Here is a 288,358-nt window from a genome sequence, read left to right as displayed (position 1 = left end):
GCGATCAGCTGCTACCCTGAGCTAGTTCTTCCATCTTCTGACTTCTATGCTTGTACTGAATGTACAAGACGATCATCTTTTTGCTTCTTTTATCGTCTACTTCGGAAAATGTGACTGGTTCACCTTCAATTTTGTTCATCAATTTGTTTAACTATTTCTGACTTTACCTTTTAGCTTTATCCCTAGGATGTTTTATATTTTTATATATCTACATATATATATATATATATATTTGACAGAACAACATGGCAACTGGCAAGATATCAGATAACCACAGAAAGAAACATCCTAGAAATGAAAAAGGTAAAGTCAAAAATAGTTAAATTATATATATATATATATATATATCCTGTATAACATGGCTGCAAAACTTGGACCCTGACAAAACGTACAGCAATTACTAACAAAGAAGAATAATTATCATGGCATCCAAAATGTAACAGTATCAGTGCTTGTCGGTGTGATGGAAGGGTGTATCAATACTTAAATCATCACCATGCGCTGCCAACACCTGTGCTGCTGATCCTATCCACTCCGTCGGTGGCACGTGCGATGTATTCCTTCCTATATATTGATGATTCAAACTGGTGTCCAAAAATCTGTTTATTATATATGTGGGGGTAGATCTAAATGACATAATTTAGTATTAACTAATTTTAACCCAGAGTAAATCTTAATACGTCTTACACAATGGCGGTGTTGTGCGAGAGAGAGAGCTATACTTCCGCATCCATCCATCTCTTTCATACAGACGTCGTTCAGAAATCATCTTACACTATTTACCAATTACAACACTATGTTTAGTTCAATTTTTTTACATGTATATATATATATACATATATATAATTTTTATTTTGTCTGTTACATCTGTCAACATGTTTTTTTGGCGGGAAAAGGATGTTAACTTTTTTTTTTTAAATTGTAAAAGCACAGAAATAAATATATTGAATTTATTTTCTTGTCTATTTCACTGATTTCTTAGAAGAAAATTATGAAATGTTTTAAAATGGTATTAAACAGATATAAACTTTAAAGACTTCCAAACCAAAGCGGGAGAGGGACTCGTATATAATTCCAAATTTATGTGTATGTTTGAATGTGCATAATTAGTTGTTTAGAGCATAAATAAATTTTGTTAATACATTTTGAATTTTTATTTACAAAGATTTCTTTCTATCTACGTTTTGTTAACAATTACAATACATCCTCCGATTTACACGGTAGATACGTTCCTGAGAAAAACGTGTAAATCGAAAATAAAAATTTTCAAGTCAAAACCGTGTAAATCGAAAAGCTTGCAGAAAATACATAATTTTGTTATGTAACAGTTGTCATTTTTTTTCAATATTTTTGGGTGTACAGAAATAAAATGCATTGACAAGTTAAAATATTTAATATGTTACGGAAACACTGTTATTTTTTTATAATAGTCTAAATTAAGCACTCGTAATTTACGAATATGGAAAATTAAACCTTTCTGAAACTGTGAAACTTTCACTCAAATACAATTTTCCGTAGATAAAACTTTAATTTTATGCGAAGAAATACAGACACAGTGTGCGTGTGCAGCAAGTCAGCACATAAGCTCGGGATTCCCCGCGAAATGTGTGCACAGCGCACGTGTTCAATCACAGTAGCATTTAGTAGAGTGCGTTAAAAACAAAAAAAAAACTTATTTAGAAAACCGTGTAAAAACGAAAACGTGTAAAACAAGTACCGTGTAAATCGGGGGATAGGTGTATATTACTGTATATTCCTCCCCATAGATATTCATAGCACCGGTTGTTTTAATATATAGTCTAGCCATAAGTTACAAAGAAAATATCTGATAATTTCTAAAATCAATTTTATATTCGTTTTATATGTGATTATGTAGAGCGAAAAATATATGTCAATATACTAAACTAGTTATTCAAAGTGTCCGCCCTTAGTTTGAACGCGCGCTTTTGAACGATCGCGTGCGTCGATGGATTCACGAACGGTTTCCTTTGGAAACTGTTACTACCGCCTCCGAAGGTTTCTTGTGCGACTCAATAAGTTAAATATGTCGGCTGGCTCATTACCTACCTTTGTACAGCGCAATTGATGCAATGCTATTCTCTTCAGTGCTGCACTCCATTTTCAAAACAAAAATGTCTAAATAAAAAACATACAAAAATGGCGGGAAAAAAAGTCTATTTTTTATCGTAAAAGCTGATGTTCGAAATTCAAATTAATGTTTGTTTATAATTAATTAAATTAATGCAAGTAAACAGCCAGTAACAAAAGTTATGGTTAGACTAGGTATATTGTAATCCTTTTGATAATAAAAATAAATTGCACTGTGTATCTAATTAAGTGTATACACTTATTTATAATATATATATATATATATATATATGCAATAACAAAACAGGGCTATGCTGTATGTTCATTAATTATATAAATATGTGTTTAGACTTCAAGCAGTAAAAATCATATCATAACTAATATTGATATTTTAAAAATAATTTACCTTTTTTTTACCAAAACCATCAGTCTTTTCTTACCAGCCAGCTTGAGAAGATAGTCTGAGGTTGCATTCACTGCAGGACATGGCTTTCTTCCAGTATTTTATGCATAGGTGTGAATGGAAGTCCTCTGCGCTTGCCATACCTTGAACTCCAGAATTATAAAGACGCAATAGCCATCTGCTTGGACAGGTATTCCCCCCCATAGATTTCCAATAGAACTGGTCGGATGTGACCTTTGTCAAGAGATACTACTCCACAACCTTTGCATACCAACCAATTGGAATATGTCAGTCATTCTCGTTCAAATTGAAAAATTTCAAACATAGCTCTCTCATATATACAATACCTTATATGCAGAGATCGCATATATGTATATAAGTGGTGCAAAAGTAATGTCACAATGTGAACGTGACTTAATTTTTACTTATCATTTACTTCAACACTGCCAGCGTGCTCCAGTCCATGTTTTTTTAATATGGCGCCTTAAGGGACCTCTGTATCCTGCCTTTCGAGAGTCACCATGTGTGAGTCAATTTTTCAAGCCTATCTCTTCTTCACATTTAAATCTCCATCTCCAGTCTTCCATGCAATTTCCTTCTCTCATCTTTGTTCCTAGACCAGTTTACTACACCAACCACTGTTATAAGATTTATAACAACTGCCTTTATCAAGGTTTTTTATTATTATTTTAATAGGGCCTTATTGAATCTTCAAATCTAGATTATACAAAATAAAAAACATATTGCTATACAAACATTTTATTCCATTCTTTGTGTCTAGCGAACTAAATCTTAGTCTAAAAACAATTCCAATACACTTCAGTAATCTAGCATTGAAACCGTGTTTTCTTCAATATGGTTCCTACCTGATGGTTGTGCTTCTCATATACCATCTTATTGCTTTATTCTTTTACATTGCAAAGGTGCCAAGAGTAGATGAACACAAATTTTTATACAGGATGTTTCATGAAACAACATTTTTTTGTCAGATAATTGTTTAAATTATATACAGGATGAATAAAGAGAGCAGTGTTATATAGACACGCATAAGTCACAAGTGACAGTGGCAGGGACAAATCCCTCATGCAACTCCCCAGCTATTGAGATTTTAAACCAGTGATTTCCACTTTTTTGTGGTGCCATGCCTTTTTAAAATTATTACGTCCCCCTATGTAACATATATAATATTTATATTGAAGCGAAAGAGGTGAATACGTGTAAGTCCTCTTTCAAATTGCCTCACATCGGGAAGCGCTACTCTAAAGCAACCACAAACTAATAGACGCTATGAAGGATGGATCCACTATGTTGTAGATCCACTAGGTCTGATGTGATCAAGGTCATTGTGGAGTTCTCTGAGGGAGTTCAAGCCTTGAAGTAGGCATCTATCAGCTGACTTTCCAAATATACTCTGCAGTATGAAGTTTTCTTTTAAAAGTGTAACAGCGGCACTTAAAAAAGGGACATTACAGAGAAATATAATTCTTCATTCACATCAGTATCAATTGTGACCATGATCTATTGTTAGATTCTTCCCCAGGCCAGTAGCTAGTAAGGTAATAAGATGAAGCCTGAAGTAGAAGTGTGTTATTCATTCTTCACCCATATTCATACCGATGTAAATGAACAATTATGTATTTAATGGAATCAGGCGTTACCTCGCGGAAGTCCATCCTAAGTAAGAAAGGACCAATATTTAGCCACTTCCGCACATGCAGTGGTAGTCGTGTAAGAAAGTCTTTCTTGACTCTGTGTTTGGCACTATTCGGTGTAACATAACTCCTGAAGATGCCCCGTGGAGGGGTGAAACACGTGTTGAGTAATTTGGCGGTGGCGGTTGTGTGATTCGCATTGTTTGCCGCATACGCATTTATCAGCGGACTGGCGGGCGGTGCATTTCATTGCACGGCTACCACTGCATGTGCGGAAGTGGCTACATATTGGTCCTTTCTTACTTAGAACAATTGTTTCTATGGAATGCCGTTTTCCGAACATAATGTTGCCCCTAGAGATGGAATTACAATGACTGAATATAAAAAAGTTATCATTTTGTAATATCAATTTTTTCAAAATACATGTTTGTTTTTAAAACATTTTCCGAGGTCAGCCACTACTAGCCCTATCATTACACTTCGACTTGACGTTGATTTATCGATCACCCTGTATAAAAATATTTCTAAATATAATTTTCATTTAGATTGCATGCTAGATATTGTTTAAACACACACAGAAGTTATAGTAATTTATTTATTCACAATATTTTAGCGCACATCCAAAGTCATTTTCAGGCCTGGTATTCTCTAATAGTTGAAGTTCTACAGGATTAATATTTATAGTTACAAAGGTTAGTCTATCTCTTCTTTTTCTCCGATAGATGCCCACTGTTGGACATAGGCCTCCCCCAAATATCGCCACGATAACCTGTCTACCGTTGCCTATGTATATCTTATTTACTGTTAATTAATATATATGGTACAGTGTGTATTAAAATTCATTCGAGTAAAATAAAATTCTATTTTTTCATTGATTCATTATAAAATGTTAAATCACATGCAACATTTTAGACAAGACTGCACACTAGTTGATCGCGACAAATTTTTCTAAAGTCGTTCTTATGTACACAAATGTTGGCTACCCCTGATCTATATTATATTAATTTTTTCCATTTTAATGTTACGATATCTAAAATAACCAAAGCAGGGCATTTTCTTATCATTATAATATTTACTTAAATTGGTCATAAATGACCTGATCTAGACTGAGTGTTAAACATTAAGAAAGAAGATTAGCATTCTTTCAAACTTCATTATTGTTTTTATTTGACATTAAAGTTTTTATATGAAATCTTTACTTTTAATTTTTTTTTAATTCTAATATTTATTACAAATAAAGTATTGTTAATAATTAATAAATGTCACTTTATGTGTGGCTGGCAACAAAAGGTTGCTCTCCTCTGTTGTATAGTATTTTTGGAATGTAGAATTTTGATTTGACAAAGTATAAATAAATAATTATTATTTTTAACAAAAACTATTCACTGCTTGCTATTTTATTTCGCCTCATGCTGTCAGCATCTTCGTAACTTGGAAGGTTCCTGACCTTTCTGTTTTATAGGTTCTTGTGACCATTCCTTTATCAGACTACATGCAAGTTTCACCCATACGTTGTTGACATACCCAAAAGCTGAACTAACCTGCTTGACAACTCGTTTTTGGTGAGAGTCACCTAGATTTGTAATGACCTGCCCGGGTCTATGTTTTATGATGAGTTGAACTCTGGAGCCTTAAGAGTTGAGTGAACAGGTGTCTTTTGGATGAGCATGTACCACCTTTGTCTTCATCTACACTTTCCATCAGGTGAGATGGACGACTAATGCCTATTCCATTATGACTATATAAAAAATACCAATAAAACAGGGTTTGTTCTTCTTGCAAATGTATTTCTTATAAGACCCAGCAACTGGTCAAACAATATACATCACATGGACTTAGACCTTCTTGCACTTCTATTGTTTCTGAAGATGTTAATGCTATTAGCTCTAAGGCCTTTACAGCATCATCGGTACTGAGTTCACAGAGCTGAAGGGTCCATGAACTAGATTTAAAATTAGAAACTAGAAGCTGGTGGGGGCCTACCAGTTGCACAGGGAACACCTGCGTTGTTAAGGCTCTTCGCGGTAGAGCTTTGACAGGGTGTGTTGCTGGAGTCTGCTTGTTAGGATAGCAGCATGGACTACAGGTGAACCGAAGAGGATTCCGGATCCAACTATGGTTCGCCTACGCTGTTCACTTTTTGCACTTGTGTTTTGAGACCCAGTAAGGCTATATGAGACACATTCTTTTTTTAGTCAGTGCATCTTCTTTTCAACTATATGACCACTGGAAAGCATCATTCTCCCCCAAAGTCAACACAATGAGCCCCCTGCACAATGTGCACAATATGCACTAAGTGCCCCCTTCTTTGCCACTATAGATGAGCAATTCTCTGAGCTACATCTATGGTCTTGTATCTTCTGCAGATCTCATTTCTGATTCGAACTCACAGCGAAACTCCTAGCACAGCTTTCTCCGTTGCTCTCCGAGTAACCTTGAGCCTGACTATATATACATTCCATGCGCTATTGAATAACCAAACCCTGAAGGAATTTCTTTCCACAGACAATACAAAACAAACCTTGGGAAACAAAATCAAAATGTCCACTAGTCAAATACAAACTATTTATGTATTTATTAAAAAATAACAAAATCATTACATATCCCTTTAAAAGCAGTCAATTTCTTTGTTACATCACTGATGAATGTGTACCACAAATCAACGTCAAGCCGATTTTATTGATGGCTAAATAAAAGTTAATATAAAAAAAATCTACATATCATGAATATCCCTCTGTATATAATGCAAATAATGTGATTGTAACATAAATAACTACACGCTCGCTGTGAGGTATTGAATGTGCTTACCTCTGGAGGGATACGCCTCTGAAAGTCCTCACAATCTTGGGGAAAATAATCCAGCGTACACTACCCGGGTATAGTATTAAATTATCACTCGCACAATTCACTGTCACTTCACAGTTGTCCCGTGGTGGGCGCTTCTAGAAGCCCTCCTGGTAGGCCTTGGAGTCGAGCCTGGCCTGCAGCAGTTCCAGTTGCCGCCGCGCCTCGCACTGCGGGAAGTTGTTCAGCTCGTAGTACTGGGGAGCAATCTTGAGTAGCCACTCCGCTGGAAACGCACATTCAATATTATCCACCAATAAGACCTGCGGGCGTGAATTCACGCCAGAAGTACCAATATGACCCATGGGCGTGAATTCACGACAGAAGAACCGATATAGACTACGGGCGTGAATTCACGCCAGAGGAACCAATATGGACTGCAGACGTGAATTCACGCCAGAAGAACCAATTTTGCCTGAGGGCATGAAATCTTGCCATAAGAACCAATATGACCTGCGGGCGTGAATTCACGCCATATGAACCATTATGCCCTGCGGGCGTGAATTCTTGCCAAAAAAGAAAATCAAAGAAAAGTAATCCTTTGACATTTCTTCTTTTAAATAAAATAATAAAGCAAATAGTTATTGATATAAAAATAATCTTTTAGATACTATTTCTATTAGTTTTGTAAAGTATCTCTTTCAACTTTAGAAAGGTCTGTCTACCTTGTGAGTGGAAATCCCACATTTTGCTTTATGGTCCATCTCTACTCTCAAGTCTGATGCTCAAGCACCAATCTCTTAGGTCATGTTAGTTATTTTTATTTGTCTATGTATCTCATTATTGACTAAAACCGTCATCTGGACTCATCAAACAACTGTGACCTACTAATACACCCTGTATATATAAATGCCTCTACAAGGCAAGCAATCTACCACAAGTAATGCAAAACTCACGTTTGATGTCAGTAACAGTTCGGATGTAATTCTTTGTGGTCAGCACAAACTCATTGTAGATGACCCAGTCGGGTTTGTGGTCGAGGCAGGTGGAGGGGTGAAGCTGCACCACCTGGTTGTCCTTCACCGTCAGGTAGTGTCCCGTGCGCTCCAAATGCGCTACCTGTGGACATGATGATGTTTTATATCATATTTTACAATCATGGTGAAAGATATTCCAGAATTTCTTTTTATGATTTCTCCTAATTAAAAAGTATTAAATTGCAAAGTTTGAGACAAAATAAGAGAGGCCACGTACGAAAGAAGATAAAGAAAAAGATATAGGGAAGAAAGAGTCCTTGCTATGTTAATATATGGGTGAACAGGAAGTCCGCACATAGGGGAGGCTGCATTTTTTTACGGTTTTCCTCCACTGTATTAAGTTGCAAAGATTAGGGCAAAGGAAGAAAGGAACAGATGCGATGTGCGAAAGAAGATAGAGAAAGAGATATTAGGATGGGGAAGTTCCTTTTATGTGAATGTAGAGATCAGAAACTCCCACAAAAAGGGGGGCATAAAAAATTTCTATAAGACATTATCAGAATTAGAATAAAAAAATAAGGAATTCGAGCTAGAGAGAGAAGAAAAGATAAAAAGAGAGATGTGTATATACACATTAACACTCGCCCTTGCATAAATGTAAAATCGGGTACACAATCAATGTTTTATATCTTGCTTTATATCTTCAAACTAATCACGACAATATGTTGACAGAATTGTTTCATATATATACATATATATGGTACTGAAATACCAGGACATATCAAAACTTGGTGACAGATGGTGAAGGATAAGGTATCTCCTTCCGAGGAGTGCCCTGAACGAGACAAACATATATATATATAGAATGTTTGTGTTATATCATACCTGCATAAAGAATCCATTGACGAGAGCCTTCCGTATGTTGATGTAGTAATCTTTGCTGGTGAACTCTGTGCTTGTTCGCTTCAAGTTAAACCTGCAAGTTGCAACACCCTGTAGTGCGACAGACAACAGACACTTTGCTACTATAGTTGACTGTGAATACAATCAAATACTTTAGAAACATATTCTTAGTTAAGGGAGAGTGGCGACCACGTACAGTATGTACCTGCTGCGTGGGTTGAAATATATGTTAATATCTAATAGATTCAGGCGTTACTTTGCGGAAGTCCATACTAAGTAAGAAATGCACTAATATATAGCTACATCCGCTATGTAGCAGTAGTTGTGCAATGAAGTGCACCACCCGCTAGCCCGCTTATAAATGCGCATGCAGCTAACAATGCGAATTACACAACCACTGTTAAATCACTCGACACGTGTTTCACCCTTCCACGGGGCATACTGAGGAGTAATTTTACACCGATTAGTGCCAAACACCGAGTGTTATCATTTATAAGCGGGCTGGTGAGACTACTGCTACATAGCGGAAGTAGCTGTATATTAGTCCTTTTCTTACATATATGCTAATCTATTTTAAATGATTGCTTGTCTGAAGTTGCAGCAACCAATGGTCGTTATGGCTCAAGGTTCTCGAGTGGCATTTACAAAAGCCAGTACTCAGTATAGGCAGGTCCTTCACTAGGTAGAACGACATAGTCATGTTCACGAATATGGGCACTGCAAAACTGGTCATAGTGAATTTTAAGGGGATTCCTATTTCTTGGGGTACAACGAGTACATATTTCATGTACACCAATACCTCACTTTGCGTCGTGGTTACGTTCCAAAAAAACACGACGCAAATTGAAACGCCACAAAGTGAATTAAGATTTTCTATAGCAAACCATGTAAAGATCGAAGATAGGTTCCAGGGTCAAGAAAATACAACTTTTTAAAAAGAAAATTGAACAAAGTAAACATTTAAAAACGGAAAATAATATAACTCTGTGAATAAATAAATTGGAATAATATTTACATTTTTTGTAATCAGAAACAACACATAAAAATTTGTATAAATTTATTATTCTCTTTTAAAAAAAGCACAACATACTACGTAATTGAAACTGAACTCTTAAAATTAGCAAAACAAAGTGAAAATAAAACTGTAATTAAAATTGCGTTGATTTTTAGTTAGAAAGGGAAACCCTATGTTTTGATGGCATGGTGCGATTAGAAACAAAAGTGCTGCCATCTTTTATATAAAAAAGAATATTTAAAGAACCCAAAACAAAGCAACCTCTAAAATCTAACGACGCACAGTGAAAATGAGTACTAATTAAGCAGCGACGCAACTACGAAAAAAACGCAAAACGAAACGACGCGAAGCGAGGTATTGGTGTACTATCTATCAGTTGATTGTACAATTCGCATAAATAAGATTCGCAGAATAATCAATGTTACTTAACCTTTAACTATGGACGTCATTTTTTTGTCACACTACCATGGACGCGCGGTCTCTCGGACCGCTATGTTCTCAAGTCCAAATATTACGTAAATATTAATTTTATTTGTACACTATTGTACTTATTGTTTTTTAGGTATATTAAAATTAAATAATTTCGAGGCTTTTAATCAATCTTTCTTTATTAGTAAATAAAATAAAGCATACCAACAATTAAAGGCACTTTTTGCCATACATTTACTAGAGATCAATTGTAGGACGAAAAACTCGAACGAATTAAACTTTTTAGAAAAAATAATAATTAAAACTAAAAATCTAAGGTTTAACCTAATATAAAAACGAATAAAAGTCTTCTCAAATTAAAATACAAAATTTTTGACATTGGTCCAATTGTTTAAAATTATTGGCAGTCCTTGCACAAGGGTTTGGAACACTGTAAACATATGACCTGCCTACAACTTATACAAGTGTAATTGGACTTTCTCTTTAGTTTTGTTGGACAAAGACGACATGTTTTTTGTTTTAATGAATCACTCTCCTGGCTAGGGGGTTCATCTTGGAGCATATCTGCCCCTATAACTCGCTTCATTGACATTTTCAATTCGTTTGGTATATTTGGTTCTATTGCTCATTTTTGCATATGCGAAAGATCATCACTAAAGATCATGCTATTTTTTTAGGAATACTCCTCTTTTTATTTTTTTGCTCTGATGCTCATGGTGTAGTACTCGTACATGAGCATTTATACCGCACAAGTCAAGAATGCGATATAAAATGAGCATAGACCATCTTCTCGTTCAATATTCATTGACATTTTGAATAAAAAAACCATAAAACAATCAAATTAAACGAAATCACCATTTATATTATTTACGCAGGAAACGTGGACGTGCGGTCCGACAGACCGCGGTTAAAGTATAAAGTAAAATAACTCACCTAATTTGTGTCCGCCGACACAACCTATCACCTCAATATACGTATCGGCGCTATAACTAAAGCTACTGGGAGCATTAATCGCGGGGAGCAAGGGGAAAGGGGTAAACACAAAAATTACAAACTGCAAGCGGTCTGTGAGACCGCGCGTCCACAGTTAAAGATTAAGTAACTCTAAGATCAGGTAATATCTGGTATAGTTCGTACTAGGATATAATCAAAACATTACCTGTCCATAATCCGACTAAGTTGCTGACGAACATTGTCACCAGACTTCAAGGACCTGTAGTTGATGAAGTTATCGTAGCACCAGTGGGGATCTTCCATATCTGTAATTACAATGGAATAATTAAAATTTGAATACAGTTTTAATTTCACTTTGTTTAGCTAATTTTAAGTGTTCAGTTTCAATTACGTAGTGTGTTGTGCTTTTTTTAAGAGAGAATAATAAATTTATATAAATTTTAACGTGTTGTTTCTGGTTACAAAAAAAGTAAATATTATTCCAATTTATTTATTAGCAGAGTAATATTATTTTTGTTTTTTAAATGTTTACTTTGTTCAATTTTCTTTTTAAAAAGTAGTATTTCCGTGACCCTGAAACCTATCTTCGATCTTTACATGGTTTGCTATAGAAAATCTTAATTCACTTTGCGGAGTTTCAATTTCTTTCGTCTTTTTTTGGAACGTAACCACGACGCAAAGTGAGGTATTGGTGTATACCAAAACTAATTTTTTTTTTATTGTCCGCTTGTCTGTTTGTACCAACTAACCCCTAAAAAGATTCACTTATACTGGCAAGAAGCTGATGTAGTTAGAAATAACTTAGGGTGCTTAACAATTTTTTTTTTAATTTCAAATAGGCAAAGTCATAGGCACAGTTAGTCACACAAATGCACTTACTAACTTGTTATTGCATTAAAGATTGTATAAGACATAAAAATGGCCCCCATTAGTAACATATTGATTTTGACATGAAAAAAACCTGATAGTCTCTTTGCAAGTTCTTCAAGATTGAAAGTGAAGCTGGTTATTGTTCCATATCTTCGCTGTTCGCACTAAGTGGTAAATCTAATATATAAAATTCTCGTGTCACGGTGTTCGAACTCGAACTCCTCTGAAACGGCTTGACCGATTTTTACCAAATTTTATATGCGTATTTAGTAGGTCTGAGAATCGGCTACTATCTATTTTTCAATTCCCTAAGTGATAAGAGTTGTTCACCCTTAAAAACTTTTTTTTATTTTTTGACGAAATTTTTTGTTTTTATTTTTTTATGATACAACATACAAAAATACATACAACCCTAAATCTTCACCCCTTTACGATCAACCCTTATTTTTAAATTGAAAATAAAAAAATATTTTTTTTGCAAAACAACGTTTGCGGGATCAGCTAGTACATGTATATATCTCCCGGTCTATATATCAGATGATAACTCACTCTGTTTGAAGGCGTGGTAGACGTTGAGCAGCGTGAGGTGGTCACCGTCGATATGCGCGAATCGCATCTTCGCCTCGTCGGCCGCTTTACGCGCCTCGTTCGGTCGCACAAAGCATTGGGGCACTGGAAATTAATTTGTATAGTCTGTGAAAATCCTTATTCCATTTGGAAACCCAAGGTTATGGGGTGGAGACCACAAACAACCCCAGACTTGGACAGACAAATTTATTAAAGTCATTGGAAGATGTTAAAAGCGAACCACTTCCAACTGGTTCTATTGAAAGTTTATCTGGAAGCCATATGTCCATAAGTGGACGGGTGTGGTTAGTCCAAAGGAAACAAATCCATTTTAATAAAATCTTATCTGGAAAAAACACTGGTCTTACAGCTTGTTTGTGACGGGTCTGCCCTGATCACCTAATAATCAATGCAGCGCTCAACGTGTTAACATTTCAGTCTCTTCTGAGCTGAGGAGAATGCTATAGGGAAGGTCGATTCGACTTGGTATACATGTGGTAGACATGTCATTGTTATAATGATGATATTTTTCAGAAGCTACCTTGGACTATTTATTGAATGATCCCAGGTCAAATTGATCAAGATATATCGCTGGTAAAAATAATCTGTTCCAGGTCTTGGTGTATGCTGGAAGCAGTATGGTAAGGAGACATATGGCCACTATTATATTTGGTGTTTGATGCCATACCTTGGTAGATTGATGGGAACTATAAAGCTCCAGATTACAGAGAGCAATTTAGAAAGCTCTGCTTGGAGCTTCGCTGACTCATAGAATCAGAAGTAAGTTTCGCAGAAGAACCAATGTTACCAAAGTAACTAGAAGTTGGACTAAAGTAACTCGGAGAATTGATGGTTCAAAGTGGCAGTGGCCGGGGCGACGCGTGGGTTTGCTGCCCACTAGGAGGACCAGAAACAAGGTCAAGGTTGGGAAGTCATGTTAAGGGGAGACCTTGTCTTGTAATGGGTGTGTATTGGAAATGATAATCATACCTGACAGCATAGCGGTGATGGACAGGATCTCGTTGGAGCAGTTGTGGTTGCAGCTCGCGATCAGCATCTTGGCGAGCTGAGGGTCGAGGGGGAACTCGGCCATCACAGCGCCCAGGTCCGTCAGGTTGCCATCGTCGTCTGGTACATATTCATTTATTCTTTAACTACAAATTATGGTACAGTGCTAGACTTCGTTGAGTTAACATATCAATGCAATGTGTACGCTTTCACAATGGGATCCTATCCATCCTGAGTGTTGAAGAATGTTTCCATGCTAATGTTCTACACTGTAAATTACTTCAAGATATCACACCTTGGGAATTATGGGTTCGCTTCCAGCCTATTTCCATGTTTATTAAATATATAAGACCTCCTATTAATAAGTAAAAATATGTATAACTGCTGTCTTTACATCTGTTCTTCTCAGATTTGATCATCCAAACATATGGTAAACTTAACCTTTGAGTAACAAGATACATAATCCTTGGCCTATGTGGTCATCTTAATAAACTATTAGCTTTAGTAAGAAAAGGGCCAATATGCGGCAAACAATGCGAATTACACAACTGCCACCGTTAAACCACTCAACACGTGTTTCACCCCTCCATGGGGCATCTTTAGGAGTTATGTTACACCGATTAGTGCCAAACACAGTCACTCTGTGGTTTAACGGTGGCAGTTGTGTAATTCGCATTGTTTGCCGCATACGCATTTATCAGAGGGCTGGCGGGCGGTGCACTTTGTTGCACGACTACCACTACATGTGCGGAAGTGGCTAAACATTGGTCCTTTTCTTACTTAGAATGGACTTCCGCAAGGTAACGCCTGATTCCATTCAATATTTTGTTTAGATCTGTATTTTTGAAACTTTTATATGCCATGCTTCCCTAAGCCTTTCTAAAATTCTTTCGCCCTACCTATACAATATATAGTAACATATATATTTTATACCAAAGTGAAAGATTTAAACTTTCGTCGAGTCCAAGTTGGCCCCATGTTGGGAAACACTGCTTTAGATACTACGGACTGTCTGTCTATGGAGGAACATCATATATGGCCAGCCAGTGAAAGCACTGGGATACCTTCCTCAGATTGCTAAAGACATCAAGTGTCTGCTATGATTTCTTGAGGAGTTGGTACACTAATAATAATAATAATCCAACACTTCTTGTCTTCTCTCGCTTTTAGCCTCGCTCATGCCAACCCAACGTTGTGAATTTCCAGGACACACTTCTTGATATCTCCAGCGATCTTCGGGAGGCACCTCAGTGATAGTGTGGTAACCCTATGTGGTGCTATCTCCAAAAACAGTCTCATCGTCTTCCTGGCTCATCTTGCAGAGAATTATCCGTAACACTTAAAGTAAACAGATGTTTGTTAAAAATACCATGGCTCATTAAGATTTCTATCTCCAGGTGCAGTAGTTGGTAAACTGAAGCCTATCCTGATGCAATGTCATTTGTTGGCGGAAACCAGCTCATCAATGGTGCCTTCATTGATGAGCTGGTTTCATTCATTTTAACATTATACAGGAAGCTACCTTTGGCTTGGAATGGTGATTTAAAGACCTGGCCAAACTCCCTGCAGTCTGATGTACTCGTACATTATAATATCAACCATGTAAATAAGACAACAAACCAAGTTCCGCATGAGTTTTGGACTTACCCAGAGCAGCAAGGTAGTTGAGTAGCTCCAGTGCCCTCATCAGGGTCTCAGGCGCTGGAGGATCCATGAAGTCAAAGTGGACGAGATCATCGATGCCCAGCTTTTTCAACTGCAAAACTACAGATCCTAAGTTTGATCTGCAACGCAATGCGGGCAGGGTATTAGACAAGGATGCACACTGTGTTACAACATTTGCTGAATTTATTCGAGCTATGTATATGCTAACCAAGATAACAACCATTGCTTATGTCTTTGAGGCATAGTGTATAGATACACTATATAAATATAACCTGTCTGAATTTCCACTTCAAATCAGGACATGTTTCGAAGCATCACACATTTATTGAGATCGCCCAATCAAAGAATGGGACGTCAACCATAAATCCCTAGTGCTATCTCACACAGTACCTACATGCAGACCTATGCGGATTCACTCACCCACAAGTTGTACTATGCAAAATGTATATAGCAGCAAAATAAAGAAGTCAGATGAAGAAAGAGAAGCAAAGAACAAAGAAGCGTAGCAACTAGCCAGAAAAGAATAATGAACAAAATCAACTATGATATATGATATGAATAATGAAATAAATTAGTTTCCGGAAACATAAAAAAACCCATTGCAAGATAGGCCTGCTTCAAAGATTTTTGTTTAACACTCTTTCCCTCATATTATTTTCGGTACAGAGACATACACCTTCACCTTTCTCTCACTCTCTCATCCTGCACAATTTCTATCAATCAGCATACATTCAAAATATAGCATTCACCCACACTACAATAGCACATCGTGTTCCATCCACACTTCCTATTTCACGTTTTTGTTTTGCCTAATTACATCACCTCTCCCAAATATTGTCATGATAACAGACCTTTTACTACCTACATCCAACAAAATTCCCACAATCTTAACTATGTCATTGGTTCACCAACTGGGTGGCCTACCAACGTCTTGTTTATGGCCCAATGGTTGCCACTCCCAACAGCCATTGATGCATGAATGAGGTGCACACTGCCATTTAAGACGAGCAATATATACCAATAAATATGTACGATAATGATACATGTTTGTATAAATTTTAAGTAAATATTATAGGGTCAGTAACTGATAGCATTTTGTGTTAGAGAAATAAAAAGTATTTTATACAAAACCATTTCATCCAATCACCTCAGAATCTCCGGATATGTATTATCCTGCATCTCATTCTTGTATGCCTTCTCCGTGTAGAGCCGGAAACACTTCCCAGGCCTCGTACGCCCAGCACGACCAGCCCTTTGCTGAGCCGATGCTTTACTTATCGGAGACACCAGTAATGACTCAACTCTTATACGAGGATTGTAAACCTTTTGCTTTGCGAATCCTGGATCAATCACAAACACTACACCGTCTATAGTTAGAGAAGTCTCCGCTATGTTGGTGGACACGACCACCTTCCTTCCTATAGCACCGTTTGGACGATTAGGTGGTGCAGGTTCAAAGATCCTTTGCTGTAAATTAGGTGGCAGTGTAGAGTATAGCGGAATACATTTCAATTCTCCTGCTTCTGGACCCAGATTGTCAATTTCTCTCTTTATCCGTTTACATGCATCTTCTATCTCCTCTTGTCCAGTCAAAAACAGTAGAATATCCCCCGCTATTTCCTCACACAAATGGATTTGAATCACAGTCCTTATGGCAGCTTCTAGATAATCTCGCTCGGGCTGTGGTGTGTAGAAGATCTCTACAGGGTGTGTCCGACCTGGTACATTCATTAATGGAGCGTTGTCAAAGTACTGTTGGAACTTCCCAGCGTCTAACGTAGCAGACATGATAACTAGCTTTAAATCAGTCCGCTGTTTTATAACTTCCTTTAAAACTCCCATGAGTATGTCCGTTGCCAAAGTCCTTTCATGGGCTTCATCGAGAAGAATCACCCTGTATTGTTCAAGCATGGGGTCTGACATTGCTTCTCTTAACAACATACCGTCTGTCATGTACTTTAATACTGTCTGTGGTCCAGAGCAATCTTCGAAACGGATGCTGTACCCTACTTGCTGTCCCAAAGCAACGTCCATTTCTTCTGCTACTCTCTGCGCTACAGACATAGCTGCTACTCTTCTTGGTTGAGTACAAGCCACGCCTGTTGACTTCCCAGCAGTCACAGATGCAAATTCAACCGACCACTGTGGTATCTGTGTGGTCTTGCCTGAACCGGTTTCTCCGACTAACACAATGCATTGGTGTGTGTTTAGTAACCTCATGAAGTCGTTTTTATACTCCCACACAGGGAGTCCAAGACGTCGACGAAGCAGTTCATGGTAACGCTGCGAATGGGGCAGACCTGAAACAAGGTACATGTTTGTTTTACAAATTAAACTACTATACTGCAGTTAAAATAAAGCAAAGTTCGCACCATAGACTGGCAATACATTGCAGCCAAGGAGTTGATTAAAAAAAAAACTTTAATAACAATTACCCATTATACAGTGTATTATAGAGAAGAATGTAGGTATTTTCTGGTATATAGTCTATACAAATATTTTTTGTATGGGCACTATTCAAAATACATTTTAAAAAAGCAGACCGCTCATTGCAGATTAATTTGTAAGCTAACAAAGAGGTAAAATCTGGAATAACATCTGGAAGATAGTGTATACATCCAATGTCCTGTCTGAGAAACACAACTCAATTTGATGATAGAGTCAGTTCTAACTTAGAACTCCTGGGGAATCTCTACTCACCAGAGTTCTGGCTCAAATTAACTCCAGAGAAATTGATCTACCTTAGAAATAGAGTTCCAAAATCTAGCTTTTAATATTTTTTAAAGTCTCTGAATAATGAAATTTGAATAATTACACTACTGTAATTAATGCTTGCAATAAATATAGTATAATATTAAAGAAAATGGTTAAGACTAGAGCTGTGATTATTTATCTGTTAATTTATCGCTTTTTCTTCCTTTGCTTCTTTCTTTCTCAGGCAAGTGCGATTCAAATCAGTTTTATGTCTTTATTTATTATCACTTTATATTTGTAATATTTATTATACTATACTATTTATTATAACTTATTTAATGTGAGTGTATATGTTATATATATATATATATATACATGTGTGTGTATATATATATATATATAGATATATCTATATATGTATATACACACACATGTTTTGTACACATTAGTTATACTTCTAATTTTTCTATACCATGTTTGTCTACTATGGTGATCTGTAAGAGACAGCCTCGCGTGATAAGACCGCCCATTATACTCTTTTGTTTATTATTAGGAAACTAAATGTACCCTAGCGCATACAATAAGGAATATAAAATGAATAAATATAAAAATATAATAGAATAAATTAATACATGACCACATAGTTATTCCATTTATCAGGGATACTAATATAACTAAAAAAGTCCAAGAAACACTTAAAAATCAATCTAAACTGGCTTGATAGTTGACGATTAGTGATATACAATTTGTAAGCAGACACCTTGGAATGCATCCTTTACTCCTCACAAACACCTGTGGCTTCTGATGTGGAAGTAACACCACTTACACTATCAAATATTGCAAATAAAACAATTTGCTTACCTAAGTCATAAAGAATGAAACACTATTGTGATGTAAAAGACTAGTGGCGCCATCTGTTATTGTCTTGACGAACTAATCTAACAAATTTGGTTGATAGCATCAGCTGATAGTCATTTCTGCTATAAGATGTCCACTACTGGACATGGACACAGTAGCTTTATGATTATAATATTCATCATCTTTTGTGTGATAATAATAATGAAACGAGGCTCTGGAGTAGTGTCTCCACTGGTGAACAGATAACCTGGTTAAGGTTGTCAGATGTTAGATCGCCATTTCCACCTGGTATAATTGGAAATCAAGGGAATTCTTATGTATTCTAGCAATGAATGGTTACTCTGTGTTTGACACTCGTGGAGGGGCGAAACACGTGTTGAGTGGTTTAACGGTGGCAGTTGTGTAATTCGCATTGTTTGCCGCATACGCATTTATCAGCGGGCTGGCGGGCGGTGCACTTTGTTGCACGACTACCGCTGTATGTGCGGAAGTGGTTAAATATTGATCTTTTTCTTACTTAGGATGGACTTCCGCAAGGTAATACCTGATTCCAATCAATACTAACAATGAATGTTTTACGGCTAAAAGAACGACAATAATATGTAGTCCCAAAATCAGGTCTGAGTCTGAGATTTTTCAAGGTGTTAAGTTAGTTGCAGAAACCTGCCCGCAGAGACAAGACAAGACAATCCATCATGTCCATGAGTAACACATATATTTAGTTACCGTTATAAACCACCACAATTAATGAATATTAAAAGGCAGTGACCATTCCTCACCTGTGTATTGATTGACTCCTGGAGTGCTTGTTGTGGTTGGAGGCATCGCTGTTGCCAGCGTAGCTACTGTTTCTGATGTGGAATCACCAGCGCTTCCTGCTTTTGCCGCTGCAGCTGCCTTCTCTTCCCTGAAGAAAATCAAATATTTTCATGTTATATCTCTGCAAACTTTTAACATCAGGTGCAGTCTAGTGTGTTATGAGAGCATGCCTTTAACAGAGAAGGGAGGCAGATTAATCCCTCTGTGCACAATATTAGGTAAGATAGCATCGCCTTGATAATGGGAGATGAGGTAATCAGAGCAACTTTTCTCACGTATTGCTGGTGGGTTACAAAAGTGGCAGTTGATAAAAATAAAACCTAAAAATAATATATCAGGCCTCTATACATGAGGCTTGTAAAACAGTATAAAAAGGGAAGAAAATAAAAATGTAAGCAAAACATTAGAATAAATATAATTAAATGTGATAACAACTGTGACAATATCTACATATTTAATTAGTAAAAATGGTTTAAGCACTAAATAAATTGATTATTTGAGAGGCGAGGTGAAGAATGAAAGGTGATGAAAATGAGGGAATTTAAAAATGGATGAGTGTGTAACATCATGTGAAGTATATTAGAAGACCAAATGAATGATCTTAAGACTGAAAGAGGAGTATAGAAATAAAGAGAAGGATGTGAAATATTTAATTAAAATTTTTAATTTCCTTCTCCTAGAACGAAATAAGCGAGAATAAAAGTCACCCAATAACAGAAACCATTAAAAAAAATGCTAACCATTTAGATACAGCAGTGTATCACAAATAATGTTCACCGAAACACTAATTGCCTCTTTTATTATGACTAATACATCTTACAATAAAATGAATATAGGTGTGCCTAATATCAAAATAAAGTTTTAGACACATCACCAGCTCCTAAGGAAGACAGGTGAATGAAACCTCTCAGCTGAACAATTATTATCCTATCAAGTATCCCTAGTACCTTACCATAAGTCTTTAGACTAGCACCAAGGTAAAGAATTTTACCCCTAAACCGCATATTTATTTTGTTTTTGGCGAGTTTAACTCAAGTCTATACTTGAATATTATTATATATATAGTATATATTAGTATTCCAACACTATTTCAAGTAACTAATTCCATTTACATAAAGTTGATTATGAAAATCAACTTCTAATTTACTGTAAATAAATCAAAAGTTCATTTTAGAGCAGTGTTTCCCGAAGTGGTCTATATCAACCCTTAGGGGTCTATGACAACCTGTGAGGGGCCCATGTCAGCAAAAAAATATTTGGGATGTGTGTATGAGTGGATCTCAACACATGCACTGATAGTACCTATTTACTTACATCATACTATCTTATAATATCAAAACATTTACATTATTTATAAAAGTACCTATGAAGTAAAAAAAATTGTTTATTTAATGTTACGTATATTTTACATAACAGATACAAAATTTTATTTTGAGTAGTTTTAATTTAAATTCAATAAATAAATGTATAAATTAACATGTGTTTTTACTTTAAGTTTTTACCACTAAACTTCACTACAGTTAGAAATTTACAGGAAATCAATATCAGGTAAGTAGGGGGTCTACTCAACACGGAAAAACATGGCAAAGGGGTCCACGACACAAAAAGTTTGGGGAACTCTGTTTTAGAGCACAATTGATATAAAGCATTTTACTATATTGAATAAGAGATAAATATGTCCCCAGATAAATATCATGGTGGTTTTCATGTGACAAATGGAGATATATAATTTGAACATATAGTAAACTTGTCATATACACCATGTCATCCTTGTCATGACAAATTTTGAAAATTTACCATTCACACCACACAATGCTTACACAACCTACTTTGAAAATTAAAAAACTCCTTTAAGACATACGCTTTTGACTTTTTCAATACTATAGCTATAATAAGCGGGAAAAAGTTTCTAAATTTAAGTATACATTGCATATGTGTATAAGTGATGCGAAGTTATCTATATTCAAGCCTATAATTCATGTTTTAATGAAAAAATCCTTAGTTTGTCAATGAGAACTACAAATGGCCTGAACGGAAAGTACAGCAGGGGTTATATACACCCCACATGACATGGAATGTGTTAGAAGGATAACTATAGGAGTTTATTGCAAAGGTCTTCTTGTTAAAATCAACATTCTGAACCTAACAAAAGTACACATATAAATACATATTTATATGATTGTTATATTAATGTTTTTATTATTCAACAATGCTTGGCAATGGCTATTCAAAAGAATTATTTCATTGCTTTATGCTTCAACCACTCTTTTACTTGGTAAATGTCTGTTTATGTTGTTTTGACACCTTAGTTATTGTCAATTTGAGGCAGTGACCAGTGTAATATTTAATAAACATATCAGGCTTTTATATTTTTTGGAGCTCCACAATGCAAGTTTTTCATGTGCTTCGTCAGTAGTAAACTGAAAAATTCTGGACTAATTGGTTTAGCTAGGTTGAAGCTTTCTGTTTTTAGTTTTGTTGCAGGAACCAGTCAGTTAATTAAAAGAGAATCTCTTGCATTTCTCCATAATTACCACATGAAAAGAAGTTTATCATTATCTTAAATAAATTATTAATTAACGTGTTAAGAAAAAAAAAACATTTTAGGTTATGTTTATATATGCCAAAACGTCATATTTTTACCTAATATGTACGAAATTAAATAACTTAATTACTTCTATTTATTTCGGCAAATAGTTTTTTCAATATATTATAACTTAAACTATTTCCTGACAATTAAAAGTATTTACAAAAGCTGTTATAAATACGTAGACAAATGTGAGTAGCGTAATAAATAATTAACAGAAGATAGAGTTGAAACGACAATTTTAATTAAAGTAACAAAAACTATGTTTAGATAATATAAATTCTGTTTGTAAACACTTTACCGTTGCCGCAATAACATTCATTAATATATATATAATATCAAAATGAAGAGTACATAATAAAAACAAAGAGAATTTATTGCAAAATAACAAAAAGCATGGCATCATGAACACGTCGGGAACATGTGGATACGAACCTTTTTCTCTTAATAAAAGGGTCCATTACTTCAATTCTTCTCTTAGACATTATTGCGTGAACACATATAACATTTAATTAAAATAAAACACGTGAAAATCCAACGATTTTCTTAACTAAACGAATCAACCAACAAAATGGCGACCACTCGGTGCACCGACAATAAAATGTAAACGAGTTACACTACATGCATACACAAGAAAATGAATTGTCTATTCCGTAAACCGGAATGTTATCACGTAAACTGGAACGTTTCACTTAAATATGTAAAAACTTTAACAAAATATAAATTTTAATTGTGTTAATTTTTAAAATTTTAAGTACATGTATATAAAAATAATTTGAGAAATACTGAGTGGGTAAACATGTATCTTTATAAATATCTTACGAGTAAGGGATTCTTAAATGAAACCGAGTACAATCTTTCCAAAAATATTTAGATGACATCTATATTTAAGTCTAGAATGCATTTGCATTTAATATGTTTGAAGTTATGCTGCTAGCCGATCTAGGCTTTGTGCAGCTTCATCGAAATTGAGTCCGCGGAAACAGGAGGTCCGCAAAGTAAAATTTATGCTGGGTAATCGTACCCCAGTTACGACGAAGACGCACACACGCAGAGGGACTATACCCTTGTGTAAGTTATGCGAAGCGAGGACTACTCGGCGGTCGGGAGCGACACGGGCCTCTCCAGACCGCCCTCGCTTGAACGCGGGTTAGGCGGGCGCAGCCGCCGAGTCATGTGTATAAGAGTGATGATTGTTTTGTGCATCGAGACCGACGGGTCTCGATGTGAGGTGCATGTTCTGACGTCGAAACGGGGACGGAGTTTATTTAAATTCCGCTTTAAAGGCGGCGATAAGCCGCAAATGCTCCGCGATACAGAGAAAGCGTTCCGAAGGACCGGAGGCTTATCAGACCTCATCGAGGTCTACATTGGCGAGGTAATGCACGAGGGCTTTGAGTTCCTTAGCAGGCGAAGGGGACCCGGTTTGGGGCTTGGTAGATTTCAGTTGCTCGTGAACCGCCAAAGGAGCGGAGGAGAGGTTACGTCTGTTCGAGACGTAACCTCTCTTGACATTTTATTCACTATTTTTTTCTTCAATAAGTAACGCTTCTGAAATGATAATGTATAATCTATACACCATCGTATAATTATTAGTCCACGTGACATCGCGTTTGCTAACTTCACCACAATATACTACTAAACTCAATATTTGTAGATACCGGCACCTAGAAGACTATTAAATCCGGTACATTTAATTGCCGCACCGTTCAGAAACTGAGATAAATACTTAAGTTTCCGGACGCAATGACAGTAAGACAAGCCACGTACCCTCGTCATAATGAATCAATAACTAAGGAGTTTGGTGGGAAACGAGGCCGGATCCTATATCACAAGGAAACCAACTTCCGATCATAATAGATAGAGACCGTGCTGGATATCTTCCGCGACTGCTTCTACCAGAGCTAATGTTAGTCAGGTAATAGTAACCGACTTAGTCAAGATTCGGCCTCTTCGGGTCCTCTCGAGTTGAAATGGGATCTAGTGAGCTCAAGGATTTTGTGAACCCAAGTCAGTCTTCTTTCGGTGGCTCGCCGGTTTCCCAATGCGGTCAAACATTATGTAGCAGCCCTAGCCAAGACTCCCCAGGGAGCTCACCAACTTTGGTAATCGCGTCCAACCACCTCGAACCTGCAGAATCTGTAAATGCCACTTGAGTAGCAGTATCAGATCGGTTATGTCTATAGCCAGTGTGATGAACCGACATGCAGTTTACTTAACATAAGTGTTTCATTTCAGTAAGGGTAACTCTATTGTAACTGAAATGAAACTGTACTCACACCTCTATTAACCCAACAGTAGCAAGCTAGGTCTTAGCTACCACTTAATTGGTATGTATATTCGTTTACAGTCTAAGCCGAAGTTCTTTCTAGGGGTCCCTAGCTCTTGGACCTCGGTTATGAAACGCCCGTCCAGGCGATCAAAGATTTGTTAAGAAGTTTACTAATATAGCAAAATATCTTAAAAGACAGTCAAGATAGAAACTTGAAAAGTGCTCTTAGCTTTCTATCTCAAACCGGGTTGTTGTATTTGACACAAGGTGTCCTGTCACAAAATGTTCTTTATAATACGTATCTTTACACGCAATATCCGTAAAATAATCATCTACGCAAGACGGTGTGGATTCCAAAATAAAATATAAATTAAAATTTAAATAAATTTAAAATGAACTTTTAAAGTTAGTCAGTTTTTATCTATTGTTTATAAATCACACTTATTTGTAAAAATTAAATATTAATAATTCTAGTATCGGCGCTTAGAACGGAACGTTATTAAACTAAATGTCACACCGACGTAGAAACTGCGTATTTTAGTTGCGTGCTAATTATTGAAAATAAATGTAAATTACTCATGTAAATGTGTAAATATTGCGTGCAATTTTTACATGTAAATATCGAATCGAATTATAGTGAAATATTATTTGTAAATGTGTAGTGTTGTGTATCTACCTAGATATGTGTCACGAATATACGAAAACGAGTGAATAATTAAGAAAATATTGAGCGAAATATATTATTTACAAAGGAAAATAAAGCAGACGTAAGTAAACATTTTTATTGTTTATCCAGTACAATTCACATTAACAATGTTTTGCATTATTGCTTTCAAGATGGCGGACTTGTTCCTGGGATTTGTTTATTTCTGAGTCAATCACCTCGTTATAGCTCTAAAAGTATTTGTGTGGAAACTTTGTGATTATGGAATATTGTTCGGGCATAAAGATGCTGGGTTATGTTCTTATAAGTTAATATTTTGAGAAGCAAAAGGTTATTGAACTTGTTTGAACCTGTTCCATTTTTAAAAGAACGAAAGGAATATACTGAAAATCTTTTGAAATATTGAGGTAATTTATTCTTTGATATTACAAAATGCTGTCGTAGTTTTGTTCATACGTTATTACAAATTTATTTACATATTTTTGTAGTCTCCTGGAATCCTTCAACTTAAAGCTATGTGGGTTCCAAAAGTACAGTGATCTGATAAGAGCACACACCAGACTCAATTTTTTGTCACTTTTAAAATTTAAAATCTTTAAAGTAAATCATTCTCAAGTTATATCACATAAAAAATCCTTCAAATGTTTAGGATTTTTTTATAAATTTTTGTTTAACTCACTTCTGTAATCTATTACTTACATAGTTAAAACTAAACCTAAATATTACATATTAAATATATGACTTAAATTTCAGACAAAGGTTTACAAAATAAAAAAATTCTCATACAAATTACATAAAAACTTCTGCAATCTAACATTGGAAGGTATTGTGGGATTCTTCCTAGGGCATGGTTGCACAGACTTATTAAGACTAGGGGCCACTCGGACAAATCATGAACTGATGGCGCGCCAGCCGCCAGAAGTATAGGTAATTAAATTTTTTGGGTTTTATTTTGGAATAGAATTTAATATTTTTCAAATGTACGAGAGTATTATTTTTGCTGTTGGCAGGCCATCAGTATTCGACAGGCGGGCCGGTGTCTGTGCATCCATGTCCTACGGCCTATATGTCTTGGAGATAATGACAACACAAAGTCCAAAGAAGAAGTTTGTATATTTCTCGAGCTTAGCTCATTCTTATACAGATTCTTAAAGCTATGAAAATGATATTCCATCAATAAAAACCATCAGCTGATCATGGGGCAATAGGGCTCTTTCAACTGATGTAAATAAAGAGTTTTCTTCTGGTGTGGGATTCCCATGATAGATAGACAGTTGACAATGACTTATGGTATATCCTAGAGTAATTTTAGTTAAAATCAAAAGAAAACAAATCTCTGGTGAAATAACAAAATTTATGTATAGAGCTGTTAATACAGCTAATAAATAGAGTAATGACACTAGCATAGATTTCTTTCTTCTCGCATTTCCTAATATAATAAATAGCATAACGGCTCTCATATGTCGTAGGAAGCCTTTCTCAAACCAGCTCAACTCCTCAAGAAATCCAAGTAGCTCTTTATGTGTCGGTGATCCTGTGAACCATCATAATAATGATGTGTTCATGTTACAAATATCTTTAACATCATCATTTCAACTGCAGGATATCAACCGCTGAACATTGATGTAGTTCATAGATTTCCACCACTATCTAAGGCAGATCAATCAATGAATGAAGGAATGTAGATTCTGCAAGCAGCGATTGTAAGCATCCCATCATCATAAAGTAATTGGTAATCCTAAGGTCAAAAGGCTGGGCATCCAACTAGTTCCCGCTGTATGAGGTAGATATTTTATAGAAGAAAAAACTGATTATATTTATAAATTGCTAATTATTGTACATAATTTTCATCGCCAATCATTTGATGATCACCCAATGGCAATTATTAATTTACATTAGTTTGTTTCGATCTATAGATGCTTACTGCTGGGCATAGGCCTCCTATAAAAATATATTTATAGGGATATATCATAATCACCACACTTGGCAGGGAGGCAGGCCATCAAGTGGTGTTATGGTATGCAGAGGACACTGCTGCCCATCATATTGAAACTTTTCTGTGAGACTTTTGCTGTATATAGTATTATAAATAAGTTTTTTATTATTTCGGAAACCTTTGATTTTTGTGTAGGCTGTTCCATACATTAATTGAAGAAGATTAGCCAACCAATCAACCTGTACAGTAACTAAAATGTTGTGAAAACTATTGTCCCTCATTTGTATGAACAGAAATGTGACAATTCAAGTGCATTTACCAGTGACTCAATGTTGCCTCGCACATTAATTAGAGATAATTACGGCCCCACCTCAATTGGCTTCATTAAAACAATTGTTATCTCGCAGTGCAATTGCTGACAATACGGAACCTACATGTCGCATTTTGTTGCCTCTAGTTTATATGTTTCGCTAATTATATATAACATTGCTATTGTTTGAAGTTTCAGTGTTGCTATATCAATAATAAATGTATTTGCTTCAATAGCATTCAGATGTGGGTATGTATGATATATACAGGTTGATTGGTGTAAAACTTTTTTTTTATTATGTCACAATCAGAGATTCTTTTTTTGGTAACATACAATTTTTTATACCTTATTATTTTTGGTCTAGTTATTACAATTTTCTTATATCTAGATTGAAGATAAATGGGAAGTAATTTGAGCAATGACTTAAAGTAGAAAAATTTCCACACATCAAGTACTGCATCCTTTATGGCTTTATCATATTGAGCTGGTATCCAGTTCACCCAATACCTTGAAGATATTTTTTTTCTTATACACCAATACCTCGTTATGCGTCGTTTCGTTTCGCGTTTTTTTCGAAGTTGCGTTGCTGCTTAATTAGCACTAATTTTCACTGTGCGTCGTTAGATTTTCGAGGTTGCGTTGTTTTGGGTTGGAGTCTTTAATTTTTTTTTCTAATTTTCTTTTCTTTCTAAAAGATGGCAACACTTTTGTTTTTAATTGCGGCATGCCATCAAAACTCGGGGATTCCCTTTCTAACTAAAAATCAACACAATTTGCATAGTTTTATTTTCACTTTGTTTTGCTAATTTTAGAGTTCAGTTTTAATTATGTAGTGTGTTGTAATGTAGTATGTTGTGCTTTTTTAAAAAAGAATAATAGATTTTATTAAATTTTTATGTGTTGTTTCTGGTTACAAAAAAGGAAAATATTATTCCAATTTATTTATTGGCAGAGTTATAATATTTTTGTTTTTTAAATGTTTACTTTGTTCAATTTTCTTTTTAAATGGTAGTATTTTCGTGACCCTGGAACCTATCTTCGTTCTTTACATGGTTTGCTATAGAAAATCTTAATTCACTTTGTGGCATTTCAATTTACGTCGTGTTTTTTTGGAACGTAACCACGACACATAGTGGGTGTATCTATTTTCCCTATTTGTTTAATTTTTCTATAGTAGATAGGTTGTTGAGTAAAAATTTGTCGAGCATGTAAGAAACTTTGTTGAATATTGATAGTTAATTGTTGCTCATCAATTTGATTCCTGATTCTCTTCTGGCTTGTTCCTGCGCTTGTTTGTTCTTTGCTTCACTTGCCTTATACGGCTTCTTTATTTTGCTGCCATATCTATACATTTTGCATAGTACAACTCGTGGGTGAGTGAAACTGCACATGTCTATATGTAGTACTGTGCGAGCGAGATAGCACTGGGGATACATTTTTGACATACAATTGGTTGATTGGGCGATCCCTATATTACATTAGTTGGCCAGTCCTTAGTGGCATGTGGGTGATATTTATTTTATCTCTCTGTACCCGGGTGCTGGGAGCTGTTTTTCCTTATAAGAACTTCAAAAACTATATTTTGTATAAAGAGGCAGAGATACATCCTAGATGTCCCATGAGAGAAAGCCTCTGGTACTGCATTGAGCAGTAACAATGTAAAAGCTTTAAAGAGATGATGAATTGATGATGAAAATGAAATTATAGCTTGCTTGTTGTCAGTCAATGTTTGGTACAACTGTATAGACATCTAGAGGCAATATAATAAGGTGAAGAAGCAGATAGATAGATAGTGATCTGAACATGAAAGGGTTGCAGGATTATGGACTCCATAGATTTCAGACATTGGCTGATGGAAGCAATTGGCAGAGGAGTACTATGCGACTTATAGTTGCGCAGTGGTCAACAAAATTATTATGAATATAATATCTGTGATGTAAAAATAAATAATAGGTGATGCAAGGATCACCAGCCGGTAAATGCGGCGTGGGTACCTACTTACTGGAGCGATGATGTAGTCAAGGTTGCAGGAAGTCACTGAATGCTGGCGCAAGGCATTGCGGAAATCTTTGAGGGAGTAGACTTGCCTTGTAATTATTGGCACGGTGATGATGATTTTGATGATTATGTAAAATATATAAATAGATATTTACTGTAAATAGATTAAAACAGCTGTTTTCTATGATTAAGTTTATAATTTTATTGTTTCAGATGGTAGTTCGCTGGTTGAACCACTCATAGTTGAAACATAAGCAACATGGGTCAGCAGACTTCTAGGAAGAGTAAGATGATTACCATTTTATTATCAAAGCAATCGCCAATAATAAGGTGATTTATTAGTTTTCAAGGTGGACTGGGTGGAGCACAAGGTATTCATGGGAGACTTGAGGATGGTATACATTGGCATGATAAAAAATACTGGTTTGCAATTGATTAGGAGGTCTACCATTTTATAAGCGATTGATGGTGAAGAACTAAAATGTTGGCCTGACTTGATCTATGTAGACAGATAATATTTTAAAAATCTCAGTGATTTCCATTGACTTTGACTGTGTCATTGGTTTACCTAGTGAAGTCTGATCTACCAGCTTGTCGTTATTCCAGAACCTTTCAGCCTCAACAACTTTTTTTCTGTGGATCTCCTTGTTTTTGATTCGATCTCTCAACGAAACTCCAAGCTCAGCCCTTTTCGTTACTCTTGAGCCTTCTGACGAGGCCTGTCGTAAGTGACTCTCGTATCATGTCATCACCGGCAGTACATTGATCAAAGATCTTCATACTACTCAACCGCTACCCAATTAACATAGCTATTAAATAAAAATTAAAAAAAGTGTTGTGATTGTAATATAATTATAATTATTTGCAGGCGGCGAGTGCACATGTGGGTGTGGGGCGTGGGAAAGGAGGCGGTACACGGAGTCACCTAGCAGTGTTCACCGATATGTCAGCGCTGTTACTGATAGGTATGTAGTTATATGAGACAGCCGAGTGGTACTTGCAGTCAAAGCCTTATAAAGAATCTTGTCCCTTTGCAAGGGACTTGAAGTCTAGCTATTTGGCAGATGATGGGCCTAAGCCACCATGAGTTATCCTGAGTTTTGCACCTTTCATGGGCAACCGTTCCCGAGGACAAAAGTTCCACCACATCTTTTTTCAAAATAATTAAGTACATGATTTCTCTCATCTCTCCCAAATGAAAGTGCAAGACATTCCTTCTCTGTCCATCTAACTTTCTCATCTATACTCTTTTTTCCTCTACTTCTCTCTATTGGTTTCTTGTTATAATACAAATCAACTTACATAAATTTGTTACCGAATAATCAAACCAAATCACATTTTATATGTATGTGTGTATCGTCTATGTATGTGATATATCAGAGTAGATATGTCTATAGATGTCATATATATATATGTGAATTGCTGTTGATCCTATATTTACTGATAGTGTATAATATATTGTTGAGTTTCTATTCACCTTGAAGAATGGTAAACTATCTAATTAGCGGAGTACATGATGTGGTGTTTGCAGGTGGAACGGGAGGGAGTGTGCGTGCCGGAGACGGCGGTGGCGGCGCCCTGCCTGCGTGTGCACGGCGTACCGTCGCGTCAGCGATGACAGGTGAGATGAAGCATCTTAATAATTCATCACTCATCACATATTATCATTATATGTTGGATAAAAGCCTCCACTATAGAATTCTGATAGGGACCTACACTAGTGTCTTCAACAATCTTATTATAGCTGGTCGGTCTACCTTGGGTGAAGATCATATCAAAACCTGGTCTCCATACTAGAACTTAAGACCCAGTGGACATTCGTTACCTGCCTGTAGGTTACTTATGTTAATCTACTAATACTTAATAATACTATATGTTTAACTTCATTATTTATTTAGCGATTATTACATATAACTTGGATATTGAATATATATTTGTTTTAGAATAGAAAGCCATCGGAGATATGGCTTCGGTCTATAAATCTATTCCAGAAAACTTCTTACAGTGGCCTTATAATATATTTATTTTATTATCTTGTTTATTTACAATAATTGTGATAAATTTAAAAAAGCAGAGGACATCCATAGTGTATTTACAAGGCACAAAGAAATAAGTTTTGACTGCAAAAAGTTACTAATTCAATCAGATTTTTAAGCAAAACCTTATTGGAGTACCATTAATAAAATTCAAAACCCATATTAAAAGTAAATTTATGTAAAAGGCATATTATTCAATAAACGAATATTTAAACGACAAGAATCCTTGGCAGCGATGTCGCCTGGTTGTTTTGATTTCATTCAGGCTATATCTGATGGATTGTATATGTACATATGTGGGAGTGAATCACGCAGGCGAATAATAGATGTTTTATAAAATTTTTTAAACACTTTTTCACTTCTTACATAGTTCATACAAACCGGCCCATCCCCATCTTCCCCGAGAATGTCATAATTCATTCCTACTCTTCATTTATTCATCAATCAATCGCTCACTTCCTTCACTCTTACGTTCCGTTCCCACATACATCTGTGTTAAACTTTATTAAAATATGTGTTGTTGTGGAGTTTCTTCCTGTTTCTTCTACACAACTATAACATCTTGCGAAGCAGTCAAAAATAAATTAGATTAAAAAATAAATAAGTCAATGATCAAAGTTCTGTTAAAAGATCCAATGTTGAATAAAGTATCTTATCTTTATCTTTACATTATAAATTGTAATTACAGGCTTGCAGCGGTCCTTACTTTGGGAGCGAGGGATTTGAGGAGGGAACTCGATGCCATTGTCATAAACACAGGTGATTTGATGAACAATTTACCTACAAAAAGAAAGGAATGAAAAGGACATGAAAATTCTGATTAATATATGATACTTGTGTGTTCGAGTGTGTTTATATAATATAACAGTCAATCTTTATATTTAAGAACACCAATGAATGTACTTGTAAGTTAGGTTTACTATATATATATATATATATAATTTAGGGAGGCCAGAAAGTAATGTCGTCTTTTTCAGTTAAATTCACGCGACTACATTTTTAACAAGTTTTTATTTCTAATCAACAATATGTTCACCTTCGTTATCAACCATTTGCCGTCTAGTATACAAAATCAATGCCGGAGCGGTGACAAATTAATCGGTTTTTCTGTAAAATATGTCGACGGAAACGACATTACTTTCCGGTCTCTCCTAATCCATATATATATATTTATATGTATGATTACAATTTTTAGCAATATATATATATATATATATATCATATGATTACAATTTTTAAAATAATATACATATGATTAAAATTTTTGGCACTATATATATATATGATTACGATTTTTGTCAATATATATATATGTTTCCACTAATGTACAACACTCATCACAATATCTCTGAAATCATAAGGCTTAGAGACTTGAAATCTGGTAGATATATACCTTTCATGGAGTAGAAATAAGCTAAGATCAGATTTTATGAAATTCCACCTGTAAGTGGAGTTTGAGAGGGGTTGTATATATGAGTGAAAGATGTATATTTTGTTACTAAGGCAATAAGTGTAAAGCATAAATGTCTTTTTAGCAAAGGACAGCTAGAATATATAAAGGGTGATTTTAAATTGGTGAAACCTCGAGATGGTTACTTTAAGATACGTTAAATTAATTTATTTTTTAATTTTGGAACGTGACAGGCCAGTAACTTGTGTGTCAATACAAAATCTGAAAGGATAGATAGTAAACAATAATTACTTTTATGTAGTAATGTGAATTATTATCATTACACCTATACCTCGCTTTGCGTCGTTTCGTTTTGCGTTTTTTTTTTTTTTTAATTTAATTAGTACTAATTTTCACTGTGCGTCGTTAGATTTTCGAGGTTGCGTTGTTTTGGGTTCGAGTCTTTATTTTTTTTTCTAAAAGATGGCAACACTTTTGTGTCTAATTGCGCCATGCCATCAAAACTCGGGGATTCCCTTTCTAATTAAAAATCAACTCAATTTTTTTAAAGTTTTATTTTTACTTTGTATTGCTTATTTTGGAGTTGTGTTGTGCTTTTTTTTAAAAGATAATAATAATTTATATAAATTTTTACGTGTTATTTCTGGTTACAAGAAAGGTTAATATTTTTCCAATTTATTTATTGGCAGTCATATTATTTTTGTTTTCTTTCAATGTTTACTATGTTCAATTTTATATTTAAAAAGTAGTGTTTTCGTGACCCTAGAACCTATCTTCGATCTTCACATGATTTGCTATAGAAAATCTTAATTCAATTTGCGTCGTGTTTTTTTGGAACGTAACCACGACGCAAAGTGAGGTATTGGTGTATGTTATTTTAGAACCTTTTTTTAGTTTATGGCGTACCATATATAGATTTACAATGATTAACATATTCACCCATTTAAAACTTTTATGCTTATTAATCACCCTGTATAATCGTATTGCAGACAATGAGTCGATAAGAGAGAATGGAGAACCCACTGCAGAAGTATATGTGCTGTCAGTCGCACCAAGAACGTGAGTGCTTTTATATAAGTTCATATAAGATTTTAAATAAAATAATGTAATGAAATATAAAAGTACTAAATCTAAACAAATAAACTAAACCTCCCATGGTGGTCATCTTATTTACATATGGAGGGCCAGATCTCTTACAGAACCCACAGTTGAACCTCAGTACAATGTCAAGGTACATCCCAGGGTAAAGCTGTGTCTCCACCAGTATTTTGGCTGTACCGCAGTAACATGAGACCACTTTGCGTTTAGCTTTGAGTGAGTGAATAATGAAGGCTCCAACTTTCAACATCTGCGAAATGCTATTGCTGAAGCGTTGCCAACTAAACTGCCAAACTTAACAAAACATCCTATAAGCACAGCTTTTTACATAGAATTAAGTAGAAGTTATATTTTGGACTTAATTTGTCTGTTATCATATATCAGTCAAGTGATGTCCACTGCTGGATCTTGTTCCTAAAATTGACCTGATGGAAGCATAACAAGGTAGTGAGGTTAAACCAAATGTAGATGTGATGTCCCGTTCTCCTCTATAGAATCTAAACGCCCCTGCGGCTATCTGTTACAATGCGATTAAAATAAGAATAGGACCGGCCTAGCGCCATGTTGTGACGTCACAACGGGAACTTGGTATAGTGTGCAAAAAAAGCAATGTTAAAAAATAATACCAGTGGCTAAAGTCACTCGCTCGGTTACCTTCGAAGCAGTTTCCAAATGCTTAATGAAACTTCCAAATACATCACGCGATATATGTATATTGCCATCTGGCCCTGGTACAATTCTTGCTTGTTTTAACTGGTCCAACAACAAAATGGCACGTTTTTTCTCTTCCTCGAAGTACTTATCAACATTGCTGATAATCTCTCGAGCTCGCCGATGTAAAACACTACCTCTTTTGCTCATTGTAGAACAAATTAAACAATCAACAAAAACAATTATTATTATTATTTTTTTTATATATTTAATGCTGACCGTACTTATATGAGTGAAGTTAGCCGAGAGGCCGTCCTATTCTTATTTTAATGGCATTGTACGCTACTCGGTCTGTGGATTTCATTCCTCAGCATATGGCTCTTCATGGGTCATGGTAAAGTTGTGAGGTTCAGACCCATAGACAATGCTCCAAGTACGTATGTTATCACTAAGACACTGAGTGATATATGGATGAGATGTTCCAATGCCATCGAAGACCTTGTCATTACTCAAGATCAGGCGAGACAGAAGTCAAATGACCCATTACCAAATTAAAAAAAATTGTTGCTTTTGTTCAACGTTGTTATTATTATTTACTTTTTTGTATACCATAGATAATAAATAGAGGATAATAAAAAAAATCATAAGAGGCAGATGTATTGATTGAGGCAATCTATGAAGATGAGATACAAAGAAGAGGGCAGTTTAGGGTATACAAATACATTACTATACAAACATACATCTATACAGGAATATTTATATATACACACTAGCTGATCCCGCAAACGTTGTTTTGCAAAAAAATATTTTTAATTTTCAATTTAAAAATAAGGGTTGATCGTAGAGGGGTGAAAATTTAGGGTTGTATGTATTTTTGGATGTTGTATCATAAAAAAATAATAACAAAAAATTTCGTCAAAAAAATAAAAAATTTAAGGGTGAACAACCCTTATCACTTAGGGGTATGAAAAATAGATAGTAGCCGATTCTCAGACCTACTAAATACGCATATAAAATTTGGTAAAAATCGGTCAAGCCGTTTCAGAGGAGTTCAAGTTCGAACACCGTGACACGAGAATTTTATATATTAGATATCTCTTTAGATATATTTACATGAAAAAGGTTCTATATAAATACAAATAAAATAGGAAATGCTACACGATATCCTATTTTAGAGAAATGCTGAAAGGAATTTAGCTCATCTTATTGGTTCTGGTAGCTCATTCCATAACCTGAGAGTAATGAAAGATTTTGCTATAACCATAGTGGAATGAGCAGGCATAGTCAATTTCAAGTTCTCTAAAGATCTAAGCAACTTATTGTGTGAGTATAGGAAATGAAATCTAGATTTAAGATAAGAACGAGTAAGCGGGTATGTAATGCAAATAGAATAGTTTTGTCTGTATGTCTATGGTAACACCTTTAGTCTGTCAATATTTGTGGTTGTGAAGAATAATGTTTTGTTTCCAGTGAAGCCGAAGCCGTTTCGCAGGAAGGTCGTAGAAATGAGCTCACACAAACCAATGATGGTCCGATAAGACTCCACCCTCACTTCCAGGTGAGTGAAAACCTTTAAACATGTCTATCTACTTGGAAAATAAGCCTTGTCACTGGTAATTGAGTGTAATTGTGTGAATATTACTTCAAAATTTAATTACCAATTTAGACCCTCTTCGATATCTCTCGTGGACCTCTAGGGATCCACATTGACAGTGACAAGATTCTATGGTGTACACCTATCCCCCGATTTACACGGTAGATACGTTCCTGAGAAAAACGTGTAAATCGAAAATTAAAAATTTTCAAGTCAAAATCGTGTAAATCGAAAAGCTTGCAGAAAATGCATAATTTTGCTATTTAACATTTTTTTAATATTTTTTGGTGCACACAGAAATAAAAATAAAATGCATTGACAAGTTAAAATATTTAATGTATTACGGAAACAATGTTTTTTTATTTATTTATAATACTCTAAATTATGCACTCATTGGTAATTTACGAAAATGGAAAATTAAATATTTCTGAAACTGTGAAACTTTCACTCAAATACAATTTTCCATAGATAAAACTTTAATTTTATGCGAAGAAATACAGACACAGTGCGCGTGTGCAGCAAGTCAGCACATAAGCTCGGGGATTCCCCGTGAAATGTGTGCACAACGCACGTGTTCAATCACAGTAGCATTTAGTAGAGTGTGATAAAAACAAAAACAACTTATTTGGAAAACCGTGTAAAAGCGAAAACGTGTAAAACAAGTACCGTGTAAATCGGGGGATAGGTGTTCTTGGAAAATAAGCCTTGTCACTGGTAAATGAGTGTAAATGTGTGAATATTACTTCAAAATTAAATTACCAATTTAGACCATCTTCAATGTCTCGTGGACCTCTTGGGATCCATATTGACACTGGCAAGATTCTACGGTGTACTGTTACTAGTAATATGTTATGTTTGCAGGTGGTTTGTGGTGGGGAGTTGCGAGCGTTACTGCTGCGTGCGCCTGCGCTGCCTCACGCGGGGGCGTCTCTTGCGCATGCGCCGCTAACGCCCCCGGCTAAAGTTCACACGCAGGTAAATACATCTTTATCCATACTGTTTATTTACTCTATATAGTGTTTCTTCCCAGGTACTCGAGAGCTAAAATAAATTAGGACTATACTTAGTCAATATACAGGATGATTGTTTATATGTGTAAAAACTTTAATGGCAGGTATGGGTCACTCTATATAATTGCGATGGTGTCAAAAATAATATATGAAGTAATGATAATATACTAAGAAAAAGCGTACTTAAAGAGATTTTTGTGTAATATATTAATTATTGTCTCTGCAGCCTTTATCGCATTGCAATACAAAAAAAACTATTGATGTAATATATTTCAGAGTGATCACATTATATAGGGTGATTAAAAATAGGTGTAAAAGATTTAAAGCTTTCTGCTGAAAGATCAGCTATACATTCATACCTTTTACTCTTATAACTAATCACCCATATGGTTTTTTTGATGATCACCAAATATAATCTGGTGAAAGAATCCTACGGAAGGATTGTCCATCGGATGATGGGAAAAAAGTAACAGATCAAGTAGATGTTCCTGTGGTACTCATATGTTACTGTAGAGGTCTGAGATAAGCGTTTTCAGCGCTCTGACATCTTAAACTTGGTTTAGGTTTAGAAGATCATCAAAATCTGCTAGAACCAATCCTACTCCAGAACTGGTAATCTGATGAGGTGAATAAAGTAACGGATCAAGTTGAGGTCCCTGTGGTACCCTTCGAGATTAGTTACTGTAGGGGTCTGAAATAAGCACCATCAGTTCTGCCATTTAACACGTGGTGAAGCAGTAAATTCAATGATTAAAGAATATTTGTATATTAAAAAAAAAACAAGATATGCAACTGGTTGAGGGTGGCCAAAAGTCGGGCCAGGAATCAAATCATTTATATAAGCTTTGGTTTTAATGACCTTCGATCAAATTCCAGGTGGACTACATCCACTGCCTGGTGCCGGATTTGCAGGAGATAACCGCCTGCTCCTTCTACTGGGGCAAGATGGACCGATATGAGGCTGAACGTCTTCTAGACAACAAACCAGAAGGTAAATATGGAGTAATGTAAAAAGTAACAAATATTTAGTACCCGGCGATGAATATTGTATATCGACCTTTAGAGAGAGACAATCGGCTAATTTCGGCTTTGAAGAGCACTATCTCTGTCTCTCGAGACTAGATTTTTTATTATTAATTTTATCTTTTGTCGTTGATTTATGGGACATCTTTAAATGAAAGTTCCAGATTTTTTGATTAATTTAATTTTGACTTGACGTAGGTTTATGTTATAGTCAGGTATAGTAAAGACCTGACTTGGTTGTTTTTTAATTTATTCATATGACGTTGATATATGGGAATGCCGCGTACACTAAATAAGTGACAGGTTTTTTTTAAATTATTTCGACTTCGGTATTTCGTAGATTCATGACACTGTAAATAAAATTTGTGCTCTTGGTTAACTTTTTATTCAATTTATTATTGTCTTGTCGTTAATATGTCGGACAGCTTGTATAATTTGAACGTGTGTGGATGTGTTTGCAGGCACGTTCCTGCTCCGGGACTCCGCGCAGGAGGAGCACCTGTTCTCCGTGTCGTTCAGGAAGTACGGTCGGTCGCTGCACGCGCGAATCGAGCACTACCAGCACCGGTTCAGCTTCGACTCCCATGATCCGGCCGTTTTCGCTGCCCCCACTGTCACCGGACTCATTGAACACTATAAGGTACCGTCACCGTCCGCCAATAGCTCCCAGTGTCTTCAACACTTATCATCGTCCTTCAGCAGCTTCCATTGCTCCTTACCTACTGTCATCGCCTCTCAACAATTGCTACCGTCTCTTACTATCTACCACTGTCAATTACCAGTTTGCCACCGGCTCTCAGCAGCTTCCATCGCCCCCTCTAGCAACCGATACCGCCTTTTCTAAATACTGCCAACGTTTCTTCATCAACTGCCACCGCCCCTCAAAAGTTTCCATTGCCCCTCAACAGTTTTTTTTTGTCTTTCATCGGCTTCCACCGCCCATGACCACCTTAACGGTTCTTCAACAGTTTTCACTGTTCCTTACAGACTGTCGCCGCTCAACAATAACTTCTACTATACCTCATCAGCTTCCATTGCTCCCTCTTACAATCGCTATCGCCTTTTTTAACTACTGCTAACGCTCTCTCATCAGCTGCCACCGCCCCTTATAAGCTTCCATTGTTCCTCAACAGTTTTCTTTGTCTCTCATCTGCTGCCACCGCCCATGAACATCTTTCACTGTTCTTCAACAGTTTTCACTGTTCCTCACCGGCTTTCGCCGCACAACAATAACTTCTACTGTACCTCAACAGCTTCCATTGCTCCCTCTTACGACCGCTATCCCCTTTTCTAACTACTGCTAACGCTCTCTCATCAGCTGCCACCGCCTCTCATACGCTTCTACTGTCCTTCAACAATTTTCACTATCCCTCATCGGCTGCTACCACCACATCAACAGTTGACACCATTTGACACCAACCCTTAACAACTGTCCCTGTGTAGCCTGTAGTGTAGTATAGTGATGCTGCACCGTTCATCCTCCGTTATGCAATTAATCAAATAATGATCCTAATTAGAATGCAAAGTCTACAGTGACTAGTGAAGGCATACTTTCGACCATGATGCCCAGCAGTGGAGATAAATAATTGTGTGTCGTGCGCAGGACCCCGCGTGCGTGATGTTCTTTGAGCCGATGCTGACGGCGCCGCTGCCTCGGACCGAGCCCTTCTCGCTGCAGCAGCTGGCGCGCGCTGTCATCGTCTCGCACACCAGCTACGATGGTAACGCCACCACTACTGTATTCACCAGTATTACATAACATAAACGCCAAATCTAATACCCCATTATCATAAAATTCATCACCATTATGAAATGAACCCCACTACAACACCCAGAAATCTATACCACTACGCTCACCATAACCAGTACTATTAATTCTGCTTTTACTACCACCACTTTCGATAGCCATACCACTATCTTATCCAGCAGTTCTATAACACCATGACCATCATTATTACTTTCAATGCCATCAACTTAGCTACCACTATGTTCATCACCACTACCACGGCTATAACTTTAACCATCGATATGATCCCTCTATTGATCACCACCGCAATCAAATTTGCACCATCTAAGACAGCACAACCACGGACACCACTACCACACTTATTACCATAAATAACAACAGTACCTCTACAATCACCACCACTGCTATCTGCAGATATGTAAAGACCTATATTTAATAATTAGGTGTCCGCTAGAGCCTTAAGATTCCTTAGAGACTGGTAAGGCCAGCGGAGAAGGTCGTCGGAAGACGCTAGATGCAGGCTACTTCCAACCGGTTCTAGTGGAGGTCCAAGTTCAGCAGGAGTTCAGGTCTTTGAATGTCGTTGCAGGTGTAGAGCAGCTGCCACTGCCGGCGCGGCTGCGTGCCTTCCTCAAGGAGTACCACTACCGGCAGCGTGTCCGCGTGCGGCGCCTGGAGCCCGAGCTGTACGCACCTCATCACTGCTAGCCAAGCGCACCTGCGCGCTACTGAGCTCCTCCTCCTTCTTTAGTACCAGCTACACATAAACTACAAGCTCCTTCTCCTCCTCCTATCATGTCCAACTCCATTACTCTGTTCCATTTCCCTTTCCGTATACAAAGAAAACTCTCCTCCCAATACAATTTCCTTCATATACCGAAGAAATTCTTCGCACAATATTATTCCATTTCCTTCTCCCTTCACCATTTATTCCCTTAACTATCTCCTTCTCATTATACCTAGAATACCTTCCTCCTCCCACTACCATTTACTCCATATACCAAGAAAATCCTCCTCTGTATCCCGGGAAAATCCTGTCGTCGCCATTTCCTCATACCACTTTCATTTCCTCCCCAAAAGCTCAGGTAATCCTCCTCCCTATATTTAGAATACTTTCCTCTTCCCAATACCTTTGTCATCTTATACCCAGAAAATCCCCCTACCGTCACCATTTCCTCCTCCTACTACCGCTACCTTTAGTATTATATTCTCGACCCACTGTGTGTAGATTGGACGGAGGTACAGTAGAGTGTTCATATAAATCGGCAGTTCTCCTGTACATATAATTAGGTAACAACGCCCCGTGGGCCGCGGCCCCACAGCTGGGAACGATACGGTATTCAATTTAAACGAATGTTAATTATATTTTCTCGTATTTATTAAGAGTTTTTATTGTAACGTGCCGTACCGTATGCCTGTCTCTCTCTCCCCGCCTCCGGTGCGAGAGGGACGGGCTGCGGTCGTTGTGTACGTGATTGTGACGTCACGTTTGGCGTAGAGCTTTCTAGAAAATAATTTGTAATTAGTGAAAATGTATTTAATAATGTATAGGAATTGATCATTTGATAGTAAAGATGTGGTCATAAGTGAATCTGGGTCTTAAGACCGGAGACCGGAGCTTCCAACACTCTTATATCTTTGCTGAAAGAGATAAAAGAGAGTAAGAGTTAAAAATATACTTGAAGAGTCAATGCATACTTCAAGTTGAAGCCACGAGGATTCCAAATGCACCTTGATTTAAGAAGCGACTACAACAAACAGGCAAATATTTATATATATGTATATGCAGTTAAATATTTTAGTGAGTTTGTCTCGTATAACGCGTATGGCCTCGTACAACGCGTCTTGTGCAATAGACACGTTCATCTCTTCCCGTTAAAGAAGGTATAAGTCGAAAGTTAGATCTAATTAGACTATAGGTCGTTCGCGTTAAGAATGGATTCAATAATTGTCCGTTGCCCTAAACTAGGCATTTTTAACAAATAAATTGTTTCTAACTAGAAATTTATATTTCGAAATATTTTTATTGATTTGATTCGTGACGTGGCGTGGCTAGTTCGACGGACAATGATGATTGTCTGCAGTCTTAACGCGAATGACCTATAAGATAATTTCTGAACGGTTTATTATTTTAAAAATATTATTTCAAGCAAAGTTCCGCTGATATCTTCTTTACATTATGAACTGTGCTGGTAATGTATTTATCAGTACAAAAATATTGATTGGGAAATTCCCGCGTTATACGGGGTTCGTGTTATAAGAGCCAAACATGAACCGCGTTATAGTGGTTATGACAATTGGATTTGCATTTTAAAGCCTTAGATTAGAGATTACCAACCTTTGGTACATATACCACTGGGGTTTCGTGTAGTCCCATTATAACAGATGGCGCAAAAGTAATGTCATAATTATTTTTCAACAGTGTCATTTGGCGCTGTTTCTATAAATACAGGCATTCATATTATGACATTACTTTTGCGCCATCTGTTATTACGTCTAAACTGCTTTAAGAGTACCTAATACTTAATAGTGAATCATTTGAAGTTATTGTTTTTGTAACTTCTTGAACACCCTGTATATACACAATACGAACTCTACTTCAATCCTCGGTGATGTGAGGACTAAGGCTTCGTTGTCGCATTGAGAGGTCAGACAAATCAGTCTCCGTATTCCTGGGAACCGCTTCTTAAATACCACTGGCAGGTTATTTCTAAACAGATCGACGTCTGGTAATAAGGTACAGAAACGAAGCCTCCTAAAGAGGCTCTATGACATTACTTTATTTCATCTCACGGCCTGCCAGCAGAGATGCAAAAAAGCAAGGCACAATAAAGCCTATATCTTAGTCTTAATTACCTATCATATTTCTGATACGAGCCGTCAGCCCCGATTAGCTCGATAGTGACCGTCAGCCCCGATTGTTTGATAGACGTACGATGTTTTCGCGGTATTCACAGTACGTTTATAATCAAATTCAAATAACAAATTCGTAGTCGAAATGGAACTCCAGAATTAGTTTTATATGAAACATAGGGGATTAATAAATTATCTTGATCTGAAATCTGTGAAGAAATTCTATTATAGTTTATATTTACAAGTGGTAAATGAAAATATATAAAAAATATTAGTAAAATGGTTGACAAAGGGAAATCGTGTGAGTTATGGGTTCTCAGATCAGGGTGCGTTTGGAGGGGGGGGGGGACCTATAAAGGAGGGGGGTCAATATGATTTGTTTCTTCCAAATTGTGCTGTTCTAGAATTCTTCTAACATGAATATAGAAAATCTTAGGCTGCGTGTATGTACAATGTTGTTATATTTGCTGCATTTGAATTACATATAGCGAAACATACAGACATACACGAATGTAATTCTAAATTGTGTACCGGTAGCTTAAATCTCAGGCACTTAAGAGTGTTAAACGCTTTTCGATACCCCAAGTCTAGATCCCCCTTTAGGGGGAGATCTTTTCACACAGTCACTCCATTAGGTCTCTATCTATGCGATTGGATATGAGATAAGGTGTAGGTTCAAGTTTCAGACCTTGGGGTACTCCATGGACCTGGGCACGGAATTCTTGGTCATCGTATAAAACACCCAAAACTTGTAATAAAAATCTCAGGCACCCTAAGAGTGTTAAAGGCTTTTCGATACCCCAAGTCTAGGTCCTCTTTTGGAGGGAGATCTTTTCACTCAGTCACTCCATTATGTCTCTATGCGACCGGATATGAGATAAGGTGTCGGTTCTAGTTTCAGACCTTGGAGTACTCCATACCTGGGCATGGACTTGTTGGTCATCCTATAAAACACCCAAAACTTGTAATAAAAATCTCAGGCACTTAAGAGTGTTAAACGCTTTTCGATACCCCAAGTCTAGATCCCCCTTTAGGGGGAGATCTTTTCACACAGTCACTCCATTAGGTCTCTATCTATGCGATTGGATATGAGATAAGGTGTAGGTTCAAGTTTCAGACCTTGGGGTACTCCATGGACCTGGGCACGGAATTCTTGGTCATCGTATAAAACACCCAAAACTTGTAATAAAAATCTCAGGCACTCTTAGAGTGTTAAACGCTTTTCGATACCCCAAGCCTAGGTCTCCCTTTGGGGGGAGATCTTTTCACCCAGTCACACCATTATGTCTCTATCTATGCGACCGGATATGAGATAAGGTGTCGGTTCTAGTTTCAGACCTTGGAGTACTCCATACCTGGGCATGGACTTGTTGGTCATCCTATAAAATACCCAAAACTTGTAATAAAAATCTCAGGCACTCTTAGAGTGTTAAACGCTTTTCGATACCCCAAGCCTAGGTCTCCCTTTGGGGGGAGATCTTTTCACCCAGTCACACTATTATGTCTCTATCTATGCGACCGGATATGAGATAAGGTGTCGGTTCAATTTCAGATCTTGGGGTACTCCATGGACCTAGGCACGGAATTCTTGGTCATCCTATAAAATACCCAAAACTTGTAATAAAAATTTCAGGCACTTTAAGAGTGTAAAACGCATTTCGATACCCCAAGTCTGAGTCCCCCTTTGGGGGGGGAGATCTTTTCACCCAATCACACCATTATGTCTTTATGCGACTGGATATGAGATAAGGTGTTGGTTCGAGTTTCAGACCTTAGAGTACTCCATGGACCAGAGATAAGACTTCTCGGTGTTCCTATTAAAATCAAAAACTTAAAGATTTCAGACAGTTTTAAACGCTTATCAAAACGCCAAGCCCTTGGTCTCCCTTAGTGGGAGATCTTTTCACTCGGTTAATTAAGTATATATCTTTGGATATGAAATAAAATAACGGTAGAAGTTGAGATGATGATGAGATGGTACCCCTAGAACTGTGTCAATAAGTTCAACCGTCGCGTGTACACGAAACTGTGACGTCACGTAGGCAGGCATACCTGTCAACAGGTAAAGCGAGAAGAGTCTGTTGAATGTTAAAAAGCAATGTACGCAGTATTATAGCCGCGGTGATGGCATTTAAAATGAAATGGCATTTTGCACCACTAAAATTACATTAGTCAAATATTAATAATTTTGGTAATAAATGTAAAATTACATCACATCACTATATATATATATAAGATATATAGATTTAAGAATATATATATGTTTAGATATTTTGTACTTGTAATATATTTGAGTAGGTTTTATGTATATTTTTAGTATAAACAAACATAATAATTGGCCGGATGTATATGTACCTAGTTATGTGTTAGGTAAACATGGAAGCGACTTTTCTGAACAGCGATCGAAGATTTACTTTATAAATGTTTGGTATATGTTATTTTACAGGTGTAAAATTTTAAATGGTGAATGTATAGCTTTATTTGTCAGCAAAAGATTTTTAAGATTCCATTCAGATGTTATGAAAGTCATTTTGAAATATGTTACATTATTTTTTCTAGATAGAAAACAAATATTAATGGTAATATATAGTAATTTCAGTTTTGAAAAAAAAATATCTTATGATTATTAAATTATTTTTTAAATCATTAACTTTTGATTAGGGTGTATCTTACATTGATTGTCTTTGATCATTGCATTCACCCTTTTAATATTTTACGCCTATTTATATTCACCCTGTATAAACTAATATCCGTTATAAGTACATAAAATTTGTTGAGACGAAAGTGCTATCTATACTTAGCCAACGCAACATGCTGTGGTACATATATATTCGTTTCCTGTAATGTAAATATATAGTCATTTGAACATCACAAAAATATTGAGTTGTACGGAAAGTATTTCACAGCTAATTTCACATTCAACTCGCATTATCATTATATGTGTTGACAGCTGATATATCAAGGCTTGTGTGTGAATAAGTTCAATTGATTTTACGCAGTTGTTTTTGGTCGATGCCATTTTAAATATGGAGCGCAATGAGCAGTATTTTAGTCATATTTTACTTTTTTAATATAGAAAAGGTAAAAATGTTGTTCGAGTCAGAAAGAAATTTATCGATGTGTATAAAATGTGTTAATAATACGCCAGTGCCAGAACTGGTTGGAAAAATTTCGATCAGGAAATTTAGATGTCGAAGACACACCAAGGCCGGTTGAAGCTGATAAAGAAACGAAAGAGGAGTTAGTTGATGAAAACAGGCGAAAATTAATCGAATTCAACTGTTTATCCACCTCAAAGGCCTAAGTTTAACATATTTAATGGAATCAGGCGTTACCTTGCGGAAGATCATTCTAAGTAAGAAAAGGACCAATATTTAGTCACTTCCGCACATGCAGTGGTAGTCGTGCAACAAAGTGCACCGCCCGCCAGCCTGATTAATGCGTATGCGGCAAACAATGCGAATCACACAACCGCCACCACCAAATTACTCAACACGTGTTTCACCCCTCCACGCGGCATCTGACGATGACCTGAATGTGCGGAAGTGGCTAAATATTGGTCCTTTTCTTACCTAAGTTTAACCACAAAGCTCGATATATTAGTTCCCCATGTCCTCACGAAAAGTTTGGTCACTCGTGAAAAGCTTTTACGGCTTGGATGGGATGTAATACCACACCCACCATATTCTCCAGACTTGGACCCTTCGGATTACTATTTATTCCGGTCACTGCAAAATTTTTGGACCTTTACCTCAAATGAACACGTCAAAAATCACCTGGATCAGTTTTTTGGCAGCGAAGACCAAAAATTTATATGAGCGTGGATCCATGATACTGCCAGAAAGATGGCAATAGTTGTTGGATGAGAATGGCCAATGTGTAATTTAATATTTATTTATTATACGAAGATCGTCTTTCATTTTTACCACACAAAAAAACAAATTTACTTTCCGTACAACCCAATAGTTTTAATATTTATAACTATGTTAAGTATGTTGTCATATATTGTTTCTCCTATGGACTGTTGTACTAATATATCTGTATCCCAGGAGGTCGAAAGTTTGTTCCTCAATAGATACTCTGTGACTCTAAAATTATAAAAAAAAAAAACGAAATTATATCCACGAGTACAGAGGGATTATCCTCTTAGGGAGGAGGTTTCCAGACTAATAGTGTGATTAAATTAGATCACCGGAGAAATATATGGAATAAATAGAAATGTCAACATGTTCCCGCCTTTATTTGACACATGTCAAAGTACATATGTTATCTGTGCCGGACGCCATCTTGTTTTGTGTATGCCATTGCCGCGGTGAAGTAAATTTGTATTATAGTGTATAAAACTAATTATGTGTAAGAGGACCCGTTGGAGCGTGTCCACACAAATTAAATATGATAAATATATTTTAAAATAATATTTTGTTGTTTTATTTTAGTTTTGCATTCTATGCACTAACTTAGATAGAGCGAGTTCTGCGAAGGGTGATCAGAAGTAGGTGTTGGATACGAGCAGATATTTGGGGGAGACATGTGCTTTTTAGTAAGAGTCCTTGTAATAGTGTCAGGAGTCAAATGCGCAGATGGCAGTTACAAGTGGTACAGCGTGTGTCTTAGCAAAGATGGAGGAACATTGTGGTGGTTTTAGTTGGTGCAAGTACAACATAACCTTTGCCCCTTCAACGGCAAGTATGTGAAGATATTAGCCACATGTAAAAAAAAATCACTAAAATATCATTATAGTAAGAAAAGGACCAATATATAGCTACTTCCGCACATGCAGTGGTAGTCGTGCAACAAAGTGCACCGCCCGCCAGCCCGCTGATAAATGCGTATGCGGCAAACAATGCGAATTACACAGCCGCCACCGTTAAATCACTCAACACGTGTTTCACCCCTCCACGGGGCATTTTCAGGAGTTATGTTACACCGATTAGTGTCAAACACAGTGTTGCAGTGGATTATTATAGTATTTTTGATAGGATAAGCCTTCATAGATATCTTAACACGTTCCGTGTCACGGCAATTTTGGAATAATTTCCATTCAGGCCGCGTGGGGCGTATACGACCCACACTTTAAAAATTAAAAGAAAGTCGATTTAAACGTACAGTTTACACTTTTTTAATACTGCAAAGCTATAATTAGCAGGAAAAAGTTATAAATTTCAATACGCATTACGTACGTGATGTGAAGTTATCTATATTCGACCCTATAATTCATTTTTAAAGAATCTTTTGTTTTTTAATGAAAACTGCGAATAGCCGGAATGGATGGAATGTGTTAATGGATGTTAAATAAAATACCAAAAAATATCTAACATCATCTTTTATTACATCAAATAAATTATAAAGTTCATAGACAATAATTATTACTTTTTATTTATATCAATATAAGAAAAGCGCGGACATGCCCCGTAACGGGCGCGTCTATTGAAGCCTATTTATAACATTTATTTATTTAAAATATAAGCAGAATCTGTAGGAAACATCGAGATTTTAATTCATTTTTCAGACAGGCAACATTTAATCGATGTCACAATCGATATTTCTGACAGATTCCCGCCATTATAATTAAAAACTTTAATACTGTCAATATTATATAGTTAGGTCGTCAAAGGCGTTGCACACGACATCCTACCCAAACGGCAGGGAATACACGGAATGCATATAAAATGTGTAAAATGCATCTATACTAAGTCAATATCCTATACATTCTTATACACTACTAATTTACAACTCGCAAGCCTAAAGCCCGGAACTAGCAACGAAATGGCAATAAATACTACATTCATGAGTTTTATACAAATGATTATCAGTCGGATCAGATGTAAATTTAAAAATTATTAAAAAAATTATAACTTAAAACATAAGGCTCCATGTATAAATTACTTTTGACGATGGCAAGATGGATTAAAAATCTCGATTTGACATCAGCTGTCATGATGGATGTCAAAAGATCCTTATAAAAAAACTACATAAGTTATATAACAAAGTATTAAACTTAACCTAAATGACGCCGACTTAGGCAATAAATACGTTTTAATTACATTAATTGAACACATTACAAGTTTTTTTTTAAATAATGAAAACCTTTGACAATTCATAAATTTTGGCGCAAACAATTTTTTTTAAGAATACATTACAGACAAAAGTTTCATATTATACTGAGGCCTTTTATTTTTAATCTAGACAAAAATTTAATATTATAATTTTAACCAATACATTTTCGAAATAGAAATTAATTTTAAATAAACAATTTCATCGTCTGTTAATTATAATAAAACGGAAATATTTCATGAATGTATATCAAAACATATTTTTTAATAGTTGGCTTAAGTATATTATGGCGCCAAAAATGGCGTCGGTATGACGTCACAGCTCGCCAGCATTTCCCAAACTCGTGTATTAAAATGTTACATCAATTTTAAATTTGTAATGATTAAAATCTTAATTGATAATATCAATAAATTTACGATAAAAATAATTTGAAGGGTAAGTTGTATTTAAGAGTAAAATTCAATAAAATTATAATATTAATTACAAAAACATTAACATTGTAAATCAATAGAAGAAGCAAAAACAAATCATTTGTATATATGACAATATTAATGCTTTTATAACAGAACCATAGATAATATTTTATTTCCTCTTGTTTAATTTAAAAAAAATATTCAAAGTAATGGTTTCTTTCGCAATTTCTTTTCTGGTTTGAAATATTTTATAAACAGATTGTAGACTGTTGATTTTAAAACTAAATACAATTTATTCAAGGTTGAATGAAGTTTTATAAATTTTGAATTATTAGGGCGACCGGAAAGTAATATCATATCTGTCGACATATTTTACATAAAAACCGATTCATTTGTTACCGCTCCGGCATTGATTTTGTATACTAGACGGCAAAAGGTTGCTGATAACGAAGGTCAACATATTGTTGATTAGAAATAAAAACTTGTTAAAAATGTAGTAGTAAATTTAACTTAAGAAAGCGACATTACTTTCTGGTTCACATAATATTTAATCTAACAGTTTGGGAGCCGCTAGCTGTTGCGTTTAATAAATGCACATGTAACTAAACAAAGCGAGTATTTATCATTTTTAATCTCAATACATTTGCATATAAGAACTTAATCATATAGATAAGACGTAAAAGGAAAAGTGGAATCGTTATTATTTTAGCCGTAGAAAGCTCACAGCTGGGCATAAACCTCGTTTATATGCCCAATAGGGCAGTGTTCTGCATCCAATATCATCCAAGGACCTTGATGGAGACAAGCATCGCCTTCATATAAAAAGTAGGAGGCAGGGCAACTAACCTTTCTCAATCACTGCAGGAAGGTGGTTGAAAAAGTAATTTTGAGGGACATAATAAACAAGCGAACGAAATATTGACATAAATACATTTAAAAAACTTTTAAGTTAAACGGTTTTTTCATACCCATATTGTGGTGGTTGTGGCAAAATATGTACCTAGTCCGCCATATTCGAACGGCGTCCATCTTGAATTTTAAATTTTGACATAATCATCGTGTTTTACTAGTGTAGCCCTTTCATTTGATACCCATATTGAGGGGATTAAGGAAAAATACGTAATCCGCCATTTTGTATCGGCGGCCATCTTAGATTTATAATGTTATTGATTTTATTATATTGTATTGTCATCTAAATTAAACGTGTGTACCGAATTACAGATCAATCTGACAACGGGAAGGTGCTTAAATTTCAATTTCTAATTTTGATCCAAATAAATTCCGTACGGGTCGAACTAAATAAAACCGTTTCAAAACAAAACAGTCAAAGTGGTAAATGTAACATATGTTATACATTTAAACAATTCGATAATTGAGTAAGAATATACCGTGATACGTTGTGATAAGTAACTCTATACTGTGATAATGGAAATGATGGGAGACGATGCAAAGAAGGAAATTAAGAATGAAAGAGATTTTAAAATATATGATACGTCAGAAGAGTGAATGAAAGACTGTGTGAAGATCGGAGGAAGTGAATGACATTAAAGAGACTTTTTAATCCGCTATGCTATTGGTATATTCGGATGCGTATGTATCTATAGTTGAATGGTTGGCTAAATATGGAATGGACTTTGATATTAAAAGATCTTGAGTCGCGAATTAGACAATGTTATTTCTCTACTAATGCGCAACAAGTAACTACTTTTTATCTTAGTAAATAAAAGGGAAACCGTAAGCGGATTGGCAGATTGAAGTTGGTATGGTCAGACCACGTTCTAGAACTGCTGATCTTTGTGGTCTTAAAGTTCTGGAGTTGAGTAGAGATGTAGACAGTTCGCTTCTTTATGTTTTTTTTTTATATAGGGAGGCATATGTCCAGTGGTCGACACCCATTGGCTAAAATAATAATGATGACATATGAAAAGTTCAGGGGTTGTCAACTTTTTTTGTCTTCAGTCTGTTTCAAAGCCGGCAGATGAGAATACACTTTGATTAGAAGTTATACATGATAAAGACTAGGTGATTTACTATTTCTAGTGGGACAGCGAGTGTCGTGATAAAAAATAATTCGGTTTTATAAGTTTGTAAAGGACTCTTAACTACCGTTCCTATTTATTTAGGCCGAATCTACATGTTTTGGTTAACATATCATTTGTAATAATATATGTTTTAATTATTAATATTTAGAATTACACCAATACCTTGCTTTGCGTTGTTACGTTTTGCTTTTTTTATGATTTGCTTCGCTGTTTAATTAGAAATAATTTTCATTGTGGGTAGGTAGACTGTTAAGGTTGTGTTATTTTGGGTTCAAATCTTTAATTTTTTTAATATATGGCAACACTTTTGTTTCTAATTTCGCCATGCGATCAAAACTCGGGGATTCCCTTTATAACTAAAAATCAACGCAATTTTAATACACTTTTCCTAACTTTAAAAATTCAATAATGTAGTGTACAGTACCCGACGGTAAATATTGCACATAGATGTTTGGAAGGAGACAATCGGCTAATTTCGGCTTCGTAGAGCACTATCTCTGTCTCACACTACCTATGTGACGTTTAGTCAGTCGTATTTCGTTCGACAGAGATAACGCTCTACGAAGCTGAAATTAGTCGATTGTCTCTTTCAAAAGGTCGATGTGCAATATATATCGCCAGGTACTGTATTGTGCTTTTACTTAAACAGAATTTATATAGACGATGTGTTGTTTATTGGTTATAAAAAAGATAAAAAAAAAATTAGATTTATTTGTACGCCGAGGTATTTTTGTATTTATTATTTTTGTTTTTTAAATGTTTAATTTGTTCAATTTTCTATTTAAAATGTAGTATTTTCGTAACCCTGGATCCTATATGCTATCTTTACATAGTTTTGCTATAGAAAAACGTAATTTACTTTGCTTCGTTTCAATTTGCGTCCTTTTTTTTCAAAGTAACCACGTCGCAAAGTGTGGTATTGGTGTATGATGTTATGTAAAGAAAGATTTATTGTCTATTGGTGTTTCGTCGAGTTATCCGAATGTAGTTTGAAATTATATAAATTATAGATATGTATATAACTTTTTTTTATCAAGTAATATGTCACCAAAGTATACATAGTATGTTCACGTTCATATATCACTATATTTAACTCTTGTACGGTGTAACCGCACTCCTTAACCAACAGATGAAGTTTTATTTCTAACCATAAACAGAATATATTTCCCTGAAACAGCGTGGATTGCTGAAATTTACTCATGACATGTTTTCTTATAATGTCTTCCGCGACTGATTTGGTGTATAAACTCCATTTTGATATTATGTATCCTAGATAATAGAAAACTATTCTCGGTGCCTAGATAGAATTGATTATCCGAAGTGGCAGAAGATGTAATAGATCGATTCTGAAACCGACACAATTTGGGGCAGAAAATTTCTTAAATGTCGACAGCGAAGACACCCCATACTGAAATATATTATGACGTAATTCACTAAAGTATAATAGAAAATTAGAAAGCCGTGTTCACATTACAAAGTATAAGTATGACACGGTATATGTATCAGATATTGGTCAAGGAGCGTGGCTAGTTTGTGACAAAAACAAATACATTAATTTCTGAACGTGTATACGCTGCAGTTAGGGAATACCCGCGGCTTAGATCAGGAAGGGCGCGGTCCGGGGACACTTCTTTGCGCATGCGCACTTCCGAACGATCTCAATCTCTTTGGTATACCGCGTGCCATCGTCGCAGATCAGGCGGATCTGAAATAGAGTTAGAAATATATATTTTATAATGATACCGAAACCGCTGTACCGCGCATTAGGTATAAACGCGGAGAGGAGGGGGGAATCGGTCGCTCCTTGCAGACGAGATTGAGATATATACTTTTTAATGGCCTCCATTATTGGGGACTTCTCGTACTCCCCTACCTGATTTTGGGACAGGACATATACATTTTTTTAAATAATTCTTTGCACATACTTTTTTACTTCTTTACTTTTCTTCTATTCGTCACATGATCTAACTTTCATCTTCTTTCATTCTATAATTCTGAGATACATCCTCTGGCATTCTTATATTTTGGTGCCTGAAGCTTTAAAACAATATGCCGGGTTAGTTCATAAAAAGATATGATCATAGATTTTTCCTTTTTATAACAAGGTTTATACTAAGAGTTCGGTGGTGATGTCTCTTAGAAGCGAATCAGGAACATTGTACATCTGTTTAAAGGTCTGTATGACGGAGTCGATAGGCAGACACAGTTTCTAGAATATTTAAGAAAGGCGTAGGTACAGCTGTATGATGGTATACATACCTTCCTCTTCTTGGTGCGCTTTGGCACGCAGCAGAGTCCCTTAGCGCAGGCCCTCTGGTCAGGGCGGGCGGCGCAGCGAGCGCCTCTCACGGCGCGTCGACTGCGGCAGCCGCCCTCCGTCACCGTGTCTCGCGTCGCCTCCTGTGGACATCCGAATTACCTCACTAGTCCTCTAAAATACACTTTTTTGGTTTCGGGGTGAAATTGACAGGTCAGGATTATTTAATAAAATCTCCTCGATGGTCATCTTCAGTGACCCCAGTAGGTCTAAGTTAAATATCTCCCATAGTCCCTCTAAATATGCTATCATGCGTTGTTCACCTTGTTTAACTACGCTAAATAAAATACATTTAAAAAACTTTTAAATTAAACGGTTTTTAGATACCCATATTGAGGGGGTTAAGGAAAAATACGTAATCCACCATTTTGTATCGGCGGCCATCTTAGATTTATAATGTTATTGATTTTATTATATTGTATTGTCATCTAAATTAAATGTGTGTACCAAATTTCAGATCAATCTGGCAACGGGAAGGTGCTTAAATTTCAATTTCTAATTTTGATCCAAATAAATTCCGTACGGGTCGAACTAAATAAAACCGTTTACAAACCGCAATATAAAACAACGTACTTAAACGGATTGAATTTCGAGCAGTATCCGCACAGTGTTTTTTAGTTTATCTAAGTATCCGTGCGGTAAATATAAATAACTACTCAACTTTCCATGTAGTAATCGAGCGAGTGTCGATTCATCGCGTTATAGGAGGGTCGGGTACAGTGCTCGGTGCTGACATGCTCTCCTTTTCTAACCAAATTGTCAATAATCTTACTGCTGCTATTGAAATCCGTTTCAGATATAAACTGATGATCTCTTTCATCAAGCTAGATATTTCAGCTGGTGAAGAGTGCGGAAATTTGGTGATGGAAACATCACAACTGTCTACCTGAAATATTTATACTTCATTGTAAATACAGTATACTGTAACCATTGTCTAAATACCCGACACAAAGGAGACCGCCGGGAGTAAAGTAAGAATTCTGTGAATGAGCCTATCGGGGCTGACGGCGCGACATCAAAAGGTAGGTAGGGTTATTACGTCATCAGTTATTAGGGCTTTATTATGCGTCCACTGTTTTATTGCATCACGAATCGTCTAGGAATGATCCACCTGCGTCTATTTAAGATGATGTCTCGAAGAAGACAGTTCTTTTTCCGACCTCTCAGGCTATAAGAGGCAGCAACAGGGCGATAGACATCTTGTTACCGAAGTTAAGTATAGTTCATAGAGGAATATTAAGTGTTCGCGGAGTTATAGTTGAGTGATCGCGTTATTGTTACTTCGTCGTAAGTAAACACATTTTTAAACGGTTTTATATAGTTCGACCCGTACGGAATTTGTATGGAATATTTGGGTCAAAATGAGAAATTGAAATTTAAGCACCTTCCCGTTGTCAGATTAATCTGAAATTCGGTACACACATTTAATTTAGATGACAATACAATATAATAAAATCAATAACATTATAAATCTAAGATGGCCGCCGATACAAAATGGCGGATTACGTATTTTTCCTTAACACCCTCAATATGGGTATCAAATGAAAGGGCTACACTAGTAAAATACGATGATTATGTCAAAATTTAAAATTTAAGATGGACGCCGTTCCAATATGGCGGACTAGGTACATATTTTTCCACAACCACCACAATATAGGTATCAAAAAACCGTTTAACTTAAAAGTTTTTTAAATGTATTTTTTGAGTACAAGTGAAATTTTAGTTCCAGCTTCACAGAGGCAAATGACAATGCTATAAATTTATGTGATATTCTTCCCATGGCCCGTAAGTTTTTATGGTAATAACACCACGAAGTACAAAATTGTGGAAGTAGCTATATATTTCCCTTTCTTACTTAGGATGGACTTCCGCAAAACAACGCCCGATTCCATTTAATATTGTTCAACCAATGAAAACCGACAACCAATCACGCGCCGATACGCATTGTAGAGCGCCATCTTTTGACCGATTAAAATAAAGAATTATATTTCTGTGTAATTCCCCTTTTCAAAGCGCCACTGACGATGACACTGTCAACCTGTAATGTATGTGTGTGTATGAAAGTCCAATTTTTAAAAAATAGGCTTTTGTTCAAGGGTCTCTGATGATTGATGACTAACATACCTTTCTGCAGCCTCCTGCAGCCGGCGAAGGTTGTGCAGGCGAAGGCTCTATCTGCTTCGTGACTGGCGCCGCTACGAACATGGACAGTATACAACACACGCACTAAATATATATATTATATATTTAAACATTATATTTATACAGTGAAGACGATGTCCATTTATGGACCCACAAATATTTACACATATAAATATTTTTTCTCAAATATCTAACAGCATAAAAGTGCAAAAAATTATTATACAGTAATACCTCGCTTTACGCGACCCCGTTATACGCGGTTTCACTATAACGCGAATTGCAAATATCGCGCTCAAATGCCTCGAATTACGCGAAAGAGTGCGTATAAATATAATGTAGTCATCAACTTCTCTATGCTGTCTTGACCATCTGTCGAACAATTAAAAACAGTGTTGGGTGTTATGAACGTATTTTACAAGAACGTAAACAAAACTTTACCCAAAAGACAATAGATGTATTTTTCCGTAAAAAATCAGAGTATGTGTTGCATAAAGAGTTCCTAGAATTAAAGTGATTGATTAAAATGATTTGTATTTTTAATTGTTGACTATGTTTAATCATAAACCTCGTTATACGCGAATTTCAGTTAACGCGATTTTTTCTGGAACGTATCCCTCGCGTAAAGCGGGGTATTACTGTAGTTACAAAAAAAAAGGTTCAGCAAGCACTAATTTTATCCTTGAAGGTTTATCGGCAATAAAGCCTATTGCCCGCAACTATTACGTAATTGCGCGCGCATACAAATATTGCGTACATTGGAAACATATGCTTGTAACATATAAAAAATAATATAAAAATTATATTTCTGATGAAAATAGATTCCAGAAGATTGTTACTATAAGAACAAGTATTTTCTATCGTGTTTTATTTATTATATACGCTTTATCATCTTAATAAAAAAAGGGAAATTAAAGTCAAAAAGTCAATCTGTCGTGAATTCACGTTTCATTCACAACAGTTTTTATACTCGGGCGTGAATTAAAGCCAGCGTACGGTAGAGGGTTAATGTGACTTATATAACAATACCTGCACTCTTTCCCTCACTGATCCTCCTCCGTTGAGAGGGACCTCATGGAAGGCGTGAAAGAATAATGTAATGTGAGTAACCATCTCGCAATGTCTGATATTTTGTCCGATATGCTTAATTATTCTTTATATGAATAACCATGTAAAACTATCTATCTATATATATATATATATATATATATATATATATTCCGCTTCCGCTTGTGACTTGAGATATGGCATTGGTCGGGAATCATTATCATATTAGCTGAATGACCCCCATAGCTTTTCCATAACCCCTCAACCCTCCAAAATCCTTCCTATAATATTGACTATATTGCTGGTCTACCTAGAAGGAGACGTACCCACAACTCGTCTACCTCGTGGTCACTTGGGAACCTCTTGGTCCAAATGGTACAAGTGATATGTTCCGTCTTCTGTCACTTAAGACATGTAATTCATTGAGTTACAACGTCGACTTCTGTGATCTCCGAGCATTGCACTCTCTATTGCCCTCTGGGTGATGCATATACAGAATATATGAGAATAATACTCTAATACTACTATAGAAGATAGAATGTTGAGTCTGTTGTAGTGTGTGTGGAGTGAGGATGGAGGGCAGCATGGACCACACGGCAATCTAAGGATACTGATCCTGACGCTAGGCGAATTAGTTCCTGATTCTCTTCTGGCTTGTTCTTTGTATTTTTAGCTTCATCCGGCTTCTGTATTGTCCTGTTTCTAGATGTTTCTGCTGTTAGCCCTGAGGCTTTTACAGTTTCACTTGACATGAGTTCACGGAACGGAAGGGCCCGTAGATAATACTAAACTAGGGCATTTTGGTCTCCAAACTTGCGTTTGGCACTCTGATGGAGGAAGAGGCAGTAGGGGCGAGGGGTTCCTGGTCGTGTCCGTGTTGCTGTTGGTGTAGTGTGTGTGGAGCGTTTGGCACTCTGATGGAGGAAGAGGCAGTAGGGGTGAGGGGTTCCTGGTCGTGTCCGTGTTGCTGTTGGTGTAGTGTGTGTGGAGCGTTTGGCACTCTGATGGAGGAAGAGGCAGTAGGGGCGAGGGGTTCCTGGTCGTGTCCGTGTTGCTGTTGGTGTAGTGTGTGTGGAGCGTTTGGCACTCTGATGGAGGAAGAGGCAGTAGGGGCGAGGGGTTCCTGGTCGTGTCCGTGTTGCTGTTGGTGTAGTGTGTGTGGAGCGTTTGGCACTCTGATGGAGGAAGAGGCAGTAGGGGCGAGGGGTTCCTGGTCGTGTCCGTGTTGCTGTTGGTGTAGTGTGTGTGGAGCGTTTGGCACTCTGATGGAGGAAGAGGCAGTAGGGGCGAGGGGTTCCTGGTCGTGTCCGTGTTGCTGTTGGTGTAGTGTGTGTGGAGCGTTTGGCACTCTGATGGAGGAAGAGGCAGTAGGGGTGAGGGGTTCCTGGTCGTGTCCGTGTTGCTGTTGGTGTAGTGTGTGTGGAGCGTTTGGCACTCTGATGGAGGAAGAGGCAGTAGGGGTGAGGGGTTCCTGGTCGTGTCCGTGTTGCTGTTGGTGTAGTGTGTGTGGAGCGTTTGGCACTCTGATGGAGGAAGAGGCAGTAGGGGCGAGGGGTTCCTGGTCGTGTCCGTGTTGCTGTTGGTGTAGTGTGTGTGGAGCGTTTGGCACTCTGATGGAGGAAGAGGCAGTAGGGGTGAGGGGTTCCTGGTCGTGTCCGTTTTGCTGTTGGTGTAGTGTGTGTGGAGCGTTTGGCACTCTGATGGAGGAAGAGGCAGTAGGGGCGAGGGGTTCCTGGTCGTGTCCGTGTTGCTGTTGGTGTAGTGTGTGTGGAGCGTTTGGCACTCTGATGGAGGAAGAGGCAGTAGGGGTGAGGGGTTCCTGGTCGTGTCCGTGTTGCTGTTGGTGTAGTGTGTGTGGAGCGTTTGGCACTCTGATGGAGGAAGAGGCAGTAGGGGCGAGGGGTTCCTGGTCGTGTCCGTGTTGCTGTTGGTGTAGTGTGTGTGGAGCGTTTGGCACTCTGATGGAGGAAGAGGCAGTAGGGGCGAGGGGTTCCTGGTCGTGTCCGTGTTGCTGTTGGTGTAGTGTGTGTGGAGCGTTTGGCACTCTGATGGAGGAAGAGGCAGTAGGGGCGAGGGGTTCCTGGTCGTGTCCGTGTTGCTGTTGGTGTAGTGTGTGTGGAGCGTTTGGCACTCTGATGGAGGAAGAGGCAGTAGGGGCGAGGGGTTCCTGGTCGTGTCCGTGTTGCTGTTGGTGTAGTGTGTGTGGAGCGTTTGGCACTCTGATGGAGGAAGAGGCAGTAGGGGCGAGGGGTTCCTGGTCGTGTCCGTGTTGCTGTTGGTGTAGTGTGTGTGGAGCGTTTGGCACTCTGATGGAGGAAGAGGCAGTAGGGGCGAGGGGTTCCTGGTCGTGTCCGTGTTGCTGTTGGTGTAGTGTGTGTGGAGCGTTTGGCACTCTGATGGAGGAAGAGGCAGTAGGGGCGAGGGGTTCCTGGTCGTGTCCGTGTTGCTGTTGGTGTAGTGTGTGTGGAGCGTTTGGCACTCTGATGGAGGAAGAGGCAGTAGGGGCGAGGGGTTCCTGGTCGTGTCCGTGTTGCTGTTGGTGTAGTGTGTGTGGAGCGTTTGGCACTCTGATGGAGGAAGAGGCAGTAGGGGCGAGGGGTTCCTGGTCGTGTCCGTGTTGCTGTTGGTGTAGTGTGTGTGGAGCGTTTGGCACTCTGATGGAGGAAGAGGCAGTAGGGGCGAGGGGTTCCTGGTCGTGTCCGTGTTGCTGTTGGTGTAGTGTGTGTGGAGCGTTTGGCACTCTGATGGAGGAAGAGGCAGTAGGGGCGAGGGGTTCCTGGTCGTGTCCGTGTTGCTGTTGGTGTAGTGTGTGTTTGAGTGAGGATGGAGGGTAGCGTGGACCACTCGGCAAACTAAGGATACTGATCCTGCCTTGGATCGTCCACCCTGATCGCGACAGCTGCGTCGGGTGACCGAGGTTTACGTGGTGGACGGTGGAGGGTATCATGCTTGCCTATTGTTTTTTTTTCTTTATGGCCCCCGCTATTGGGGGCCTCTCGTCCCCCCTATCTTTTGTGGGACAGGGACTTTACGGGCAAATTTAATTTCTCACATAATTTTTATTATTTACTTTCTCTTCTTTCATACTTCACATTGTCTTTCGGTCTATTCTTTCATGCCACAATTCTGCTGTCTTTCCCTTTTGCTCTGTATTACCTTTCGTTCATTCCTCTTTTCTTTTTACATTTTCATAATTACATTGTTATTTTACATCACATTTTTATAACTTAAATTCTATAATTATTTTATATCACAGTAAGTACTGTGTATTATTTTGCTCTTATTTTGTCTTCATTATCTATCTATTTGAAATATTTACGTTTTATTTATTTCTATAGTATTTTTTACGATTTTTCTGCAGAGGGTGATGAATGTCTGTTTGGTGTCTTTTTCGCTTATCAGGGAGGCTATTGACTCCTCCCCGATTTTAACACCAGACCGGCACTCGAAGTCGAGCTTGCCTATTGTTGAGGTTGTGTTCACTTTTGCAGAGTGTCTGAAGCGTGTGGTGCGTGGTGGATTGTGGTAAACCTCTAATAGAATCCGTAAGGTCTTTGGGACGCCTTACGAGGTTTCTAAAGGAGATGCCGGGGGAGTAACGAGTGGAGTTCGCTATGAGGGAGTTGGAGTGGGATGACGTCTTCTCTCATGTTTTTGTATGTGTACGAGCGAGACAGCACTAAGGATTAATGTCCGACTTGGTTGATTAGACGATCCTCACACTATCATTGGAGTACAGAAAAACATTAGAACCTGTATTGCGAACATAACAAAACATGTGAACTTACCCGGCGATGCTTGAACGTTGCTGATTTGTTGCTTTCGGACTTGGGGCTTGTTCAAACCCACCACCGACGCGCCACCTGCTTGTAATAACAACATTTTTATTCAATTTTGTAATTTACTACCTCTGCGCCTGTCGTATTTGATGTAACATTACATTATATACTTTATTAGGTCTATTGTACATTGATGAACATTAAAAGAAGTCACGTGATATCATCTTATTCATGTCTGCTGCAAATTAAATGATAAATTTATCTTAAAAGGGTTATTTACCTATTATTTTTAATTTGTATACACCAATACCTCACTTTGCGTCGTGGTTACGTTCCAAAAAAACACGACGCAAATTGAAACGCCGCAAAGTGAATTAAGATTTTCTATAGCCAACCATGTAAAGATGGAAAATAGGTTCCAGGTTTACGAAAATATTACTTTTTTAAAAAGAAAACTGAACAAAGTGAACATTTAAAAAACGAAAATAATACAACTGTAACAATAAATAAAATGGAAAAATATTAACCTTTTTTGTAACCAGAAACCCCTCTAGCCCTGACCCCCCCCCCCCCCCCGCGGCTATAACTATTAACTTTGCCGTCGTAATAAGAAACTTTTTTCATACCCCAAATATTATTTTGAAAATATACCACGTGTCAATTGCAATTGAAATTTTTATCATTATCGCATTGTAATAAAGCCGAATTCGCAATGATTTTCGGCTTGTTTATCAAATGCGTGCCGACGCCACCCGTGCTTTTGATAGCAACGCCGCCTTACGCGAGTATAAACTTTAATAACTAGTAATAAGGTTGATTTTAAGTTGTACAAAATTGTCGAAATAGCAGCCGCTCGCGATTGACACCGCACCACTACCAATGCCGCGTTGTCTGGGTACTTCTAACTTTAAATACATGAAATAAGGTTTATTTTGAGTCAAAACAAAATCTTGTGAAAAAGAAGCCGCATATAGGGCGCTCGCGTTTGATAGCTGCCGCCACAGCGCTGGTTGTCTTCTGTCATATCATTGTTGTACCATGATGGTGCAAGACGATGCTCTTAGCTGTCTCAGGGTGGAAGTATACTGACCAATTCCAGTCCGAAGTTCACATTGCGCGCCAGCTGTTCCGGCGCGACAGCGGCACGTGTAGTCGGAGGTCGACCCCTCCTCACGCACGCAGCGACCTCCTCTCGCACACGGGTTCGGCACGCAAGGGTCCTGTTCAACATGAACATATTTTTAACTTCACTTCACATGTCTGATAGACGCCCATTTTTAATTTCACTCCACATGTCTGATCACTGCAAGGCATATTTTTTTGGCCCCCGCTATTGGAGGCCTCTCGTACCCCTAACTTTTTGGGATTAGGGACTTTATTGTTCAATAAGTTTTTTTTAGTCTTATCTTTATTTATCACTCTCTTTCATTCTTTACTTTTGTCCTTCACAATATCTTTCGTTTTGCTCTTTTATACCTTCTTTCTTTCCTCGCGTTTCTTCCATCATCTCACTCTAAGGTGGCTAGGTACATTTTATTTGATTTTATTCTTTAATTTTATCTTACATTTATTTTACTTTTTTAATTCTTTATTACACATTTCTTTTTCTATTTGTCATTCATATTATTATTAGGCATATACATCTCATAAAATCGCCACTACGATCGGTTTTAGGTTACCTAGACTATATTTGACCCCCCCTTCTATGTCCATAAGTCATCACCGGAACAGACACTTGTCAAATACCTTCATCATCAAGCATTGCGGTTAAACACTGTCCGAGAAAGAGATCATCAAATCAAGCTCAGATGACTATCGTTCATGAAGCTCCGAAAAATTTGGTCAAAATTACCGGCATATCTGAAGACCTGTCTTTGACCAGTTCGTGTTGCCAGTAACCTATGGACCTCACAAGAAGGTTTAAGGTACCAGGGAGAAATGGAGAAGACTATTGATATAGTAATAGCAGTCGACATGATCTAGTGAATTGGTATTTAATAAAATCAGGCGTTACCTCGCGGAAGTACATCCTAAGTAAGAAAAGGACCAATATTTAGCCACTTCCGCACATGCAGTGGTCAACTCTGCGAGACTATGTTTGGTACTAATCGGTGTAACATAACTCCTGAAGATGTCCCGTGGAGGGGTGAAACACGTGTTGAGTGATTTGACGGTGGCAGTTGTGTGATTTGCATTGTTTGTCGCATGCGCATTTATCAGCGGGCTGGCGGGCGGTGCACTTTGTTGCACGACTACCACTGCATGTGCGGAAGTGGCTAAATATTGGTCCTTTTCTTACTTAGTGAATTGGTAACTTGATTGTAGGCAGTTTTAGAGGGTAGATCAGATAGAGGCTGAAGACTTTGCCACACCAGGCAAGGTGGCAGTATGGCCTTGTGGTTTCGATAGAACAAAAGACTTATTCAGAGATCGCCAACCTTTGTCAAGGACAAATCAAATCAGGGTTATTGATAAAGGTGAGATTACGGTGGATGCAACCACTTGCTGTTCAGTGGGTAAGATCATTGTTTTTGGCAGCATTCCTTCCATTTAGGAGAAGAAAGAGAGCCGCACTCTTCCTTACTGTTTTGCTACAAGGCTATAAGTGATGTAATAAAGTGTAACAAAACTGTGTAACAAGAAATGTGGCCGGGGAAGATAATGCGTGAATGTGATATAAAATAAAGGATGGAAGAAGGAGAGAAATTGTGAAGGATGAGAAAGAAAGGATGAAAATAGAAATGTTTTGTTGCAGGGACTGTGAGAGAAGTCGTATAATAACCCTGACTGCTATCCCAGGAGATGGAACTCACCTGGCGATGAGCATCGTCCTCTTGCAAGGCATGTGCTGGTGGACAGGCGGAAGAAAGGATGAAAATAGAAATGTTTTGTTGCAGGGAATGTGAGAGAAGTCGTACAATAACCCTGACTACTAACCCAGGAGATGGAACTCACCTGGCGAAGGGCACCGTCCTCCTGCAAGGCATGGGCAGGTGGTACAGGCGGAAGAAAGGATGGAAATAGAAATGTTTTGTTGCAGGGAATGTGAGAGAAGTCTTACAAAAACCCTGACTGCTATCCCAGGAGATGGAACTCACCTGGCGATGGGCATCGTCCTTCTGCAAGGCATGTGCAGGTGGTACAGGCGGAAGAAAGGATGAAAATAGAAATGTTTTGTAGCAGGGACTGTCAGAGAAGTCGTATAACCTTGACTGCTATCCCAGGAGATGGAACTCACCTGGCGATGAGCACCGTCCTCCTGCAAGGCATGTGCTGGTGGTACAGGCGGAAGAAAGGATGAAAATAGAAATGTTTTGTAGCAGGGACTGTCAGAGAAGTCGTATAACCTTGACTGCTATCCCAGGAGATGGAACTCACCTGGCGATGAGCACCGTCCTCCTGCAAGGCATGTGCTGGTGGTACGGGCGGTGGTTCATCACCACCACAACCGGCTGACGTGCGCACTGCCCTCGCTGCGTTTACGAAGTCCACGCGCTTGTGATTGATCCAAGCTTCCTTTAAGCATCCTGGTGGAATTCACATTGTTATGTTACCAAAAATCCTATAGAATTATTTTATATGAAAACTAGCTGATCTCGCAAATGTTGTTTTGCAAAAAAATTAAAGTTTTTAATTAACAAATAAAAAATAAGGGATGGTCGTAGAGGGGTGAAAATTTAGGGTTGTATGTATTTTGGTATGCTGTATCATAATAAAATAAAAACCAAAAAAATTGTTTAAAAAAAAAATTAGGGGTGGACCACCCTTATCACTTAGGAGTATGGAAAATAGATAGTAGCCGATTCTCATACCTACTGAATACGAATATAAAATTTGGTAAAAATCGGTCAAGCCGTTTCAGAGAAGTTCAAGTTCGAACACCGTGACACGAGAATTTTATATATTAGATTTTCAAAATTAAAAACACAAGTTCAATTGTCGAAGATCACATGGGAAGTTTTTCAACTAATACAGCATCTGCTAATTCAAGTTTTGAACGCATAAAGATTTTTTTTAATTTATCTTAAAAAAGCGAATGGTTTTTATGTCCTAATTGGTTCAATAAATTTTACATTTTTTTTATTAGTCACGATTATTAGGGACCTTTTGTACTCTTACCTGATTTTGAGACAAATCCTTTAATTTTTTTTATTTCTTTACTTTACTTTTATTTGTCTTATATAATTTTCCTCGTCTTTTTTCTATAAATGTCTAAACATTTCTTTACATACTAATTTTCCTTTCATGCGTCGCCTCTCCTTCTTCACCACGTTCCTCAAACATGACAGATTTAATTATCACATTTTTTTCGCTTTTAGATTTACTTTTACGTTTTAATTTAATACATCTCTAATAGATACGATTTACAATTTATTACATACTTCTGTTTTATATATATCTCCCTATTTATTTAATTACGTACGCGATCTGTTTTATTAATAGATTTTGTTTCTTTTCATTGTTTTTCCAACTATTGTCCTGAAGATCATTATATCACCCGACTAGTCGTTCACTACAAGGCACAGGGATTCCCAAATATCTCTGCAAGGTTTTGTGTTGCCAGCATTCAGGGTCTTCGCACGATCTTAATTTTGTCGTGGGCCTAACCAGTGGGTCACTCGAGGACCTTATATTCCAAACGGCCGTTGGCTGCATTAAAAATGTGCCTTGTCCACTACAACTTTAGACGAATAATATATATATATATATATATATATATATATATATATGTGTGGGAACGGAACGTAAGAGAAAAGGAAGTGAGCGATTGATTGATGAATAAATGAATAGTAGGAAAGGATTATGATTATCATTCGCTGGGAAGATGGCGGTCGAGCGGTTGGTGTCAACTATGTTAGAGGTGAAAAATTAAAGTGTATAAAAAATATTTACATCTATTATTTGCCTGCGTGATTCACTCCCACAAATATATATATACTTCGTGTTACGTCGAAGACTTGGTTTTTTCAGCGGACCTCCTCGTATCTGATTCGATTTCCCAGCGAAGACCAGAATAATAGCCCTCTACATTGATCTCAGTATGACCTTGAGCCTTTTTAAAAGACCCATCATTTGTGACCACATTTCGTTGGTGTTTACCCTAGTGGTTATTATAAGTGATCCAAAGTGAATAAATAATAACTTTACCTTTGAAGCTGGTGATGTTTCGCAGATGCCATTTGCCGAACGCATCCTTGGCAACGTCCTCCGGCACACCGCCCAGGAACATCGGCCTCTCGAGCCTCAGATACTCCTTGGTGCCTGGATTCAGTAATACATAAGTAAGAAATTGTAATGAATCTTTAATCAAGGTTACATTGTTGTTATGACTGATAGAACCTTAAGGTTCTGTAGTCTTTACAAACTAGCAAGCGTAAGGAACTAGAAAAGTGGATAAACGAATATGTCAAAGTCGTCTTTTTCAAGGAGAGGACATCCGAAGACTAGAATGATGATGAACTACCTTCGTTAATAATGGATCGCGCCGGTCCATCATCGACACGTAGCGTGAAGTTCTTCTTGACTGCCAGGAGTTCAGCTTTGTGGTACCCGCCATCAGACACCATCTCGAAACTATAACATGTTCATCACCACAAATTGAAGCCTTCGATCTGTACTCATCATATCTAAATATCTTTATTCAATTGTCATTTATAAGTAATTTTAAATATTATTATTTCTATATGGGATTCTTCCTTAGTCTGGTAGGTTTTGACAACAGGAACTCAGAATAAGTGATTAAACTTAATCTAATATATAAAATTCTCGTGTCACGGTGTTCAAACTTGAACTCCTCCGAAACGGCTTGACCAATTTTTACCAAATTCCATATGCGTATTCAGTATGTCTGTATGATGAATTCTATATGCGTATTCAGTATGTCTGAGAATCGGCTACTATCTATTTTCCATACCTCTAAGTGATAAGGGTGGTCCACCCCTAAATTTTATTTTTAATTTTTTAGACAATTTTTTTGGTTTTTATTTTATTATGATACAGCATACAAAAATACATACAAACCTAAATTTTCACCCCACTACGATCAACCCTTATCTTACATTTGTTAATTAAAAACTTTAATTTTTTTTGCAAAACAACGTTTGCGGGATCAGCTAGCTATATATACATATAAAAACCCATAAAACTATACAACAATAATGGACCAATAAAAGAACAGAAAACTCTCAGCCAATCACAAGGCGAGAATTATTTGTAGAGCGCTGTCCCTTTCGCACGACGCAAATATGAAACGTGCGAACAACATGAGGATGGCAATGTTAGACAATATAGTCGAGGATATCCGGTGAAGAACCAAAGCCAATGACGTAGTTTAAGGAATCGCTTGTACATTTTCGAGTATATAATGTTTTCAATTTATCTCTTTATTTACATTATTCGTTTCTTCTTTCTTTCATCTGTCGTAAAATCTTACACTTCTTTTGCATTCTTGTCATCGTTTCACACACAACCCTTCATCCCTCTACTCTTCTCTCGAATTTCCTCATCAGTTTCCTCATCACATTTACCATGTTTTGGTTTTTATCTGTCAATTTTTATGGTGTTATTTGACTAATTATGGTTTAACATAAATTCAAATTACAAAAATGAAAGCTAAATAAGATTAATAAAATTGTAAATTAAAAATATAAGTAATAATAGTAGTAAATTGTAAATAAATAAAACTATAAAGCTAATGTGAAATAAATGTAAAATAAAAAGAATGTAAATAAATAAAATGCTAATATGTAACGAGAGAGGAATGGAAAGTCATTGAACGAAAGAGAATGAAAGAAGAAATGTGGAATGAATACCGAATGGAAGTTCATAAGATGCATAAATGAAGAGAAAGAATATAAAAAAAGGTTGTGAAAAATAATGTTAATTAGTCCCTTTCTCACACTAGATAGGGAATACTAGAGGCTTCCAATAATCGGGGCCATTAAAAAAAGCATAAATTCAGTTTTTTTTAATTTTTTTTATATATATGGTCCCCGCTGTTGGGGACCTCTCGTTCCCCTATCTCGTGTGGGACAGGGACTTTTTAATTCTAGTAATTTATTCATATATTTTTTATTATTATCATTCTTCTCTTTCATATATCATCTTATCTGTCGTACTGTTTCTTTCATTCTACAATTTTCCCAGTCTTTCTCTTTCATTCCATTAGCCATACATTCATCCTCAACCACTACAGCATAAATTCAGTTACATTACTATGGTCTTACTAATTTTGGTTCACTTTCAATAACCTTCGAAATTGATTTGCAATACTTATTAAAGATATTTGGGGAAGATCGAAGCCTTACTATGGTCGGATATATGATGCCAGGAGGTAAATACCTGTACATGGTAGACGTGGGGTGATTACCGACGTCATAGCTGATCCGGATCCTGCCGTTGAAGAGTTCAGCTGCGAGGTGTTCGTTATCCCCGAAGTACATGAGCACACCGTGATGTTGCGTCGTGCTGAATACTGAAGGGTTTTATTCATCAACTAACGCACTTGGAGCAACTTGATATAATGATATCAGTGAAAACAGTTTTGAATTTATTCACGTAAGAATTCAAAAAAGTGGGAAAAAAAGGATAGGTTGATCAATAAACATTATTAAAGTACCCTGTGACAAACAAAATGGCGGAAATTAAAGATTTTGAATAAGGTTGTTCAGCGCGTATTGCGTTGGGTGGTTCAATACGAAAAGGTAAATATTTCTGTATCGTTTCGAAGATGTTACCTTGTTGCTAGTCTTAAGGCTTTTATGGCTTCGTCTGAGAGTCCGTGAATTATACTAAAGACTAAAGCATTCGTGTTTCAGAACCCATATTTGACCCTCTGTTGGAGATTGAGGAAGCGAAGGCGAGGTTTACTTGGATGTGTCGGTGTTGATGTTGGTGTGGTGCGTGTGGAGTGAGGATTGGATTAAATGTGTGAATATCGTGGACTGCTGAGCAATCTGTGGATCCAGATCCTCACTCGGATTACTCACGCTGTTCGAGCTTATATGGTGGTCTGTTAATGGTTTATTCTTTTGAGTCCTAGATGCAGTGGCTGTTGTTGTGGAAGCAGCTTGTGTAGTGGCAGGTGGACTGTGGAAACTTTGTGATGGGGGTGACGAGGATGTCTTTAGTCTCCTCTTCATCTTGGGGATGGTAAGAGGAGAGTGGCGAGATGCGCTGTCCATGATGGGATTTGGGTGGGAAGGTTGACTCAAAGCAGATCTCTGATCAAGTCTTAAAGACTTAGACCTATGGGAGTTTGAGGTTCCATCTGGGTGAAGCGATTCTTCAGTGTTTGTAATATATTAGGATAAGATTGTGTACATGAGTGCATGAACAAAATAATATAGTGGCTGACCGAGAGTAACGTTGGCTTGAGGAGATGTACGAAGGGGTTCCAGTTCCACCAGGGAGTCGTTGTAGCTGAAGGTGAGGGATGTGAGGTACTCGCAGAGTCGACCTGAAAGTGAACAAGACAATTTGTAACATACAGCACCGCAATATGTTGAATAAAGCATTTTTGAATTTAAATTTAATTACTACATTTATTCAGAAAGACTATAATTTTTATAGGTGTCGATAGATGGCGCTAGATGTAGTTTTCATAGCGCTATCATTACAAGTTGCCATATGTAAGATCACCGCTTGATGGTTTTTGATTATTACACCAGAGTACAGATATATAAAGGTAATAGGCCTATACACCGGACTAGAATTATATAAAGGTTTCTACACATCGGAGTAGACTTACATAAGGGTGCTTACACACCGGAGTAGATTTATATAAAGGTGCTTACACACTGGAGTAGAATTATATGAAGGTGCTTACAGACCGGAGTAAAATTATGTAAAGGTGCTTAAACATCGGAGTAGAAATATATAAAGGTGCTTACACACCTGAGTAGAATTACATAAAGGTGCTTACACGCCGGAGTAGAATTATATAAAGGTGCATACACATCGGAGTAGAATTACATAAGGGTGCCAGCACATCGGAGTAGATTTATATAAAGGCGGCTACATACCGGAGTAGAATTACATAAGGGTGCTAACACACCTGAATAGAATTACATAAGTAGGTGCTTACTAACCCGAGTAGAATTATATAAAGGTAGTTACTCACCAGAGTAGCCAGGCGCGCACTTGCATAGGTAGTCGTTGCTGGCGCCCAGCATCGGCCGCTCCATCATAATGTCGTCCTGGCAATAAGTAACTGAGTCTAAATTACGCAGCAGTGTTCCCAGAGCTGGGACTTTCCAATGCCCAAGGTCCACAACACTTAAATTTTTTGATTATACACAGACATACATAAACGAATATTTAAATGAAAAGAATCCTCGGCAGCGATGTCGCCTGATTGTTTTGATTTCATTCAGGCTACATATAAAGTGTATATGTATACATCTGTGTTAAACTTTATCAAAACATGTGTTGTTGTGGAGTTTGTTCCTGCTTCCTCTCCACAACTATAACATCTTGCGAAGCAGAGTAGAGTCAAGAATAAAATAGATTTAAAAAAAAAGTGATATGATCCATCTTGCATTGTCTGCATTCAGCGATTTCCTGTGGACATTTGTCTGATACTATACATATATATATTTAGTATCAGAATAAATATATATATAATATAATAAATCAGAATAAAATCCATGTATATATATATATATATACATGGATTTTTTATATATATCGCGACCTTTTAGACTTAGTTCCAAGTCTTATTGTTTTCTATACGATATTATAATACTTTTTTTGGAGAATTCTAGGAATATAGGAAGACATTTGCCATTGCCCAAGAGCGAGGCGAGGCTGCCTTTTTAGATCCTCTTCCCCAGTTCACCTAGGAATCAGAGACCAGCTAGAGTTATATAAGTACAAAGGAGCCCCACCTGCACAGCCAGGGCCGGGAGATAGCAGACCCCGTGGACGCAGTCGTGATGAGCACAGGGCGAAGTACCCAGCGCGGCGTGGGGCGCAGCCTCGCAATACCTGCCCGCATAGCCGGCGGCGCACGCGCATCTGTACTCGTCAAGACCGTCGATACAGGTAGCACCGTTCTGGGAACAGAATACATCACAAATGGCATACATGTCTGATCATCACCGTGTTAAAAGACAGCCGAAGGCAAGCTGAATTTACGAGGAACTTGATCGGTGATGAGCAGTAGAGTTATGGTTTAAAATCAGTATCACAGTCACACTATTGTCACACACATAGATTATACATGCAGATACATGTTAGTTAGTTGATTTCAAGCCTCAATTTTGTTAGATTCTGTTTTAGTGTAGTGTAATATCTTCAGTTTTTAACCTTTTGTTGTTGTGTATATGCTCTGTGTGTTGCTCTCCGTGTCTCTCTGTGTGTATTTCTCTCTCTCTCTCTCTCTGTGTCTGCGCGTGTGTGTCTGTTTGTCTGTCTTTCTCTGTTTGTCTTTGCCACTCTCTCTGCGTGAGTGTGGGTCTGGCTCTTTCGCCTTCTCTGTGCCTGTGTGTATCTCTCTCTCTTGCGATCTTTCTGCAAGTGTCTGTCTCTCTCTGTTTGCTCGTGTGTCTATCTGAGTATAGGTACCTTTCTCTCTTTCTTTGCGTGTATGTCTCTATGAATGTCTGTAAGTGTGTGGGTGTCTCTCTCTTTCTATTTCTGCGTGTGTCTGTATCTCCCTGTATGTGTCTATCTTTCTCTGTAACTCTCTTTCCGTGTATGGGTCCCTCCTGCTCACTCTTTCTGTGCGTAAATGTCTAGGCGCATATAAGTGTGTGTGTTTGTCTAACATTCTCTCTGTCTCTCTCACGCCGTGTATGTGTATATCTGTGTGTTTAATTGTATTGTGATATAAATATTTATTTATCGTTTTTCATCAATAGATCTTGCTTTTTTTATCCGGATATGATGAAAGTATACCTGGCACATATGATTGACGCAGTCATCGGGGTTGAGGGTGCAGTTCTGGCCGGAGAATCCACGTGGACAGCTACAGGAGTAATGGCTGCCGTGGTCCACGCACGTGGCACCATTCTCGCAAGGATTGAACTCGGCGCTGCAGTACGGGATCTTCAGTTCGCAGAACTCACCTGGTTTAAAAAGAGTCCAACTTGATAGAAAATACATTCAGATCGAAGTCCCCCTAATAAATAGCATCTTGAAGGCTTGAAGATACAAAGGTTACACATACTTATATGTAACTTTTATAATAAAATTATTATAGTAACATCTTCATGTACGTAAATGGTTTTTTTTCAAAGGTTTATCTTTAACGAACTTTTTAATTTTATTAAATATTCTTTATTGTACACGACATTATATATATATATATATTTATATATATATATATATATATATATATATATATATATATATATATATATATATATATATATATATATATATATATATATATATATAAATAACAAACATACATATGTATATAGCATATATACATATAATAAATAAAATGCAATAGATTTATAAATACAATAATAAATAAAAACATCAAACTGACTAATCGCACTGTCTCATAAAGAATAAAGAAACAGATAAAAATTTAATTAAACGTCATATATAAGAGTATTTTATTTACACTTATTTATTTTATATACATTTATATATTTTACAGTGATGAAAAAAATTACGAAGTGTTTAAGCATTTTATTTTTGTAGATATATTTCATCTTGTTTAAGATAAATTACCCATGTATCCTGGTGAACATTTGCAGGTGTAACCTTCCAGGTGGTCGACGCAAGTGGCGTTGTTCTGGCACCTGTGTTCAACGCAGTCGTCGATGTTCACCTCGCATCGTACGCCGGTGTACCCAGCTGCACACGAGCAGCTGCAATATAAAGACTTAAATGACTACCAGATTTCGCTGTTAATTGTCACTTAGACCAGAGTTCCTCAAACTTTTTTGTGTCGTAGACCCCTTGCCATGTTTTTCCGTGTTGGGTAGACCCCCTACTTACCTGGTATTGATTTCCTGTAAATTTCTAACTGTAGTGAAGTTTAGTGTTAAAAACTTAAAGTAAAAACACATGTTGACACACATGAATAAACGTATTTGTCCCACATTCGTATTTATAGAGTGACGAATTAAACAAGTCAGTGCAAGGTAGCGAAGCTCTGAGACTGCGACTCTCAGGTTTTTACAAGTTCAAAATGTATTGCGACCACAAAGCGAATACCAACATCCTACAACTTACACAATTTTATAAACATATAGATTAATTTTTTTACTTCATAGGTACTTTCATAAATAATGTAAATGTTTTGATATTATAAGATAGTATGATGTAAGTAAAAAGGTACTATCAGTGTATGTGTTGAGATCCACTATCGTGGACACCCATTTTCAATTCATAGACCCCCAAATTTTTTTTCGCTGATGTAGACCCCTTGCAGGTTGCCATAGACCCCTAGGGGTCGATATAGACCACTTTGGGAATCACTGACTTAGGCTTAGTTATTTAATCACAACTTAATGATGTTTTAACTAATGTTGATGTAACTTAGGAATTTTCAATTACTAACACTGTCACACAGTGTATCGAAAGAAGAGGAAAGAAGGCCTGGTATGATAAGCAGCCGCACGATCTCCCAGGACCGGTCAGACGGCAGCAGGTCAGAGCAGGGAGCGCCGAGGTGAAACTCCGAGAATATTCCTCTCCATTACTCTCTGAGTGACCTCGAGTTTTCTTATAAAGCCTGTCGTAGGTATCTCTAATTACTTCTTCTTATTTTCAGCTGATGAACACCCACTGCAAGGCGTAATCTTCCCCTAAATCTGTACGTTGAATATAATACATTCTACATAACTCAATGAGAATCCAATACGATCGAGAGGTTATATAGATTCTCCAAGACTAAATAAAACTTGTATGAGGTCGTGAACTTCTTATCCGATGTTCTTCAACCATGTACAGCACCCGGCGATAAATACTGCACATCGAACTTTGGAAAGAGACAATCGGATAACTTCGGCTTCGTAGAGCGTTATCTCTGTCGCACGAAATACAACGACTGACAAAACGTTATATAAGTAGCGTGGGACAGAGATAGTGCTCTATGGAGCCAAGATTAGCCGATTGTCTCTTTCTAAAAATCGATGTGTAATATTTATATCCGGGTACTGTATTGCGACTGTCCTAAAAGCACATAACTAAAACGTAAGAGAGAGAGAGAGATAAAGAGAGAGAAAGAGAGAGAAAGAGAGAGAGAGAGAAAGAGAGAGAGAGAGAGAAAGGGAGAGAGAGAAAGAAAGAGAGAGAAAGAGAGAGAGAGTATACATACTGGAATCTGCCTTCTTCCAGCAGCTCGCAGGTTCCATGACGACATGGCGACCCATAGCACGCATCGATACGATGTTGACAAGCTTCTCCATGGAATCCACGTGCGCACGCGCAGCTGAAGCCTCCACGTGTCGCGGAGCACGTGCCTCCGTTGAGACAGGGTCTTCGGATGCAGCGGTCGCACTTTGACAGCACCTCGTCCGGCGGTTCTCCTGCAACCATAAATTTATCAGCTCAAGAATTCTTAGTCAATTTTATATCTACTTATACAGGTGTTTTGAACACCGTATTCGTCTGATTTGGTTCCGTGCTTCTGGCTGTTCAGTAAACTCAAAAAGCTAACACGGGGACACTGTTTTGACTCTATTGAGGAGATTTAAACCGAACCGAAGGTCTTTAAGACTATACCTAAAAAAGACTATTCCTACTGTTGAGGAGAGGAAAGTTTTGACAAAATGCTTCTTAAGAAAAGGATCAATATTTAGCCACTATCTATATCTAGCCTATATATAGTTTACGGTTAAGCTTATATATTTAATAGAATCAGGCGTTACCTTGCGGAAGTCCATCCTAAGTAAGAAAAGGACCAATATTTAGCCACTTCCGCACATGCACTGGTAGTCGTGCAATAAAGTGCACCGCCCGCCAGCCCGCTGATAAATGCGTATGCGGCAAACAATGCGATACACAACCGCCACCGTTAAATCACTCAACACGTGTTTCACTCCTCCACGGGGCATTTTCAGGAGTTATGTTACACCGATTAGTGCCGAACACTGAGTGAAAATACTATTTATTCGACGGGCATTACTTTGAATTTTATTAATGGTAGTCCAATAATATTTTGGGATTTTATTAAAGAATCTGATTCAGTTTATTACAAATAAATTAGAGATTTTTTGCAGTCTAAACTTTATTCTATGTGCTTTATAAATACACTAAGAATGTCAACAATTTTTTTAATTTTTTTTATAATTATTGTAAACATACATGTTATATGTATGTGGGAACGGAACGTAAGAGTGAAGGAAGTGAGCGATTGATTGATGAATGAATGAAGAGTAGGAATGAATTATGGCATTTGCTGAGAAGATGGCGATGGGCCGTTTGGTATGAACTATGTAAGAAGTGAAAAATTAAAGTGTTTAAAAAATATCTTAAAACATCTATTATTCGTCTGCGTGATTCACTTCCACATATATGTGTATATATATTTACATATATATAAATGTGTGTGTATGTGTCTGTGCCAGATTAAATATAAGTAAATTATTGGGTGCATATCCTTGGAAAAGTTTTTGAAAAATTGCCTTTTTTTTAATCAGTTTATTTTTGAAGTATCAAAACTACCTTTTTGTTCAGACCTATAATCAGACGTAACCTGTGTAAATAATTATTCATTTATATCATCATCACCACGACAATTGGCAACTCATTCAACTCCTATATACATGAAGTCAATTTATTATGGCCTTGCTTTCAACGTCCTTCAAACTTACCAAGGTGTCCATCTATACTAGGCTTGCAATACCGCGGTCTAACTTCTGAAGGTTTATGTCCAGCTGTGGACATAGTCCAGCTCCAGCTACAGCTTTGTGGAGGCCTTTTCCAGCAGTTAACGAGCTGCGAGATCCTCCCATGTGAGTTTGACACTGGTGCTCCAGCTACAGCCTTGTGGAGGCCTTTTCCAGCAGTTAACGAGCTGCGAGATCCTACCATGTGAGTTTGACACTGGTGCTCCAGCTACAGCCTTGTGGAGGCCTTATCCAGCAGTTAACGAGCTGCGAGATCCTCCCATGTGAGTTTGACACTGGTGCTCCAGCTACAGCCTTGTGGAGGCCTTTTCCAGCAGTTAACGAGCTGCGAGATCCTCCCATGTGAGTTTGACACTGGTGCTCCAGCTACAGCTTTGTGGAGGCCTTTTCCAGCAGTTAACGAGCTGCGAGATCCTCCCATGTGAGTTTGACACTGGTGCTCCAGCTACAGCCTTGTGGAGGCCTTTTCCAGCAGTTAAAGAGCTGTGGAACCCCCCATGAGAGGCTTTTTTCGCACAAGCTATCACTGCGTATCTAGTGTGCGAGCGAGTGAGTTATATGAGTGAGGGAGACAGACTATTACCGGGCCAGCATGCACCGTGAGAACTTCTCGTCAAATTCCTAATAAACAGCTTTCTAATATATTGTTGCATGTTTAGCTGTCAAATAGAGGAGGTTCTGGTACTTACCTGTGCATACGAAGGCACTGGAGGAAGTGCTGAGGACCAGCTTGTCGCGCATGCGTGGTGGTTCAGCACACTTGGCTATGCCTGCTTCCACGTATTCACCAGCGCTCTTCACCCATTCGGACAGCCATCTCGCTCGGCAGTCGCAGTACAGTGGGTTGGAGCCCAAAGCCCTGGGAAAGGGGGGGATAATGTCTCTTATGACACGCTCAAGTTTTATTTAAATTGGTTACAAAAAGATAAAACTTCTAGAAAGTACTAGTTGTAATGAAAGTAGACAGTCAGAGACCACGTGGAAGAGAAAAAAAGAGAAGATATATATATATATATATATAACTTCTCTTGTTGTGACATTACTTTTGCGCCACCTGTTATAACCATTTCTATAGTGTGTATCATATGCGAATAAATATTGTATGATTTGCAACAAGAAAAATTCAGTTTTGTTTTAATGTGTGTGAAATCTAACATAACCTTACTTCTGAAATATATCTAGCACGTTCACTGGATTTACAAGTCTTATACTTACACGTGTGAGATGGATTCCAGATCTCTGAAGACACCGTCAGCCAGCATGGAGATGTTGTTACCATGAAGGGATAGAACTCGAAGCTGGGTCAGTCCCTTGAGAGCGTCGCGCTGTGGAATACGTAGAAGATGGAAATTATTCCGTCATTATTCCGTTCGGCGAAGTAAAATTTCCCAGCGGCTGCCTAGGCCTGCAAAAAGTCTAGACCAGAGTTCCCCAAACTTTTTTGTTTCGTAGACCCCTTGCCATGTTTTTCCGTGTTGGTTAGACCCCCTACTTACCTGATATTGATTTCCTGTAAATTTCTAACTGTAGTGAAGTTTAGTGTTAAAAACTTAAAGTAAAAACACATGTTAATTTACACATTCATTAATTGAATTTAAATTAAAACTACTCAAAATACTACTTCTAGGTACTTTTATAAATAATGTAAAGGCTTTGATATTATAAGATAGTATGATGTAAGTAAATAGGTACTATCTGTGTATGTGTTGAGATCCACTATCGTGGACCCCCATTTTCATTTCACAGACCCCCAAATTTTAGCGGACGTAGACTTCTTGCAGGTTGTCATAGACCCCTGGGGGTCGATATAGACCACTTTGGGAATCACTGGTCTAGAAGGTGTGGGGGTTGGAGGTGGTATATAATCTTCTAGATTTACATGATATCTTACCTCTAGCAGGAGGACAGAATTACGAGGATTGGTACCCATTACCCCACTCGGTGTTCGTCTTTACTGTGTGATGGGCCCTGGTATTTCAAATTTGAAAGATCAACCGCATGGATAACATATTCCGGGGTGTATGTTATTCCCGCTACTTCTGAAACCCTTGTAATATCACGATGGTACATCACACTGGTCTATGGTCCGAATCACCTCCAAATCCTCGTGACTGTGAAAGCCCGTCACGAGGTGTGCCTCTGCGCTGATGCTGTGATATCGACCAGGAACTATCCTCTGCCATTGGTCACCTAGTTCTGGACCATGATGTCTTTTAGAAAGGGGCCACGGCTATCCTAGCCCAAGATCGTAGGGGTATCGAAGCTAGGAATGCTGCATACTACTCTTTTATCGGATTAGAAGGTCGTTCAGCTCTAAGATCAAGCGTCTCCACAAGGAGATTTCGTCTAGATTTGTGGCTTGCAAATGTAAATATTTAATGGAATCAGGCGTTACCTTGCGGAAGTCCATCCTATGTAAGAAAAGGACCAATAATTAGCCACTTCCGCACATGCAGTGGTAGTCGTGCAACAAAGTGCACCGCCCGCCAGCCCGCTGATAAATGCGTATGCGGCAAGTCCTCGAGACTCGGTGTTTGGCACTAATCGGTGTAACATAATTCCTGAAGATGCCCCGTGGAGGGGTGAAAGTGTTGAGTGATTTAACGGTGGTAGTTGTGTTTCGCATTGTTTGCCGCATACGCATTTATCAGCGGGCTGGCGGGCGGTGCACTTTGTTGCACGACTACCACTGCATGTGCGGAAGTGGCTAGATATTGGTCCTTTTCTTACTTGCAAATGTAAGTTTAAAACAAATTGTTACCTGAACACATCTCAAACGGTTGTAGCTGACGATAAGGGTGGACAGCTTGGTGAGGCCTTCGAAGGTGTTGTTATAAAGAACCGTGATCCTGTTGTTGGAGAGGTCCAGTCTCGTCAGCTGCGTCAGGTGACGGATCTGCTCCGGTTCCAGGCTGGTGATTTCGTTGGACTCCAAGTATCTTTGAAAATTTGATTATTATCTTTAGAAAATTCCAGGCTTTTCGAAGTACTTTAGAAAAGTAAAGACATATCATATACAGGTGGGGGGAGGGGGGAAGTAATGTCGTTTCTGTCGACATGTTTTACAGTAAAACCGATTGATTTGTTACCACTCCGGCATTGATTTTGTATACTAGACGGCAAAAGGTTGTTAACGAAGGTGAACATATTGTTGATTAGAAATAAAAACTTGTTAAAAATGTTGTCGTGTTAATTTAAACTAAGAAAGCGACATTACTTTCCGGTCCCTCTAATATATATATATATATATATATATATGCATAGTATTACAAGTCCCTGGTTAAAACGGCTTGTATCGTCTTCCATTCTTAACAAGGTCCGGTCCACCTTGTACCTCTAATCTCGATGGTCCGTGGTCTCTATTCCAGAACCTCAAGTATCAAGTGGCCATCAGTTCTGCGACTACCTGCCTACTGCCACTTTAAATCAACGTATGTATCCATTGAACAAATTAATAGTTTACTTATTTATGATTGTATATAAACTTTCTGCAGACAAGTCTCTTGAGAACCGTTTTGCCGGCAATCGGTCGCAAAAGATATACTACCTACTGCTATTTAAGATAGGCAATTTTTTAAAGCTAATGCTCTCCATTGTCCTCTGGATGACCTTGAACCTGCTTATGAGGTCTGTATGTGATCACGTCTCGTATATATATGTCATCAACGGCAACACACATTGGTCAAAGAACTTCGTCTTCAGACATTGCGGTATTTCGGAGTTTCCCGAATAGTGAACATCTGAGTTGGATTCGGTAGGTGATGTATTTCTTGAAGTTAGACATACCTATATCTAATATATAAAATTCTCGTGTCACGGTGTTCGAACTTGAACTCCTCTGAAACGGCTCGACCTTTTACCAAATTTAATATGCGTATTCAGTAGGTCTGAGAATCGGCTACTATCTATTTTCTATACCCCTAAGTGGTAAAGGTTGTTCACACTTAAATATTTTTTTTTTAACGAAATTTTTTGTTTTTATTTTTTTATGATACAACATACAAGAATACATACAACCATAAATTTTCACCCCTCTACGATCAACCCTTATTTTTTATTTGTAAATTAAAATATCATTTTTTTTGCAAAACAACGTTTGCGGGATCAGCTAGTATATATATATATATATATATATACATACATACATATATATATATATACATATATATATATATATATGTATGTATATATATATATATATATATACACACATAGTTATAAGGTAACAACTGTAACTAATTCTATATTTCTAAGCTTCGAAGTTTGTACTTTATTACTGCCTTTTGTTACTGTCTATCTTCAATAAAGTAAATAATAATAATAATACCACGCTGGAAGGTTTGTCCCAGGTGTATGTAGTCTTTTTTTATTTCTGGCCTTATCTTTTTTATGGGACAGGGATGTTTTTATCTTTTAATGATTCACTTTTTCTTTTTTATTTCCGTGCTCTTCTGTCATACTTCACATGATCTATCTTTCTTCCATTTTCTGCAATTTCTATCTTTCTTTTACTTACTTTCTACCGTTCGTTCATATCCTCGTTCCTTACTATCACATCTTTTGGTTATTACATTGTTTTTACTTTATTTTACATTTTATAATTTGGTTATTTTAAATATTATCACAGATTAAATAGTTTTTGTTTTATATACTTTATTACTTATTGTTTTTAGCTACTACATGTATTAGTATTGTTTACATTTATTACATGTTTTGCTATCTTTTTTGCAATAATCTATGAACACTGGTATGTCGGGTTTTTCTTGTATTAATAAGGCGATAGTGTCATCAATTATTTTTTAACTCAACCTGCTTTCGAAATCGTACCGAAGTCCTCCGAATGCGGTACAGCCGGCTACAAGGTGGACCAAGGTCTGGTATGTATATAGTCTACTGATATATACAATATAATTAAATATATAAACATAATACGATCACAAAAGTGATTGCAATGTAAATAGAAACATCTGGCTTCACACTTCAGACACCAAAACAGCTCTTGATGTGAAAATATATCCATCCACGTGAAATTTTCTTTAGGTAAATTGCTTTAAAATACTCAATTATAAATACTACTACTCCGCTAGCTCAGTGATCCAAAGTGGGTCTTGGCCTCCGAAGCGAGAGACTTCCACTTTCCTCTATCTTGCGCCATCGTCTGCCATTGGTTGACATTCAATTCGCGCAAGTCTGCCTCAACGCGATCGATCCAGCGATACCTGGGTCTACCCACTGGTCTTCGACCCCTCGGTTTTTTCCAGGTATGCTATCTTCACGCTCCGATCCGATCCCATTCGCTCCAAGTGACCAAGCCAGCGGATTCGTTGAGCTTTATATTCGCCAATGATATTTGGCTGTGCTACTAAAGTCTGAATTTCGGCATTCTTTCGGAGCCTCCAAGATCCGTCTTGATTTCTCGCTGGTCCCAAGATCTTCCGCATGATTTTGCGTTCCGTCACTAGCAGTTTTTGTTCTTCTTTCAAAGTTAGCGTCCAAGCTTCACAGCCATACATCAATATTGGTCGTATTACGGTTCAGTAGATACGGACTTTTGTACTTCTGCTTAGGAGCCTAGACACTAGAACCTTGTGAAGTGCTGCACTGCATCTCAGCGAGTAATTATAAATATAAATGTATATTCATAGAACTATGATACTATTTACTATGCTATATATATGTAAATTATGTATATAAACAAACAATGTAAGACCAAATAAAGACCGGGAAAGGTTTTCCGGATCAGAGAATTAAACTAAAAACTCACAGTTCCGTTGTCTGTCTCGGCACGTTGCTGGGCAGTTCAGAGAGCTGTGCTCTTGCGCAGCGGACTATTGTACCCGCGCACGCGCACGCAGCTGGACAGTACTCCGGGGATAGACAACCTTTGTCGTCCGCTGAAAGATATATCAAGTGATTTATACGTATATATTTAAATATCTATATGTACTATTTATAAAAATATATTAGGACCTTGAATAAGTTCTCGCTGTTTTTTTAAAGATGGCGTTGCGGCACTCTGTGCCTGGAATTTCGTACGGTAACAAATCACCAAAGTAGTGCTATATGTAACCTCAAATTATAGTAGAATAGAGTTTACCACAGTGTCAACTATATATTTATTTGCCTTTTGTGAAAATGTGTACTTTGGTGCCAAATAAAGTGTTTTTGCGGGGAATTTTATTGCACTGCTTTATTCAGAAAAAATCTGCAGCAGAAGCACACAGAATTCTCGTTGAGACATATGGCGACAATGCTTTGTCGAATACAACGTGCAGGGACTGGTTTAGGCGCTTCAAAAGTAATGATTTTGACCTTGAAGACAAAGAGCGTTCTGGAGCACCGACAAAATTTGAAGACAAAGAATTGGAGGCATTGCTTGAAGAAGATCCATGTCAGACGTTAGTAGAGCTTGGGAAAACGTTACAAGTAGATGCGTCAACAGTTTCAAAACGTTTAAAAGCGTCAGGAATGAAAAAAAAAAAATAAATATGAAAGTACTGCTATAGTGATGATTCAGCTTGCCAAGCGACAGCTGTGAAGCCTTCGCTTTGAATGCGCAACGATACCTGATCATCCTTACATCGAGGGGGGCGCACCAGAGAAGAATATACACCAATATCTTGCTTAACGTCGTTTCGTTTTGCGTTTTTTTCGAAGTTGCGTCGCTGCTTAATTAGTACTAATTTTCACTGTGCGTCGTTAGATTTTCGAAGTTGCGATGTTTTAGTTTCGAATCTTTATATGGTTTGCTATAGAAAATCTTAATTCAATTTGCGTCAATTTCAACTTGTGTCGTGTTTATTTGCAACGCAACGTGAGGTATTGGTGTATTTATAACGACGTCAATAAAAAGCACCGGAGAATGACGGTGTGGGATCGTAAGACCAAGATCGTTATCTTGGTCTAGACCGGTCATCGTCGTGATCTTAGGCAAAGGTCTGTCTTGCAGTGATCACCTATCATCTATGTTGATGATGATACTTTGGATGGTACATGTGATGTCAGGGTTGCTAAAGTTGCAAGGTTTTTGTTTTTTAATTTGTCTTTTCCCATATTTAATGGAATCAGGCGTTACCTCGCGGAAGTCCATTCTAAGTAAGAAAAAGACCAATATTTAGCCACTTCCGCACGTGCAGTGGTAGTCGTGCAACAAAGTGCACCGCCCGCCAGTCCGCTGATAAATGCGCATGCGGCAAACAATCCGAATTACACAACTGCCACCGTCAAATCACTCAACACGTGTTTCACCCCTCCACGGGGCATCTTCAGGAGATTTTCTTTTCTCTTCAGGTCTTTTCTTACTTGTCTTTTCCCGTCTCTCTTGTCGTGTCCGAGGCTGATTAAACTTTAATGCCTTCCTTTTATCATTCATATGTTATATCTTTTTATTTCTAGTTTAATAATTATAGTTAAAAACTGTTCTTTTTTTAAAAAAAATCATTATTTTACCTGTATTGCATTATATATGATATTTATGATTTTTTTATTTATTTCCTGCGAGTCCTAAAAACTCTAGAGATTTAGGGTCGAGTCTTGTTCCTGTTTATTGTGATTCGCACCACTTTACAATAATGAATGAATGTGGGGCGCTGGTTGTCTTCGTCCATTACGGAGGCAATGCAAACTCCTTCTATCTCCCTATCTTAACCTCGGAATCAGAGTGCAAAACAGAACAGCATCTTCTGATGATTGTAATAACATCATCTGTACACCTTGTGGGCACCTGCCATTTCAGAACTTTACGCCACCAGCTGCTATCTGTTCTGTTATATGACACACTTAAATTCGTTTGTCCACAGACCTTATTCCTCATCAGATCTCATAGAGAAATGATGAGCAAAGTCCTCTACAAGGCTCGAATGACTGCGAGGTTACCTATAGGGCTCAGAGCGAGAGACAGTTCCACACGAGGTAGACATATGATGTTAAGATTTGCTATATGCAGGAATCTTCTGTCCTATTGGAAATATATGGGGGGGGGTGTTATGTCCAGCCGTGGGCCTAACACATTTACTTTCGTTTGTCCAGAGACCTTATTCCTCATCAGATCTCATAGAGAAATGATGAGCAAAGTCTTCTCCAAGGCTCGAATGACTGAGGTTACCAATGGGGCTCAAAGTGAAAGACAGTTCCACACAAGGTAGACAGATGATGTTAAGAATTGCTATATACAGGATCTTCTGTACTTATTGGGGGGGGGGGGGTAAAGTCCAGCCGTGGACATACTACGTCTGCATTGATAATGATAGATAGATATTTTAAATCACTAAACAAGCCCCTGGTTGAGTTATGTATTCACTCTGTATAATAAAACGCCGGTTATGAGATTCGAACAGAACTAACTTTTTTATTATACGTTCAGAAACATACATACATTTTACTTTATAACAATGATGGTAGGAACGTTCCAATAGATGGCGTTAAATGTATATTAATTAATAATTATTTGTATATAATTTCCACACTCTGAAATTATGTTTTTATTGTAATGTATGATTTTGTTTTTGTGTTTACTTTCCATCGTATGCCTTTAATCTGTGGCTGCCTTGAAACTTACGCGCGCATTTGAAGTCGACCTGCTCCAGGTGCTGAAGGTTGGCGCCACGTAGAGTAGCAGGTGATGAACAGGTGGCATCTGGAGCAAGTCTTCGCGAGCGCAGCCAACCAGCTAACCATCCCACGTGACAGCTGCAGTGCAGCGGATTATCTGACAGCGTGCTAAAACCAAAGATTATCAAATTATATAAGGTAATAAGTAAAAGATAAATAGCATTCACCTTTCTAAGGCTTTTACATCTATTATCAATCATCCTGTATACACAGCTATATTCAAAATTCATAATAACTGTTGATATCTTAACTCCGCGTCATCTAGCCTCTAAAACAGAGTTCCCCAAACTTTTTTGTGTCGTAGACCCCTTGCCATGTTTTTCCGTGTTGGGTAGACCCCCTACTTACCCGATATTGATTTCAATTTCCCGATTCCCGATGTAAATTTCTAACTGTAGTGAAGTTTAGTGTTAAAAACTTAAAGTAAAAACACATGTTAATTTATACATTTATTAATTGAATTTAAATTAAAACTACTCAAAATAAAATTTTGTATCTGTTATGTAAAATATATGTAACATTTAAAAAAAATTCTTCGTTGACGGAGTCTACCCTTGCAGGTTGTCATAGACCCCTAGGGGTCAATATATACCACTTTGGATCACTGCTCTAAAACAATGACACTAATTGTATATTCGCCTTATGTGGTGAGGGGGAAGGGGATGGGAAGGAGAGAGGGGGAGGAGGGGGAGAGAGGAAATGAAATAATAAGTAAAACATTTAATCAAGTAGGACGATGTTCGCATTCAAAACATATATAGGGAGATCGGAAAGTAATGTCGTTTCTGTCGACATATTTTACAAACTAAAAACTACTAAATTAAAAACCGATTTATTTGGTACCGCTCCGGCATTGATTTTATATACTAGACGGCAAAAGGTTGTTGATGACGAAGGTGAACATATTGTTGATTAGAAATAACAACTTGTTAGAAAAGTTGTCGTGTGAATTTAACTTTATAAAGCGACGTTTCCGATCCCCCTAATATTACAATATCAAAAAGTTGTACTCACAGTGTAGATAGCATACTGAGGTGATCAAAAGCACCCGGTGTGATGCATTTGATCTTGTTGCCTGATAAGGACCTGAAAGAAGAACAGAAGACTCAAATAGAAGAAACATTTTCCCAAAGATCCAGGATGACTGGTTTTGCGGTGACTGCATTCTAGGTTCTTCGAGTAGTGGGGAGCCTGTAGATAGGCTACCGGCTCGCGGTCACCCCTGCCACTTCATGCCACTTCAGACGAGCTATAGGAGTGGTCGTAGTACTGTAGCTTCTTGTTCTTCGGTAGATTCTTGTTAACACGGTTCACTGCGGCTTGAGGTCGATTCAGCCTCATGGTAAACTTTGCACTGGTGCGGCGCGTAAAACTCGTGTTTTCTCTCTAGTGCGGCGGCTGTTTACACTCAACCGAAACATGAGGCAGAAAAGGCCTCAACTGCACTACTAGGAAGTTCAGCTTGAGGCTGATTCGACCTCAGCCGCACCAGCTGAAAGTTCTTAAAAAATTGGGCCCGCAGTGAACGTGTTAATATTGACCGCACCTCCGCTAGCACTTATAATGAGCGCGGAGACTCTCAACAGCGCGATGCAAACTTTTGTTGCGTCTACTGTGGCGCCATCTGTCATTTATCCGTTTCATTGCCGCCGCCGCCGCGATGCGATCGACGGTCACGTGGGTAAGAGCTCGTTGCTAGGCAACGCGTATTGGAATGGCGCGCGATATGCACGCCACAGAGCAATGTATAAAACATGTATTCAATGACTACTGTATCGCGTATTTAATGGATTTAATGGAATCAGGCGTTACTTCGCGGAAGTCCATTCTAAGTAAGAAAAGGACCAATATTTAGCCACCTCCGCACATGCAGTGGTAGTCGTGCGATGAAATGCACCGCCCGCCAGCCCATGCGCATGCGGCGAACAATGCGAATCACACAACCGCCACCAAATCACTCAACACGTGTTTCACACTCCACGAGGCATCTTCAGGAGCTATGTTACACCGTATTAGTGCCAAACACAGAGTAAACTCTGTTTGGCACTAATACGGTGCATTTCATTGCACACCTGCCACTGCATGTGCGGAAGTGGCTAAATATTGGTCCTTTTCTTACTTACTGTATTGCGGACAGTCCCACTACGTCGGACTGTCCTGTCCGCGGCTGCAACATGCGCGCCCTAGCGCAGTGACGTAAGCCAGCGGCCCGGATCCCTGGACGCTCGGCGTGCGCACACGCAAGCCCGCCGTAATAAACTCTCACTCCGACGCGCCTATCTTTGTATAGTGGTTGTGTGTACAATAAATAAGGATTTTCTCAATTGAATCCGTTTATTTCATTTCAACACCATAACTGTATTAAAGAAAAATTATAATATATGGCAAATGCAATTAACATGCACTTTTGTTTCGTCGATTATTTGTAACATTACAAGCAGCAAGCTGCCGCTGGCTAGCGCTGCTCTAACAGACGAAGAGAAACTTAACAGTTGCTTTTTTAAATAAAATATAACAATAAAAAAAGTTCCCATACATTTCGATCAAATATAAACCATTGAATGCTATAATAAAACTAGCTGATCCCGCAAACGTTGTTTTGCAAAAAAAATATTTTTAATTTTCAATTTAAAAATAAGGGTTGATCGTAGAGGGGTGAAAATTTAGGGTTGTATGTATTTTTGTATGTTGTATCATAAAAATATAAAAACAAAAAATTTCGTCAAAAAAATTAAAAAAAATTTTTAAGGGTGAACAACCCTTATCACTTAGGGGTATGAAAAATAGATAGTAGCCGATTCTCAGACATACTAAATACGCATATAAAATTTGGTAAAAATCGGTCAAGCCGTTTCAGAGGAGTTCAAGTTCGAACACCGTGACACGAGGATTTTATATATTAGATTAAAACTAAGAGGTAAAGGTAAAAAGAAGTAAGGTCAACGATATCTCGTGGAACATTATTATATATGTGTACAATCAGACACGGTAAGGCTGTTATAAATTCTAATAAACGAAATTTATACGTAATGTCGTTTCATTGACACTTCATTATAAAATCTATGACTACCTCCGGTGAAATAGCAGTATATACGAGCTGTGGTCCCTCTGGGAGGTCCCGATCTCAGCAGTGAAGGTCCAGTAAATTAAAATGTGAATGTAAAGCAGACAATAGCATTAAGATATAGCTACAAATTCTCCAAACGCATCTAAAAAGAGTCCAAAATTACACGTGTGGTATATCCTTACAGTGTATTGAGGCTGTGAAGACCGAAGAACATCTTGTCGGTGACAGTGGCCAGTAGATTGCTGTCCAATAACAACTCCTGCATGCTTGCAGCGCCATCAAACGCATTGTCCTCGATCTCCGTTATCCCTGCACAAAATGTACTCATGTTGGTGAAATTAGTATACTACAGTGCAGTAGAATGTGGTACATGACAGAACTACATTGTAGTATCTAATGGAATATTTAATGAAATCAGGCGTTACCTTGCGAAAGTCCATCCTATATAACAGTTCCCATAACAGTTATTCGAATTGTTTGCCGCATACGCATTTATCAGCGGGCTGGCCGGCGGTGCACTTTATTGCACGACTTCCAATGCATGTGCGGAAGTGGCTAAATATTGGTCCTTTTCTTATTTACAATGTAGTATAATGTGGTACAGAACAGTACATCATCGTGTAATATATTATAGCGCAGTTTGAACACTGTGTTACATTTCAGTGAGTACTACAGTATGGTACAATGTGGTACAGAACAGTAGAATACAATGTCGTGTATAACAGTATAATGTGTTACACTACAGTGTGTATTACAATACGTGAGTGCAGTATAATGTATGTAAAGTGTATTACATTAGCATATAGTATACAGTTTATAAGCAGAACGGTAGCTCAGTGGTAAAGGATGGAGACTTGATATCGTAGATCACAAGTTCAACTTTCGGGATACAATCTGATATTATTCACACTTTGTGCATTGATTATATAGGATTGCTACTGCTCACAAACAAGATTTCCAGAGGATGATGAGAGGATGATGATACCATAATACCACACTGCGAATCTCAACCCGCAATTGGCAATTATGGTATATCCCCCCCATAAATATTTTGGGGGAGGCCTAAGCATCACAGTAGACGTCTATGGCCTCAAATAACAACAGTACAGCAGTGTAGTATGGTACAATACAGTACAGTGTAGTACAATTTAGTAAAGTGGTACAACCTAGTACATAAACATTCTGTCAAAGTAAATACAGCAACATGGATACATTATTTGTATTTTTACTTAACAATGCAATACAACGAGTTATATTTCAATATTTACTACAGTGTAGTGTAATGTGGTACAGAACTGTGCATCGACTTGTAGTATACGAGTATTACAGTGCAGTAAAATGTGGTATATTACACTGTGTACTACAGTATAGTATAATGTGGTACATTACTGTGTATACTACAATGTAAACTATGAAGACTACGTGGTATATTACAGTTCAGTATATTGAAGTGTAGTACATTTTACTACAATGTAGTATACTACAGTACAGTCGTACATATGAGGTTATATACTCTGGTGTATGTTGTACGCTTACCGTTGTTTCGAAAGTCCAACTTGCTGAGGTCTGGTAGCCTCCCGAAAAGGCCATCTGACTTGATCTGGCGAAGGTTGTTGTCCGCCATCAACCTGGAATTACTTTTACTGTACTGTATATTAAGGTGTGACGTCATATAGGAGGACAATAAGATACCAATATTCTTCGAGCTTTGCAGGAAAATTGCAGAAAAAGCAATCAGTAAAAATAAAAGTTTAAAATAAGAATAAGCGTGAACAATGGAATAGCAAATAAAGTAAAATACAAATTAAAAGTACATAGAACGATACGTTTAAAATAATATATAGAAATATAAAACTGAGGAATGAGGTGAGGAATGAATGATATCGAATGAAAGAGACAGGCAGAAGAAATGTGGAATGAATGATGAAGTACGAAAGATTATATTATTGAATGAAATAAGACGATCCTTTCCTTCCTAAAGATAAGAGTACAAGAAGCCTCCAATAGTGGGAGACGTTAAAAAAGGTGTGACGTCATATAGACACCCTCACGTAATCCGATCGTGACGTCATGGGGATGCGTTCTGAAACCTGCAATAGATTCATAGGTAGTTATATATATTATTTTGTTAATTTATTTAATTAGCTATGATAATATTTAAGTTGAAAAAGATGTTTCTAAGAAATATGTAATTAATATAGTGAACGGAGTGTGCATCGGAATTACACCAAATAATTCTCTCATCATCAAGAAAGATCTTCCATCGGACAACAAGACGTACGGTTGAAATTCCTTCCACCTGTACTAAGCGTTTCGCTAATACATTTATAGTCCAAACAGACAAGGAGTGGAATACTTAATGGAATCAGCCGTTACCTTGCGGAAGTCCATCCTAAGTAAGAAAAGGACCAATATTTAGCCACTTCCGCGCATGCAGTGGTAGTCGTGCAACAAAGCACACCGCCCGCCAGCCCGCTGATAAATGCGTATGCGGCACTTTCACTCTTCCACGGGGCATCTTCAGGAGTTATGTTACACCGATTAGTGCCAAACACAGAGAGGGACTCTGCGGAAGTGGCTAAATATTGCTCCTTTTCTTTCTAAAGAATGGAACTACCTATTCCAGGCTCATTCCAGGCAATTATAACTTAGGAGTTTTCAAGGCAAGAGTGAAAAGGTTTCTATACAAGCATGTAGACTTTGTCATCGTTTAAAATCAGGCTAGAAAGAGGTCAAATGGTTTGCCTAAAAAAAAACAATTATTAAGAAGTAACAGTAAATACATATACTATATTTACAGTGCATGTGTGGCCATAGGTAGGTCGCGTGGAACCTCCGTTTGTCCCGCTCTAGCGCAAGCGACTCGCACACCTCTTGCATCCCACTCGCACGCGCATGCAGCGGGGCATCCCTCCGTAGCACCGCACGTCCCCCTGTCCACCTCACCTCCGTCTTCGCCCGCTACAATCAGAAAACATATAGCAAACATATTAATGACATATATATACATATACATTGATAATTAATTGTTACATTCGTTGTTTTTAGTCCATACATGCCCAGTACAAAGCCCTCTATCTTAAGTAGAAATGAAGTGCATTCGTATTGCTGTATTTGCAATAATAGAATTATGTACTACATTGTACAATATTACTCTGACTGTACATCAGTAAATTTTACTACACTATACTGTATTGTACCATACTGTACCGTACTGTACCATTGCTATTTCAGTCCATAGATGTCAACTGGGCCATAGGCCTCCCACAGAGATATCTAAGAGGCGATATACCATAATCGCCAATCGCAGACGATTTGGCGATCATATGCCCTGTTACGTTACATAGAGGGCGCAGCTGTTCATAGTATAAAAACTTGTATTTGTGTTGTAGCAATCCTATATAATTAATGCGTAGTGTGAATCATAAAAGATTTTATCCCGGGCGTCAACCCCGCGATCACTGATCGCAAGTATCAGTCCTGTAGGTTTCCTAATAGAAAAAGGTAATAAGTCCAAACAAACATATACATACGTTTGCATTTGAAGTTCTCCTCTCTTAACGCGTCGATTCTCTTTCGGTTCAACCGTTTTGGGGTGTCACATTTTGCTCCTGATGTCTCAATCGGATTTTTACGTAGGTATGCTGCTAACCATCGAAGCGAGCAGTCGCAGGTGAACGGATTTCGACCTAAATGCCTAAAGAATAGGGTTTAAAATGTAACTGATGATTATTTGAACGTGTTTAACTTGGTTTAACTTAAAAATTCTTTATGAGTATTTATAATCATGGCATTATATCAAATGTATGATATAAATTTGCGTTTAAAATGGTTTTAGAGTTGCTTAACTACGTGGTATATTATATATTATAATAAGCCAATATTACATTGGTACCGTGTTCAATTAAAAACAACGTCCACTTTTAAAATAATTATTTATTATCATTTATTATTATTAATTATTATTTATTAACATTTATCATTTACTATTAATTATTATTAACATTTATTTTTATTTGTTATCATTTACTTTCATTTATTATTAATTATTATCATTTACTTTTATTTATTATCATTTAATGTTATTTATTATTATTTATTACCATTTACAAATTATTATTATCATTTTCTTTTATTTATTATCATTTATCATCATTTACTATTAATTATTATCATTTACTTTTATTTGTTATCATTTAATATCACTTATTATAATTTATTATCATTCACTATCATTTCTTATCATTTCTTATTATTTATTATTATTTATTATTATTTATAATTTATTATCACGGCATCATGGTAAACATTTTAAATTTTGTTTTATTTAACACCGTGGAATATAATTTTTCATTTCTTACTGCAACTCAAATGGCACATAGATTCCACGGATTCAAAACAACAGGGAACATATGGCGCTCCAGAGACAGCTTTGGCAGCTGCAAACTAATATTTTACAGGATTTATGTAATATACAAATAATGGTATTGTTAGCATATATATACTTACAAAGTCTGGATTCCGGTGAGAGAGTCAAATGTTCCGTTTGGAACGGATCGAATGTTGTTATCATATAGTGATCTGTAAAGAAATGTTGACGTATAAACATACATAATAATTTTATATAGATATAAATGCGATATTTTTTAAAGAATCTATTTACTGCCTTAAATCTTAAATTATATAAAACTAAATTTAAATAAACTAATTATTTTTAAATCATTAGTGTCTTGTTTATTTACGCCTTAACGAAGTCCAGTTTATAAAATTACGTCTCGTGCGACCACTTTCTCATGCCCACGACATATTGCCATCATCAGGTTGTGCGCTGGTTGGTGAGTTTGGAATAGCGTCTTGGATCTCGTGTGATGTGATATTGCTACCCCCATGAACACTGTTATACAGCCCCAGGGTGTCATGTCTTTAGACCCTGAGCCTCGTGGATGGTGAGCATCCTTCAATCTACTTCAAGCTGATAAATTTTCGTAGATTGTTTAACAATTGTAGTTCTCGTTGATTCCAGTGGTTTCATCTGGACCTATGTCTAGAAGTATCAAGAAGTCATATTCTATTGATAATTTATATACTTACAAAAGTTTCAAATTCTGGAGGTCCCTGAATGTATCCTTTCGAATACAGGATATTTCGTTTGAGTTTAATAACCTGAAAATGTGAATTATATATTCAGTAAAAATAAAAGTAGAATTTAACAAGAAGGTGTATCACAAGAAGGTTTATTAGAACCATAATATTTTTAACTACATTTTTTTTAATTTTCTTTTCATAAAACACAAATATAGTTTAATAGATATATAATTTGACATATTTAATGGAATCAGGCGTTACCTTGCGGAAGTACGTCCTAAGTAAGAAAAGGACCAATATTTAGCCACTTCCGCACATGCAGTGGTAGTCGTGCAACAAAGTGCACCGCTCGCCAGCCCGCTGATAAATGCGTATGCGGCAAACAATGCGAATCACACAACCGCCACCGTTAATTCACTCAACACGTGTTTCACCCCCCCACGGGGCATCCTCAGGAGTTATGTTACACCGATTAGTGTAGTAGGACTCTGTGTTTGGCACTAATCGGTCGGCTTTGTTGCAGCATGCATGTGCGGAAGTGGCTAAACATTGGTCTTTTTTCCTACATATAATTTGACCATAATAATTCTTAGGCATTTTTTTAAATTAATTTGTAATTTAAATATATACATAAGGTGTTCAGCAAGGAGATATATTTGGATCATGACAGTATTCAAAGTTTTTTCATTTTTTTAATTAATACGGACAAAAGTTGATGTTTTATAAGTTCTTACTGATGATTTAAATATAATTTATCTGTCAAGATGATTGAAAGACGTCGGACACATGTTTCATATTAAAAATATATTTTTTTCTATTTACTATTCTTTATTGTACACGCTAGATTATATATGCATAGTTTCATAATAATAAAAAAATACAATTGGCAGTCTTATCACACGAGGAAAGATCAGTCAAACATAGTATGGAAACAGTAGATTTGTAAATAAAAAACATATTTATGTATATAGCATTTATACATATAAGAAATACGGTATAATATATTTTATAAATAGAATAATAAATAAAAACATCAAACTGGCTTTGATCGCATCTGCCTAAGAAAGAATAAAGAAACAGATATATATATCTCTCTCTTTCTATGTATGTGTTACATTTTTACCTATCTACAAACTCATCACGATATCTCTGTAACCAAAAGGTTTGGGGGCTTGAAATTTTGTAAGAATATTCCTTTTGCTAAGTAGATATCAGTTAAGAATGGATTTTATGATATTCCGCAAAAGAGTTGAGGGACAGTTTGTTAAGTTTATGAAGTAGGAGATAGTAGATTTAATATGTACTAACTCATCAGGATATTTCTCTAACCATGAGATTCAGACACTTGGAATTTGCTATATATCGTGTGTGTATATATACATATATATATTAAATATACAAGAACATTCTTAGTAAATTTAATTATAGAAAAAAATACTTTCAATACACTGATAATTAAAAAAAAATTGGAAGTGTTTAAGCATTTCATCCTTGAGAGCACTATCAGGGTCTAAAAATATCCAACTAAGATATATATACATACATACATACACATGTATATATATATATATCACTTCGTGGTAACTGAGTGTGAGTGTGGTGTAGTCTGAGGTTGCATGGGATTCTGAACACTGTTATTGGATGACGGGTATTTCCCATCCCCGAAAACCTTACAAATAACACACTACATTGAAATCATAAAATCCATTTAAAAGGTACACCATAAGGAGATATGTCAGAACCTATATACTCACAGAAGCTGCAAAGATGTTAGTCCGTGAAATATTCCAGCTGGTAGATCTTTGATCTTATTCCCGTATAGAACTCTGTGGATAAAACAATATGTCATTATTATAGCGGTCGTACATGAGCATATCAGGTAGACAGAAGTGTCTACCTCGTGTGCACAAGTGTTATGTCAATACGTGTTTATAAGGTAAATGATTGTCTTCAGGGCCAAATAATATGCTTTCCAGGTAAACGGCCTCTGGTTTTTTTCTGGTTTTAAGCTATTGTGGTTTGAATATATGCTCATAAAAAAAGATAAGCCAGGAGAATGTAAGACATTGTGACGAATGTAAGGAAAGATAAATAAAAATAAGTATGTAAAAAAATATTTTATTAAATAAAAAGATCATGTCTATTACAAGGTGGGGTGGACGAGAGATTTCTACTAACGGGGCCATAAATTAAAAAACAAACATATGTTTATCAGATAAACCTTCATTTTCTCCCATTTTTCAATGCATAAGTCAGACATATTAAAAATTTCACTAAGCCCTCCGAGCATTTTGGATTGAAATCTAAGAAGTTGTATTAACATGTGTACAGAGTATTTACAGTCTACACCAGTGATTCCCAAAGTGGTCTATATCGACCCCTAAGGGTCTATGACAACCTGCAAGGGGTCTACGTCAGCGGAAAAAATTTGGGGGTCCATGAAATGAAAATGGGGGTCCACTATCGTGGATCTCCATTTTCTCCTCTCCTAACGAAAAAAGAAAAAGACTGGACATTATTAGCCGAGGAGATTTAAGATTAACTCTTACAAAATTGACGCCAAATGTTGATCATTTATTATTAAAGCATCAGGTTCATCCTTCTCACTAATAATATTGACTTATTGCTTATGTTATTTTATTTATAGTTTATTTTACGTTTATTTAATGTTACGTATAGTCTACATAACAGATACAAAATTTTATTTTGAGTAGTTTTAATTTAAATTCAAGTTATAAATGTATAAATTAACATGTGTTTTTGCTTTAAGTTTTTAACACTAAACTTCACTACAGTTAGAAATTTACAGGAAATCAATATCAGGTAAGTAGGGGGTCTACCCAACACGGAAAAACATGGCAAGGGGTCTACGACACAAAAAAGTTTGGGGAACTCTGGTCTACACGTTCTTAACGATCTGGCGCGACCACATCACTGATGGCATCTGAATTCAAATCGGCGTTCGAAATTTGAATTCGAACGTTCTAGAATGATTTAATAGAAGTATTGTAATAATACTGCTCAGGGATACGAAACGTGAACGCTACACGTCTACCTATTGTGTATAAAGATTGTTGTGCTTATCAGGTAAACAAACGCCTTCAAGTGTGATGTGAAGTAAAGTGGTTTTTATTATTCAACAGCCTTCAGAAGTGAGTGTTAGAGCAGGACGAAAGAAGGAGAACAGTTATTAACATTACGAGACAAATAAAATGTTCAATATAGTGTATAGGTATATATTAGTAAATAAAAAAACTTTTAAGTTAAACGGTTTTATTTGATACCCATATTGTGGTGGTTGTGGAAAAATATGTACCTAGTCCGCCATATTGGAACGGCGTCCATCTTGAATTTTAAATTTTGACATAATCATCGTGTTTTACTAGTGTAGCCCTTTCATTTGATACCCATATTGAGGGGGTTAAGGAAAAATATGTAATCCGCACTTTTTGTATCGGCGGCTTAGATTTATAATGTTATTGATTTTATTATATTGTATTGTCGTCTAAATTAAATGTGTGTACCAAATTTCAGATCAATCTGACAACGGGAAGGTGTTTAAGTTCAATTTCTAATTTTGACCCAAATAAACAAATTCCGCACGGGTCGAACTAAATAAAACCGTGTAAAAAGAGTTGTCTTCTTTCTTCTTGTGGTAAGCAGAAGATGGAAGGTGTAGAAGAAATCTTATATAAACTTACAAGGATGTGAGGTGGGTTAGTCCGTTGAAGGCGTCAGCGGCAATTTTCGCGATTTTGTTGTTGGATAGATCTATTCGAGCCACGATCTGAACTGGAACGAAGGCACCAGCACCAACTTCCGTGATCTCGTTCTGTTCTAGGCGACTGTAAAAGATTTATTCCCTCTTAACACACTGCCAGTGTGTAACACATGAAGATATTTGAGAATCAAATAAATTTTAAACATATAAAGGTTGATTGCATTTTTAAAATTCGAATTGTTAAATCTAGTTTTCCAGAATAAGCCCGCAATAGTGGCTTATTCTGTTTCTGTCAAAATTGACATCAACAAGTTGTATTATATCTTGTGATTTTTTAACGTAAAATGAAGTTTATATTTTTTATACCAATATATTTCACTATTAATGTTTATTTAAATATATATTAAATATGTTTATTTAAATATTTAAATATAAAGTAGCATTTAAATATAAAAAACGCATTATTGATTTTTGTTGACGAATGAGCTATTTATTCTCTTTTTTAAACTTATATATATATAAGTAAGAATTGCGTATATTTTAATGTTAATATTACTATTTTATCTGTGGTGTTTTGTTCCAGACGAAATAAATAGATTTTTAACTTAAACTTTAATGCGTGGAATACCGTATGTTCGTATTTGTGGATCATAACTTTTTTTCAATGCATATTTTATACAAATAAAGCAGGTTTACACATTATGGAAAATAAAAGAATTTATGTAAAGTGAACTTGGTTACATTTCGACTGTCCTATGCGGTATGGTGGAAGGCAGTTCTGAAAGTAGTTTCTCTCGGCAGTCGAGGGTGCCTTCAGCGGTACATCTGCAGGGTGGAGGGCAGCGAGGTTCCGCTGAACACTCCCCCTGGGTTGCAGTAGGTCCTGGATAAAACATATTATATATTAGATATAAAATATAGATGATAAGAAGGTACATGTGTACCAAGGTGTGTTACTGGTGATGATTTACGGAACAGAAACATGTTTTGTCACTGTGAGGATCACATCAAAGAACATTTGTGTGCGGAAAATCTATTTAAAAAAAGGACTAATATATAGCTACTTTTGGTATAATATATATAAATATATATATATATATATATATATATATCCGGTCATGTCCGCGTCTATAGGCTGGTGATTGCCACTCTAGAACCTTTTGCCACTCTGCCATTTCAGACGAAAAATTCTTCGAGCCATGTCGGTGTTTTTAGTACTTACTTACTCTCCGTTGCTCTGGGTGACCTTGAACCTTTTCACGAGGCCCCTTGTTAAATACCTTGAGGTCTTCATATACCAGGCCAAATCTTTAGAAGATTCTGCAGTATATTTTGAGATCCGATAAGTTGAACGGTGGTATATCAAGGTTTTTGTATAGGATCACGAGGTTAAGTCTTCTGGATTCGAATCGGGAACAGTGTCCGACTAAGTGTTGAAAATTCTATATTGTGGAACCGTCATATGGGCAAACATCGTTGTAGATTATGTATAAGATTGGTTAGTGTGATGAGAGGATTTTGGTGGGTGAAATTGAACGCAAGTTGCCGGTCTCGCGCCGGCGCGAGATGACCACCGATTAACTTGTATGAGCTAATACGACGCCGGCATCACGCGAAGTAACATTTCATTACCTTATATATGCAAATGGTACAATAAAATTTGAATTCTTTTTAAACAAATAAACAACAAACAAGAAAGTTGGTTTATTACTGACTAACATGGTCAAGACATTAGCAGTGCAGCTGTTAAAACTGCTGCATAGAAGAATAAATACACTCACCGCTGCAAACCAGTTCATGAACTTCTAGCTCTGTCAGCATAGCCCCTCTGAGTGTTGCGGGCGCCTGGCATCTTGAAGAAAAAAAAAATGCATGATACGCGTGTTAACCATCACAGCTTAAATCAGGGGCGCGCAACCTTTTTAATCTACTGTCCAATTTCATTTTAAATTTTTTTTTAGTTTGCCGCATACAATGTAACACTTATTAACAATCTACAAAACTATATTTTAATATAAGATATAAATAAACAAGATAAGAATGGAAAAACTAATATATATGAAAATTTTAATGAGAAATTTGTCAATGTTTTTCTATTCAATATATATATATAATACGTACGTAGCTTTCTAAATGTGCATTACTCTGTTTTTATAACAATGCATTGATGAGATGAATTCGATAAAATAAATACAATTTTAGAAATGTCTAGATCGCAAGCGACCCACGGGGCGCGTGTTGGTCAACCCTGGCCTAAATTACATCAAAGAATGTGGCGGAGAAAGAGAAATGATTCGTGTAAAGATTGGTAATGAAAGAAAGAGAACAATAGAGAATGTGATGGATGTAAGATGATGTAGCAATAGAAATTGTGAAGAATGAGAGAGATAAACAAAAATAAAATGGTCACCGTGAAAAAATTATCACTAAATAAAGTCCCTGTCCCAAATGGAGGGAGATAAAGGCCCCCGATGACGGGTTCCATTAAAAGAAATTTGCACATCGCCTTATGTACTTAAGACAATGTTCTAAAAGCTGACTGATTTACTTTATTATTATTTAAAGTTTATTACAGTTGTAGTATTTTCAGTATATTAATGCCTACTACAAGGCATTTGCCTCTCACAAAAGATATCCATGGGAGAATATATTATACCATAATCGCGATCATAGGTTGGGGATTAAATTGCGGTATTATGCAGTATGAGCAGTGTACGGTCTTGGCCCAGCTCTTCACGGGTCACGGGGGATTCTCTGAGTACCTTCACAGGTTCAAGCTCAAGGAGGACCCTTCGTGCTTCTGTGAACCGGACGTGGACCAGACCGTGGTCCACCTTGTGGCCCACTGTCCGGCGTTCGGAAGACTGCGCGCAGATTCCGAATGCCGGTTGGGCAAAAAGATAAAGGAAAGGAATATCTCGGCCATCATGTAAGACGGAGGGGAGAGAGAATGCTTCCTCAGCTACTGCAGGAAGGTGGTGATAAATGCAATAGGTAAAAATGAAACACACACTAAAATATAGAAATAAAAGAAATATAGTAGTATCAAAAATAGTGCAATAAACAGAATAATGTAAGATGATAATTATAAAGAAAACACGTGTTAAATATTTGAACAAAAAATGTAATGCTGCAAAATAAAATAGTAAGGAAACCTAGAATGTAGTGGTTGAGGATGGATGTATGGCCAATGGAATGAAAGAGGAAGACTGGGAAAATTGTAGAATGAAAGAAACAGTACGACAGATAAGATGATACATGAAAGAGAAGAATGATAATAATAAAAAATATGAATAAATTACTAGAAATAAAAAGTCCCTGTCCCGCACGAGATAGGGGAACGAGAGGTCCCCAACAGCGGGGACCATTAAAAAAGAAAAGTATGAGCAGTGTCGTTCCTATATAAATAATGCACAGTGAATTATATAGAATTGTATCCCGGGCGTCAACCCCGCGATCAACGATCGCAAGTATCAGTTCTCTACTATGGCTACCATTGCTTTATTGATTATTATAGCACAATTGAATTAAAGTAAAAAGACCGTGCACTTAACACAACGGGCATTTGTTAGACTATACTGATTCCATATTGAATAAGCACTTTTTATACACATACGTACAAAACACACAGATATACACACTTAAAAAAATGTTAGTCAACATTAATTATTATATTTATTTGAATGGTGTGTGTTTTTATTTTTTACGTTTATTATATACATATATCATCCTATAGACATCCGCTGCAAGGCACAGGTATTCCCCAAAGTTAGCCAAGATGACGCGCTGGAAGCATCTAGGGAATTGTGACATTTCCTGTTAACTATATAGGTCTAGTAAGGGATGTACCCATGCCGCAGTTTATGCTTTGTTTAGTTAAATAATTATAATTGTATTTTTATTATTTTTGTAGATCACTTTTTTTTGTTTTAATTACCGATTTTATTACCATCTCTCATAATGTAAATATTTCTGCTTCAAACATCGAATCGGCACAAATAACTTCGAGTGATGAAACTGAATTCGAACCTTCGATTCCGAAAAAAAGTATGAGAGTAATTTCTTTTTTGTTCTTTCGTTAAATGTATTGTAATTAAAAAAAAATTAAAATAACAGTTTTTCCGTAATATTTTTAATATTTTAATTTGTCAATGCATTTTATTTTTATTTCTGTGTACACCTAAAAAATATTGAAAAGAATCACAACTAAAATGATATGTAAAAAAAAATATACATATAAACAAACATAATATGCTCGTAGATGTATAAACCGTAGTCTTTGATCCCTGTCTAGTAATGTTTTTATTTTTATTTGTTTTTTCATTGTTTGACCATAAATCATTATGTGTTCTCAGAGATAGTTATAAGGTAACAATTGTAACTAATTTTATATTTCTAAGCTTCTAAGTTTGTACTTTCTTACTGCCTTTTGTTACTGTCTATCTCCAATAAAGTAAATAAAACTTAAACAGCAAAATTATGCATTTTATGCAAGCTTTTCGATTTACACGGTTTTGACTTGAAAATTTTTAATTTTCGATTTACACGTTTTTCTCAGGAACGTATCTACCGTGTAAATCGGAGGATAGGTGTATATGATTTCTAGTATAAGTTTATTACGTGACAACATACCTGGCTCCAATGCCAACGATAGCGGTGGTTCGTAAGGCTGCCAGCAGACGTGCGACACGACAATCGCACACTACAGGATTATCGCTTAGTCGAAGAGTGTGCAGGCGGCTTACAGATACTGGCTCCAATGATAGATATGTCAGGTTGTTGTTATTTAGAGTCCTGTGAAGGATAAAAGTAATATAAAATTAATTTATTCAACATTAAAACCTTTTACAGGACTCTTATATTAAATCTATTTTATTTTTAATTCAATCATATTGAATTACTAGCTGATACCCGCAAACGTTGTTTTGCAAAAAAAAATTGATATTTTAATTTACAAATAAAAAATAAGGGTTGATCGTAGAGGGGTGAAAATTTATGGTTGTATGTTGTATCATAAAAAATTAAAACAAAAAATTTCGTTAAAAAAAATTATGTGTGAACAACCTTTATCACTTAGGGGTATAGAAAATAGATAGTAGCCGATTCTCAGACCTACTGAATACGCATATTAAATTTGGTAAAAATCAGTCAAGCCGTTTCAGAGGAGTTCAAGTTCGAACACCGTGACACGAGAATTTTATATATTAGAAGTTGGTTCCAAACGCATCTTTATCTAAGAAGCAACATCAAAACTAGACAGCATTTTGATATACCAACGAATTATAAATCAATAAATTAAAAAAAGAATAGGAAACGTCCATAGTGTATTTACAAGACACCGAGAAATGTTTCGACTGCAAAAAATCTCCAATTCATTTGTAATAAACTGAATCATATTTTTAATAAAACTTCGCAAAACATTATTGAACTACCATTAACAAGATTCAAAACGAATCAAAAGTGAATTGACGGTAAAGCCTTATTATTCAATAAACGAATATTTAAATGACAAGAATCCTTGGCAGCGATGTCGCCTGGTTGTTTTGATTTCATTCAGGCTATATATTTAATGGAATCAGGCGTTACCTTGCTGAAGTCCATCCTAAGTAAGAAAAGGACCAATATTTACCCACTTCCGCACATGCAGTGGTAGTCATGCAACAAAGTGCACCGCCCGCCAGCCCGCTGATAAATGCGTATGCGGCAAACAATGCGAATTACACAACTGCCACCGTTAAATCACTCAACACGTGTTTCACCCCTCCACGGGGCATCTTCAGGAGTTATGTTACAAAGCAAAGTGTATATGTATACATCTGTGTTAAACTTTATTGAAACATGTGTTGTTGTGGAGTTTCTTCCTGATTTTTCTCCACAACTATAACACGGTTCGAAGCAGAGTAGAGTCAAGAATAAAATAGATTTAAAAGGTAACTTTATGATCAATAAGAGTTCTGTTAAAAGTTCCAATGTTGAATAAATTAATATTATATTTATATCAGAGAGAATAAACCTATTCTAGTCGCATATAGAACGAGACCACGGAAGTAGAACGGTGGTTTTTAGTCATAAACTTAGAACACTTACAGTACTTCCAGACTCTTAAGATTTTCCAGCGCTTTGTCATCGATACACTTCAGGTGGTTTCCATCCAGATGTAGACTCTTCAGCGCCGTCAACCCTCGGAAGGTGCGACGGCTGATAGCGGTAAGTTCATTTCTGCTCAGGTCCCTGAAAAATTTGCAATTTCACACATCACATTTCGGTATAGTTTCACAAGCAAAATACATTTAAATCTGAAAACTAATATAAAAATAAATTTCTCATTTAAATCGCATGTCCATTGGCAGACATTATTCCCTTATTGAATTGTAATAAGACCACCTTGAAGGTTCTATTGTACCTCTATTCTGCGCATGTGGTCATCACCAGAACCTAAAATACCCAGCCTTCCACAGGCCATGTTGTATGATCACTACTAGCCAATCAGGTCATGTATATCTGTCACGTCGATCTGGTAGCCCAGCGATAGAGGATTGAGATTTGCGATCGTAAACTGCGAGTTCGATTCTCAAGATGCCCACAGCTTACAGAAGTTTCCAGAGGATGAGCAGCAGCGTCCTCTGTGTACCATAATACAACACTGCTATCGCCAACCTGGCTGCCAAGGCGAGTGTAGAATATCCCACCAAAAATACGTTGGGGGAGGCCTATGCGTGCAGTAGGAATCTTTGGGAGTAACTCCACAATGATTTAGGTTACTTCACGGCTGAATTATGGTTGGAGGTGAAGTCAGACACTAGATCCTCAAAGAGCTAGGATTGGTATTTGTGGGTACTAGCTTTTTTGGACCTCTTGGTCTCTAGGTGTCGAAGTCAGGATTCCCCAAAGTTGAGAGATCCGTGAAATAAGGTGCTCTTACTTGAGAGATGAAGGTTAAAGTTTTCTTACAGTTTCTTTGGAACTCTCGGTCTCTAGGTGTCGAAGTCAGGATTCCCCAAAGTTAAGAGGTCCGTGAAATAAGGTGTTCTTACTTAAGAGGAGAAGGTTAAAGTTTTCTCACTAGTTTCTTTGGAACTCTCGGTCACTAGGTGTCGAAGTCAGGATTCCCCAAAGTTGAGAGATCCGTGAAATAAGGTGCTCTTACTTAAGAGGAGAAGGTTAAAGTTTTCTCAATAGTTTCTTTAGATCTCTTGGTCTCTAGTTGTCGAAGTTAGGATTCCCCAAAGTTAAGAGTTCGTAAAATAATGTGTATATACTTGAAAGGAGAAGGTTAAAGTTTTCTTATTAGTTTCTTAGGACCTCTTGGTCTCTAGTTGTCGAAGTCAGGATTCCCCAAAGTTGAGAGATCCGAGAAATAAGGTGTTCTTACTTAAGAGGAGAATTTTATAGTTTTCTCCTCTAATTAGAGGCAGCAATGTCGAAAAGGTTTATTCGGTGTATGTCTGATGTAACACGTTCTTGTTCATGCAAGAAGAGATATAAAAATATATATATTTAATAAAGATTTTATAATGTTTTATATGTCAAACGAAAATACACTTTTAATATATCTTTTAATTTCACGTTTTTTTATATAGGATGATGCTATAGGGGTTGAATATACAGATAGTTTGGTCGCAAAAATCGTTAAATATTTTGAGAAGATCTTTAATATATCAAGTGATCAGTCTGAAATATGTTACAATAATGTCTAATTACTTCTGGCTGCAGGGGCGGCTCTAGCTCGTGTAGCGCCCGTGTGCAATGAAACCCTGGCGCCATATAGGCCTGACCTGCCCCCCCGCGGCTATAACTATTAACATTGCCGTCGTAACAAGAAAGTTTGTTCATATTCCAACAAGCTATTTTATAAGTAGGTATAGCTTACAGTATGGTATTAGTTACGGCCTTTCTTATGACGGCAGAATAACACTCGTTGTTTTTATGCCTGTAGCACATCTCTGTTGCGAAACTAAGCGGCAAACGGCGATAGATTCCATGACAATGCTCTAAGGTGTGTCAGGGGACGCCGTGTACACCTTGTACTATAGGTTAAGCCGCCGAAGCTGAACAAAGCTTGAAGAGACAGATAGTAAACAATATTTAATTTTTAAATGTATTATTCACCAGTTTAACGCTTATTACAACTATCATCAATGATTATAATCTAATTTTTAATTTTCAAAACTTTTTCTAGAACATTCTAGTATTACGAAATTTTTCTTCACAGTTTTTTTTACAAAACGTTACGTGGATTGCGCGAATTTTGATTTTCGAAGGAATACCACATCGCACGCGAACCGACCTTCACTGCAATACAGAGCTGCCATAAACGGATCCTAGGAATACGTAAGGATAATATGGATATGATATTTGATTTAATTAATTTTAGAAAGTGATATACAAAATAAATCTGGTATGCGGGTTGGCGACTGCAGAAGCTGCTATTAGTGAGCAGTGGTAATCCTATATTTTTAACGCAAAGTGTGAATTATATAAGATTGTATCCCGGGCGTCGGCCCCGCGATCGACGATCGCACGTCTCGATTCTCTATCGCTGTGCTACTTTTTAATTATGTTACCTGTGAAATTGTTTTGCGATTTATTTATGCGATCCGTATTCACTGCACAAAAATATGTTGTCCTATGTATGATTTTTAAATGATAATAAATTAAAAATGTGGCAAAAAACACCTGTAAGTTAGTTGTGGGGTATTAGTTTGGAATCGTCGTGGTTTTTAGTTTAAATATGCCAATATGGAAGAGTTCGATCTGATTATAGTTTCAATAAAATGTGTTCTTCTCATAAAAGTAGTTACTTTAAATGATCGTATGTGAATAAGTTGTACATTTTTATGTAATTCTTTTACACTGGTATTAAAACTTTTTATTATATCTAAATTATATATAAAATAAATAAAAGGTAATGTCCATGCTAATATAACGTCAAACGGTAGAGTCCGAAATTGCGAGCTATCCGTTGCAGCTGAATAATTAATACAATTTCACAAATTGGACGGCACAGATACCGCGGATGCTATAAACGGGGTGTGCTCAATTGGATGCGGTATTCAAATAACTGAAATTTTGCAAGTTACGAAACAGAAAATTTACTTTTACAGTTCATAGACCTCTTCCAAAGATATCAATGGGGGGTATACCATATTTAATGGAATCAGACGTTACCTTGCGGAAGTCCATCCTAAGTAAGAAAAGGACCAATATTTAGCCATTTGCGAATCACCGTTTATTATGTTACACCGGTGTAACATAACTCCTGTAGATGCCCCGTGGAGGGGTGAAACACGTGTTGAGTGATTTGGCGGTAGCGGTTGTGTGATTCGCATTGTTTGCTGCATAGGCATTTATCAGCGGGCTGGCGGGCGGTGCACTTTGTTGCACGACTACCACTGCATGTGCGGAAGTGGCTAAATATTGGTCCTTTTCTTACTTAGGATAGACTTCCGCAAGGTAACGCCTGATTCTATTAAATGTTTAACCTATAAAGGTTTCAAAAAAGTGTAAGACCGGTCATCGGTTTTAAGGGGAAATTTAGACCTTGTACTGATGATTAAATACTTGTAACATGGCGCAAAAGTAATGTCATAATGTGAACGCGCCTTAATTTTTACAAATGGCGCCAAATGTCAATGTCACTTTGACATTTATGATGTAGATATATGGAGAATTAGTTGTTTATAAGTAATGGCGTAATAAACACTCCAATAACGTGATATTATTGTCATAGCTGTTTAACAAAGTTTCAGTCTGTTGTTTTAACGCAACGCGAGTTTCTCTATTTGTTCTAACAATCGGGCTGATCGCCTCGTGCATAGGTTCATATAGATATGTCACAAGGACTTGCTTTGAAAGTTAACATTTAAGAAGATATGGAGAAAGAGCCAGATGTTTTGCGAGCAACAATTCTTAAACGCCACTTGTGCGATATCATTTTTTATAATTAATATCATTAATCTTACACTTTCAAATAAACCTTTTTAATAACAGAACTCTGTTTTGTTAATCTATAACAAAATGGCGGCCGATTAAAATTATGACATTACTTATGCGCCACCTGTCATATTCACCGCATCTATACAAATAAAATTTACTTCATCCTTGACTTTATTATCTAACAATGTTTTCACAAGGGAATCGATTAATATTTCTGAAGTCTAAGGGCGCGGTATGATGTGCGTATTGATAATTTAAATTTGTAAACCACGGTTATTGTCCAATTGAACTGGTCTCAAATGGAAGCTGGGGCGACAACCTATAGTGCAGGGTGTGCAATGCACACGGTCGCAGCGGCAACAGAGATGTGCTACAGGCATAAAAACAACGAGTGTTATTCTGCCGTCATAACAAAGGCCGTAACTAATGCCATACTGTAAGCTATACCTACTTATATAATAGCTTGTTGGAATATGAAAGATCTCTCTTGTTACGACGGCAATTTTAATAGTTATAGCCGCGGAAAGGGGGGGGGGGGGTCAGGCCTAGGAGCGCCAGGGTTTCATTGCACACGGGCGCTACACGAGCTAGAATGAATGGAAGGGACATTTCCTATAAATTCAAGAATCCCTCTAGAATAATAATCCGGTAGATTCTGCATTGATATTCCCCCACTAGATAAAACGATTAGAATTTAAATAAATATTTATATAGAAATATTAAATGAGATTTGCGGGATCAGCTAGTAACTAATAAAAGAAAGGTCTAAGATATACTGCGGTACTTTATTATAAATTATAATTGATATATTCTAAAATGCCTTTTAAAATACCCATGAGGATATATCAAAAATCCATGACACACTTGTAAAAGAAACACATGTACATTTCTCACATAAATAATATTAAATCAATATTCTTGTAACGCTGAAGTTCAAATAAATATACTTACAAATTCGAAATCAATAATATCAAAAGTGTTGTTTGTGATGTTTAAATTAAAAAAAGAATAGAGAAGTTTTGATAAATAAATTAAAAATGGAGAAAATATGAGAAAGAGATAAATAACGTTACGTGTTTAAAGTTGGGAATGGTAAACATAAAAGGAATAGTACATACATCAAAGAGATGTACAATACCCGGCAATAGATATTGCACATCGAACTTTGGAAAGAGAAAATCGGCTAATTTCGGCTTCGTAGAACGTTATCTCTGTCGCACGAAATACAAACAGTACGGTATCTATTAGAAAACGTCACACAGTTAGTGTGGGACAGAGATAGTGCTCAAAGCCGAAATTAGCCGATTGTCTCTTTCCAAAGTTCGATGTGCAATATTTATCGCGGGGTATTGTATAAGATATCTCTTTTATATACGTTCATTTGCAGTAGGGTGTCCACGATTCGACTTTAGATACTGAATACTTTGCTTTAATAGGGTCTATTGTATTTATGGAGAGAAGGGAGGATCTATGTCAATCATTGGACATCCTGATGATGCTATATCATCATCAATTTTACTTCACCTTTATATACTGTCGTATTATATATAAATAAGCAATATACAGATCAGTAATTATCAATATGTGTTAGTTTCACCAAATAGAAGTCCACTGTAGCATCGATAGCTCAGTGGTAAAGTGCTAGATATAATTCAATGGGTTCTAAATCCTAAATATACCTCTTATTATATACGTAAAAGCATTGAAAGGTGAATATACAAAGGATGCTGCTGTACATCCTCTGGAAACTTCTTTAAGAGCGATGGCAATTCTATATAATCACAAGCGTCTTGCTAATACCTTTATGATACAAACAGCAAGGTATAACAGTCTACCGGATTTGTTTCCAGCCAGCTATAACTTGGTAGTCTTAAAGTCAAAATTGAGTTATTTTCTAGTTAAGCATGTAGCATTGTAGATCTGATAATTTTTCAACGTATGTCGCGATAGAGGTCAAATGATTCGTCTATAATTGATAAAATAGCTTACCGGTCATTGTTAGTGTTAAGGGGAGGCTTAGGCCTTGTATTGACCTTATTTCGTCTGATAAGGTTATAATATTTGTTAGAGGTGGCGCAAAAGTAATGTCATAATCTGAGAGTGCCTTAATTTTTACAAATGGCGCCCAATGTCACTGCGCAATATATATATATATATATATATATATATATACACATATACATATATGGCTTTTGAAAATATGATTACATAAAATTGGAATGCCGCTAGACAGAACACATTTGAACTATTTATTCTCTTTAGTTGTCACCATATTTGACATGTGTTTAACGAGATAAATTACACGATTTATTTATTTATTTTTATAAAAAATTAACGCAAAAAGTGTGTGTTAATTAAGATTGTATCCCGGGAATCGAACCCTAGTTATCACAGGTCTCAGTGGTCCAAAACTAAGCCACCACTGCTCACTAATATATTAGGGCATGGTTGCTCAGACTTATTAAGACTAGAGGCCACTCGGGCAAATCATGAACTGATGGCGGGCCGGCCGCCAGAAGTATAGGTAATTAAATCTTTTTGGATTTTATTCTGGAATAGAATTCAATATGTTTTTGAATGTACGAGAGTATTATTTTTTCTCTCGGCGGGCCACCAGTATTCGACAAGCGGGCCGCGGTCTGTGCATCCATGTATTAGGGGGACAGGAGAGTAATGTCGCTTTCTTAAGTTAAATTCACACGACATCTTTAACAAATTTTTATTTCTAATCAACGATATATTCACCTTCGACATCAACCTTTTGCCGTCTAGTATACAAAATGATAGAGCGGTAACAAATCAATCGGTTTTTCTGTAAAATATGTCGACAGAAACGACATTACTTTCCAGTCCTCCTAATATATGAAGAATATAACATAGTTGATTTTAAAAACTTAATTTTTGCTTTACTTCGAAAATCCTTTGTTTGTATATACGCTTTTACAATTTGAATTTGAGTCTGTTGTGTACATCATTAAATAAGTTATTTTTTTTGTCGATCTACCTTCAGAAGTTTTTAGAGTAAAACAATAATTTATTAATATTTAAAATAAAGTATTTCTAATTTGTTTTAATTTACATTTACAATTATTAATATTGTAAAGAGATATAAAGTGTTAAATGTTTTGTAACGGAAAGTTTTAACGGAATAATAGATAAGTCAATATATTTTTAAATATATATAATAGTAGAAATCTATATTATATATCACACAAAGAATGAAACACACTTTCTGCTGAAAAAAAAACCTATTTAAAAGAAGAAATAGTTCTTCGATAGTTTTCAACGTTTTGCCGCGGCTTTGCGGCCGCCATTTGCAACGTTTTCCCGCGCTCGAGTCGACAAGATGGCCGCCCTCGACGGCATCACAATGCGGCCTAATGGTGCTGTCGATACCTCTCCAGGATTAGAGAGTTTAGAACAATGAAACTTTTTAAAGTTCTACGGAGCGACGTCTAGATTTTTTGCCACAACTGTATTTGTGCCACGATATTCTACGAATTATTTTTTTTTTATTCCAACGTTATTTTATATGCTACTAGCTGATCCCGCAAACGTTGTTTTGCAAAAAATATATATTTAATTTTCAATTTAAAAATAAGGGTTGATCGTAGAGGGGTGAAAATTTAGGGTTGTATGTATTTTTGTATGCTGTATCATAAAAAAAATAAAAACAAAAAATTTCGTTAAAAAAAAAATTAAGTGCGAACAATCTTTATCACTTAAGGGTATGGAAAATAGATAGTAGCCGATTCTCAGACCTACTAAATACGCATATAAAATTTGGTAAAAATCGGTCAAGCCGTTTCAGAGGAGTTCAAGTTCGAACACCGTGACACGAGAATTTTATATATTAGATATGCGAAGGTATTTCAAAATTGTGTATTTTGTTTAAATTCGGTTTAATTAGTCTTGCTTTCGTATCCACTGCTATTTTGGGAATATCGTATAACTTAGATAATTTAGATTTATTGAATCGCCATAACGCGCCAAATCTTTTGACATTGCTGTGGCTTGCGTTCGGAAACGTGTCTCTCAAACGACCATTCCGAAACGTGCGTTCTGAAACATGCAAATCGTTACATTGGTATTAGATATGGCGCCAATTTAGAGTAAATTTAACCTGATACACTAGGACTAAGTCAGGTGTGTGTTGCCGGTGATGACATAGAGGACAAATAGAATCCAATCATCAGTAGCATCATCATTAATTTTGTGTTTAGTAGGTTTAGATCAGTGATTCCCAAAGTGGTCTATATCGACCCCTAGGGGTCTATGACAACCTGCAAGGGCAGCGAAAAAACAATTTGGGGGTCCATGAAATGAAAATGGAGGTCCACGATAGTGGATCTCAACACATACACTGAAAGTACCTATTTACTTATATCATACTATCTTATAATATCAAAACATTTACATTTATTTATAAAAGTACCAAGGAGATTTAAGATTAACCCTTACAAAATTGACGCCAAATGTTGATAATTTATTATTAAAGCATCAGGTTAATCTTTCTCACTAATAATATTGACTTATTGCTTATGTTATTTTATTTATAGTTAATTTTATGTTTATTTAATGTTACGTATATGTTACATAACAGATACAAAATTTCATTTTGTGTAGTTTTAATTGAAATTCAATTAATTAAAGTATAAATTAATATGTTTTATTACTTTAAGTTTTTAACACTAAACTTCACTACGGTTAGAAATTTACAGGAAATCGATATCAGGTAAGTAGGGGGTCTACCCAACACGGAAAAACATGGCAAGGGGTCTACGACACAAAAAAGTTTGGGGAACTCTGGTTTAGATGAATGTGCCTTGACTTATCCAAGAGCAATGTCTTCTATGACATGATAGTTTTATATGAGACATGGTCGATTAGGATGGGCCATATTAGAAGCCGGAGAACAATGGAAAGGGCTATGACCGGAGTTTTATTGCGGATCTCATTAAACGAAGAAATTTGAAGCTTAACTAAAGTCATTATTAGATATATCTCGAAGAACTGCTCATCAGAATTGGCAGTAGGGTCAAAAGGTACTCCAGCGATAGATGCGCGCAGCGCCTGACCAGTCATCGTATCGTATATAGACTGACATACTGATGATTTATTAAGAAAACTACAATAGTAGCAAACGCATCAAAATGGTATTTTAATGCCTCCGCTACTGGTACTAAAAATCAGTTTGATTACTATAGGTGTGTACAACATACGTAATGTCTATGATGTACTAGCTATTACCGCGACTTTGTCCGAGTGGAATTTAGAACGAAATTGGTTTATTTGGTTTTTAAAAGTAGCCTAAATTACTCCTTATTATATTAGCTACCTGCCTATATAACTCTTGTAAAAATCGGACTAATCATTCAGACAGATATATAGACAAAAATTATAAAAAATTTGACTTTTATATATGTACCCTATATATATTTATATGCAGTTATTTTAATATAACAAACAGACAATCAAATTTTATTTATTTTTATAGATAATACTTGTAAGTATGTGAGAAAAGCAGATTCATATCTAATAATCTATCTAAAGTTAATTAAATTTTCTAATAACGTCTTGTAAATTTAAATAACATTTCAATGTATCAATTAGCAATACAACATGGTGATTGTACAATCAAAATCATGTCGCTGAAGCAGTTAATATCAATAAAGACTGATTAATAAACGTCCGCCATTACGTGACGCAACACAAGATGGCGTCGATTCTGTTTGGCGTCCCATTAACAGATAATTTATTAAATTAATTATTATTACATGTGAAAGCATTTAAAACTACGAAATATCATTTTTTTTCATTTTAAAATAGTATTTTATTGCAGAGAGTTCCGTTCATTCGACCACAGATGTTCGTCCAAAGAGATGGTAAAAAATTATTGGTAATCTTGGAAAGTGGTAGTGGTGACGTCTCTTACTAAAGTGAGGTTAAATATAGATAAAATATATCATTAAATGGTAATCGTTGTGAACCGTACGGTGCTATGGAGTTGTTATGTTAAGAAAGCTGTATTTTGAGTATATATTGATTCTGATCTAAGGATGTTAAATAGAAAAGTAAAAAATTGTATTAAAAAGTGTAGGTAAATGGAATGTAATTTATATAAATTCTCAATGTCAAAGCGACTCATTATAATATCCTTAATTAAACGGGAGAGACGCTCGACACGTCCGCACCGGATGACGGGTAGACGCGAAGTGCGCGCCGCCGGAACCGCAGCCATCTTAGTTTCCGGAAGTCGGAGCGGTTAATGAGCTTTTGAGTCGACTGGAATTATTGTTTCGGTGCTATTTCAAAAGGCATCATCAACTCAAGTACATTCTTACTTTGTAGACAAGATGGTACAAAGTAAATGACAACTTAAAGTTGCGGAGAGAGATACGACTCCATATTTCATTTATTTACAAATTTCAACAAAAACGTTGGTAAGAAAATGACCAATATTTATTAGTGCCAAACACAGAGTGGCACTAATCGGTGTAACAAAACTCCTGAAGATGCCCCGTGGAGGGGTGAGACACGTGTTGAGTGATTTGATGGTGGCGGTTGTGTGATTCGCATTGTTTGCCGCATACGCATTTATCAGCGGGCTGGCGGGCGGTGCATTTCATTGCACGACTACCACTGCATGTGCGGAAGTGGCTAAATATTGGTCCTTTTCTTACATAGGATGGACTTTCGCGAAGTAACGCCTGATTCCATTAAATATTTAAAAACGTTGGTTTTAGAATCAATTTAAAATAAGAAAAGGACGAATATTTAGCCACTTCCGCACATGCAGTGGTAGTCGTGCAACAAAATGTACCGCCTGCCAGCCCGCTGATAGATGCGCATTTAAAATAAAAGATTAGTATAGTAATCAGAATTTTGATAAAGGTTTCTCTTGCTAAATTCTAATTTACCTTATTTATTATTATGGAACTATTGATTTTTGATAGTAGACGCCATATATATTGCCAAGCATTTTATAATGCCAAGAAATAATATTAAAGAGGAAAAAAAACGTTGGCAACGCTCCTAATCCGTTTTAAATTGACATTTCAGACGCCATCTTGGTTAACTGGCGCGAAAACCATTACCCGCCAAAATGCGTTCCGTTGACGTTTTTATTTGAATTCATATGTCAAGTACTTGATAATATATAACATGGAGTCTAGTTACTTATAAAAAAATCGAATTATTGTAAGAAGGATTTGTTTAATACACCAATACCTCACTTTGCGTCGTAGTTACGTTCCAAAAATACACGACGCAAATTGAAACGCCGCAAAGTGAATTAAGATTTTCTATAGTAAACTATGTAAAGATCGAAGATAGGTTCCAAGGTCACGAAAATACAACTTTTTAAAAAGAAAATTAAATAATGTAAACATTTAAAAAATTCAATAATTATATAACTCTGCCGATAAATGAATTGGAATAATATTTACCTTTTTTGTAACACGAAACAACACGTAAAAATGTACATAAATTTATTATTATCTTTTTAAAAAAGCACAATACACTACATTACAACATACTACGTAATTGAAACTGAACTCTAAAATTAGCAAAACAAAGTGAAAATAAAACTGTATTCAAATTGCGTTGTTTTTAGCTAGAAAAGGAAATCCCCGAGTTTTGAATGCAGGGCGCGATTAGAAACAAAAGTGTGGCCGTCTTTTAGAAAAAAAAGAAAATTTCCAAAAAAAATTTAAAGACTCGAACCCAAAACAACGCAACCTCGAAAATCTAACGACGCACAGTGAAAATTAGTACTAATTAAGCAGCAACTTCGTAAAGAACGCAAAACGAAACGACGCAAAGCGAGGTATTGGTGTATCGGAGCTTGGAAATAAAATGGTCTACACTATATTGAAGAGTTTGAAGAAGTGACCACAAAAAAAAAAAAATTTTACGGATGCAATTCGAAAGTCAAATCGACACGGATTTAACCATTTCGCTTTAATATAAAAATTGAGTATTTTATTTAATATTCTTTATTGTACACGATAAGATACATAATATACAGATACAATAATATACAGAAAAATACAATGGGCGGTCTTATCACACAAGGCAATCTCTTACAGACAACCGTAGTAAGGAAAAGAAAATAGTACTTATAAAGGGTAGTTCACGTGTACAAATAAATACATATTCACAAACAAATGAACATAAATATACATAGACATACATACTTAAACATACATACATACGTATATAACATATATATTGAGTATGTTATAAGGAAGGGTTGTAAGAAATTTTAAACAAAAAAAAAAAAGGTTGAAAAATACTGACCCTGATGTTCCTAGAGCGACCTAAAGTGACACGAATGATTCATTTTGAATTTAGAATACAATATATTCAAATAAACAAAATGGAAGCCACGCGTTAACAAAATGGCGGCGGTGACATTAGATAAATTGCGATGTATACATTTAGAGGTTGGAGATGTAAGAAAAATACTGAAATAAGTATACGGCTTGGTCGAATGAAAGCATTCTTGTGTTAGCGGCTGCGTAAATACGAATTGCTTTTAGTTGGTGCTCGTTTAATGAAGGATTTTGCGGTTTTGGCGGGAATTGCACAGATTATATACTCAGACTTCAATATATACACTTTTATCTTTTTAAATACGATTATGTCAACATGATATATATTAGTTTAATGTAACCATTATTAAAACATTTTTAATAGCATAAAAGATTATTTATTTAAATTTTTTTATACTATACGGCAAAAGGTTGATGTCGAAGGTGAATATATAGTTGATTAGAAATAAAAACTTGTTATTAATGTAGTCGTGTGAATTTAACTTTAAGCGACATTTCCGGTCCCCCTAATATGTTATAAAGGATGTAAGAATTTAAGAAAGGCTAAGTTGGGGCAAGATACATAAAAGGTTAGAGTCGCGGGAGTTAAGGGTGGGGGCCCTAAACACCCACTAGCTTCGGCGACTCTGAGGCGGACGATGGTGAACCATCGTGATAGCACCACGAGGGTTTCAGGGGTAGCATATACACGCATACCCCGGGACGGGCTATCGAAATAGCACGGCGCGAGGGAAGACCGCGTGGCGATCCCTGACTGGGAGATACCGCAGTCCCCCCTAGATCAGGGCGATCACCGGGTGGGGGTTTTAGTGGGTAGCAATCCCACATATCCCTGTCCTCTCCCCAGAGGCGGGGCATCTTGAACGTCCGGAAGATTCCCTCCGCCCGAAACCAAAAAAAAAGATACATAAAAGGTTATAAAAATATAGCTGCTCAATGTAAAGTTTGTAGCTTAGGACCAGTCAGGTCTTCTACTTGTTCTATAGAGAAACGGAGATGGTAAACTAAGAAAGGGATTAATATATAGCTACTTCCGCTATGCAGCAGTAGTCGTGCAATAAAGTGCAACGGTGTTTGGCACTGATCGGTGTAACAGCTCCTGAGGATACCCGTGGAAGGGTGAAACACGTGTAGAGTGAATTAACGGTGGTAGTTATGTTTCGTATTGTTCACCGCACGCGCATTTATCAGCGGGCTGGCGGTGAACATTGCACGACTACTGCTGCATAGCGGAAGTAGCTATATATTAGTCCCTTTCTTAGTTAGGATGGACTTCCACAAGGTAACGCCTGAATCTATTAGATACATTCACTAGAGATCTACAGAACATCTTCTCGTCCAATATACGTCCGTACCTTAAGACGAAGGTCTACCATCGTGTGTTACCAGAGATGACTTACGGCCTCTAAATAAATGCGCATGCAGCCAACAATGCGAATTACACAACTACCGCTGTTAAACGGTTTTGCACGACTACTGCTGCATGGCGGAAGTAGCTATATATTGGATCTTTTCTTACTTGAAATAAGTTTAAAAGTTGTAACAACCTGTTACATCCTGTAGAGATTTTACACATATATAAACAATTGTTTTATATAGATTTTATGGTACATTATAATAATATTGCAACAATACTGGAATATTTAATAAAAAAAATATCAAGAGATGTTTTTAGTTTTCGTGGTTGACAACCCCTGGCCCGTATGGATGGTGAAATAAAAGGTCGCCAGTAAATTTTATTTGTCCCGGAACGAGAAGTTTTTATGAATAATTCCTTTGCAATATTCCCGTTATGTCTCCCTCGGGAAAGCGGGGCCGTCGGAAGTTTTCCGGGTAAAATCTACTTCACTATCTCTTTTTTGAAAAATGTACTACATTCTCTTCTCTCGTAAGACATATTAATAAATTCAATTGAGTTTCGTGTAGCACAAGGGAAAATGGCGTCACATTTCTTATATAAAATATTATTAAAATTTTGTTTATGTGTATTAAACAAGTTAAATTTGAAAATTAAAACACGGTATTTACCTTTTCTACAAAACTCTCATTTGATATTTATCTTCTGTCTATATATTGATTTAGATACACAAGCAGTATATAAAAACAAAATTACAACTAAACTTACCGTATATATAATGGTTATGTTATTTGTTCCTTTATAGGTATCATGATATTTAAAATTTACTTTATACAACATTCTAGAAAGGTTGAAAAAAATTCTAGATTGAATAGAAAGTGATGGCAGTTGAGTTTAGACGCCAAAAGAGTTCTTCAAGACTGTATGCTTAAAAATACTCAATTAAAATTAAAAATCTGTTATAAATACTCATTAACATGTTTTATAAAGACTCTAAGAGTCTAGGAAAACTTCGATGGTAGACAATTATTTAAATATTAAAATAATGTATAATGTACACTAAAAATAAAATAAAACAGACTTTTAAAAAGCATTTAAATAACCTTCGAGTCGTATGACATCCATGTTGAAATTACACAAGGAAGAAACAGAGAAGAATGAAAGTAAACTATATATCTAAGTTTCAGGTGGCGGCTGGCAGACAATAAAACGCCCACAAGTGGGAAAGACGAGCTTTCAACCGAATTGTTTTATAAATCTACATCAGTGATTCTCAAAGTGGTCTATATCGACCCCTAGGGGTCTATGACAACCTGCAAGGGGTCTACGTCAGCGAAAAAAAATTGGGGGTCCATAAAATGAAAATGGGGGTCCACGATAGTGGATCTCACATACACTGATAGTACCTATTTACTTACATCATACTATCTTATAATATCAAAATATTTACATTATTTATAAAAGTACCTATGAAGTAAAAAATATATTATATGTGAATATAAAATTGTGTAAGTTGCAGGATGTTGATATTCGCTTTGTGGTCGCAATACATTTTGAACTTATTGCTTATGTTATTTTATTTATAGTTTATTTTATGTTTATTTAATGTTACGTATATTTTACATGACAGATACAAAATTTTATTTTGAGTATTTTTAATTTAAATTCAATTAATAAATGTATAAATTAACATGTGTTTTTACTTTAATTTTTTAACACTAAACTTCACTACAGTTAGAAATTTACGGGAAATCAATATCAGGTAAGTAGGGGGTCTACCCAACACGGAAAAACATGGCAAGGGGTCTACGACACAAAAAAGTTTGGGGAACTCTGATCTACATGAACGAATTACATCCAACAGTGGTCTCTTTTCAACTAAAATTATTACATTAATATATTAAATATCATTTATAACATGAATAAATAATAAATATATAATTATTCCGTACATATAAATATATTGAACATTCAATTGATTAAAACATGAAAAGAATATTCAATATAATAAACTAATTCTTTAACAAATAAGATTATAAGTCGCTCAATAGACTGTGTAATAGAAAAAAAAAAAATTTATTACGCACTTCCGGTGACAAGATGGCGGCATCCTGCTCGGATTATGTCGGGCAACGTCGTGGCGTGTCGGCGCATAATTACGGAATTAAACAGTGTTTTCGTTTTAATAAAAAGGTTTTAATAATATTCTTAAATACAAAATGGATAATTTTGAAATATGTGACATTTTTTTTCTGTTGCAATGAGACAGGGTTTTCTTCTTTTCTACTGCAACTTCTGTACAAAGGAATATACACCAATACCTCACTTTGCGTCGTGGTTACGTTCCAAAAAACACGACGCTAATTGAAACGCCGCAAAGTGAATTAAGATTTTCTATAGCAAACCATGTAAAGAACGAAGATTCCAGGGTTAAGAAAATATTACTTTTTAAAAAGAAAATTGAACAAAGTAAACACTTTAAAAAACAAAAATAATGTAACTCTGTCAATAAATAAATTGAAATAATATTTACCTTTTTTGTAACCAGAAACAACATATAAAAATTTATATAAATTTTATATTCACTTTTTAAAAAAAGCACAACACACTACATTAGCAAAACAAAGTGAAAATAAAACTGTATTCTAATTGCGTTGATTTTTAATTAGAAAGGGAATCCCCGAGTTTTGATGGCATGGCGCAATTAGAAACAAAAGTATTGCCATCTTTTAGAAAAAAAAATAAAGACTCGAACCCAAAACAACGCAACCTCGAAAATCTAACGACGCGCAGTGAAAATTAGTTCTATTTAAGCAGCGACGCAAATTCGAACAAAAACACAAAATGACGCAAAGCGAGGTATTGGTGTATAAGAAAAAAAATATCTTCAAGGTATTGGGTGAACAGGGTACCAGCTCAATATGGTAAAGCCATAAAGGATGCAGAACTTGGTGCGTGGCAATTTTTCTAATTAAAGTCATTGCCCAAATTACTGCCCATTAATAAATGATTCTTATATCTAGACAGAAAACACAAAATGACTCAAAGCGAGGTATTGGTGTATAGTCAACAATAATAATTTTTAAAACGATTTTTCTTACTAAATTACTTTACTTATTGGCGCTAATAGGTGCTTACTTCATGGTATAAGTAGAGATCGCAAAGATGATCTCTATCTCGCTATGTTCAGCGATATACCGCGGTATTATAACATAGGTTTAGCAATTCGATAATGAGTCGAAGCAATTCGACCTTGCGGTCTAGAATAACACTCTCCACTGCTCCCTGGGTAGTTTTCAATCTACTTACTCCCAGAAATAAAAGGAATATAGTAGTACCAAAAATAGTGCAATAAATAGTATAATATAAGATGATAATTATAAAGAAAATACGTGTTAAATATTTGAACAATAAATAATGTTGCAAAATAAAATAGTAAGGAAACCTAGAATGTAGTGGTTGAGGATGGATGTATGGCTAATGGAATGAAAGAGGAAGACTGGGAAAATTGTAGAACGAAAGAAACAGTACGACAGATAAGATGATACATGAAAGAGAAGAATGATAATAATAAAAAATATGAATAAATTATTAGAATTAAAAAGTCCCTGTCCCACACGAGATAGGGGAACGAGAGGTCCCCAACAGCGGGGACCATAAAAAAAATCCACTTACTCCCTCTTATCTCAAATCAAGTTTTCAATTTCTTCAGGATACACATGAGAGGTCTTTGAGATCATCAGAGAATCTAGATTTAAAATACCGGCGCATTCTTCATCGTTTATGGCCAAATCTATCACCGCGCAGGCCGTTCGATTGTGGAATGATTTACCGCTGAATATAAAACGTGCTAATACTGCCTATTTTCAAGAAAATGGTTAAGAACTATTTACTAGACCTATAATTATCTATCTCTTAATTCATTTCTTTTTCTTCTTCTGTTTCTTTCTAAGGCAAGTGCGATCGAACCAATACTGATCGAAGTCAGTTAGATGTTTTTATTTATTATTGTGTTATATTTATAACATGTATTAAACCTTATTTATTATAAGTATATATGTTATATACGTATGTATGTATGTTTATGTTTGTAAATAAGTATTTCTTGTACACGTAAACTACCCATTATTAGTACTTTTACCTTTTCCATACTATGGTTGTCTGTAAGAGATTGCCTTGTGTGATAAGACCGCCCATTGTACTTTTATGTATATTATTGTAAAACTTATTAAATGTATCTTAATGTGTACAATAAAGAATATTAAATAAATGAAGTCCTTCTTATAAACCCTATCATAAGTGACAACGTTTCGGATTCGTAAATCCCAGGAACGCATACTGTTCAAAGACTTTAGTCTTCAGATGTTGTGATGTTTCGGTCTAGAAGATGCTTAGGAGCTTCCCGAACGCTGAACATCCGAGTTGGATTCAGCAGATGAAGTCTTTCTCTAAGTTGCACTTGCCAAGCTGGACGGTTTGTCCCAGCAATATATATATATATATATATATATATATATATATATATATATATAAGAAATCTAAACTGTAATATATAAAAATATATGCCAGGTTATGGAATGACCTACCAGAGCCAATTAGATGCGAATGCTCAGCATTAAAAAATATGGTAAAAGAGCATTTCCTTTTGCCCTCTGAAATAAGATATAGTGTGGCATAATTATATATATATATATATATATATATATATATATATATATATATATATATATATATATATATATATATTGCCCCGTAGCATCCAACTCGTGTAGAATCGCTACGAAGTAGAGTTGTTCAAAAAAAAACTGGTTAAGACCACAATGAAAGTCTTTAAGTCCTCTATTAGTGTAAGAATGAAAAGTACGGCAAAGTCGGAACAAGAACGTCTAAGCGTTTCCACTTCAAGGCAATTTCCGGACGAGCGACGCCGCGGGGAAACTATTGTGCTACGCAAAAGCAAAGACGCCTTTGAGCAGCCGTGCCATTGCGACGCCGGGCGAATAAAATGCGTACACTTGCGTGCAACGAAAACGATCCGAACATTAAATTCCTGGCGTTAAAATCAGGGACAAGACAATAGCCTCCCTGATAGGCGAAAATGAAACTAGGAAAGAATTCCTCGCTTGTTGCAAGAAAATATTTAAAAACGTTATACAAAAAAATTAAAATACAAATATACAATAAGAAATGTGATAAAATAAAACTCAAATGTGATATATAATGTATTTAAAATGTAAAAAGAAAAGAGGAAAGAATGATAGATGAACAGAGCAAGAGGGTAAGAAAGTAGAAATGTAGCATGAAAGATAATAGACCGAAAGAGAAAGTAAAATATGAAAGAGAGAGAGAATAAAAAATCATGTAAAAAATTAAATTGCAAATAAATTCCCTGTCCCACCATAAATAGGGGTACGGAGGCCCCCAATAGCGGGGGTCATTAAAAAAAAAGAACATTAAATTCAATTAAAAGTTTTTTTTTATATCAAATCATTTCATTTTTGAGGCACGAGTATGTTGAGATACAATCTTATATGATTCACACTTTGTGCATTAAGTATATAGGATTGTCAATTCACAAAGAAGTTTCCAGAGGATGTTCAGCGGTATCTTCTGCGTACCATAATAGCATGCGATCTTCAACCCAAAGCATGTCGATTATAGTATATACTCCCATAGATATATTTAACCCTTAAATGCATGGCTTACATTTATACTTTAAAAAAATATTTACCTTGCAGATAAGTACACTAAAATGCAAGGAAAAATAGAAAAAAAAATATTTGTGTAATATTTTTTATACTTATTTTTTTTAAAAACCTAAAGTTGTAGATATACAACACCTTGCATTTACTTTTAAGTGTAATAGTCATTTTACGTTTAAGTAGTATTTTGCAGTTTTACATCATTATGCATTTAAGGGTTAAGATTATATCTGAAATGACGAAGGGTCCAGTGGGCATCAGTTCTGTAGTCTGCCCACTGTTACTCCGCTGGGATATAAAAGTTACTTCTATTAGTCCACTTATACTTAAAATATGTCAAAGATATTTTGTTTGGTTAGATTTAAATTATAAATGACTTTGTTGATATATTCTAGTTACAACTTATTAACTATTTCTAATATATAAAATTCTCGTGTCACGGTGTTCGAACTTGAACTCCTCTGAAACGGCTCGACCGATTTTTACCAAATTTAATATGCGTATTCAGTAGGTCTGAGAATCGGCTACTATCTATTTTTCATACCCCTAAGTGATAAGGGTTGTTCACCCTTAATTTTTTTTTTTTTTGATGAAATTTTTTGTTTTTATTTTTTTATGATACAACATACAAGAATACATACAACCCTAAATTTTCACCCCTCTACGATCAACCCTTATTTTTAAATTGAAAATTAAATTTTTTTTTTTCAAAACAACGTTTGCGGGATCAGCTAGTACATATATATTATTTTTTACTCTGCTTCGTAAGGTGTTATAGTTGTGGAGAAGAAGCAGGAAGAACGTGGGCATATATAAGCTCGATAAGATGTTGACATTATTTTATTTTGTATTTTGAATTTCGAACCGAAACATCAGATGTTTTGAATTGAGAATTTATTACATACGACGCAATAACAGAGAAATAATACGTTATATATGATTTCCCTCCGAAAAAAAAAACAATAAACCATTGTCTTTTCGCAGTAAAGGGCGGTTCAATTATAAAACAATGAAAACAATGGTCGTTTAAAGTGCAATTGAGTGTACACCGGAGGTGCGAATATCAAAAGACTTAAAGATTGAGATGGAAGAAATGGGTAGTTATTGCTGGCGTCAAGTGTACCGCTTCGGTGACTCTGTATGGCCCCCCCGATGTTCCGTACCCGGAACATCGTGGGAATTTCTCGCTTGCGAAAAGGAAATTATCAAACTGCCAACACTAGCGTCCTCCATCTTGGTTTTCGCGACAAAATGGCGGAAAACGAATACGCGATATTCTTTGTTCTTAAACTATTATAAAGATCTATACTATACAGGGTGATTGATGATTTAAATTTTTTAATGTAAAGGTTGTATGTTATATAAATTATTAAAATTAACTTCTGTGTATTATCTTTATCTTTGAAGACATACTCCTAGATGTTAATGGACTTTCATATTGTAATAGAAATAATACATTTTTTAAAGTGAATACTTTATATGATGAAAATGTACCTATAATCATAAATTCTGTTACTGGCTGTTTTAGATACATTAAAAAAAAGATCAATTTGAATTTCGAACTTTAGCTTCTATTATAAAAAATAGACTTCTTTCCCGCCATTATTGTATATTTTTCGTTTAGAAATTATCTGTTTTGAAAATGGAATGGCGCATTGTCGAAAATATTAGAGTAGTTTTACCAAGTTTAACTATAAATTCTGTTACTGGCTGTTTTATATACATTTAAAAAAATATTAATTTGAATTTCGAACTTTAGCTTCTACGATAAAAAAATATACTTCTTTCTCGCCATTATTGTATGTTTTTTTGTTTAGAAATTATCTGTTTTAAAAATGGAATGGCGCATTGTCGAAAATATTAGAGTAGTTTTACCAAGTTTAACCATAAATTCTGTTACTGGCTGTTTCATATACATTTAAAAAAATATTAATTTGAATTTCGAACTTTAGCTTCTACGATAAAAAAATATACTTCTTTCCCGCCATTATTGTATGTTTTTTTGTTAAGAAATTATCTGTTTTGAAAATGGAATGGCGCATTGTCGAAAATATTACAGTAGTTTTACCAAGTTTAACCATAAATTCTGTTACTGCCTGTTTTATATGCATTTAAAAAAAATATTAAATTGAATTTCGAACTTTAGATTCTACGATAAAAAAATAGACTTCTTTCCCGCCATTATTGTATGTTTTTTGTTAAGAAATTATCTGTTTTGAAAATGGAATGGCGCATTGTCGAAAATATTAGAGTAGTTTTACCAAGTTTAACCATAAATTCTGTTACTGGCTGTTATATACATTAAAAATTATTAATTTAAATTTCGAACTTTAGCTTCTGCGATAAAAAAATAGACTTCTTTCCCGCCATTATTGTATGTTTTTTGTTAAGAAATTATCTGTTTTGAAAATGGAATGGCGCATTGTCGAAAATATTACAGTAGTTTTACCAAGTTTAATCATAAATTCTGTTACTGGCTGTTTTATATACATTTAAAAAAATATTAATTTGAATTTCGAACTTTATCTTCTACGATATAAAATAGAATCCTTTCCAGCCATTATTGTATGTTTTTTTGTTTAGAAATTATCTGTTTTGAAAATGGAATGACGCATTGTCGAAAATATTAGAGTAGTTTTACCAAGTTTAACCATAAATTCTGTTACTGGCTGTTTTATAGATATTTAAAAAAATATTTATTTGAATTTCGAACTTTAGCTTCTACGATAAAAAATAGAATTCTTTCCTGCCATTATTGTATGTTTTTTTGTTAAGAAATTATCTGTTTTGAAAATGGAATGGCGCATTGTCGAAAATATTAGAGTAGTTTTACCAAGTTTAACCATAAATTCTGTTACTGGCTGTTATATACATTAAAAATTATTAATTTAAATTTCGAACTTTAGCTTCTGCGATAAAAAAATAGACTTCTTTCCCGCCATTATTGTATGTTTTTTGTTAAGAAATTATCTGTTTTGAAAATGGAATGGTGCATTGTCGAAAATATTACAGTAGTTTTACCAAGTTTAACCATAAATTCTGTTACTGGCTGTTTTATATACATTAAAAAAAATATTAATTCGAATTTCGAACTTTAGATTCTACGATAAAAAATAGACTTCTTTCCCGTCATTATTGAATGTTTTTTTTTATTAGAAATTATCTGTTTTGAAATTGGAATGGCGCATTGTCGAGAATATTAGAGTAGTTTTACCAAGTTTAACCATAAATTCTGTTACTGGCTGTTTTGTATACATTTAAAAAAATATTAATTTGAATTTCGAACTTTAGCTTCTACGATAAAAAAATAGAATTCTTTCCCGCCATTATTGTATGTTTTTTTGTTAAGAAATCATCTGTTTTGAAAATGGAATGGCGCATTGTCGAAAATATTAGAGTAGTTTTAGTTTGGCCTTTGGGTAATCTGGATTTGGAATGCTAGAAGACATGGTCTGCTCTAAGCGTCACCCAAATATTGAGTAACTCAAGAAACCTTCGGAGGCAGTAGTGACAAAGTTTTCAATGGAAGCCGTTCGTGAATCCATCGACGCGCGCGAAGGGCGGACACTTTGAATAACTAGTTTAGTATGTTAACATATATTTTTCACTCTACATAATCATATATATAACTTAAAAATAAAAAAAAAATTTAAAAAAATATTCTGATATTTTCTTCGTAATATAACATATGGCAACACTAGATAAGTAGGTTTAATACACCATTAAATGATTTAAAAAGTATTTCACGTCGAAGAGAAGAGAAAATTTTCTTTGTTGCAAAACAATTTAAAAAAAACCTAAATATATATATATGTGTCAGGTTATGGAATGACCTACCAGAGCCAATTAGATGCGCTAAATCTCTGTCGGCATTAAAAAATATGGTAAATGAGCACTTCCTTGGTCTCTTGGATCTTGGAAATAAGATATTGTGTAGCATAATTATAAGTATTTTAGTACCATTCCCACCTCTTTATATATATATATATATATATATATATATATATATATATATATATGACGCACGTACACCCTAAACTGCCATCTCCTTCATGTCTCTCATCTCCATCCAAAGTTGTTTGGTAGAGATCGTCTCAGTAAAACCACCTCTTGTTGTGTTTGTCCCTTAATAATTACTATATTATTTATTTAATGGAATCAGGCGTTACCTTGCGGAAGTCCATTCTAAGTAAGAAAAGGACCAATATTTAGCCACTTCCGCACATGCAGTGGTAGTCGTGCAACAAAGTGCACCGCCCGACAGCCCGGCTGATAAATGCGTATGCGGCAAACAATGCGAATTACACAATTACGACCCTTATATCACTAAATATTAGTCCTTTTCTTACTTACTATATTATTAATTATAGTGACCATTGACTTGCGGAAGTCAACGCAGGTTCCTGCAAGAAGTCAACCGTCATCGCAGGGTAACAGACCTGGATGTAGGGCGTCGAAATAAATGACCGCTTCTTATGGAATTGTTCACATGAACATATATCATAGCTGTCAGCTTATAGACAAGATTCGGCACTTGAGATCTCTAGTGATTGCCCGAGTATCGATAGATAATATCGATAAAAATTATTGTTACTGTTATCGATATAAAAAATCGATATTGTTTCTTCACTTGATTTATTTATTTATTAATTTCAAATATCATTGGCGATTATAAAGCTCAACGAATCCGCTGGCTTGGTCACTTGGAGCGAATGGGATCGGATCGGAGCGTGAAGGTAGCGTACCTGGGAAAACCGAGGGGTCGAAGACCAATGGGTAGACCCAGGTATCGCTGGATCGCGTTGAGGCAGACTTGCGCGAATTGAATGTCAGCCAATGGCAGACGATGGCGCAAGATAGAGGAAAGTGGAAGTCTCTCGCTTCGGAGGCCAAGACCCACTTTGGGTCACTGAGCCGGCGGAGCAGTAGTATTAATTTCAAATCGGCACGACATTAATAACCAATATACATATATATTTATCTAGTATATAGATATAAATCTTTCGATGATAACAAAATAGTCTGTCCATTTTGTGTTTTGACGTTCTTTTTGCGGCCCCATGGTCTTCTCTCTAGAACCTTAAGGCTTAAGCGGCCATTGCTTTCGTTCTTCTACGGATTTCATTCTTGATGAGATCCCGAAGATGTCTACATATAACCATATAAGGATATGAGAGAGAGTGAGATACCATAAACCATTAAACCTGAACTCTAGATGTTAATGATGCAAGGGATATTCTCTGAGTACCTCCAAATGTTTCAGCTCAAGGAGAGACCCAATTACACCTGTGATCCAGGTGTGGAACAGATCGTGGTACCAGCTGTCCTGTATTTAGTGTGGAATGAATAGATTGCAATTTTCGGTTGCAGTAAAAGATCTAGGAAAGAAATATCGCATTATAGAACGAGATGAGTTCCCAAAACCTTCAAAGAATATAGGAGAAAAGTCATAGGAGAAACATTCAGAAGGAATAAATAAGAAACAGAAAGTAAAGTTAATGAATGGTAATGTTACAAACCACGAGTTACAGAACCATCTAAACAATTAACACGGAACCCTAGGATCAAGAAGTGCTGTAAACACACGTAGCCATGAAGTTATTTATAGATTTTTGTGTACGGTTCTCGGAAATTTTTACCGAGCACTATCTCGAACTTACTAGAACCTTCTCCATTGTATAAATAGGTGTACTCCCCATGTCGACAGTTCAGTGTTGTTAGAGTTATAAGATTAAGATCTACGATCAGCGATACAAAATGACTACACCAATACATCGCTATACATCGTTTCGTTTTGCGTTTTTTTAGAAGTTGCGTCGCTGCTTAATTAGTACTAATTTTCACTGCGCGTCGTTAGATTTACGAGGTTGTGTTGTTTTGGGTTCGAGTCTTTAATTTTATCTTTAAATTTTTTTATAAAAGATGGCAACACTTTTGTCAATCAAAACTCGAGGATTCCATTTCTAACTAAAAATCAACGTAATTTGAATATAGTTTTAATTTTACTTTGTTTTGCTAATTTTAAAAGTTCAGTTTCAATTACGTAGTGTATTGTGCTTTTTTTAAAAGAGAATAATAAATTTATATAATTTTTACGTGTTATTTCTGGTTACAAAAAAGTAAATATTATTCCAATTTATTTATTGGCAGAGTTATATTATTTTTGTTTTTTAAATGTTTACTTTGTTCGGATTCCTTTTTAAAAAGTAGTATTTTCGTGATCCTGGAACCTATCTTCTATCTTTACATGGTTTGCTATAGAAAATCTTAATTCACATTGCGGCGTTTCAATTTGCGTCGTGTTTTTTTGGAACGTAACCACGACGCAAAGTGAGGTATTGGTGTATTTGGTAAGTTATTTGGACAGCGATTTCTTGAGCGATTTGAAAGCGTATTTGGACTAATCGAAAGTATACTTTGTGTTAAATAGGGTAACCATCTGATTTGTAAATAAAGGACTCCTTGTGAACCAGTGGTGTTTCATTTCGAGTCAGAACTCACAGTGCGTAACAGTAATAATGGTAAATCTGTGATTAAGGATTAAAAAGTAAAGTAAGAAGATAATATACAGGTGAAGAATAAAACAGAAATCTACGGAACGAAACAATAATAAATGGACGAAGAATGGAAGGTAATAGAAGAGTTTTTGATGGATAAAATAGTAGAGAATGTGTTACGTTGAGACGTATAAAAGATAAGAAAAGGACCAATATTTAGCCACTTCCGCACATGCAGTGGTAGTCGTGCAACAAAGTGCACCGCCCGCCAGCCCGCTGATAAATGCGCATGCGGCAAACAATGCGAAACACAACCGCCACCGCTAAATTACTCAACACGTGTTTCACCACTCCACGGGGCATCTTCAGGAGTTATATTACACCGATTAGTACCAAACACAGAGACTCTGTGTTTAACACTGCATGTGCGGAAGTGGCTAAATATTGGTCCTTTTATAACTTAGGATGGACTTCCGCAATGTAACGCCTGATTACATTTAACCGTATAAATAATATTAAAAAAAATAGTCAAAATAAAGTTCCTGTTTAACTATAGGTCCTTAAAAACGGAGGTCATAAATCTTAACATAACATATCGATGTCATTTTGAAAGAGGGTAATCGAACAAAAAGCGTATTATATATATCGATAATAAAACTATAGTTAATCTCCTCACTAGTGGAGCCAGCACGTAACGTTCTCTTGACGCATTGTGGACTAGTTAATGTTATTGGTCAAAGCATCCGGCAGCAGATGTACTTTTATTATATCTTATATCAGTGGTGTACCAAGAACTTTTGCCGCCCGGGGCGATATCCAGTTTGCCGCCCCTTCTATTATAAGTCAATCAAATAGTGGTTTTTTATAAATTAATACACATAAATAAATTATTAAGTTATTTAATCAAAATTAATTAATACACAGAGTAAATTTTTTTAGACATGTGTGTATGCACTCGTAAACATATTTATATAATATCTACTCTTCTTTCTAGCTTTCATACTAGAAAAATCGTGTATAATGCTCTTAAAATTAAAATTATTTGTAATTTCTTGTTCTATTGGCAATATTGCAAGAGTTTTTAGTCTTAATTGACTCATTGTAGAACGAAGATAATTTTTTATCAACTTCAATTTTGAGAAGCTTCTTTCGCAACTACCGACACTGATTGAAATTGTTAAAAATATTCTTAAATAAATTACAATGTTGGAACAAAATTTTAATTTATTATTCAAGAAAGAAAATAAATATGAAATTAATATGTTGCTTTTTACAACTATAAGTAAATCTAAAAAATGCCGCCCCAAGGTAAGTGCCGCCTGGTGCGGACCGCACCCACCGCCCCCCCCCAGGTACGCCACTGTCTTATATGAAGTCCGCTTTGGTCGTAACGTTTCGGTGTATTTTGACTTCCTTCCGACACTTATTTGCGTTGTTAAACATATATACACACACATATATATATATATATATATATATATATATATATATATATATATATATATTTATATATGACGCACGTACATCCTAAACTGCTATCTCCTTCATGTCTCTCATCTCCATCCAAAGGTTGTCTGGTAGAGATCACCTCGGTAAGACCGCCTCTTGTTGTGTTTGTCCCTTAATAATTACTCTAAGGTTAATTACAGTGACCATTGACATGCGGAAGTCAACGCAGGCTCATATATATATATATATATATATATATATATATATATCAACACCCATTCTTAGGGTAAGCCAACTAATCGCGGTTACAACAGCGTGGGAGAAGGTTGGATCCGGATCCATCCTTGTCTCGCCTGTGGTCCACGCTGCCGTCCCAAGTCGCACACAACATCAACACCACACAGCTCTACTCGGGTAGAGCGGTTTACTATAAACGTTATACAACTGGAACGCGTCTATACAGCTTCTGTTTTATTTTTTAAGTTCATTATTTTTTTAAGTTCATCATTCATCACCCTTCCGCTCCGTGAAGTCAGTTCTGATGAAGCTGTAAAAGCTTCAGGGCTTACAGCATCAACTTCAACCGAAACCAAGTATTTCTACGTTAGGTTCGACAACTGAAGAAAATATATGGTAGGCAATTGTTTGTTTATCATATATATATATATATATATATATATATATATATATATATATATATAGTATGAGTAGATTATTTAAGGCTACAAAACTGTGTTGCATTGTATATTGATAAAGTATTTAATCAATAAATAACATAACGCAGACATATATGTCAGTATATATATATACATACATAATCCAAATTCAAAAAACATTCAGTCAGACACGCATTATTAATCGTCGTTTATTTGTAACATTACAAGCAGCAAGCTTCCGCCGGCTAGCGCTGCTCTAACAGACAGACAGACACACGACAGTTGCTGTTTTAAATGTACTTTAACAAAAATGTGTACATTATAATATCAAACGTGTATATGAAACAATAAACCGAAACGGTACTTAATACACTTCTATGGCGCTACAACTTCCACAGCTGGACATAGGTTTCCCACGTCGTCTTCAAATAACTTTAACAAAGGTTGTATGTCCACATTGTGGGCCCACATACAAATATATGATAAAATTCAACAAAGTTTAATACATTTCTATAAACTCTTCAACACTATAATAAGATTAATATAATAATATACATTTAATTTTAGATTTAAAACAACAAAAATGAACGTCTAAGATATCTCATGGAACTTTTAATATATATGCATACATTCAATCCTGTGAAATCCGCGCATAATTATGTTCTCTATGAGAATTCTATATGCCAACGAAAATATTTCAGTTGACTTCGTCGTACCGTTCGTGTGATTTTAATTTAAATTTATTTACATCAACTTTTTATCTATAATATACAGTTTAGTATGTTTTTGTTTTAATGTTAAACAAATAATAAATCATAAGATTAAACCACAATTATTACAATCTACCCTTATTACAGTTAAGGGAGAAGGAAATCCAATGCGTTGAGTTATAACAGTGTTTAAATAAGCAAGACGGTGTTGCCAGTGTGAGATATTAGCAAATGTTACCCTACACCAATGGAAAGCCCCTAAAATAGGGAGAAAATCATCTAGATGACAGGGAACGAATGATAGATGACATATTCTTTTTAAAAATAAATATCCGTGAACAGAAATTATAATTTTTGTAACATTAAACTTAATCGATTGTTAAGCGTTGATTAAATGGGTGATTTAATTTTTGTCCACGAGATATGATGATGGGTTATTCACGGAGGGGGATTTATGGCAGCCTGGACAAGGGTTGAAAGAAGAAACCCACTGCGGCTCTAGAAGCAGTGTAGGGTTGTTCAGGGTTTTTTTTTAAAAAGCACCGAATACCAGAATTGAGAGACAATCGGATTGCACAACTTTACATGTATTACTTCATATATGACAAGTTATTTTATTTATAAAAGTAATATTACATTTCTTTTTGAATTTAGAACCATTGTTTCGTTTTCAATTTCGTTAACTTTTAATTATGTTCATAGATTAAAAATAAATACATTTAAAAAACTTTTAAGTTAAACGGTTTTATTTGATACCCATATTGTGGTGGTCGTGGAAAAATATGTACCTAGTCCGCCATATTGGAACGGCATCCATCTTGAATTTTAAATTTTGATATAATCATCATGTTTTACTAGTGTAGCCCTTTCATTCGATACCCATAATGAGGGGGTTAAGGAAAAATATGTAATCCGCCATTTTGTATCGGCGGCCATCTTAGATTTATAATGTTATTGATTTTATTATATTGTATTGTCATCTAAATTAAATGTGTGTACCAAATTTCAGATCAATCTGACAACGAGGAAGATGCTTAAGTTTCAATTTCTATTTTTGACCCAAATAAACAAATTCTGTACGGGTCGAACTAAATAAAACCGTTTAATAATTATGAATGTTGTGCAGTTCGATTGCATTTGGAATGGAGTATATTTCTGTAGCTTTCCAATGTCCAATCGTAAGGTAACAGCCGAAGGAAATTCTTAAAAGATATTAACAGAAATAATTTAGATACGAGTAGAACTTTTGGGGGTGTTAGCAAACTATGCCTGGATGGACGAGCACAAGGATATCAAGCCCCTAACCCTGATGTTTAAGTGGAGGAACTATAGGGGACACACCAAAGTTCTAAACCATAGCAGAAGGGCCGAACCACCCCCCACCAACTACTCACAAACGTTGCAGATGTCTCTGTCTCACAAAAAGGCCCTCTGGCAAGTGACTCAGCCGGTTATTGTTGAGTTTCCTGAAAGGCAACACAAAAAACAAAAGAATATACTGAACCTTAAAAACTCTAGACACCTTTACAGTCACGATGTGTTTTTTCACCTGCCGGTATTCAGTTTCACCGGGTGAGAGACGGTTGAGCGTTGGAGGCACTTAGTCTAGATCTATTTATAGTAACTAAACTTAGCATCACTTAATTTTTTTCTATGTGTACCTAAATTATTTTTTAGACAGACAAAACATGTCAGCCAGTTGGCATTCATAGTAAAACTAGGCTCGAAGTTGTTGAGCATTGAAGGCACTTAGTCTAGATCTATTTACAGTAACACAGCATCACTTGATTTTTTTTCTATATGTACCTAAATTATTCTTTTGGCAGACAAAACATGTCAGCCAGTTAACATTCATAGTAACACTAGGCTCGAAGTTGTTGAGCATTGAAGGCACTTAGCATATATCTATTTACAGTAACACAGCATCACTTGATTTTTTTTCTATATGTACCTAAATTATTCTTTTGGCAGACAAAACATGTTAGCCAGTTAGCATTCATAGTAACACTAGACTCGAAGTTGTTGAGCATTGAAGGCACTTAGCCTACATCTATTTGTATTATGTAAGTGTATGAAATCCTTTTTTACTCACAGAAAAAAGTTAACAGCTTACTGATGTTCAATTTCACAAGACTCAATGTGGTTGAGCATAGAGGTCACTTAGCATATACCTATTTATAGTAACCAAGTTCAAGTGCATGTAGATTTTACTGCACATTTAGATAGTTTTTTTTTATTTTTCCACTTTAACTTTTCGTTTTTTCTCATCAACTAAAGATGTTTCCGAGTTAGCATTCAGTTTTATCAGGCTACCAAGCTCGTGATGAACAACCAAGAAAATTTGTATTTGGCATAAAAAGTTTAATCTGGCATGAGGCGGTTGAGCAATAAAGGCATATAGCTCAGACCTATTTACAGTGACTAAGTTTTTATTACAATCTATAGATTCTATTTTGTAGATGGATGTGAATATTTGTAGTGTGCTCATTGGCATGTTCAGGTTTATTGAATTTGAGATGGTTGAGTTCTGAAGGCATTTAGTCTAGACTTGTACAAAAACTTAACTAAGGTAGTTACTAAAATCACTAGATTGATAGATCACTCGATGGTTTTAGGTTTTTTGAACACTCCAAATAGTGACTTTGTTCAAGGGCTACCTTGACTTGAAATGTCACACGATTGGAGATGTCCCTAGAAGATTACCAGGGTATGATGAGTTGCTTCTATCTGAAGTGTTTTATATGTGATTGTCCTTGGATCATAATAATGTGTTTTAGAAATACAATGAACGAAACCATAAAAAATATATTTTTTAGCACCGTTTTTTTGGGGCCTTCCGTACTCTATAATTTTGAATGGACTAGAATATTCTTTACTATAACATTTTTCACGTGTCTTTATCTCCAAAATCTTCTTATATCCGCCTCAATGTCCTTCATTAATTCTTCTTTCATCCAACAAATTTTCTTGCATCCCTTTAAAAAAATAAAGAATACTTACAATCGTTCTAGAAGATTAAGCGACACGAACGCATCCCTCTCGATTGTGTGTATCTGGTTCTCCGACAATTGCCTGTTGGAAAGATTAAAAATGTAACATATATATATATTAAAATTGACGAAAGGTAAATCAATTTTAATCTGCTGTTAATCACTCGTTATTAGTTTATGATTAGAGTTGTTGGTGCCTGAATGGTAAGATATTTTAAATGTAAGTTTAATCATTGATTAACGGATGATTCAAAGATAATTAAAACATTTTTTTAATTATACTTTTTGCCACTGCTGTTTTTCAGTTTTATATAATTAATGCACAAATTATGAATTATATTACATTGTATTATGCGAATCGAAACCAATGCCATAGATGAAATTTAAAATACTCTCTTCTCGAATAGGCTGTTACAAGTACTTTCGAGTCGTCTATAAAATGTCGGCATTGTTTTCAAAAAGCTACTGACTCGGAAGGTAGTTCTGTTGAACAGGCAGAAGTTCAGCAGTTGCTCTTTGCAAATACAGTTGCACAAAGCGACGACATGCATCGACATCAGCGCAGTTCTCTTGGATGCAATAACATACTATTGTTCAATAATATTTCTTTAATATAGGTTTTAAATATCTCCAGTGGCAGACATGAAATTGTATGTTTAATAAATAAAATTCGAAATAATAATGAACCACTTACAGTATCTTCAATTCGTGTAGATTCTGGAAGTCGCTCTGGAATATTATTGATAAGTTGTTGCCTTGCAGATCTCTGGAACAAAGAAATGTGTGTGAATAACACATATTTTAAAATTTATAAAAATAACTACTGTACTTCTATATACGTGTGTATACTTTTTTCATAATCATTTTAAGTCGTACAATGCCCACAGTTGGACATAGACATGTCCAGCGTTTCAAATAAGACAGCTTTGAAGTGGTCTAAAACTCTAGAGCAGAGTTCCCCAAACTTTTTTGTGTCGTAGACCCCTTGCCATGTTTTTCCGTGTTGGGTAGACCCCCTACTTACCTGATATTGATTTCCTGTAAATTTCTAACAGTAGTGAAGTTTAGTGTTAAAAACTTAAATTAAAAACACATGTTAATTTATACATTTATTAATTGAATTTAAATTAATACTACTCAATATAAAATTTTGTATCTGTTATGTAAAATATACGTAACATTAAATAAACACGAAACTGCGACTCCCAGGTTTTTACAAGTTGAAAATGTATTGCGACCACAAAGCGAATACCAACATCCTACAACTTACATAATTTTATGAACACATATAATATTTTTTTACTTCATAGGTACTTTCATAAATAATGTAAATGTTTTGATATTATAAGATAGTATGATGTAAGTAAATAGGTACTATCAGTGTACGTGTTGAGATCCACTATCGTGGACCCCCATTTTCATTTCATGGACCCCCAAATTTTTTTTCGCTGTCGTAGACCCCTTGCAGGTTGTCATAGACCCCTAGGGGTCGATATAGACCACTTTGGGAATCACTTCTCTAGAGCGTTGTAATTCTACTTATATTTTAAGATACGGTGGTTCATGCTTCATATGCTATTGACTTCACCGATAATAATTGTTAGTGTCTAATTATTATTTCGTCGATTTAAATTCGAAATACATTAGTAACTCCGTATAGCAGTAGAAATTGTAAATTGTAAACATACACTGTAAACATGTAAATGTACACTTCCTCAGATCACAATTAGTAGCTTCTTCATCAAGTACTACTTGCTAGGGTTTTCACGTCTAAGACTTAAATTAATAAATACATTTAAAAAACTTTTAAGTTAAACGGTTTTTTGATCCTCATAGTGTGGTGGTTGTGGAAAAATATGTACCTAGCCCGCCATATTGGAACGGCGTCCATCTTGAATTTTAAATTTTGACATAATCATCGTGTTTTACTAGTGTAGCACTTTCATTTGATACCCATATTGAGGGGGTTAAGGAAAAATATGTAATCCGCCATTTTGTATCGGCGGCCATCTTATATTTATAATGTTATTGATTTTATTATATTGTATTGTCATTTAAATTAAATGTGTGTACCAAATTTCAGATCAATCTGACAACGGGAAGGTGCTTAAATTTCAATTTCTAATTTTGACCCAAATAATTAAACAAATAAATTCTGCACGGGTCGAACTAAATAAAACCGTTTAAAAATGAAACATATTTCTCCGCATAAGTCGCGTAGTGATAAACATCTGTCAAAAATTTGACGACAGTCAAAACTAATAAAAAACGAAAGTGTTTTCGCAGTTGGCAGTTTTGATTAGAGCCGGCGATAAAATCAACAGTCTCTTTACAAATATAGTTTCTTAAGTAAGAAAAGGATTAATATATAGCTACTTCCGCTATGTAGCAGTAGTCGTTAAAATACACCGCCAGCCAGTTCGCTGATAAATGCGCATGCGGTACACAATGCGAAACACAACTACCACCGTTAAATCACTCAACTTGTGTTTCATTCCTCCACGGGGCATCCTCAGGAGTAATGTTACACCTATTAGTGCTAAACACCGAGTAACACTGGCTGGCGGGCTGTGCACTTTATTGCACGACTACTGCTACATAGCGGAAGTAGCTATATATTAGTCCTTTTCTTACTTAGTATGGACTTCCGCAAAGTAACGCCTGAATCAATTATATATTATATATTATATAGCTTCGTAAAGCGTGCACGACCATACATGTGTTCATATTTTTTGTGGACCTGTTTCTGGGACCTCTGTTTCAAAGCCTGTCGTGAGTGGAAAGGGTCTTTAATGATAATATAATTTTGCAAATACTTTTATTTATTTATACTCATATTCCGTCCTTCTCTGTTTTATTCTTTCGTCTTCTTTCTCTCCTAACATCTCAGGTATTCTGAACTATACATGAGTATGTAGCATGGTATTCTTGTATTAAATACTCCAATATCTCGCTTAGCGTCGTTTCGTTTTGCGTTTTTGTTCGAAGTTGCGTCGCTGCTTAATTAGCACTAATTTTCACTGCGCGTCGTTAGATTTTCGAGGTTGCGTTGTTTTGGGTTCGAGTCTTTAATTTTTTTTTTATTTTCTTTTTTTTTTCTAAAAGATGGCAATACTTTTGTATCTTATTGCGTCTTGCCATCAAAACTCGAGGATTCCCTTTCAAACTAAAAATCGACACAATTTGAATACAGTTTTATTTTCATTTTGTTTTGCTAATTTTAAGAGTTTAGTTTCAATTACGAAGTGTGTTGTGCTTTTTTTTGTAGTAGTAGTAGTATAGTAAATTTATACAAATTTTTACGTGTTGTTTCTGGTTACAAAAGAGGTAAATATTATTCCAATTTATTTATTGGCAGAGTTATATCATTTTTGTTTATAAATGTTTACTTTGTTCAATTTTCTTTTTAAAAAGTTGTATTTTCGTAACCCTGGAACCTATCTTCGATCTTTACATGGTTTGCTATAGAAAATCTTAATTCACTTTGCGTCGTGTTTTTTTGGAATCTTAAGTCGTGTGCCAAGAGGCTTTATAACGGTTGTACAATAAAATTATTAATGCGTACAAAACGTACTCGTTTAAACGTGAGGTAATTCAAGGGACAAATATAAAATATATCACTAAACAAAGTAACTCCTGAATACGTTTTATTTTTTTCGTATATATATTCATTTAAATCAGGGCTTCTTAAACTTTTGTCTTTCACGACCCCATTTATGATTGCGAGTTTCTTGACGACCCCATTCAAATATAATAGAAAAGTAAATTAATATTTTTTGATGATTTATTTATTAGGTAACAATATATATATACACATGAAAATATATAGTTTCAGAATTCGTTTTGAAACATATAAAAATCTAAAATTAAAAATTGCACAAAAAATTATAAAATTGTATTTATATTAGTTTGAAGCCTTCAATAAATGCGCGTGTCTAGACATTGCCAGTCCACTGTATTCTGCCAACTTTAGTGATGTTATAAAATGGTATATATAAATATTTGACATTAAAATCTTGCGACCCATAGTTTAAGAAGCCCTGATTTAAAGTAACACGACTTAACTCAATTCGATACCGCAAAGGCTTTGACATAAGTTACCCCGCAAGCCTCCGCGAGTTCTAAGTGACACTTAAGCAAGCGATGCGCACTTAATGGCACGAGTGGTTCGTACTGAACATTATATTCAATTACGCGAAGTAACAGCGGCACGGACGACTCAGTGGCAATAAGTGAGGTATATACAGTGGGTTCGAATCTTTATGTCTAAGTTTTTAAAGACGTGATAATGTACATCGACATTTCTGCACACAGACACCCATTTTTTAAACGGTTTTATTTAGTTCGACCCGTACGGAATTTATTTGGGTCAAAATTAGAAATTGAAATTTAAGCACCTTCCCGTTGTCAGATTGATCTGGAATTTGGTACACACATTTAATTTAGATGACAATACAATATAATATAATCAATAACATTATAAACCTAAGATGGCCGCCGATACAAAATGGCGGATTACGTATTTTTCCTTAACCCCCTCAATATGGGTATCAAATGAAAGGGCTACACTAGTAGAACACGATGATTATGTCAAAATATTAAATTCAAGATGGACGCCGTTCCAATATGGCGGACTAGGTACATATTTTTCCACAACCACCACAATATGGGTATCAAAAAACCGTTTAACTTAAAAGTTTTTTAACTGTATTTATATTATTGCTATTTAGGACCTCTGTTACCCTTATCTTTGGGTAAGACAGGGTCGTTTTTTATCTTTTAATAAAAAAAATTTCCCATTTTAATTTCCATACTCTTCTATCATTCTTCACATGATCTATCTTTGCTTTACTTACATTCTACAACATCTATCTTTCTTATCCTTACTAACTGCCATTCATTCATCATCACACTTCCTTCGCTTCGTTTGTTAATATAACAGGTTTTGTTATCTCATTTATTAACATAGTATATACTTATTTACAATTTTATATTGTTAATTTAATTGGTTTATTTATTTCTTTTCTATCAACCTGTATCTGTTTTCTTCATTTTTCATTACCTTCTCGACCATTGCAAGGCATGTATGTATATATATATATTTACGAGGAAAAGGTACCCACATAAATACGAATAATTAAGAGATGCTAAACAATATCCCATTTTAGAGGTACAGGAAGTGCTCTTTTAGCATATTTTTAAATGCTAACAACGATCTAGCGCTTCAAATTGGCTCTGGTAGCTCATTCCATAACCTGACAGCGATAACATAGAAAGATTTCTCCATAAACATAAAATGAGTAGGTATAGTCAATTAATATATATATATATATATATATATATATATATACATACTTATATGTATAGTCCACTATGGCTAGGCTACCAGTGTGTATATATATAATTGAGTGTAAATATATAATTGATTTTCTAACGATAGAGCTTTAACACTAATCAAAGGTTACAGAAATAATAACTAACATATAAAAAGGTATGATATCCCAAGCATTCTCATCCTGAACAATTCAATGATTGTAAACTTTATATGTAAGAAGATTTACTCAGTTAACTCTACTAGAAGAGTCCAACATATCAGAAACTTTAAAAAATCGTTCTCCCTTATAATAACATTTTTCAATTTAAACCTGCAAGGTTTTCAAAAGCGCTCTAATCACAGAAAAGCTAACAACAAATTTATCTAACAGATTCAGGCATTACTTTGCAGAAGTCCATCATAAGTAAGAAAGGACTAATATATAGCTACTTCCGCTATGTAGCAGTAGTCGTGCAATAAAGTGCACCGTCCGCCAGCCCGTTGATAGATGCGCAATTTGGTTAATTTGATGTACAAACGCGCCTGTTCAGCTACGCATGCCGATCTTGAATATCTAATGGATTCAGGCGTTACTTTGCATAAGTCCATCCTAAGTAAGAAAGGACTAATATATAGCCACTTCCGCTATGTAGCAGTAGTCGTGCAATAAAGTGCACCGTCCGCCAGCCCGTTGATAGATGCGCAATTTGGTTAATTTGATGTACAAACGCGCCTGTTCAGCTACGCATGCCGATCTTGAATATCTAATGGATTCAGGCGTTACTTTGCATAAGTCCATCCTAAGTAAGAAAGGACTAATATATAGCCACTTCCGCTATGTAGCAGTAGTCGTGCAATAAAGTGCACCGTCCGCCAGCCCGTTGATAGATGCGCAATTTGGTTAATTTGATGTACAAACGCGCCTGTTCAGCTACGCATGCCGATCTTGAATATCTAATGGATTCAGGCGTTACTTTGCATAAGTCCATCCTAAGTAAGAAAGGACTAATATATAGCCACTTCCGCTATGTAGCAGTAGTCGTGCAATAAAGTGCACCGTCCGCCAGCCCGTTGATAGATGCGCAATTTGGTTAATTTGATGTACAAACGCGCCTGTTCAGCTACGCATGCCGATCTTGAATATCTAATGGATTCAGGCGTTACTTTGCATAAGTCCATCCTAAGTAAGAAAGGACTAATATATAGCCACTTCCGCTATGTAGCAGTAGTCGTGCAATAAAGTGCACCGTCCGCCAGCCCGTTGATAGATGCGCAATTTGGTTAATTTGATGTACAAACGCGCCTGTTCAGCTACGCATGCCGATCTTGAATATCTAATGGATTCAGGCGTTACTTTGCATAAGTCCATCCTAAGTAAGAAAGGACTAAAATATAGCTACTTCCGCTATGTAGCTAGCTATGTAGCAGTCCGCTGATAAATGCGCATTTATTGTGCATATATCATCAGGTTGGCGGGCGTCGCACTATATTGCACGACTTCTGCTACATAGCGGAAGTAGCTATATATTAGTCTTTTTCTTAATTACAACAAACTTGTTGGTTCAAATACTATATTAATATTAAAAATAATATTTATGGGGAAATATACCATAATGGACAGACCCGGAAGGCTTTGTTTGTTACAGTGACCTTCCAATTCGTGTGTCAATAATTTCCTCGTCTTTTATTGCTCTTTGACCATCCTTATTTTCATTCTACACGTTCTACTCTTTTTTCTTTCATTCGTCTCCTTTCTTCTCTCTACATTCCTAAGTACATTAGTTTTTATTTAGCATTTTTGTTTATTTACTTGGGAGATGGGTTGGCGATCGCACTGTGGTATTATGGTACGCAGAGAATGCTGCAGTTCATCCACTGGAAACTAGTTCATGGGCTATGACAATACTAAATAATTAATGCGAAATGTGAATTTTTTAAAATTGTATCCCGGGCGTCAGCCCCGCGACCAACGATCGTAAGTTGAAATTCCTTATACAATGGTAGAACAATTCATTTCCAAGGCTTTATTTACTTAATACTCTTTAATGTACACGATAGAAAGTTTAGTTATAAAATCAGCAGACCACTTAGAACAGAATAATGCGCAAACTGGACAAGAATTTACATCTATTTCCTAGATTTTACTTTGACAAATAAGCTGTAATGCAATGTAAATATTCGTCGTCCCTTCCAAGAAATTCAATACGTATGGGATATAGGATGGTCATGGCGTCAGTACAGGGTCAGGCTGCGAGGAGTCGCTGCTCACCAGAGCACCAGCTCTGACTCACAGAGTCCACAAATTGACTCTTAGATAAGTTAAACAATATAATAAGATATATATACTTGTATAACTTTTTTTACCACCTATAGGCTCCGAAGGGACCCTGATCACATACCGAGGCAAGCGCTAGAACGGAATCCTCAAGGAAGTGAAGACGTGGTTGCCTAAAGCAAACCTGACGAATGATCACTGCAGAAGTGAAGGCAGTTGGAATGACGCGGAGCGAAAGCGCGAGGGTCAAGACCGCTCGGGATGGCGACGTACTGTGGACGCACTCTGACCCATCTTGGGGACATTGGAATAAATAATAATGTTTTTTTTTTTAAATAACATTCATATTTATAAAACTTTACTAGATAAGTAGTTTCATAATAATAAACAGAAAAGTACCATTTTTCGTCTTGTATGAGTCAATTTCTTTCAGACAACTGTAGTAATAAAACATATTATAATAGATATATGCTTCGTAATAAGATTGAGTTTAACTTCTTAAATTTCATCATCATCACCATAACAGCTTACGGATGATCACTGCAAGGTATAGGCATCTTAAGATCGACACTATGACTGATCACGTATCTAGCAACCCTCACTCTTAGATACACCTATTTGTAATAAATAGATTATTCTTATATTAACGAATGATTTATTTATTTTAACTAAATCTTATTAATAGAGTTTAAGCAAAGAATTAGTTATAACACTGGAGTTAGTTATGCGTTAAAAGCCTCTTTGCGACGTCGTGAGTGCCTTTATGGTTAGTTAACTTAGTCGAGGAAAGGGACCTACTTTGAGATGCAATTTGTGACCCTCTTTGTCGGTTATAAAGCCTGAGATTTTTAACTTAATATAAGTAATCGTACGTTTACCAGAAGAGAGGTTTTTCCTATTTTTTTGTCGTACTTTTTTCTAAATAACTATTTAATTTTTAATTTCATTTCTTCGCTTCTTTTTCGTCCATATCATTTTCTCTTTCTTGTAACTTTTTATTTTTACACGTAATCATTCATTCGTTTTCATTCCATTACCAATTCATGCATCACCTCTCTTTTCCTGCACCATTTCTTCCTAGACTGCTTTTTTATAATTTTATATTTTATTATTCCTGGACTGCTTTTTTTGTTTATCACAGATTTATCATAGAAGATATTTATCTAAGAAGAGAGAATATGATATGAAATTTATATAACGGGGGTACCGGTGTGTAATGTAGATTTCTTAAGTTAAATTCACATTCTACATTGTTAAAAAGTTTTTATTTATAATCAACAATATGTTCACCTTCGTCATCAAGAACCTTCTGTCGTCTAGTATACAAAATCAATGCCGGAGCGGTGAAAAATCAATCGGTATTTCTGTAAAATATATCGACAGGAACGACATTAATTTCCAGTCAACCTATATATATCCCTCTATATTTATTGAATGTAGACAATTGAGAAAGGTTTTCCAAGTATATACGAATCTTTCAATCACACACAAACACATATATATATATATATATATATATTTATATAGATATAGATAAAGTCGTCTGTATCTTCAGGCGTAGCAAATTAGCTACACATCACCCTTTTGAAGCTTTCGCACCTATAACCAATCATTCTGTATATATATTATCAAATTCGGATCATTCATTTTTGTCACTTATTTGCATTAAGTGAAATATTAAAAATTATAATCAAAATAAACTACGTAATTAGTGGTAGCCTAGAGGCAGAGGAATGAAACTTGCGATCGTTGATCGCGGGGCTGACGCTCGCGATACATTCTTATGTAATTCACACTTTGTGCATTAATTATATAGAATTGCCACTGCTTACAAACCAATTTTCTAGAGGATGGGCAGCAGCTTCCTATGCTTACCATAATATATTGCGATCACCAACTCGCCTGCCAAGCGTGGCGATTGCAATATATCCCCTTATAGGTAGATATCTTTGGGGGAGACCTATGCCTTGCAGTGAGAGTCTAGAGCAGTGATTCCCAAAGTTGTCTATATCGACCCTTAGTGGTCTATGATAACCTGCAAGGGGTCTACGTCAGCGAAAAAAAATTTGGGGGTCCATGAAATGAAAATGGGGGTCCACAGACTTTACATCATTAGCCGAGGAGATTTAAGATTTACCCTTACAAAATTGATGCCAAATGTTAATAATTTATTATTTATGCATCAGGTTCATCCTTCTCACTAAAAATATTGACTTATTGCTTATGTTATTTGTTTTATAGTTTTTTGATGTTACGTATATTTAACATAACAGATACAAAATTTTATTTTGAGTAGTTTTAATTTAAATTCAATTAATAAATGTATAAATTAACATGTGTTTTTACTTTAAGTTTTTAACACTAAACTTGACCATAGTTAGAAATTTACAGGAAATCAATATCAGGTAAGTAGGGGGTAGGGGTCTACCCAAGACGGAAAAACATGGCAAGGGGTCTACGACACAATAAAGTTTGGGGAACTCTGTTCTAGACTTTTTGCAGTAATCCTAGGCTTAACATCATTCAGCCGTTGGAACATTTTACTTCGCCGAACCATGACGGAATAATTTCCATCTTCTACGTATTCCACAGCGCGACGCTCTCAAGGGCCTGACCCAGCTTCGAGTTCTATCCCTTCATGGCAATAACATCTCCATGCTGGCTGACGGTGTCTTCAGAGATCTGGAATCCATCTCACACGTGTAAGGCTAAAACGACATAGATATAAGGAGAGAATTTCATATTCTTTTAAAATGAAGGAATACAATGTTTTATCTTTAACAAACCGTCTGCCTGTCTTTCAAATAGTAAAAACACTGTCTTCGAGGTCTAAAGTAACATGTACACAATCATCAACTGGACATAAATACGTAAGTTCGGACCTTACGAAACCTTCGAGACGCGCGATATTATCTTTATGGTCAGGCTTTAACTGACATTGGGACCCGTAAAGTTTTTATCGGCGAGGGAAGAATGCGAAGAGTTAGGAAAGTTTCAGACAGTTGACTGTTCGTAAAATTAAATCATATTGTTGGCAATAGTACCAACCAAAAATGTTTTAGGTAAGATCTTGTCTATGGTTTGGCGAACTTGTCAAATATGTTTTTATCTGTGCTCTCTCTCTGCTCCCTGCCGCCACCGAGCACACGTGTTTTCGCTTCCTTGTGAAATAAAGTCTTAATAAATTAATTCATTCTCTGGACCAAGGCATTTTAATTAAATACAGTCCACTAAATCCAATACCAATCTTATACACATATGTTTAGGCTACTACTCGATACATGATTCTGACTCTAGGGCGATTTTGTAGTGTGTTTTAGAATTTGCGAAAATGTTAAGAGTTTGGAGATTTTATTGTAAAGACTATGCTATTATTTAATTTATTCGTTAATACATATATTTAAATAAAGTACTCGGCGATAAATATTGTATATCGATCTTTGGAAAGAGACAATCGGCTAATTTCCGCTATATATATATATATATATATATTCTGTCCGACTGTCAGAACAGCGCTAGCCGGCGGCAGCTTGCTGCTTGTAATGTTACAAATAATCGACGATTCAAAAGCGCATGTAAATGTCTACCTTAATAAAGATATTTCGAATCTGAATCTAAAATAATTATTAAAGACTTGTCTCACCAGTTTCATGGTCACCCTAGCCGCAAAAAACTAGGGTCCTCGAGGAAAGATGACGATAAGAACTTGAATAAAGATATTTTGAATTTAGAACTTTTTCAAATTTTCAAATCGAAAGGCTTCGAGGGAGGTCCATGCCGTGCAGTTGGCCTGTATCCGCATCAGCGGAATATAATATCAATTATTATTCGTGTATATTCATGACCAAAATACAAGAGGAGCGCAATTAAATAGAAACAGATTGAACTATCGTATATACATAATCCGCCCTGTTATATATGTATATATATATATAAAATATAATAAAATTTAAAGTCTTAAAAACACAATGTGCCTTCAATTTCTAATACTATTTTTGACAACCACAACAACATCTATCGTCAAGGAGCATATGTATATATATGTACATATATATATATGTATATAAAAGTTTATTAAAAACTTCCTGAATCCCGAGTTTACACTGCCGATTAGATGTAAATTAAGATAGTTTTATTGTGGTCACTTTTGTATTTTTTTAAAATCAGTAGCTACAAAAAATAAATTCTTAAAAAAGTTTTTATTTAAATTTAATTTTAATATGACTTATTCGACTACAAGGATGGTTGCTTTGTTTTAATTATTAATTTGAACTGTAAAGATCATATCGAATAAATAAAATTTAACATACAATACCCGGCAATAAATATTGCACATCGACCTTTGGAAAGAGACAATCGGGTATTTTGTGCTTCGTAGAGCGTTATCTCTATCGTACGACTGACAAAATGTCACATAAGTAGTGTGGGACAGAGATAGTGCTCTATGAAGCCGAAATTAGCCAATTGTCTCTTTCCAAAGGTCGATGTGCAATATTTTTTATTATATAAAATTTTTAATATGCCATGTCTATACGTTCATAATTCTATGTATAATAAAAACCCTTTTCATATATAATGATGTGTATACATATAACATGTAATGTTATGTATTATGAAAAATTAGGTCAGGTCAACGACCGATCTGTCTTGAGTTCAATACGTAAAGAGATCGAGGTTCCGTATATATTGATTTATTCCAATATTTAGTTAAATGAATCTACCTGTAGTAATATCTAGATCATTAAGATGTCCTAGAAAGCTATGAGGGAAGTAGTCTAGGAGGTGAGGAGGAGAAGAGAGTCATTCATCACCAAGTAAGAAAAGGACCAATATTTAGCCTTTTCTTACTTGGTGATTTTGCGGCAAACAATGCGAATCACACAACTGCCACCACCAAATTACTCACTGACTCTGTGTTTGGCACTAATCGGTGTAACATAACTCCTGAAGATGCCCCGTGGAGGGGTGAAACACGTGTTGAGTGATTTAACGGTGGTAGTTGTGTAATTCGCTGTTTTCCGCATGCGCATTTATCAGCGGGCTGGCGGGCGGTGCACTTTGTTGCACGACTACCACTGCATGTGCGGAAGTGGCTAAATATTGGTCCTTTTCTTACTAAGGATGGACTTCCGCGAGGTAACGCCTGATTCCATTAAATCATTCATCACCGGTCTTGCTTCTTCATCAAGCGATACCTCCCGACCTTGAACATGCCGTCTAGTGAATAACTTACCCATAGTTAGTAAACTATAATTTATTTTGACATATCTTCTTTTCTTCAGCTGTTGGACGTTCACTGCAAGGCATAGGTTTACCACAAAGATCCTCATGATGACGGATGATCCTGCATCTGCACTGCCCGCGACTACTCGCTACCTTAATTATGTCTGTCTACCTCATGGGGGCGTCTACCACACGAACAAGATACACGCAGTTATGAAAACACTTTTTGGTACTATATTATTATTGTATGCTACATATTTCATTCAAACTTTTATGTCTTTTATAACTTTTATAAATACATTTAAAAACTTTTAAGTTAATCGGTTTTTTGATACCCATATTGTGGTGGTTGTGGAAAAATATGTACCTAGTCCGCCATATTGGAACGGCGTCCATCTTGAATTATAAATTTTGACATAATCATCGTGTTTTACTAGTGTAGCCCTTTCATTTGATACCCATATTGAGGGGGGTAAGGAAAAATACGTAATCCGCCATTTTGTATCGGCGGCCATTTTAGATTTATAATGTTATTGATTTTATTATATAGTATTGTCATCTAAATTAAATGTGTGTACCAAATTTCAGATCAATCTGACAACGGGAAGGTGCTTAAATTTCAATTTCAAAGAAATTGTAATAGCTTATCAGCGGGCTGGCGGGCGTTGCACTTTGTTGCACGGCTACCACTGCATGTGCGGAAGTGGCTAAATATTGGTGCTTTTCTTACTTAGGATTGGCTTCCGCAAGGTAAAGCCTGATTCCATTAAATAAACAGTTTCTTTTATATATCACAATTATAACATTATTATTGTTTACATCTAGTTTGTTTCTTATTATGTTTCAATTCTAATTTACATTTAATTCTTAGACTGTTACTTGTTTCTATTTATAACGTCTGTAATTACCTTCATGCCGAGTCCGAAGGATTCTCTTCCGTCCTTGTCTGTCATGTTGCCTTCTCAATCGCCTCCGAATATTACAAGAGATAACTACAATATTAGCAAGATGATTTACAGAAGAAAGAGACGCGAAAATAGGGCCACAAGTTGCAACATATTTGCGGATTGAAATGACATTGAAAAAGATATAACAAAAGCTGAAAGGTCTTCATAAATCATTTTAGAAGTACGTCCAATTGTGGGATCAACGCTGGGATAAACACATCGCTAGCTAAGGAGAGTACTTTAAAGGAAATTCATTTTAAATGACGTCAAATTAATATTTTATAGAAAACTAGCTGATCTCGCAAACGTTGTTTTGCAAAAAAAATTGATATTTTAATTTACAAATAAAAAATAAGGGTTGATCGTAGAGGGGTGAAAATTTATGGTTGAATGTATTCTTGTATGCTGTATCATAAAAAAATAAAAACAAAAAATTTCGTTAAAAAAATATTTTTTTTTAAGTATGAACAACCTTTATCACTTAGGGGTATAGAAAATAGATAGTAGCCGATTCTCAGACCTACTGAATACGCATATTAAATTTGGTAAAAATCGGTCAAGCCGTTTCAGAGGAGTTCAAGTTCGAACACCGTGACACGAGAATTTTATATATTAGATATATTTCTCGTATTAAACACAATCATTGCTTTTTAAAGTTTATAAAAACGTAAATTAATCAAATGATAACTTTCTCTATTTAAATAATTTCGATTAAACATCATCTTTATATGATGTCGTGATTAAATTTTCACATTAATTATAATTAATTGAACGCATTACCCTGCAATAAAGACTCCATAATGGAATACTCGATGTCTCGATTGCTGTATTGCTTGTATTACTGCATGCTGTAGGGTCACCATGCTGCGAGATATTTCGGGACATTCCCAATTACAATACTGATTAGCTTTGCATATATTCAAACGTATTTTTTCTTTCACAGATATCTTAAATTAATATAACAGGTATGAAAAGGACCAATATTTAGCCACTTCCGCACATGCAGTGGTAGTCATGCAACAAAGTGCACCGCCCGCCAGCCCGCTTATAAATGCGCATGCGGCAAACAATGCGAATTACACAACTGCCGCCGTTAAATCACTCAACACGTGTTTGACCCCTCCACGGGGCATCTTCAGGAGCTATGTTACACCGATTAGTGCCAAACACAGTGTGCTTGTGCACAGTGTTCCAATGCATGTGCGGAAGTGGCTAAATATTGGTCCTTTTCTTACTTAGGATGGACTTCCGCAAAATAAAGTCTGATTCTACTAAATATTTAAGGTTTTTTTAGTTCTCAGCTATCTGTATTTTTCTTATTTTTTACCTTTCTTTTATAAGTCAGTTTCATGTTTTTATTTATTATTGTATTTGTAATTATGCATCATACTGTATTTATTATGAGTATATATGTTATATACATATGTATGTATGTTTTGTTTAACTACCTGTTATTTATCTACTGTTTCCATACTATTTCTTTATTTAATATTCTTTATTGCACACACTAAGATACATTTAAATAATTTCATAATAATAAACAAAAGAGTACAATGTGCGGCCTTACCACACGAGGCAATCTCTTACAAACAACCACAGTATGGAAATAGTAGAAGTATAAATAATTATAATAAACTATACTAAGGTTGTCCTGAAGAAATTTTTTCCTTTGATAAGACCGTTTATTGTACTTTTTTCACTATTATGTAACTATGTATATATTTATAAATATATTACTGCGTGTACAAATAAAGAGTATTAAATTTAGTCAGAAAATACTTTAAGATTTTTAATAAACACAGTAACATGCAGAAACGCGATTACAAAAACGTATTTATTAAAAGTAATTATCAAAACAAAAACACGAATGCTGTTGAATATATTATATATAAAATAAATAACTGAACATATTTTAGAACACATAATATATATACTAGAAATCCATTTGATTCGTAACAAATTGTAAAATAAATCACTTTTATTAAATTAAAACCGGACTGTCCTGTTATATACAGAAGCGTGGTGTGCGTAGTCATATCGAGTAAGTTTTTAATTGCCTCGCCATGATCGAGTTAATGGATTTTATAAGTGCTGTGACGTCACAGATGTAGACTCGGGAAGAACGGATCAAGACTCAGGACCAGAAGACCACAGCGCGAGACCGCAGATTAGTGGATATATTTTAGTTATTTACAGCAGTGTCTATTGATGCTTTGAAAATATTTTTTAAGAGGTACCCGAGCTATATACAGTTTAAAAAGGTGAATATTCTTACAGTGGTTTCAAAACATATTAATATAACATATAAGAAGATGATAATATTACAGATATTGCGTGTAAAGATACGTATTATAAAGAACATTTTGTGACAGGACACCTTGTGTCAAATACAACTTAACCCGGTTTGAGATAGAAAGCCGAGAGCACTTTTCAAGTTCATATCTTGACTCGCTTTTAAGATATTTTGCTATATTAGGAAACTTCTTCATAAATCTTTGATCGCGTGGACGGACGTTTCATGACCGAGGTCCAGGTGCTTTTTTTGGGAATCACTACTCTAGAAACTTGTTTATAAGCAATGGCAATAACTAATGCACAAAAGGTTGAATTATTTAAGATTTCATCTCAAGAATTGAACCCGCAAGCCGCGATCTCAAGTCGAAATCCTCTATCACTGTGCTACCACTGCTCGATACATACATACTTGGCATAAATATTGTTACAAATAAATATAACATTCTTTTTATATTGTACGTAACGTTTAGTAGTACAGTGTGTTAGTTTAAAACAGTGATTCCCAAAGTGGTCTATATCGACCCCTAGGGGTCTATGACAACCTGCAAGGGGCCTACGTCAGCGAAAAAAAAAATTTGGGGGTCAACAGACTGGACATCATTAGCCAAGGAGATTTAAGATTAACCCTTACAAAATTGACGCCAAATGTTGATAATTTATTATTAAAGCATCAGGTTCATCCTTTTCACTAAAAATATTGACTTATCGCATATGTTATTTTATTCATAGTTTATTTTATGTTACGTATATTTTACATAATGATTAGTTTTAATTTATATTCAATTAATAAATGCATAAATTAACATGTGTTTTTACTTTATGTTATTAACACTAAACTTCACTGCAGTTAGAAATTTACAGGAAATCAATATCAGGTAAGTAGGGGGTCTACCCAACACTGAAAAACATGGCAAGGGGTCTACAACACAAAGAAGTTTGGGGAACTCTGGTTAAAAACATTAATTTAAAAAAACATTAAAAATGTAAAAAGCTTATTCAAAGTTGTCGTCCATTGGCTGCAATACAATAAAAACTTAGGAACAAAAACTTAGAGGACAGTTATAAATAGCAGCATGCACTCTTTCTTTGGTAAAAACTTTCACTAACTCCTCTTTTCTTATCCTAATCCTAATATAATAAGAAAGTAACGTTTAATGGAATCAGGCGTTACCTTGCGGAAGTCCATCCTAAGTAAGAAAAGTACCAATATTTAGCCTCTTCCGCACATGCAGCGGTAGTCGTGCAACAAAATGCACCGCCCGCCAGCCCGCTGATAAATGCGTATGCGGCTAACAATGCGAATCACACAAATAACGTTTTTAAAATTCGAATTGCTACATATTAAAATCAATTAAATTTCATTATCTGTCCTCCCAGATTTTGTACTAAAATAAAAAAAAATGAAACCTATTTCAAACATATCACTATGTACATGTTAATTTGAAACATATATAAAAGTTTTTTGTGTAGCAATGTAATATACATTCACCGATTTAAATCATCCTGTATAAATAGAATAATCAAACAATATAACGGTAGCTGTTATTTAAAATGATTTATTTGAACGACGCTTCAGTTATCGAATGATGGCTTCTGTTAGTTTAAATCCCGACGGCCGCGGGTGGATCACGTGCGGCGGAGCGCTATTCAGTGCGCACGTACTTAACATACTTCATTCATCTATACGGGTTAGGGTGACAATGATTTTGTACCGTCATTTCGGGACAGTGATTTTGTAATAACGAAAGTATCCGATGTATGGATTATTGGTAAGTTTTACTTGCAGTGGATCACAAAGCTAATGGCTAATGAGACTTTATAGGAAAGGGAGTGTAGAATGTCCATCTAAAAGGACGACAGACCTTGTTAAAGTTATTGAAAGATTTTGGTTGTAAAAATGAAAAAAAAATTTAGAAAATATAATACAGTATGAGCTCTTTATTCGCGGAGTATATGTCTCATAAATATGTCAAATTTTTTAAAGAAAACTTATTTGAAGTTTTTGAACATTTTGATTAATTATTTAATAGGATTAGGCGTTATTTTGCGGAAGTTCATCGTAAGTAAGAAAAGGACCAATATTTAGCCACTTCCGCACATGCAGTGGTCACACAACACATAGTCTCTGTGTTTGGCACTAATCGGTGTAACATAACTCCTGAAGATGCCCCGTGGAGAAACACGTGTTGAGTGATTTAACGGTGGCAGGTGTGCAATTCGCATTGTTTGCCGCATACGCATTTATCAGCGGGCTGGCGGGCGGTGCACTTTGTTGCACGACTACCACTGCATGTGCGGAAGTGGCTAAATATTGGTCCTTTTCTTACTTAGGATGTACTCCCGCGAGGTAACGCCTGATTCCATTAAATATCATATACATGTCATTCACAGATTTTTCCTCTGCTAAGACGATGTACGCTTGTGACTTATTAAAACATTGGATATATATAAACAAGAACAAATGGGAAATTTCATACTTAACACCTCCCAAAGTATATATATGGTAGAGATAGGCTTCTATCATAGATTTAGAAATGTTGTATATACAAAAAACTTATTTTTCAGTTTAATATAGGTTATCAAGACAGATATATAAAGATTGAAATACTTTTTTTATTGTTAAGTGTCAGGGTGGAGATCGAATTGAAATCCGACTTGAATTCACAAGACATATTATTTAACATCGCTGAATTTAAACATGGCAATAGACGAATATTCGCCATTCACGCACAATTTTGTGGCAACGCGAACGCTGGTCTATATATCCGCGAACTCTGTTTCACTTTGACACTATCGCTTGCGTTGTTTCTCCGAGATGTCAGATGTATGACTACCTTCCTCAAGACTTTTTCGTAAGGCAGATAATTTCTAGAAGGTTCGACGCTGAGTAGAGAGGTAAGGAACTATGAAACCTTTCGATGGAAAAGCCTATATTGCAAACTCTACTTAAAACAAGGGAAGCATGATAGAGATATAATTTTACTGCTTTAATTACATCACCTTCACTTTTTTTCAAAACCATTTCATCATATGTTTATGATGGACTCTGTTAGAACTTACAAGCAATTCAAATTTCGAAGCTCAGGAGAAAATGCGGTCTTAATAGCCGACTAAATTAAAAAGCGCATCTCAAATTGAATGACGTCAGTATTAGCTGGTCTTTTCACATTAGATGGGTTACATTAAATATTTAAAATTATATATCAAAATCTAAACATTAAAATATAAAAGGTAATAAATAATACATACAAACAAAAGGAATGAAAAAGTTGAATCTATGATAAAATTTTAAAACAATGACACATTTAATCTATGATAGACAATAAAAAATAGAATAAAAAATATAAACTGTAGAAATAATTGTAAAATAACAGTAGAGTCAAGTAGAGAGACGATATACATTTGAAAGAGTATGGGAAGGAGTAAGAGATAATGTAATGTGAAGAAATAAGAACTAGAGGTAGAAATTAAATTTAAATAGAAAATAAAAGAATAGAATACAAAAATATAATAATAATTCGATCGATGCTTACTTCTCAGTTCTAATAAATTTGGAGAACATACGTAGGGTTGCCCACAAGTGTAAAAAAGATGCCCAACCTTACACTTGTAAAGTAACACGTACGAATGATAACAAAAACGAAGCCGAAAAAAACATTACCGATTTTAGAAACTTATATATACATAACTTTGGTTTATGTAAAATCTTCTAGATTAGTTTTAGATACGCTGTCAGCATTAAAAAAATGGTAAAAGATCAATTCCTTGGTCTATAAAATAGAATATTGCGTAGCATATATTATTTATTTGTATTTATAAAACATCTTTAATGGAATCAGGCGTCACTTCGCGGAAGTCCATCTTAAGTAAGAAAAGGACCAATATTTAACCACTTCCGCACATACAGTGGTAGTCGTGCAATGAATGACTCTGTGTTTGGCGCTAATCGGTGTAACATAACTCCTGAAGATGCCCCATGGAGGGGTGAAACACGTGTTGAGTGATTTGCTGGTGGCGGTTGTGTGATTCGCATTGTTTGCCGCATACGTATTTATGAGCTGGCGGGCGGTGCACTTTGTTGCACGACTACCACTGCATGTGCGGAAGTGGCTAAATATTGGTCCTTTTCTTACTTATATAACATCTTTTCCACGTAAATATGTATATATATACATGTGTATGTATAGTCTTGTATGTATTTATATGTAAACACCCTAAACTGCCATCTTCATTCAAAGGTTGTATGTTAGAGATCGCCTCGAGTGATAACACCATCTTGTACCTCTAATATTGTTTCGTTTTATTCATTATCTATTGCGTACAATAAAGTGTAAATATAAAAATACATGATATAAATAACAGAAGGAAAAACAAATTTTGTTTACCGATATATACTTTATATTGCGATATTTAAAAAAAAGTATTATTGAGTTCGCACGTTTCTCTGCCTATCCCAATTGTTAAACAGTCGTGTTTTTTCTCAATTGCTTAAGTCAGGGATGACCAACACGTGGCCCATAAAACTTTTAATTAAATTTGAATTCATTTTATCCATTATATCTTATTAATATATTTTTATAATAATAATGGCGGTACATACTAAATCGACACCATTAAATAAATATAACCATAGATAAAGGCAGAGATATTGATCAGCATGTATCGAAGAGTACCAAAATTTCGTTTTATTTACTTGTCTATTTATATATTTTGCATCATTAATTCATATGTTTATTATAAATAAAGTATAGTGAACAATATATGCAGCCTACTAAATAACTTATACTTAAATTGGTCCGTCAATAAAAAAGGTTGCACACCCCTGGTTTAAGTGAAAGTTAAAGCGAAGAACTAAGTTGTTGCGAGTAAACTCGACTTGTTTCGACTAAAGTTATTCACTTAAGTATTGGATATGTTGTTGGGTTCATTGGTAGAGAATGTAAAAAAATACGTCATTGCACTTTGTTTAAAAGTTTTTACAAGTGTTTAGAAATAAAAATATATTTATTGTGCCCACTATTGGGCTCGATAAAGTCGCTCACTCAGTCGTAAATCTATGTACACGATTTTATACCAAATTACCAAACTACCAAATGATGCAGTAAATAAATCTTTCTGAAATTCCTGAAATTTATTAAACATAGGCTCTGGTGAAATACATATTAGGCAAGAAAAGGACCAATATTTAGCCACTTCCGCACATGCAGTGGTAGTCATGCAATAAAATGCACCGCCCGCCAGTCCGCTGATAAATGTGTATGCGGCAAACAATGCGAATCATACAACTGCCACCGTTAAATCACTCAACACGTGTTTCACCCCTCCACGGGGCATCTTCAGGAGTTATGTTACACCGATTAGTGCCAAACACAGAGTAACGCCTGATTCCATTAAATAAGAAATACATATTACTGAATTTCAGAGTATGTTCACTATGAATATTTTTAAAAATGAATTGTTCCAGAGAAACATCCTGTAGCTAACTCACATGTAAGATAAACAAGTTCTCATTAGCTAAGGAGTACGGAGATGGGTTCAAGGGTGCTCATCATCCACGAGGCTCAGGGTCTGAAGAGCGAGGTGATCATCGTTGTTGAACAACAGACATCTTCAGGCTGTATAACAGTGTCCATGGTGATAGCAATATCATACGAGACTCAAGATGCGATCGCATGGTTCAACAACTGGCGCACAACCTGATGATGGAAATGTGGAGTAGGGATGAGGAAGTGGTCGCACGAAACGTAATATCAAACTGGACATTGTTAGGGCGTCGTTAAAATATATAAGAGACCTAATGAACACTGTAACATACAAAAAAGCGTTCGGAAATATGAAACGTAAATGTAAAATATCTAATAGATGTTAATAATAAAGAAAAATTGTTAATGCATTCATCAAATTTTTTTAGTTATTGTCAATAGATGGCGCGTTACGAACTAAATTAAACTTTATTTTAATTATATACACCATTACCTCACTTTGCGTCGTGGTTACGTTCCAAAAAAACACGACGCAAATTGAAACGCCCCAAAGTGAATCAAAATTTTCTATAGCAAACCATGTAAAGATCGAAGATAGGTTCCAGGGTTACGTAAATACTACTTTTTAAAAAGAAAATTGAACAAAGTAAACATTTAAAAAACAAAAATAATATAACTCTGCCAATAAATAAATTGGAATAATATTTACCTTTCTTGTAACCAGACAACACGTAAAAACGTATATAAATTTGTTATTTTCTTTTAAAAAAAGCACAACACTACGTAATTAAAACTGAACTCTAAAATTAACAAAACAAAGTGAAAATAATACTGTATTCAAATTGCGTTGATTTTTAGTTAGAAAGGGAATCCCCGAGGTTTGATCGCATTGCGCAATTAGAAACAAAAGTGTTGCCATGTTTTAGATAAAAAAATTAAAGACTCGAACCCAAAACAACGCAACCTCGAAAATCTAACGACGCGCAGTGAAAATTAGTTCTAATTAAGCAGCGACGCAACTTCGGAAAATACGCAAAACAAAACGACGTAAAGCGAGGTGTTGATATACTATAATTACTTACTTATGTAATAAACTGTGGGATATATTTGTTCACAGCTGGACATATACATCCCACATGGGTTACCAAAAGGATTGGTAGAAAGTCTACTTCCGTGTCTTCCGACGATCTGAACACTCTCTTTAGTCTGACGCCGGCTGCAAGACATAGGTCTCCAATAAAGATATCTATGGGAGATATACCATCACCCCAGGTAGACAAATTAAGCAAAATTTTATTGTGTTCACCTTTTCGACTTTATGGAGATAGCAAATATCAGATTTTGAGAATGTTGCGTCTATTTTTTTTTGGCCCCCGCTATTGGGGGCCTCTCGTACTCCCTATCTGGTGCGGGACAAGGACTTTTGTTTTCATTTATTTAATTTTTCACAATCTTTTTTTATTTTCGATCTCTTCATTTATGCATCCCGTGTTCTTTCATTCGGTGTTCATTCCACATTTCTTCTTTCGTTCTCTTTCGCTCTGTGACCTTTCATTCCTCTCTCATTATACAATATATTTATTTTATTTCTGTTATTTACATTCTTATGTTTAACATTTATTTCACTTAAGCTGTATAATTCTATTTATTTACAATTTACTAAAAGTTGTTACCATTATTACTTATTTTCTATTTACATTTTTATTAATATTATTTAACTTTGGTTTTTTTGAGTTGCTTTTTTAATTATTTCTATACAGTAAGAGTGGAAGTCATATTTTGTCAATTTTTCTTTTATGAAGGAGGCTATGGTTTCCTCCTTGTTGCGTCTATTGAGAGGTATAGGTGTGCCATAAAAATATCTATGGGAGGATATACCATAATCGCCATTGGCAGGCGATTTGGCGATCGTAGCGGATAGGACAGCTAAATTTTATCACTTTTAAATCCCCCTTAGATGTGAAAAGACCATCACCGTAGCTCCTCCCACACGCAATTGCAAGCGTAATGCGTTTATTTTAGTCCACACAGATGAATCGTTATTGTTCCGACGCATGCGCAGCCGCGATTTCGTTACCTCCACCCACGTGATCCAAATTGTAGATTTCTAAATATTTTTATTATGTTTACTTGGAAATATACCTATCCCCCGATTTACACGGTAGATACGTTCCTGAGAAAAACGTGTAAATCGAAAAATAAAAATTTTCAAGGAAAAACCGTGTAAATCGAAAAGCTTGCAGAAAATGCATAATTTTGCTATTTAACAGTTGTGATTTTTTCAATATTTTTAGGTGTACACAGAAATAAAAATAAAATGCATTGACAAGTTAAAATATTTAATATATTACGGAAACAATGTTTTTTTTTTATTTAATTACAAAACATTAAACAGAAGAACAAAAAATCAAACCAAAGGTGTTTTATTATCCTTTATCACTGTCAGAAATTACTCTCATTCTTTTTTTCGGAATCGAGGTTCGAATTCACTTTCATCACTCGAAGTTATTTGTGCCGATTCGATGTTTGAAGCAGAAATATTTACATTATGAGAGATGGTAATAAAATCGGTTATTAACAATTGTTTCGAATTTTTTATAAGATCTTTGTAAAGTTCTTCATAATGAGCCAAGTCAGCAAATAAGCTCGGGATTCCCCGTAAAATGTGTACACAGCACACGTGTTCAATCACAGTAGCATTTAGTTGAGTGCGATAAAAACCAAAAAAAAACTTATTTCGAAAAACCGTGTAAAAGCGAAAACGTGTAAAACAAGTACCGTGTAAATCGGGGGATGGGTGTATTACAGTACCCGGCGATAAATATTGCACATCGATTTTTGGAAAGAGACAATCGGATAATTTCGGTTTTGTAGAGCACTATCTTTGTCCCACAATACATTTGTGACTGTATTTTGTGTGACAGAGATAACGTTCTACGAAGCCGACATTTACCGATTGTCTCTTTCTTAACGTCGATGTGCAATATTTTTCGCCGGGTACCGTACGTATATTCGCATTTTTAAGGCTGTAACACCAATAACTAATCATCCTGTATATACCATGTATTATTTAATTAATAAAATGTAAAATTATGTATGTTAGATTGTACAAAAGCTCTAGTAGCCGTGGTTGTTAATTACAAATGCGTATAATAAGTTCTCTGGAAGTTCTTGAGGAAGTCCTATTAAAAGTTTCACGGGCCCTCCGCGACTTTGGAATGCGAGGTACAGTCGATGTGCACAAGTGTTATGTTACATATTTAAAAAAAATTACTACGGTATTTATTATGTGCTTTAAATTTCATTAAAACATGTGTTGTTGTGGAGTTTCTTCCTGCTTCTTCTCCCCAACCATAACACCTTGCGAAGCAGAGTAGAGTCGAAAATAAATAGACAATAAGTTGAAGATCAATAAGAGTTCTGTTAAAAGTTCCAAATTCGAATAGACGTATTTTATATTTATATTTATCCAATTGGTATCTTCGTCCATTTTTCTCGTGCTCCAGTTATCAAAATAAATAATACGCCAATACCTCGCTTTGCGTAGTTTCGTTTTGAGTTTTGTTCTAAGTTGCGTCGCTGCCTAATTAGCTCTAATTTTCACTGCGCGTCGTTAGATTTTTGAGGTTGCGTTGTTTTGCGGTTCGAGTCTTTTTTTTTTAATTTTTTTTCTAAAAGATGGCAACACTTTTGTTTCTAATAGCGCCATGCCATCAAAACTCGGGGATACCCTTTCTCACTAAAAATCAACGCAATTTGAATGCAGTTTTATTTTCACTTTGTTTTCCAAATAAAGTGTCTTGTGCTGTTTTTAAACGAGAATAATAAATTTATATAAATTTTTACGTATTGTTTCTGGTTACGAAAAAGGTAAATATTATTCCTATTTATTTATTGGCAAAGTTATAATATTTTTATTTTTTAAATGTTTACTTTGTTCAATTTTCTTTTTAAAAAGTTTTATTTTCGTAACTCTGGAACCTATCTTCGATCTTTACATGGTGTGCTATAGAAAATATTAATTCACTTTGCGGCGTTTCAATTTTCGTCGTTTTTTTTTTGGAACGTAACCACGACGCAAAGTGAGGTATTGGTGTAATATATATAGAAACGGTGCAGCTTTCTCCTAAATGTAATAGAAACAATGGACAAAAATTATGTTAATCACTTCTGTACGTGATTGTACCGAAGTAGACGAAAATTAATCAAGATAGGTTCCTATGACTTCGTAGCCGAGGCGTCACGGATAGTTGTGAACAACTGCAATTACCGCCAGCTCGGTGAACACGGTGCAGTGAGTAGCGCCCATGTCTCAGGTTCGAAAAAAAATTTAAAAAAAAATTTATTCGTGAAAATGTACTTTTGAATCGTCGATTATTTTAACATTATACGTAGTAAGCAGGTAGGTGCGTGGCAGACCCTCTGCTAGGTGAGGGTTTTTGTTTTTATATCTAATATATAAAATTCTCGTGTCACGGTGTTCGAACTTGAAATCCTCTGAAACGGCTCGACCGATTTTTACCAAATTTTATATGCGTATTTAGTAGGTCTGAGAATCGGCTACTGTATATATTTCATACCCCTAAGTGATAAGGGTTGTTCACCCTTAAAAATTTTTTTTTATTTTTTTGACAAAATTTTTTGTTTTTATTTTTTTAAGATACAACATACAAAAATACATACAACTCTAAATTTTCACCCCTCTACGATCAAAGCTTATTTTTTATTTGTTAATTAATATTTTTTTTGCAAAATAACGTTTGCGGGATCAGCTAGTAATTTTATAAAATTGTCCTCTAACAAAGTCAGAGTCTATATTTCTAGAAGGGGGGGGGGGGGGGGGAATTCTACATAGGACGCCTTGGAACGGAGGGCCCAGGCAGTGTTAGACTAACTAACTAAAATCCCCTTCCATCGGCTCTGTTACAATTAAATTTCTTCTACTTATACATTTTCTTACTTTCTAATACATCAATGCCTCACTTTGCGTCGTGGTTACGTTCCAAAAAAAAACACGACGCAAATTGAAACGCCGCAAAGTGAATTAAGATTTTCTATAGCACACCATGTAAAGATCGAAGATAGGTTCCAGGGTCACGAAAATACCACTCTTAAAAAGGAAATTGAACAAAGTAAACATTTTAAAAACAAAATCGTATAACTCTGCCAATAAATAAATTGGAATAATATTTACCATTTTTGTAACCAGAAACAACACGTTAAAATTTATATAAATTTATTATTCTCTTTAAAAAAAAAGCACAACACACTACGTAATTGAAACTGAACTCAAAAATTAGCAAAAAAAGGTAAAAATAAAACTGTATTCAAATTGCGTTGATTTTTAGTTAGAAAGGGAATCCCCGAGTTTTGATGGCAGGGCGCAATTAGAAACAAAAGTGTTAACATCTTTTAGAAAAAAAAAAATTAAAGACTCGAACCCAAAACAACGCAACCTCGAAAATCTAACGACGCGCAGTGAAAATTAGTACTAATTAAGCAGCGACGCAACTTCGAAACAAAACGAAACGAAGCAAAGCGAGGTATTGGTGTATATATAAATATATATTTATGTATTTTAAACCTGCTTTTCCAATAACAAGTAGTAAATCATGTATATCATTGGTTATTTTACGCTTATATATTAGTTATTCTCATTTGTACTACACTTTGTATTTTGCTTTGTCTATGCTTATTTATATATTTATACTAATTCCCGTCTATATTTTCTTTACGTTAACAATGCAATTCGCATTTACTTGTCCGCGTTTCATCACCAAATCGCATGATGATCGAATATGAAGCACGCAGACTATGGTACCTCTAGAGGTAACTCTGGAAGATGATGTAAAGTGATACGATGTATGGAAGGAAAGTATGAAACGAATGAAAGAGAGAGAGAGTGAGAGAAAAACCTTAAGGCTGTAACGGCAATCGCTTTTACGCAATATGTAATCTGTTCACTGTCATTTTCAATTGACAATCCTCTAGATCAGTGACTTCCAAAGTGGTCTATGTCAACCCCTAGGGGTCTATGACAACCTGCAAGGGGTCTACGTTAGCGAAAAAAAATTTGGGGGTCCAAGAAATGAAAATGGGGGTCCACGATAGTGGATCTCAACACATACACTGATAGTACCTATATACTTACATCATACTATTTTATAATATCAAAACATTTACATTATTTATAAAAGTACCTATGAAGTAAAAAAATATTAATATTTTACGTATATTTTACATAACAGATACAAAATTTTATTTTGAGTAGTTTTAATTTAAATTCAATTAATAAATGTATAAATTAACACGTGTTTTTACTTTAAGTTTTTAACACTAAACTTCACTACAGTTAGAAATTTACAGGAAATCGATATCAGGTAAGTAGGGGATCTATCCAACACGGAAAAACATGGCAAGGGGTCTACGAAACAAAAAAGTTTGGGGAACTCTGATTTAGAGGTCACTCCAGAATGGGAAGGAATATGATACGATATATGGAAGGAAAATATGAAACGAATGAAAGATATTGTAAGAGAAAAGCCTTAAGGCTATAACGGCAATCGCTTTTGCGCATTATGTAGTCTGTCAATTATCATTTTCAATTGACAATCCTCTATATGGACTTTCTTTCGCTGCTTTTGCATATATACCTTCAGCCTTTCTTTCACCGTGTCAAAAGGATTATGGTGACCAATATTTCCGACGAATCAAGGATAATTTGAATTGTTTTAAATTCAATTTGTGTCCCTGCATAGTCCCTTGGCAACTGGCAGCTGGCAGCTAGCCAGAGGCGACGCAATGCGGCTCATTTGTCAAACGGACGCCGACGACTTTTTAATGGAGTACTGCCGACACCGTAATTAATAGCCGGCGTAATGATGCGGTGAGAAATGTACCTAATTTTCATTAATAAGGTGTGATGTTGATCTGCCATTATGAGGTTACAAGTTCAAATTCCTTGATTCCTATTATCTTATATAGTTCACACATCGTGCATTAATTATTTAGGATTAAAAATTCACAAAGAAGTTTCCAGAGGATGATCAGCAGCGTCCTCTGAGTACCAAACCAGACTGCGATCTCAAACCCGCCTACCAACCGTGATATATTTGACAAATTGCTTAGCAGAAGATGTCTAGCAGATCAAAAGAGATAAGAGAAGAGAGCCCATGATTTAGCCAGTTGAAGTTCCATTGGGCAGGTCACATAGCAAAGTGTCCGGTGAAGACTTATGTTACTAGAATAGATAAGAAAAGGACCAATATTTAGCCACTTCCGCACATGCAGTGGTAGTCGTGCAACAAAGTGCACCGCCCGCCAGCCCGCTGATAAATGCGTATGCGGCAAACAATGCGAATTACACAACTACCACCGTTAAATCACTCAACACGTGTTTCATCACTCCACGGGGCATCTTCTAATTAGTGGCTCTGTGTTTGAGGAGCGGTCGACGGGTTGACCACGGATCTGCATGCAAAAGGTCATTTAGGAAATATAGGACATCCTGTAGCTGAAATAACGATGAGAAAAACATTGTTATATAAATATTAAGGATATTTTTAACAAATTTTACTAACGTTCTATATACATAAATAAATAAAATTGGATTGTCTATTTGTTTTATTAAAATAGGCCATACCTCGTAGAAGCCATCCTATTTTTGGGTGACATCTCACGTTCTCCTGGCGTGTGTAAGTAGGGATATTACAGTAATACCCCGCTTTACACAAGGGATACGTTCCAAAAAAAATTAAACATAGTCAAAAATTATTACAAAAAAATACAAATCATTTTAATCAATCACTTTAATTCTAGGAACACTTTATGCAATACATACTCTTTGTTTTTTACGGTAATACATCTATTGTCTTTTGGGCAACGTTTTGTTTACGTTCTTGTAAAATACGTTCATAACACCCAACACTGTTTTTAATTGTTCGACAGATGGTCAAGACGCCATAGAGAAGTTGATGACTACATTATATTTATACGCACTCTTTCGCGTAATTCGAGGCATTTGAGCGCGAAATTTTCAATTCGCGTTATAGTGAAACCGCGTATAACGGGGTCGCGTAAAGCGGGGTATTACTGTATTTACAGTATTATTTTGTTGTTTCCCATTCTGAAGATATTTCATTCATTCCTCTGTTGTCTTTATTCTCTTGCATTCTACATACATTGTTACCTTTCATACATCGCCCGACTTCCTTCGTCTTCCCTATAGAATATTGTAACAATTCTTAATTTTTATTTTTGATCTTTATTGTACAATACTTTACTATTATATAGTTCTATATCATAATAGACTACTTATGTTAGGGTGACCATGTTACATTATTCTTTTTTAAATAAAATATCCCATAATTAAAATTATGTAAAGTCCAAAAAAATCCTACGTATCATAGATTTCTATTAGAACAGTCTGGAAGCTGCTTGCATACAGCGTCTGTCCGAAAGCCAAACCATTTGTCCTTGATACTAAAAAAGTTTTTATTAACTTTATCATTTATTTTTTGAAAAATTTTCTGTCCAAAAAATACATACAAAATCTTCAAAATCAACAGACAGTTTGTTGGCGAATATAGGCGCTGTTATATCTTATATTATTAGTTTTAAATTTAAAAATTATCAGTATATCTCATTTAAACCGTCAGGTTTATCTTGTACACACGTAAAAATTGTTTAATTTCATTTAAAACAGCAACTTTTGAGTGTCTGTCCGTCTGTTAGAACAGCACTAGCGGCAGCTTGCTGCTTGTAATGTTAAAAATAATCGAAGATTCAAAAGCGCATGTATATGTCTACTTAAATAAAGATATTTCTAATCTGAATTTAAAATAATTATCGAAGACTTGTCTCACCAATTTCATGGTCACCCTAACCGCAAAAGGCTAGGGTCCTCGAGGAAAGCGGAAACTAATTGATATAAATACGCCGCGAAGGCGGGGTGGCATGGTAGGGCGGCATGAGAACTCAGAATTCCGTGAAATGAAAAGTGGATTCCATTTGTAATACTAATTGTGCGAAAAATAAATGAATTAAATATATTTTAAAAAGTAGTTCACTGTTATTGTTTTGTATCGAAATCTCACTGATTTTTTTGCTAAATCTTCACACTAGATGTCGCCTTACTTATCTTATATATATACAAAGGCAGGAAACGTCGTCAATATAGCTGTGACATATGAAATGTTTAGAAAAGGCTTTAAGAAGTTTGTATGATTAAAATCCATTAGAACGAGAGTCTAAATTCTACTCTTGTAATTGCAGTGGTTTTATACTACAGAAAATTAACAATGACATTAATTTCAAAGTAAGAAAAGGACCAATATTTAGCCACTTCCGCACATGCAGTGTCAAACACAGTCTCTGTGTTTGGCATTAATCGGTGTAACATAACTCCTGAAGATGCTCCGTGAAACACGTGTTGAGTGATTTAAAGATGGTAGTTCTGTGATTCGCATTGTTTGTCGCATGCGCATTTATCAGCGGGCTGGCGGGCGGTGCACTTTGTTGCACGACTACCACTGCATGTGCGGAAGTGGCTAAATATTGGTCTTTTTCTTACATATGTATGTATTTTCAAATTAATTATAGCTTTGTCAAATTTAATATCACGTATATACAGGGTGTAACACGAAGTAACAAACGTGATCCAGATGTTAGCGACCATACCTATTTCACTTCCATTTTAATAAATGTAAATATCTTAGCTGATATATTTTTTAAATATCCGATTAATTCATAGAATAATACATAGTTAAGATATATTATAAAATAAATTACCACTTTGATCTTCGCTTCTCGGTACGTATAGAAATAAATATGATAAATATAAGAAATAAAAATAGGTTATGTCTTAACAAAACCTTCGCTGATATGAGTGTACGAATATATAATAAAGTTCCAATATATCTCAAACCTTCATTTACTTTGTTTTAAATATAAAATTAAAAGTATATTATTAAATATATCTTATTATAGCATTGAATGGTTTATATTTGATCGAAATGTATGGAACTTGGTTAGTCGACTCATTTATTTGTTTGATATTATAATGTACACATTGTTAAATTTCATTTAAAGCAACTGTTGAGTGTCTGTCTGGTTGTTAGAGTATTGCGTTGAGCCTTGTAATGTTAAAATAGGGGAAAATAGTATGGCCTCTTTCTGTGAGACTTTCATGGTACAGAAGGAGGCGTCCGAACGAGATCAGCAGAGGACAGATCCCGCTCGGAGACGACGCCGTCAGCGCAGGAACGCGGCGGCCCTCCGGTGAATGGTGCTCCCCTACCATAAACGGGGTCTTTGGAGTCGCGGGAGTTTAGGGTGGGGGCCCTAAACTCTCACTAGCTTCAGCGACTCTGAGGCGGACGATGGTTCGACGTGGTCTTGAACCATCGTGATAGTACCTCGAGGGTTTCGGGAGTAGCGTATACACGCATACCCCGGGACGGGCTATCGAAAATAGCACGGCGCGAGGGAAGATCGCGTGGCGATCCCTGACTGGAAGATAGCGCGGTCCCCCGTATAGCGCAAAGGGCGACCACCGGGGGGGTTTTAGTGGGTAGGAATCCCACATACCCCTGCCCTCCACCCAGAGGCAGGTCATCTTGAAACTTCCCCACCGAAACCAAAAAAAGGGGAAAATAATAAAATAGGTCAATTATTTTCGTTTCTAAAAATCGTAAAGCAATGTTCGTTAATAATGTTGATTTTTAAATTTTTTTTTTCCGAAACATTTTTTAAAGATATTTTGGATAATGAAAGGCAGGCTTAAGATGATATTTGTCAAGCAAGTCCGCAGTGAAAGCGCGTGTTAAGCCTCATCGCAATCAGTGCTCACACTGACGCAAGGCACAAATTAAATAAAAACCTCCACGCGACTGTTCTGTATTCAAATTTTCACAGAGTACTTACACACAGAGCTCGTAGGAACATATATACATATACTAGCTGATCCCGCAAACGTTGTTTTGCAAAAAAAAAATTAAAGTTTTTATTTAACAAATGTAAGATAAGGGTTGATCGTAGAGGGGTGAAAATTTAGGTTTGTATGTATTTTTGTATGCTGTATCATAATGAAATAAAAACCAAAAAAATTGTCTAAAAAATTAAAAATAAAATTTAGGGGTGGACCACCCTTATCACTTAGGGGTATGGAAAAATAGATAGTAACCGTTTCTCAGATCTACTGAATACGCATGTAAAATTTGGTAAAAGTCGGTCAAGCCTTTTAGGAGGAGTTCAAGTTCGAACACCGTGACACGAGAATTTTATATATTAGATATGTATATATATACATATTATTAAGCCGACCGAAACTAATGTCGCTTTCTTAAGTCAAATTAAAACGACTACATTTTTTTATATAGATGTAATGGAATAGGCGTTTGTCTTCCATCTATTCTATGATATTAAGAGACTTTAAACACTGCAACATACAAAAGCGTCAATTTTTATTTGTGGAGCAATCTGGTAGGTGAAATTGAACGCGGTATAGATAAAGGTTCATAGCGCTAAGGGTCTAAAAAGCAAAGCGGTTCGATCCGTCGAAAAACAGACACATTCAGGCTGTATAAATGTCCATGTTGGTAGAAATATCACGTCACAAGAGACTCAAGATGCGATTGCATGGTTCATCAATTGGTACACAACCTGATGATGTCAATGTGGAGTATGGAGGAATGAGAGGTCACAGAGCGAAAGAGAATGAAAGAAGAAATGTGTAAGAAAACTGAATGAAAGATCTTAAGAAGTATACATGAAGAGAAAGAAAATAAAAAAGATGTGAATAATTAAATAAATTTGCCCGTAAAGTCCCTGTCCCATAAAAGATAGGGGGGACGAGAGGCCCCCAATAGCGGGGGCCAATAAAAAAAAATGTGGAGTAATAGCACGAAACGTAATATCAAACTTGACATTGTTGGGGCGTTGTTAAAATAGATAAGAGACTTAGTAAACACAAACATGTTTTTTTATCGAAAATATCAAACGTCAATGTAAAAACATAGACACTTAATGTCTGTGGGATATAGATCGTAATAATAAACAAACAAAACATAGCTTTTCCTTCCGTGGTTTATTCATGTAAACAAATCCGGGGCATGTGGATAGTATAATTTTTTTTGCACTCTCTGTCGAATTTTAATCTGTGCCATTAGTAGGTTTAGGAAATGTAAATTTGTTTCCCTTAGGGAAAACGAAAGAAAGCCTTAAATTTTCAACTCCCTGCCCCTCTTCCACCCTAAGGGAGGCGTGTAGTTGGCACAGGGTCCTATTCTAAGGGTGCAATTATTTATTTAATACGGGACCTTGTAACTCCGGTATTTTTCATGTTACATTTTTACAATATAAATCACTTGGAACTTGTTTGTGAGCAGTGACAATCATATATAATTAATGAAAATTGTGAATTATATAATGTACTAGCTGATCCCGCAAACGTTGTTTTGCAAAAAAAAATTGATATTTTAATTTACAAATAAAAAATAAGGGTTGATCGTAGAGGGGTGAAAATTTATGGTTGTATGTATTCTTGTATGCTGTATCATAAAAAAATAAAAACAAAAAATTTTGTTAAAAAAATAAAAAATTAGATAGTAGTAAATAGTAGAAAATAGATAGTAGCCGATTCTCAGACATACTGAATACTCATATTAAATTTGGTAAAAATCAGTCAAGCCGTTTCAGAGGAGTTCAAGTTCGAACACCGTGACACGAGAATTTTATATATTAGATAAATAATGAATATAATAAAAATAATATAAATAATTAAAATAATATAAATAATGAAAATAATATAAATAATGAATATAATGAAAATAATGAAAATTATTGAAATCGAATCCGCAAACTACGAACGCAAGTCTCAGTTCATCACCGCTGAACTACCGCGGCTCAAATAATTTATGCTTAAAGTTATGTTCATCAGAATTAAGCTCAACAGCTAACTTTAAGTAGACAAAGACAAGATAAAACAAATTAGTTTATTCAACATTGGAACTTTTAACGGAACTCTTATTGATCATCAACTTATCTTTTAAATCTATTTTATTCTTGACTCTACTCTGCTTCGCAATGTGTTATAGTTGTGGAGAAGAAACAGGAAGAAACTTCACAACAACACATGTTTTAATAAAGTAAAACAGATGTATACATATACACTTTGCTTTGTAACATAACTCCTGAAGATGCCCCGTGGAGGGGTGAAACAAATGTTGAGTGGTTTAACGGTGGCAGTTGTGTAATTCGCATTGTTTGCCGCATGCGCATTTACCAGCGGGCTGGCGGGCGGTGCACTTTGTTGCACGACTACCACTGCATGTGCGGAAGTGGCTAAATATTGGTCCTTTTCTTACTTAGGATGGACTTCCGCAAGGTAACGCCTGATTCAATTTAATATTTATCAGATATAGCCTAATTGAAATCAAAATAATCAGGCGACATCGCTGCCAAGGATTCTTGTCATTTAAATATTCGTTTATTGAATAATAAGCCTTTGCCGTCAATTTACTTTTAATATGCGTTTTGAATTTAGTTATTGGTAGTCTAATAATGTTTTGCGGAGTTTTATTAAAAAAAATTAATTAAAGACTTTTTGCAGTCAAAACTTTAGTAAAGATAGTTTTTTACAGTGCCTTGTGAATACACTACGGACTTCCCCGATTTTATAATTTATTATAATTATTTTAAATGTATGAAATGCCTATAAATGTTCGTAGAAAGAAAAATAATTTAAATATTAATTTTTCATCTATTAAATTGTTATAAACATATATAAAATTAAATTATTAATTACGCTCTGGTATGTAAAATATATTCTCTCTTTTTTATAGGCCGAGAGTATTTTATAAATTATCCCAACGGATATCTTTATATGCCCGCAAAAATATTCATACCGGGCCGCGAGTTTAACAGCCCTGGCGTCAAGCATTTCCGATCATACAATAAATGAGAAGTAGAATATTAAGATAGAGTGGTTAACAAAAAGAGGATACAGGGTGTATTAAAATATAGTATATATTTGTTTAGATCAGTGATTCACAAAGTGGTCTATATCGACCCCTAGGGGTCTATGACAACCTGCAAGGGGTCTACTTCAGCAAAAAAAAATTTGGGGGTCCATGAAATGAAAATGGGGGTCCACGATAGTGGATCTCAACGCATACACTGATAATGCCTATTTACTTACATCATACTATCTTATAATATCAAAACATTGACATTATTTATAGTTCATTTAATGTTACGTATATTTTATCTATATATCTATATCATAAATACCAAAGCGCAGTCACATTTGGCCGCCATTTATATATATATACCACACACATTTATATATATATTATATATATATATACATATACCACTTTGGTAATCACTGATGTAAACTAAACCTTTCGTATCTTGACAAAATGCAATAACACATTTGTCTTCTACAGTATTGCATTTTCCACTAGTGAAAACTATCAATATAGAATAATCTTTATTTATGAAACACCCTTTATTACGAAATACTACTGACTACCCCTATTTCGTGCACCGTTACAGAGTAATGATAAAATGTATATATATATATATACAAATAAAGTTGAATTGTCTATTTGTAATATTAAAGTAGCCGATTTTTACTACACCCATATAAATAAATATACGGTATATATACGAAAATTACATTTTTAAAATTTTTGTCCGTCTGTTTGTTCCGGCTAATCTCTGAAATGGCTGGACTGATTTTGACAAGACTTATACTGGTAGATAGCTGATGTAACAAGGAGTAAGTAAGGATATTTTTATTTTAGAAAAATTCTTAAACGTAAAACTAAAGAAATTACATAATTTTTTTATTGAATACCACGCGGACAAAGTCGCGAAAAATGCTACTATATGTATATAAAGAAGTGAAAATTTAAATCATCTGCTGTAAATTAATATATGGTACACCCTGTATAAAAACGGTTTCGGAAAAAATGTAATGATGATATAGTAAGAAAAAACTTTTTCGAAATTCGTATTACAACATATTAAAATTAAATATTGTTTACTATACTTAAGTCCCTGTAGACTTTGTACTGAAATTATTGGTCTGTCTGAAAAAAAGTTTATGTACTACTTTTATACAGTATGATTGGAAATTGGTGTAAAACTTTAAAGCTTTTGTTGACAATGAGTTATATATTCTGCCCTTCTAATAAGGAATATATTGATTTTGTTAATAATTATGTATATATATATAATGTATATATACTCGTATATATATAGCTGATCCGCTGCTTAGCAAAAAAAAATTTTAAGTTTTTTATTAACAAATAAAAATAAAGGAATGATCGTAGAGGAGTGAAAATTTAGGGTTGCATGTATTTTTGTGTGCTGTATCATAAAAAAATAAAAACCAAAAATTTTGTGTAAAAGCTAAAATAAAAAATTTAAGGGTGGACCACCCTTGTCACTTAGGGGTATGGAAAATAGATAGTAGCCGATTCTCAGACATACTGAATACGCATAAAATTTTATAAATCGGTCGAGCCGTTTCGGAGGAGTACGGTAACTAACATTGTGACATGGAAATTATATATATATACTAGCTGACCCGGCCACGCGTTGCTGTGAAAATTTAAAAAGTGGAAATAATTGAATTATACGGTATTTCGTTCACTACAAAATAAATTTAATTAATTTTATAGCGTCAACAACACGTGGTAATTATGCTGTTAAAATGTAGCTTATATGACACGTTCGTAGATTTACCATAGCAGCGCCATCTATTGATTACTTACTCAACCCAATCGAAAGGTGTCGACATCTGTTAGAATCATTTGGAGTTAACAGATAATTGTGACTGTCAAATAATAACAGACAATAATTAGCAATAAATTAAAATTGCGACTATAATTTGAGATTTAAACTATCCTATCTCTCAAGTTAGATCGAACTGCACATGGTGTGCGAATTTTATTATAATCGGTTAAGTGGTTTAGAAGTCCATTGAGTATAAACATTGTGACACGAGATTTATATATACATATATATATATATATATATATATATATATATATATATATATATATGTATATATATATATATAAGTGTCGGCTCTGTACCTTCCTACTCTATGCATAGCACGCGTTCCCAGAGGAAAATTAAAAGAAAATTGCCACCGTGTGGACCAAGACCTCCTCCACGCCATTATCAACCTTCCACTTTAGACATAAAGTCGAAAATTGAACAGAATAATAGCATGCAGTAATCGAATTGCAAACCCTGTTACAGTATAAGCGATTAAGACCCTTGTTTCTATGAAAATACAGATCGATATCGCGTGACGGTTGATCGTAAATATTAAACTAACAAGTTTTTATAATATCATTTTTGGTACAAATTGAATTGAACTTTATGTCTTAGGTGATAGGATTTAAAATAGCTTGTGATTTTAGTATACTGTTCGGACATATTAGATGCGGCACTGTGGTTATAGGAGACCATGGTTTTTGGAATTTACGGCGGCCATTGTCGTGTTAAGGCATCAATAGAAAATGCGTTGGCAAAATGTATCCCAAGGGACTTGAGTGTTTTACAATTGCAATTTACACTTTATCGCCTTGGTGGTAAGGTCGATAATTGAATGACAGGAAATATTAATGCAGGGGTGTTCATAGGAATTTTTGTCTAATATACTTTTATGAATAGGGCGACCAGTTAATACGTTTTCCGTGGACAAATTCTATTGAAATTTTACTTCACTATGTAATTTAAAAATAAATGGTTTGAACAAACCACGTGATGTTATTTAATTTCTGAATCCGGTGTTAAATAAATACACTAGTGCGGTGATTCCCAAAGTGGTCTATATCGACCCGTAGGGGTCTATGACAACCTGCAAGGGGTCTACGTCAGCGAAAAAATTTGGGGGTCCATGAAATGAAAATGGGGGTTCGATAGTGGATCTCAACACATACTGTGATAGTTCCTATTTACTTACATCATACTATCTTATAATATCAAAATATTTACATTATTTATAAAAGTACCTATGAAATAAAAAAATTATTATATATATTTATAAAATTGTGTAAGTTGTAGGATGTTGGTTTTCGCTTTGTGGTCGCAATACATTTTCATAACATAACATGTGTTTTTACTTTAAGTTTTTAACACTAAACTTCACTACAGTTAGAAATTTACAGTAAGTTAATATCAGGTAAGTAACACGGAAAAACATGGCAAGGGGTCTACGACACGAAAAAGTCTGGGGAACTCTGTACTAGTGTATTAATCAATGATTTCTTGTCTACTTCCACCAACTCGCCTGATGATGAAAGGTACATGGGTAAATACTCAACAAAAAAAATCGACTCGTTTCATACTCGTGTTGTACGTATAAACGTGAATAATTTAAGAATTCAAAGTAGTACACCCACAGCTGGACATATTTCTTCAAGAGATTATCAACAGCACTGGTTTGTACTGCATCCATCATATTCCTATGACTTTAACAAGGTATCCTTGTGGAAGGACGTATTATCCTACCATTTCCTGATGAAGAGAGAGAAGATTGACTTACAGCCGGTGGGCATCGCTGGGGAGTCGCCGAGGGGCGTGGAGGAGGCCCCGGTGTGCGCAGTCCAGGGCAGCGGGGCGGCAGGCACAAGCCCAGGGGCAGCCGGCGGCCAGGGCAACCCGGACAACCCCCAGCAGCGTCAGCACGGCACCGAGCCTCATCAGGTGGCCTGGATCTCCACAGAACCTAGGTCATCTGAAACCAATAAATTTATTTACACATCGGCTTCTTATCAGTGGCCACTTCGACCAAAATACATATTTATTTCCGATTAAAATTTGACGATTTGACTTTTCATTTCATTGCGTTTGTTTTGTAAATTTTAAATAGCTTTGTCATGACATACGAGTGAGAGACAAGAGAGTAATGGAGTAAGATATGCTTTGGGCTTTCGCTGCGATCCTTAGTGGGAGTGGGCCGGGTGTATTGCTCGTGGAACCAATGGTGGTTGGGGTTGAAATGTTCACCACGAACCGTCTGTGTGCTCAACACTAGATGACGGCTTAGTGATGGTCGCAGGAAACCGATAGATGGTAGAATAAATATCTTTATATACATGTAAATATATGCTATCCATATAATTCCCGGTTAACATTCTTTCTCCATCAAGATCTGGATATCATCATGGAGTTCCCCCACTGAAGGTGACTTCTTTGCGATATATATATGCAATTCATCTTGAAATATATTATTCTTTTTTAAAAAAAAGCACAACACACTGCGTAATTGAAATTGAACTCTTAAAATTAGCAAAATAAAACTGTATTCAAATTGCGTTGATTTTTAGTTAGAAAGAGAATCCCAAAGTTATCATGGCATGGCGCAATTAGAATGTTGCCGTCTTTTAGAACAAAAGGAAATTTCAACAAAAAAATTAAAGACTCGAACCCAAAACAACGCAACCTCGAAAATCTAACGACGCGCAGTGAAAATTAGTACTAATTAAGCAACGACGCAACTTCGAAACAAACGCAAAACGAAACGACGCAAAGCGAGGTATTGGTGTAATTTGTTACGTTTTATTCATTACATCCATTCCTTTTTTTCGGTCACCTTTCATAGCATTTTCATTCACTTCATTTAAAGTCTCTTTTATTTTATTATTATCACAATTTTTATCACTTAAACTATTAAATATGTGCTTTCTACAGTTTTCTCTTATTTACATAATATTTATTTCTAATTTCGACAATTTATTCGTTCTTACATTTAACTGAATATTTGTCATAAAATTTGTTTTGTTGTCACTTCGTATACGACCATTATTGAGGCAATGTTTGTCTTCTCGATCTTTCTACCTAACCGGCATTCGGTCTAGATTCAGGTCCTCCCAAACGTGGGATAGTGGGCTACCAGGTGGCAGATCAAATGCATTGAATATACTTGATGATATAAATACATGTGTTCTATGACGTCATGATCTAACGTAATACGGTCAATGAATGGACCTCAATGAGGTGTCAACATTAATTGACCCTGGGGGTACTGAACGCGTAAATCTGATGCCGAAGCTGGTCGACGGTGACCTCAACTCACCCAACTGATTGAACGGTTTATGGTGACCATTTATTTATGCCAGATCGGGATTTTTATTGAACTGTTTCAATAAAATCTTTTCCAACTCTTATGTATATTAAATTGATTTATTTAATAATAATTTTATTTGCAATTTCGACCACTTCGAAGTATAGACCTCCAGCGATTCTCACCATGTCGATATACCTCAATTACTGCCACCTCAAATGAGCAATTCTTCGAGCTAGATCGTTCTTCTTGGTTCTTTGCGGATCTCCTCATTTCTGCTCTTCTATTGTCATCACCAGCAACATACATTGGTCAAAGATAGTCTGCAATCATTGCGATATTTGGAGTAAAGGTATTATCACACGAGTTGGATTCGGCGAGTGATCTCTTTCTATATATATATATATATATATATCGACACCAACGATACAATCCTTCAACTTATCATGATGGGAAAGGTCGCTGGTAAAAGAAAGGTTGGTAGGAGAAAGAAGTCGTGGCTTCGTAACATTAGAGAGTGGACCGGAATCGCCAGCGCTGCTGAGCTATTACGCAGAACCAAAAATAAGGAAGAGAGCAGGAAAAGCTGATAGCCAACCTCCACTAGTTGGAGAGGCACTTCAAGAAGAAGAAGAAGATATATATATATATATATATATATATTTTTTTTTTTAAATATATATTAGTATATATAGAGTGATTTAATAACTATAAAAGCATTAAATCGATAAAGTATTTTGTTATAAATTAATATAAGGTATTCATAATTTTGACATATTAAGAGAAATTGTTTTTATTATTCTATTTACTACATATTAAAATTAATTATTGTTTAATATCTGCCCTTTTAGGCTTTACTGGTAGAATATATTGGCCTGTTGCCGTATTTAATTAAAAATTATTGCCACATATTTTATAATGATAATACAGATTGATTTAAAATAGATGTAAAATCTTTTTCCTAGTGTAACACATTTTACAAGGCGGACAAACGTCATATATATATATATATATATATATGACGTCTATTGGTACATTAGTCTCCTCCATGTTTCTAATAAGACCAGAAACAGTCTATATTCGGCGTCTTTAAATGACGTTGACAAGCTTGTCTCGTCTGTCCACTTTGTGGTTAGATCCTATGTTACTTTCTTTCATTTCAGAACTTTAACTTCATAAGTGGCTATGACGAGTATATACGTCATCAACATATCAATTACAAAACGCCTAAGACGAATATATTCGCATACAATTAAATTGTATATACCTCTATGGATAAAGTAATATATGTGTGCTTGCGTGTAATATACGTGTTAATATGTTTTTAGGAGTGCGCATATCATTTTTTGTACAGTATGTTCCGAAAATCGAAAAATGATATAGAGCAGATATTAAAAAAATATGTTAAGAAATATATCATAAATATTACTTTAACATAGTATCTTAATAAATATGATTCAAATAATACTATTTTATTTTTTATAACATCATGCCCAAGACGTATATATAAGTAAGAAAAGTACCAATATTTAGCCACTTCCGCACATGCAGTGGTAGTCGTGCAACAAAGTGCACCGCCCGCCAGCCCGCTGATAAATGCGTATGCGGCAAACAATGTGGAACACAACTACCACCGTTAAATTACTTAACACGTGTTTCACCCCTCCACGGGGCATCTTCAGGAGTTATGTTACACCGATTAGTGCCAAACACAGAGTCAATACGTATATATATGTCAGCTGATAATAAAACTTCCCATTGATAAGCGCATCTTATTTAACAAAAACTTCTTAAAGGAAGAATGATCATCTTTAAAATTTCAGACGTTATAAGCCCACAGCTGGATCCCTACATGAGGACCCTTGTCACTCCTCAGAATTCCTCGAGGGAAGCTTTCTAGCTGTGTTTTACCACCATAAGCACGTGGAATCTTTAAATGCCATTTGAAGTAGTGACATTTCCGCCCAAAGAAAAACCAACTCAAGGTTGATTCTCGAAGAGAGGGGAGGGGGGTGCTATGCCCAGCTGTGGGCGTCTATCGGCTTGATTGAATTAATGATCAAATATGTAGATCAGTGATTCCCAAAGTGGTCTATATCGACCCTTTGGGGTCTATGACAACCTGCAAGGGGACTACGTCAGCGAAAAAAAATTTGGGGGTACATGAAATGAAAATGGGGGTCCACGATAGTGGATCTCAACACGTACACTGATAGTACCTATTTACTTACATCATACTATCTTATCTCAAAACATTTAATGTTACGTATATTTTACATAACAGATACAAAATTTCATTTTGAGTAGTTTTCATTCAAATTCAATTAATAAATGTATAAATTAACATGTGTTTTTACTTTAAGTTTTTAACACTGAACTTCACTACAGTTAGAAATTTACAGGAAATTTTACAGAAATTTACAGGGGTCTACCCAACACGTAAAAACATGGCAAGGGGTCTACGACACAAAAAAGTTTGGGGAACTCTGATGTAGATGGATATCTAATATGTAAAATTCTCGTGTCACGGTGTTCGAACTTGAACTCCTCTGAAACGGCTTGACTGATTTTTACCAAATTTAATATGCGTATTCAGTAGGTCTGAGAATCGGCTACTATCTATTTTCTATACCCCTAAGTGATAAAGGTTGTTCACACTTAATTTTTTTTTAACGTAATTTTTTGTTTTTATTTTTTTATGATACAGCATACAAGAATACATACAACCATAAATTTTCACCCTTCTACGATCAACCCTTATTGTTTATTTGTAAATTAAAATATCAATTTTTTTTGCAAAACAACGTTTGCGGGATCAGCTAGTTACATATATAAATTCTGTTTTTAATGATGATTTTGAATTTCAAAATTAAGTGTTTACATTACCAGCAAGTGCAACAATGCTATGTTACGTAATGACAGCTATAAAATGAGAAACTTAGGCGGAAGAAATCGATTTGCGTTTCATTCAATGGTACTTATTTAATAAAAAGTCAATTGACTAATTGCTTCTCGTTCTTTTGATTGGCCAATGCATCGAACGAACAGATGCTCTCGTTGTGCTCAATTCAAGACATACACAGGATGATTATAACATTAAAAAATTAATATGGATTGTAAATATTTAATGGAATCAGGCGTTACCTCGCGGAAGTCCATCCTAAGTAAGAAAAGGACCAATATATAGCCTGAGTGTGAGCTTAAGTGATTAAACGGTGGTAGTTGTGTAATTCACATTGTTTGTCGCATGCGCATTTGTCAGCGGGCGGGTGGGTGGTGCATTTTATTGCACGACTACCACTGCATGTGCGGAAGTGGCTAAATATTGGTAATTTTCTTACATGTATTCGGCTCCTGCTAACACGCCCCGCTTCGATGTTAAAGAATATAGTGAAATTTAATATTAAAAAATGTTTTATATCTCTGGTTATAAAGGGCGTTTGGCTATATATATAAAAGCCTTAAATTGATGAATGTATAGGTAATTTACTATACAAAAATAAATGGTTTTAGAAATAATAAATGACTAATATATATACCAATAAAAAGCATTTTTAAAATTAATATAGCTACGTATTAAAATTAATTATGTTTTACTATATGTCCCTGTAGACTTTGTATTGAAGTTAATGGCCTGTTTTTAATTATATAATATTTTAATGTAACATATTTCAGAGCAATATACACAGGTTGGTTGGTAATAGGTGTGAAAGTGTTAAAAGAGTGAATATATAGCTTTTTATTGGGATTTAATATGTGGTACACCCTGTATAAAAACTGTTTCAGAAATATTTAATTACGTAATGATAATATGTATTATAAAAGCCTTTACTACATGTTATTGGAAAAGCAGGTTTAATATATATTTATATATACACCAATATCTCGCTTTCCGTCTATACGTTTTGCGTTTTTTTTCGAAGTTGCGTCGCTGCTTAATTAGTACTAATTTTCACTGTGCGTCGTTAGATTTTCGAGGTTGCGTTGTTTTGGGTTCGAGTCGAATTTTTTTTTAATTTTCTTTTTTTTCTAAAAGATGACAACACTTTCGTTTCTAATTGCGCCATACCATCAAAACTCGGGGATTCCCTTTCTAACTAAAAATCAACTCAATTTGAATACAGTTTTATTTTCACTACGTTTTGCTAATTTTAAGAGTTCAGTTTCAATTACGTAGTGTGTTGTTTTTTTTTAAAGGAGAATTATAAATTTATATAAATTTTAACGTGTTGTTTCTGGTTACAAAAAAGATAAATATTATTACAAATTATTTATTGGCAGAGTTATATTATTTTTGTTTTTTAAATGTTTACTTTGTTCAATTTTCTTTTTAAAAAGTAGTATTTTCGTGACTCTGGAACTTATTTTCGATCTTTACACGGTTTGCTATAGAAAATCTTAATTCACATTGCGGCGTTTTAATTTGCGTCGTGTTTTTTTGGAACGTAACCACGACGCAAAGTGAGGTATTGGTGTATATTGAATATATATTTATGATAAAAGAAACAATTTATTTTTATTCCAAAAATAAAATTAAATTAGTGAAAAATACATAAGCACATAAACTGTTATATTACAAGTTTTAATTAAGTAATAAAAGTCAATTGTATAAGCATTTGAAAAAAAGATATATGTATGTATATATGTGTGTGTTATATATATATATATATATATATACTGTATGATTTTTCGTTCATTATTAACGACATCTGTTGATATTTTTTACTTTTATATAATCTGTTACCAGACTGTGTTCTTTGATTTTATAAAATTTCTGAAATAATTTTTTGATAAACAAAAACACAAAACTTTAGATCGATTTGTCGCCATTTCAACCCAAAAAGTTATCTATGGGTGGACATACAAATACAAAAGGTGATCGCAGTGTGGTATTATTGTAGGGAAGCCACTGCATATTTTGAAACTTATTTAAACTGTGGCAATCCTATGTAATACAAAGTGTGGATTATATAAGATTGTATCTCCGGAATTGAACCTGTTATCTTGAATCTCAGTCGGCTACCGATCAACTAATTTTCGCCCTCCAAACCAAATATATATTTCTTTAATATATTAATTCAAAACACTGCAAAATATTTTAATGTACTCTCTACCCAGAAATCATTACCCTGCTACATTAATATAGTTACATATTGATCACATACAGAATGATTTAAAATACGTGTAAAATTTTTAAAGATTTTCACTTACAAATGTGCTTATTCACCCTCAAAATTTCTACGACTATTTCCAAACATACTGTATAAAGGTATATATATATATACATGTTTTGACCTAACGATTTATCTTTATTTAATACGCCCACCGTTGGACATAGAATGTAAAAGTTAAATGCAAAGGTTAAAGGTTTATTGATCAAATCACTTATTACACCAGATGGCAAATGTGTTCATATATTTAAAAGGGTCATCGAACTCAATGTAGCAGATGTTTTTTTAACTACAATTTAAAAATAGAAATAAAATATTATCTTAATATATATAAATCTCGTGTCACAATGTTTATACTCAATGGACTTCTAAACCACTTAACCGATTATAATAAAATTCGCACACCATTTGCAGTTCGATCTAACTTGAGAGATAGGATAGTTTAAATCTCAAATTATAGTCGCAATTTTAATTTATTGCTAATTATTGTCTGTTATTATTTGACAGTCACAATTATCTGTTAACTCCAAATGATTCTAACAGATGTCGATACCTTTCGACTGGGTTGAGTAAGTAATCAATAGATGGCGCTGCTATGGTAAATCTACGAACGTGTCATATAAGCTACATTTTAACAGCATAATTACCACGTGTTGTTGACGCTATAAAATTAATTTAATTTATTTTGTAGTGAACGAAATACCGTATAATTCAATTATTTCCACTTTTTAAATTTTCACAGCAACGCGTGGCCGGGTCAGCTAGTATATTATATATCTGTGGTATCTAATGTAAAAACATGTTCACAAAGGAGAGGGCATACGAAAGAAGTTATTCAAATGAGGAAAGAGATCCCGTGAAGAATAAAGAGAAGACATAAAAGATGTAGTGAATTTCTACTTGGTTTCGGCTGAAGTTTATGATGTTTTTTTCTTAATGTCCCCCGCTATTGGGAGCCTCTCGTACCCCCTATCTGGTGTGGGACAGGGACTTTTTGTTTACATTTATTTTATTTTTCACATCCTTTTTTTTATTTTCTTTCTCTTCTTTCATACTTCATATTATCTGTCGTTCATTTCTTTCTTTCCACAATTCCACTATCTTTCTCTTTCTCTCTGTATCGCCTTTCATTCATTCCTCATTACTTTTACATTCTCTTATATTCTATATCACATTTTTTACTTATATTCCTATTTTAATCTATATCACATTACTTTATTTTGCTTTTATTTTATCTTTGTGTTATTTGTTTACAATTTGGCGTGGACCAGACCGTGACCCACCTTGTGGCCCAGTGTTCCGCATTCGGGGGACTCCGGCTCGAATTCGAGTGCCGGTCTGGCGTAAAAATCAGGGAGGAAACCATAGCCTCCCTGATATGCGACGAAAAAACTAAAAAAGAGTTCATTCATCTCTGTAAAAAAATTATAGGAAAAGCAATAGATAAAAATGAAGACTAAAAAGAAAAGTAAAAAATTGAAGGCTTTGACTTCATTAGAACTGAATTCACGAAGCAGAAGGATCCGTGAACTTAAAAATAAAACAGAAGTTGTACAGACACGTTCCAGTTGTATGACGTTCGTAGTAAACCGCTCTACCCGAGTAGAGCTGTGTGGTGTTGATGTTGTGTGTGACTTGGGACGGCAGCGTGGACCACAGGCGAGACAAGGATGGATCCAGATCCAACCTTCGCCCACGCTGTTCGCGGTGAATAGTGTTTTGTTCTATTGTGAATGACGCGATATCCTGTACGGAATGTCGCAGGTGCTGTGTGATTAGCGTATGTTGTGAGTGTCTACAGCTGGTGTGGTGTGGTGTTCCTTCTGTGGGAACCCTATGATGGGTAGAACGTCTTTGGGAAGTCTCTTCACCTTTGATGAGGTAAAGAGGGAGTAGCAAGAAGCACTCGCTATGTGAAGGTTTGGGAGAGAAAGGGCCGAATCAAAATAAGTCTCTGTGCAAGCCTTAAAGAATTCTGGGAACCTTAAGAGTTTGAGGTCGCTGTAGAGGTCTACATTGCGCTGATATCACTCCGTATCGGTCGCGGAGTTGAGGGTGGTAGGTGCGGCGTGCGTGAATACAACGCTCGTGTAAAAGAAAACTGGTTTTACGCAGGTTCTGTACAGGTGCAGCTTGTGCCTGAGGGAGAGCATAGATATTGTGAAGGAAGTCAGTAGTATGAAAACAAAAATTAAAACCTGAAAAACCCACACATGGCGGGACGAACGGAAGGTCTTCAAAAACCAGAGACCAATGTAAAAAATGCAACAGAATACGATAGTATGTACACCGATACCACCACAATCGTCTTTGTACCACAGTAGTCGGTGTACCACAGTCGTCGGTGTACCACAGTGATCGGTGTACGACAGTGGTCGGTGTACGATAGTGGTCGGTGTACCACAGTCGTCTTTGTACCACAGTCGTCGGTGTACCACAGTCGTCGGTGTACCACAGTGATCAGTGTACCACAGTGTTCGGTGTACCACAGTGGCCGGTGTACCACAGTCGTCGGTGTACCACAGTCGTCGGTGTACCACAGTCGTCGGTGTACCACAGTCATCGGTGTACCATAGTCGTCGGTGTACCACAGTCGTCGGTGTACCACAGTCGTCGGTGTACCACAGTCATCGGTGTACCATAGTCGTCGGTGTACCTCAGTCGTCGGTGTACCACAGTCGTTGATGTACGACGATCTACCTACAGGTGGGCCTACACGCCGTGTCTACCGGCTAGTGGTCATTAAAAACCTTTTGGTCCCAACGGCCATAGGTTTCACGAACGATGTCCTCCGTCTACGCCTGTCACTTTAGACAAGCAATCTTTCGAGGTACATCGTACATATATATATATATATATATACAGTATGTACTACACTAATATTAGGAAATGACAAAATATCTTGACAACAGATAAACAAAATACAATGTCATAAAGTACAAGAGACGCTATATTAAAAATAGTGAGATTGAAATGGAGATGGGCGTGGCATATGATACGAGGAAGTCTACGGAAGGTAATAGGAGAAGGAAGACCATAAAAATAGAGGTAGCAGCACTACAGGAAGTCAGATGGCCCGGTAGTGGTGAATGCAATGTTGATGATGATGCCGTTTGGTGTTATAGTGGAAATAGCAATGGTCACTATACTAATAGAACTGGTTTTGACGGAACGCAAAATCATGCGGAAAATCTTGGGACCAGCGAGAAATCAAGACGGATCTTGGAGGCTCCGAAAAAATGCCGAAATTGAGACTTTAGTAGCACAGCCAAATATCATTGGCGAATATAAAGCTCAACGAATCCGCTGGCTTGGTCACTTGGAGCGTGAAGGTAGCGTACCTGGAAAAACCGAGGGGTCGAAGACCAGTGGGTAGACCCAGGTATCGCTGGATCGATCGCGTTGAGGCAGACTTGCGCGAATTGAATGTCAACCAATGGCAGACGATGGCGCAAGATAGAGGAAAGTGGAAGTCTCTCGCTTCGGAGGCCAAGACCCACTTTGGGTCACTGAGCTAGCGGAGTAAGTAAGTATGACCATAAAAATGGTACAGTGTTGAGGTAGTGACTCAAAACATGATAGAATAAGAGCATTTAGTGCCTTTGACTACTTGCAAAAAGATCTGCAATAAGAAATCATAATTCACAATAGATTATCTTATTAATTTTTTTATTATTAAACACGTTTAAACTTTTGAAAGATCCGTATAAAAGGCTTCATTATATGATCTATTGATCTATAACCAAATAAGTTTATATCGCAAAGTGTAACGAAAGGATATATAAAGATGTTTAGACAACGACGTATTAAAAAAAATATATGAAAGCGCTGGCGTGTTGTATGAAAATAAACCAAAAAAAAATAACAAAGAAGGAGTGTGGAGAGACCACAGATCTCCCCTGCCCGCTGTGGAATATTTAAAAACGCATTCACCTGTCACTTCGTATTGTTTAGTTGTCAAACTTATATTCACACCTCACGACGCTTTGTTCGTTCCAGGGTAGGCAGCATTCCAAGTTTATACAAAGACATGATTTAATTTGGATTTCTTTTGTTGAATACAACTAAGATGATTCGGATGTAATAACTTCTACTGCATTACCTTTTTTCTAACATTTGGATATAGATATTATCCGGCAATTGATTTGGCACATCTTAATTTAATTTAGATTTAGATTTCTTTTGTTGAATATAACTAAGATGATTCGGATGTAATAACTCCTACTGCATTACCTTTTTTCTAACATTTGGATATAGATATTATCCGGCAATTGATTTGGCACATCTTAATTTAATTTAATTTGGATTTCTTTTGTTGATTATAACGAAGACGATTCGGAATAAATAAATCCTACTGTATTACCTTTCTTCTATCATTTAGATATAGATGTTATCCGGCAATTGATTTGGCACATGTCATTTAAATGTCACGTTGATCTTTGGGATGTAACGTAATATTTTTTTTATTTCATATCTAGTTTACCTTTCATTTTATCACCATAATTATGATAGTTCTTCATTGGTGAAGGTTGTACCTTACCTGGAAAGCCTACGTTGTACGTATCTGATTAGGCTTTCTATGTACGTATATCCTTACTTGTACATCTGTACACTATACATTTCTGTAAACTTATGCATATATATATATATATATATATATATATATATATATGTAATATATAAAAATTCTCGTGTCACGGTGTTCGAAGTTGAACTCCTCTGAAACGGCTCGACCGATTTTTACCAAATTTTATATGCGTATTCAGTATGTCTGAGAATCGGCTACTATCTATTTTTCATGCCCCTAAGTGATAAGGGTTGTTCACCCTTAAATATTTCTTTTTATTTTTTTGACGAAATTTTTTGTTTTTATTTTTTTATGATACAACATACAAAAATACATACAACCCTAAATTTTAACCCCACTACGATCAACCCTTATTTTTAAATTAAAAATTAAAAATATTTTTTTGCAAAACAACGTTTGCGGGATCAGCTAGTATATATATATATATGATGGTAATAAAAGTTGAAAATAAATTGTTCCATTGTATTATCTATATTGTAAAAGTGACCACAAAAAGAACATGTGAGTTTTTTGTGGGCCTATCTCAGAATGTGTTTGGAACCCTTCCAGTTTTAATTTGAAGAATGTCATTATATATCTAATAGTAGCTAATTATCGATTTGTTTTTATTTAATATATTCCATTTACTTACAAGTGGTAATTTTAAATTATTCTATATGGGAAACATGTGTTGTTTTCAAATGATGGATTTTATTTAGTTTTAAATCCAATATACAGTAATACCCCGCTTTATGCGAGGGATACGTTCCAAAAAAATCGCGTTAACTGAAATTCGCGTATAACGAGGTTTATGAAGCAACATAGTCAAAAATTATAACAAAAAAATACAAATCATTTTAATCAATCGCTTCAATTCTAGGAACACTTTATGCAACACATACTCTTATTTTTTACGGAAAAATACATCTATTGTCTTTTGGGTAACGTTTTGTTTACGTTCTTGTAAAATACGTTCATAACACCTAACACTGTTTTTAATTGTTCGACAGATGGTCAAGACACCATAGAGAAGTTGATGACTACATTATATTTATACGCACTCTTTCGCGTAATTCGAGGCATTTGGGCGCGAAATTTGCAATTCGCGTTATAGTGAAACCGCGTATAACGGGGTCGCGTAAAGCGAGGTATTACTGTAATTGAAAATATCGTAATTTGCATATTATTATTGTGTTATATTTCTATCGTGAAGAAGAATACCAAGAAATCTTCTTTAAATAAAGAATATAATAAAACGGCCGTGTGCGATTGTATGCATTCACGTTTCTCGCAACGCGGCAATCTCTTTTCCTAGAACAAATTCTCTTTCATGTTACTAAACATGACGTATCGACTTAACATTTTTATATTCATATATATAAATACTGTTAAACATATGTTCCTATAACTGGAAGAATTGGTCGTTCTAGAGCAGTGATTCCCAAAGCGGTCTATATCGACACCTAGGGGTCTATGACAACCTGCAAGGGGTCTACGTCAGCGATAAAAAATTTAGGGGTCCATGAAATGAAAATGGGGGTCCACGATAGTGGATCTCAACATATACACTGATATTACCTATTTACTTATATCATACTATCTTATAATATCAAAACATTTACATTATTTATAAAAGTACCTACGAAGTAATATTTTGAGTAGTTTTAATTTAAATTCAATTAATAAATGTATAAATTAACATGTGTTTTCACTTTAAGTTTTTAACACTAAACTTCACTACAGTTAGAAATTTACAGGAAATCAATATCAGGTAAGTAGGGGGTCTACCCAACACGGAAAAACATGGCCAGGGGTCTACGACACAAAAAAGACTTGGGGAACTCTGGTCTAGAGCGACGACCAACAGTAGGCAATACCGATCATGGAGGTAATCTTTGGGGGAGGCGTAAGTCCAACAGTGGGCATGTTATAGCTGATATTATGACGGTAATGGTGGCCAATCTTGTCAGCTGATAGACTCCCACTACAAGTGTGTGCATATATATATATATATATATATATATATATATACATAGAGGGGTGAAAATTTAGGGTTGTATGTATTATTGTATGTTGTATCATATAAAAATAAAAACAAAAAATTTCGTAAAAAAAAAAAAAATACAAAAAAATTTTAAGGGTGAACAACCCTTATCACTTAGGGGTATGAAAAATAGATAGTAGCCGATTCTCAGACCTACTAAATACGCATATTAAATTTGGTAAAAATCGGTCAAGCCGTTTCAGAGGAGTTCAAGTTCGAATACCGTGACACGAGAATTTTATATATAAGAAGAAGATATATATATACACATATATATATATATATATATATATATATATGTGTAAGTAAGTAACACGGAGTTCCCGCAGCGGAACAGCTGCGAAATCTATTCAAGTGGCAGGTTGTTAACTGAACAAGATTCGAACTCACGCACCGGCACAAAGGCCGCAACCACTCAACTGCAGTGCCCTTGTACCTTCAATAACTAATTGCTATAATATATGCGAAGAAAATTGCAGCGTTTATTTGATTACATATAAAAAATAATAAACCCTTTGCATGTCTTAGTGTGCGCATATAAAAAGAGATTTCAGGAGATATCCTTTATTTAAAAAAAATGGCGGTGTCTGTTTAAAATTATCTGCACTATGGTTAATAAGAAAGATGTTATTATAAATGTGAAGTTACCTTTTTAACGTGAAAGGCTTCTAGGGGCCCAGTGTTAGTGGAGTAATATGAATAAAAGCCTAGATTTAAGGAATACTTTAATAGACTTAATAAACACAGATATGCAAAAACATTCGAAATTAAAAAAAAACGGTAATGACTGTTAAATACAAAAGAATAAAAAAAGATACTTTATTAGAAGTATTAAATAAAAAAAAAACAATATCGTGTCTTGCATGATTTAGGATATCAGAAAATGTAAACACAAATACCTTAAGTTTTAATTTTAGCACCGAAAACAAAAAAAGCAAATATGAAACAATTTAAAAACATATTCAAATAAATATAATTTTAAAATTGACAGATATTATAACAGATTAAATGTTTCGAAACGAAACTTTTTAATTTCAAACCAGCAAGACACAGATTGTAAATCCAAATAGGTTTTATTGCAAATTTAAATAATACTATTCGCAAAAAACATTTTATATCTGACTTTATATATAAATAGATTATTATCTGATATAAATAGAATAAATAATAAACTATAGCTATTTGAAATTGGAACAATTAATACGTGTTGTGGTTTTGGGGAAGTGTTCCCACAAATTGGTGGTATAATTGTTACCGGGGTGGGGCACGACGGTAAAGGGGGAGGTGAGGCAGGGAGCGGGAGGGGACAGTAACAAAGATTGACACACGCCACGCGCGGCCCTCGGTACAGTCGCGTACAGCACGCATTGTATGATTTTTTATTTTAAAATCTAATATATAAAATTCTCGTGTCACGGTGTTCGAACTTGAACTCCTCCGAAACGGCTTGACCGATTTTTACCAAGTTTTACATGCGTATTCAGTATGTCTGAGAATCGGCTACTATCTATTTTCCATACCCCTAAGTGATGAGGGTGGTCCACCCCTAAATTTTATTTTTAATTTTTTAGACAATTTTTTTGGTTTTATTTTATTATGATACAGCATACAAAAATACATACAAACCTAAATTTTCACCCCTCTACCATCAACCCTTATCTTACATTTGTTAATTAAAAACTTTTTTTTTTTTTTGCAAAACAACGTTTGCGGGATCAGCTAGTATCAATATATAACATTTATTTATATAAGTAACCTGATCTAAACCTTCAACTTCTGCAGAAAAGTAGCCAAAACATTAATAAATAGTAACAAATGCCAAAATAAACAGTGCAATAAAAATGTAGGAGAACTAGTTATAATAGAAATTAATTCAATATATACTTACTAATATTTAAAATTAGAGAAATAAGAGAACTGATATATTCGTATAAGATGCAAAATTAACTAAAAAATCTATGATATATATAAATAAGAAAAGGATCAACATTTAGCCACTTCCGCACATGCAGTAGTAATTATGCAACAAAGTGCACCGCCCGCCAGCCCGCTGATAAATGCGCATGCGGCAAACAACGCGAATCACACAACCGCCACCGCCAAATCACTCAACACGTGTTTCACCCCTCCACGGGGCATCTTCAGGAGTTATGTTACACCGATTAGTGCCAAACACAGAGTGCTCTGTGTTTGGCACTATATATTTCATTGCACGACTACCACTGCATGTGCGGAAGTGGTTAAATATTGGTTCTTTTCTTACTTAAGATGGACTTCCGCGAGGTAACGCTTGATTCTATTAAATATCATATAATTACGTGATACAACTGTGCGATAATCCGATATCGATATCGATAAAATGTCTTATATATTTAGAAAAATCAATAAATATAATATAATGTGAAGGATTTATTACATGATAATAAAGATATTGCTGCAACCAATGTACTTTGGGTCTGTAAGGTACAAGCGTAACAGGTTCCCCACAAGGAGGACTCTAAATATTTAAAATCATCAAGAGGTCGCAGGATGCAGGCAGCGCAGGATCGATCATGGTGATCAGGGGGGTGATGGGGGTGAAGGGGAGTTAAGTTAAAACCATGGCAGTAAATTAGTCAATTACTATGGTAAAGATATTGTAGTGACCAAAAAAATATCTATTTGATGGGGGGGTTGATGGGGGGAGGGGGAGTTAAAAATAAAAAAAACCTTGGCAATTAATTAGTCAATTACTATGGTAAAGATATTGTAGTGACCAAAAAAATACCTATTTGATGGGTGGGTTGATGGGGGGGGGGTAGGGGAGGCGAGGGGAGATAGTTAAAATAAAGAAAAACCTTGGCAGTAAATTAGTCAATTACTATGGTTTAGATATTATAGTGACCAAAAAAATACCTATTTGATCGGAGGGTGATTGGGGACGAGGGGAAGGGGAGTTAAAAAGAAAGAAAAAAACCTTGGCAGTAAATTAGTCAATTACTATGGTTTAGATATTATAGTGACCAAAAAAATACCTATTTGATCGGAGGGTGATTGGGGACGAGGGGAAGGGGAGTTAAAAAGAAAGAAAAAAACCTTGGCAGTAAATTAGTCAATTACTATGGTTTAGATATTGTAGTGACCAAAAAAATACTTATTTGATCGGGGGTGATGGCGGGCGGGGGGAGGGAGAGTTAAAAAGAAAGAAAAAACCTTGGAAGTAAATTAGTCAATTACTATGGTAAGGATATTGTAGTGACCAAAAAAAATACCTATTTGATCGGGGGGTGATTGGGGGGCAGGGGGAGTTGGAGTTAAAAAGAAAGAAAAAAACCTTGGAAGTAATTTAGTCAAATACTATGGTAAGGATATTGTAGTGACCAAAAAAAATACCTATTTGATCGGAGGGTGATTGGGGGGCGAGGGGAGTTGGAGTTAAAAAGAAAGAAAAAAACCTTGGAAGTAAATTAGTCAATTACTATGGTAAAGATATTGTAGTGACCAAAAAAATACCTATTTGATCGGAGGGTGATTGGTGACGGGGGGAGGGGGAGTTAAAAAGAAAGAAAAAAACCTTGGCAGTAAATTAGTCAATTACTATGGTAAAGATATTGTAGTGACCAAAAACTACCTATTTGATCGGGGGTAATGGGGGGCGAGGGGAGGGGGAGTTAAAAATAAAGAAAAACCTTGGCAGTAAATTAGTCAATTACTATGGTTTAGATATTATAGTGACCAAAAAAATACCTATTTGATCGGAGGGTGATTGGGGACGGGGGGAGGGGGAGTTAAAAAGAAAGAAAAAACCTTGGAAGTAAATAAGTCAATTACTATGGTAAGGATATTGTAGTGACCAAAAAAAAATACCTATTTGAATCTGTTGTGGTATCATCTCGAAGCAGGGTACGGTTGGTACCAATTTCTCACTTCTTACACAAGCAATCTCCGTGTATATGACTTTTGAAAGCAAAGGTTGGAATAGTATGGAATAAGCTTGTCTTCAATTAAATTTAAAATGGATATCTTTCATAATTGAGACCATTTCGAATAACGACATGTGTGTAAATATAAAAATCCTTGATTAAATGTTAAATTATAAATCTTATATAAGTGTAATTAATTTTAATTAAAAATTAAATTAATGATTTGTGTGCGCGACAGTACAATAGTACAGTCGGGCACAAATTGTCGACGGGCTCTGATTGTTCGATGGACTTTAATTGTGCACTTGCGTGGAGCACTGTATCCGTACCTATTGTTCTGGTATTCGTTTCTGGTATATACCAATGTGTGGTACATTAAAATAATGGTCACCACCGAAAACCTCGATATTTGCAGTATATATCTAATATATAAAATTCTCGTGTCACGGTATTCGAACTTGAACTCCTCCGAAACGGCTTGACCGATTTTTACCAAATTTTACATGCGTATTCAATATGTCTGAGAATCGGCTACTATCTATTTTCTATACCCCTAAGTGATAAGGGTGGTCCACCCCTAAACTTTATTTTTAATTTTTTAGACAATTTTTTTGGTTTTTATTTTATTATGATACAGCATACAAAAATACATACAAACCTAAATTTTCAATCCTCTACGATTTATTTTTTATTTGTTAATTAAAAACTTTAATTTTTTTTGCAAAACAACGTTTGCTGGATCAGCTAGTTTATATATATATACATTACAAATACTTTGCGGGTCTGTGTGTATGCATATATACCAAAGTTCAACGAGATATCTTAGACCTTATTTATTTAATATATTTAATATTGTTTATTGTACACGCAAGAAAATATATACTTAGTTATATACTTAGGGCGGTCTTATCACACAAGACAAGTACAGAAAACTATAGTATGAAAACACTAGAAGTATAAATAACAAACATACATATATATGTAAATAGCATATATGTTATTATAAATACTTTATGTTAGTTTTAAATGTAAATTTAAAAGTATATAATGAAACTAGCTGATTCCGCAAACGTTGTTTTGCAAAAAAAAAATGATATTTTAATTTACAAATAAAAAATTAGGGTTGATCGTAGAGGGGTGAAAATTTATGGTTGTATGTATTCTTGTATGCTGTATCATAAAAAAATAAAAACAAAAAATTTCGTTAAAAAAATATATTTTTTTTAAGTGTGAACAACCTTTATCACTTAGGGCTATAGAAAATAGATAGTAGCCGATTCTCAGACATACTGAATAAGCATGTTAAATTTGGTAATAATCGGTCAAGCCGTTTCAGAGGAGTTCAAGTTCGAACACCGTGACACGAGAATTTTATATATTAGTTAAATCTTATTATAGCATTCAACTTGTGAAACTTGGTTAGTTGACGCATTTATATGGTTAAATATATAATTTTTACGTTGTTTATTAGCCTCTCTTAAACATATTATTGGGGAAATATACCATAATAATCACGTTTAGCATTTTCTCTTATTTGTGAATTGCTGTAATTTATTCCTATATCCTCAAGATGAGGCAAAGGGCGTCCACAGTACGTCGCCATCCCGAGCGGTCTTGATCATCGCGCTTTACTTCGCTCCGCGTCATTCCAACTGCCTTCACTTCTGCAGTGATCATCTGCCAGGTTTGCTTTGGGCATCCACGTCTTCACTTCCTTGAGGATTCCATTCTAGGGCTTGCCAGTACGTCATCAGGGTGCCTTCGAATCGTGTGGACTATCCAGTTCCACTTGCGTTTGATCTGCTGGTCGATCGGCATCTCTCCTCAGCGTTTCCAGAGATATACGTTGGAGACATTCTCAGGACAGTATATATAAAGAATACGTCGAAGACAGTTGTTAACGAAGACTTGGAGCCGACGCGAGATATCTTTGGTGATCTTCCACGTCTTGCATCCATATAGCAACACGGTTTTCACATTGGACTGGAATATTCTGAGCTTGACTCTCCCTCTCTCTCTCTCTATACATATATATATATATGTATATATATATACATATATATATTTATATACATATATTATATTCTAATATATAAAATTCTCGTGTCACGGTGTTCGAACTTGAACTCCTCTGAAAAGGCTTGACTGATTTTTACCAAATTTTACATGCGTATTCAGTAGGTCTGAGAGTCGGCTACTATCTATTTTCCATACCCCTAAGTGATAAGGGTGGTCCACCCCTAAATTTTATTTTTAATTTTTTTTAGACATTTTTTTTGGTTTTTATTTTTTTATGATACAGCATACAAGAATACATACAACCATAAATTTTCACCTCTCTACGATTAACCCTTATTTTTATTTGTAAATTAAAATATCAATTTTTTTTGGAAAACAACGTTTGCGTGATCAGCTAGTATATATATATATATATATATATATATATATATATATATATTTATGTATGTATAATACGTGTGAATATATATATATTTACATAGAAAAAGTAATAAATATACTTGATTAACTAAATAAAATATAAACATGCATCAATACTGTTATAAAAAGAAATGAAATTAAACGAAACATACTATTGAATTATTTTATCTCTTATATTTAATACTAGTTATAATTTATAAATAATTTCTTACATAGTTTAATTTTATATAGAAATATACCTGACATATGTTTAAGTTTAAACGTATAAGTCTAAGTTAAAAATTAACTTATTTAACAATTTATATCAGCACACAGTATGATCACCTAACAATGGAGTTGAATGCTTTGTCAAGTGAAGTCAAATCAGATTAGCTGTTCCTGTATGATTGATTGCATTCCCTGATGGGTTTAAAGGACTCCTCTGAACCGAAGATGTGTAGAAGTAAAAATCTAAGGCGTTGAGAGGTTTTTAAACAATTATTGTCAACTTTTAATTATTATAAAATAAAATTATTGTAAACAATTGTAATGACTACACCAGGCAATTATTTAAATGATTATTTAAACAATTGCCTGGTATAGACATCTTTCGCGGCTCTTATAATCTTTATAAATAGATTTATAATTTTAATTGTTTATTTTATGAACACTGACTTGAAAAAACATTAACAAAATGGCAGATGTTTCCTAAAACATGCGATCACTTTTCAATTATTTTTTTAATAAGTAAATTTTTAATATCACCTATAAAAGAACACAACATAACCATTATATATATAGCAACTTTTAATGTGGTTTAAATTTATTTAAATTCACACGACGACATTCTTAACAAGTTTATATTTCTCATCAACAATATGTTCACCTTATCAACCAACCTTTTGCCATCTAGTATACAAAATCAACACCGGGTGGTGAGTGATACGGTTGAAAGAAATACAACTGTATAGAATAAGGTACTTAATAAGCTCTGCACAGAATAAATTGTTAACTAATAATAAGATATAGAAAAAGAAATGTGTAATAAAGAATTAGGAAAGTAAAATAAATGTGTAAATAAAAATAAAATTAAAGAATAAAAATAAATAAAATGTAGCCTAGCCACCTTAGAGTAAGAAGATGATGGAAGAAAGGCGAGGAAAGAAATAAGGTATAAAAGGGCAAAACGAAAGATATGCGAAGGACAAAAGTAAAGAATGAAAGAGAGTGATAAATAAAGAGAAGACTGAAAAAAAAATTATTGAACAATAAAGTCCCTATTCCCAAAAAGTTAGAGGTACGAGAGGCCCCCAATAGCGGGGGCCATAAAAAGAAAAAACAATCGGTTTTTCTGTAAAATACATCGACAGACGACATTACTTTCCGGTGATATACATAAATAGATAAACAGACAGATATATTATTTACATATGTTTGTAAGACATATATAAAATTCACATACGCATGAGTAACAGCATATACAGAGGATGTTTTGTTCGCTAAAACAGATCACACAATGATCTTCTGTCTGTACGTACGTGACTCGAAGCACGTGGAACAACAGTAGCATGATATACTATGCTGTATAAGGTAGGAGATATATGTACCAACATATAGTTATATATGTAGGAAATGATTGACTCTACACATTTATGTCATCTAGTTGCAGGGGCGGCTACAGCTCGTGTAGGGCCCGTGTGCAATGAAATCCTGGCGCCATCTAGACCTGACCCCCCCACGCGGCTATAACTATCAACATTGCCGTCGTAACAAGAAAGTTTTTTCGTATTCCAACAAGCTATTTTATAAGTAGGTATAGCTTACAGTATGGTATTAGTCACGGCCTTTCTTATGACGGCAGAATAACACTCGTTGTTTTTATGCCTGCAGCACATCTCTGTTGCCGCGGCTCCCGTGTGCATTGCACACCCTGCACTATAGGTTGTCGCCCCTGCTTCCATTTGAGACCAGTTCAACTGTACAATAACCGTGGTTTACAAATTTAAAAAGATCAAAACGCACATCACATCGTGCCCTTAGAGTTCATTATATATTAATCGATTCATTTGTGAAAACATTGTTAGAAAATAAAGTCAAGGATGAAGTGAATTTTATTTGTATGGATGCGGTGAATATAGGTGGCGCATAAGTAATGTCATAATTTTAATCGGCCGCCATTTTGTTATAGATTAAGAAAAGAGTTCTGTTATTTGAAAGAGTAATATTAATGACATTAATTATAAAAAATGATATCGCTTAAGTGGCCTATAGCACATTTATCTTTTGATAACTGCCGCCACCGCGCTGGCTGGACGCTTATGTCATATCATTGTTGTACCATGATGGTGCAAGACGATGCTCTTAGCTGTCTCAGGTGACACCTTGCACTATAGGTTAAGCCGCCCCTGCACCCCGTGTCTATCGGCCATCGATTCCATGAGGTTCCATCGGTGAGTTCTTCGAGTTACATCGGTCCGTCTAGTGGGGAATCCACCGGAAGGTTTGCATGAATGCAATTTTGTAAAATTATTTCGTAATTTTTTAACATGTTAAAAAATATTTCGGACAAGTTATATATATATATATATATAACTAGCTGACCCGGCCACGCGTTGCTGTGAAAATTTAAAAAGTGGAAATAATTGAATTATACGGTATTTCGTTCACTACAAAATAAATTTAATTAATTTTATAGCGTCAACAACACGTGGTAATTATGCTGTTAAAATGTAGCTTATATGACACGTTCGTAGATTTACCATAGCAGCGCCATCTATTGATTACCTACTCAACCCAGTCGAAAGGTATCGACATCTGTTAGAATCATTTGGAGTTAACAGATAATTGTGACTGTCAAATAATAACAGACAATAATTAGCAATAAATTAAAATTGCGACTATAATTTGAGATTTAAACTATCCTATCTCTCAAGTTAGATCGAACTGCACATGGTGTGCGAATTTTATTATAATCGGTTAAGTGGTTTAGAAGTCCATTGAGTATAAACATTGTGACACGAGATTTATATATATTAAGATATATATATTCTGCTACTAGGATTACCACTACGTTATTTCAGCCCACTGACCAACACTGCAAGATATAGGCCTCCACCAAAGATATCTATGGGGATATAAACCATAATCGCCACGCTTAGCAGGCGTGTTGGCGATCGCAGTGTGGTATTATGGTACACAGGGAACGCTGCTGCTCATCCTCTGGAAACTTCTCTGTGAGCAGTGGCAATTCTATATTAATACACAAAGTGTGAATTATATAAGATTGCATCCCGGGAATTGAACCTAAGATTGCACTGATCAATAAATTATATTATTGTAATAAAAAGCGTAAATCCTTATTACTACATATTAAAATTAATTTCAATATAAAGTATATATTAAAATATTTTTTTACGTTTTTGTAATTATGTGTAAAAAAACCTTTAGGATTTTTCTTGAGATATAAACTAAGGCTGTATATACATCGATAATAAAACACAATGTTTATAGATTACTTAGTTTCCTATGAATTATTCTTGTATATTGTTTTTTTTTCAACCAGGATGCTGCGATAACGTTATCTGTGAGAAATCTGTATATCCAAACAGATAAAACAACTTGAATGATGTCATATGACACTTAACCCAATTACAACATGCCAGGTTTGTTCTGGCGTACAGGCCGCCTGAAAAAAACCTGATGCTGCAATATGCTATGACGTCATCGATGCTTCAGCTAGCCGCTTCGATGTTTAAATATGGAACGCTTCGAATGTTTTTTTTATTTATTAAAAACAATCTTCTTTTAGTTGATGAAATAAGTGTCAAAGGCATAAGCTTTCAAATGATTAATTAAAATAAAATTATATCCGCACAATTATTCTTTATAATTTTGATATTTAAATAAATGTATAGTGATAGTATTTTTTTTATTTGAATTTAAAATACGAATTCTGCTACCGGACACATGATACAAAACTTAATAATAGAACTGCCTGTTCTTTGGTAAAACAAATATATTTAAAAACCATACAGATATAAATACATTTAAAACACTATTAAGTTAAACGGTTTTTTGATACCCATATTGTGGTGGTTGTGGAAAAATATGTACCTAGTCCGCCATATTGGAACGGCATCCATCTTGAATTTTAAATTTTGACATAATCGTCGTGTTTTACTAGTGTAGACCTTTCATTTGATACCCATATTGAGGGAGATAAGGAAAAATACGTAATCCGCCATTTTGTATCGGCGGCCATCTTAGATTTATAATGTTATTAATTTTATTATATTGTATTGTCATCTAAATTGAACATGTTTACGAAATTTTAGATCAATCTGACAACGGGAAGGTGCTTAAATTTCAATTTCTAATTTTGACCCAAATAAATTCCGTACGGGTCGAACTAAATAAAAACTAATAAGTCCACTACAAGGCATAGGTCTTCCTCATATATCACAACTAAGACCGGAACTGCTGTACATCCAGCTACATACTACCTGAACTATATCTACGGTCCACCTAGAGCCTTAAGAAGGCTTCACTAGCCATCGGTTGTGCGATTTACCCCGTCCCCTGCCACTTGAGACCGGCAATTCTATGTTGCTGACCTTGGTTCTTCATCGAATCACCTAATTCTGATTCGATCTCCGCAAAGCTCCGAGTATATACCTTGATTTTGTTCTGTATGTGATATATTTATAGCAGGGCTTTTTAAACTATGGGTCGCGACCCCAAATGGGGTCGCGATATATATATATATATATCATCACTGGCAACACACTTTGGTCAAAGACCTTAATCTTCAAACATTGGGGTATTTAGGACGAGAGGTTTTGGTGGTGATTTATTCCTATCATTATCATTAAAAACTAACATCTTATTTATATTGTATATGTTGATGTCAATGCTTCTAGCACGGAGGCTTTCTTTTTTTTAATGACCCCTGTAATTGGGAGCCTCTATGAGCCCTATTTTGTTTGGGACAGGGACTTTATTGACAAATAATTTTTTCAGGGTTTTATCTTTATTCTACACTCACTTTCATTCTTCTCAATTTCTTTTATCCTTCACAATATCACGCATTTTTCTTTGTTCTTTCATTCCTTCTTGCTTTCAACGCCTTCCCTTCCTCATCTTTTTTACTTTTAGGTGGCTAGGTACAATTTTATTTTTAATCTTTATTTTATTCTTACATTTTCTATCCTTATCTTTTAATATCACAGGTTTGTTTAGATTAGACTTATTAATACAACACGGAGGCTCTCACGGTTAATCAGAACCGAAGGCTGTGTAATTAACATAATAAAACTAGACTATATCACCAGTTGAATTGAGTTTAATCAAGGGATAGATGAGGAGAAGAGAAACAAACTTGACTTTTGGTACATTGAAAATATATTTAAATGTGATTTGTCATGAGTATAGTTGTTCAATTGATTAACTAAGAAAATAATGAGATTTTTGGAACACCTCTTTATTGAAAGATACAACAAGCGATCATCCTGTATAAGGATTTCTAAAATAAAATCATAGGATACATAAACATATATGTAATGGATCAATTAAAGCAATTGCACCGGATACGACTTAGGTAGCAAGCTTTACTTATAAACATAACTTCAAATAACAGCATCTCAGAAATGTCTTCTTGACTTTGGTATCTATTAGTATTTAACTAAGGATAAACAATGTAAGGAAAGCTAAAATAAATTCTATCTACAGTACAAAAAGGTTGAATATACCGTGGCGGAGGTAACACTCAAGCGAGCAGGATCGACACAGCTCCTAACGAACCACGCGTGCCTTCATCCGATATACGCGATGCAGGGGTTGCCAACATTTTTATGTTATTCAATAATACCTATGCTTTCGGGTCATTTATGATATTGTGTACAAAAAGAGAGAGAAAATTTTACGACTGCAAAAGGTCTTTAATTTATATAAATAAAAATACTACTACAAATTCAAAACGAATATTAAAAATAAATTGACGAAAAATGAATATTATTCTATAAACAAATGTTTAAATGACAAGAATCCTTGGCAGTGATGTCGCCTGATTGTTTTTATTTCATTCAGGCTATATCTGATAAAGTGTATATGTATACATCTGTGTTAAATTTTATTAAAACATGTGTTGTTGTGGAGTTTCTTCATGGTTCTTCTTCATAACTATAACACTGTGAAGTAAGAAAAGGACCAATATTTAGCCACTTCCGCACATGCAGTGGTAGTCGTGCAACAAAGTGCACCGCCCGCCAGCCGGCTGATAAATGCATATGCGGCAAGCAATGCGAATTACACAACTACCACTGTTAAATCACGCAACAAGTGTTTCACCCCTCCACGGGGGATCTTCAGGAGTTATGTTACACCATTTACTGCCAAACACACTCGAGCTCTGTTTTTGGTGCACTTTGTTGCACGACTACCACTGAATGTGCGGAGGTGGCTAAATATTAGTCCTTTTCTTACTTAGAATAAAAATGATAAGAATACTAAGGAGTGATGTTGCCAAATTATTTTGATTTCATTTAGACTTCTGGAAAATTTCTGAACAGTGACAATCCTATATCATTAGTACACAAATTGTGAATTATATAAGATTGTATCCCGGGCGTCAACCCCGCGACCAACGATCGCAACTCTCAATTCTCTACCACTGTTCAATATATATTTAAAACAACGCACCAAAAGTTACAAGCCCCTGTCTGTAACATGACCCGAGCGATAGCATCGAAGCGCTCGACACTCATTGCCTGTTTTATTTTATTTATTCATTTATTAGTATAACGAATAACCTTTTTTATACGCATTGTACATCGTCCATATAGATAATACAAACAAACTCTATACCGATCGTAATCTTTGGTATTGTAATAATAAATACGCTACTATATTGAAGTCATGTTCCGAGACTAGCTTCGCACGTGGAATTGTCTGTTAGAAATGTTAATTTTATATACATGCATACATTTTACGTGTAAGATAAATATAATGATTTTTTATTTTTACAGAAACACATATTGAGTTTGAATAAACAACGGAAGCGTATTGTTAATATTTAATAGAATCAGGCGTTACCTTGCGGAACTCTGTGTTTGGCACTAATCGGTGTAACATAACTCCTGAAGATGCCCCGTGGAGGGGTGAAACACAGTGTTAAGTGATTTGACGGTGGCGGTTGTGTGATTCGCATTGTTTGCCGCATACGCATTTATGAGCGGGCTGGCGGGCGGTGCACTTTGTTGCACGACTACCACAGCATGTGCGGAAGTGGTTAAATATTGGTCCTTTTCTTACTTAGCGTATTGTAACACCGTACATAGCTAACTATATGTTCACTGATATTAATCTTCACATATATATACCACTATGTTTGCATAGTGATATATATATTAGCGGTAGAGGACTGAGATTTTTTAAAAGAATCTTTATTCCACAGACATTAGCGTCAGTGCCTGTGTTTTTACATTTATGTTTCGTAATTTACAGTGTTCACTAAGTCTCTTATTAAACGGTTTTATTTAGTTCGACCCGTACGAAATTTGTTTATTTGGGTCGAAATTAGAAATTGAAATTTAAGCACCTTCCCGTTGCCAGATTGATCTGAAATTTGGTACACACATTTAATTTAGATGACAATACAATATAATAAAATCAATAACATTATAAATCTAAGATGGCCGATACAAAATGGCGGATTACATATTTTTCCTTAACCCCCTCAATACGGGTATCAAATGAAAGGGCCACACTAGTAAAACACGATGATTATGTCAAAATTTAAAATTCAAGATGGACGCCGTTCCAATATGGCGGAGTAGGTACATATTTTTCCACAACCACCACAATATGGGTATCAAAAAACCGTTTAACTTAAAAGTTTTTTAAATGTATTTATCTATTTTAACGACGCCCCAACAATGTCCAGTTTGATATTACGTTTTGTGCGATCACTTCCTTATCCCTTATCCACATTACCATCATCAGGTTGTGCGCCAGTTGATGAAACATGCGATCGCATCTTGAGTCTCGTGTGAAGTGATATTGTACACTGTTACACAGCCTGAAGGTGTCTGTTGTTCATAAACGCTGACCACCTCGCTCTTCAGCCCCTGAACCTCGTGGATGATGAACATCCTTGAACCTGCCTCTGTACCGTATCCTCGGCTAATAAATTATCTACAGGATGTTTCTCTGTGTCTGGTGTTCTTCCCAGAGTAAGGACGTCCACCTCCTTGGTCGATCATACCCTGGGAGTCATGTCGTCATTTTCAGCCAATAAACGCTCACTGCAAGGCTATTTAGGCTTCCCTTGGAGATAGAGATGGATTGGTGATCGGTCTCTAATAACATTAATTTCACTCTTTTTTACCTGAGTTCGAACCTGAAACTGTGCGCCAACCATTGAGCCGGCAGTGAGCATAAACAATGAGTAACTCTAACCGCCCACGCGCCCACGCGGTGGCATCTAGATGAAAGCTGAACGAGCCGTCATAAAACATAAACACTTCGTCGATACAAACTCATGTCTGACAATTGATTTATAGGCACAAACTACGTCGCATTCTTGAAATAAATATATATACAGGATGATTGAAAATAGATGTAGAAGTTTTAAAGCGTTTTGCTGATAAATAAGTTACACATTTACCCATTTTACAACTATAACTAATCATCCTGTATATAGATATTACATTTTACGAGCAGAACAGTAAAAAAGGATGGAACTGATATCACTGCATGACGTCATATGTTACGTTTTCCGATACGTGACCTCCTTAGTCCAGTCCATGGGTTCAGAATACGTCGCATTCTTGAAATAAATATCTAATATATAAAATTTCCATGTCACAATGTTAGTTACCGTACTCCTCCGAAACGGCTCGACCTATTTTCACCAAGTTTTACATGCGTATTCAGTAGGTCTGAGAATCGGCTACTATCTATTTTCCATACCCCTAAGTGATAAGGGTTGTTCACTCTTAATTTTTTTTTAAAATTATTTGTTTTAATTTTTTTGTGATACAGCATACAAAAATACATACACTCCTAAATTTTCATCTCTCTATGATCAACCGTTATTTATTATTTGTAAATTAAAAACATTTTTTTGCAAAACAACGTTTGCGGGATCAGCTAGTATATATATACAGGATGATTAGAAATAGTTGTAGAACTTTTAAAACGTTTTGCTGATAAATAAGTTACACATTTACCCATTTTACAACTAAAGCTAAATATCCATTCGTAAAAACAAACATCCGTATACAGATATTACAGTTTTCCGGAGAAGTTTTCCGGAAATTTTTCTATTTTAATTGTGTTAAAATTACATTTAGGTTATTCATACAAAAACAATTGTTTTGATTTATTACCAAACAGTCACTAAGAATAATATAGTTTGTACGGTGGCAGAGTTCGAATTTTAAATTCAAAATTTTTCTTAACCGTTGGGCAAAGGAGTGTGGAATAGACATCGCTAGCTTTGTTATTTGTGCAAGTTTAATTGTCACTTTGGACATACATACACCGTGTGTTTAAAAATCGTATATAAAAGTTAATAATTTGCATGCAAGTACACGTTGATAGGTTTTTTTCTCTATATTCGACGGTGAACTTTCCAGAAAAAAATCTAATTTATTGGTAATTGCAAAACTTCCATAAAAACAGGCTCACTTTAACCTATGTGAAGTAAACCTATGCCCAACAGTGGACTTGGAAATTACGAAGAAAGAGAAGCAACTGGGAAATCACCCAGATCACTTGATTTCTCGTGTAAGGTTGAGAATGTCTATTGAAATGGATCGGAGCATTAATTACAGGAAAATCGCTTTTTCCTTTTGAAAGACGAGGAAAGTCGCCACATTTTCATGCGATTTAGTAACAAATAAATAGACTGCATTGTAACATAAAAAACTAGTAATAATTAAAGAATATATTTAAAAAAGAAATATTTCAGGAAAATAAATAAAATTATATAAGAATCATGGTGAAAATTGGAGGAGCAATGTGTAAATAAAATGTAAATGAATGCTGTTAAAATGAAAAAAATTCTGAAGATGTAAAATGAAAAAAAAAATTGATAATAATAGCCTTACTAAAGAGGTTCCCTATAAAGAGGACCATTAAAAAAGGTAGCCTCCCTAAACATGATCCGCGCACCGTCAGCCCCGAGAACAGCAATTGTCCCTAAACGCGATGAAACACTCGGTAAATCCTTAACCTGACGAAAATTTACATCTCCGACTGAAGAAATTAAACTAACATATATGCCGTCATTTATTTAGACAAAACACTAAAACAATGCTATTGTTCAAACAATTCAAATTGCATTGTGTCATATATATATGATGACATAAATCTTTAGTAAGAATAAACAATATTGTGATCAATTTTTCGAGCTATATCGAAGACTTGGATTCCTCTTTGGATATTTAATGGAATCAGGCGTTACCTTGCGGAAGTCCATCCTAAGTAAGAAAAGGACCAATATTTAGTGTGTGACTCTGTGTTTGGCACTAATCGATGTAACAACTCACAACTCCTGAAGATGCCCCGTGGAGGGGTGAAACACGTGTTGAGTAATTTGGTGGTGGCGGTTGTGTGATTCTCATTGCTTGCCGCATACGCATTTATCAGCGGACTGGCGGGCGGTGCATTTCATTGCACGACTACCACTGCATGTGCGGAAGTGGCTAAATATTGGTCCTCCTCTTCGGATCTCTTTGTCTGGATCTCTCCAGCTTCATAGCCCTCTCCAGTGCCCTCTGGGTGAACCAGAACCTTCTGTGGTCTGTCATGTAACCACGTCTTGGAACTGTGTCATCACCGGCAACACACATTCACCTTCGTCTTCAAACATTGCGGTATCTTGGACGAGATTCAAAAGCGCATGTATATGCACACTCCAATAAAGATATTTTGAATTTAGAATTAATTATTTGTATATAAATAGATAGATAAAAAGCTAAAATCAACCTTATACTTATTCGGACTGTTACACGACATAAAAAAAAATACATTTAAAAATCTTTTAAGTTAAACGGTTTTTTGATACCCATATTGTGGTGGTTGTGGAAAAATATGTACCTAGTCCGCCATATTGGAACGGCGTCCATCTTGAATTTTAAATTTTGACATAATCATCTTGTTTTACTAGTGTAGCCCTATCATTTGATACCCATATTGAGGGGGTTAGGGAAAAATATGTAATCCGCCATTTTGTATCGGCAGCCATCTTAGATTTATAATGTTATTGATTTTATTATATTGTATTGTCATCTAAATTGAATGTGTGTACCAAATTTCAGATTAATCTGACAACGGGAAGGTGCTTAAATTTCAATTTCTAATTTTGACCCAAATAAATAAACAAATAAATTCCGTACGGGTCGAACTAAATAAAACCGTTTAATATAAATGAAAATATTTCTTTTATTTCATATCTATACTGAAACAGTTTTTCGAACCATGTGTATCCAATTCACTTTCGATCTAAACACTTGTTGATTCGTATTGAATACATTTATATATAGTGTTTATTTTTAATCTAGACTCAAGTGGGGCGCGTCACATAAGAAATCGTATACGGTACACTAATATAAGATAAATTTAGTTTATTTTGCATTGGAACTTTTAACAGAACTCTTATTGATCGACAACTTATTATGTATTTAATGTATTATATTCTTGACTTTAATCTGCAAGGTGTTATAGTTGTGAAGAAGAAACAGGAAGAAACTCCACAACAACACAACTTTTAATAAAGTTTGTCTAGTCACTGTCAAATCGTGTTGACTCTGTGTTTGTCACTAATCGGTGTAACATAACTCCTGAAGATGCCCCGTGGAGGGGTGAAACACGTGTTGAGTGATTTAACGGTGGCAGTTGTGTAATTCGCATTGTTTGCCGCATGCGCATTTATCAGCGAGCTGGCGGGCGGTGCACTTTGTTGCACGGCTACCACTGCATGTGCGGAAGTGGCTAAATATTAGTCCTTTTCTTACTTATCTATTAATGTTAATCTGATGCCATTTTAAGAATTTCAAAGGGTGAAAAACAGGTTGAAATCTACGAGGTCAAAGGTACATGGCAAGTATCTCCCAATCAAACTTAGATTTACTAGTTCGACAGATAGATAAACAAATGAAAGATAGCTGAAAAGAAAATTATAAAAACATTTTTCTTTTTTAAATACAATCACAATGAACCAATGTCAAGAATATATAGCGGATGAAATAACACCTTTCAGCCAAACTGTATTATTAAAAAGTTTTTATTACAAGTTTATATTAGGGTGACAGGAAAGTACAGTAATACCCCGCTTTACGCGAGGGATACGTTCCAAAAAAAATCGCGTTAACTGAAATTCGCGTATAACGAGGTTTATGATTAAACTTAGTCAAAAATTATTACAAAAAAATACAAATCATTTTAATCAATCACTTTAATTCTAGGAACACTTTATGCAACACATACTCTTACTTTTTACGGAAAAATACATCTATTGTCTTTTGGGTAACGTTTTGTTTACGTTCTTGTAAAATACGTTCATAACACCCAACACTGTTTTTAATTGTTCGACAGATGGTCAAGACACCATAGAGAAGTTGATGACCACATTATATTTATACGCACTCTTTCGCGTAATTCGAGGCATTTGAGCGCGAAATTTGCAATTCGCGTTATAGTGAAACCGCGTATAACGGGGTCGCGTAAAGCGGGGTATTACTGTAATGTCATTTCTGTCGACATATTTTACAGAAAAACCGATTGATTTGTTACCGCTCCCTTCTTGTATATTAGACGGCAAAAGATTGAATATATTGTTGATTATAAATAAAAACTTGTTAAGCATGCACTCATGTGAATATAACTTAAGAAAGCGACATTACATATCGGTCTCTCTAATATATCTTTACAGATTTAGGTCTAATTTAGAACTAAATGGTTAACATATTTTATCTAATCTTAACACGAAGAAGAGCACACATAAATCTGTAATAATTTAAATAAATCATAAGTTTTATTTCTTTCGTAATTGATCCCGGGAGACTGCGTCCCATAGTAAGGGAAGCCCGTGGTCCGGGGGCAATGACCTTAATTAAATTGTCTCAAATTGAGTGGTCTATAGCGGTCTTTGTTGATCCATGTTAAACATATACACTTAGATAAAAATCTACATATAAAATATATATATTTGTTTTAAATAAATATGTGAAGATTAATAAAAATATGTTTTTATTTTTGGTTTACTTTATAAATAAATGCCATCATCACGAACACATAGCATAATAATATAGAAAGGTTATAGTGGGATATATAGCAAAAAAAGGTTGGGAAACACTGCAATGCGGTATTTTAGCAAGTATCAGTACTCCAACGTTGGACTTCCAGCGTTTTTAAACGATTTTATTTAGTTCGACCCGTACGGAATTTGTTTATTGGGGTCAAAATTAGAAATTGAAATTTAAGCACCTTCCCGTTGTCAGATTGAACTGAAATTTGGTACAGACAATTAATTTAGATGACAATACAATATAATAAAATCAATAACATTATAAATCTAAGATGGCCGCCGATACAAAATGGCGGATTACGTATTTTTCCTTAACCCCCTCAATATGGGTATCAAATGAAAGGGCTACATTAGTAAAACACGAAGATTATGTCAAAATTTAAAATTCAAGATGGACGGCGTTCCAATATGGCGGACTAGGTACATATTTTTCCACAACCACCACAATATGGGTATCAAAAAACCGTTTAACTTAAAAGTTTTTTAAATGTATTTATTTATGACTGCCTGTAATTTAAAAGTACCAGTTTAAAGTAACAATATGGTGCTTTCACAGAACTTAACAAGATCATAGAATAAAATTTAGTATGAATGGAATGGAGATAGAATGAGAGGGACAAACAGAAGAATAAATAAAAGAAGTAACTTGAAAATAAAAAAAAATGTAAACAAAAATCTGCATAAATTTTGATATGGGCTTTTTATAAAAGGAGTATGTGTACGAAATCTTGATTGACTAAGTTTATATCGAATAGAACATTCCAGATTTTTTTTACAACGTTCAATATAAAAAAAACCTTTAAAAGTGTGAATATACCTTATTTACCAACAGTATATGGTACATCCATTCCAAAAATCAAAAGTTTCAGAAGTAATAAATAAAATTATAATAAGGTTTTTTTTTATTAATTCTAATTTGTGTCGCTAGTGTTTCTTTTACAATATTTATTTTTCGCTTAAACTAAACGCAGACAGTTGGGAGAGTGTTGCCTCTATTTGATACGGATCTTTCTTCTCCCAGCTGCGAGGCACGACAGCGTTTTATAATTTTGTACAATTTGTCTTACACAATTTTCTCTTATGAGTAAATACAGCTAAAATGTATATATATATTAACAATACAATTTGGAATACTCAATTACATATTAGTTGCTACATTATATTATTTCAAGTCGCTGCCCAAGCGCTACAGACCGTTAAATGCCTTGAGATTTAGGACAACGTGCCGGGCCAACTCATCAAAAGATTCTGCTGTAGATTTTTTCTTGAGAAGGTCCGGTAAGTTGAACGGAGGTATATTAAGGTTTTCACATAAGGTCACGTGGTTACGTCTTTTGGATGCGAATCGGGAGCAGTGTCTGAGTAAGTGATCAAAAGTCTGTACTGTGGTGTCGTCACATGGGCAAGTCAGTCAATTATAATAAGGTAGTAAAAAAAATCATTTTTAAAATTATTACTTCTACATATTAAAAATAATAGTTGTTTTTCATATATCTTGTTTCTTAAAATTATTTTGAGATGGTATTATCCTGCTGCATTTCTATAAAAAATAGATTTATCTAGATTTTAGTTTAGTTCTTTGAATCTTTCTGTACATTATCTGTGATCTTATTTTAAAAAGTATACATTGCCTATAAATTTGTTAACACGATCAAATCTTATATTATATATAACTAGCTGATCCCGCAAACGTTGTTTTGCAAAAAAAAATTGATATTTTAATTTACAAATAAAAAATAAGGGTTGATGGTAGAGGGGTGAAAATTTATGGTTGTATGTATTCTTGTATGCTGTATCATAAAAAAAAATAAAAACCAAAAATTTCGTTAAAAAAATTTAAAAAAAATTTTAGAGTGTGAACAACCTTTATCACTTAGGGGTATAGAAAATAGATAGTAGCCGATTCTCAGACCTACTGAATACGCATATTAAATTTGGTAAAAATCAGTCAAGCCGTTTCAGAGGAGTTCAAGTTCGAACACCGTGACTCGAGAATTTTATATATTAGATTTATTGATGCCTCTTGTTACATACATTATCTGTATGATTTATGTGAACATTTGTCGCATTTGACAGCGCGCTATGAACTTCGCGCGTTTGACAATTCACGCGCTGAATTTCTTTTTCTATTTAACGGCTACACCAGCCAGTGTTTATTAAACATTAGGTCAATTTATTTCATGTTTATTTATTAAATAAACATTTTAAATATAATCCTGCTATAATAAATAATTGTTTATTAACTAGATTACCTTATTATAAACAAGAAGGTAATTGAATATACCCTCTGATGGAAATAGCCTCTCCAATAGATTTTTAAACAATGTCATATACACCAATACCTCGCTTTGCGTCGTTTCGTTTTGCGTTTTGTTCGAAGTTGCGTCGATTGCTTAATTAGTACTAATTTTCACTGCGCGTCGTTAGATTTTCGAGGTTGCGTTGTTTTGGGTTCTAGTCTTTATTTTTTTTTCTAAATGATGGCAACACTTTTGTGTCTAATTGCGCTTTGCCATCAAAACTTGGGTATTCCCTTTCTAACTAAAAATCAACGCAATTTGAATACAGTTTTATTTTCACTTTGTTTTGCTAATTTTATAGTTCAGTTTCAATTACGTAGTGTGTTGTAATGTAGTTTGTTGTGTACTTTGTTGCACGACTACCACTGCATGTGCGGAAGTGGCTAAATATTGGTCCTTTTCTTACTTAGGATAGACTTTCGCAAGGTAACGCCTGATTCCATTAAATACTGGATATTTACAACTTTCATTAAGTAAATCAACCACATAGTACAAGATAAATAGTGACAGTCTCAAATCGAACTGACGTCTAGTAGATTAATCCCTGAACCATAGGGGTGTTCAGTAATCGTATAATCCGCAGCTAAAATCGAGAATCGAACATGGATACCGTTTTAACGCATTCCACTGTACACCCCTATATTTGCATACAGGGGACTTCCCCCTCGTGACTCCCGGGGATGTCCCCTTAATAATTGCACAGAGAATAGTGCAATGTTACATTTTTAATTATCGATCTTTAAAAGCATTTGTCCGTTTTTCTGATCTGTGTGTACGTATATATAATAAAGTTTCACGAGATATATAAAACATATATTTTTCATTTTTAAATCTAAAATTAAATGTATATTATTAAATAAATCTTATTAAAGCATTCAATAGTTTTTATATTCAAAATCACATGTATATGCTTAGTTGAATAAAGATATTTTGAATTTAGAATATGAATTGGGACTCTGCCAACCCCTTTTCACGAACTTAATGTTAACACAAAGGGTCAAACGAAACTTATTTATAAACTTATTTTCATATAAGAAATACTCTTATTGTATATAAGATAAAATAATTATCGAAAAAATTATTATTATTGACTTATTTATTTATTTTTTATTTTCATTAATTTTATTTCGGAGAGGGACTTTGTTTTTATTCAATAATATTTTTATTTTCGCGCTCTTCTGTCGTTACTTCTATGATCTTTCATTCCTTTATTTTCTTTTGTTCTACAATACTTCTATCTCTTCCCTTTCAAATACATTTTTCCTTTTATTCCACACCATTCTTTCTGAATGGAATATTGACTTTTTCTATAATATTTTTATTTTCAATATTCAATAATTTTTTATTTTCGCGCTCTTCTATCGTTACTTCTATGATCTTTCATTCCTTAATTTTCTTTCTTTCTACAATTCTTCTATCTCTTCCCTTTCAAATACTTTTTTCTTTTTTATTCGATACCATTATTTCTGACTGGAATATTGACTAAATAAAGGCACGTGAAACGTATTTTGGTTTTAAATTCCGAAGGCTTCTTCGTATTACTCCACAGGACATGAAGGCTTTGTTCAGGATTACTCTACGAGATATATCAGGACTAAGGAGGTCACGTATCGAAAAGCGTAACTTATGACGTCATGCAGTGATATCAGTGCCATCCTTTTTTACTGTTCTGCTCGTAAAATGTAATATCTATATACAGGATGATTAGTTATAGGTGTAAAATGGGTAAATGTGTAAATTATTTATCAGCAAAACGCTTTAAAACTTCTACATTTATTTTCAATCATCCTGTATATATATTTATTTCAAGAATGCGACGTATTCTGAACCCATAAATCAATTGTCAGACATGAGTTTGTATGGTCGAAATGTTTATGTTTTATGACGGCTCGTTCAGCTTTCATCTAGATGCCACCGCGTGGGCGCGTGGGCGGTTGGAGTTACTCATTGTTTATGTCGCTGCCGGCTCAATGGTTGGCGCACAGTTTCAGGTTCGAACTCAGGTAAATGAGAGTGAAATTAATGTTATTAGAGACCGATCACCAATCCATCTCTATCTCCAAGGGAAGCCTATAGCCTTGCAGTGAGCGTTTATTGGCTGAAAATGACGACATGACTCCCAGGGTATGATCGACCAAGGAGGTAGCGCATGTTGGTAGACGTCCTTGCTCTGGGAAAAATATCCAGACACAGAGAAACATCCTGTAGATAATGTATTAGCCGAGGATACGGTACAGAGGCAGGTTCAAGGATGCTCATCATCCACGAGGCTCAGGGGCTGAAGAGCGAGGTGGTCAGCGTTTATGAACAACAGACACCCTTGGGCTGTAAGTGTCCATGATGGTAGCAATATCACGTCACATGAGACTCAAGATGCGATCGGAAGGTTGATCACCTGGCGTGCAACCTGATGATGGCAATGTGGAATAGATGAGCAAGTGGTCGCACGAAACGCTTGTATCACAAAAAAATTGCCAAATTTCTCATAATAATTTTCAAGTATAACACATCAACATTATATTTTATTATTTTAATGTTTAATAAAAGATAAAATTTTAAATTTTAAATCAACCCGTTGGATAAAAAGGTTGTATTATATATACACCTACCATAGAGTAATAGAGAAAACTAAATAAAAGACAACTTGTTGTGTTTATACAGGAATACTAAAATAGATAATATATTTCACTGTTAGGTGGAAGTAACAGAAAGGGATTGACCAATGTTGTCTTTGGCACCAACTTCCAAACTCTTTGATGTCGATTTGACTAAAATAAGAATATGACCCGAATGTATAAATAAAATAAATATTAACTTTATTTCTCATACTATATATACGTAGGCGAAAGAAAGTAATTAATATTTATCAGAGGAGTGGTAATTTACGGTAGCACTTTTGGACTTTTCTGCATATATACGCCCACTGCTGGGCATAAATTTCCCACAAATATCACCACACTTGGCAGACGTGTTGGCTATCGCAATGTGGTATTATGGTATGCAGAGGATACTGCTGCTCATCCTCTGGAAACTTCTCTGTGAGCAGTGGCAAACCTATATAATGAATGCACAAAGTGTGAATTATATAAGATTGCATCCCTGGATTTGAACCTGCTACCACTTTTTGAGCTGCTGGAGGCTTATAATTCAAGAAGCCCAGTGTTACACATTGTACAAGGTGGACAGACGTCATATATATATATGTATATATATATATATATCTAATATATAAAATTCTCGTGTCACGGTGTTCGAACTTGAACTCCTCCTAAACGGCTTGACCGACTTTTACCAAATTTAATATGCGTATTCAGTATGTCTGAGAATCGGCTACTATCTATTTTCCATACCCCTAAGTGATAAGGGTGGTCCACCCCTAAATTTTATTTTTAATTTTTTAGACAATTTTTTTGGTTTTTATTTTATTATGATACAGCATACAAAAATACATACAACCTTAAATTTTGCTATAAATTAATATATGGTATCTATTTTATTTTAACATATTAAGAGAAATTGTTTTTATAATTCGATTAACTATATATTAAAATAATTGTTGTTTACTATCTTGCCCCTGTAGGCTTTACTGGTAGAGTATATTGGCCTGTTGTCATATTTAATTAAAAAATAATTATTGCCACATATTTTAGAACGATAATACAGATTGATTTAAAATAGGTGTAAAATCTTTTTCCCTGTGTAACACATTCTACAAGGCGGACAAACGTCATACATATATATATATATTCAACAGAGTCTCTCTCTCTGTGTTTGGCACTAATCGGTGTAACATAACTCCTGAAGATGCCCCGTGGAGGGGTGAAACACCTGTTGAGTGATTTAACGGTGGCAGTTGTGTAATTCGCATTGTTTGCCGCATACGCATTTATCAGCGGGCTGGCGGGCGGTGCATTTTGTTGCACGACTACCACTGTATGTGCGGAAGTGGCTAAATATTGGTCCTTTTCTTACTTAGGATGGACTTCCGCAAGGTAACGCCTGATTCCATTAAATACTACTACGTTATTTCAGCCCATTGACGAACACTGCAAGATATAGGCATCCACCAAAGATATATGAGGGATATATATATATATATATACCATAATCGCCACGCTTGGCAGGCGTGTTGGCGATTGCAGTGTGGGATTATGGTACGCAGGAAACGCTGCTGCCCATCCTCTGGAAACTTCTCTGTGAGTAGTGGCAATCTTATATAATTAATGCACAAAGTGTGAATTATATAACATTGTATCTCATTGGCGTTGAAATCAGGGAGGAGACAATACCCTCGCTGGGCGGAAAAGAAACCATGAAAGAATTCCTCAGTTATTGCAAAAGAATTAAACAATATGCAATAGAAAAAAAATAAAAGTTAGGCATCAACAAACAAAAACAAAAACAATAAAGATATATAAAAATAAATAATATTAAACTGTGATAAAGATAAAGATAAAAATGTGATACAACAAAACTAGAAATTAAGAAAATGTAAAATGAAAATATGATGAAAAAATGGTAAAACAGAGGAAAAGGGAAAGAAAGCAGAATTGTGGTATAAAAGAACATAATGAAAGATTATGTGAAGAATGAAAGAGAAGAGAATGAAAATAAAATAATTAAGTGAATAAATTAAATGCTAATAAAGTCCCTATCCCACCATAAATAGGGGTACGAGAGGCCCCCAATAGCGGGGGTCATAAAAAAAAACATTGTATCTCAGGAATCGAATCCGCGACATCAATGCAGACTTTGTACAACCAGAAGTCATTACCCTGTCGATTTCAAATAAAATAGTAATCATTTATATACATGGTGATTGAAAATAGATGTAAAAAAACTTGAAATGTTGCTGACAAATGAACTATACAGTTAGTTGAAGCTTTAACCAATCAATCACCCTGTATATGATTATAATAATAAAGCAGAATGAAGATCATTGTGTAAGATTATTTCTATCTCGCGTGTTTCCCCTGAGAACTTTGGTTTACACATTATTCTTAACTGAATTAACACTTTGTTAGTTTGACCAACGCGCACCGGTGTGAATGGACGCAAAGACAAACATACACGCAATACATATATACATATATCTATCTAATATATAAAATTCTCGTGTCACGGTGTTCGAACTTGAACTCCTCTGAAACGGCTTGACTGATTTTTACCAAATTTTATATGAGTATTCAGTAGGTCTGAGAATCGGCTACTATCTATTTTCTATACCCCTAAGTGATAAAGGTTGTTCACACTTAAAAAAAAATTATTTTTTTAACGAAATTTTTTGTTTTTATTTTTTTATGATACAGCATACAAGAATACATACAACCATAAATTTTCACCCCTCTACGATCAACCCTAATTTTTTTATTGTAAATTAAAATATCAATTTTTTTTTTGCAAAACAACGTTTGCGGGTATCAGCTAGTATTTTATAGAAGTACTGAAGTCTATCATGTTAGTGAATATAAGCAAAAAAGTTTACCTTCTACAACTTTTTTGTTAGTTTTAAATATAAAATTAAAAAATGTAATATTAAATATATCTTATTTACACAGATGAAAGAAATGAAACATGGTAAAAACTGCCTTAAGCCTCCCAGAATTCTCAAGAGGGAGGTGTCCAAGAGCTACGTTGTGGTTTAATATCGGAAAGGAACTGGAAACCCTTCAACCTGATGCAGAGACCCAGGATAAAGTGGCCTGGCGCAAATTGATAAGGAGACCCGACCCCAAATAAAGAGAAAAGAGAAGGAAGAAGAAGAAATAGAAATGAAACAAAAGAAATTAAACTAACAGCCAATATAATTCTTAATTCAAAATTGTTTTACAAACCGTTTCGTTTTAAATACAGCACCCGGCGATAAATATAACAAATCGACATTTGGAAAGAGACAATCGGATAATTTCGGCTTTGTATAGCGTTATCTCTGTCGCATGAAATACGACTGACAAAACGTCACATAAGTAGTGAGGGACAAAGATAATGCTCTACGAAATTAGCCGATTGTCTCTTTCCAAATGTCGATGTGCAATATTCATCGCCGGGTGCTGTATATAGAACGAAACGGTTAGTAAACATATAGCACTATCTCTGTCCCACACTACCTATGTGAAGTCTTGTCTGTCGTTGTATTTCGTGCGACAGAGATAGTGCTATACAAAACCGAAATTAGACGATTGTCTCTTTCTAAAGGTCGATGTGAAATATTTATCAGGGAAAAATGTTCGATAAGTTTCCAGTAATGTACTACTGGATACTTTTGTACTTTTATATGAATATATTTATGATGTCGTCTTATCACCATCACCTATTTTAAAGAGTAGATCACAAAGTTAGCTAATGTTACTCGAAAAATACAAAAAAATCATTGGAGGTCGGAGTTGATAGAAATGTATTTATTTATTGAAGATAGACAGTAACAAAAGGCAGTAAGAAAGTACAAACTTAGAAACTTAGAAATATAAAATTAGTTACAGTTGTTACCTTATAACTATCTCACTTAGAACATATAATGATTTATAGTCAAACAATGAAAAAACAAATAAAAACATTACTAAACAGGGATCAAAGACTATGGTTTATATATTTATATTATGCTTTAAATTGCATTATATGTACTCAATAATATCGAACGAAATTGTTTTTTTAAACGATACGAGAGAGCACGAGAATATATCAATATCACTGATATATGAATTGTGGAGGTCACACATCCTGTATAAGGGAGCACGTTTACCGATATTTGTCTTAGCCGTTGATGAAAAAAGAAAGATCTAGAACGCGTACAAATGAATAATATTTTTTTTTATAATGTCCCCCGCTATTGGGGGCCTCTCGTACCCCTATCTTGTGGTGGGACAGGGTCTTTTTTGGCCAATTTGTTTTTTTTTTCATTTAGTTTTTTTTTTTATTTCCGTTCTCTGCTTCCATTCTTCACATGATCTTTCATTCCATTCTTTTATACCACATTTCTTCTTTCTTACCCTTTTGTTCTGTTCGTCTATCATTCTTCCCTTTTTCTTTTTACATTTTTTGATTTATATTTTTATTTTACATTTTTTTTTACACATTATTACTCATTCTATAATTATTTCTATCACAGTTTTGTTTCTATTTACGTTTTTAATTTATTTATCTTTTTATACTCTGTTTGTTTTATTTCTTTCTATTTTCTATTGCAGTCTCACTACGCTGATGTGAATTAAATTCTCGAAGTTTCTAGAACATGTGTCAAAGTTAAATTGTGATACGTTCGTCGATCTTTCTAGATGTTTCTGGATGTTTCTGGAACATCTCAGGTGGGATTCCGGTGTAAGATAACACAAATGTAGGTCCGGAGTGCTCTCGGCGTGTCTCTGAACGAACGCCTTCACCTTTCTGCTGTTAATGACTTCCTAACGACCCTCTTCGCGGCGCCGCTTCCGGAAACAGATGCTTATGGGGTGCGTTCCAATTGTGAACTATGCTTTATGTTGTATCAATCGAAATTGAACTCTATTTTAATACAATACAGTTTATTTTACCTTATCGCGGTGATATACTAATTTAACTTAAATATTTCCGTTATTTAAACACATTTAAAATAAGAATCGAACGCCGAATTTATTATTCGGTTTACCATTCCATCTTTAGTTTACAGAGCATAGCATTATATATGTTTTTTTATGTATTTCTTTTATTACCGCCATATTTTTTATCGTGTCAAGTTATAGAACATCCACAGCTGGGGAAAATGGTTGCAAGCATGTAACCAGTCCATTTTCTAGGACGTTCACTAGTGGGCATATGTATCCCACGTAGATTTGTAATTAGATCTTTAAAATGCGGTTTACATGCGGATGCTGGAAGGTTTACCTATGTCGCCTCTATCGAAAAATATGGTCATTTAAAATATATGTTTTTAATACAACATAGTTAAAGTTGCTGGATTTGAATCATATTTATAACACCCTGTATTCACCGATGTGATAGTATAGCATAAAAGAATGTGTGCTCGCTGCTATATTTCACCAGACGTGCCATATCAACCGTTTCACGTACAGTTTGACATAGGTAACCCAAATAGATTTATAATAGAACTTGTTTAAAGCTATTTCCAACCAGCACCTTCTTTTCAAGTACTTTTGTCGATGTAATAAATAAACTTACAAATAAACATATGTTAATAAAATTCTTCATAAAGAAAATATTTAAAAAGATGATGTAATTAAAACGAAATTTAACAAGAAATTTAAATAAGAGAAATAAGGTAATGTGCGAAAGATGAAGAAAGGTGATGAATGAAATAAATTGTGATTGAATTTGAATAGCAATAAATAAAACTGACACACTAACCGTGTATATGTGTCAACAACCAGATTTCAATGCATTTCGATTGACTTAGATTTCTCAAATGCTTTAGTATGTGTATAAATTTTTTATTGGTAAATAAACCTCTTTCGTGTAAAGTCATTTAAATGCAGCACCCGGCAATAAATATTGCACATCAACATTTGGAAAGAGACAATCGGCTAATTTCGACTACATAGATGGTTGTTTTGTTTTAATTTTAAATTTGAACTATAAAGATCATATCGAATAAATAAAATTGAACATACAGTACCCGGCGATTAATATTGCACATCGACATTTGGAAAGAGACAATCGGCTAATTTCGTAGAGCATTATATATGTCCCTCACTATCTATGTGACGTTTTGTCAGTCGTATTTCATGCGACAGAGATAACGCTATACAAAGCCGAAATTAGCCGATTGTCTCTTTCCAAAAGTCGATGTGAAATATCTATCGCCGGGCACGGTACTCGTTCTTACGATTCCACTTTAATTTATTTTATTACCTGTAGATGTCGAATCTGAAAGAAACGTAACAAGCCAGCTATAGATAAGATGATGAAGTTGAACCTATTGTAGCCGCTTCCATAGTTTATTATCTCAAGTTACCTGCACAGTTCATAGTGTCACAGATCTTTCGTTTTATATAAAAATTTATTTAATAAATACATTTAAAAAACTTTTAAGTTAAACGGTTTTTTGATACTCATATTGTGGCGGTTTTGGAAAAATATGTACCTAGTCCGCCAAATTGGAACGGCGTCTATCTTGAATTTTAAATTTTGACATAATCATCGTGTTTTACTAGTGTAGCCCTTTCATTTGATACCCATATTGAGGGGGTTAAGGAAAAATATGTAATCCGCCATTTTGTATCGGCGGCCATCTTATATTTATAATGTTATTGATTTTATTATATTGTATCGTCATCTAAATTAAATGTGTGTACCGAATTTCAGATCAATCTGACAACGGGAAGGTGCATAAATTTCAAATAAATTCCGTACGGGTCGAACTAAATAAAACCGTTTAGTAAATTAGTATTGACAGTCTAAAAGAAATGACCAAATGTTGAATAGTTTAGATATATGTTCAAAGTCATTTCGTCTGTATAACCAAATTGAGAAGCTAATAAACCGAAACACTTGAACTTTGAGGCGGTTACTATATATAGTTCAGTGAAAACAGAACGCAAGCATATCCAATTATAGCACGGTTCGAAACGTTTAAAACTGTATAAATCATTTACGTGCTTTTGGGTTGGGAATGCGTTGTGTTAGCGGTTACATTTATATCTAACGGCGACGACACGACGACGACTTGGATGACTTTACGCCTACTATATATATATATATATATATATATATATATATATATATATATATATATATATAGGATTAAGTTACACAGGATGATCGTTAATAGTTACTTTACTTTTTATTAAATTACTGTATAAAATGCTATCACTATGAAATTTAGTTAAAATGTAAATAATTTTGGCAAAAATTAATTTCAATATGCAGTATTCTGAATTTAGAAAATACTTTACCAAATATAGAATATATTACATCAATAACCAATCATATATACTTACCTTATATCTTATACTTATATATCTTATACTTACTTATATATCTTATACTTACCTGTATATCTTATACTTACGTATAATAATGTAGGCAAGTGTACAAAGTGTATTTTTTATATTTAAACTGAGTTGAATATATTTTTTGTGTATTTTATTTAATAATAGATAATATTTTGAACGTAATTTAATAAATCATAATATATAAAAGGCATTTAAATGTAAAAATTGTCACAAATACTAAACCGAACATAAGAAAGTAACAATCCTTATACAAAGCCGCCTTTCGACTCAACCTATAGCTAGATTTAACAATAATTTTAATTTATAACAAGGATATATCATCTGTAACTAGACTAGATATTTTATATTTCGAATGCTTTAATAATTTACACGACATCCTTCTTACGTATCGATACAAGGCACTAAATTGAAACCGGTTTTTTATTAAAAGTATATCAGGCATTCCTAATTTGAAAGTGTATTTTAAATTTTGATCTAAATTTGTTACAATACAAATAATGTATTACTTATATTAATACACATATGTAAAACATATTATATTTTTGGATGATAGATATATCTTTTTTTTTAAATTTATGAGCATCTAATACAGTGATTCCCAAAGTGGTCTATATCGACCCCTAGGGGTCTATGACAACCTGCAAGGGGTCTACGTCAGCGAAAAAAAATTTGTGGGTCCATGAAATGAAAATGGAGGTCCACGATAGTGGATCTAAATACATACACTGATAGTACTTATTTACTTACAACGTACTTTCTTATAATATCAAAACATTTACATTATTTATAAATAATAATATAAAGAAACAGACTGGACATCATTAGCCGAGGAGATTTAAGATTACCCCTTACAAAATTGACGCCAAATGTTGATAATTTATTATTAAAGCATCAGGTTCATCCTTCTCACTAAAAATTTTGACTTATTGCTTATGTTATTTTATTTATAGTTTATTTTATGTTTATTTAATGTTACATATATTTTACATAACAGATACAAAATTTTATTTTGAGTCGTTTTAATTTAAATTCAATTAATAAATGTATAAATTAACATGTGTTTTTACTTAAAGTTTTTAACACTTAACTTCACTACAGTTAGATATTTACATGAAATTAATATCAGGTAAGTAGGGGGTCTACCCAACACGGAAAAACATGGCAAGGGGTCTACGAAACAAAAAAGTTTGGGGAACTCTGGTCTAGACTGTCAAAGTTTGTCTCAGAGATGTACGACGTCACGTTTAGCTGACCACGAAGATGTTTGGCAAGGATATCGCGTTACTAAAACTTATGTTACATGACATAGATAAGATTATAACAAGGATTAAGATGGAGGGAAATAAACGAAAGAAGGAACTTAGAATAATTAGAACAATGTACATAATACACTAAGTTAATAAGTATGAAACTAATGATTCTTGCAATAAGTAAATCAGATTTACATACTTTCTTTATTCAAGAAATAGGTTCTTTATTTACATAACATTTTTTTTTAAATTTCATACTCCAAACATCTTCATTCGCTTCGCTTCCAGAATTCTACAATTTCATGTTTATTATTTTTAAATATTTTATGTAATCAGGCGTTATTTTGCGGAAGTCCATTCTAAGTAAGAAAAGGACCAATATTTAGCCACTTCCGCACATGCAGTGGTAGTCGTGCAACAAAGTGCACCGCCCGTCAGCCCGCTGATAAATGCGTATGCGGCAAACAATGCGAATTACACAACTGCCAGCGTTAAATCACTCAACACGTGTTTCACCCCTCAACGGGACATCTTCAGGAGTTATGTTACAACGATTAGTGCCAAACACAGAGTCTGTGTTAAAGTGGCTGAATATTGGTCCTTTTCTTTCTTTATTATTTTTATCACATGTTTAATTTATTTATTAATAATTTATTTATTTTTAATTCTTCTTGTCTTACTATTTATATTTAATTTACATTTACATTTCTATTATCAGCTATTTTATTACTTCTATTTATTATTTTCAAATCTTGTTCTATTCTTTTATAAATATTTCTTTTTATAGTTATACATATATAACCTTTTTGCAGAACTCTAAAAATATCTGGCGATACTCCTTTGTACTCATCAGTGCGGCGTTCTCTTCTTTTCTCTTTGCTAACCTCCTGGTATTCTATCTCTGTGTGATATTCTGTCATTCTAGGTGACTTTACATCACAGTGGGAATGGAATATTAAAAAAAATATAGACACTATACGCTTGTCATTTCGCTTTGTGATGTATAAAAACTCTTTCATTGAAACAGCTATTGTCATTTTCACAGATGTACACAATGAGACTTGCATTTGAAATAGACGATTTCAACAGTTGGTTTGTGGTTATATATCTAGATATTTAGATTTTAAAGACTATATTTACTAGTGCTTTTGAATCAACATAAAATGTTAACATAATAATATACATGTATTAATATTAATAATAATAATTAATCTTTATTTCTTCTAATATATAAAATTCTCGTGTCACGGTGTTCGAACTTGAACTCCTCCGAAACGGCTTGACCGATTTTTACCAAATTTAATATGCGTATTCAGTAGGTCTGAGAATAGGCTACTATCTATTTTCCATACCCCTAAGTGATAAGGGTTGTTCACCCTTAAAATTTTTTTTTTAATTTTTTGGCGAAAGTTTTTGTTTTTATTTTTTTATGATACAGCAAACAAGAATACATACAACCATAAATTTTCACCCCTCTACGGTCAACCCTTATTTTTTATTTGTTAATTAAAAACATTACTTTTTTATGCAAAACAACGTTTGCGGGATCAGCTAGTAATTCTATAAAAATGACTTAAAATTAGTAATTTTAAATAATAGTTTTGATAATTTTGTTTATATGGACCCTCTCAGGGTAAAAGCCACTTTCAAATCTTTCCATTTCTCTCTATCTTTGGCAACTTGGAGTCACCCGTGACCTGCTGCAGCCACGATCTCGTCAGCCCATCTGGCATCAGGTCTGCCTCTCGCTCTGGTATCTCGCGGTGCCGTCCATTTTATAACTCTTCGCGTCCACCTGTTATCAGCGAACCTCGCCACGTGACCTGCCCGGCTCCACTTTCTTTAGGGAATAGGAAAGTGCATCTGATATACACGTTCTTTAGGAGATGTGTTCCTTATTTTGTCTTTTAACTTGTTACCCAAGTAGCTTTTCTCTTACGGCTTCGAGTGCCGGTCTGGCGTTGAAATCAGGGAGGAGACAATACCTTCCCTGTTAGGCGGAAAAGAAACCATGAAAGAATTCCTCAGTTATTGCAAAAGAATTATACAATATGCAATAGTAAAAAATAAAAGTTAGGCATCAACAAACAAAAACAAAAACAAAAAAGATATGTAAAAATAAATAATATTAAACTTTGATAAAGATAAAGATAAAAATGTGATACAACAAAACTAGAAATTAAGAAAATGTAAAATGAAAAGAGGATGAAAAAATGGTAAAACAGAGCAAAAGGGAAAGAAAGCAGAATTGTGGCATAAAAGAACAGAATGAAAGATCATGTGAAGAATGAAAGAGAAGAGAATGAAAATAAAATGCTAATAAAGTCCCTATCCCACCATAAATAGGGGTACGAGAGGCCCCCAATAGCGGGGGTCAAAAAAAAAAGTAGCTTTTCTCCATTCTTCTCTGAGTGGTTTGTATTTTGTTACTATTCTTCAGGTCACAATTTTTGAGGCACTTGCATCAAAAAGAATAAAGAAATAGAATTAACAGATAAATAATCATAGATTTAGTAAATATTTATTAACCATTTTCTTAAAAAAATGTAGCGATAACACGTCTTATATTCAGCGGTAAATCATTCCATAAACGAACGGCCTGTGCGATGAAAGATTTAGTCATAAACACACCATGCACCTTGCAATGTGGACTTACATATAGGTACCCATGTTTTAAGATTTATCACAGCCAAATAAATTACAAACAATTATCATAAATTCTATTTTTAATTGATATACCAGTATAATCTTTAAATATGAAACACAAATAAGAAATTTTAAACATAAGCATACCAGTAGAGTCACTTCGACGTAACGTACAGCGGTAAGTAAAGGGTTAATATCATATTCACGAACGGTAGAGAGAATGCTTCCTCAGCTACTGCAGGAAGGTGGTAATAAATGCAATAGGTAAAAATAAAACAAACACTAAAATATAGAAATAAAAGGAATATAGTAGTACCAATAATAGTGCAATAAATAGTATAATATAAGATGATAATTACAAAGAAAATACGTGTTAAATATTTGAACAGTAAATAATGTTGCAAAATAAAATAGTAAGGAAACCTAGAATGTAGTGGTTGAGGATAGATGTATGGCTAATGGAATGAAAGAGAAAGACTGGGAAAATTGTAGAACGAAAGAAACAGTACGACAGATAAGATGATATATGAAAGAGAAGAATGATAATAATAAAATATATGAATAAATTACTAGAATTAAAAAGTCCCTGTCCCACACGAGATAGAGGAACGAGTATAAAAAAAAATCATATTCTGTGATGATGTAAGATACCTCTCATCATTCTGTATATTTAACTTAATAATATATCAAGACGTGTTAAATAAATTCAGTTTGAAAATTCACTTGAAACATTCGTAAATCAAACAAATTTAAAACGCAATACGAAGGAACAAACAAAATGTGTCATAACAAAATAAAACACACAAGATACCACTGCATTTAGTGTATTGTTGTTATTTTGTTTAGATACAAGATTATGTAGTTTTAATAGATATTTCTATTCATTTAATTAAAATCAATTTACTTATTACTTAATAGATATACTACTGTAATTTATAAATAAAGTGAAATTTATTTTTTTTTCTTTTAGGAATATCTATGGCAGTGATTCCCAAAGTGGTCTATATCAACCCCTAGGGGTCTACCAACCTGCAAGGGGTCTACGTTAGCGAAAAAAAAATTGGGGGTCCACGATAGTGGATCACCACACATACCTATTACTTACATCATACTATCTTATAATATCAAAACATTTACATTATTTATAAAAGTACCTATGAAGTAAAAAAAATATTATATCTTCTAATATATAAAATTCTCGTGTCACGGTGTTCGAACTTGAACTCCTCTGAAACGGCTTGACCGATTTTTACCAAATTATTATATATATATATAAATATATAGATACCGTACAATGATATTAAATCTTATTTCGAAGGCTCTGAATCCGTATATAGGTCGATCGTAGTATAAAAGATTTAGGTACTGCTAGAGAGTCACCGTGCGTGTCAGATAATGACTGTTTACCGGCGTCAGGGGCTGACCCATTTCGCCCGGGTCAGACTTAAGTCGGCGACGCACTGACGACCGACTGACTCGCTAATTATTTCAACCGATTTCTTTTGACCCTTTCCCTACATCACGCAAATAAATCCGCAAACAAACTTACAGAGAAACATTGCGATTTTTACAACGTTATCAAAACATGGACATACCTTATGATGATTTATTTAAATATAAAGATTTAACTCATTTTTTAAATATCGTCGAAAAGTAATTTCGCGTATCAATATAGAAACTTACAGATAAATATTGCAGGTTTTACAACGTTATCAAAACATGGACATACCTTATGATTATTTTCATAAATATAAAGAATTAACTCAATTTTAAAATATCGTCGAAAAGTAATTTCGCGTATCAATATAGAAACTTACAGAGAAATATTGCAGTTTTTACAACGTTATCAAAACATGGACATACCTTATGATGATTTATTTAAATATAAAGATTAAACTCAATTTTAAAATATCATCGAAAAGTAATTTCGCGTATCAATATCAATATAGAAACTTACAGAGAAATATTGCAGTTTTTACAACGTTATCAAAACATGGACATACCTTATGATGATTTATTTAAATATAAAGATTAAACTCAATTTTAAAATATCATCGAAAAGTAATTTCGCGTATCAATATCAATATAGAAACTTACAGAGAAATATTGCAGTTTTTACAACGTTATCAAAACATGGACATGCCTTATGATTATTTTTATAAATATAAAGATTTAACTCAATTTTAAAATATCATAAAAAAGTAACTTCGTGCATCAATATCAATGTAGTATCCTTGGAAATAATAATATACTTTTGTTCATAATATTTTTGTATATTGGTTTTAAATTTCACCTGTAGCAGATGTGAAATTTTACTTAAAATTTTATTATCCATAAAACTATTGAATTTCTAGGTATGTTCTTCTAAATATAACTAAATTGAAAGAAGTTATATTGTGATCAAAAAGTAAATTGAATTTGTATATAAAATATATATTATTTATTTATTATTCCAAATCAATTTTATCACCATCAAAGTAATCACCGTCTGATAGAACACACTTTGCCAACGCTTTTTCTAGTTCTCGTAATAGTAAAAATTGTCTCTTTCCTACAAAGCCTTCAAGTTCTTCTTCGATACGATTTTTATCACCTAATTCTTGCCTTTTATACTGATAAAAGTTATGTGCGTGTTTAATTTTATTAGAGTTTGAGTCAACAATTTATACAGCATATTTGGAATTAGATGTAAAAGTTTTACGAGGTGAGTGTCTATCTCATTACTGTCAATTAAAATATGATACATCCTGTATATATATCAACGATAATAATTCCAAACATGCTGTATAAAGTGTTGACTCACACTCTAATAAAATTAAACACGCACATAACTTTTATCAGTACAAAGTCTAACACAGATAGTAAACAATATTTAATTTAAATATGCAAATTATACGATTTTTAAAAAAGCTATAACCTATATTATCATTACATTATTTATTATTTCTGAAACTAGATATTAGGATAGCTTGCACCATATATTGACAGCAATAAACTGTACATTCGTTTATTTAATGCTTTCATATCTCTATTCAATCATCCTGTAGATAGGTGTATTTATATATATATACAAGAATAGGTTTTTCTTTACCTCGCCTAATAGACAGGATAAAATATGTAATCTACAATCTTGTTACAATTGGGAATGACAAGGGTATGACAGACATTTCTTTTAGTTTTATTTAATCTGGGATTTTGTATTTAAAATTTGGGTTTCTGGTTTTAAATAATTTACTCTCATAGAACTTCAAATAAGACATAATACTATATAAGTGTTTCTACCGTTTTTATGACATCTGTACTGTAGATTTTGCTACATTCTACTTGACACATTCTATACAGCCTGTACCTGCATTTCAAACTAGAATTTTTCATGTTATTATGTATGTTAAAACTGTATTAGTGTTTCAATCGCTTTTTGAACGACTGTACTTTACTTATAATATTATATATACTGTGATAAAAGTAAAGTGAAATTTTAATTTTAAACTCCAGGATATTAGGAAGGCAGCTATTTTTTTTCCAAGATTGGTAGGATTGTCAAAAGTTGGAATAACATTTTGTAAGATGTTTTGTATTTCAAAACAATTCATGTTTCGATTGGTCAATGTCATACTGCAGGTTCTTTGCGACTTTGTTACCAAAAACTCTACTGATGCACTCTGTGTTTGGCACTAATCGGTGTAACATAACCCCTGAAGATGCCCCGTGGAGGGGTGAAACACGTGTTGAGTGATTTGACGGTGGCAGTTGTGTAGTTCGCATTGTTTGCCGCATACGCATTTATCAGCGGGCTGGCGGGCGGTGCACTTTGTTGCACGACTACCACTGCATGTGCGGTAGTGGCTAAATATTGGTCCTTTTCTTACTTGAAGATCTAAGTTAATTGGCTTGAAACAATGACACTGGTATGCTGTTCGCAATACAAAAGGTGAAAGAAATTTCAAAATGTCATTGGTAAATGTATAGAACTGTTTTATCATAATTTCTCTTAAAACAAACTAGATGGCGCTAGTCAATAAGACTTATTTACACGGTACTGTTTTACCGACGTTTTTTTCTTTTAAAAACTTTACAATTATTTTACTCTTTTAAAAATTTTACAACTACGAATGTACGTGCTCTGAAATTATATATATATATATATATATATATATATATATATATATATATATAAATTATTCGCTGCCACATCAGACGAGCAATTCTTCAAGATATATACGTAATATAGTTATATGTAAAATATCTTTTAAATTACTTGATTAATTTTAACATATATAATATAATAGACAGTCGCTAGTGTGTACGCAACCTTATCGCCATTCGTATCAGACAATTACTTCTTATCTCGTCCCACCGTCTTTCTGTCGTACGAGAAATTAATTAAAATACTTTGCTTTATTGTTTGCTGACATGAATAATAAATGAATATGATGAAATGTGTTTCACAATCTCAGTCCAAACGTACAATGCCAGGAACAGAAGTACAACTTTCTCAAGTTGCTTCACTCTACTTGTTTATAAATATATATATATATATATATATATAGGATGATTTTATAAATATAAAGGCATTAAATGGATAAATAATTTTGCTTTCGGTGATTATACAATAAATAGAATTGAAGAGATTATTAAAGAAATATTATTGAACAATAGTATGATATTGCATACAAGTGCACTGCGCTGATGTCAATGCATGGTTGCATGTCGTCGCTTTGTGCAACTGTATTTGCAAAGAGCAACTGCTGAGCTTCTGCCTGTTCAACAGAACTGCCTGCTGAGCCGGTAGCTTTCTGACAACAATGCCGACTCGAAGGTATATGTAAAGGCGTATTCGAATTATTTATTTTGATATTTTTAAACAAGACATCGACGCGGCGATGAAAAGGAACCCTTCGGTTCCGTTCCACCGAACAATCTTTTAACACGTCCGTCAAATATGATTTCTTACCGCGTATTCCGATATCCAAAAATGTATATATAATTTCAACACTTGATATGTATCTTCATCTCACGTTTCCGAGATGAACTGAAGTAAAATAAATACATTTAAAAAACTTTTAAGTTAAACGGTTTTTTGATACCCATAGTGTGGTGGTTGTAGAAAAATATGTACCTAGTCCGTCATATTGGAACGGCGTAGATCTTAAATTTTAAATTTTGACATAATCATCGTGTTTTACTAGTGTAGCCCTTTCATTTGATACCCATATTGGGGGGGTTAAGGAAAAATACGTAATCCGCCATTTTGTATCGGCGGCCATCTTAGATTTATAATGTTATTGATTTTAGTATATTGTATTGTCATCTAAATTAAATGTGTGTACCAAATTTCAGATCAATCTGACAACGGGAAGGTGCTTAAATTTCAATTTCTAATTTTGACCCAAATAAATTCCGTACGGGTCGAACTAAATAAAACTGTTTAAAAAAACATATTTCGTAACCTAAATCAATCTGCTACTAGTTTTTTAATTATTCTAATTTTAATACTTTTTATTGTACAGACTTGAAAATATATATATAGTTGCGTAGTAAATAAAAAAGTACAATTGACGGTTTTATCACACATGACAAGTACAGACTACCATATATACATACATAGTACAGCAGAAGTATAAATAATAAACATACATATATATGTGTATAGCATATATAAAAATAAAAACATCAATCTGAATTGTATCGCACTTGCCTTAAAAAACAATAAATAAACTATAGAATAATTATAAATTACAAATTAATAATAAATTATTTGTATAGTATTTATTTATTGTACACCATAGATAATAAATAAAATAAAACATAAACACACTAGAAATATTGACTTATTGCTTATGTTATTTTATTTATAGTTTATTTTATGTTTATTTAGTTTTACGTATATTTTTCATAACAGATACAAAATTTTATTTTGAGTAGTTTTAATTTGAATTCAATTAATAAATGTATAAATTAACATGTGTTTTTACTTTAAGTTTTTAACACTAAACTTCACTACAGTTAGAAATTTACATGAAATCAATATCAGGTAAGTAGGGGGTCTATCCAACACGGAAAAACATGGCAAAGGGGTCTACGACACAAAAAAGTTTGGGGAACTCATCTAAACATGTTACATATAAGTAAGTAAAGGACCAATATTTAACCACTTCCGCACATTCAGTGGTAGTCGTGCAACAAAGTGCACCGCCCGCCAGCCCGCTGATATGCGAATCACACAACCGCCACCACCAAATTACTCAACACGTGTTTCACCCCTCCACGGGGCATCTTCAGGAGTTATGTTACACCGATTAGTAACAAACACAGAGACACTATGTTACATATAGTAATAGAAAATAAATATCAAATAATTTTATAACGTATATATACCTTTATATTCACTTATCGATATGTGCAGATATCGATATACAAATATCGATATATCGAACATCACTAGATGAAATGTTGACACGACTGTCGTACGAAGTAGAGATTCGAGTGGCAATAACTCCATGACTTGCTTTCGACCTACATATTTAGATATTCAGCTTGTAGATACTGAATTTTGTATTGTAATATATACCATTTTTAACAACAAATAAGCTTATCAGGGCAAAAGTTCGATCAAAGCCTTAAAAAAAATTAAAGCTTAATTATTAATGTTTTTATTTATTATTGTATTATATTTATAATATGTGTTAAACCCTTTTTATTATATGTATGTTTAAGTATGTATGTCTATGTATGTTTATGTATATTTATGTTTATTTGTTTGTGAATATGTATTATTTTGTACACGTTAACTACCCTTTATTAGTACTTTTATCTTTTCCTTACTATGGTTGTCTGTAAGAGATTGCCTTGTGTGATAAGATCGCCCATTGTACTTTTCTGTATATTATTGTATCTGTATATTATGTATCTTATCGTGTACAATAAACAATATTAAATAAATAAATAAAGCCCTGTGTATTATATATATATATATATATTATATATATATAATATATACCCACACCAATACCTCGCTTTGCGTCGTTTCGTTTTGCGTTTTTTTAAAGTTGCGTCGCTGCTTAATTAGCACTAATTTTCACTGCGCGTCGTTAGATTTTCGAGGTTGCGTTGTTTTGGGTTCGAGTCTTTAATTTTTTCTAAAAGACGGCAACACTATTGTTTCTAATAGCGCCATGCCATCAAAACTTGGGGATTCCCTTTCTAACTAAAAATCAACGCAATTTGAATACAGTTTTATTTTCACTTTGTTTTGCTAATTTTAAGAGTTCAGTTTCAATTACGTAGTGTGTTGTAATGTAGTGTGTTGCGCTTTTTTTAAAAGAGAAAAAAAAAATATATAAATTTTTACGTGTTGTTTCTGGTTACAAATAAGGTAAATATTACTCCAATTTATTTATTGGCAGAGTTATATTATTTTTGTTTTTTTAAAACAAAAAATTTCCTTTTTAAAACGTAGTATTTTCGTGACCCTGGAACCTAGCTTCGATCTTTCCATGGTTTCCTATAGAAAATCTTAATTCATTTTGCGTCGTTTCAATTTGCGTCGTGTTTTTTTGGAACATATATATAGATTAATAGGATATGAATTGCGATCGCCAACCACCTTGCGAAGCATGAAAAACTTAATAAGTAAAAACACATGTTAATTTATACATTTATTAATTGAATTTAAATTAAAACTACTCAATATACTACTTCATAGGTACTTTTATAAATAATGTAAATGTTTTGATATTATAAGATAGTATGATGTAAGTAAATAGGTACTATCAGTGTATGTGTTGAGATCCACTATTGAACCCCCATTTTCTGGGGTCGAAATAGACCACTTTGGGAATCACTGAGGTAGACTGACGTTGGGAAGTAGCTGAAAGCGGAAAACGCAATACCGATCATCGGTGATGAAGAAGCCGTTAGTTCCGCGAGCTATATATTCTTTCAGCTACACTAGTAAACTTGATTCATCTATAAATTCATTGATTTGATCTCCCAGTGGAGCACATTGCAACAAATATCAGGGTAAGTCAAATCAAAAACAGGTCAAACGATTTGACATCTAAAACTTGCGTCAATGATTTTTTTAAATTATAACAAATGAGATGATTTAACTTTGGTATGATGATGGTAGAGAAAGTGGGGAGCGATGGTGGAGGTTGATATTCACAGAGCATCTACATTTAATTAAGATTTATTTATTATTATACAAGGTGTTTGTTTATATTTGTGAAAGCGTTATAGTAGTAAATATATCTCATTATCCCAACAAAACGATTTCAAACTAATTCCAAACACCGTGTATACAGTGATCACTGAAAAACAAGTATTTTTCTATTGCAATTAATATGTAATTATACGAATTGAGAAAATGCTTTTTCTTAATATACTGTCTTGATGGTAACACAGGATGTATCATCATATAGTAATTGACAGCAAATGAGATATACTTTCACCACTTTGAAACATTTACACCTAAAATTAATCATCCTGTTTATGTACACTTAAATAGATGTATGGAGCAGAAGTTTCCACCTGTATAGGAATACAGAAGAACATACCGGACCAAAATACTAAAACTTTTTCTGTATAATCTATATATATATATATCTATATATACACATTGTTACTTTACATTACGGGTTGACGTTGATTTATGGGACACACTATATACAGTGTGTTTAAAATAGTTACAAAAGCTTCGAAGGCTTGAACGTATAGTGCATCTGTAAATTAAAAAAACTTTGTCAGTTTTACATTTATTCACACACATCCTATATAAAGTGATCACTCTGAAAAATGTTACATTAAATCACCTTTGTCTATTGTAATGCGACATACCAGTATACGATATTATTTATTATAAAACCGTTTATATACAGGGTGTACCATATAATTGACAGCAAATAAGCTGAACATTCGTCTAATTAAAGGTTTTACATCTGTAAACAACTATCCTGTATAACCAAAGATAAATATTTCGAAGTTCTAAGGTGTTCTAAACTTTTCAAAGCTAAACCTTGCACCTGATTACGGGATGGCATTAGTTTATGGAAGATCCTGTGTATATAAATACAAGATATAGATTTTTTCTTAATTATTTTTCTACCTTCATCGACTACGAGATCTAACACCTGATTACGGAATGACGTTAGTTTATGGAACAACCTGTATATATAAATACGTGATATAGATTTTTTTAATAAATTTTCTAGGTTACCAATGGATTAACGTTGATTTATGGGACATCCTAGATAATAAAACGCGAAATTGTTTTTTTTTTCAATTATTTTCTAGCTTTATCCACTACGCGATCTAACACCTGATTACGGGATCACGTCAGTTTATGAGACAATTTGTATACATATATAAATAATTGACACAGATTTTTAATAAATTTTCTAGAAGGTTACCAATGGAGTAACGTTGATTTATGGGACATCCTGTATAATAAAACTTGAAATTGATTTTTTTTTTCAATTAATTATCTATCTTTGTCCACTACGTACGTACTATATATTTTTATTTTATCAAATTTCCAGATATGATTTCAGTATGACGTTAATTTATGGGACACTACAAAGTTTGAATTCTCTGCTCCATAATGCCTTAGCAACCGGTCGCTCGACAAGCGCACGTGTTCCAAGACTTCTTTGTTGTATCTGCAGCGTGACTTCACGACTCAAATTATAAACAGGGCTGGCAGTGTCAATAAACTTAAGTATGTTGTGTTACTATTGCCTTTGCTTATATGTCGATTTTGTGAGGTCTGTGAAATATTTTTACAAAGACCTTTAATAACTGACCATCTTCTCAGACTTGGAATTTAAAAGTTAACTTGTAACATTGCATTTTATAATACAGGATGATTAGTTATAGGTGTAAAAATAAATATTTTGTAAGAAAAAGATATTTAAATACACCTATCCCCCGATTTACACGGTAGATACGTTCCTGAGAAAAACGTGTAAATCGTAAATTAAAAATTTTCAAGTCAAAACCGTGTTAATCGAAAAACTTGCAGAAAATGTATGATTTTGCTATTTAACAGTTGTGATTTTTCCAATCATTTTAGGTGTACACAGAAATAAAAAAATGCATTGACAAGTTAAAATATTTAATATATTACGGAGACACTGTTTTTTTTTATTTCAACATTAAACAGAAGAACAAAAAAGAAATTACTCTCATTCTTTTTTTCGGATTCGATTCGAATCACTTCGAGGTTCGAATTCACTTTCATCACTGGAAGTTATTTGTGCCGATTCGATGTTTGAAGCAGAATATTTACAATGTGGGGTAATAAAATCGTTTATTAAAACAAAAACAAATTTTTGGAAAACCGTGTAAAAGCGAAAATGTGTAAAATAAGTACCGTGTAAATCGGGGGATAGGTGTATATAACTGAATATTAAAATTAATTATTGTTTATTATCCCTGAAGGCTTTGTACTGAAGGCTTATTACAAAATAACGCGCTAACTAGACAAGAAATTATTTATTTATTTATTTAATAATCTTTATTGTACACGATAAGATACATTTAATAAGTTTTACAATAATAAACAAAAAAGTACAATGGGCGGTCTTATCACACAAGGCAATCTCGTACAGACAACCATAGTAAGGAAAAGATAAAAGTACTAATAAAGGGTAGTTTACGTGTACAAAAAATCATATTCACAAACAAATGAACATAAATATACATAGACATACATACATACGTATATAACATATATACTTATAATAAAAAAGGTTTAATACATATTATAAATATAATACAATAATAAATAAAAACATCTGACTTCGATCAGTATTGGTTCGATCGCACTTGCCTCAGAAAGACACAAGAAGAAAAAGAAATGAACTTAGAGATAGATAATTATAAATAAATATCAATTTCCTAGACTTTACTTTGCCGAATAAGCTGTCTGCTGAACTATGTAAACATTCAACGTCCCTTCCAAGAAACTCAATACGTGTGGGACATCGGATGGTCATGGCGTCAGTTCAGGGTCAGGCTGCGAGGAGTCGCTGCTCACCAGAGCACCAGCTCCGACTCTACTACTACTACTACTACTCCGCTAGCTCAGTGACCCAAAGTGGGTCTTGGCCTCCGAAGCGAGAGACTTCCACTTTCCTCTATCTTGCGCCATCGTCTGCCATTGGTTGGCATTCAATTCGCGCAAGTCTGCCTCAACGCGATCGATCCAGCGATACCTGGGTCTACCCACTGGTCTTCGACCCCTCGGTTTTTCCAGGTACGCTACCTTCACGCTCCGATCCGATCCCATTCGCTCCAAGTGACCAAGCCAGCGGATTCGTTGAGCTTTATATTCGCCAATGATATTTGGCTGTGCTACTAAAGTCTCAATTTCGGCATTCTTTCGGAGCCTCCAAGATCCGTCTTGATTTCTCGCTGGTCCCAAGATCTTCCGCATGATTTTGCGTTCCGTCACTAGCAGTTTTTGTTCTTCTTTCAAAGTTAGCGTCCAAGCTTCACAGCCATACATCAATATTGGTCGTATTACGTAGCTCAGACTCAGAGTCCACAAATCGACTCTTAAGTTTAACAATATAATAAGATATATATCCTTGTATAACTTTATAAACAATAAGTGTTTGATTTATAAAACTGGATTATTGATCACTTTATTTATTATCTGTATAATAAACAATACTTTAACACTTTATTTTATATGATTATAGCTTTGTAATGGTAGAATAATACTTGCGATCATATATCGGGGGTTCAACTCCTGGCATACTATGTTATATAATTCACACTATGTGCATTAATTATATAGGATTGTCAATACATAAAGAAGTTTCTAGAAGATGATCAGCAGCTTCCTCTGCGTACCATAATACCATCGCCAACCCGCCATCCAAGTGTGGTGATACCATATATCACCCATAGATATCTCTAGCATCTATACCCTGAAGTATGCAGTGCATCTTGAAAGGTTGATTATATTTAAAGACAGTCGCCCGACCGTGTACAAGTGAAGTTCAGCTCGCGTCTCCCTACCGTGTAGTCCTCGCTCCACAAACCTACACCACACTACACCTACACGGATATAGATTCCTCTTCAAATATTTTTGAGTGTCTTTATCTCACGGACTCTCAAGTTTCCGCTTAATTTAGATATGCTACACAAAGCCTACTAAAAAGAGTAACTAAGACTAAAAAGATCTATTTAATAACATACTTTTAATTTTAGATTTAAAACTAAAGTAAGATGTAAGATATAAAATAAAGTTCAGATATATCTAATATATAAAATTCTCGTGTCACGGTGTTCGAACTTGAACTCCTCCGAAACGGCTTGACCGATTTTTACCAAATTTTACATGCGTATTCAGTATGACTGAGAATCGGCTACTATCTATTTTCCATACCCCTAAGTGATAAGGGTGGTCAACCCCAAAATTTTATTTTTAATTTTTTTAGACAAATTTTTTGGTTTTTATTTTATTATGATACAGCATACAAAAATACATACAAACCTAAATTTTCACCCCTCTACGATCAAACCTTATCTTACATTTGTTAATTAAAAACAATTTTTTTTCGCTAAACAACGTTTGCGGGATCAGCTAGTATATATATATACATATATGTGTATATGTCGCGTGCACAAGCCCTCCAGCCACGCTTGAAGGTACAAAATTAGTTCTCCCCCCACGAGAGCCTCCAAAGTGGTGTTGACCTAACGCCATGGGCACTGCACCGGTCGATACGTCAATATTGGCATCTAGTGATGTGAAAATATATCGATAACTATATATTTTAAATATAGAACAAATTCAAACTTAATTTATGTAAGGTAAATATAATAATAAATTATAAAAATTTCGAGCTGTGATATTTACGATCGTTGATCGCGGGGCTGACGCCTGGGATACAATCTTATATAATTAACACTTTGTGCATTAATTATTTGGGACTGGCACTGCTCACAAATAAATTTCTTCAGCGTTCTTTGCATACCATAATACCACACTACAATCGCCAACCCGCCTGACAATCATGGCGATTATGGTATATCGTCCTATACCTTTAGGGGAAGCATAGTAGTTTGGATCTATCCGCTAAGAATTTACGTAATGAATATTACAGACTACAATATATATAATATAATTAATATAACATAAATAGATAATAAAAAATAATTTTATAACTGTTGTTGTTAAAGCCCACGCTCACTGTATGGCATAGATCTCCCAAAGATATTTATGGAGGATATATCATAATCGCCACATTTGACGTGCAGATTGGCGATTTGTACGCAGAGTTCACTGCTGCACATCCTCTGGAAACTTGTGAGCAGTTGTAATCTTATATAATTAATGCACAAAGTCTGAATGTGAATTATGTAACATTGTATCCGGGGCGTCAGCCCCGCGACCTACGATCGCAAACAGTAAATCTTTACCGCTGGATTTCCACTCTCGATTAGTTTATTATAAGATGTTTGTTTTTAATTCTCACTGGCCCGATCAATTACTGCACAGATTATCTACGACTCTATGTGTAAAAAAAATTGAAAAAAAAAATTATACCACTTGTTAAATAAGTATCGAAAATCGTTATTCAATCCTTAGCGCGAGTGAGATCCAATAACTGACGCCGGAATCGTATTAACGCGACGCCATAGCTTTTCGAGACCCGTACGGGTCAGTTGGGGGTCTGTTGCGGGTCCAATGTAGGTGCGTTAAGGGGTCACAGGGATTATTAGATGCATTCCGAAGATAGCTTTCTGCTTTTAATGTTAAAATAATCGACGATCCAAAAGCGCGAATGTGTATTTTAATAAACATATTTTGAAGGTTAACGCCTTGCAGTTTATGTCTGATGATGTTATAATGATGATGATACTATGTCTTCATCATAAATGATGAATAACATAGTGAACCAAGCAGAAGAACCAAGAACACTGACGACAAGAATTGTTCGTCTGCATTACATAAATATATATATATATATATATATATATATATATATATATATAGGTGTAAATATAGCTCATCAGCAACAAGCTAGTAACATTAAGCCTTAACATATATATATTTCCAATTACCCATATGAATGATCACTGTAAAATATGTTGAGATATTAAAAATAAAAATACAAGCGGCCAGTAACTAAAAGGTTGTGAAAAATAATTAATTTTCATATGTATTATAGCAATTCGAATTTTAAAAAGTTTTCTCCTACTATATTTTCATTACGCTATTTATTATTTCTGAAACACATGTCTTATCTGGAAATATATCTATGGAAGATATACCATAATCGCCAACTTTGGCAGGCGAGTTCTCTGGAAATTTATGTTTGAACCTAAATAACAGATCATCCTGTATGTATATATATGGCATAAATTGTAACCAAACCTAATGTAACAACAGAAAGAGATTATAAATATTCAGAAAGCTGAAATTAAAAAAACGTCAAAATATATATTTTGTTACGTAACATGCGGGCCGTGGTTGAACAGCCCTGTTTTTTAACTAGAGCTTAAACACACCTGACGTTTAATCCTTTCAAAGTGGTCCCCATATCTCGAACATGGCATTCCATAGTTTTATTTTAAAAGTCGAGTAAACTTTATAGTTTTAAACTTCATAGCTGCCAGTGTTTCAAATGGTTTAACAAAGTTTTTTTTTAAAACTAAAAGGTCGTTTACCTATACAATATATATGTTTCATATGTTTTTTTATATGTTAACATACCATTTTAATGTAATATATTATATATACTGGTAACATTGGTTTTAGAGCTTATTTATATGCGTACGCATGAAAGAAGTATGTTGTTACTATGTATAAAACAATATATAATTTAAAATATAAACATATACAATATAATTCAGTAATAACTATGTACACAAAAAGGGAACTCCATAACATCGCCTCTCTAATAGACAAAACAGGCTGTCTCATGTTTTTAAAATTTTGTCAAATGTAATAAAAGAAATCATGAATAAAAATAAAAAAACTGAAGGAAGTAGGAAATGTAAGAGAAAAATAAATTAGAAATCAAAAAGTTAAACTAAAATATATACACAAATATAGATAAGAATAAAAATGGATAATTGTAAAACTAAAAACATTGGCGAAGAAAGAGTAGCGATGTGTCTAAGAATTGTATATGAAAGAAAAAAGAATGAAGAGAAATGCATAAAAAAACATTACACAAAAAGTTCTTGTTGTACCCATAACATGAGACAAAAAGGGACCCCAAAAACATGGTGTCATTTTAACAAACAAAAAACCAAACGCAATTCTTACAAAAACACACGAAATTTGCATGACTTTTTTATGTCAAATAAAACTCTCATTTAAACAAAAATCATAGTTTAAAACACCCTTTTCCTACGTTTTATCGTTACGAATGTTTTAAGAGGTGATGTGGTGAAGAATGAAGCATGTAGCATTGGGGAGAGGCGAATATCTAAGTCCAGAGGTTCAAAAAACATTTGTCAAAGAAATATTTAATGGAATCAGGCGTTATCTTGCGGAAGTCCATCCTAAGTAAGAAAAAGACCAATATTTAGCCACTTCCGCACATGCAATGTCAAAAAACGAGTGTCTGTGTTTGGCACTAATCGGTGTAACATAACTCCTGAAGATGCCCCGTGGAGGGGTGAAACACGTGTTGAGTGATTTGGCGGTGGCGGTTGTGCGATTCACATTGTTTGCCGCATACGCATTTATCAGCGGGCTGGCGGGCGGTGCACTTTGTTGCACGACTACCACTGCATGTGCAGAAGTGGCTAAATATTGGTCCTTTTCTTACTTAGGATGAACTTCCGCAAAATAACGCCAAAATGATTCCATTAAATGAGTTATAATAATTCCATCATCACTAGTATCATCTGTTCTATCACCATCATCAGAATCACTAGCAATCGGATCAACATCCTAGTATATAGTCCATGACGTGATTGTTTTTAAACGGTTTTATTTAGTTCGACCCGTACGGAATTTATTTGGATCGAAATTAGAAATTGAAATTTAAGCACCTTCCCGTTGTCAGATTGATCTGAAATTTGGTACACACATTTAATTTAGATGACAATACAATATAATAAAATCAATAACATTATAAATCTAAGATGGCCGCCGATACAAAATGACGGATTACGTATTTTTCCTTAACCCCCTCAATATGGGTATCAAATGAAAGGGCTACACTAGTAAAACACGATGATTATGTCAAAATTTAAAATTCAAGATGGACGCCGTTCAAATATGGCGGACTAGGTACATATTTTTCCACAACCACCACAATATCGGTATCAAAAAACCGTTTAACTTAAAAGTTTTTTAAATGTATTTATTAAATATCATATATAGAAACTGTACAAATTTATTTTAAAATTACGTGTTGAAATTCATAAGAGTTGATATTACATCCACTCCCACTGATCGACAAGCACACACTGAAACTTACAGCGCAAAATCGCTGCGTCGCAGTTTTGGAGATAAAACAACTCTGAACGTTCAAATGGTTAAACTTTTTGCCTTCAACTTTATTAGTTTTAGTTCCTTTATTTAAACAGAGACACATTAACATACCCTTGGTAATGGGTCATCAGTGACAAGATAAAAACGGTATAAAACATATTTATAGCCCAACCCAGGTAAAGTTTAAATATACATACCTCCCTTCGTTCAGTCATATATAAATTCTAAAAATTATATACGAACAAACTATTATCTAACGTTGTTATTTTTCATCATTAATGATGAAGACTTGTACCATCATAATAACATCATCAAACTTACACCGCAAGGCCTATGCTTACCTTTATTGTATATATAGCGTGTATATATATATATATGGCCTGAACGGAAAGTGCAGCAGGGGTTTACGCCCTATATGCTATGAAATATATTTAATAATCATATACTAATCATAAGCTTGTGAATAAAACATTAAAACAATCTTAAGTTACACAGGATGATTGTACATAGCTCCTATGTCAACATATTTTTTAAAACATACTTATACAAGTACATTTATAAAAACATCCTGTATGTATATGCAGTAATTCGAACTTCGAAAATGCTTTTCCATACTATATTATGATGTATCATATCATATGCTGTAGCATATGCATGCATATATTTTTATGATACAGCATACAAGAATACATACAACCATAAATTTTCACTCCTCTACGATCAACCCTTATTTTTTATTTGTAAATTAAAATATATATAATTTTTTTTTTTTGCAAAACAACGTTTGCGGGATCAGCTAATATCCTATATAAAGTGATCGCTCTAAAAAATATGAAATTAATTTCTCTTTTGGAATCCGTTGAGCAAAAACCTTCTATATAAGATCCACAGCGACATATAGTAAACAATATATTTTTAACATATTATTATTACGTTGTTTATTATATGAAATACAATATATTGGCAGCAAATGACATATATACATTCATCCCTTAAGTTTTACATCTGTTACAGTGGTGTACCAAGAACTTTTGCCGCCCGGGGCGATCTCCAGTTTGCCGCCCCTTCTATTATAAGTCAATCAAATAGTGTTTTTTTATAAATTAATACACATAAATAAATTATTAAGTTATTTAATCAATATTAATTAATACACAGAGTAAATTTTTTTAGACAATGTGTATGCACTCGTAAACATATTTATATAATATCTACTCTTTTTTCTAGCTTTCATACTAGAAAAATCGTGTATAATGCTCTCAAAATTAAAATTATTTGTAATTTCTTGTTCTATTGGCAATATTGCAAGAGTTTTTGGTCTTAATTGACTCATTGTAGAACGAAGATAATTTTTTATCAACTTCAATTTTGAGAAGCTTCCTTCGCAACTACCGACACTGATTGAAATTGTTAAAAAATTCTTAACAAAATTACAATGTTGGGAACAGAATTTTAATTTATTATTCAAGAAAGAAAATAAATATGAAATGAATATGTTGCTTTTTACAACTATAAGAAAATTTAAAAAATGCCGCCCCAAGGTAAGTGCCGCCCGGTGCGGACCGCACCCACCGCCCCCCCCTAGGTACGCCACTGATCTGTTACCAATCATACTGTATAATCTAATTAAATTCATGTAACAAATTTTATCGGTTATTCGTAAAATAAATGTCATCGTTTAAATATAAAAGATTTAATATTATATTACGTAAACAAATATCTTTTTTTATGTCATCTTATCGAAAATTAACCCATCAAATTTTGCCGCTTGTATCGGAGTGGAATAATTTAAAAGTTATCTGTGCCGTCTGACGTTTATAAGAAAATATTGCGTTTTAAAGATGGCGGCGTGGGCGGGCTTTCTTCCCGCCATCCGACGCCACAGGTGTTGTTATTAAATGAGATTGAAATAAAAAAAATACTACAATTTATTGCTAATTGATATTATTAATTATTTTATTATAAAATTAATTTTACTTTTTTATAATTTATATATTTTTATGCAAAGACAATCTTCACAGAATGCCTTTAACTTACATACATTTAAAATAGACAAACAGTAATGTAAATAAAATTCAATATAGGTAGTACACCAATACCTCAGTTTGCGTCGTGGTTACGTTCCATAAAAACACGACGCAAATTGAAACGCCGCAAAGTGAATTAAGATTTTCTATAGCAAACTATGTAAAGATCGAAGACAGGTTCCAGAGTCACGAAAATACTACTTTCTAAAAAGATAATTGAACGAAGTAAACATTTAAAAAATAAAAATGATGTAACTCTGCCAATAAATAAATTGAAAAAATATCCCCTTTTTTGTAACCAGAAACAACTCGTTAAAATTTATATAAAATTATTCCTTTTTTTTTTAAGAAAAACACAACACACTACGTAATTGAAACTGAACTCTAAAATTAGCAAAACAAAGTGAAAATAAAACTGTATTCAAATTGCGTCGTTTTTTAGTTAGAAAGGGAACCCCCGAGTTTTGACGGCATGGCGCAATTAGAAACAAAAGTGTTGCCATCTTTTGGAAAGAAAAAATTAAAGACTCGAACCCAAAACAACGCAACTTCAAAAATCTAACGACGCGCAGTGAAAATTAGTGCTAATTAAGCAGCGACGCAACTTCGAAAAAAAGCAAAACGAAACGACGCAAAGCGAGGTATTGGTGTATATATAAATAGGAATTTTGATAAATAAATAGTGAAGCGATATATGAATACTAGAGGAAAATAAAAGAAATCGATAAGGACTAAAGATAATATATATCAATTAATTAAATTTCTTTTAAATAATTATTAAATAAAGACACTGTCCACCATTAATTGTACTTAATAAAAGCCTTTAAAATGACATTATTAAAAAAAAAAAACAAGTCTAAAATTCTAAGAGAGACATATGTTCAGTGGCAATATACCTATCCCCCGATTTACACGGTACTTGTTTTACACGGTTTTCTAAATAAGTTTTTTTTGTTTTAATAACCGATTTTATTGCCATCTCTCATAATGTAAATATTTCTGCTTCAAACATCGAATCGGCACAAATAACTTCGAGTGATGAAAGTGAATTCGAACCTTCGATTCCGAAAAAAAGAATGACAGTAATTTCTTTTTTGTTCTTCTGTTTAATGTATATTGTAATTAAATATATAAAAAAAGAAAACAGTTTTTCCGTAATATACTAAATATTTTAACTTGTCAATGCATTTTATTTTTATTTCTGTGTACACCTAAAATTATTGAAAGAATTCAATTTAGTTAATTAGAAAATGTTTAATTTTCGATTTACACGTTTTCCTCAGGAACATATCTACCGTGTAAATCGGGGGGATAGGTGTATATAGTTTAAAAAATCCTTCACATTATGGTAGATTTTTGTGTATGTTTTGTGGAATATTTATTCAGCTTATGACGCAGTAAAGTCCGGATGATGATATATGTATGTGAAGGAGAAAGTCTAGACCATCACCGTACGTATGAAGGGCTATGAAATAATGATGAATGGGTGTGCGTAACTTTGCTAGCCCGTCGTTAGCTGAGCAAACAACGCGCGCGATAGTGATGCGACCTAGTGATGTACCGCGTTCGATAAAATAAAATATCGATACAATTTTTTTTTATTTTTATTTAATACAATTACAGTGTTAGTTGACTACGATATTAAAATACAAAATAAGAGAAGAATTTTAGAATAAAAAAATCAGATGAATAATTTATTATGTCGCTTGATTGTTTTGATTTCATTCAGGCTATATATAAAGTGTATATGTATACATCTGTGTTAAACTTTATTAAAACATGTGTTGTTGTGGAGTTTCTTTTTCACAACTATAACACCTTGTGAAGCAGAGTAGGTACAAAAATGTTATCAATTTATGTATTTTATCTTTATCTGTTGTTTTTATTGCGAGAAATCAAGACGGATCTTGGAGGCTCCGAAAAAATGCCGAAATTGAGAGTTTAGTAGCGCAGCCAAATATCATTGGCGAATATAAAGCTCAACGAATCTGCTGGCTTGGTCACTTGGAGCGAATGGGATCGGATCGGAGCGTGAAGGTAGCGTACCTGGAAAAACCGAGGGGTCGAAGACCAGTGGGTAGACCCAGGTATCGCTGGATCGATCGCGTTGAGGCAGACTTGCGCGAATTGAATGTCAGCCAATGGCAGACGATGGCGCAAGATAGAGGAAAGTGGAAGTCTCTCGCTTCGGAGGCCAAGACCCACTTTGGGTCACTGAGCCAGCGGAGTAGTAGTAGTAGTAATAGTAGTATCTTTATCTGTACTATAGATTTATGGGGCCAATGATCAGGCTTTTATTCTAGTGGCTATCTAATGTTTTTGACCCTGACTTTTAATTTTTTTTATCACTGACTTGTTCGCATTTGACCTTCTTCACAACTATAACACCTTGTGAAACAGAGTAGAGTTAAAAATAAAATAGATTAATAAAATATATAAATGATTGATTGTGGATCATTAAGAGTTATGTTAAAAGTTCCAATGTTGAATAAATGAAATTTATATTTTATCTTACCGTATTCTATACTAGCTGTACCCGCAACTTTGCCCGCAAGGAATTCAACAAACTATAAAAACGGCATTTAATGGAATCAGGCGTTACTTCGCGGAAGTCCATCCTAAGTAAGAAAAGGACCAATATTTAGCCACTTCCGTACATGCATGTGCGGAAGTGGCTGAATATTGGTCCTTTTCTTACTTAAAAAAACGGCAACACAAATTTGCAATATTATTCATTTGTAAAGATTAATAAAGCAAAAGATATCACATTATTTATGTATATTATCTGTTCCGTAATACTTATTGATTTATGTTTCGAATACCAAAATTATTAACTTATATATCTATGTATTAAATAATTAAAAAGTTATAGAATTACTCGCCTGTGTAGCCCGCGGGAATAATAAAACTCGCGTTGTATCATCTCTGCTCTTTTACTTGACGGTTTTTAAAACATTTATTTATTTAATACAAATTTTGCCACCGGACACTTATTTGATAATTCAAAAGTTATTAACACACACACGCACACACACACACACACACACACACATATATATTTATATATATATATATTTATTTATATAAATATATATATATATATATATATATATATATATATATGTATATAATCAATCAATAAAGTAAATGATATCTAATTACTAAAAGCGCATGTATATTCCTATTTTAATAAACGTTTCTTGAATTTGGAACGATATATCATAAGAATAAAAAGTAAGTTACAAAAGGGTTACAAAAATTTTCTTTCCATCAAAAGAATGAATAAATAAAATTTATTTAAAAATAAAGTATCAATTTATTCATTAATAAATGATGTTTTTATTTGAATAAATATAAGTTTTATTTACTGCAATTCATTTATATTAAACTGCGAGAAACAACTTTATAGTACGAATATTGTTATAATAAAATATACATACCGTATTTTATCGGATACATTCACATCACTAGTCGGGAGTGTGCGCCCGCGATATCTCGTACAAATAGTGATGCCCGTGCATTCAATCTACATAAATTATCGATTCAGCCAAGCGCCCGGCTCCGTGTGAAATATAATCTAAAACCGGTTCATCTTGTATGCAAATCGTATTCAGTATATACGCCCAGCGGTGGGTTTTATAATGTCGCTGCATCTCGCTTGTATCGCTGTCATGTGAATATGACTTTTTATCTAAGGTTGCCATGGTAAGCTGGTTTTAGTCTCTAGCTTTTACTTCTTCCGACTCATAAGTTGAAACAAGACAAGGTGATGTGACTAGGTGATGTATATCTTCTTTTTACCAGATATAAAACCCTCTGCAAGGTTCAGGCTATTGACCAAAATTGCCAGGATTACCTATCCTGCCAGCATTCAGCAATTTCCCCGACGAGCGATTCTTCCAGCTGCCTGTGATCCAGTGAGTGCATATATCAAAATGTATGTCCAATAAGACATTATGTATTTTAACATCAAGTGACAGATATATGATGCTTCTATGCTGCACCTAAAACAAAGCCTACCGGAGGCTCGGTTTTTATCAAGGAACGAAGTGACAAGTCCAGAGCGGCACGTGGTTTCTTGCATTTCTTCTATTTCACAATAATTATAATAATTTTTTTTAATTAGATATATATGTACACCAATACCTCGCTTTGCGTCGTTTGACGTTTGTTCGAAGTTGCGTCGCTGCTTAATTAGTACTAATTTTCACTGCGCGTCGTTAGATTTTCGAGGTTGCATTGTTTTGGGTTCGAATCTTTAATTTTTTTTTTCTAAAAGATGGCAACACTTTTGTTTCTAATTGCGCCATGCCATCAAAACTCGGGGATTCCCTTTCTAACTAAAATTAACGCAATTTTAATACAGTTTTATTTTCACTTTGTTTTGCTAATTTTAAGAGTTCAGTTTAAATTACGTAGTGTGTTGTGCTTTTTTTAAAAGAGAATAATAAATTTATATAAATTTTTACGTGTTGTTTCTGGTTACAAAAAAGGTAAATATTATTCCAATTTATTTATTGGCAGAGTTATATTATTTTTTTATTTCAAAAGTTGTATTTTCTTAACCCTGGAACCTATCGTCGATCTTTACATGGTTTGCTATAGAAAATCTTAATTCTCTTTGCGGCGTTTCAATTTGCGTCGTGATTTTTTTGGAACGTAACCACGACGCAAAGTGAGGTATTGGTGTATATATATATACCCAGCTGGAGAAATGGGTCTCTCCAATAATCCGCCAGGTCTCCCAACCTGACTCCCCTGGACTTTTATGTATAGGTAGTACTAAATAAAAGTGACCAATTGATATATAAATTTAATGAAGCGATCATATTTTAAAATGTGAAATGAGACGGCGTTACTGCAACGTGTTCGTAATGGCGGCGTCCATTTTGACCTATCACAATTTTATGCCTTTTTATTCTGTAGGTTATATGTGTATATTGTTGTTTCATATATCAAATGAAAGAGGAGATGACAAACTACATTTCTAAATAATTTACATTTACGTTTAATGTTACGTTATTAAGTGCAAACGCATTGAAGTTTATTGTACTTAATAACACTTTTGTATTGTTTCCTTTGGTTATAACACGATTGTTTTTAATATAAGCTAAATAATTTTGATTCTATTGTTATGTGCGTATTTTAAAAATAATAAAAAAGTATATATTTTAATCTTAAGTTTTGTTTTTTTTTAACAAACTATTTAAAAAAGAATACTTGTACAATAAAATTTTTTTTTTTCGCTATAATTAAAAACTTAAAACATATCAAAACATGGTGACTATATTAAAAAAAAATATTTCTATACTCTTCTTTCTATATATCACCCTGTATATATATAGCGTGTGTGTGACAGATGAAAATCATGTATCGTTATGTTTTTATTCTCCCATATTTTATTTTGATTGATTTTGAAGTGTTCTATATTCAAATTTATCAAAAAGGTTTTAATGCGAAGGCTACAGTATATTAAAAAAATGATCAAACATTTGCGAATGATAAAAAAATTCATATTTCGAATTGAATTTCATCTAGGAATAACACATTTCCTGTCTAGACTTCATAAACTCGATTCTAGATTTTGTCTCCACTGCCGACAGATGGTAAATTTAAATTACTTTTAAAGGTGCATATATTTATAAGAAATATTTAAATTATATGATGATTTAGAAATAATTTCCATGTTGTTACTGTTACTTGATAAGATAGGGTATGGAACAAAAAAGGTTAGAAAATACAAGATCATTGCAGTGAATGTCTATATTGAGACTTTTAATATATATCTCTTTATACCAATAGGGCTTGATATAAGAGTCTAATAAACACATAGATATAGATATAGGTATAGATATATAAAAAGTAGAATTCGAAAATATAATGCTAATAAATAAAACGCGGCAATAAGTTTGTTCGTCTAATACAGTGATTCCCAAAGTGGTCTATATCGACCCCTAGGGGTCTATGACAACCTGCAAGGGGTCTACGTCAGCGAAAAAAATTTGGGGGTCCGTGAAATGAAAATGGGGGTCCACGATAGTGGATCTCAACACATACACAGATAGTACCTATTTACTTACATCATACTATCTTATAATATTAAAACATTTACTTTATTTATTAATGTACCAATGAAGTAAAAAATTATTATATATGTTTATAAAATTGTGTAATTTGTAGGATGTTGGTATTCGCTTTGTGGTCGCAATACATTGTGAACTTGTAAAAACTTAGTGGAAAGGGGGTTCAGCGCTGTTACCAATCTCCTAACGAAAAAAAGAAACAGACTGGACATCATTAGCCGAGGAGATTTAAGATTAACCCTTACAAAATTGACGCCAAATGTTGATAATTTATTATTAAAGCATCAGGTTCATCCTTTTCACTAAAAATATTGACTTATTGCTTATGTTATTTTATTTATAGTTCTTTTGATGTTTATTTAATGTTACGTATATTTTAAATAACAGATACAAAATTTTATTTTGAGTAGTTTTAATTTAAATTCAATTAATAAATGTTTAAATTAACACGTGCTTTTACGTTTTAAGTTTTTAACACTAAACTTCACTACAGTTAGAAATTTACAGGAAATCATTATCAGGTAAGTAGGGGGGTCTACCCAACACGGTAAAACATAGCAAGGGGTCTACGACAATAAAAAGTTTAGAGAACTCTGATATAGAAAGTAGAATTCGAAAATATAATGCGAATAAATAACACGCGGCAATAAGTTTGTTCGTTTAAAACAAATATAACCTTGAAATCTTACACATTCGAAATATCTGACATTTCGCGCCGTGGGAACTTAAATGTTTGCACAGATAATAAATATATGTTGTGTACACCACGTCGACGTTGAATGTTGATAATTCTAATATTGTAACGGTCGGTGTGAGTTACTTTTTTAAATATTAAATATTTTTTTCACAAACAATATAATTAAAAGTTCAATTCTTCAGTTTCGATGAAGATGCAAAAGATTTCCAGGTTGGCAATGACTTCGATAGAAACAATACGTTGGTGAAGATTCATAATAATTAAAAAAAAAACATGAAACGAAACCAAAAATGATGATTTTGGATCTGAAGTACCAAGCGCAGTGTAATTCGAATTTCCTGTTCGAAAAAAAATTATATATATATGTAAGGGGGGCCTGGAAGTAATAATGTCGTTTCTGTCGACATATTTTACAGAAAAACTTGAGATTGATTTGTTACAGCTCCGGTATTAATTTTGTATACTAGACTGCAAAAGGTTGTTGATGACGAAAGTGAACATATTGTTGATTTTTTTAATTATTAATTCTAATTTGTATTGCTGGTGTTTTTTTTTACAGTATTTATCTTTCGCTTTAACTAAACGCAGACAGCTGCAAGGCACGACAGCGTTTTATATTATTTTTTTTTTTACAATTTTTTTTTACAAAATTTTCACTTACGGGTAAATACAGCTAAAATTTATACATATTAACAATACAATTTGGAATACACAATTATATATTAGTTACAGTTACAGTTACATTATTTTATTCAAGTCGCTGCCCAAGCGCTGAAGACCGTTAAATGCCTTGAGATTTAGGACAATGTGCCGGGCCAACTCGTCAAAAGATTCTGCTGTAGAATTTTTCTTGAGGAGGTCCGGTAAGCTGAACGGAGATATATTAAGGTTTTCACATAAGGTCACGTGGTTATGTCTTTTGGATGCGAATCGGGAGCAGTGTCTGAGTAAGTGATCAAAAGTCTGTACTGTGGAGTCGTCACATGGGCAAGTCTCATTATCGATTATTTTAAAACGGTGCAGGTACTGCTTGCAGTACCCGTGCCCGCTTAGTAGTTGTGTCAGATGGAAAGATGTCTTGGTGAGTTCATATTGTTGATTAGAAATTAAAACTTGTTATAAATGCAGTCGTGTGAATTTAACTTAAGAAAGCGACATTACTTTCCGGATTAGTTTTATCTATGCTATCGACAATATACATATATTTTTTTTTTAATTCGCCAACCTGTCGAAAGTAACGGAGGACATACAACCGTCGTTGGTATTAAAAAGTAAAATCCGTGTTTGTGAGGTTTCAGAGAAACCGCTTTAAGACGTTCTGTCTTTGCTAATAATTTGACGGAAACGCTTTTTTTAAATATTTACTCTAATTAAATAGAGACCTTATTTTATTAGATATATAAATACACCCATCCCCCGATTTACACGGTACTTGTTTTACACGTTTTCGCTTTTACACGGTTTTCCAAATAAGGTTTTTTTTTTGGTTTAAATAACCGATTTTATTACCATCTCTCCTAGTGTAAATAATCTGCTTCAAACATCGAATCGGCACAAATAACTTCGAGTGATGAAAGTGAATTCGAATTTTCGATTCCGAAAAAAAGAATGAGTTTTATTTTTTGTTCTTCTGTTTAATGTATTGTAATTAAACAAAAAAATAGTGTTTCCGTAATATATTAAACATTTTAACTTGTCAATGCATTTTATTTTTATTTCTGTGCACACCTAAAAATATTGATAAAAATCACAACTGTTAAATAGCAAAATTATGCATTTTTTGCAAGCTTTTCGATTTACACGGTTTTGACTTGACAATTTTTAATTTTCGATTTACACGTTTTACTCAAGAACGTATCTACCGTGTAAATCGGGGGATAGGTGTATATACATAAGAAGTTCTAAGTATAAATGTCATTCAAAATGGCCGCCATTTTGTTAATCTATTCGTCATAATTTTGAAACTGATTGGTAAATGTTTTGTCGCGTGGAGGGAAATTGGAGAGGATTATTAGTACCATTTTTTTAATTATATAGTATTTATATATGTTATTATATACAGAGTGATTCGATTTAGGTGTAAAAGGTTTAACGGCTCGAATGTATATATTTGCTGTTGATCAATATATGATTCACACAATTTACAAATCATTAGTTTCAGAAATAATAAATAACATAGAATATTTTTTTTAAATTAATATTACTACACAATAAGATTAAGTATTGTTTACTGTATGTTCCTGTACACTTTGTACAGATATGACAGATTACAATGTATAACTATATAAGTACACTTGAGCGTGATTGTCAAAATAGCCGCCATTTTGAAAATTTGTTTGTCATATTTAGGTTATGTTAAAATATTATTTTAAATCTCATATTAATGTATTGTTTGTATAAATACAGTAATACCCTGCTTTACGCGAGGGATACGTTCCAAAAAAAATCGCGTTAACTGAAATTCGCGTATAACGAGGTTTATGATTAAACATAGTCAAAAATTATAACAAAAAAATACAAATCATTTTAATCAATCACTTTAATTCTAGGAACACTTTATGCAACACATACTCTTATTTTTTACGTAAAAATACATCTATTGTCTTTTGGGTAACGTTTTGTTTACGTTCTTGTAAGATACGTACATAACACCCAACACTGTTTTTAATTGTTTGACAGATGGTCAAGACACCATAGAGAAGTTTATGACTACATTATATTTATACGCACTCTTTCGCGTAATTCGAGGCATTTGAGCGCGAAATTTGCAATTCGCGTTATAGTGAAACCGCGTATAACGGGGTCGCGTAAAGCGGGGTTTTACTGTATTTATTTTAATACAGCAAAAGATTCTTTTTCGCTTCCTTTATTTGTTAATTAAAAAAATGCGACTTAATTCCTATATTCGTACAGATCTAATAAGTACATTCATAATAAAAGGGCATCCAACACAATATCCTTTGTAAATGCCGTCAGATGGACTAATAAAACCAGTTATGTTAAAATGTTAAATACACATTCCATTGAAGAAGAAGCTTCAAGCACTACACAATGTTTAACAATGGTAAATTTGTTTTGCGATTTCTTTATGAACATTACTCCGTCTGTGGAACGAAGTCATATGATGAGTCAGATTGTCAATGCAAGCTGCGAGTCAGTCTGAACTGAAGGAGCTTTTAGGAGCTATCAAGCGAGAGAAAATTACAAAATTCAAAGCATTATTTAAATCTTAAGATCATTAATCAAAATATTCAAAAACATCGATTAATTATTTATTTTGTCAGCTAGGAACGTGTATTTAATCCCATATATTAACATTCCGTATTTACAGTTCATTCGCGGCATATTTATAAAACATACACCGCGCGAATAAGCAGCGTTTTTTGTACATTTATACTAGAAATCTTATATAATCAAATATTTTGAAGTAAAAACATTGTACACACAATTCTCTTTCTACTCGATCCTCTTTGACATTATTTTGAATTAACATAGTTCCCAAAAATGAATAAATTTACTTTTTTTTGTAGTACAAATCTTTATTTTATTTTATTCTAATTTTGACAGTGTATTGCAGAAATGTATCTATGTAGATATACATAAGTAAACAAACAAATAGTCATTTTATGCTCATAAATGTGTGTCTTAGTTTACTTTAAAAAAAAAACAAAAGTCCGTTCTTTATTTGAATCAAACCCGACACTAGCGATGAATGGTTGCGGAATCGATTTATATTTCTAATTTAAATTTAATATTTTTGTATTTATGGACTAAATTTTAAATATGCAACAATTTAAATTTACTTCGTAATAAAATTGAATGTATTTTGATATATACTTATTAAAAACGGAATTTATTTTTAATTCTTTCGCTTATTTTTGTTTCGAAAAAATAATTATGTGTAAAAAAGTTAAATGTACATTAATATTATCTATAAAGATAAATAAACCTTTAGGTGATATTAAAAGTTTTAGACCTGGCCACTAAAAAAAAACAATAAAAAATGTTTTTTAAAAATAGAACTCTTTTAATCTTTTCACGTATATTATGTCAATCTGTTATTTTCACAAATTGGCGGCAAATTAAACAATTGAACTGTCATTAAGTAATTTTGATTTAAAATATTTTGATGTGAAATTTTTGATGGTGACCATAGACTTCAGTTATCTTTTGGTGAAGATCTATCTTCCGCTAGTGTTTATATCTGGTTTATGTTGACAAATGGTTGTTTCTCTTAGCGTAAGGGACTCCAGAAACATCAGGTATCAGGAAATTCTTCAAGTGTAAACATCGATGTGAGTTAAATCAAAAACATTTTTTAAAAAAGGTGTTAAAAAGTTTTGAACTATATCTAATTATCATTATTTATTGTCTCCTTGTTTTAAATGGATTAAATATAATTATCAATATGTATTTTTAAAATTTAACATCATTTCTCATACGGTGATGAAAAGCATTATCATCAACAATAACGTCTTACTTTGATTAATTCATCACATCAACGATAACGTCTTACTTTGTATAATTCATCATAATTGTTCCAGCCGTGCGATATTCACTTATATCTAAATATATATTAGTGGTACCGGAGAATAATATAGTTTCTGTCGACATATTTCACAGAAAAACCGATTGATTTTTTACCGCTCCGGCATTGATTTTGTATACTAGACGGCAAAAGGTGAACATATTGTTGATTAGAAATAAAAACTTGTTAGAAATGTAGTCGTGTGAATTTAACTTAAGAAAGCGACATTACTTTCCGATACCACTAATAAATATCGTCTCTAATAGATTTTATTTTACGACCATTAAGAAGAAACATACTTGCAGCTTTATTCGAAGAACTTAAACAAAATCTTCTGTTCCACTTAAGTTAACTTTGTACATTGCATTCTAGACCACGGTATCACAAACCTCAGTTCACCAGCGGCTGTTCAGCGCCATATGCTCTGCTCAATGTCGGTATTTGGTCTACACTCCGGAACCCCGAAGTTCGAGTGGTCATGTGTTATTCTAGCTGTCACTCTGCCACCAGCTTACTTTAGTTCATCTATCATCACCATATTCACGTTTCGAAGTTTTAAGAAAAAAAATTCCCGAGCGTAATGTAGCGGAAACAAATTAAACTAAGTACAACTGTAATAAATAGACCTTTTTTTCATGTTTTCATATATATATATATATACATATGCATACACACACACTAACACACACACACTAACACACACACACCCATGTGTGTGTATATATATATATATATATATAGTTAAATCATCGTAGAACTTGCGATTGACTATGCCTGTTCATTCTACTATGTTTATGTTGAAATCTTTCAATGCTGTTTGGTGATGAAATGAGCTACCAGAACCAATTAGATGCGCTAAACCAGCTGTCAGCATTAAAAATATGGTAAAAGAGCACTTCCTTGACCTCGCCTATTCGTATTTATGTAGCTTTCCGTCGTAAATATATATATATATGTATATATATATATACATATATATATATATATATATATGTATATATATATATGTATATATATATATACATATATATATATATATATATATATGTATGTATAACTGTGTAGTCATGAATGTATACCTAAACTGCCCTCTCCTTCATGTCTCTCATCTCCATCCAAAGGTTGTCTGGTAGAAATCGCGTCTTGTACCTATATATAAATTATTTCTTTTTTTCTCTATTTATTTTCTATGGTATACAAAAAAGGTGTTAATAAAATTGCTATTAATTATTTAATCGAAGTATCACAGCTGTTCAAATATCGTTTGCAGATTCCGTAGGTCTTTTTATTTATTTTATGGACCTCCGTTTTAGGGTCTCCTTCTCCTCATACCACGGTAACCAAGTGTCTATTTATACGATTAATAATATTACACTTAATATCATTATTCTCATGCTCCTTTACCATCCTTCTAACTAATAACATATCTTGAATTATTTTTCTTCCATTTTGTATATCGCTTAACTCTCATACTTTATCTGCAGGATCCTATATTTACATTAGTTTAATATTATTAAGTTCCCTTATACATATATGACAGTTTATTTAAAATTATCACACAATTTATTTTGTCTTTTCTGTTTTTTTTTTATTAAATCTAGTTACATCTACTCGTGAAACTTTTTTTAATTTCTTCTATTAACTCTTTCTCCTTTCTCTCTTTTCCTCTAATATTTTTTACAAAATCTTTCGTTCTTCAGATCATGATCTTTCTCTTCTATATTCTTAATTACATTGACTCTTATCATATATCTTATGACATTCCTAAGAAGTATAGGATGGTGTGACTTTCCTCATTACTCAGAATTCGTGGACTCAGGGCGATACGTACTATACTTCAATGGATGCTCCATGGAGTGGCCAAGGTCCTAGACCACCACGAGGATCTTGGGTCAGCTGTCCATAATACCTGGTTAGCATTCCTACACCATAGCACCTGAACCTCAACTCAGGTCGTTTAGTTTTGCCTGACTAAAATCATTACTGCCACTTAGAAAACGCTATACGAAATGGCAGATGAAACTCCCGTAACACATATGAAGCACGAATAGTTCACTTTTGTAGTACAAACATTGTATCTTACCAACGAAATAGTTAGTTTTTATTTATAAACTTAAACCAGATGATAGCGGCAAAGTTAAACTATAACATAGTTAAATGGGTGAGTTATTTCAATTTAATTATTTATATATAATCTTACTGTCCGTATGTATTGCGTGATTTAAATGTTCAATTTTTTTATACTAACTTTAACAGTCAAACATATGGTAATAAATATAAAAATTTCAACAACTTAATGCTATATATGTATACATATAATTTTCCTGAATGTTAAAAACATTTATTTTAACTATATAAATACGCAATTTTTAATTTCAGATACCATTAACTTTTAGAAAGGTTCACCATATATGAATCGATCTCCATATGTGTTACACAATCACATCAAAATCTTTTACATATAATTCGAATTATCATATACACCGTACAAAATTACAACTCGTTACCATGACATCCAGAACCCATCACCCTAATCACCGTTTCAATAATGATCATCTTATTAACATATACAATTGAAATCAATTTTAATTATCAAATAATTAAACATATTTAAGTTATATCGTAACCGTCTTTTGAAAGCATTTCAAATGTTAAATAAATATGAAGAGAACTCAGATATATCAATAAATGTATATATATATATAAGAAAATAGGAGTGCATATAACATACCGTATTCCAGAAGAACGTTGGTAGAAATCTTCTGTTTAAACACACAGATATCACGATTTAAAAACAATATTCACAACGGAGCACAACACACACGTACTACCCCGACGGAGGTCTAGCGCGGACTGTCGGCTGGAATTTCGTACCGCGGACTCGTTCCTACATTTGTGTTGCCAGTTTATTATTTAAAATATCCTTATACAATATCCTTTATATATATTTCTTCATCACTTCTATAGAAACTAACATTTTATACATATAAAACGTATTTTCTCATTTATATAAGTAATACGAAATCACCAATGTCTACCGTTGTTAAATATTCATAAACTGCCTTTGTAAACGCATGCCCAGCTTGTCCAACAGTGAACATCGACAACATAAACATTGAAATAAACATGTGATGTAGTCTTATGTAAGCATTATAAGATAGTTCAATGTCACTATATATCAAATGATGCTGTATGAATTGAATATCTGAAGTGGCAGTGCTGACCACGTGAAGGTAGACGTGACTTGGTGATATTAATGTCATAGTAAAGTTCGCGAAAAGGCTTTTAAAGGCCTATTAACAGTGGGTGTATATCAAAACAGTTACTAATTCTATTATTATTATTAGAATTTTATGTACCCTAGTATTTTCTGTATCTATATATAGCTTCGAATCATAGAATATAAAATTTTGAAATATAGTATATCTTACTATTTACAATGTGTATATAAATACAAATAAATAAAATATGAGTGTCCGTTTGTAAAATTAAAATAACTAAAAGGTAAAGAAATGATAGAATACGTGAATGAAAAAATAGGAGAGTGAGATATAGACACGGACAAAAGAAGAGTGAAGAAATGATAAGAAATAAATAATTTTTTTGTTAAAAAAAATTATTTATTTCTTATCATGTGAACTCAACACAGAGTTTATAGGAGAAATCCACAATAAGTTATATATTTTTTTTTATTTATATCTCTCTGTCTGTCTGTTTGTTCTGGCTTATCTCTGAAATAGCTGAATCGATTTTGACATAGCTTATACTGGTAGATAGCTAATGAAATAAGGAGTAATTTAGGATACTTTTATTTAAAAAAACAATTATTTTTAAAAAAAAATTCTCGCAGACTACGTCGCGGGTGCAGCTAGTATATATAATATCTTGCGTGTTTTATCTGTTTTTATGACATTGAATTAACATATATATATATATATATATATATATATATATATATATATAAATATACATATATATACAAAATCTGTAATAAATAAATATCTATAATAATCTGTAATAAATAAAATATAAATAATAAATTAATTTTAAAAAATCTTACCAAAATCTCTGGTAAATTTTGACTAGTGGTATCACCGGGTATTACCTGTATTACACACACCAGCGTGGACCTTTCACGGGGTCTCGTGTTACTCCGAAGGGCGCCACACACACATACGCAAAAGTGCGAGAGAGAACCCCCTATGCAACGGTAAGAGATAGCACACAGGCCCTATAAAAGCACACAAGTGCCGGCCGATATTCGAATCCCGAACTTTCATAAATTTATCAAATCGAGCTTTACTAAACTCGATATACACAGGATGATTGTAAACAGGTGTAAAAGTTTCATAAGGTACAGCTCATTTAACGTCAATTTATATATGGCACACGCTGTATAAAAATGGTAGTAAGAAAAAGCTATTTCATAATTCGTATAACTGCATATTAAAACTAATTATTGTTTATCTATATGTCCTAGACTTTATACTAACTGAAGTTATCTCCCTGTCGAATTTTAGTAGTTTCAGAGTGATCACTACATACAGGATGATTGTAAATAGATGTAGTATAAATAATAAAATACGGCTTCGAGTGCCGGTCTGGCGTTGAAATCAGGGAGGAGACAATACCCTCCCTGATAGGCGGAAAAGAAACCATGAAAGAATTCCTCAGTTATTGCAAAACAATTATACAATATGCAATAGAAAAAAAATAAAAGTTAGGCATCAACAAACAAAAACAAAAACAAAAAAGATATGTAAAAATAAATAATATTAAACTATGATAAAGATAAAGATAAAAATGTGATACAACAAAACTAGAAATTAAGAAGATGTAAAATGAAAAGAGGATGAAAGAATGGTAAAACAGAGCAAAAGGGAAAGAAAGCAGAATTGTGTTATAAAAGAACAGAACGAAAGATTGTGTGAAGAATGAAAGAGAAGAGAATGAAAATAAAATAATTAAGTGAATAAATAAAATGCCAATAAAGTCCCTATCTCACCATTAAAGGGGTACGAGAGGCCCCCAATAGCGGGGGTCAAAAAAAAAATAGATGTAAAAGCTTCATAAGATATAGCTTATTTAACGTCAATTTATATATGGCACACCCTATATAAAAACGGGTTCAGAAATAATGAATACAGTTATGATTAGATAGTGAAAGAAAGCTGTTTAAAAATTCGTATAACTGCATATTAAAATTAATTATTGTTTATCTATATATCGCTGAAATAAGGAAACACAGCCATCCGCAAAAAACCGTGTATAACAGATGCACTCACCTATTCCCTAAAGAAAGTGGAGCCAGGCAGGTCACGTGGCGAGGTTCGCTGATAACAGGTGGACGCGAAGAGTTTTAAAATAGACGGCACCGCGAGGTACCAGAGCGAGAGGAAGACCTGATGCCAGATGGGCTGACGAGATCCTGTCTGCAGCAGGTCATGGGTGACTCCAAGTTGCCAAAGATAGAGAAGAATGGAAAGATTTGGAAGTGGCTTTTACCCTGAGAGGGTCCATATAAACCCCTTGCCATGTTTTTCCGTGTTGAGTAGACCCCCCTACTTACCTGATATTGATTTCCTGTAAATTTCTAACTGTAGTGAAGTTAGTGTTAAAAACTTAAAGTAAAAAACACATGTTAATTTATACATTTATTAATTGAATTTAAAACTACTCAAAAATTTTATTTTGTATCTGTTATGTAAAATATACGTAACATTAAATAAACATAAAATAAACTATAAATAAAATAACATAGGCAATAATTTTTTTACTTCATAGGTACTTTTATAAATAATGTAAATGTTTTGATATTATAAGATAGTATGATGTAAGTAAATAGGTACGGTACTATCAGTGTATGTGTTGAGATCCACTATCGTGGACCCCCATTTTCATTTCATGGACCCCCAAATTTTTTTTCGCTGACGTAAACCCCTTGCAGGTTGTCATAGACCCCTAGGGGTCGATATAGACCACTTTGGGAAACACTGATATAAACTTAGTACAAAATAATCAAAACTATTATTCAAAATTACTAAATTTTAAGTAATTTGTATGGAATAAAATAAAGCTTTATTATTATTATTATCTGTAGCCTGTTGCATTCTAATAGTTTCAGATTGATCACTTTATAGGGGATGATTTTAAATAGATGTTTAATTTACACTTCTTATATAATGTATTTTGCCGAAATCAAAGCCGTACACATTTTTTAATTATCTATTTTTGTACAGAGATATATTATCAAAAGGTGAAGTAAATATCATAAAAGAAAGAAAGAAAAATGGAGAGATAAAAGATAAAAATGAACCTGATATAAGTGTTAAATATAAAACTATATGCCCGGAATACAACCCGCGAGCTATAATCGCAAGTCAATCCTCTATCGCTGATCTTCCACTATTCATATACATAAATAAATGTATAATTATATTTGTAACAATTTTAACCCTCAAATGCATGATGATAAAAAATTGCAATATACCACTTTGAATATAATAAATGCATTGTGTTTTGTATCAGCTGTACAAGGTATTTTAATGAGTGGTGATAAATGCCATGCCAAATGGTAAAAATAAAACAAACACTAAAATATAGAAATAAAAGAAATATAGTAGCACCAAAAATAGTGCAATAAACAGTATAAATAAGATGATTATATTAATTATTAAGAAAATACGTGTTAAATATTTTAACAACAAATGTAATGTTGCAAATTAAAATAGTAAGGAAACCTAGAAGTAGTGGTTGAGGATGGACGTATGGTTAATGGAATGAAAGAGAAAGACTGGGAAAATTGTAGAAAGAAAAAAACAGTACCACAGATAATGTGATACATGAAAGAGAAGAATGATAATAATAAAAAATATGAATGAATTACTAGAAATAAAAAGTCCCTGTCCCACACGAGATAGGGGAACGAGAGGTCCCCAACAGCGGGGACCATTAAAAAAAAAGGTATTTTAATGAGTATAAAAATATTATATATATTTTTTCCCAGCATGCAGTGTACTTATATGCAAAATATATACTTTTTAAAGTATAAATAAAAGTCATGCTTTTAAGGGTTTATATTAAAATAACCAAAACACTGAGCAGTTGTACTCCATCGATAAGAAGTGACTTGTGATCATACCTCGCTGCTTCGATTCCCTGAACATAATCTTATATGTAATTCACACTTTGTGCATTCATTATATAGGATTAATTCAACTCGCAAACAAATTTCAAGAGAACGAACAGTATCGCCCTCTTCGTATCATAATATCACACTGTAATCGCCAACACGCCTGCTAAGCGTGGCGATTATGGTTTATATCCCCCATAGATATCTTTGGTGGAGGCCTATATCTTGTAGTGTTCGTCAGTGGGCTGAAATAACGTAGTTGTAATCCTAGTAGTAGAATATATATATACTGCGATCACCAATTCTCTCTATCTCCAAAGGAAGCCTATAGCCTTGCAGTGAGCGTCTATTAGCTAAAAATGACGATATGACTCCCAATGTATGATCGACCTAGGAGTTGGCGCATATCGGTAGACGTTCTTACTCTGGGAAGAATATCCATTTATTAGCCGAGAACAGTGTACAGAGGCAGGTTCAAGGATACTCATCATCCATGAGGTTCAGGGGCTGAAGGTCGAGGTGGTCAGCGTTTATGAACAACGGACACCTTCAGGCTGTAACAGTGTCCATGTGATATCAATATCACATCACACGAGACTCAAGAAGCTATTACAAGGTTCATCAACTGACGCACAGCCTGACAATGGCGATATGGAGTAGTGATGAGGAAGTGGTCGCACGAAACGTAATTATGAAAACTGGACTAAAAATATTTGCTTCTAATTTGCCTGTAGAAGGTAAATTCTAATAAAAAAAATATTAGCATAAACGTTCTAAAATATCTGTGTTAAATAAAACTAAACAAGCTTATATTATCTGTGATCCAATTGTAAAATCGTATACACTGACCATATATTTAAATTTGCTGAAAATAATTTGTTTTCGCTTCTCGTATTTTTACGCATATTATTGTTCTTAGAAAACTCGATATATTTAACACGCAATATCTAGTCTAGCCATAAATTCTGTTACTGGCTGTTTATATACATTTAAAAAAATTATTAATTTAAATTTCGAACATCAGCTTTTACGATAAAAAATAGACTTTTTCCCGCCATTATTGTATGTTTTTGTTTTGAAAATGGAGTGCGGCACTAAAGAGAATAGCATTGCATCAGTTGCGCTGTACAAAGGTAAGTAAGGAGCCAGCCGACATATTTAACTTATTTAGTCGCTCAAGAAGCCTTCGGAGGCAGTAGTGACCAAGTTTCCAATGGAAGCAGTTCGTGAATCCATCGACGCGCGCGACCGTTCTAAAGCGCGCGTTGAAACTAAGGGCGGACTTTGAATAACTAGTTTAGTATGTTAACATATCTTTTTCACTGTACATAATCAAAATATATTCTTTTAGAAATTACACCAATACCTCATTCTGCGTCGTGATTATTTTTCAAAAAAACACGACGCAAATTGAAACGCCGCAAAGTGAATTAAGATTTTCTATAGCAAACCATGTAAAGATCGAAGATAGGTTCCAGGGTCACGAAAATAATACTTTTTAAAAAGGAAATTTAACAAAGAAAACATTATAAAACAAAAATAATATAACTCCGCCAATAAATAAATTGGAATAAAATTTACCTTATTTGTAACCAGAAACAACAAGTAAAAATTTATATAAATTTATTATTCTCTTTAAGAAAAAAACACAACACACTACGTAATTGAAACTGAACTCTTAAAATTAGCAAAACAAAGTGAAAATAAAACAGTATTTAAATTGCGTTGATTTTTAGTTAGAAAGGGAATCCCCGCGTTTTGATAACATGGCGCAATTAGAAACAAAAGTGTTGACATCTTTTAGAAAAAAAAATTAAAGACTCGAACCCAAAACAACGCAACCTCGAAAATCTAACGACGCGCAGTGAAAATTAGTACTAATTAAGCAGCGACGCAACTTCGAAACAAAACGCAAAACGAAACGACGCAAAGCGAGGTATTAGTCTATCTGATATTTTCTTTGTAACATAACTTATGGCTAGACAGAGAGTGTTTCCAGTATATACGTAATATACCCTTTCATTATGTTACCGTTTCTGCATATATTTAATTCGATTTGATATGTTCAGAAATTATAAATAATCTACTAGTAATATACTAAGAAAAATCATTCACAAAATTCGTATGACTACATATTAAAATTATTTATTATTTATCATCTGTTCCTGTACACCATGGTTGCACAGACTTATTAAGACTAGGGGCCACTCGGGCAAATCATGAACTGATGGCGGGCCGGCCGCCAGAAGTATAGGTAATTACATTTTTTTGCTTTTATTCTGGAACAGAATTCAATATTTATCGAATGTACGTGAGTGCTATTTTTGCTGTCGGCGGGCCACCAGTATTCGACCGGCGGGCCGCGGTCTGTGCATCCATGCTGTACACTTTGTACTGACAGAAATTATTTGCATATACTATATTTTAGAACAGGGCTTCTTAAACTATGGGTCGCGACCCCAAATGGGGTCGCGAAGCAAAACTCTGGGGTCAGGAGATTTCAATGTCAAATATTTATATATATCATTTTACTACTACTTGAATATATTCGAGCGAATTGAGACGGTCAGAATCCACTTTTATTTTTGAAACTATAATAAATTCAATTTTATAATATTCTGTGCAATTATTAATTTTAGATTTTTGTATGTTACAAAACGAATTCTAATACTATATATATATTTTCATGTGTATATAGTATATTGCTACCTTATAAGTAAATCATCAAATAATATTCATTTATTTCTCTTTTATATTTGTGGTCGTCAAGAAACTCGCAATCATAAATGGGGTCGTGAACAAACAGACAAAAGTTTAAGAAGCCCTGTTTTAGAATGATCATATGAAAATATATGTAATAAATATAAAGATTTTTGCTCAAAATTGAACTGTATATACAATTAAAAGCAAAAAGAAAGTTTTTTTTAAAGTAAATCAGGTTTCTTCATATTTTTTTGTCAAAACAAATGAAGGCATTTAATTTTCGAGGTATGTAACCAATGCAAGTCTTATTATATATTTCGTATGAACATGAACCGTTACGGGTTGTACAAACCCAAGGTCATTCCTCAATGTCAATTATTGATTATTTTTATTCCAATTAAACTAAATAATTGAAGTTTTTATGACAACACGGATGTGAGACGTGAATGATTTGCACACGGAGCTGTAAAGTCAGTCCGCTACTAGAGGTGGCTTTTAGTTCATTTGCTGCCTCTTTATTTCAATTTATTCAAACATGTACACGGTTTTTGGGTATATTAAAATGTTTATAGGATTGCATATATAACTACACCTCATCTAAAAGATTATTATGAAACCTAATAAAACACATACGAATAAATAGATTCATGTTTAAGTTATGTCGTGAACATGGAAAGAAGGTATTAAATCTCATATACACCAATACCTCGCTTTGCGTCGTTTCGTTTTGCGTTTTTGTTCGAAGTTGCGTCGCTGCTTAATTAGTACTAATTTTCACAGCGCGTCGTTAGATTTTCGAGGTTGCGTTGTTTTGGGTTAGAGTTTTTAATTTTCTTTTTATCTAAAAGATGTCAACATTTTTTTTTTCTAATGGCGCCGTGCCATCAAAACTCGGGAATTCCCTTTCTAACTAAAAATCAACGCAATTTGAATACAGTTTTATTTTCACTTTGTTTTGCTAATTTTTGAGTTCGGTTTCAATTAGGTAGTGTGCTGTAATGTAGTGTGTTGTGCTTTTTTTAAAAGAGAATAATAAATTTATATAAATTTTTACGTGCTGTTTCTGGTTACAAAAAGGTAAACATTATTCCAATTTATTTATTAGTAGAGTTATATTATTTTTGTTTTTTTAATTTTTAGTTTGTTCAATTTTTTTTTAAAAAAGTAGTATTTTTGTGATCCTGGAACCTATCTTCAATCTCTACATGGTTTGCTATAGAAAATCTTAATTCACTTTCATTTGCGTTTCAATTTGCGTTGTGTTTTTTTTTGGAGAACGTAACCACGACGCAAAGTGAGGTATTGGTGTATATATATATATATATATATATATATATATATATATATATATATATATATATATGTGTGCGTGTGTGTGTGTGTGTGTGTGTGTGTGTGTGTATTTATATATATATAATGTAATTATATATATATATAAATATATATATATATTTATAAATACACACAATGTCTTCTTATTTAAGTATGTGTTTGTTATTACTTAAAATTTATATAACATTTAAACACATTTTTATATTTCTAGACGCATATTAAAAGTGAATTGACGTAAAAGGCTTTTTTAATTAATGAATATTTAAATGACAAGAATCCTTGGCAGCGATGTCGCCTGATTGTTTTGATTTCATCCAGGCTATATCTGATAAAGTGTATATGTGTACATCTGTGTTGAACTTTACACTTCTTGTTTCTTCTCCACAACTTTAACACCTTGCGAAGCAGAGTAGAGACAAAAATAAAACAGAATAAAAAATAAGTTTTCGATCTATAAGAGTTCTGTTAAAGGTTCCAATGTTGAATAAATTCATTTTATCTTTATCTTGGGTTGCCTGGTAGAGAATGTTCGGCATTAAATCATTCATTACATAAGTTGTACGAAAGGTAAATAAATAAGTGGAATGAGGCTGAGTGATATGTTGCCTTTGCTTTATTTTTTATTTTTTTGGCGCTCTTCTAGACAGATGCCAAAAGTAGTTGTCATAAAAGTAGTAAAAATGCGAAAACTCTTTTTAATATATTTTTATTTTTAATCGTTCACGAAACTTAAACATAAGATACAATTTAACAGGCGACTTGTACAACAAGGGATCATTACATGTTTTCGCCTTCATTATTTATATTTTGAAAACGTGCAAAAGGATCCTAATCCTACATAGAAGAAAGTTACTCAATAAACTCTATAGCTTATACAGGATGAGCAACAAAGTTTTACAAGATATATAAACATATACTCACATGCAGATGCATATATACATATATGCATGTGCCTGCTATGTGTGCATGCATACAATATATAAATAAATACAAAAGTTATTAATTTTCTAACAATTACTTGGCCATAGTTATAAATATATATATATATATATATATATACATTCCTGTGTGTACAAATAAAGAGTATTAAATTTAGTCAGGAAATACTTTAAGAGTTTTAATAAACACAGTAACATACAGAAACGCGATTAAAAAAACGTAAACATTAAAAGTAATTATCAAAACAAAGACACGGATGCTGTGTAATATATTATATATGCTGTGTAATATATTTATATGATTGTATATGTATATATATAAAACATCACGTCTATTAAAATATATCGACTGTTAAAAGAGTCGCTACTGGGCAATAAATACAAAGCCCGTAAAAGCCGCCGCCATCTTTTTTATGATGGCGGTAAATTGCGCCAAAATGGTCGCTTTCTATCAAATGTCACACGCAGCGCGCCATTTGTCTGGGAAAATGGCGTCGAATGTTTAGTTTAGTTTATTGCACGCGACCTATTTCGCTTCAGTTTGTATTGTACGACTTATGTTTTTTTTTTATATGGTCCCCGCTGTTGGTGACCTCTTGTTCCCCTATCTCGTGTGGGACAGGGACTTTTTAATTCCAGTAATTTATTCATTTCTTTTTTTTTTTATTATTATCATTCTTCTCTTTCATATCATCTTATCTGTCGTACTATTTCTTTCATTCTACAATTTTCCCATTTCATTTCATTCCATTAGCCATACATTCATCCTCAACCACTACATTCTAGGTTTTCCTACCGTTCTATTTTGCAACATTATTTATTTTTACCTATTGCATCCATTACCACCCTTCTGCAGTAGCTGAGGAAGCATACTCTCTCCCCTACGTCTTGCATGATGGCCGAGATATTCCTCTCTTCTATCTTTCTGCCCATCCGGCATTCGGAATCTTCCGAACGCCGGACAGTGGGCCACAAGGTGGACCACGGTCTGGCCCACGCCCGGTTCACAGAAGCACGAGGGGTCCTCCTTGAGCTTGAACCTGTGAAGGTACTCAGAGTACCCCCCGTGACCCGTGAAGAGCGTACGACTTATGTTACACATATATATATAACTAATAATTGTCGTATATATAAGAGGACTGATTATATGTGTAAAAGACATAAAGGTGTGATATATATAGCTTCAACTATAAGATATTTGACTTCTATACATTGCCACGAGGCAGATTTAGACAACGTTCTGTATGGCAATCAAGGAAACTGACTAGAAGATTTAGGATAATATTCCGGTCCAATGTGAAAACCGTGTTGCTATATGTATGCAAGACGTGGAAAATCACCAAAGATATCACGCGTCGGCTCCAAGTCTTCGTTAACAACTGTCTTCGACATATTCTTTATATATTCTGTCCTCAGAAAGTCTCCAACGTAGATCTCTGGAAAGGAGGGTATCTCTCCGACTCGACCAGCAGATCAAACGCAAGTGGAACTGGATAGGCCACACGCTCCGAAGGCACCCTGATCGCATACCGACGCAAGCCTTAGAATGAAATCCTCAAGGAAGTGAAGACGTGAATGCCTAAAGCAAACCTGTCGGATGATCACTGCAGAAGTGAAGGCAGTTGGAATGACGCGGAGCGAAGTAAAGCGCGAGGCTCAAGACCGCTCGGGATGGCGACGTACTGTGGACGACTGCACTATCTTGAAGACATAGGAGTTCATGATGATGATGATCAGTCTTGCATTGCGCCCAGCGGCTTTCTCTACCTTATTCAGTTGGTCTACCTAGTGCATGGTTGCACAGACTTATTAAGACTAGGGGCCACTCGGGTAAATCATGAACTGATGGCGGGCCGGCCGCCAGAAGTATAGGTAATTAAATCTTTTTGGTTTTATTATGGAATATTCAATATGTTTTCGAATGTACGAGAGTATTATTTTTGCTGTCGGCGGGCCACCAGTATTCGACCGGCGGGCCGCGGTCTGTGAATCCAAGCTCTAATGGGAGCCTATCCATGCCAAGAACCTTCAGGTTGTACATTTGCTATTAATCAATGTAGAGTACATCATATCCAAAAAAATTAGTTTTTTAATTTTTCTGAAGGTTCTCAAAAAAAATATAAAACCAAGTGATATTCTAATAATCCTATATAGAAATAAAATAATAAAAATGTAAAAGAGTAATGAGGGATGTATGAAAGGCGTTACAGAGCGAAAGGGAAAGACAGAAGAATTGTGGTTAAAGAACGAAAGATCATACGATGTATGAAAGACGATAATGAAAATAAAAAAATTTAATAATGCTGAATAGTCCCTGTCCCACACAAGATAGGTGGTGGTGGTGGGTGGTGGACAGGCGAACTAAGGTTGGATCCGGATCCATCCTTGTCTCGCCTGTGGTCCACGCTGCCGTCCCAAGTGACACACAACATCAACACTGCACAGCTCTACTCGGGTAGAGCGGTTTACTACGAACGTCATACAACTGGAACGCGTCTGACCAGCTTCTGTTTTATTTTTAAGTTCACATACCCTTCCGCTCCGTGAACTCAATTCCGATTATATATTAAATATAATCATTGTTTACTATATACCCTGCAGAGATGCAGACAGAAGTTATTGTCATATATTAATATAAAATACTAGCTGATCCCGCAAACGTTGTTTTGCAAAAAAAATTTAAAGTTTTTAATTAACAAATGTAAGATAAGGATTGATCGTAGAGGGGTGAAAATTTAGGTTTGTATGTATTTTTTATATGCTGTATCATAACAAAATAAAAACCAAAAAAATTGTCTAAAAAATTAAAAATAAAATTTAGGGGTGGACCACCCTTATCACTTAGGGGTATGGAAAATAGATAGTAGCCGATTCTCAGACATACTGAATACGCATATAAAATTTGGTAAAAATCGGTCAAGCCGTTTCGGAAGAGTTCAAGTTCGAACACCGTGACACGAGAATTTTATATACTAGATTTAAAATGATATATCACGAAGTAAAATAAAATCGACTTGGTGTTCAAAATTTCACGTACAAACCAATGAAATGAGTAAAAGTATGTACGTATGTATTCTTTATTGTCTTATGCTTGTCTTGTCATACGTGTACAGAGTGATTTGAAATGGATATAAAAGCGCTTGATATATTTGCTAACAAATCAGCTATACATTCATCTCCTAAAAGTTTTTATTCGCACTTTTATTTATTTATTTTAATACACAATAGTATCCTATTATGGTATCTTGAAATGTTAAACGATATTTTACTTTTAAATTCTGCAAATCATTGATATGAAAAGTCTCATGATGAATATATCGTAAAAAGTCATTGTTATTAGATCATACGCCCAATTTAAGGCATACCCCCCTCACCCCCAAAGATATCTACAGGGGTGTATATCATAATCGCCACGCATGGAAGGCGAATTGGTGATCGTGGTAGAGTATTGTGGAACAAAAAGTACCTTGTTGCACATGCTCCAGAAATTGTTTTTGTGAGGTGTGGCAATCCTATATAATAAGTTCTCTGCCCGTAGGCATCTCCGTGACGATATCTTGTAGCCATGCAGTATAAATAGATTTGCGAAGCGCTCGCTGGCTGTGTTCATTCTCCTTGATCAGTGATTCCCAAAGTGGTCTATATCGACCCCTAGGGGTCTATGACAACCTGCAAGGAGTCTACGTCAGCGAAAAAATATTTTGGGGGTCCATGAAATGAAAATGGGGGTCCACGATAGTGGATCTCAACACATACACTGATAGTACCTATTTACTTACATCATACTATCTTATAATATCAAAACATTTACATTATTTATAAAAGTACCTATGAAGTAAAAAATTATTAATATGTTACGTATATTTTACATACCAGATACAAAATTTTATTTCAATTACAATTAATAAATGTATAAATTAACGTATGTTTTTACTTTAAGTTTTTAACACTAAACTTCACTACAGTTAGAAATTTACAGGAAATCAATATCAGGTAAGTAGGGGGTCTACCCAACACGGAAAAACATGGCAAGGGGTCTACGACACAAAAAAGTTTGGGGAACTCTGATATAGATAATCACAATTCAGTCCCAATTCAAACGCAATACTGCCTCTCTGTCGCGATTCATTATCTTATGTTCTCAACAGCAATGCGGTAGTGCATTGTAAATGCGACTAAAACGTGTTAGTAGCGTTCACTAGCTACACTATCGCTACAAAAAGTCGCATTGAAATGAGCCCCATGTACAAAGTGCATGTTGTATTTCGAGAATCGAATTCGCGACAGCTATACTGTCTGATGAAGATCTTTAGGTGATTGTCTCTTGGAGTCAAAAATAAAACACGAGTGCAAGGAAACAAAACTTTATTTACGCAACCAATCACAATGCATACTTTATAACCAATCACACGCGTCGTCTGTGTGAGAGCGACGGAAGATATATGTTTTAGGTGATAGAGAAGGATATATATAAATACGAACGCTCTTAGTTTTGTAGCGCGCTTTACCACGCCCGCTGTAGATACAATGTTACAAGCGATAATCACACAGCACCATTCACGGACCCCTCCGTTCCGTGAACTCAATTCCGATGAAGCTGTAAGAGCTGCAAGGCTAACAGCACCAACATCAAACGAGAAAATAGACAATGGACAGCACCATCAACCACTGCACCTGCAACACTGCACAGGTCACCACACTCTCTAACTGCGAACAGCGTGGGCGAAGGTTGGATCCGGATCCATCCTTGTCTCGCCTGTGGTCCACGCTGCCGTCCCAAGTCACACACAACATCAACACTACACAGCTCTACTCGGGTAGAGCGGTTTACTACGAACGTCACACAACTGGAACGCGTCTGACCAGCTTCTGTTTTATTTTTAAGTTCACATACCCTTCTGCTCCAAGAACTCTTCGATGACGTTGTAAAAGCCTTCAGGCTAACCGCAACTATTTCAAAAGAGAATAAGGCTTTGCCCGCCGAGTTATTGAAGCTTCGGAAACCTACACTACACTACAATCACAATACTACACCTATATTAGTATAGTCCATATTGAAACGTCTCCGATCCAGAGTAAAATTTTTAGCTCAAAAACCTCATTTTTCTCTTACTCTTCCTATTTCCTATTTCTCTAACTCTTCCTCTTACTTCTCCGCGAACTCAATTCCGACGAAACTGAGTAAAACTGAAACCTCTGGCTTTAATATATATTATCTATTCATCGTCGATACAATATTAATTGTCCAGACCTGTGTAGCAAGATTTTCATCCTTTTTGTGCAGTATTGAAAGCTCCATGAAATCAAACAGAGACACCCCCATAAGGATCGGCTCTAGCTCTTGCAGCGCCCGTGTGCAATGAAACCCTGGCGCCCCCTAGACCTAACCCCCCCCCCCTGCTATAACTATTAACATTGCCGTCGTAACAAGAAAGTTTTGTTCATATTCCAACAAGCTATATTATAAGTAGGTATAGCTTACAGTATGGCATTAGTTACGGCCTTTCTTATGACGGCAGAATAACACTCGTTGTTTTTACGCCTGTAGCACATATCTGTTGCGAAACTAAGCGGCGAACCGTGGTAGTACATGTTTCGTCTTGTGTTTTATGTTTGGACAGCGAAATAGATGCGAAATGTATCGAATTTCTGTTTCTCTGACCATAGAACTCACATCCATGTGTTGTACCATGATGGTCCAAGACGATGCTCTTAGCTGTCTCAGGGAGCGCATTGCACACCCTGCACTATAGGTTAAGCTTCTGATGTAATGTTTAATAAGTTTTATGTAATACATTCTTTGAACTCATCTTAGCTTTGAATTTAAAATCGTTTTAAAATCTGTACCATTATGCAATATGACATCTTATAACACGACTGATTAATATCTAGCTCGTGGCCTCCTTCATAGATATCTATTGGGGATATATCATAATCGCCACGCTTACCAAGGAATTGTAGATCGCATGATATTATGGTACGCAAAGAACACGGCTGACCATCTTCTGACAATTTATGAGCAGTGCCCCCGAAATCCCGTTTCTCAATACTAAATGTTTGCACTACACTTGCTTGACATTAATTCGACTGGTAATGCTGTGATCAAAAAATAAGGTGAATTTGTTTATAAAATGTAGATTATTTATTTATTCTTTCAAATCAATTTCATCACCTTCAAAGTAATCACCGTCCGATGTAACGCACTTTTTCATCCCTCGAAACAGTCGAAATAGTCTTTTATATTTATAGCCTTCAAGATCTTCGATTCGATGGAAAGAAAAGATGAAAAGATTTAGGAGATGACCATCACCATCAATCATGATGGAAGAAAGAAGAGAATACTTCCTCAAGTTCTGCAACTTGGTGGCAAAAGTTATGATAGATAGAAATAAATAAGTAATACAGATAAATTAGAACTAGAATTACTTATATCAGGAAAAGTGAAAATGTAAGAAACAACAATACTGTAATTGTGATAAAGTAAATAGCTGTGATATATGCAAAGAAACTGAAAAATTTAATATAGAAAATAAAATCCATGTTCCCACATAAATAGGGGTGGAAAAAAGTAATAAAAGGACCAATGTTTAGCCACTTCTGCACATGCAGTGGTAGTCGTGTACACAACCGCCACCGCTAAATCACTCAACACGTGTTTCACCCCTCCTCGGGGCATCTTCAGGAGTTATGTTACACCGATTAGTGCCAGTGCCAGACTCTATGTTTGATTATATGACGAAAGTAAAAAACATGTGCATTGAAGTTAGATATATTCACACGTGTATGACAACACTGCTAACAATAATGAACCGGTTAGTTAATTACGATCGGCGTTTGTATTTCGCTAATGTTGTGATGCAATAATAATAATAATTGTTCACGCCAGTAATTTGTTTCGATTTCTCAGCAACTGACGTGGGTTATATAAATTTAAATATTGAAATAATTCGACAATCAATCTGAGACAAAAATACACCAATACCTCACTTTGCGTCGTTGTTACGTTCCAAAAAAAAAACACGACGCAAATTGAAACGCCGAAAAGTAACTTAAGATTTTCTATAACAAACCATGTAAAGATCGAAGATAGGTTCCAGGGTCACGAAAATACTACTTTTTAAAAAGACAATTGAACAAAGTAAACATTTAAAAAACAAAAATAATATAACTCTGCCAATAAATAATTTAGAATAATATTTACCTTTTTTGTAACCAGAAACAACACATAAAAATTTATATAAAATTATTATTCTCTTTTAAAAAAGGCACAACACACTACGTTATTGAAACTGAACTCTTAAAATTAACAAAACGAAGTGAAAATAAAACTTCTAAAAATTAAAATTGCGTTGATTTTTTATTAGAAAGAGAATCCCCGAGAAAAACGATTCTTCGTAAGTACAGCATGAATTTGGAAACTAATCTACTAAGGTTGAACGAAAGACGTTTTACTTTCAATTTATAAATCAGTAGGAATAAATCCAAGTAGAAGGCGAGTTGTTTGCAGTGCTAATGGCAAAACACGGAAATCTATATGTACGTAAAAATTGTAATGCATGCTTATATGTAGATCCCTGTTTTATGATTTATCACAGTCAAATAAATTACTAAGTTTGCGCGAAAGCGAATTAAAAGTTAATTAATACATTTAACTTTCAAATTAAACGGTTTTTTGATACCCATAGTCGTTGTGGAAAAATATGTACCTAGTCCGCCATATTGGAACGGCGTCCATCTTGAATTTTAAATTTTGACATAATCATCGTGTTTTACTAGTGTAGCCCTTTCATTTGATACCCATATTGAGGGGGTTAAGGAAAAATATGTAATCCGCCATTTTGTATCGGCGGCCATCTTAGATTTATAATGTTATTGATTTTATTATATTGTATTGTCATCTAAATTAAATGTGAGTACCAAATTTCAGATCAATCTGATAACGGTTAGGTGCTTAAATTTCAATTTCTAATTTTGACCCAAATAAACAAATTCCGTACGGGTCGAACTAAATAAAACCGTTTAAAAAAAGTATGCCACATGTCATTTTTTTCTAACACAATCTGTTAATCTTAGATATGGTAATAATTTTAAGAAAGATGTAAGCACAGCAGAATAAGTAGTAGAATATTTATTGCCTTATAACTGGGTTTCAGCTTGACGTTTTTTTTTATATGGCCCCCGCTATTGGGGGCCTCTCGTACCCCCTATCTTTTGTGGGACAGGGACTTTTTGGGCAAATTTATTTAATTTTTCACAGATTTTTTTATTATTTTCTTTCTCTTCTTTCATACTTTACATTGTCTTTCGGTCTATTCTTTCATTCCACAATTCTACTGTCTTTCCCTTTTGCTCTGTATCACCTTTCATTCATTCCTCATTTCTTTTTACATTTTCTTAAATTACATTGTTATTTTATATCACATTTTTATTACTTAGATTCTATAATTATTTTGCTTATATTTTGTCTTTATTATCTATTTATTTACAATATTTATTTTTTATTTCTTTCTATAGCATTATTAATAATTTTTTTACAGAGGGTGATGAATGAATTTTTGGTCTCTTTTTCGCTTATCAGGGAGGCTATTGACTCCTCCCTGATTTTTTACGCTAGTCAGCTTGACGTTGATTTATGGGACACCGTGGGTATATTTTAGAAAGTGAAATTAGTTTAAATAAATCATATTTATTTGAAGGTACATCGAGGTAATATGGCGGAAACGATGAAAGTGATTAAAGCGATCCCTCTAACTTCACTCTAACTTCCATTTTTAATTGATATATCAGTGAAATGTTTAAATATGTAACACAAACGAGAAAATTTGAATATCAGCCTGCCGACATGCAATGTGCACATTTCGGCGCGCTGTCAGATTCAGTAGAGTTACTTCAGTGAAACGTATTGCGGTAAGGAAAGGGTTTATAAATACTTCGCGGGTCTAAGTATACGTATATACTATAGTTTCGAGGTATTTTATAGTACATTTCTCAGTTTTAAATCTAAATTAAAAGTATATTTTTAATGGAATCAGGCGTTAAATTGCGGAAGTCCATCCTAAGTAAGAAAAGGAGCAATATTTAGCCACTTCCGCACATGCAGTGCGTGACACTTGGTGTTTGTCACTAATCGGTGTAACATAACTCCTGAAGATGCCCCGTGGAGGGGTGAAACACGTGTTGAGTGATTTGACGGTGGCGGTTGTGTGATTCGCATTGTTTGCCGCATAAGCATTTATCAGCGGGCTGGCGGGCGGTGCATTTGTTGCACGACTACCACTGCATGTGCGGAAGTGGCTAAATATTGGTCCTTTTCTTACTTAAAAGTATGTTATTAAATAAATCTTATTATAGCATTCAATAGTTTATATTTGATCGAAACGTGTGGATTATAACTATGTCGTCGTAATGAGACATGCCCATGTGACGACTCCACAGTACAGACTTTTGATCACTTACTCAGACACTGCTCCCGATTCGAATCCAAAAGACGTGACCACGTGACTATGTGAAAACCTTAATATACCTCCGTTCAACTTACCGGACCTTCTCAAGAATAAATCTACAGCAGAATCTTTTGAAGAGTTGGCCCGGCACATTGTCCTAAATCTCAAGGCATTTAACGGTCTGTAGCGCTTGGGCAGCGACTTAAATAAAATAATGTAGCAACTAATATGCAATTGAGTATTCCAAATTGTATTGTTAATATGTATAAATTTTTGCTGTATTTACCCATATGAAAAAATTTTGTAAGAGAAAATTGTAAAAAATTATATAACACTGTCGTGCCTCGCAGCCGGGAGAAGAAAGATTCGTATCAAATAGCGGCAACCCTCTCCCAACTGTCTGCGTTTAGTAGAAGCGAAAAAAAATATTGTAAAAAAAACCACTAGCGATACAAATTAGAATTAATAAAAAAAAACTATGTCATCGGTCGACCTAGTGGGGGTATACCCACGCCGCGTACCGGCCTGGTGGTCGCTTTAGGAGGTTTCGACCACGAACCATGAGCCCCGCTGCCACTTAAGACAAGCAATTCTTCTACGTCAGTGATCTTGGAAACTCCGAGCATAGCCCTCTGGGTGACCTTGAACCTTGACTCCAGTGTTCATCATTTCTCAATCTCTTGCTTCTCACTTGATCTACTCGTCTAGTGGCCGTTGTTGAACAATAGAGACTACACGAGTCTTCCATACGGACCCGAAATGTGTTCACTTATGACGGACCTCATATGGCTCCAGGTCTCAGAGAACAATGGTGAGGGCCATGCTAGAAGTTTCGCTGCGAGATCGAATTAGTAAGCTGAAATGAATCAAGATCAACGACGTAGCTGGAAGAGTCTAAAGTGGCAGTGGGCGTATCACATCACTCGTTCAACTAAGTCGTTGATGACGAAAGGTTCTCTAGAAGTGACCACGAGTAGGTAGACGCAGCATGAGTAGACCCTTCCTAGGTAGATTGACGATATAGTGAAGATCGCAGGATGTTACAGTAGGCATCCATCAGGAGAAAATAATGTACGGAACTTAGTTTTTGCTCCCCCCCCCCATCCCTCCCTCCCCCTACAAGGTAAATAAAACTACGAACATATTTCGGTAACTTTATTATTCTTAAACGAATTGCATTTGTCAAATAGATATACCATGATACATAATAATGTATGAAACTTAGTTTTTGGTCCCCCCCTCCCCCCTACAAGGTAAATGAAACTACAAACATATTTCGGTAACTTTATTATTCTTAAACGAATTGCATTTGTCAAATAGATACACCATGATACATAATAATGTATGAAACTTAGTTTTTGCTTCCCCCCCCCCTCCATCCCCCTCCCCCTACAAGGTAAATAAAACTACAAACATATTTCGGTAACTTTATTATTCTTAAACGAATTGCATTTGTCAAATAGATACACCGTGATACATAATAATGTATGAAACTTAGTTTTTGGTCCCCCCCTCCCCCCTACAAGGTAAATGAAACTACAAACATATTTCGGTAACTTTATTATTCTTAAACGAATTGCATTTGTCAAATAGATACACCGTGATACATAATAATGTATGAAACTTAGTTTTTACTCCCCCCCTCCCCCCTACAAGGTAAATAAAACTACAAACATATTTCGGTAACTTTTTTATTCTTAAACGAATTGCATTTGTCAAATAGATACACCATGATACATAATAATGTATGAAACTTAGTTTTTGCTCCCCCCCCCTCCATCCCCCTCCCCCTACAAGGTAAATAAAACTACAAACATATTTCGGTAACTTTATTATTCTTAAACGAATTGCATTTGTCAAATAGATACACCGTGATACATAATAATGTATGAAACTTAGTTTTTACTCCCCCCCTCCCCCCTACAAGGTAAATAAAACTACAAACATATTTCGGTAACTTTATTATTCTTAAACGAATTGCATTTGTCAAATAGATACACCGTGATACATAATAATGTATGAAACTTAGTTTTTACTCCCCCCCATTTATTTCTGAAGGTAGATCAACATTTTACATTCACTCAATGGGAGAAGCTAAACAACCTGACGCTCTCATATACAGGATGTGCTGATTCTAGATTTCTCCAGGGATATATTGGCACTGTATTAAAGTACCATATTATGGGACATTTTTTACCATATGTCGATTTTTCCCCGAAATTACACTGCGAAGATGACCACAGCTGGTTGGACTACCAAAGCCAAGCCATACAGGGTGTTTGATTACAGCTGTTAAAGATTAAAAATGCTTAATGTATATGTTGTCAATTCATATATGGTACATCCTATATAAAATGCATTGTTTCAAAAATTACGTAATGGTAATATATAAGGAAACGTTTTTAAAATTCACTTTTAATTATTTTAAAATTAATTTTGACTATAGCATTCCAACAGATCTGTAAACAAACACCCTATATAGCGATGATAGAGAATGGCGTCTGTATGGCCACTTGGTGGATATATCAAGATGTTTCCCACACATAAACAACGTTTGAATACCAACATCTAACATTTATCCCACAATTGGGATTCGCTAATAATTAGAATGTACTTATTGGTTGATTGTTTTTATCACAACATAATAAAAACATAAGCATTATTAAAATAACGAAACATATGTACTGCTGTCTCACTCTTTTAAATAGGCTTAAGACGTCTTTTGTGATTTGATTTCTCGTGTGGTAGAGAAGAAATGTAAAGAAGGTGGAAGGATAAAGAAAGAGGATAATAGGGGTGGGGTACGTTTAGGGGATACAGAGAAAGGGAGAGAGAAGTAGGGAGATGGGAGGAATAGTTCTAGAGTGAGATGAGGATAGAGAGAAATTATATATATATATATATATATATATGTGTGTGTGTGTGTGTATATATTACGGTGGATGGTAAAATTTCACTACCCTAATATACCAAAATTCCAACACAATGGGAATACAACTCCACTCACGTCAATATTCTTAACGCAGATACGCTATAGGTGGTATGCGTTACCATTTCGCAACAAGTAGTAGTAGTAACATTTACACTGGTCATAATTTTAACGCAAATAATCTATAGTCATAATTTTAAAAATAAATTTAAAAGCATACTTGATACAACCTTTACCGATTTGATTAATTGATATCATAATTTAAACAATTATCTATTTTATTGTAGCATATTTGTATAAGAGCGCATTTTAACATACTATTATATATCACGCATCGATGTCAAAACAATATTTGATATAAAAATGATACTGGCAGAAGTTTTCCCGACAGTGGGCGCGGCACATGTCCCGTACAACCGACTGCCTTTGGGTCCTCAAGGTCCTGGAGTGGAGACCTCGAACCAGCAAGCGCAGCGTAAAACTGTCTCACACACATGTCCAATAGTGGACATCTTAGCGCTGAAATTATATTGGTTTGACAACGATGTTACATATACATATATTGGGAATATGACCGTCCACCCCATTACAAGGTTTACTGAAGATTTGGAGGTGACTGATTCTAGAGCTTGCAATGGGCACCCTTCCGAGGCACGTTGGTGAACGGGCAAGGATGTGGATATAGCCGCCTCCTGGACTTGAATTCCACCAGGTCTGTGATCCTTGTGGGCTGAAAGCATTATTTTCATCATTAAATGTATATCTCATCAACCGGTAGATGCGGATCCCACTAGATGGACCAATGACTTGCCCATCTTTGCAGGGGGAGGGGGGCTGTACTTTGCAGTGATCAGCTATCGGCTGGCATCATCATATGTGATGAAGCATAACAGTATCATTAAAGTGATAATTAGTATAGGTATATATTTTAGCTTTATCAAACTTGGGACGGTTCCCCATCGGCTACAAAGGGTCCATATCAAACTCTGAAAATCCCTTCTCTAAATGCCAAAATGACAACAATAGGTCAGTATTTTCTTGACGCGAAGTAACTGTGTTTTCTATTTTTTTATACCATGCCTTACCTAAAAATTTATAAATTCCTTACTAATAAGAGAGCTATGTAACATACACAATTTTTATATTAAAGTGAAAGAATTCAACATATATTGAGTTCATTTTCGACTATCCATCATTGACAGTCAAATTGCCCACCAGTGGGGCGTGGGCCCCAACAAAAAAAGATGTCGAGTTCATACGTCTTACGAAAATGGTCGCTATAATACAATAGTGCATGTAAGCTCTACAAGAAAATGTGGAGGAATCTTTATAATTTAGTACGAACCAATTTCTTTGAATCCGACCGCTTATTTAAATATACAATACTTGTATAAGTAAAAATAGAATAAAAAAAATAGTAAAGTGACAAGAATAATTGAAAACCAAGTCCTATTCTCTTAACGCGATTAGCCTAAAATATTTTTCTTAACGCGAAAAGCACATGGACAATTTCCTTAATGCGATTAGTCTAAAACTTTTCGTAACGCGAACGGCCTATGGACAATTTTCTTGAGGCGAATAGTTAAATGTCCCTTTTTTTAACGCGAATATTCTAAAATCTTTTTCTTAACACGAATAGTGAATAAATAATTTTCTCAACTGAAATAGTCTAGTGTACTGTCTAATAACGCATAATTTATTCACTTCTTTTTAACGAAAATTGCCTAATAATTTTTTCTCGGCGAAATAAAGCTTATAGGATACTGAAATAACGCGCGTGGCCTATATTATTTTTAACGCGGATAACCTATAAAGTATTTTCTCATCGCAAACATAGTGAGTTATGTAATGTCTTATTTCTGCCTATCAATAATATGACATAAGTTGGTTGTATGAAGTCTCACCTCATTTCCATTCTTCTTTGTTTTATCTGTCTCTTCTTCCACGCAGTCCTTGGCACCAGCGCCCCCCGTTGCCGTGGACAGCACGTGGACAGACAGCTTCTGTCTCTCTGCTGACGACTCAGATATATGTTTCTGCGAAATTAGATCCATTTCAGTATCTTTTTAACGACCTGTAAGAATATGCAATAAAAAAATTCGACATTTATACAGGATGTTTGGACATGTATGTAGAAGCTATCAAGCGATGAATCTGATGAGTTTCAGCAAAAAATCTTTAAAGCATTTGCAATCATCCTGTATAAAGTGATCACAACAGACCAATAACTTCTTGCAGTATGAAGGATGTCTGTAAGAGGGGAATTTCTGATGGAGTGGGTAACTAAAAAGTAGAAAGAGGGGGGGAGCAAAAAGGTTCGGTTATTAATAAAGATAGAGTAGAAAAAAGAGCTATTTACCATGTAGAACTGTATGAGCTCCTCCTTTGTGATGGTGTTCAGCTGTTCCACTTCCACCCGTGGCCGGTCGAAGTTGTACATCTGCGAACGAAATATCAGATCCAGTTAGATTCTCTTCTGGAACCGCGATGACGGCACCTACAATCAGAACCTTCAGTGCCGTGGTTTCTTTACTCCAAGCCAATATTGCTGCACGGAGATTTTGAGATTTACTAATATTAGGTCAGGTAGGTAGGTCAACATTTAAATCTTACACTCCTATTAAACACGACGAACAAGTTCATAGCACCGATCTTTCTAGAATTTATTGGTTACAATCTGGACACATGGTTTCAGAGTAGATGAAGCCACTGCTCAACGAGTCCCAGCTGTGGTCTAAGAAATATTTCCGGAGAAGCTAACTTCTGGACGAAGCGACACCTCACGACCAGGAGCCCAGATCTGTCCCCAGCAGACATCATAAGCAGACTCTTCTATGTGGTGATCAGTTACACCTAAACGCACCTGGACAACGATCTCGCTCCAGATTTGAGACGCCTTGCTGCTCATTCTCTTCGGTTTCTCCAGTCGCTGCGCAGCAAGCGCCGAACGATGCTTCAGGAATTCTTCCTCGGTCATTTTCTCCAGGTATTCCTAGGGAAATTCGTTGATTAACTTTTGGATGTAAATTATAGGTTAAATAAGCGCCACTGGATTAAATATTCAACAGTGAACCACCGGTGGTACACGCTGGCAGACGGAATGTATAAGAGTGAACCACCGGTGGTACACGCTGGCAGACGGAATGTATAAGAGTGAACCACCGGTGGTACACGCTGGCAGACGGAATGTATAAGAGTGAACCACCGGTGGTACACGCTGGCAGACGGAATGTATAAGAGTGAACCACCGGTGGTACACGCTGGCAGACGGAATGTATAAGAGTGAACCACCGGTGGTACACGCTGGCAGACGGAATGTATAAGAGTGAACCACCGGTGGTACACGCTGGCAGACGGAATGTATAAGAGTGAACCACCGGTGGTACACGCTGGCAGACGGAATGTATAAGAGTGAACACGCAGTGGTACACGCTGGCAAACGGAACATGTAAAAGTGAATTACCGGTGGCACACGCAAACAGGCAGAATATTTAAATGTAAATCTACAGTGGTACAAGCTGACAAGACGAAATATTCAAGAGTGTACCACCGGTGGTACACGCTGGCAGACAAATCAAGTCATTGGATACATGCATAAGGAAGATAATTGTAATTTTTTAATCTTTTCTCTGACCTAAAAATTGGATAAGATGGTGGGTACCATACCTTGGCCCCTTCCAGGAAGGCCTCTATCCTCTCCTCCAGGTATTCAGGGTGGCGGTCACTTTGCACGATAATACGCAGCCCTTGCACGCCATTAGCGCGACGCACTCCGCTGAACACGATGTAGCCCAGTTGCTCCTGGACATATGCATACTTCAAACTTTCCCAGCAGTGGGATCACTTAATAGAAAATTCATTCAGATCTACAACCGATAAGTGTTAAGCAAGAGTAATGTAGGAAATGTAAATTACTAAATAACTTATTGAATAAATGATAAAAACAATAAACGTAAATTTTTTGGAACCCTAAAGCGAAGAAAGTGAGGCGATGTATGGAAACAAACGAAAGACATTGAGAAATACGAAATATGATTACGGTAATAATGTGTGTTACCGGTGATGACTAAGGAAAACATATACCACGTACCCACTGACTTCGATGTCAAGCAGTCGCTCAACGAGAGGAGAGGGAGAATCAGGAATGTGGAGATATGTAGACGAATGGAAGACCGACCTTGGTCCTGAGCACGTTGAAGCAGGGCTCCGCCAGCGCCTGTGCGAGGAGTTCCAGCGCCACGTTCGGTCTCGTGGCCCGGACACCGCACGCGTAGTACAAAGACGCACACGAGGACTTGTGGACAGAGTTCTCCACTTCGCGCAGGAACCACGACCCTGGAGGAACATACACTTGATGCCCATGGAAGGAAGTACTTCGCTGTTCTATATATAGTATATATATACATATATAAATAAGTATATCGTATGTCGGAAGTCTAACTCTACCAACAGATGGCGCTAGTTGTTCGCAAACACACACACACACACACATTTATATATATATATATATTGAAAGAGCAGTGGTAGCAAAGTTGTACAAGACTACAGACTTGCTTCGGGGGTAGCGTATCCACGCATACCCCGGGACGGGCTATCGAAAAATAGCACGGCGCGAGGGAAGACCGCGTGGCGATCCCTGACCGGGAGATACCGCGGTCCCCCGTTTAGCGCAGAGGGCGACCACCGGGGGGGGTTTTAGTGGGTAGGAATCCCACATACCCCTGTCCTCCCCCCAGAGGCAGGGCATCTTGAATACCGGAAGATTTCCCCCACCGAAACAAAAAAAAAAAAAAGACTACAGACTTGCGATCATAGATTGTGCGTTAATTACATATGGGTTTGCCACTGCTCACAGAGAAGTTTACAGAGGATGGGCAGCAGTGTCCTCTGCGTGCCATAGAACCATTCAATCGCCAACTCATCTGCCAAGTGTGGCGATTACGGTATATCCCCCATAGATATCTTTGGGGGTGGCCTATACCTTGCAATGGACGTCTATGGGCTGAAACGACGGAAAGTCTGACAGAATTCTTAAACAAACACATAACTGATTTAATTTTTAGTATAATATACGTTCAAACGTCACAAGATGGCGTTCTCGTCTCTATAACTTAGGAAGTTGCCGATAGATGGCGCTAGCAGTTGATTGACTCGCGCTATCGTTTGACACGTGTAGACCCTCCATGATATAATTCAGGGGTGGCCAAGATTCTTGATAGTTCGAGCAATTGTTTGGAATTTAAAATTTTTGCGATCAGTAATTGAATACGCATTTAAAAACACGCAAAGGAAGTTTTTTTTTTATAAAAATCATATTTATCGAAGTTATATGACAAAAGTACAAAACATGTGCATTGAAGTTAGATATTTGCACGCGTATATGACAGCACTCCTAATGATACTTAAGACGCCGGTTAGTTAATTACGATCGGTGTTTGTATTTCGCTAATGTTGTGATGCAATAATGATAATAATTGTTCGCGCCAGTAATTTGTTTCGATTTCCCAGCAGCTGACGTGGGTTATATGAATTTAAATATTGAAATAATTCGGCAATCAATCGGAGACAAAAATAATCGTTCAAAGAGCCGCAGTTTGACCACCCCTGGTATATACAATACAAATGTCATCAGCTTCAAACTCACCTTTCTCCAACTCCACCTCTCTGTATAAGAGGAGTTGCTGCGCTAGGAGCGGCGCCGCGTCTTTGGGCAGCCTGTGAACGTGTTTCAAGTTCATGATCACAGTTAACGTAATTAGAAAAAAAAATTATTTGTTGTAAAATAATATCAGAACTTTCAATTTAATGCGACGAAAAAAAAAGGTTACCTAGCCACCTAAGAGTAATAAGATGATGGAAGGAAGGCGATGAAAGCAAGAAGGAATGAAAGATATTGTGTAGGAAAAAAGGTAAGAACAAAAGAAATTGAGATGTATGAAAGTGAGTGAAGAATAAAGATAAAATAATTGAAAAACTCATTTTGTAAATAAAATCCCTGATCCCAACTAGTTAGGGGTACGAGAGGCCCCCAATAGCGGGAGCCAAATAAAAAAAAGGCTTCGAATGTTGGTATCACAAATATTGGACAGATGGCGCTCATTTCAATAAATTTCATATATGACCGCGACAGTTCGTTCCGATTTGAATTGAAACGAAAATTTCCATGGAATGTTGCCGTTACGTGTTGTGGGTGAATGGAGAATTTTCGGACGATGTCACGGGGCAGAGCTAGTCATTTACAATACGATATTTTTATAAGTTTTTGTTTAATTAACTTTTTAAATTTTGTTCCTCATATTTCAGAGACTTTACATGGGAGATTATTGTAATATAAAAAAGGCTTATCCGTGCTACCTTCATTCGCGTTTTCACTCACAAATCCTATATTCGCGGATATATATCTTTAATTCCATATGTAATAGGCATATACATAATAATAAAAGCATTCCAATGGGCATCCAACACAATGTCGTTTGAAAATGCAGTCAAGTGGACTCATACAAATAATTATGTCAAAATTTTAAATATTTGCGATTTCTTTATAATCTGAAATGAAGTCATATCTTTAACCTTTTAAGTGCCGTAACGGCCGCCGGCTACCTCACAATTTTTCATCTGCTCATCTAAGGAATATTATTTTTTTTCGACCCTGCGGTAATTATTAGCTTCATTAGGCACCTAGCAACTGGATCACGGGATGGTATATGATTTGCAGCATGTCTTAGAAGCGGTTACCATGGGCGCCAATGAGACCGCGGGCGGCCTCACCTTTTATATGAAATTTACATTAGAATATGTATATAGAAACCTTTCTTTGTATTGAATTCACAATTTATTCATATTTCAAAGCTGGCTTTGAAAACCTATCGTGTTTTCTGTGTTACAAAAACGTGACCCGCCGGCGACCTCACGGCACACCGAGTACTCTGTTGCCTTTAAGTGCCATGAAGGTCGCCGGCGGTCTCAGTACATTGTTTTATTCATTCATAGGGGGAAGTCATGGCCAAAACAGCTTGGCAGTTAGAAGGTTAAGAGGCAAATCGCTAATGCAAACATTTACATGTATACGGACAGAAGTCTGGCGATTCAGTTATTAAAATTCCACGTGTTTATCGCGTATTTCATATATATATTTACACACACATATAAAGGATACTAAAATTGATTAGTTCGTCTTTTCGTCAAAAGATGGCGTTGTTTTTTTACATCGCAGTATAGTTTTCGTTCTCTGCGACTTATATTAGAAAATAGTTTACTTATGTTATTTATATATCCGAAACGATAATATATGTTACTATTTAAGTTTTTTTATATAGAGTGATATATGCCATCAGATACATTCACGTAAATCTTTTAATTTAATAATCAATCACCCTGTACATATAGACAATAAATTTTGGAATAAAAAACTTACTTCTTTTCTACCATATCGGCCATGACCAACGCTCTCTCCCGAGTAAGATTCCCGAACATCAGACCTTCCAAGTGGACCTTCCTCATCATCCTGGCTGCGAAGTCATCTAACTCCTCGGCGGTGATCTCTGAAACAGTTACGGGACAGTGGTAGCCCAGTTGTGGAGCACTTGGCCTCCTTGCAACAGCGTCATTTACTTGCCAAGAGTGGCGATAATAATATCCCCCCCCCCCCCCTCTATAGATATCTTAATTATATTATTATAGTCTTAAGAAGTAAACTTATACGTTAAAGTGGTCGTCTCTGGGTTGAAACGACGATGGAAAAGCTGTCATAACTCTTGAGGATGAACAGCAGCGTCCTCTGCGTACTATAATACCACACTGCGATCGCCAACCCGCCTGCCAAGCGTGGCGATTATGGTATACCCCCCCCCCCTTATAGATATCTTAGGGGTAAGTAGCTTATGATTTGCAAATTTCGTTTATGTCCAACAACAAAATCTGCTATAAATTCAACTATTTAAAACTATGCAGTGATTTTTGTGCGATTGCTGGAGGCACGTTGAGGGTAGGACTTCGCCCTACCGCCCCAGTCCCGTATTAAAACCGAACAGAGACATGTCGCAGTATTTAATTGAGTCAGGCGTTACCTCGCGGAAGTCCATCCTAAGTAAGAGAAGGACCAATATTTAGCCACTTCTTTGACTCTGTGTTTGGCACTAATCGGTGTAACATAACTCTTGTAGATGCCCCGTGGAGGGGTGAAACACGTGTTGAGTTATTTGGCGGTGGCGGTTGTGTAATTCGCATTGTTTGCCGCATGCGCATTTATCAGCGGGCTGGCGGGCGTTGCACTTTGTTGCACGACTACCACTGCATGTGCGGAAGTGGCTAAATATTGGTCCTTTTCTTACATGTCGCAGTGCCAATTATATATTGTATGTTATAACACATTTTGTACTAGAATACATAAGACACATAGAACCCACAAGCGTAGCGTAGAACGTCCAAAAAGTAGAAAAGTTGGTGAACGCTGGTTGAGGGTCGATTAAATCTATGGAGGAAACTCATGTCTTGCAGGGAAGGTTCCATGACTAGAACGATATAGAACGATATACATATAGTGTTTACGGCTTGACGTTGATTTATGGGAAACACTATGAAATGCAGCATACCAGTATACTATGTTATTTATTATAAAACCGTTTATACACAGGATGTACCATATAATTGACAGCAAATAAGCTAAACATTCACCTAATTAAAACCTTGTACATCTATTAACAACCATCCTGTATAATTAGAGATAAAAATAATGATATATATAGTCTAATCACACCACGGAGCGTCTACAGAATCAATCTAAGGTAGACAAAGCGAGCCCCCACGGCAAGTCAACAAAAAAAAAATATACCCTCTTTCATTCATCACCTTTTCATTCGCCATCACCGTTCACATTCACTTACCGTTAGCGGCGTCGAGGAGTTGACATCTTGTCCATACCAGGTCGGACAGGCACAACGCCTGCTGGTACACCGCGTGCTATAATATTAAAAACAATATATTCTTTATTCAAATTACATTCGAAGTTTAAATTTATATGTCTAAGAGACACTTGACAAATACATTTGCTCCTGTATGGAATATCACCAAACGCACCCCGATTTAAAATCCCACTACAAACTCGCGATTTTATCTGTGATCACTTTTAAATCATGAATGGACGACATAGTCAAAAATGATGATTAAAATCCTCACTCTCAACGATACCAAGCCGGCAGACGCAAGACTGGGCGGAAGACTTATCATCTATCTACAGATATGATGATTAAAATTCTTCATTGTCAATATGATCACAAGCCGGTAGACGCAATGTGGGCACGCCCCCACTAGGTAAACTGATGATATAGTCAAGATCACGGGAAGTAGCTAGATGTGGTCAGTGGAAGACCGATGATCTATCAGCTAATATGATGATAAAAATTCCACATTCTCAATGGAACCACGAGTCGGTAGATACAGCGTGGGCACGCCCTCCACAAGGTAAACCGATGACATAGTCAAATTCGCCACAAGTAGCTGGATGTGGGCAGTCGAAGACCGATGATCTATCGGCTAATGTGATGGTTAGAATTCTGCATTGTCAATATGATCACAAGCTGGTAGACGCAGCGTGGGCACGCCCTCCACAAGGTAAACCGATGACATAGTCAAATTCGCCGTAACTAACCGGATATGGGCAGCGGGAGACCGATGATCTATCGGCTAATATGATGATTAGAATTCTGCATTGTCAATAGGACCACGTCAAGATCACGAAAAGTCGGAGGTACGGGCAGAGCAAGAACGGTATCAATGTACATATATCCTGCACTCCAGGAGAAGGACTGGTATATACAGCATTCCTACTAACTAAAACCCTCGGTGATGGGGAGCAGGACCTACCATCAGCAATTTTCCAAGGTAATCCTCTCCGGCTATAAAAGCTTACCTGGTAAGGTTGTTCCGCTTCGAAGTTCTTAATTGCACGGATGTGGTTTTCCTTCATGATGTCGAACCTCTTGGGGTCAGCTTTGAAATTAACTATGTGGTCTATGATCTTCTCCAATAATACGTTCTGTTTGTCGTCGTACCCTTCGATGGTCACCTGCAAGGTCATAAAGTGGTCATTAGACATGTGGTACAGGTTTCTTTTACCACTTCATTAATAGATGCACACTAATCGAAAGTTCCGAGACGTGACCACTAAAGACGGGCCTCGTAGAAGGTTCAAGTTCACCCAGAGGTTAATGGAGAGGGCTGTGCTCGGAAATTGGCTACGAGATTGAATCAGAAATAAGGTTATGCGCAGAAGAACCGAGATCACCGACGTAGCTCGAAGAATTGCTCGTCTTAAGTGGCGGTGGGTGTGGCATTACGTCATGGCATGATCGTCAGCCCCGAGTGCTGCAATCACAACACACGATAGTCCCGAAGACATTAAATCCATTCACTTCTGTGTAGCATTCAGGTTAGAACGCTCCGTAAAGAAGAACACCAGATTTTAATTTTCCTTAACACTAAGAAATAAGTGGTCGGTTGATCACTCTTCTGCCATCTAATCAACGTCATGGTCAATCGAAGTTGGAGCTAGAGGTACAACGGTAAAATATTAATAACCTGCCGAAGACTGTAGGCTTCTATAGCACCATTAGCGTAGTTTATTCGATGCTGAATACCAATGCATTGCAATAACATCTCCTTGTCGCGGGTCGTCAGCCCCGAGAATCGTGATCACACAAAGCGATGGACCCGTCATAGGTTGAATATATAGAATGCTACGTCTTGATATAGGATCTTCTAGCATACAGCGAGGTGGTGTATAAAAGAGCGAGCTATATGAGCGAAAGAGACAGACTAATGCCATGTCAAATTTAAGCAGTTCACGTAAATCTGGGTGACCTTTGTAATAATCACTTACACTGAGTCCGTATTTAGCGTTGGTGATGTTCCACCTCAGTCCAGCCAGCTCAGCAGCATATGCGAACTGCTGCAGCCCATCGCGGAGCAGCAGGACCCATACGGAGGTCAGGTTGCAGTACTTTGGATCCGAATACGCCAGCGGACTTGAAATGTTGAAAGTACATCTTTATTATTTTCTGAGATCATCATCTGGTTACGTAACATCATATATATAGAATGTTTTGGAAGCGGTAAACGATTGATATATAGGATCGTATGTCCTAGGTTCGATTTCCGGGAAACAATATATTTTACACTATGTGGATTAATTGTATTGGATTGCCACTTTACACACTGTAGTATAGCTTTAACACTAATAATCGAACATCCTGTATATGTGAATGAACACGTTTCTAAATTTTCTGAGATTTTTCTATATAAAAGTGTATTCCACAACAACCCAACGCTAAATCAAGTTAATATTAAAATAAACTCACCTAACCATATCGAAGGTTATAAAAGCCTTCGGCAGCCGGAATTCGTTGTCTCGTTTGAACCAAAGCCTCATCAGTGGTGTATCCTGGAGGAAAAAGAATTTTTACTAATTGGTAAAGTGATAAGCCATGAAAAGGGAATTTCGGGATGAAAGGGGGAGGAGGTATTTCCTTGCGAGATAATCAGGAATGTCGAGATCAGCTGATTGGCGAATTAAAGTGGCACTGGGCATGACAGGTCAAGGAACCGAAGACCGCTGGGGCAGGGTGATACACGACACTGTTAACGTTGCCAGAAAACTAGAAACGTTATAATTTCGTATTGTGCCGATAGATGGCGCTGGTAGTAGATTGCCACGCGCTGTATAGCGAAATGACAGCGTTTGATCGAATAGATCTATTAATATATGCCGGACGACCTTATAAGGACACTGGATATAGGCCACACTACCAACCATTGCTAGTGAAAATTTATAGGGGAGGCATATCTTATCTATACGATACCACAGAACTGACTGTACGACGATACGACTGAACAAACTGAAGATGCTCCGATTTATCAGCGAGCTGGCGGGCGGTGCACTTTGTTGCACGACTACCACTACATGTGCGGAAGTGGCTAAATATTGATACTTTTCTTACTTCGCTAAATCCAGTCCCCTACCAACTGAATGTCTGGTGTGTTACAAACCTTGAGTATAGTAGGCGCCACAGCATCTGTGGTAGGGTCCGGCGAAGTCTCGAGCTGAAGACGTGAAGGCAGGAACTCGTTGGGGTGAGGCAGATGAAGCTCTGGGATGGGCTTCACCGACTCCCATTCCTGTGGATCACGTTCACTGACTTTTATACAAATAGAGCAAGCAACTCGGGGATTTCCGTGTCGAAATTGTTTTCCGGGGGGAGAAATCAAATTTTGAGGGTAGACTAGATCTAAAATCCCATTAATTGACAGAAA

The 288,358-nt window shown here is 35.0% G+C and overlaps 5 protein-coding genes across 5 annotated transcripts in view; 1 reads left to right on the top strand and 4 right to left on the bottom strand.

Moving 5' to 3' along the window:
• Positions 1–6,699: 6,699 nt before the first annotated feature.
• Dhx15 (DEAH-box helicase 15) lies at positions 6,700–22,867 on the bottom strand. The gene is made up of 10 exons (XM_068769637.1): positions 22,709–22,867; positions 19,647–19,774; positions 16,463–17,615; positions 15,298–15,434; positions 13,633–13,770; positions 12,625–12,747; positions 11,411–11,510; positions 8,790–8,880; positions 7,884–8,046; positions 6,700–7,213 (listed from the first exon to the last, which is right to left on the bottom strand). The coding sequence occupies exons 1-10, from the start codon at positions 22,756–22,758 to the stop codon at positions 7,086–7,088; spliced, it is 2,211 nt and encodes a 736-aa protein (XP_068625738.1). The 5' UTR covers positions 22,759–22,867; the 3' UTR covers positions 6,700–7,085.
• A 2,207-nt stretch (positions 22,868–25,074) lies between these two features.
• Positions 25,075–41,043, top strand: LOC137926263 (suppressor of cytokine signaling 5-like). The gene is made up of 12 exons (XM_068769855.1): positions 25,075–25,312; positions 29,667–29,737; positions 30,322–30,418; positions 30,985–31,074; positions 32,178–32,248; positions 33,890–33,959; positions 36,120–36,207; positions 37,105–37,218; positions 38,130–38,244; positions 38,738–38,916; positions 39,880–39,997; positions 40,613–41,043. Exons 2-12 carry the CDS (start codon positions 29,713–29,715, stop codon positions 40,729–40,731), a joined length of 1,086 nt encoding a protein of 361 aa, XP_068625956.1. The 5' UTR covers positions 25,075–25,312; positions 29,667–29,712; the 3' UTR covers positions 40,732–41,043.
• An 11,915-nt stretch (positions 41,044–52,958) lies between these two features.
• Positions 52,959–254,398, bottom strand: sli (slit guidance ligand). Its single transcript, XM_068770014.1, has 37 exons — positions 254,307–254,398; positions 172,700–172,891; positions 134,291–134,362; positions 133,607–133,678; positions 102,051–102,194; positions 100,596–100,757; positions 97,745–97,815; positions 96,705–96,846; positions 95,944–96,087; positions 93,997–94,068; positions 92,249–92,320; positions 91,667–91,738; positions 90,691–90,854; positions 89,956–90,118; positions 88,694–88,785; positions 87,340–87,466; positions 85,105–85,176; positions 84,038–84,198; positions 81,245–81,374; positions 78,242–78,419; positions 76,696–76,805; positions 76,170–76,339; positions 73,947–74,157; positions 72,353–72,492; positions 71,567–71,736; positions 70,555–70,722; positions 69,789–69,864; positions 69,024–69,125; positions 68,009–68,141; positions 66,132–66,241; positions 65,816–65,929; positions 64,046–64,194; positions 61,758–61,887; positions 60,677–60,751; positions 55,827–55,897; positions 53,645–53,785; positions 52,959–53,090 (listed from the first exon to the last, which is right to left on the bottom strand). The coding sequence occupies exons 2-37, from the start codon at positions 172,855–172,857 to the stop codon at positions 52,983–52,985; spliced, it is 4,446 nt and encodes a 1,481-aa protein (XP_068626115.1). The 5' UTR covers positions 172,858–172,891; positions 254,307–254,398; the 3' UTR covers positions 52,959–52,982.
• A 20,684-nt stretch (positions 254,399–275,082) lies between these two features.
• Positions 275,083–288,358, bottom strand: part of Ide (Insulin degrading metalloproteinase) — a 27,053-nt gene continuing 13,777 nt past the window's right edge. The window contains exons 14-26 of the mRNA XM_068769757.1: positions 288,095–288,223; positions 287,407–287,489; positions 286,929–287,073; positions 285,960–286,115; positions 284,935–285,010; positions 283,467–283,593; positions 281,697–281,767; positions 280,230–280,387; positions 279,719–279,853; positions 278,916–279,044; positions 278,412–278,492; positions 277,957–278,088; positions 275,083–276,782 (exon numbers count right to left, since the gene is read on the bottom strand). Of these exons, the coding sequence (XP_068625858.1) occupies positions 276,675–276,782; positions 277,957–278,088; positions 278,412–278,492; positions 278,916–279,044; positions 279,719–279,853; positions 280,230–280,387; positions 281,697–281,767; positions 283,467–283,593; positions 284,935–285,010; positions 285,960–286,115; positions 286,929–287,073; positions 287,407–287,489; positions 288,095–288,223 (1,530 nt within the window). The 3' untranslated portion in view covers positions 275,083–276,674. The remainder of the gene's footprint in view (positions 276,783–277,956; positions 278,089–278,411; positions 278,493–278,915; positions 279,045–279,718; positions 279,854–280,229; positions 280,388–281,696; positions 281,768–283,466; positions 283,594–284,934; positions 285,011–285,959; positions 286,116–286,928; positions 287,074–287,406; positions 287,490–288,094; positions 288,224–288,358) is intronic.
• LOC137926194 (venom protease-like) overlaps positions 278,478–288,358 on the bottom strand; it is a 289,572-nt gene continuing 279,691 nt past the window's right edge. Inside the window, exon 11 of the mRNA XM_068769758.1 lies at positions 278,478–278,489. The gene's annotated coding sequence lies outside the window, so the exon portion shown is untranslated. The remainder of the gene's footprint in view (positions 278,490–288,358) is intronic.

This window comes from Battus philenor, unplaced genomic scaffold (assembly GCF_028537555.1).
Source record: "Battus philenor isolate CCGP_79_NKW_IND1 unplaced genomic scaffold, ilBatPhil1.0.hap1 SCAF_29, whole genome shotgun sequence".
NCBI classification, from domain to species: Eukaryota; Metazoa; Arthropoda; class Insecta; order Lepidoptera; family Papilionidae; genus Battus; species Battus philenor.
The sequence above is the reverse complement of the archived record's forward strand: the minus strand, read 5'-3'. Positions and strand labels throughout refer to the sequence as shown.

Coding starts and splice junctions, on each gene's coding strand:
- LOC137926263 (XM_068769855.1), top strand. CDS start 29,713: ATGGGTCAGCAGACTTCTAGGAAGA. Junction 36,208..37,104: donor GACTCCACCCTCACTTCCAG/GTGAGTGAAAAC, acceptor TTATGTTTGCAG/GTGGTTTGTGGTGGGGAGTT. Junction 38,245..38,737: donor TCTAGACAACAAACCAGAAG/GTAAATATGGAG, acceptor ATGTGTTTGCAG/GCACGTTCCTGCTCCGGGAC.
- Dhx15 (XM_068769637.1), bottom strand. CDS start 22,758: ATGTCTAAGAGAAGAATTGAAGTAATGGACCCTTTTATTAAGAGAAAA. Junction 13,771..15,297: donor CAACTACCTTGCTGCTCTGG/GTAAGTCCAAAA, acceptor AATATGTACCAG/ACGACGATGGCAACCTGACG. Junction 8,881..11,410: donor CTTAGTCGGATTATGGACAG/GTAATGTTTTGA, acceptor TGCAACTTGCAG/GTTTAACTTGAAGCGAACAA.
- sli (XM_068770014.1), bottom strand. CDS start 172,857: ATGAGGCTCGGTGCCGTGCTGACGCTGCTGGGGGTTGTCCGGGTTGCC. Junction 60,752..61,757: donor TGAACTTCGGACTGGAATTG/GTCAGTATACTT, acceptor TATTACAAGCAG/GTGGCGCGTCGGTGGTGGGT. Junction 55,898..60,676: donor CAACGTTCAAGCATCGCCGG/GTAAGTTCACAT, acceptor CCATGTTCGTAG/CGGCGCCAGTCACGAAGCAG.